The 264,062-nt window shown below is 43.3% G+C and overlaps 4 protein-coding genes across 5 annotated transcripts in view; 3 read left to right on the forward strand and 1 right to left on the reverse strand.

The window, feature by feature from the left end:
• Positions 1–3,806: 3,806 nt before the first annotated feature.
• CAMSAP2 (calmodulin regulated spectrin associated protein family member 2) lies at positions 3,807–149,317 on the reverse strand. Of its 2 annotated transcripts, XM_083156853.1 has the most exons (18): positions 147,951–149,317; positions 115,158–115,417; positions 73,929–74,090; positions 70,749–70,832; positions 69,816–69,848; positions 67,379–67,520; positions 57,898–58,037; positions 55,623–55,713; positions 54,558–54,630; positions 52,902–52,936; positions 51,428–51,497; positions 45,106–47,227; positions 40,523–40,659; positions 39,465–39,688; positions 19,486–19,558; positions 18,286–18,410; positions 16,070–16,188; positions 3,807–14,117 (listed from the first exon to the last, which is right to left on the reverse strand). In XM_083156853.1, the coding sequence occupies exons 1-18, from the start codon at positions 148,090–148,092 to the stop codon at positions 13,812–13,814; spliced, it is 4,338 nt and encodes a 1,445-aa protein (XP_083012979.1). In that variant the 5' UTR covers positions 148,093–149,317; the 3' UTR covers positions 3,807–13,811. The 2 variants fall into 2 exon arrangements, with proteins under 2 accessions (XP_083012979.1, XP_083012980.1); XM_083156854.1 differs by lacking the exon at positions 69,816–69,848.
• Positions 149,318–177,317: 28,000 nt separating this feature from the next.
• Positions 177,318–193,087, forward strand: DDX59 (DEAD-box helicase 59). Its single transcript, XM_083156855.1, has 7 exons — positions 177,318–178,915; positions 179,035–179,202; positions 183,878–183,967; positions 184,260–184,511; positions 186,297–186,449; positions 187,507–187,635; positions 192,606–193,087. The coding sequence occupies exons 1-7, from the start codon at positions 177,557–177,559 to the stop codon at positions 192,864–192,866; spliced, it is 2,412 nt and encodes an 803-aa protein (XP_083012981.1). The 5' UTR covers positions 177,318–177,556; the 3' UTR covers positions 192,867–193,087.
• Positions 193,088–200,993: 7,906 nt separating this feature from the next.
• LOC146027055 (uncharacterized) lies at positions 200,994–203,550 on the forward strand. The gene is made up of 5 exons (XM_083158060.1): positions 200,994–201,153; positions 201,392–201,499; positions 201,678–201,896; positions 202,094–202,132; positions 202,350–203,550. The coding sequence occupies exons 2-5, from the start codon at positions 201,403–201,405 to the stop codon at positions 203,402–203,404; spliced, it is 1,410 nt and encodes a 469-aa protein (XP_083014186.1). The 5' UTR covers positions 200,994–201,153; positions 201,392–201,402; the 3' UTR covers positions 203,405–203,550.
• A 12,240-nt stretch (positions 203,551–215,790) lies between these two features.
• Positions 215,791–264,062, forward strand: part of KIF14 (kinesin family member 14) — a 76,458-nt gene continuing 28,186 nt past the window's right edge. Inside the window, exons 1-21 of the mRNA XM_083156857.1 lie at positions 215,791–215,916; positions 217,441–218,447; positions 223,257–223,511; positions 230,448–230,532; positions 235,715–235,813; positions 237,713–237,765; positions 237,959–237,989; positions 244,242–244,349; positions 244,792–244,908; positions 248,240–248,358; positions 249,677–249,849; positions 252,822–252,969; positions 253,330–253,393; positions 256,239–256,423; positions 258,237–258,339; positions 258,796–258,956; positions 259,075–259,222; positions 259,770–259,922; positions 260,658–260,784; positions 262,592–262,685; positions 263,448–263,586. Of these exons, the coding sequence (XP_083012983.1) occupies positions 217,576–218,447; positions 223,257–223,511; positions 230,448–230,532; positions 235,715–235,813; positions 237,713–237,765; positions 237,959–237,989; positions 244,242–244,349; positions 244,792–244,908; positions 248,240–248,358; positions 249,677–249,849; positions 252,822–252,969; positions 253,330–253,393; positions 256,239–256,423; positions 258,237–258,339; positions 258,796–258,956; positions 259,075–259,222; positions 259,770–259,922; positions 260,658–260,784; positions 262,592–262,685; positions 263,448–263,586 (3,234 nt within the window). The 5' untranslated portion in view covers positions 215,791–215,916; positions 217,441–217,575. The remainder of the gene's footprint in view (positions 215,917–217,440; positions 218,448–223,256; positions 223,512–230,447; positions 230,533–235,714; positions 235,814–237,712; positions 237,766–237,958; positions 237,990–244,241; positions 244,350–244,791; positions 244,909–248,239; positions 248,359–249,676; positions 249,850–252,821; positions 252,970–253,329; positions 253,394–256,238; positions 256,424–258,236; positions 258,340–258,795; positions 258,957–259,074; positions 259,223–259,769; positions 259,923–260,657; positions 260,785–262,591; positions 262,686–263,447; positions 263,587–264,062) is intronic.

Genomic DNA, 264,062 nt, shown 5'->3' on the forward strand with positions numbered 1-264,062 from the left:
GATTTTCTGTTGGGAAGGGAAAACATTTTGTACGTTTTTTGGATCTTAAACATACATTATTGTTCCTTTTTTTTAATGAAGACTAAGCAGACATTAAAATGTGAAGGCCAGACAAATTTGACAACAGCATTGAAGATGGACCTGCTGCAAACATGTTACAAACTACACACACAAACATATCACATGACTTCAAATAACTGCACTTTTCCTTCTTAGCTGAATGTACTGTATGCAACATTACATTGGCGAGGTTTGTGCTGTGTAAAACAGCTCAAACCTCTGGACTTTAGGTATGCAGTGTAACAATCATTACATTTGTGATGCTTTACCAGTTGATCCTTCTCGAATTGTAGGACACTGGTGTTAAACTCATGGGCCTCCAGTTGTTGGTGAAATGCATGGGCCAGCATGGCCTGGCACACTATTAACAACCAAAAATGTTAAAGTATGTGTCCGGTCATGCTGGGAAGTGTAGTTCCACAACAGCTGGAGGACCATGAGTTTTACACCACTGCTCTTGGATCTTTCAATGGATGTAAGGTGTGTCAATCACTGAAGGGGTGGGGCATGGCCACACTTCCAACCTACACCAACGGACCCATTGTTCCTGGAGGAGGACACTCCACAGGTCATGGTGGGACTAGAGTAATGTGGAGGAACTAACAATGTTTTGGAGTGCACATATGTGGGTGTTGTGAATGTAAATGTCTATGTCATCATTACGCATATTGTTTACTTACATCTAGCATCGACATTAATCATTTGCACTCCTGTAGGTGGCCTGGGTGGGGAGACCAATGAGGGAGGCGGCAGGGATAGGAGTATGGATGAAGGTTATGGGTTGTGGTTGGGATTGGTAGGGGTTGCGGGTAGGTGGTGGGGAGTAGTAGGGGGGTTGAAATGGGTTTGGGGGTGTGTGGAGTGGTATGAGGCAGGGGAGTGGGTGGGGGAAAGGGAGTAGGTGGGGGCAGGGGAGTGGGATGAGGCATGGGAGTAGGTGGGGGCAGGGGAGTGGGTGGGGGTAGGAGAGTGGGATGAGGCAAGGGAGTAGGTGGGGGCAGGGGAGTGGGTGGCGTAGGATGAGGCAAGGGAGTAGGTGGGGGCAGGGGAGTGGGTGGGGGCCGGGGAGTGGGATGAGGCAGGAGAGTGGGTGGGGGCAGAGGAGTGGGTGGGGGTAGTGGAGGGGGAGCTGCTATTGGCAGCAGCAGGTGCAGCCTCCGAAGCTGGGCCCTCTTCCTCCTGCTGTGCCTCCCTTGCTCTCATGTGTGCCCTGGCGCGTGCTGTGATGTGAATGTTGATGAAAGTCATATTGATGGTGGTGGAATATTTAATGTGTGGGGAATAAAAAAACATTATTGGTTTAAAATGCAATCATAATTTAAATGTAAATATTAAGGCTTAATTTAAAAAAACATAACATCATTAAACACCTATATACATTACACCTACACACACATATACACCTGTACACATATATACACACTTATACACATTACACCTACACACACACATATACCTATACACACTTATACACATACACTTATACAGATTAGACGTACGTACTGATTCCAGCGCAGATCGGACCCTCGCCTCTCCAGTTGGGTGATGACCCGCCTCACTCGGGTGCGGGTGTATATTTGGCGCCAGGCCACATGGTATGCCCGGCGCTTGTTAGCATTTGAAATGTATGGCCCTAAGGTCCCCAGGCGCCTATCCATCACCTCCACCAGGGTTAGCAGTTCCCTGTGGAAGAATGGGGCTGCCCTGGTGGAAGACATATTGGCAATGGCGCAGCTAATAATTGCAGGTACATATATAAGTTATGGTGTTCTTTGATTGGTTGAAAACACTTATTTGGTATAAACTTTATTAATCCATTCTGTATTAACAGTATGTATGCGTTTTCATGATAGCAGCCCTGTATAATCGACATGTGCGTACACATGTTTACACATGTAGTGTGCGCTCATTGTTTTGGAATGCTCACATTTCAAATGTTTATGATTAAAAAAAAGGGGCGGAATGTGCCATATATATAGCTCAAAAGCAGCATAGAAAACTTGCTGCTAACATGTCTGGGTCAGGGTCTGATGGGTCAAGCTCAGACAGTGAACTGATTCTGGCAAAATTGCAGTCCATGACTGAGGCAATCATGAAGAAGGAAGAGGAGCGGAGGAGGAGGAGGATAGAGAGCCGCAGCCAAACAACCCAGCCAGAACAAGGGTCAGGCTCTCAACCAGACCCTGGGCCAAGTTCAGAGGCTCAAGCCATTTACTTGGAACATCTGAGACCCAGCAGGTGCATGGTGAGGTGACTGGTCACCCCAGGAAACGTCCTGCATCATCTAGGAAGCGTGCTAGCCAGGATCCCACCAAAAAAAAACACCAAATGCCCTGCTTTTCAGGAGCGAGAATTACAGATTTTGGTCCCCCGAGCACGGGAATGGATAGAGTTAACCACCAGGAGGATGACCCCCTCTGTTAAGGACAAGATTTGGGATCAAATTACAGATGAAGTCAATAAGGTGGCACCATTGCAGAGGGATATGAAGTCTGTGAGGAAAAGGAAAGTGTGTTGTTTATCCAGATATATACTTATTTGTGTAAATCTGTCAAATGTGTCTATAGCATTTAATATAAAGGTGTGTTTGCATTTAGTTTGAAACTTCAGTGACACCTGTGAACACAATCATAGAGGGGAGTGCTTTACATGAGGTGAATGGTTTCCTAATAATTTAATTACATTTAAACATGTGTTATAAGCATATATAGGTGACACCTGCACCATTGGGGTGAGGTGAGGGCCTCATTTGAGGTCATGTGGAGTATGTGATGGGTCATCCATAATTGTGGGTCAAAAATGTAGTAGTAGTAGAAAAATGTGTCATAAGAATCCTCTAAATAAAATATACTGACATATGTTATTGCCATTACCCTTCAATAGAGTTAAGTATGTGATAGTGTGATGCATTATAATGGTTACAGAAATGTGTGCCCTGCAAACGTATACAGATACATACCATACCACCAACAATGACAAATTATCAGTACTAATGCTGTGTAGTAGCAGAGGGCATGAGATATGCAGTGACTAAACATATTTTCATGTTTTTTTTAGGTGGCAGGCTTTCAAATCGGTCATGAAGAGGAAGATGAGCGATCGGTATGTTCACAGCATGACCACCGGGAGTGATCCTATGCCCTCCAAACTGGAGTATACCCCCCCTGGAGTACTCTGCCTTAGATGTCATCGATGAGGCAGAGCTCAGGGGGTAGCTAATATGGATAGCGAGCTGCCGGCGGAGGTCTTTGCTGCTAAGATATCAGGTAACTATGGAAACTGCAATGTTGATGGTAACATACATTGTTTATTGATGTGATGGTGACAATGTTTTTTGTGTCATAGCTGAGGTGGAGACTCCCGATTCACTTGAAGATTCCTCTTCATGACCACCTCTACAGCAGCCTCTCCCACAGGCTCCCCCACAGGCTCAGGAGACCAATGCAAGCTGGCTGCTGAATACGATCTTGCAGAAAGGGGTGGCGAGTGCGGCCCGTCAGGAGTGCTAGCTGGCAATGATGGAAGAGGTGGTGGCAAAATTTACATATTTGTCACAGCAGTCCAGCCGCCAGAATGACAATCTGGCCCAATGTCTCTTAGGAGCGCATTGGAAGCTCCCTTTGTTTCAGAGGACTACTATCCTTGTTATTTTGCAATATTCAAAAAGTCAAATCTATTTGTCATTTTAATCACTGAAAGAAATGTAATGTTATGTTATTCTTACCCCCAAATAATAATGGAACACATTTTGTTTCCTGTGTCATGCTTTTATTCAAATAAAAGAACTACACTTTTCCAGGAAATTAGCAATATGACAATATTTTACAGCTTAGCATCTTAAAAAAATAAAATAAAAGATTGCATTGCTAAACTCAAGTTGACGTTTAAACACACCATAGTTCATAGAACAGTGCTCCATCTAGCAGCACTCAAATAGCTCTTTGTACTGTACGTTCATCAAAGGCGGCCATTTTGTGTTCTCACCAATATCCACGAGTCAGTGTTGTCATTAGTTCCTTATAATGTGTCTTTCTTCACCAAGTGCAAGTGACAGGTCTACTTCAAACAGACAAATAAAATATAGGTTTAACAGTCATTAAAAAAAAGCAAAAAAAAAAACCACAATATTGTTGGTGAAATGTATATGTATGTATGCATACATACATAAAATTTGGCCAATACAAAAACATTTTTACAAATAATTAAGTGTCATATTTTCTTACACATACACATGTGTTTTCCAGAAAAACAGCGTGTGACACAATCTTTTTGTGAATACTGTAAAAGTTTTTTTGTCTTACTTTATAATTCAAGTGCAAGATTTTACACATAACACTTTACAAGTTACAAATTTACACACAATTTCTGTGTTACATTCAATTTCTACCAAAACAGATTGTATGTAATAAAACCAGTTAAGTGATTTCAGGTATTTGCCCTCAGTACAAAGGATATTGCCAGCAATTGTACTGTTGCTGTTAGTAGACTATGTACTTGTAATTTGTTAAACTTACATCTTCACTTTCTATATAAACATCTTTCCCTACCCTCAAACTGCTAAAGCATTTTACACGTTATGGCATACTCACAAAATACGCACACAACCGGACTTGCAACATTTATTGGAAATGGAATGACATTGCACAAGACCAGTAAGTAATGTAACGCTAATCAGATCTGGTAAAATTTTCACAAGGATTTGTGCAGTGGCTGTGAGCTCCATAATCCACCGCTGTGTTACATTCACTATATTTCCCAATAAGATGTGTGTGAATGTGCACCATTACAATAGATAGAGACAGGGAGGTTTACATTCTAAGGAAACTTAAAATAGTATGAAATGGAATGGACTTCTTGGCAGGGGCAATTACATGGTAGCTTTCCCTAATTGCCCTACTTGCCACCCTGGTACGGAACAGCGTCAGGGGCAACTTTTGTTCCTGTTAGACTGGGGATGGGATGCTGAGTAAGTACACAAATCTGTGGTATTGCATGCAGCCTCACATGAGACACCTCATCTACTGGCCGCCAAGGAGCCGCCAGGCTTCCTGGATGGCAGGATCACATTCGATACATCGATGTATCATATGCAATGCCATTGACTGGCACAGGAGCCAACAAATCCTTGTGGTAGCCATGGCGATCTCTGGTTCCGATGTGCACAGGACCGAATATCAGATCAGATCAGGAGGTAAAACACATGATATGGCACTTTTCACATGTTTTTTCAGCCTGATGGGGCAAAATCATATGAAAAAGGGCCATATCATATAAGTGTATGGCCACCTTTAGTGCCATACTACCTGCCTGCCTATCAATGACATGGAGCATCAGAACTGCATGTTTCTCAGACAGGACAACGCATACAGTCTGCTGCCCCTTGTCAGTAAAACTAAAATACCCATCTGTGGGACTGGTTCAGATGTGACGACAGAGAGAAATCTGGATTGCAGTGTAAAAATAAGCAGCCAGTATTTAACCTGCACAGAAACAAAAGAACTCACCCAAATCTAAATCTCTCTTCACATATTACATTTGCCCCACCTGCAGTGGGGTAAATGTAATATGTGCCACACATGGTTTTGCCTATTTTCAGAATAAATTTGTCATGCAATCAGGTCTGAATTAGGCCCTGTATATTGAGGTTCTATGATAGCACAAGGCCAAGTCGTACTCTAATGCTGCCCATACATATGTGCGATTGGATTCGATGCGACATCGCAGTGCGATGTCCATCGAACCCGATCGCATCTTGTGGTGCTAAATTGTCCCCTTTGCAGCACCCGATGTCGCATGCCATCTTGAGATGGCACATCGGGTGCTGGAAGAGGGTGGCGTTATGTAGCGCAAGAATCGCTGCGGCGGGGGTCAGTCAGTGGTGGCGGCAGAATTGTTTAAACAGTGGGCAGCCCTCTGATTGGCTGACTTAGCTCACTTTAAACACTTCTGCCTCCACCAATCACAGACCCCCGCCACCCGCTAGCGCTTCTTGCGCTACATAATGCCGCCGCCAGCGGTCCCTCCGGCCCCCTCTCCCCATCCCCACGCCGATGAAAAAGCGTTCCCTCTGCCTCCCACCTGCGGATCGCATTCGAGCATCCCATGTGGTTATAAATCACATGCGATTGCTCCTGCGATTCGATAGATATTATGTGCAGCACATAAGATCTTGAGACCCGACATTCGACCGGCGTGCCCGCGCATCGCATCGAATGTCCCCTTAAAAATGCATACAATCATTCGATTTCTTGGCCAGATGCAGTCGAAATCGAAGGATTGCATGCGATATCTCACATATGTATGGGCAGCATTAGATACAATTTCATGGTACGTTGCCCCAAATGGCTGCAAAGTAAAAGGCAATACCAGGAAGTAGGGTTGGACTGGGCCACATGGGTACAGGGGAAACCCCAGGTGGGCCCCAGTGCCAGGGGGGCCACCTTCTTTTGGAACTGTGGTGTGTTTTCTACAGTAAATTGCCATTATTAATCTTGTACAATATCATGCATGCACTAACAGTACTAATGGTTAGTCAAACCCTTGTGGCATCATTCCAACCTATGAAAAAACCATGGGGTGAAAATACATTTTATGATGTATGCAGGGAAAATAGTGGCTGCATTTGCATGTAGTCCATAAATGCTGGACCACATTATTTCACTGAAATGGAAGAGTTTGGACAAATCTCTCCTGCCCGCAGTGTAACAAGGTTTTACCAAGATACAAAGTAATTTCCTTTTCTAACTCAAATAAAACCTTATACAGTATATGCATAATCTGTTTTATACCAGCATCTTCTGTGACAGCATCTTCTCCAGAATACACCAACCATTCTCTTCAGAGTCGTTAGTTGAAACATGTTGGTGTATTCTGGAGGAGCTGCTGTCACAGGACGTTGGGCTCTAATGAGAAGGTAGGAGATATTTCATCAGTGGTAGCAGGACCAGCCCTTATGCAAGTCATTGTGCATTTCTCAAATGTTCTCTTATGGTATGCGGCCACTTTACCTGTGGATTTAATTATTTTTAGTCTTTTATTTGTTCATTTGTATGCGTTTTTTTGATCCAAAAATACGTAATGATATAATGCTATAGCGTGTTCCCTCTCCTGATTTATTTGGAGGTGCTGTGAAACTAATCTATTTATATGTGTTGAAGCATATTCTAGAAGTGTAAGAGGAAGAGGGACACCCTGCATCGGAGCTGAAATCCCATCATAATGACTATTCTCCAAACTTTGCACAGTACGAACGGATTCTTTGTAGTTCAAAAACAGCGACTGTATCTTAGTGGATGAGCGATCAATACGTATGTTTAAGTGAGTGGTGATTATCACATTTATCAACATGTAGTGTTCATTCTAGCACCCGCCATCTTTGAAAACCCATGCAGTTCCTATTCTCTGCCTGGGGTGTCGCTGTCTGCTGTGGTGTATCTAGCACAAGTCTGGTTTGCATATCAGTGCTGATAAACAGACCACACTGTGCTAGAAGCACTACAGCAGACAGCCACACCCCAGGCAGGGAAGAGGAACTGCATGGGCTTTCAAAGACGGCGGGTGCTAGATTGAACACTAAAGTTGTACCTTCATCTGTGGATCAAAGGGGATTCACCATTTGTTTAGGTAGCCTAAAAAACCTAATCTTTACTGTAGATGATCGCCAACCAGAGACTCCCTTACACCACTTGTGTTAGCTCTTTATTACAATGGACCCAGATTCAATGAATAACTTCACACAGTCTGTGCAGCATTCGGATAACCAATGATTAGATTGTGTTTCCATGTAGGGTCTAACATGAGACATATTAGTTCCACATTATAGAGGTGATATGGTTCTATAATCTTATTTAGAGGATAAGAACCCATCAATGCCTTATAAGGTCTAAATAGGTTTTATATGAGAAGCCTCCAGAATTTCTCACATTATCTGGTACCTTGAGAACAATATGGACAATAAAATGGTGGATACAAAGAATACGGATTTAATTCAAATAACAGAATAGAGTCTAGAATTTCTTATATATATATATTTTTTAAGAATGACACAATCTGCAGTCAGTAAATTGCACAAACAATGAAATGGAGACTTTACCTCCTTTAAAAAAATACAACTAAAACCAAATAAAAGATTCAGGGCAGAGATCTTTTATTTTCCACTGCTTGCAGTGATGATGATGCAAGAGATTTTTAGCTAAAAAGTGCAGGCTTCCTTTTCCTATTATATATATATATGTATGTACATACACGCCTATATACATAGAATTTATACAATGGAGTTTTAGACCTCATTTACATGCAAACAATATAGCACAGACCCATAATAATCAGACAAACATCCTTACGAGCATAAAAAAAAAAAAGTTTGTAAATGATCTTATGCCTTTGAATATAGTGAAAAGTAGGATCAGCTTCTGTTATTAGAACACTGGTAACAATGTAAAACGATATGTGAACAGCATACTAATATATAATAATTGGTCCTACAGTAGGTATTCCGATAAGACGCCATTGTTAGTTTCTGCAGCTAGAACATAGTTGCAGTCTTAAGGGCCCCTTACACTTGTGAGATTTTGTGAGATTTCATCCAATTTGAGTCAATTTATCTGACGAGATCTGATGTGCCGTCTGACAAAATCTTATGTGCCTGATGTGTAGGACACAATCCACAATCCTGTGCCATTGAGTATAACCAAGAGATTGGAAGAGATTGAACCTCCTGCACATAGGATAAATCTTGAGTCAATCAGGTTCAATTTGTTGAGACAATAAGTTGACAAGTGTAAGGGGGCCTATAGGGATGAATCATACTTGCCTAACTAACCCGATCCATGAGGGATAAAATGCTCTGTTCCCAGCCTTCCCTGGTAATGTATGATTGCCATCACCTGTGAGGAGCCAGGTAATTGATAAGAAAGGTGTTTCACCACAGGTGATGGCAATCATACATTACCAGGGAAGTCCAGGAACAGAGCATGTTCTCCCCCGTGGAGAGGCTCAGGTAAGCAAATATGGGTTAAATTACATTTTATGCTGGAATTCTAGTCCAGATGAGGCGTGTGAAAATGCCAACAGAATGGTCAGAACACCAACACTTTGTGGTCGCTATCTTCAAAAATCAATGTTTGGCTACTAGAATATCTGGTATGTAAGCAGCTGAACCTTGTGACGGCATATCACGGAGAATTAAATTCCTCCCTATACCAAAGTAGACAACAAATTAGGTCTACTGCAGAAAGCTAAAAAATGAAAAAAATACTGTAAGTAGTAAATAACACTGTGAATAATATTGGGGAAAAGATTTTTTAATACTTTAAATGGTTCCTCCAAAATCCTATAGAACACTTTTTTTCTGGGGTTGTCAAAAGTAATGTAAGTTATCCCTTAAAAGCATTGATTGTTTAGCTAGCGATTAGAAGAGCATTAGGGGGGTATTCAATGTTTAGGTCACGGCGGTCGAGCTTGCTCGACCGACGTGACCCTGTCCCGTTCCGCTCAACCGAGAACATGCAGGCGGGATTCAATGCCCTGCCTGCCGGGGAGCGAGAAGGGGGCGTGGCCGCGATATTTAATCGCCGGCGACCATCTCCCGTGGGGAGATGGTCGCCGGCGATTAAATATCCCCTTAATCTGAAAGTTGGCACACACTTGACAAAATGTTAAAAGAATTTGAGCATGACCATTCATTACGACAAATACTTGAAACAATCTAGTGTAAACCCACTACATTGCTAGTGATGCACACTCCAGTTTCTCTTTAGTGACATCCCCCGTCATCTATACATGCAGCTCAATCGGAGGATGGTGCTAGTGAGGCTGTGCTGCCAAACACAGCATAGATCCACCACCCCCAGCTGCTGGAATCAGGAAGTGTGTATGCACTAACGATGCCGGCTCCACCACTGGGTCCCATCCCTAACAAGGACATGTGGGGACTAGTGTGTACCCAGTATAAAACAGAAGTTGGTCCAATAAGAAGACAGCTTAGAGCATTTACAAATATATGTAAAAGTTTCCATATCATGAGAAAACCTTTGATGTACATTATCATTTTCATTGGTTCTGTAACTTAACTCAGCTATTCTACTTTATGAGCTATTGTACACAGTAAGTGTAATGTACAAAAACAGATTTAGCTAAAATACATTCTGATCATGGAGATCTGATAGCAGTTGTGAATGGTACTAGTAACTCACTATTTTAATTTGTTTTGAATACTGAAACTGGTTAAAAATGCAAAAATTGCTAGAAATAAGAATATATTGCTAAGGGTCAATGCAATAGGTAGCACTGTGTTTTAAGACTAGAAACACCTGCTAAATGTGTGTGTTTCTAAAACCACCACAACCCAATAGAACACAGAGGTGGGAGACCTATTTCTGAACGGTCATCAAGTCCTGTCAAAACCTATGCTGCTGTTCCTCTAGGTCAGGGCTGGGCAATACCGGCCCTCCAGATGCTGATGAACTACACATCCCAGCATGCCTTGCATCAGTTTCAGCATGGCCACATAGCAAAACTAATGCAAAGCATCCTGGGATGTGTAGTTCATTAACATCTGGAGGGCCGGTGTTGCCCAGCCCTGCTCTAGGTGGAGGTCCAACAAACTGATATAATTTTATATAATGGCCCCAAGAATCTTCCAGCAGGCACAGATTATTAGCCTGAATGATTTTTGGATGTCATTCTACTCTAAAATCAGCCATATATATGCAGCAGAGTGGCTGAAAAAATTAGTCACTAAAGTACAGACTAATTAATAGATGAATTCTTTCCTTACAGTTCTGTACTGTACCCATGTTCTGTACTGTTCTAACCATGATGACTGTAACTGCAGCAGGAAAAATATTGCAGTTGTTCACAAATAAATTACAATTATGCAAAAGGTTCTCAAAATGGCCATGTTTTCAGAATTTCAGTCTGTGAAGCAGGTGGGATAAATGAAACCCAGCAAAATAGAGTAACTCACATGCGCGTAATTATAGAAAGCCACAAACACGACCTGGTACTTCAGACGTTGAGAGCCCCTGAACTACTTCATTAGCTGGACAATGTCAAATTATCTTGTTTAATAATGTTCTACATATACTGTATATGCAGCAAACAACCTCAATATCAAATGACTTGTATTAGTTTAAAGGTAGCTTAAATTTGGTTGGCTTGAATGCCTCAAACTGGTCTGTAGTAGGATTAAAATATTTGGTCCAGATTTATTTAGGTTCATGGTTCACAGTTCAAACAGGCTACTTATATATAAAAAAATATTTTTACCCAAAAGCGAAATACAGTGTAGCAAAGTTCAAAACAAAATGAACTAAGCTTAATTTTGGGTACAATTTAAAAGGCCATCCACAAAATATTCTGTATGAGAACTTTTTGAACTTTAGAGTGATAGAGGTTCCTAAACCACTTGGGTGTGATATAAGCTGCTGACATGCAGGATTCCGACAGTTACTGTATTAGTCCGACATTGGAATCCCGACGGCAGGGGGGCAAGCACTACGAAGCCCCTTGCATGCTTGCCATGCTGCGGGCTTTATGGGCTTATGGACCCCCTACAAGGGAGAATAGTCCTTGTAAGTTGGGATCCTAACTGTCAGGCTTTTAACAGTCGGTCTTCTGATCGTCGGAATCCTGACTGCCAGAAGGTCATACGGCACCCAACCACTTTGAGCATAGCTAGTATATGTTGCAGTAATGAAAGTTTTGATACCGTGCAGATAGTGTACTACAATTGCATCTGTTTCAGTTTGTTGTAGGATGAACGTAACTAGCTGCACTTGTAATACTAATCTGGTCCTGTTCATACATTTTGTTTTTTTTTAAATCAGTTGAGTGAACTGCAACAGTAACTTACATTCCCCAAATATATATGTTAATTGTTTTAGTATAAAAAAAATGTAATTACAATACAATTCAAACTCCTGACATGCTGTTTACTTATATATATATATATAACAAAAATAGATTTTAAAGTGAAAAACACTGTGTAAAATGTAATGACCATATCGATTCTCTTTGACATTAGCTTTAAAAAAAAAAAAAAAAAAGGTACATTTTCACATGATATTTATTTATTTATTTATTTATTAACAGTTTCTTATATAGCGCATACATATTACGCAGCGCTTTACAGAGAATATTTGAACATTCACATCAGTCCCTGCCCCAGTGGAGCTTACAATCTACATTCCCTACCACATGTACAAGCACACACAGACATTCTAGGGTTAATTTATTTTTTTTTTTTGTTGGAAGCCAATTAACCTATTTGTATATTTTTGGATTGTGGGAGGAAACCGGAGTACCCGGAGTAAACCCACGCAAGCACGGGGAGAATATACAAACTCCGCACAGTTAGAGCCATGGTGGGGATCGAACCCATGACCTCAGCGCTGTGAGGCAGTAATGCTAACCATTACACCATCCATGATATGAAACACTTTACAATATTTCGCATTAAAAACCACCATTCTTGGTCTCAAAGTAGTGAGAAAAACCCCAAAACAACCACAAACACGCTTTTCTTTCATTCTTGAAAGTGCATGCAACTAACCAGACAAGACAGGTGTCCTGTCCTGCAGCATTAGTGTTTTATTGTGTCTAATTCCTCCCTCTTAGCACTGCCTTTATATCTCTACATTGGCTCTCGATTTACCACGGTTGGTCGAATGTGCAACGTAGCATAAATGGTGTCTTACTGTACCAGGCGAGGGGCTCTAGCTTTGCACATGGTGATGTAATGTGAGGGAGGAGCTTATGACATTCTGGTCATGTGGATTTGTGCATTATTTCAGTACATCTAGCTGTGGCCACCAAGGAGATGCCACACAGTAGGCAGTCCTAATTCGCACACATACTCAGAAATAACGAATACTTAAGCAGTTGTGTTCTCTTCGAAAGCTAAACCCAAGCAAAGCCTCATGACTTATTGGGAAACATCAAGTTGACCTAAGTAAACTGTTAGTGTATGCCAATATAAAGGATTTAAGCTCTATACTAAACTCATAATAATAAAAAAACAAGACAATAGTTATAAAAAAACATATAGTCACTCTCCATGAGGTGATAAAAATCAATAAAATAAACAGTATAAATGTGTTTTGACTACACTATGCGCTATATAGTAGCGCTGTGCATTCTGGGAATGTCAGACTGGAGAGGGAATAATATACTCCTTTCCTTACTAAACCTGCACACAAATAAGCAATGCTATCAACCAAATAAATGCTTACTTACTGGCTTTGCATTTTTGAGGTAAGCTGGCCTATTCTCACAGCCCTCATACTGCTAGAGAACTCCGTAACACTCACAGACATACGTCCTGTTGACCTTTAGGAAGGGACATGGTTCTTCTTATTTCAGTCATACACTTCTCCAAACAGCAAAATATCCAAACATAAAAGTTAAAATTTACCCATATAAACTCAACATCATCTTGCACACAAGCAACCTAGAATAAAAATGATAAAGGCGATACGGAGTCATTCCACTCACCTAAGATGGGCAAATATCAGTGCTTCATTGTTTGAGTCTGTATTGTACGTGCCCACAGTTACGCAAGTCAAAAAAAGATTTGTGATAAATAACCTCCCACCCTCATCCCTTTGTTTACCCAATCCCGCCCCTCATCAATACTGCCCTACATTCCAGTTGTGTGTAAAGACAGCAGTACAAAGTGTCTGTGATCACCCAACCAAAGTCTCATTGGCAACAAATGTCAGGTGGGTGGGTCAATTCTTCGACAGCCATCGCTATGCCTTGGGAGAGAGCAGTTTTTTGGGGGTCATAGGTCTCTTAGCCTGCCACAGGTGGCTGTGTATGGTCACAGCATCCACGCTGGCGGACATAGTTTTGGCTGGTATGAGGCTGAACTGCTTGCGATCGGAGTTGTACTTGTAGAGGCCTTCAATCATTTTGCGGCTTATGGAGCGGGGGCCGATGCCTATCAGCTTGCTAATCTCCTCCATTTCTGGGTAGTAATTGTATACCGATCGGAATTGACAACCCGTGTCACGAAACAGGATGAGAAAGTTGTGGGCATTCGACTTCTCCATTTCCTGCGACAGTGGTGCAGAAAGACAGATTAGAATGTCAGTAAAATTAATTATTAGAAGTACACCAGATATAAGATATTTGTTGAAGTAAAGGTGGCCATACACACGCAGATTAATCTTCAGATCTAGCTGGATGGAACAAAAACATGGTTATGGATGAGAGCAAATGACCATTTGCTTGGAAATGCTGGAAAACTGACAAACTGTCACTCATCCATAGCCATGTTTTTGTTCCAACCATCCAGATCTCTGAAGAAAGACAATGTACAACGGAAAACTAGGTCATCCGCCCACATAAAATGTAAACATATTGGAGGCATCTATTAAAACGTGTACAAATATAATAACGAGGTGATCTAAGCCATAGCAAACCGTGTGGTTATATCACTTCTAGTACAGTGTGCGGTTATGTAGGTGCTTTATCACATTATTGTAAAGCACTGCACTCTCCCACGCATTATCTTCCTGCAATTAAAAAGCATGATAATCGTTGCTCTAATATTCGATCTCTACCGCAAGTTAACAAGTGCTTTTTTGCCCCAACATGTTGGTAGATGATCATTAAACATAAATGGAAAACCTAGTCAAACAATAATAACAAAAATAGTAATATTTAGGGGGATATTTATCACAGCTTGCAGTAGATAAACTACCAACCAAACAGCTACGGTCATTCTTAAACAAAGCCTGTAACCCGTACTGTATGCTCTCACAGACATTTGTGCAGGGCGTACTTTCCCGTCACTGCAAATGGCATTGTACACAGGTGGCTCACACTGTATGCTCTCACAGACATTTGTGCAGGGGGTACTTTCCAGTCACAGCAAATGGCATTGTACACAGGTGGCTCACACTGTATGCACTCACAGACACCCGTGAAGAGGGTACTTTCCGGTCACTGCCATTGGCCTCGTACACAGGTGGCTCACACTGTATGCTCTCACAGACATTTGTGCAGAGGGTACTTTCCGGTCACTGCCATTGGCCTCGTACACAGGTGGCTCACACTGTATGCTCTTATAGACATTTGTGCACGGGGTACTTTCTAGGCATTGCCAATGGCCTTGTACACAGGTGGCTCACACTGTATGATCTCACAGACATTTGTGCAGAGGGTACTTTTCGGTCACTGCCATTGGCCTCATACACAGCTGGCTCACACTGTATGCTCTTATAGACATTTGTGCAGAGGGTACTTTCCGGTCACTGCCAATGGCCTTGTACACAGGTGGCTCACACTTTATGATCTCACAGACATCTCTGCAGAGGGTACTTTCCGGTCACTGCCAATGGCCTTGTACACAGATGGCTCACACTGTTTGCTCTCACAGACATCCATGCAGAGGGTACTTTTCTCCAATGGCCGATGGCCTCGTACACAGCTGGCTCACACTGTATGCTCTCACAGACATCCGTGCAGAGGGTACTTTCCTCTAATGGCTGATGGCCTCGTACACAGGTGGCTCACACTGTATGCTCTTATAGACATTTGTGCAGAGGGTACTTTCCAGTCACTGCCAATGGCCTTGTACACAGGTGGCTCACACTGTATGCTCTCACAGACATCTCTGCAGAGGGTACTTTCCTCTAATGGCCGATGGCCTCGTACACAAGTGACAGCGACAGATTTTAGTATGTCTGGTAAATAAAACACTGAAGAACAACTGAACATAGAAATAAAATATCTTACAGGATATAAAGCTCTCAACCCTCTCTTAAGTACATGAATGTGCATATATTATCAGAGATCATGAGAACTTTATTCATAATGAAGCAAATTTGTATTTTATTTCTTATTTTACATGCAGCATATAAAGAAAAACACACACACACACACACACACACACACACACACACACACACACACACACACACACACGATGAACATTACAGCCAGCAATGTTCATTCTTTAATGTTACATGAGCTTAGTACTATCATTTAGCCAAGTACAAACCTCCAGAATCTTGTTTTTCTGTCCTTCATTCACCTTGCCAGCCAGGCAGCAGTGAGAGATCGCGTTCTGGATGATATACTTGTTGGATTTAGCACTGGGCTCCTTGTACAACTTTGGTCCTGTGAGGAAGAAGCACACATTAACAAATGAGGACCAATAGGACACTATGTGGGGTAATCAATCTCTGCAGAATTATCAGCAGTTTTTTGCTAGAATAGGTTGAATTAACATCCAACCTATTCAATGATTTTTTGATTGTCCGGCACAGAGAGGTAGGATGCCAATCGCACAGGACACGTATAGAAGACGAGGACCCTCAGGATAGCAGAAAATATTACTGTGTGCTATGAGGGTGTGCTACCAATGGACCAAAATGATATGAAGATACGCACAGAGAGAAAGAAAAAGTTATGGTGCACCACACTAGGGACAAACTTTTTCTTTCTATCTGTACGTATTTTTTTTGATTGTCAGAAACTTTTCAAAAGTTGAAAAAGACTTGGATCGGCGAATCCACGTCTATTTTGTTTCAAAGGCTGCAAATTCATCTGCGGTGGCGAGTCACAGCCAAAAACAGACGCTAGTTTGCAGTGGCGAGGGTACTGGTATTGAATAGGTCCTGGCCGATATATCGGGTAGGATTGAATACCTATTTATAATGCAAAAGTAAATGATTAAATAATAAAAGCTGTGCGATATGCGGATGTGTTTTTATTTTTTAAGGAAATTTATAATGCTATTCTATTGTAAAGCGCAATGGAATTTGCGGCTCTATTTAAGAAAATTTGAATACAAAAATAATAATAATAAATACATAATGCAGTGTCTAGATTGCTCTAAAATACCCTGTAATACATACTGTTAATACAGTACATACTATGGGGTAGATGTCTGAAACGGTGATAAGGGAGGAGAAGTGATAAAGGGGGTTATTTTGGTTCACTCTTTCTGACAAATTCCTTCTTAGATAGACAAAACCATGTGCACTGCAGGTGGGGCAGATGTAACATGTGAGAAGGAACTTGTCAGAAAGAGTGAACCAAAATAACCCCCAAAGTGCCTGGTACTTTATATCCGGCCAATCAAGCTCTTAACTGTCCCTTTTTAAATGCAGCCTGTAACTTAACAGTTAGGAGCTGATTGGCCGGTGATAAAGTACCAGGCACTTTATCACTTTTCCTCCCTTGTCACTGCTTCATACATCTACCTTTGTGTGTCTGTAATTAATGGTGATGATTATTTTAACTTTGCAATTTTTAGGTACATTTCAGGTATTTACAGTATTCTTACAAATGTGATATTCATGAGCTGATCCTGTAGAACCAGAGGTTGCACAGAGTGTATAGGCATTTATAACTTTGGAGTGGCCTTACCAATCCAGTGATAAATTAATTTTTATTTATTATACATGAATGTCATTTAGTTATGTCATTAAGGGGGAAATTCTATTGTATCTGTAATTTTTTTTTTCCCAGATCCTGTATTTTTGGAACTAGCACACAGTTTAAAAACTTCAAAAACATTTACAAATAGAAACAATACACGGATCTTACTCATTTGTGCGGTGCTTCATGTACGGGTGATATTTCACAATGGCAAACACAGGAAACAGAGGGGCAGATTTATTAAGCTTGGAGATAAGGCAAACGGAGATAAAGCTTGGAGAAGAGGTAAACTGGAGATAAGGCAAACGGAGATAAAGTGCCAGCCAATGAACTGTGCTTGACAGTTGGGAATTGATTGGCTGGTGCTTTTTCTCCTTTTACCTTATCTCCAGTTTAGCTCTACTTCAGGCTTAATAAATCTGCCCCAGAGAGATTTCACAATCTCCTTCCCTATCAAAAAACACAATACTTGAAATCTCAATTCTTTTAAATTAGGGGATTAAATTTAGGGGATTTTACCAAGAATTCTCCCCTTCAATGCCCAGCGTGATCTCAACCAAGTCCACTACAAACATGATTCTTCGTAAATTTACCTCTAAGTATCAGTGAGTGGAACAAGCACAGAATTATTAATATAAGGTTCCTAGTATGCTAATTCTGTAGCGTCAAAAACAAGTTGGGTGTATGACCTTGGTTTCATATTGAGGTGTGTTTATCAATCAGCATCTCCTATTCCTCCATTGGGCAATGTGGAGAAAGGAGAATCCGCTGCAAAGTTACACTTAATTAGGAGCTGTGATATCTATTCCTCTCTGCCCATGGGTGACGCACCTGTATATTCTGTAGCAGATGCCACTGAAGAAGTTGTGGAGGCATTTTCCCAATCTTTCTCTCCATTACGGCTGCCACATTGGCCAGGAGACAGAAATCCTTCCACAGATTCTGACCTAAACGGGCTGCAAAATATAACATCACAAAGAAATGGTAATGAGGAAAGGGCCACCGATTTCATGCTGATTATACCATAGTCACCCTTTCCGTACTCAGTCAGTTCCCATACCCCTAACAAGTTCAGGTTTTCCACGTCATCCGGCAGGAGCACTGTGTATCAAACACCTTCACAATTTAAAAAGTCACAGGTAACCTGGAAAACATTAACTGTGTCCTTAAGGACAGAGAGGTGGAAGCATTTTACAGGCATTATTTTTCTTCCTGCTTTCCCTCTTTACCAAAGTGAAGCAGGAAACAGCAGTGACCAGGTGTATGAACATTTGTTTACCAGAGTGGAGGAGTGAAAACTTCCCGTTTGGCTATGCCGGTCAGCCTCCACAGCGCAAAAGCAATGAGCTTTTGCACTGTGTCTCTCCCACTGGCCGGCTCACTGAGGGCCAGATGCAGTAAGCTTCAAAAGTGATAAAATGGAGAGTGATAAATAGCCAGCCAATCAGCTCCTACCTGGCATGTCAAAGACTGTGTTTGAAAAATGTCAGGCAGGAGCTGACTGATTGGTTGGTTATTACTCTCCATGTTATCACTTTTGAAGCTTAATGCACCTGGCCCTAAGAATGCACAAACTCTCGCTACTGTATCGACATCTTACATGCAAGCCCAGAGCTAAAGGCTGGGAAATAGCTGTCCCTGCTGTGGTGAACGGCCAACAACTCCTTCAGCTGTCAAAATCGATAGCTGAAGGTGACCGTTCAAACATTGCCTCACATTTATGTGCTCTCTGCATTCATATGCAGGGGAGAAGCAATATTAGCAGCTCCCCCATAATGAGTCTTCAAACATTTACCCCAGAGTTTAGGCACCACTGGTTTATACTGTTCCTTTATCCAGCATAAAGATATATTTGTTTGCTATAAGCCCAAATGATGTCTTCCAGTACCCACAGACCAAGCGACCCTGGTGCAGCATAACCATTTTTAAGTTATTTCTAAAAATGTATTTAAAATATTTTTCAAATGGCCCAAAATATAAATCACAGTGATTTTATATATTTTAACCATTGTATTTCTCAGACAAAGGTACCTTGGTGTTCTCTTCCCAGAATTCACACTTTCATTGTCCCCTGTATTCAGAGAGGCCAAGGAAAAGCTGGAGGCTAAAGTAACAAAGATATAATAAAGACAATATATTATATTAAGAGTTTCCAGCGTCAATTCTGTGTTCATTATTGTTTCTTTTTTTTCACATGCAAAATGAAAGAAAATACCAGAGTTTTCATTTTAGTTAAAATGACCATACAAACAGAACAATGTACCACATAGGGAATATTGGGTCAGATTTATTAAGCTTGGTGAAGTGATAAAGTGTCTGGTGATAACTCACCAGCCAATTGACTCCCAACTGTAATTTTTCAAACCCAGCCTATAACTTGTCAGGTAGGAGACGATTGGCCGGTGATAAAGTACCAGACACTTTATCACTTCACCAGGCTTAATAAATCTGCCCCATTGAGTGTTATTGATGCTTATCACCACCACTGCAAAGGGGAATCTAGCAAATCAAAGCAGACAGAGTTCCTACACTATGATAGGTGCTTCAAACATCAATGTGGTGTTGACAGGATACACTATAAAGTGTAGAAGCAACAACGGTGGATCACATGCGGAGCGTAGAACATTAAATAGCACTCGGCAAGCCTGTGCCAACTAAATTGCAGACAGGCAAAAAATATAATGGCCCTTGTTCTGGTCCACTCGCAAAGGCAAATTCCTTCTTGAATGGACAAAACCATGTGCACTGCAGGGGGGGGGGCAGATGCAACATGTGCAGAGAGAATTAGATTTGGGGGAGTGAAGGGTTAATCAGCCATCTTGTTTCTCTGTCTTATAGTTTGTGTTCCTGCTTATCTCAAGAAGTTATGTTCTGGCTTGTTTCCAGTACTCGCCCGCTATCATGTACTTTGTAACTTTCCTCAGAAACTGTACAGCCTGTGATTTCTCATAACTAACGAATACTACACACTCCCCTATAAGGCGACGTATAAGCCACCCCACCTAGATGCTGTTATTTCCCTACCTCTGCACCAAATATTAACCAATCATGTAATTGAACCAGCGCCGTATGGCATGTATAAATATGTTGTTTTTGTCATTATTAAATCAGAGTTAAAACCTTGTATCTGTGGTCCTCGTTACTGGTCATATCATATGAGGTTACACTCTCACGGAGCTCTAAGGGGTCTTCACACTGAGGTCAAATAAGGTAATGAATATATAAGGAATCGATACATCGGCACATGATCGATCTTCCTTCAAATGGGGGCTCGTCCGGGATTCGAAGTTCATTCCTACACGGTCGTCAGCAGACTCCAAAAGTCTACTCTGAGACCGCTGTGAGGTTACGGACAAACTCGATCCTGAACCTATGACTCTATCCCCGGGGGATATCGGATGTCAGTTCATAGAAGTTAAAATCTTCTATCTTTGTTTTGTGTACACACTGATCTAGGATCAGATACCGTACTTGGAGTACGAAGAGACCACGGGTCTTTATCCAAATAGAACCTCATTTTGAACACCCACTATTTCATTGGCCAAATTTCCTTACTATGTTTAGTTTGAAGTATAAGTTTTTCTTATTTCAATATCCTTGTGTGATTGGTAAGTATACACACTTGTGATATCTGTATTTCTTTGTAAACCGTGCGGCTGGTAAGTTCACGCACACTAATCTCACCACTTGTCCCATTTGATTACTGTATGCCAACAGACTTGCGGACTTTATGCTCTCCTTCTTGGAGTAACGCAACGTGAGGCTTCATATACAGTTCTCATAATCAGAACCACTAGACTCTATCCACTGTCACGTAGACAGTCTGTGGTCCCTACTAACAAAATCATTATACATTTAAAACTATATGAGATGTCTAAAGTGAATACATAATTCTGAAAAGTGGGCAGACAAAGACCAACCCTCACAGCCTGCTGCAACAGGTTGTACCTGCCTTTCTGTGATGACGCCCCTGGTCTGCACACTTTGAATTTTTCACGCTCTCATATCATAGTCACATATGTCACATCCTAGACACCCACAAATAGGAACCTGTGAAGATTGTCAGTGTAGTATAGTGCTTTGGTACCACAACCCTGAAAGAGACGATTATTGGCCGAAATTAGTATCTGTCAATAGTGAACTTATAAGGTTCAAATCTACACTCACGTCCTTTTCTAACGGCACTGTTGTAGAGGCGGTCCTTGTATTAGGTTGCCATCTGCGCACGGACGTTATACAAAAATACATTGATCAACCATACCCTTTCTTTGTGACGGATATACCAATTAATCTCTTCAATTATCCAGTTATCTGTCCCAAATCAATAGAGCAGATTCACCAACTACCTGAAAGTAGTCAGATACTATATTTCTTAGACTTCAGTGAAGATTATAGTCACCAACAACAGATAAAGAAGTGGAAACTATTTTCACAGAAACATCAGAAACAAACTCACAATAAACATGGGTTCAAAACAAAGTAAAATGACTGTAACATATCCACCTCCCCTACCTAACGAGACATGTAAAGATTACGTAGCCCGTAACTCACCCACTAATTATTTTTTAATCAACTCATGGATAGATAATCTAGCGGGATGGACTGAAAATTGTGGGAGCGAGGATGCATTTCCCAGAGATGGCAGCAATTACCCCTATTACATGGAAATGGTTAAAGGATTGTGTCTTGGAGACAAACAAGCCTGGCCATGGTATGATGCTGATCCGTCTTGGGACATGAAATACATGTCTGCAGGAGGTGAACAATGGCTCACCATTGCCCCCTTCTGGCATGACACCACAATCACCAAGAAACAAAGACAAATAAAACTCATATCTAAATCTTTACATGACAAAGAGGAGAAGAGAATTAAGAAGGTTGTTAAAATATTATCACCACCCCCTTATAGCCCAGTCTATCCCTCATTGACAGACACTGACCTGATGGCCATTAGTCACCAGGTTCTATACCCCAGTGCACCACCCCCCAATCCTGGTGTACCGGGGTCTGGTACAATACCTTCAGGACAAGTACCACCTGTTAATAACGTCATACCCCCTGTAAACCAACAACTAGGAGAAGAATCTGATACTGACGACGAAACCCCTAAAACAGAACCTACTGAGGAGGAATTGGAGGAATTAATAAAAGATGCCACAGAGATGCTTAAACATAAACAACAACAAAAGACCAGAAAATCAGCTGATGATTCCATTATAAATCCACAGTCACTAAGTAGTATTAGTAGGGCCAGTAGAAAAATCACCAAAATAGAAGTAACTGATAACAGAACCTCCGGAGACGATGATTCTGCCTCCGGAGCCTCTGCCTCACGTTTTCTTGCCCCCTTCATGACCATAGGAGACCAACTCCTCATCAAGGCTATGGACCTTGAGGAATTAAATAAGATAATTAAACATTGTCCCAAACCTCATGTCAGTCCCACTGGCACTGTAGCATACCTCAAAAAGGCTTGTACAGGCCGTAACTATACACATGATGACATCATATTAATTATTGACAACGTCACTGACCACAACTCCAAATGGGATTGGAAAAACGTAAAAACCATCGTCGACTGTCCAGCTAAAATGTCCACTAAGGATTATCCTTTAAACAAAACAGACAGCGTAAAAACCATGTGGGAAGAAATAAGTACAGAAATGACAAAAGTATTTAAAACCAAGTCTTCCCTGCCTGTCGCAGTGGCCTGTAAACACAAGGCAACTGAGACAGTCACTGAATTTTGGAGAAGATTCAAGAAATGTTGGTCTGAGGAGGCTGGTTTAGACCCTGGAATGGATACACTCCTCATCTCCACATTTATAAATAACTTACACTCATCTATTATCACCACTGTCAAACAGAGTGTCTCTACCTGGACCTCTGACAACATCACTCAATTTAGTGATCACTTGTATGAAAAAGAATCAGCAGGATGTTTTGACATGAAGAAGACTCCTGTCACTTCTACTCACAACTTCCAGAACAACAATAGGGGCCCACCCAATGGATCAAATAGGGGACTCCCACAGAACAACCACAGGAGACCTCACAGGCCCCCTCAAGGTCAACCGTTCCGTACACCACCATATAACAGGGATTATAATAACACTGGCACAGTCCCTAAACAGACAACTTGTTTTAACTGTGGCCAAAACACACACTGGGCTAGGGACTGTCCATTCCCTTCCCAGAAACCACAACAACCTTACACACAAAGGCCCCAACAAGGACTGTCCCGATCAGGTTCTACACCAGTTCAAGACCATGTGCGATTCAGAGTGGACTGGTCTGACCCTACCCACTGACGGGGCCCGGAGGAGGGTATCCCATCTTTTGCACAGTTCACTACTCATTGGGAAGATTCACCCCTCATCACATTGTATGTAGATGATAAAAAACTGTCTTTTCTCGTGGACAGCGGGGCCACCACCAGTGTTTTGTGTTCTCTTAACTATGATGGTGAACTGCAAAAGACTACTCCTTCAATGGGAATCAACGGGATACCTACAGACACTTACCTGACTGACCCAGTTATCATACGTTCTGACAAGGGAAAACACTTAGGGATGCACCAATTCAGGATCATCCCAGAATGTCCTGTTAACTTACTAGGCCGTGACTTGTTTAGTAAATTCCACATCTCCATCTCACCCTCTCCACAAGGAAGTGGGCTCCAAGTCACCTCCCCACACTTTGTGTCACTACAAAATACTCTGGATAGCTCACTTGATCAAATTGATGATAGAATTTGGGCCACTGGCCCTTATGACACTGGTTTCGTACCATGCACACCCTACAAAGCCAAACTCAAACCAGACACACAGCCAGTGTTCTGTAGACAGTACCCACTTTCATCTGAAAAGATAGAAGGTCTTAGACCCATGATACAAGAATTCCTTGAACAAGGCATACTCCGATACGTCATCTCACCTTACTCGACACCCATCAACCCCGTTGCCAAGGCTGACGGTGCTGTCAGGTTCGTACAGGACTTGAGAAAAGTAAATGACCTCATTGTCCCTATTGCACCTATAGTACCAGATGTAAACTCACTCATCTCAGCAATCCCTGCAAACGCAACCCACTTTAGTGTCATCGATTTGAAAAACGCATTTTTTAGCATTCCTATAGACACAGAGACCCAATTACTATTTGCCTTTTCATTTGAGGGTAAACAATTAACCTGGTGTCGTTTACCCCAAGGCTATATTGACTCTCCAGTGGTCTATAGCATAGTCCTCCAAGCCACATTGGCTCCCTGGCACCCCCCCCATGGTTCTGTCCTGCTACAGTATGCAGATGATCTGCTTCTCTGTAGTACCACCGAGGAGGCCAGCCGGTTAGATGGAATTTCATTGTTAAACTGGTTATCAGAATGTGGACACAAGGTGTCAAAAGCAAAACTGCAATGGTGCAAAATGAATGTCAATTATCTGGGTTTTGTACTCTCTGAGGGAGAAAGGAAAATCAGTCCACAACGCATACAGTCTGTATTGGGCCTGGTCACCCCAACTACCCAGAAGGATATGCTGTCTTTCTTGGGTATGGTAAATTACTGCAGACAGTGGATTTCTGATTGTTCCTACTATGATAACATCTTGAGACAATGTACACTCAAGGACAAACCCAAGGTTATAGAATGGTCGGATGTAATGTTTTCTGCATTTGCAAAGTTAAGAGAAATGTTGGTAAAGAGTCCCGCGCTCGGCCTCCCGGATTATCTGTTAACATTCCATTTATTTGCAAGGGACACATGTACGACTATGGCGGGTGTGCTCACCCAACTTCACGGAGGCAAAATGCGCCCTGTCGCATTTTTTTCAAAAGTAATGCCTGTCACTGTGCAAGGAATGCCAGCTTGTCTTCGAGCCCTGGCTGCCTGTGCAATGGTTGTTGAGATGTCTACCACATTAACACTAGGACACCCTACTGTGTTACATACCACACATAACGTCCTTTCCATTCTCAATGGCCTACACACACAACACATGTCAGCTCAAAGACTCAGTGGTTATGAAGTACTCCTACTTAGTAACCCTTCTCTCACCATTAAATATGCAACAAATTCTGAAGGTCCGGTCCCCGTACTCAATGCCCTTTTGGGACTAAGAGGCCCTGACGACGAGGCACCTCCTCAACACGATTGTGCATTGACTATTGACTCAGAAACTTCGCCCAGAACAGACATGTACACTATACCTGTCCCGAACGCTGACACGATCTTTGTCGACGGTTCTTGCAGTCGACCAAATGACAACACATACCAAGCAGGCTATGCGGTAGTTAAGCTTCCTGATATCACTCTTGAGGCAAAGGCAGTTCCCTTACAATCAGCACAGGCTGCAGAGCTCATTGCACTCACCAGAGCATGTCACCTATATTCAGGCAAACCTGTAACAATCTACACGGACTCCAAATACGCCTACGGTGTTGTCCATGACCATGGTATGATCTGGCAACGCCGAGGATTCACAGGTGCTGATGGAAAAGGCATATCCCATGCCCAACTCATCACTGACCTGTTGCACGCAATTACCTTGCCATCACAACTCGCCATTCTCCATTGTAAAGCTCACACTGGAGGAAAAGACGACATCAGCAGAGGCAACACCTTGGCTGACGCCGCTGCTAAACGAGCTGCCACTACAGAAACTTACAACCTCATTCTTGCTATCATCTCACCACCATCACTAGATGATACCTATTTACTCACAGAATTACAGGCGGCTGCCTCTAACTCTGATCTTTCAGACTGGACATATCCAATTTTGCAGAAGAATCCACGGACTGGATTAATCTGCAAAGAGGGGAAACCATGCATTCCCCAAACCAGTGCTTCACTGTTCATAGCACATTACCACGGAGTGGGACACCATAGTATAGTCACAACCACCCTACTCCTCTCAAACGATTTCTACATCACAAATGTGAAAGAACTTATTAAACAATACATCAGTAGGTGTATAATATGTCTCAGAAACAACCCAAATAACCCAGACAAAGCAAGACACCAACACTTAGAATACCCAACCACTCCATTCACTCACCTGCAAATAGACTTTACACACATTAACAATGCAGGCAAACAGGAATATGCCCTCGTCATTGTCGACATGTTCTCACGATGGCCCGAGGCATACCCCACAAAGTCAGAAGACGCAAAAACCGTAGCCCGCATACTCACGCGTGAAATCATTCCGCGATGGGGATGCCCGCTCCAAATCAATAGTGACAAAGGCTCAGCCTTTACGGCCAAAATTACTGCAGAATTGGTCAAAGCTTTACAAATAGAATGGAAGTTTCACATTCCATATCACCCTCAAAGTTCTGGTATCGTGGAACGCATGAACCGTACCGTCAAAGACAAATTACGTAAAGCCACGGGAGGTACATTCGCTAAATGGAAACAAATCCTCCCTATTGTATTGGCTGAAATAAGAATGACGCCACAAAAAACTCTAGGATACTCCCCCTTCGAAATACTAATGGGTAGGCCTTTTCCCACACCCTGGGCAAAGAAACCACTGGTTACAACTAAGGGAGATCTAGACGTAATAAGAGAAGAGTACGTTAGATCCCTAATAGAGAAACTTAATGAGTTAGAGCAAAATGTTATCTTTAAGAATCCTTCTCATCCACAGTTACCCACTCACCCATTCAGGGTTGGAGACAAGGTCGTAGTGAAGGTACTGCCGAGAAACAAGCACCCTGGAGACTTCACCTACGGACCAGAGACGGAAGTGGTCGCAGTCACCAGGACGGCTGTCCTCACAGACGAAGGACCAACGTGGATCCATGCATCCAGAGTGAAGAAAATTCCACTCCCACCGCAGATCGACACCGATCCCGACGCTGATCCAGAGAATTACACAGACGGGACGAGAGAGGTGATAACGGGGGCAGACAGCCCTGACCTCCAACAGGACGAGGTACTAACGGGAGTCAGTGACTCTGACCTCCAACCTGGAGAAGACCTGCCGGCTGGAGGTGACGAGGAATCAGGGGTACAACATTCTGAAGCCGAGGACGACGCTACAGGATATGACTCCCCCCACCTTAGCCCTAGTGACTTTACTCGGGCTTGTTCTTTATAATTGTTTTGCTGAAGTTGATATAACCCAAAATGATGGACGCTTTACCTTCTGGTATAATTCTTCTAGCACGACTGTCGCTACTTTTATTTTTTCTTATTGTGATATTGTACCTTGCTCAAACAATCAAGGCGGGAATCGGGGAGAACCACCGCTGCCATGGCTGTGTAATGTCCACCACGCACCACACGCAGTAAGTCACGTGTATATCTGTGTCACCAGCACTTACTGGGGAGATTCTTGCAACTCATGGGGGGCTGTTGGGTGGAACACTAGAGCAGATACCACTGTCTTTGAGAGCAGCCAAGACTGGGGATATCGCCCCGATGTTGGCCTCCAGAAATGGTCCCATGGTCGATCCTTACTAACCCGTATGTCCCTACGAAAAAGGGGCACTTGCAATAGCCAATTTATCATTAACCTAGAAAACCCGGCCCCTGGCGATGCCGGACTATATGTCATGAGTAAATATCAATCAGGAGAAAGCGGGGGCCCAAGGGGAAGATTCCATTTAAAAGACATGTATGATAACCCAGAATACACCGCCCTCAAAGCCACTGTAAAACCTAAAACACCACCATCATTCTTTAAACCACATGTCACTACTTTTAATGAAATGTTAGCCATTAACAACCCCACTTACGAAGACACTATATCCATAGAGACTGGATTATCTGACGTAAACTATTGGTTAGAATGGATGAAGTATAATGCCCCCAAGGAAAGTTTCGATCCACACATATATATCGATACTATTGGTGTCCCTCGGGGAGTTCCAGATGAATTTAAGGCTCGAGATGAAGTCGCTGCCGGCTTTGAGTCTCTAATTCCCCAAGTGACAATCAATAAGAACGTGGACTGGATAAATTATATATATTATAATCAGCAGCGCTTTGTTAATGATACTAGAGATGCTTTAAAGGGTATTGCTGAACAGTTAGAAGCCACTTCTCAAATGACTTTTCAGAATCGTATGGCTTTAGATATGATGCTTGCCGAGAAAGGAGGAACCTGTGTGTACATAGGTAAGGTTGATGGATGCTGTACTTATATCCCAGACAACACAGGTCCTAATGGGAAAACTACCCTAGCTATTAAACATCTAGAAGATTTATCCATCGAACTCAAGAAGAACTCAGGTGTCACGGACCCCTGGAGTAGCTGGTTTGGATGGTTAAACAATTGGAAACACGCACTAACACAAATAGGCATGTTTATCCTCATTGTAATTATTGTACTTATGATAGTAGGATATTGTGTCTTTCCCATATGCAAGAAGATTGGTTCCAAGTACCTGGATAATGTAACACCTGCTATGTACACTGATCTCGCCAAAAGCCCTCCCTCACCAGAAGATTATGGTGAATATGTCAAAATTCACCGTACCAAACAAGATGCCATCTACAAGAATCAAATTGTCTAAAAAGGACATTGATTCTAAGAGGGGATTGAAGGGTTAATCAGCCATCTTGTTTCTCTGTCTTATAGTTTGTGTTCCTGCTTATCTCAAGAAGTTATGTTCTGGCTTGTTTCCAGTACTCGCCCGCTATCATGTACTTTGTAACTTTCCTCAGAAACTGTACAGCCTGTGATTTCTCATAACTAACGAATACTACACACTCCCCTATAAGGCGACGTATAAGCCACCCCACCTAGATGCTGTTATTTCCCTACCTCTGCACCAAATATTAACCAATCATGTAATTGAACCAGCGCCGTATGGCATGTATAAATATGTTGTTTTTGTCATTATTAAATCAGAGTTAAAACCTTGTATCTGTGGTCCTCGTTACTGGTCATATCATATGAGGTTACACTCTCACGGAGCTCTAAGGGGTCTTCACACTGAGGTCAAATAAGGTAATGAATATATAAGGAATCGATACATCGGCACATGATCGATCTTCCTTCAGGGAGTTATTTTGTTTCTGTGCAGTGTAAATACTGGCTGCTTTATTTTTACACTGCAATATAGATCTCACTTTCAAGTAAAACCCCACCCAAATCTAACTATCTCTGCACAAGTAACATTTACCCCACCTGCAGTGCACATGGTTTTGTCCATCTGAGAAGGAATTTGCCTTTGCGAGAGAACCAGAATGAGGGCCAATAGGTGTTGAATATTCATAGGTGCTTGGCTCGCTGTGGCCATATTTTGAGAATATTGAGAACAGTCAATGAGAGGTAAGTAGGCACAGCAAAATGTGTGTGTGTGTGTGTGTGAAATTATGATAATAAAATATTGAGTTCCGAGGTAGAAATATGTACATATATAGTATATGTCAAACATTCTAAGGGGTTTATTTACTAAGACGGGAATTCTATTTCAGATGGGATGATTCTATGTACAACCAATCAGAATCTACTTCTTATTTACACCTTGAAGATAATAGATAGCACAGAATAGACAGAATCTGATTGGTTGCCCATAGCAACATTCCATCTGATATAGAACTCCCATCTTAGTAAGCAAAACCCTAAGTTTAACATATATCTAGATTTTACCTGTCCTTCATTTATTTTTAAGTACCCAATGTGTGGAATGACAAACAAAGGTGGTATATTGCCTTGTACTCTGGTCCAATGTTAATAAAGAAGTTCCACATATAGTACAGAAAGATGTAATCCCATTCCTGTTTATTTGCTTTGCATTTTGTTAATTAATAAAAATAAACTATTAACAATTTTTAAAGCATTCTTATTTTGCAGGATTTTTCCCACAGCTGTCTAAAACTCTGGCACAGTATTGTGTGTGTGTGTGTGTATATATATTTATTATATATATATATTGTATCCATTTTACCGATTATACATGCTACTGTATATGACCTGATGAAAAGGCCAATGTAGGCCTTGAAACGTTGTCTTTTATATGCATCCTCTTCACTGATAAACGTCTATTTAAAGTCCTTTGAGTGCCGCCTCTATGTCCGCAGGGAGCAAACCATAGTCCACGGATTGATATTGTATATAAATTACTGGAGGGCACCTAGGCATTGATCATTTTTTCAAGAGTGGCGATTCCGTCTCTACATCTATATATATATATATATATATATATATATATATATATATACACACACATACATACATACATACATACACACACACACACACATCTATATATATATATCTATATATATATATATATATATAGATATATATATAGATATATATATATATATACTACACAATAGTGGAGTGGCGCCTTTCACACAAATGTAAGATAGTCCTGATATAATATCCAATTTTCAGATCCAAAGAAGCAAGAAGGGAATTCTTCCAATATTCATTTATTCTTCTTCAGTGGATAAGAGTATAAAACAACGAGTAGATAACATCCCCAGTCACATAGACATTTTCTATGAATCGGTCAAAGAAGATTTCCGAAAAATTAAGATTCAGAAACACAGAAATACTAATTTAACTTCACAGGAACAACAGGCTCTCAAACTCCTAAAAAAGGATGAATCAATAGTCATTAAAATGGCTGATAAGGGGGGAGCAGTAGTAGTGCAAGATAAATCGAAATATATTAAAGAGGCCCATAAACTCATCGATGATGAAGATACTTATACGAGGTTAGACAGCGACCCTACTACTCTGTACAACAATCAACTATTGAATCTACTCAAAGAAGCTAACGCCAGCAATGTCATCTGTAAAGAGGAGTTCATGTACATCTACATCGCCAATCCAAAAGTGCCCGTATTCTACCATCTCACAAAGGTTCACAAAAATAGGGAAGAACCTCCCGGTAGACCCATTGTGGCCGGCGTAAGTTCTCTTTCCTCTAACTTATCTCATTATTTAGATTTAAAACTGCAAAAGTATGTGAACATACAGAGATCTCATCTAAAGGATTCTACTCAGCTCTTAAGGGAACTGAAAGACTTCCAATGGGAAACTACTTACAGATGGGTCACCATCGATGTACAGGCCCTTTACACCTCTATCCCGCACGAGACAGGAATAAAGGCTATCAGTGAAGTTCTCAAAAATGATGCTGAAGTTTCCAAGGAAGAACAAATCTTCATACTAGAGGGGATCCGGTTTATACTGGACCACAATTACTTTGAGTTTGACGGTCATTACTATGTGCAACGCTGTGGGACAGCGATGGGCACGAAGTTTGCCCCGGCGTATGCTAATGTGTACATGGAGAGTTGGGAGAAAGAGTTTATATATTTGGACACTAGCTTTAAACATCCAGAAATTGCCTACTATAAACGCTACATCGACGATTTAATTCTGATTTGGAATGGGAGCGATACAAGTGTAGAGAATTTTATCGAAGGAATTCAGCAGAACCAATTCAACCTAAAATTTACTTTCAAGCAAAACGAAAAAGAAATTGACTATTTGGACTTAATCCTCAAAGCAGGAACAAATAGACACATTTCCTCGAGAACTTTCTTTAAACCCACTGATGCTAATAGCTTTATTCCCATGGAAAGCTGCCATTTGATTAGATGGAAAACTACTGTACCATATTCACAGTTCGTGCGATTAAGAAAAAATTGTAGCACAATGGAAGATTATTGGGACCAATCTACCACATTGGCAGACAAATTCTTGGAAAAAGGCTACTGCAAGGAAAAAATTGAACAAGATTTACGGAGAGCGTCAGAACTACAAAGAGATACCCTACTGACCGAGAAATCAAAGACGAATACTTTACCCCTTTCAGATGTAAGACTATTTGTAACAAAATACAACCAAGAACACCAAAAAATCAGAAAATGCCTAGATGCTCATTGGCACCTTTTACTTAAGGACCCAGTTCTTGGGCCTCAATTACCGGCTAAACCTCCAGTAGTCTTCAAAAGAGCTAACAACTTGAAGAACATGCTAGCCCCCAGCAAACTCAAAAATGTTACCACTCCCACTCAACAACCCAGATTTTTTGAGAAACGTACAGGAATATACCCCTGTAATAAATGTATATGCTGTAAGCATATTGAAAGAAAACACTACAGTTGGCTCCATACTAATTTCCCCGAACTTCCACGATGTAGCGAGGTGATCACGTGCGATTCAACTTACATTATTTATATGTTGAAATGTAGCTGTAACCTAATTTATGTAGGAAAAACAAAAAGAAATTTAAAATTGCGCATCCAGGAACATTTACGGAACATTAGGAATAAAATCCAAAATCACAGTGTTCCGCGTCATTTTATGAAGCAACATAACTCGGATGTAAGCAGTTTAACCTTTATAGCTCTTGAACATATAAAGATTGACAGCAGAGGAGGTGACAGAGACCTCACCCTGGCAAGGCGAGAATCATTCTGGATTTTCTCTCTGAACTCACAAGTACCTAATGGATTAAATGAAAATATTGAAATGACAGCCTTCTTATAGAGTTGAATATTCTAACAACTGGGTAGTACTGCTGTAGTAGACGATAGCCCTTTTCTCCCACCTGCAGCTTCATATTGCTGGAAGATGAACAGTCTAAATCAGGTCTGGGAGCCTAATAATAATAATATTAATTTTATTTAATAATTTTATCAAATATAATTATATGTTTATGTCTATAATATAATTAACCCCTTCCCGACATTGCCTTTTATGGTAATTTTTTTTTTTCCTCCTTGCGTTCAAATAAGCGTAACTTTTTTAATTTTCCGGCTATATAGACACATGAGGGCTTTTTTTTTGCGGGACAAGTTGTACTTTGTAATGGTACCATTTACTATACCGTATAATATTCTGGGGAATCAGGAAATAATTCAATGTGGGGTAAAAAAAAAAAAAAACGCCATTGCACAATTTTGCGCTGGTTACGGTTTTTTTGGAGTTCATAGTTCGTTTAAAATGATGGGTTATCTTTATTCTATGGGTCGTTACGATTCTGGTGATACCAAACTTATATAGTTTTCGTTATGTTTTACCACTAAAAAAAAAATCGCAACTTTTACGGTTTTTCTAATTTGCGTTGCGTCGCCATGTTCTGCGGCTTATAACTTTTTTATTTTTCCACCTACGGACCTGGGTGAGGGCTCATTTTTTGCGGGCTGAAGTGTACTTTTTAATTAATACCATTATGGGATATGGGCGACTTTCTGATCTCTTTTAGTTATTTTTTTTTGGGTACGCGATGCGACCAAAAAACGTAGTTTTGGCGTTGGGGATTATTTTCCGTTTACGCCTTTAACCGTGCGGGATAACTAATGTTATATTTTAATAGATCGGACTTTTAGGAACGCGGCGATACCAAATATGTTTATTTTTTTTATTTTTTATTTATTTTTATTTGGGAAATGGGGAAAGGGGGGTGATTTGAACTTTTAATTTTTTTTATTTTTTTTTTTATTTTTAAACTTTATTTATTTATTTTTTTTACTTTTACTACAAGGCCCCCTAGTGTACTTGACCACTAGGGGGCGCGATCGCCTGTACTAGGTTCAGCCATAAAGCTCTATGGCTGAACGTAGTGATTTTCAGCACTTTCTATTACATCCTGCCTCAGGCAGGATGTAATAGGAATACTGACACGGCCAGCACAGGGGTCTACATTAGACCCCTGGCTACCATGGCAACCGATCGGCACCCTCCGATCTCGCTGCGGGGGGCCCCGATCGGCGCCGGAGGGGGGCGCCCCCCCTCCGATCAGCTATTTAAGCACTGCGGTCGCTTTGCCCGCGGTGCTTAAAGGGTTAAACGGCCACGATCGGCGAACTCGCCGCTCGTGGCCGTGAGAGCAGGGACCTGGCTGTAATATACAGCCATTACCTGCTCTCTTTCAAGCCAGCTCACTCCGTGAGCTGGCTTGATTCCCCCTCAACCGACATATGACGTAAATGTACGTCATATGTCGGGAAGGGGTTAACTATTTGGTGGCTTTTATTTATGTATGTAATCAGCATTGATTGACATTGCCGTATTAACTTTGTATTTTGTCTATGCACTACCCCCTAATTTTATTCTATATGTCTATTTGTCTATTTTTCTATCTTTCTATTTTTATTTTAATTTTATTTATTTTTATTTTCATTTTTATTTTATTTTTTATTATTATTTTTATTATTATTTTTATTTATTTTTTTATTTTTATTATTATTTTTCCATATTTTATTATTCTTATTTTTCTATTTATTTTTGTTTTCTTCTTTTTTTTCTTCTTTTCTTTTTATCTACTCTTCCATTTACTTACACTTCAGTTAGATGCACTTTTAGATGTTTGGGATTAGGAGAAAAGCGATAATTAAATATACCATGTAGTATCCAATTGAATAGAGGAGGAAGTGATGTCATCATTCACCTCCTATAAATAGAGATCCAGCCAGGTAGAAATTTCATTCTGCTGGTCTCTTCAGAAGGAAAAGGAAGCTCTCTGGAGGTGAGATTTAAAGACACAAGTCACTATGTGATTAGACCTCTTTTTTGGATATATTAGTGTATTCTATTTAAATGACTATTCTATTATCAGTATAGTAATATATATATATTTTCCATTTTAGGGCATATTCTATTTCTATTCTTCTGGAAGATATTTTATCACAATCCGGTATGAATTAAACACATAATCTATTATCATCACAATGTAAACACCTATAAGGGTGTGTATTTGTATGTGTGTATGTATGTAGGTACAGACACTTATATATATAAAAAAAAAAAAAAAAATTATTCGTTTATTTATAGGTCACTATTTTCTGATCAACCTGGGAGGCCATCAGAATTTCTTTTTTTCAATGGACACTTAGGTATGTTGCACAGCCTTATACAGCCACTGTATAAGTATAGGTTCAATATGAACTCCTAAACCAACCAATAATATTCACTTTCAAATGTCACATGAGCCAATTGATTCCTTTATTGATTAAATTTTAAATATATAATATGTTTGATTCTCTATAGGCATTTCTAACTAAAAATTATCCGCAATATATATGGGAAATCCTTAAATTAAACAGGTATGTAGCTACAAATTAGATACCAGGCCTATTAAGACCCATGCAATACTAATTTACATTTTTTGATACCTAGGATCAAGGAGATTATCTCTTAAAACCATCGTTATCATATACTTTAATAGGAGTTACGCAGTTAAGCAGTAGAATTCACCTATAGAAGGTACTTCTTACAGTCCGTTCCTATTTTATACTTCTATTTTTATACCCACTCTTCTGTTCTCTTCCAGTTCACCACCTTGTTCTCTATTCCTTGTTTTCATTTCATTTATTTTCATCTTCCTTTTTTATAATAACTAAATGTGTATTTTATTTCAATAATTATTTTTTATTGAAACAAAGCTTTTTCATGTACATTTGTAGATTGATACAACATATTCCCCTGATGAAGTCTCTGTGAGACGAAACGCGTTAAAGGGATGTTATCTACTCGTTGTTTTATACTCTTATCCACTGAAGAAAAATAAATGAATATTGGAAGAATTCCCTTCTTGCTTCTTTGGATCTGAAAATTGGATATTATATCAGGACTATCTTACATTTGTGTGAAAGGCGCCACTCCACTATTGTGTAGTATCTTGGTTGTTTTATTCCCTTCCCTCAGGGAATTCAGTGGAAAGGCTGCCATAAGTCAAGTCATTACTAACATTTCTACTTTGTGTCATATATCTGAGCATAGCGCGTGTTGGAATATTGGTATTATATATACACAATAGCACCTTGATAAAAAAAGCCCACGGGCTTTTGAAACGTCGGTACACAAAACCGCTTGCTTCCTGTCTTTTTTCTGAGTGCCGCCGCACCCCCAGCATTTTTCTACATACAGAGCATCACTGCCCTGCACGGAAGGCACCGGAGCTATCAAGTTAAACACAGCGTCGGCTGTAGTGACAGAGCGGAGTGCCACCACAGTACCTTATATATATATATAGATAGATAGATATCCAGAGTCTGCCGGCACTCAATAGTAGTTATAGCAGCATGCCCCCGGTGCCAGAGATGAAGTAATTGTATATATATAGATAGATAGAAGTCTCAGATCCCCAATCCCGCTAGAAGGAGAATCAGCACGGCACTGCAGCATGGGTTCAAACATGTTTATTCACTTCAAAATATATATATATTTTTTTATAGTAATGTTGCACTTTACTACCTATACTGTGTGTGTGTATGCCACATAACTCAGTAAATTAATCAATAGCAAAGCTTTATGCAGTAGTTTTCCAGTATTTCGACTGTAGAATACCACAGATGTGCCTCCTCCTCTTAGAAGATGAATTGCAGATTTATTTCCACCAATCTATACAAAATGTTGCCATTTGAACTCGGCTTGCAGTACGTAACATATTGTGCCCTGCTCTGCCAGCTGTTTATTACAATCGCTGATAAAGGTGTCAAGCTTGCCATGTTTGCAAGGATGAGCACCAATGTACAGATGTTCCTTTGTGCGTCGTAGCAGGTGTCTCAAACCACATGATTCTAGAATGCCATAGGCACTGTCTCGAAACTTCTAAAGTCTAGTTAGAAATCTGTCCTGTAAAAGACAATAAAAGCTAGGTACAGTAAGTACACATGGTCCTAACTATAGTGGGTGCAAGGGGTGCCACTATTTTGTGGCAAAGAGGCTTAGAGGGGCCTGGACTCAGGTTATGTTATAAAGTTGCATACCAATTTACAAACTTTGCCTGCTATGCAATTGGGTCTGATCCATTGCCCAGCATGAATTGAGACATTACATTTTCAGTGAGAGGTGTGTGTGGTGGATGTTATAACGGTGGTGCCCTTTAATGTGGCACACTATGAAATGGAGGTATAACACTGTGGCAGAATATGAACCGAGGCACAGTAACATGGCAACCTTTGAACTGGAGGGCACTGTAATGTGTCATAAAATGAGTTGGGGATAATGTGTTGTATAATGTGTACTGGCAGCCCTACAATGTGGCATTATGTAAACCAGAGCACTACTATGGTTCAGAAAGTGATCTAGGTCACTATTATTTCAGATTATTAGGGATCTATAGTCCACCTGCTGTGTGTTGGAAATTCACACAGTGAGCTGGTTCCCGGCTTCTGGAGCTTCCCCAGTTCTGCAGCCCTATCTGGAATATCTGGCTATCTGAATTTATCCTTGTCTGATGAAGCCACTGATGTAAGAGGAGGCGGGGAAACGCGTCACAGGATTGATTGCTTACTGCACTAAAAACTCCACTGACTGAGAGACCCCTGCAAAAGGAGACGGATATTCCAGATCGGGCAGCAGAACTGGGGAAGCACCAGCAGCCGGGAACCAGCTCACTGTGTGAATTTCCAACACACAGCAGGTGGACTACAGATCCCTAACAGCGGAGTATAAGTATAACCATAATTTCTGGCTTATACAATTGCAGTAACCATTGCACTAAGACTGCTAATATAAGTTTGGGCTTGTTAAGTCTGCTTGCTTTGAGCCACAAAAACGAAACTGTTTTTAAGTGTGACTCAAGGAAAAAGAGTCTAATTCATCTGGGTGTCTAAGGGGAAATTCAATTCAACACAATGGACACCTCATAGAGGTTGTGCAGGAAATCATGTTATGACGGCGGTACCAAAATGGGCCAATATGTGCTCGGACAAACATTGCAGCTTAATGGCACATTGCTAGTTATTGGATAATTAGCCCCATAGTCATCACGAAGGCTACAGTTAACATTTGATTTCAAACCTGTTTTCAGGTGCCACAACCATGTAAACAGTTCGGGAACTTATCCCAGATTCTGGGGTAGAGGTATGAGGAGTTGATATGGGGGGAAGCATCTATATCGGTGCTGCTATCTGTAAGATACTGTAGCATGCCAATGTGCTGGGCAAGTAGGAGTGGTCAGTAGAATGAACCATTCTGACACCTGCAGCTATAATTTTCTACAGGCGCACATGCCACTGCCCATTTACCATAGCAGGGACAGAAACAATTTGTCTGTAAGAAAGACACAATAACCCTAAGCCAGTGACGTATCATGAGAGGTGTGTGCCCGTGTGTTGTCTCTGCCAGGGTCCCACCTCACTCCTCTAGTTGGAAGCACTGATCTGGGGTCAGAGTCAACTGAGCATGCACAGGTCTCTGGGAAAACACCCACCATGGCTATTTTCTCAATGATTTTCCAGTGCTACATCTGCTGATTCTGGAAGTATAGAAGAAATGGGTGCAGGGTGTTCACACCCTGCACCCATTAGAGATCTGCCACTGCCCTAAGCTTCTGAATCCAGCTACATTAAGGGATGCAAATATGAATAAGGGAATCAGGTCTAAGGCAGCTAAACATTATACTTTTGCAAAGGAATTATTCTACATTAATAAACAATGTCTTCTCATTATTTAGGTTCTGAAAGCACAGATTAATTGGCTTATTTAAAATGCAAATAGGCCATACCCCATGCTGGCACAACTGGCATACTCCTATTAAATCTACAGCATGCAAGTCCATAGTAATAGTTATTTTTATATAATGCTTAATAGATTATAATAAAATTGCAGCCTGTTAAAATTAGCCTTATGGGATTTAAACGTTGAGACAACACTATGCGCTTGATAGCTTTTTGTTTTTAAATAAATACATAGCAATTTTTTGTTACACTTTTTTATTGATTAGCACCAGGTTTTTTTAATGTGTGTCTGCATGCTTGCATGCATGTGCAAATCACATTGGCTATGTATAGAATGCATACACGTAAAAGCAATACATTTTTTTTAAAGATAGATGATTGGCCTTAAAAAATCCATTCTAAGCCCTAAGAGTGTCTGTAGCAGCTGTGGTGTATAAGGAATAGCTATGCTCCATACCACAAGTTTTACTACTAGACCATGAAGTGATGCATTGGAGCCATCTATTACACATATACTATGTACAGGAGTTATACATACTGTATACCTGTACTGTGTATCATGTTTGTGGTATACAGATGTAAATGTAAGAACAATTCTAAAACCAATAACACTCTCCCCATATGTTACCTGGAGGGGCACTGGTTGGCGTTCTAGGTGATTCAGCCTGCTGGTCTCTGTGCATAGATTTAGGTCTGGGTTTTCTAGACTTGCTGAGGTTCATCCGTGGTTTTATAATCGAATCCATCTCTTCCATTAACTTCAGCTGCTTTCTGCGCATGTACTCCTGTTTGATATACTCCCGTCTGGCTTTCTCATCCTCCTTCTTATTACGTTCCTCTTCTGACTTTCGTCTGTGAAGAACAGTCAGTTACTGATGGTCTTACTCTTGAATAGCTCAAAAACAGAATATATATTAATAGAAACATACCTGAAGTGTGAACTTTGCTAGGTATAGCTGGTTTAAGACTATGCATGAACTTACACTCACTCATGTAACATTGACATTTAAATGAAAAACTAAACTGCGGGAGTAATTCAGACTTGATCGCAAATTTGCACCGTGGCCAACTATCTATAGACTGTGCATCTGTACGCAAGGTGGTAGAGAGGAAGTAGGCGCCTGGGGGTGGAAACCGGCCGTCTAGTGGGGGCTAAGAAAAACACAGGTGGCCTAGGAAAATGCTGGGAGTGTCCGGGAAAACGCTAGGTGTGCCTGAGCATTATAGGGGAGGGTGCCATCCCAATCGCCCCGCCAAGAAAGTCTACTATGGCTACTCTGAGCCTGCAATGACTTGTGCCCAATGTAAAAAAAAAAACAGTTGATGGTGAGCCTGTTACGATGGGTTTTGGACATAATCGCATGGCTATGAATCTACAGTATATAGAGAATTTTCCTAGTCACGTCTGCGTTTTTCTTAGCACACCCATTAAGAGGCCGGTTTCCACCCACAGACACCTACTTCCTGTCCACCACCTTGCGTAAACATACATTGGCACAGTGAGCACAATAATTCGCAAGGCGGGATTTCTGACTGAACTGAACACTAGCTGATGCGAATTTCCAGCTGTGCAATCAGGTCTGAATTGGCCACTCTGCTCCAAATATTATTAATTCAAGTCTGGGGTTAGCATATAGAGGTTTTTGCCTGTACAGCAGAAGAGTAAGATACTCCCTTCACTCTCACCGTGCTTCCTCCTTCTTCAGTTCTAGCTCCATCTCTAATTCAAGCTTCTTCTGATGATTTTCCCGCTCTCTCCTCAGTCTCTTCTCCAGCAGAGCGGCGCGCTTAGCAACCAGATCATTCTCCTCTTGGCGATCATCCTATGGAAACGCCACAGTGTTATCTGAGCCTGTCCAGCAGGCCTTTCATAAGAGTAATGGTCCCCATTTACAATAACACACGTGACCTTCATAAGATGCAGTAATATAAAAATCTAAGAGGGGAACATCAACTAACCAACGTATAAGTGGCTTTATGTAAAATACCTACAAGTACAATTCAGAATTACTGTATTTGTAAATGTTCCAGAAAGGGGTCAAGACTTAAAACAAATGAAGCAGCGGAAGACGTATAAACACATAACAGAAACATTCATAGACAGCAATTTTGCATTTAAAAAACATTTAAGATTAAGAACAATTAATTGCTATAAACAGGGTATCACTTTTGTGGCATGCTTACAACACACATGCCTCATAATGTTACGACCTGCCGAAGACCAAGTGGATTGGCGGAATAGCTGTAAATCCACCTGCTTTTGACAGAAACACAGCCAAAACCAATAAGTGTTGGCCATGTTTTCGGCAACCTCAATCCAATATGAACAGATGTTGGATTGAGGCAAGGAGGGCAGCGCCGGGTAAGTAGCAGCATCTTAAACAGTGCCTTCCTCCTGTTCGCTGCCTCAACTCTGTCATTACAGCTCGGGAAGTGTATTTACTAACTTGTGGCTTTATAGAAGTAGCAACCAAAGTCTAACTGTTATATTTTAGAAAGTGCTACATAAATGAGAAGTAGAATTTGTGCGGTTGATATGGACTACATCTCCACTTCTAAATACCCACATTCTAGTATATATACCCCCCAGGTTTAAGGATAATCCATGCTTGAGTCCCAGTGATTAAATCAAATTGACTTACTGTAGGTACTGTGCTCAAGCATTGATATCCTTAAAACCTGGACTGTAATGATGGAGTTTGTCAAACTCTGCTTTAACCAATTGCTGTATAACAGCCCAGCAATAAGCTCTCAAGGCTTGTGCAGATGGGCATTAAAACACCTTTCACATATGTTGTTAGTGATTGCAGGCAATCAAAAAAATGATGTAACTGGGTAAACATGACATACTTATTGGTGAATAGTGTTTTTTAAGATTGCATGTATAATAAATAACGTTATGTTTTTAGACTGATTATGTGTACTATACACTATATTTTATGGTATGCAGTCAATTTATAGATGGACGTTTGGCTGACAATCAAAATACAGACATGGTCAAAGTATCGACATTTAACGCCTTCAGTGTTTTTTTTTTTTATGGAGCGCTCCCCACTGGGCGAGTTTTTTCTGGGGAGCGCTCCCTAGAAAAAAACCCCACCGCTGTGTCCCCGGGTCCGGGCAGCGCTGCTGAAACTTCAATCAGCCGCTGCCTGGCCCTGCGCTCAACCCTGCCTGCAGCAACCCGGCATGTCATAAGCCGGTGCCCCGGGCTGTAATAATAGGGGGGGGAGAGTGAGCAGGAGACGCAACGGGGGAGAGGGAGCCGGGCAGCGCTGAAACAAGCTGAGTTGAACTCAGCAGTGCTGCCCGGCGCTAAACACTGGGAATCCCGAGAATTTTCCAGGATTGCCAGTCTGGGCATTAAGGCATAGCCCGTTAAATTCTTGGGATTACCAGTGAAGGGGTTAACATGCAGAGTTTTCAAGCCATTTTTGCCCAAAAAACAACCTTTTTCATACTTTTGCATCCCAGTTGACCTGAAGTGGGAATATAATAGTGTGCCAAATGCAGCGAGGCATTGCGCCCAAAGCATGGTGAACACAGCAAGCCATGATAGGGGACATGGAAGACTTATACGTGTCTATGTCGACATACAGATGGGTCTTTTCCCATCTTTGCAGGGGATGGCGCTGGCGTCGCCAGCCGCCATCCCCCGCCAGCGCCATGGCGATCGTGAGAAGGGGACGCGCGCGCACGAGAGGCGCGCGCGTCCCCTTCCGACGGCGCTTCCATACGTTTCCCCGGGTCCCCGCCGGCTTGCCGGCGGTAACCCGGGGTCCCCGCCGACTGCCCGCACCCCCCACTAACCCCCCCTAACCCTGTCCGTCTCCCTGAGGCGGAGACGGACAGGGTTTCCGTCGCACTAGCGACGGAGACTGAGACGCGCGTGAGACGCACGCGCGTCTCAGTTTTCTCTCTGGCGAGGCTGCTGGCGGGTCACCAGCGCGTACGTTCTGGCGACCCGCCAGCAAGGATGAAAAACGTAACATACTGTAGAAACATGGAAACACATGACGGTCAGTTGAACATGTTGGTATAATAAATGTTGGTAAATGAACAGTGTTGGTATTTTGACTGTTGGTCAAACATTCGTCGGTAAATTGACTGCATCCCATAAAATATAGTGTACAGTACACAATCATAATCCACTTATTCACTATCCCTTCTGTAAAGTAATTTCTACTTAAATTTCCCCTAAACCTGCCTCACTTTTTGTAATTTAAAGAATATCTCCTTCCAGTACCTTGTTAAAACCCTTGATATTTGAAAGGCTGTGTTTCTTCACTATATAAGATTTGGAAATTGCCTCATATTTATTTTTATGCAACATATTGGTTAACTGCAGCCTCTAAATATAGCTTCTTCAGGTTGGCTTATTTTTTGATTGAATAATGACAAAGATAAGTGTGTTGTCACATGATAGTTCATGGAGGTGTTAACACTTTGCGTTAATTAGTGACTATAGTGCTCCGGGAATATACCAATGAAAAAAATGTATACTGGACACACCTTTTTAAAATGTATATCTATTTAATATTCATGTGGGAAGCAATATAAATTTATTTTCAATAATTACAATCAATATATAAAAGAACAATATAAAATATATATCTCTAATAGCAAGTTAGGTATAGCATCAGATACAAGATCAAATCATCAATCACGTTTGCATGAAAATCTCTGCATAAATAAAGTGTTCCTGGTTTTAGGGTTAGTGCATTAGCCAAAGGAGTTAGTAGATGAACAACTTGGTATATAACTCGCCCCTTTAGCGTGTACACAAAACACGCACAAAGCAGTCTGTTGGGACTTGTGAGTTACTCAGTAACAGATGTAGGCAGTATAGATCTCACCCTCCGTAGTAGTTGGAATGATTGTTGGATGGCGGGGAGCCTGATCTTTCTGCGGCTCGACCCGCTGTAGCAAATGGAGCAGTGTCTTAGATTGTTGCCAGATGGTGGGGAGTGATCTCCACCCACTGTTTGTAGATGGAGGTAGCGGCGTGAGTTTAATGTTGCGTGGATGGAGCAGTGGAGGTCCGTGCCTGTCGAATCAGGTTGTGAAGTGGAGCCGGTAACGGCGTCTCATACATCCAGGACGTGACTGCCCAGAAGTTTGGAGAGCAGATTAGATCAGCGGAGGCTGCAAGCGTGATGACGTTTAGGCGGAAGTGACAACTGGTCAACGCGTTTCGTCTCTATGGTTACTAGAGACTTTTTCAAGTCTTGAAAAAGTCTCTAGTAACCATAGAGACGAAATGCGTCTCTATGGATCCCTGGATGTATGAGACACTGTTACCGGCTCCACTCCACTCCACAACCTGATTTGACAGGCACGGACCTCCACTGCTCCATCCACGCAGCATTAAACTCACACCGCTACCTCCATCTACAAACAGCAAGTGGAGATCACTCCCCGCCATCTGGCAACAATCTAAGCCACTGCTCCATTTGCTACAGCGGGTCGAGCCGCAGAAACATCAGGCTCCCCGCCATCCAACAATCATTCCAACTACTGCGGAGGGTGAGATCTATACTGCCTACATCTGTTACTGAGTAACTCATAAGTCCCAACAGACTGCTTTGTGCGTGTTTTGTGTACACGCTAAAGGGGCGAGTTATATACCAAGTTGTTTATCTACTAACTCCTTTGGCTTATGCACTAACCCTAAAACCACTAACACTTTATTTATGCGGAGATTTTCATGCAAACGTGATTGATGATTTGATCTTGTATCTGATGCTATACCTAGCTTGCCATTAGAGATATATATTTTATATTGTTCTTTTATATATTGATTGTAATTATTGAAAAAAATTTATATTGCTTCCCACATGAATATTAAATAGATATACAATTTAAAAAGGTGTGTCCAGTATACATTTTGTTCATTGGTATATTCCCTGAGCACTATAGTCACTAATTAGCGCAAAGTGTTAACACCTCCATGCTCTATTCTACCTCTTGAGTTCTAGTCAAACTCATTTAACACATGCAGCAATTAGTGTCTTTTGATTAATCTTTACCAAACTTTCAAAAACATATGATACAATTTATATTAGCGCCGGAACCTGTTGGACTGTGATTGGTATTCAGCCAATCACTTCCCACAGACCTCTCTTTTTCTAGTCACATGATAGTTATCAAATTTTGAACATATTACTAATTATTTCCTGCTAGAAAACAAGGTACTTTATTTTACACACACACACACACACACGCTAATGAACTTTATAAACAATATTTCAATAACTAAATTTGCCAACCTTGAAGAAAAAGCCACAGCAAACCTTCTGGTCATCACCGATCTGATCTTTCTCGGTTTCCATTTCATTTGCCTCAGAAGCTTCATTTGGGGGCTGTAATTTTGAGAGGGGCACTTCAATAAGATTCCCATTTTTCGAGGTCATAAAGCTCTTGTGGCTAAATGTCTCATCATTGGGTGTGACACACACTGTTTCTACAATAGGCTGGGACAGCACTTCAGACACGTTTGATTCAATCGGTTTTATATCCACTTTCTCTGGAGTCCGAGCATACACCAAACCTTTATCAAGCTCTCCATTTCCTGTAAGCTCACCAGTATCCTTCCCCTCCTGATCTAGAGTAATAGGTTTACGATCATCTCCAAAGTAAACAAAGGATCTGGTCTGGTTCTGGCTTGGGGAGAACCTTCTAAGACGAGGAAGGCTATCAACAGATTGCGGAGGAGTCAGAGTTCGGTTTAAAGGGACTAGTTTAAGCTCATTAGGGCGAGGTATCTTCTGGGCTTTTACAGGGAAGGATACAGCCTTTTTAATTGAAGACTGTGGTGATCTGTGAGCTTGGCGAGGAGATTCAAGAGTAAAGCAAGGAGTTGGAGACCATGTAACAGATGGCTTAATTATGGGTTTTGACTCCCGTGGTGGTTGTTTCTGTGGAGAGGGCTGAGGTGGAGAAATAACCCAGGCTTGCTTCTCCCTCATCTGCATTAACATGTCTTGCTGTAAAGCCAGCCTCTGCATTTCCTGCTGGAGAAAATTTAGAGATGAATTAAGCTTTTCAATGGACTTCGTATACTCCCCAACATCTACTTCAGTCATGTTTTCTTCGCATGGACCCATTAGACTCCAAGGTTTATCAGTCTCCACAGGTGTCGTAGGAGATTTCAACCATTTCACTTTTTTAATTGGATTGGTCCCTTCTAAAGCTTGCGCTTCCTTCTCTCTAAATACTTCTGGAGGAATCTTCTCGATTTCCAAACCTGCAGCTTCTTCTTGCAGGGGTGATATGCCATCCCCCTTCTTTTTTACCACAGTAAGAAATGCGGTTCTTCCCATTTTCTGCCTCTGGCGGGTAAATGCTGCTTCGACTTTCTTTTTCTGAGCCTCAATTGCTCTTCTCTTTTCTTCTAATTTCATTCTCAGTTGCACCACCTCAGAGGCCAGAAGCTGCGTGGTGTCTCTGCCTGAAGGAAAAGAGTTTTCTTCTTGGACTTGTCCCAATGCGATCACTTGAGGAATATTTAGTTCTGAACCTTCAGGTGTGGTTTTCTGTGAACTGCTTCCGCTACTCCTGCCATCTCCATGGTTTAGCTTTCTGAACTTTTGCTCTGCAAAGCTGGTCATTTTGATACCAGAACTGGAAGAGGCTGTACTTCCTGCTTGTGATTTACCACTCACAGAACTAGGACAAGGGCTGATAGGTTCCCTAGCATTGCTTATTTGAATTCCATAGTCTTGCTGTAGCTTCAGATGGTCATCTAAATCAGAATCTAAACTAACCGTGTAGTCTTTCAAAGAAGAATCTTCATCCATGGTCTCTGGGATGTCTGATGACTGAATATGAATTCCAGTATCAACCTCGGTGTTGTCGGTAACAGGGCTCTGTGACCCTTTCTTCTCACTGAAATACAAATTAGGCTCTGTAAGAGCTAAAGGAGACAATGGCAAACCCAAATTCAAATCATTGTTATGAAGAAAAAAGCCATTGTTCATTTGGTCACCAGAAACAGGAGCCTTTTCTGGGCTGTGAATGATTTCAAGAGCTTCTTCAATGCTTGGAGCTTCTACCTGAGTATCCAGTTCATCAATACATTCATCCTCAAGTGGGCCATTGGGCCGTTTGTTTTGGTCACCTTCATCTGAGTCCCACTGGTTGCAGGTAGGCGATAGATCATCATGGTTCTGTGCCACCTGGCTCCATTCTTCATTAATACTATCAGACTGTCCTTGGCCATTGATGGGTTTGAATGAAAGATTTTTACGGATATGTTTGGGAACACGAGTCAGGTTAATAGGAAAGCCTTCATTACTGACAGATCTCCTGATAGGTCTGCTTGGGGTTGTCACTCTAATCCCATCTTCTTTATCAAAGGAGATATCAAACGATACACCATGCACTGAAGATCTAAAATTAAATAGGAAAAAAAAACATGATAAAAGTGATGAAGTTGGTAGCCAAACAGACCTGTAAGCAATATTTTCTAAGTCATTGGGCAGTTTAGTAGATGTAAGGGAAGGGCTGTAGATTGCTTGGTATAGATTTGCGGATGCACACACATTATACTCAATGAAGCTCTGTTTTGTAGGTTTAGCTGTTGATCTCATATTAGCAGCCTTTTAATCTTCATCTAAAAGTTGCATGCTAAGTTTTTGTTATTTGTAATGAAGGGGGGGGTGGGCTTACTATGTATTACTTTCTTTTTTTCTTAACGAAAAATGCCGAAATGTACTTTAAAGGTTCAGATTAGAATATTTTAAAATGGTTTGGAGTTTCTTTTAGTTTATATAAAATTCCTCAAATAAAAAAGCCAACTTGCTTAGAATAGAAAAGTAGCCTACCCATTTTTTGAGGGACACTTTACCATACTTGCACTTCTCGCTCATGCAGAGATTTAGGATTAAATGTAAATAGGAGAAAGGTCATACTGCTACACTGATCAGGCACCTGCATGCCATTTACAGAGCATGCATTTCTAAGTTCCTAATGGCATATATTTAATAATAAATATGAAATGTTCTCCTGACTGGTCCACAGGGAGCTTTAAAATGAACAGTATAGGCTTCAGGCTAATTTTATATCACTTTGAAATATTGCACATGTAATGGAAATTGAGGCAATTGTTATCTCCCAGCATGCAACAGTAACAGCAAATACTTTACACTGCATTTTTTTAAGCAATGTGAATCTATGCAATCAAATTTTAAGAATGATTTATATAGTAAGGTTAATACAGGTAAAGTACATATAATACAAATATTTTACTTGACCCAGATTCCAGGATCCGTGAAAGGAGAGTCCATTAATGCTTCAGCACATTCCTCCCTTCCACTCCCTTCGAGATACAGTATAATTTGGGTTTGAATCTCTCCATTCCATTAAAATTGTTTTTACTATGATTACGAATTACCTCATCTTTCCTAAATTGTCTTCTGGCTTTGAAAGCGTGCCACCCTCTTCCAATGCAAACACTCCACTTTTTGGTCTCCATGACCTGGTTTGCTCATGGTAGACCTCCTGCATCTCTAAGCATTGCTGTCTGATATTCCCTTTTCTGCACCTACCTGGTGATGCCCCCCAAAGTGTCTGTTTGTTGCACCCTTACCTTCTTACATATTTTCAGTTGGAGATCTGTCTTTGGCAGTGCCATGCCATTGCCCACCAATACCATCCAGACTTTCCTACCCTCCCATTATCTCTCTCCGTTCTCTCTCATTTCTCGGCCTCTCTGCCATGTATTTTTTGAGACCCCAGCCAGCACCTTCTCAAACTCTATTGCCAGGATTTAATTAAAAAAAAAACAGTTTTGGTCCGATTTTGTAAAATGTTATATTTTTACAGAAAAATCTGACATTTTACAAAGTCGGCTAATGTAAAAGCGCCAGAGTTCACTAAAAGTGGGAAGCTTTCGGCTCTGAACAAGAGCCACCGCAAATATTGGGCCTAATTCCGCATGGATCGCTAATGTTAGAATATGCAGTGGACTGCGAGGAGAAAGCTACAGCCCAGACAGACCGAAAGAGAAAGACGCTCCTTGCTAAATTGGGAATAGATCGCTAATCGCTATCAATACGCAAATCCTGAACCAACAGTTTTTGCCATCTGTGCAATTGTGAGTAAGTCTGGGACCTCCTCTTCCATTGGAGGCTGGAAGTGGTTATCACTGATGTCACAGACACCTTAGCTCGCCTGCGTTTCTTCACCAACACCCAGAAAATGGCAGGTTTCAACCCCCCAAACACTGGCTTCCTATCAGTCAAACTCTGGCCCCATTGTGTTACGACTCATATGCTATTTCACAGTGTGCATGCACAATGCGTAGGTATGCATGCGCAGTCCTTCGATAATAGCTTGATTTGCAAATTCTGATTGGTGATCCAGACTGAATTAGGCCAATAATTAGAGGTGGTTTGTTTGGGCGAGTTCTATTCGACAATGTTTACATTCACTTACAAGTACACAAATAGAGCACATTTGTAACAAATAGACATTTAATAAATGATTTCTAACCTTAAAAATAAAAATACTTATATAGTCATAATAGGTCATGTACTGTACATGTCAAGTTTTCCCGTTAAATGCAGCTTATGTTTATTGCTATTCCAAAAAACTGTTGTATATAATTGTAATCAGCAGAGTGTGCTTGTGCGTCTGAATAGCGATACACATATAATGCATTTATCAGGGGGAAAAAATGTACTGTACATGAGTTATTTTGGCAGATCAAAGAATCTTGTGCATTTTTAAGCTTAGAAATAATAGTTTTAATGTTTATTTCTTACAAATGTGCTGTAATTGTGTACTTTTAATTGATTTAAAACACTGCAAAAATACAACTTATCACACATCTCCCCCCCTCCCCAAAAACAAACAAAAAAACTGTTCTATTTATGGCTGACTTTACAGAGCCGTTTTGTGTGGAACTTGCTAATTCGGCTACCATTAATTCCTGGCCTTCAACGGTTATGCTAAACATCGCATTCCAGTTGGTCTGAAAAAGTGGAAGCTTTCTGCTCTATTTTTTCCCAGCCGTTAAAATTGTATGTCATTACCTGGCCAATATGTCCAAAACTTAACTCACTGCTATCTCCCCATACACGGTCCGCTCACCTCCCATTCTCTATATGGTGACAGTAAAAGTATCTCCACTGTCACCCAAGTCCACTGTTTTGGCGTCATCCTAAACTTCTCCCTCTTCTTTAATCGCAACATCCAATCTCTCTCTCAATCATGCAACTTCCTTTGTTGAATTAGCTCTAGAATCAGACCTTCTGACCATGGATGGCATTAAAACTTGCATCCATGCACTTGTCATTTCCTGCCTGGAGTACTAGAATCTTATAACTTGTGTTCCTCATATCTTTCTCTGTATACTTCAAGCTATAACATTGCCACCTCTCTCATTTAGCTCTTTTGTACTGTGTTGGAAGCAAACTGCTTCAGTGGCTCTCCATACACCACAGAACACAAGCTTACACCCCAACCATGTTTCCGTCCCAGCACACTTCTATTCTCTTTGATCAAACACCTCCCCTTCAGTCTACTCAATCCTGCATCCAAGGTTTCTCCAGTGCTGACCCACTGAAATTCCCTACTTTTCCTTTTCAGATCAGCATCCACGCCGTCAAACACGCAATTATAATAAACATACCTCAAATAAATCAGTCCTCAATTCCTCTGTCCATGCACCTCCCATGTATACACTCTGTCCCAATTCATCCCTACAGTTTCATTCCTCCCATTTACACTGTAAGCTCTCTTAGTCAGGGCCCTTTTCTCTCCTCCAAGCACCATCCCTGCATCCAATGCAATTTTTTTTATTCTCATTTCCAAAAAAGAAGAGGTACATTTATTGAATATGGAATGTTGCCCACAGCAACCAATCAGATTCTATCTATTATCTTCTAGGTGGTGATAAATAAATAAGTAGAATCTGATTGGTTGCTATGGGCAACATCCCATCTTCAATAGAACTCACATTTTTGTAAATGAAACCCAAAAACTTTAAACTTGTCTATACAACAACTTGTCTAAGTTTCTGGAGTCCTGTTGGAGTAAAAGCGCTATATAAATAAATGTATTATTATTGTTGATCATATATTTTGTAGTAATATTTAATTCCACCACCCCCTCCTCACTACCTGCGTTTATCACTTATTATACACCATAGAGATGTCTTATAGTGAGACATCTCTATCGTAACCGTATACCTTCACTGTAACCATACCATGTTAATGTTCGCTATGTACTGATGATGTGTTATTGTGATGTTTAAAGACGCTGCGGACACTTTGTGGCACAATATAGTAAAAATTGGCGTTCATAATATTAGCCATAGAAATTGTGAGAAATCAGTGTGTGTTTTAAGATCAGTATATACCAACTCAATTGACAATTAACAAAGCGTATATTATAAAGTAGATTATATATCTACCAGTTTTGGTTTACGAACATTTTCACGGTAAATCATGCAATGTTTTGGGGTCTCTATATTGTGACGTCTACATCGAAGGCAATTAATATACAAACTTGCAATAATTGACAGAGTTGTTTAATATTCAAATATTATCCTACAAGTGCCAGATTGTAATGGCTTCATTTTCTTACCTTTTCTCTTTGGGCCAAGTCCCAACCTGTCCATCGACATAAGACATAGAAGATGATCTTCGAATAACAGCTGAAAGGTCAATGTAGGAATCATTGAGTTACAAGTTTCTCACTCACACTTCTATGTGACAACACGTGTAATCCTGCGCATAAGCTTAACTGACAAGCACCACACAACCTAACCAGTATATATATATACAAATAAATCCGACTGCACAACAGTGGGATTGCTAACCTTAGGGGTTTGCTAACCTAACCTATATGGTTGGGATTGCTAACCTAACCTATATGGATGGTGGGGGAAGGGGTGTGTTGTGTTTTTATGAATATGTAAATTTTGATTCTAAAACCATCAAGTGAATTTTTTAAAAAAGAACAAAAAAACGCACAACAACAAAACATGTAGGTTACATATAGGTTTACCAAGGTAGGGGATAACGCTTCACCCAACAAGAATATCACAGTACAGTCACATCCATGTGTAGTACACAGTATACATACTGTAAGGTATTTGAATTATCCAGCATACTGTAAGATTAAAGAGGCCTGGGTGTAGTAGTGCAGTTTACCGCTAACAAGAGTGGGGGAAATGGGGTACCGGATGAAGGCCCAACAGTCGGGATTCCGACGGTCAGTACTCCGACTGTTTAAATGCTGACAGTTGGGAACCAGAGTGACAGGGGCTATTCTCCCTCATGCGTGTCCACGACCCCTATATAAGAAAACAACCTGTGGTGAGCGCAGCAAGCCCCCGAGCCTGCAGCATGGCGAGCGCAGCATGCAAGGGCCTTCACCGGAATTTCGGCGGTCGGATTCCGATGTCGGTATACTGACCATAGAAATTGCAACTGTCAGCTCGCCATACAACATCCGGGGGAAAAGAAAGTCACTTCCCATCAAAAATGTAATGTAATGGTGGTGTGACAGTATTTCTCCACTTTCCTGGTAGCATATGGTCATCTTCCGGTCATGTATGCTGTGTGAACACTAAGGATATACAGTCAGGCCTATCAGAAGGCTGTGGTAAGTGGGGCTCAGGATTACCCTAGATCCAGTCCCCACAGATTGCTGCACATAACCATGACAAAGCAGGATTCTTACCCAAACAGCAATACCAAGGATCCCACTCTTAGCCGGACACCCTGAACTCGGTCACCCTAAGTGATAACTGAGCCACCCTAAGTGATAACGGAGTCACCCTAAGTGATAACGGAGTCACCCTAAGTGATAACGGAGTCACCCTAAGTGATAACGGAGCCACCCTAAGTGATAACGGAGCCACCCTAAGTGATAACTGAGTCGCCCTAAGTGATGACTGAGTCGCCCTAAGTGATGACTGAGTCGCCCTGTGATAACTGAGTCACTTTCACCTGACAGACACCTGGACTACAGCCCATATTCCCCAAGGTATTACGCAAAATGCTTTAGTAGCGGATGTAGCAATCACTGTTCAGAAATCAGGTAGGACTCTTACCTTGGCCAGGGGATGAGGACACATCTTGTGGGTTCCTGAAAGCAGATTAAATAATATATTAAATGAATCAGAAGACAACTTTCTGGGGTACAATTTGTGATATGGGATGTTAAGTCTCTAATGCTATAAATGAAAAAAAAGGGGGCATGTAGGATTACTATACTGGAAATAAAGAGGCACTGGGGATCACTAGGCTGGAAACGAAAAGGAGGCGCTGGGGATCACTAGGGTGGAAATGAAGAAGCAGCGCTGGGGATAACTATACTGTAAATGAAGAGGAGGAGCTGGGGAACACTACGCTCAAAATGAAGAGCAGGTGTTGGGGAATGCTAGGCTGGAAACGAAAAGGAGGCACTGGGGATCACTAGGCTGGAAAAGATAAGCAAGCACTATGGAAAAATAGGCTGGAAATGAAGAGGAGGAGCTGGGGATCACTAGGCTGGAAAAGATAAGCAAGCACTATGGAAAAATAGGCTGGAAATGAAGAGGAGGAGCTGGGGATCACTAGGCTGGAAATGAAGAGGAGGAGCTGGGGATCACTAGGCTGGAAATGAAGAGGAGGCGCTGGGGATCACTAGGCTGGAAATGAAGAGGCGGCGCTGGGGATCACTAGGCTGGAAATTAAGAGGAGGCGCTGGGGATCACTAGGCTGAAAATGAAGAGGAGGTGCTGGGAAACACTAAGCTGGAAATGAAGAAGTGGTGCTGGAGTCACTATAATGGTATTAAAGAGGAGGCGCTGGGCATCACTATGACGATCTGTGTAGCCCTATGGTCATGCAGATTGGATGTGTGTACAGTGAGGCAGGCACCATGTTCTGCGTACGGGATCATAGTTGCAATATGAAATAACATGCCTGCATTTTTGTTGCGATTCGCCATTACCTCCCACTACAGCTTCCTGGCTGTCAATCACTCTGAAAATAATTCCTCACTGTGAGCAATATCACTAAAGTATCTCATAGAATGCGCCATACAACTTAGATGCATGTGCAGATTAATAATGACAGCTTAAGTACAAAAACATTAGCATGGCATACAATTCTGAATCAGACACAGTAGGGGGACATGGCTATAACCAGCTCCCCCCTGGCTATAACCAGCTCCAAGCTCAAAGAACCGGCCCTGGTTTTAGAAATTCAGGGGCCAAAAAAGTTGGGTTTCTAAACCCAGCACCAGGCTCAAGGGCTGGTCCTGGTTCCCAAATTACGGGGACAAAATAATTAGGGGACATCTTTGTCCTCTGAATTTCTAAAACCAGGGCTCCGTTTTTAAAAATTCTTTTTTTTATTACACAGGGCAGAATTGCACGCATCAATCAGCAATGCTGCTACTTCGTACATATTTGGCGGCCGTATATATATATACGGCCGCCAAAAACGTTTACGAACGAATACGTCATTGAAAAATACGAATGAGGAGAATACGACTTTGTAAATTTGTCGTATTCTCCATCCGTACAGTATATTCAAGTTGTATACTGTCGATCCTGTTCATATGGGGATCGGCCGTATTTGGCCGGGTTAGTATATTTTACCCCATAGCCTCCAAAGTGCAACCTAAAACTACTAATAGAACCTTCATTTAACTTGTGTAAATATTGTGAAAAACTCTGTATTTACTATTGGATTAGACCACTTTACTATCCTCTATGTACCTAGCATTCGCGGAACCTCCCAACGTGTGCCTCCTATTAAAGCGTGAAGATTTAGAAGTATTCTTCATTGGATCTGAAATATAATAGAAGACCTGGTAAACAATAGTTTTTCATACAAATTAAAACATCCATTTTATAATAGAATAGGCAAAGTGCGTTTCGACACCTGTAAACACAGTATACAGTACATATAACAAGAGACTAATGTGTTAATGTGTGCTAAGGACAACACCAATTTGGACAAGGGAATTTTATAGTATTACAGCACATACTGTAGTACAATGCATGAGAGGGATTTAATGTCAGCACAGAGAGCATATGGTGTAAGCTGCAGATAAAAATGGGCTCATAGAAGTCTCACAGATTGTAGTTAAGCCTTTAGTCGGTTTGAATAGTAACATCAACTAGTGACCTGTGGGGGTCATTCAGACCTGATCGCACAGCTGCAAATTTGCATGCTGAGTTGTCAATAGACTGCGCATGCTTATGGGTCCTAGTACACATGTACAAGGTTTTCCTGCAATAAAATCCTGCAACTTTTTTGATCGATGGCAATTCACAAGTTGATTGACAGGTAGCCGATGTTTGGGGGGTGGTAATCGGACGTTTTCTGTGAGTGTCAGGAAAACCGTAGACGTACCCAGGTGTTTCAGGGGAAGTCGTGGGATGTCAGCTCCTGCCCTGATCCAACTACTTTTACCGCCGCAGCCTGGTTAATTCTGGACTACACACATTGGAAGTGTCTTTGCAGCTTGTCGCTGATACAGCTAATTTTCACATGCCGTGCTAAGCAATTAGCAGGTTTGCACGGGGCGGGATTTCACTCTGGTGGGGCAGAGCATACCTGTTCGCAGGGCTCTGCTAATGAGCGGAGAACCAATCAGGTCTGAATAACCCCCGGTATACACTGTACTGTACATCCTGCCAACCCTTCAGAAACACAAAATATTTGCTGATTTAATGCGAAAACTTTAAAACTGCAAATGCTTAATCATACATTATTTGTCTTCACTGTATTGTAATAGAACGGTGAATTTTAAATAGACATTAGTGCTAAAACATTACCTTGCGTTTCCACCACTCTTGGCTGTACAAATGAGGGTTTTACCACTTCAAACCACCAGAAAAGTTCAGCCATGAACACTAAGTAATTGGCCTGCCAAAATAAAGGAGCCAGACTTAAAAGAGAGTAGCAGCAAAAGGTTCTAGGATATCCATGCAATGAGCTGCAGGCAAAGACTATCAGTATAGATCAGTACTATGGCCCTTATTCTGGTTCACTCGCAAAGGCAAATTCCGTCTCATATGGACTAAACCATGTGCACTGCAGGTGGGGCAGATATAACATGTGGAGAGAGTTACATTTGGGTGTGTTATTTTGTTTCTGTGCAGGGAAAATACTGGCTGCTTTATTTTTACACTGTAATATAGATCTCAATTAAAACCCCACCCAAATCTAGCTCTCTGCACATGTTACATCTGCCCCATATGCCTTTCTGAGTGAACCAGAATAAGGGCCTATATGTAGAACACAAATATGTATGTGAAGCAACTAAAACCAAATCCCTTACACATGAGAAAATACGGCTATCTTACTAATGCAGCATTTACGTTTCAAATCTATGCAACTAGCAATAAGTCATTTGTCTTGTGCCTCATTGGTTTTTTGGTTTAGTGTAAACTAATTTGCACCTACTGTAAATGCAGTGTAATTAAGTCCTAATGAAAGAAAATATTGGATTAGTGATCATAATTACTGCACATTTGTACTTTGTTAGTAAATAACCCCCCCCCCAGAACTTCACTAGGTCCTATGATATGTTGGTGGTAAGGTGCCATGTAATGTAGTACTTGGCTTATGGTATCTTTTAGGACTACCACCCCAAACCACTGGTGTTACAGCTGGGAGATATTTCCTATGGTTATCAGATTTCACATCTGCACACACACTTGAAAAATACCACTATGTGCAGCCAGCAGAAAGCCCCACTAGTAGCATTGTGGATATTCCCTGGAGGGAGTAAAGCCCCTTGCTCCACCACAATGCTTGACAGCTGATAACATGAGCTTACAGTAGGTACCAGCAAGAATTTGCATTGCATGATACAAAAGGTTCTCGAAGAAAACAAAAAATACAGTCCAACATTCGTCTTGGAGCATCTTTGTTGCTTCAGGCATTTAGCACTACATGCTGTAGAGATGGTTAAGTGTATGAGGACACGTGTAAATCACTTATTAAGGACCAATGATGGCCCCAGTGGTGAGGCAGCAGCTCAGTTCAAAATTCAAATAGGGTAGAAACAACAACTGCCAGTGAGCCAGTTTGGAATGGCAGTTAGTGTGGCACCCCTATTAGAATTTTGAACTGTGCTGCAGCAGTTCCTCTGGAATCGCCACTGTTAAGGACACATATTTGCCATCACTGTAAACGATACAACTGGAAAAAAAAGTATTTAGGAGTAAACTTGTGGGGTTTTGTTACATACAGATTAATAAAAAAGGTCTGAATTATCATTAAGTGCATTGTTTGTGTGTTCACATGGCCACATATGAGTATAAGTACATTTACGGCATTTATTACACTATGCCAGTGGTTCCCAAACTTTTTTATATCACGGCACCCTAGAGTATCAGAATATTTTTCACGGCACCCCTAGGTGCAAAGTTTGTTATCAAGAATTTCAGAAAAACAATATTAAATTAAATATATTCTGCTTATATGTCATGCTTTGGTCCAGTTATGTGGTGAGACAAATTATTAACTTCTGCTTATCTACATATTTTCTAATTGGAAGCCACAAGCACTGTTTTTGCCTATTACATGGACCACAAACAATTTGAATTGGTTCTGGACCACCACCCTGAGGCACCCCTGCAAGTACTCAGAGGCACCCCAGGGAGCCACGGCACACAGTTTGGGAACCACTGCACTATGCTATGAAAATAAACTACTAGATGTCTCAAATTATGTACAACTCCCACAATGATATAAAGTAGTTCCAATATATTCTAATTTCAGCCCCATTGATATTTGGATACTGTTTGAGGTCACCGTAACTCAGCAATATCACAGCAAAGCAAACAAAACACATTTATTTCATCTAGAATTTTATGTAGCAAGCATTCACACCTGTATTACCAGTATTTATCCAGATAAAAATAAGTTAATAATTTTTTTCCAGTTAATAATTTTTTAAAATTATTATTATTATAGGTATTTGAACTTAAATGACAGCAAGACTTAAATATAATTAGATGGTGCTCGAGTCTGATCAATGACCTTCCCTACAACAACAGGAGAGGTTAGCTAAACATCATGGTAAGTATAATGGAGACTGACCTTGACGGAGGATGATGCGTACAACATATCTTCCAAGGTAAAATGGCAGCATCCGTTTAGATACTCTTGGCAGAAATCCTGAATTAACTGGAGGTTATAGAGACTGTCAGCCAGGGACATAGATTCTTTGAAGCAGATATCTAACAAAAAAATAAACAATAGAATTATTAACAAGCAATGTAACAGAATAAGAAGTCTGTGTTACAGTAAGTTACAATAGCTATGAAGGTAACATGTTTGATTTATGAAGCTGTATTCCAAAGCCTACAATTAGCACAAAAGCCTTCTTTTTATAGCTTTCCCTAAATGCACATTATTTGCAGCTCTTCCCAACAATCTACAGTAAGCAGGATCTACTATATTATATTTAACTGTGCCCAGCTTCCTCTGCCCACCATACTGTACCCTCTGATTACCAGCATATTATATTAAATAGGGTCTTACATTGTATAGTGATGAGTTGCCAGCACAATGTTCTCAGCATTTTGTATTAGTGCCCAACATATTGTATTGTATCTCAATGGGACAAGCATAGTATGCTGTATAGTGTTACATAGTAGGTAAGGCTGAAAAAAGACTTGCGTCCATCTAGTTCAACCTGGTATAGATATCCATTGCTGATTTGGTAGGTTCTGGTATTTTACAGACAAATTATATTTCTTATTTGTACCCATGGATGTTTTTCTCCAGTAAATGTTTGTCCAACTTTGCCTTGAACGCATTTAATGAGCCAGCCATTACCACCTCTCTGGGAAGAGAGTTCCAGAGTTTGACTGTTCTGACCGTAAAGAAATTCTTTCTACTAGCTGAATGAAATCTTTTTTCTTCTAATCTATACTCATGCCCTCGCGTCCTAGATTCCTTTCTAGTAGAAAATAGGGTGTGTGACAGTTCCTTATATTGGCCCTTGATATACTTGTACATGTTGAGCATGTCCCCCCTTAAACGTCTCTTTTCTAATGTAAATAGTCCCAAATTGCTTAATCTCTCCCCGTAGCTTAAATTCTCCATTCCCCTAATAAGCTTTGTTGCTCGCCTTTGGACTTTTTCTAATTCTATGATGTCCTTTTTATAGTGTGGGGCCCAGAACTGTACTCCGTACTCTAGGTGAGGTCTCACCAATGCTTTATATAGTGGCATAATTACCCTTGAGTCCCTAGTTTCCATTCCCCTCTTAATACATGCCAGAATTTTGTTGGCCTTTTTTGTAGCTACATTACAATGGGCACTACAGTACATCCTAGATTGCTGTCTATTTGGACTCCTAGATCCTTTTCAAGTATGGAATTACCCAGTTCCTCTCCGCTAAGGTTGTAACTTGCACACTGGTTGTGTCTCCCAAGGTGCATAACCTTACATTTATCTACATTGAACCTCATCTTCCATTTTTTAGCCCACTCATCTAGAATTGCAAGATCATTTTGAAGCATGGTGACATCTTCTGGTGATTTGATGACTTTGCTAAGTTTTGTATCGTCCGCAAAGATGGATACATTGCTGAGTAACCCTATCCCAATATCGTTAATAAAAATGTTAAACAAAATGGGCCCCAAAACCGAGCCCTGGGGCACTCCACTTAGTACCGGTATCATATCTGATACGGCACCATTCACAACCACTCTTTGTTCTCTATTACATAGCCAATTCCCTACCCATCTGCAGATATTTTCACCCAATCCTAGGTTCTCCATTTTATTAATCAATCTCTTGTGTGGGACAGTATCAAATGCTTTAGCGAAATCTAGGAAAATCACATCTACAGCATTTCCATTATCGAGGTTTTTGCTAACCTCTTCATAGAACCCTAGTAGATTAGTTTGGCATGAACGATTTTTCACGAACCCATGTTGGTTAGTACTGAGTAGACGGTGATGATCTAAATATTCCTGGATACCATCCCTTAAAAATCCTTCAAATAGTTTACCCACAATTGATGTTAAACTATCGGGTCTGTAATTAGCGGGATCTTCCTTTTTTCCTTTTTTGAATATTGGCACTACCTCTGCTATTCTCCAATCTTTTGGTACTATACCTGACGATAGTGACTTGCTAAAGATATAATGTAGGGGGGTAGCTAGTTCATCCCTTAATTCCATTAATACCCTCGGATGAATCCCATCTGGCCCTGGTGACTTATTTGTTTTGAGTTTGCTTAGCCTCAGTATTATTTCCTTCGGCGTGAAATCCACAATGAGATCTGGCTTATTTGTCCCGTTTGTGGTAAATGTTCGTTCCACAGTCTGCTCTCCCTTAGTAAATACTGATGAGAAGAACTCATTTAACAGTTTTGCTTTTCCCTTGTCCTCAGTAACACTTTTTCCACTAGTATCAGTTAGTGGGCCTATGTTTTCCTTAATTAAACGTTTACTATTTATGTATTTAAAAAACTTCTTTGGGTTGGTTTTGCTTTCAGTGGCTATGCACTCTTCATATAATATTTTAGCTGCTTTGATTACCCCTTTACAAGTTTTGTTTGATTCTTTGTATTTTGCGAACGCCTCCTCATTCAAGTTATTTTTATAGAATTTAAAGGCTCTGGTTTTATTGTTGATAGCTGACCTTACTTCTTTGTCCAACCATGGTGGCTTTTTTTTGTTGAATTTACCTTTAGTTACTTTAGGAATATATTCAATAGTTAGTGAATCAAGCACCTTTTTTAGAGTATCCCACATTTCCTCTGCATTTTTTCCCTCCATAACCGTTTCCCACCCAATTCCTGTAAGGGCTTCCCTGAATAATTCAAAGTTCGCTTTTCTGAAGTTTAGTATTTTTGCAGATCCTTTTTGATGTAATTTACTGAAGTTGATTTCCAGTGAAACCATATTGTGATCACTATTCCCTAATTGTTCAATTACTTTTGTGTTTGAAACTAAGTCTGTGTTATTTGTTAATACTAAGTCCAAGAGCGCCTCATCACGAGTTGGAGTTTCTACCGTTTGTGTAATAAACTGGTCTTTAAGTAAGCTTAAGAACCCATTGCTTCTTGCTGATTTACCTGTTTCGTTTTCCCAATCAATGTCGGGTAAATTAAAATCCCCCATAATTAATACCTGACCCTGATTTGATGCTTGTTTGATTTGGTTTAAAAGAAGAGACTCTTCCCTTTCATTTATATTTGGTGGTCTATAGCATACCCCTATTATACATTTTTTTTTTGGTTTCTTATTATTGTCGGTTATCTCTGCCCACACTGTCTCCGAGTTGTCGTCTTCCAGGTCTGTGCTCATATTTTTCTCACATGATGTTAAGTTATTATTTACATATAGGCACACACCCCCGCCCCTTCTATTTTCCCTGTCTTTCCTGTAGAGTGTATATCCCTCCATGTTTAATGCCCAGTCATGCGACTCATTACACCATGTTTCTGTAATACCAATGATGTCGTAGTCATCCCTACTGATCACCGTTTCAAGCTCCCCGATTTTACTCACTAAGCTTCTTGCATTAGCTAGTAAGCATTTTAATTTATGTTTATTTTTAGATATGGCTCTAATATTGTTATTAGTTTCACCCCAGGACCCATTTGAATTCTTTACTAGCTTCCTCTTTCCCCTCTCCCCTTCAATAGACTCTCTACAGGCCTCCCCACCATGCACACTGCCTGCCCTCTCCATAGTTCCGGGAATTCTTAGAACAGTGGTTCCCAACCCTGGTCCTCAAGTACCCCCAAGAGTGCACGTTTTCCAGGTCACCCGGCAGGTGCACTCATTATTCAGGCACATGTGAAAAGATCCACAGGTGGAGCTAATTATAGCACTTGTGATTCTGTGTGGAGTCCTGCAAAACGTGCACTGCTGGGGGTACTTGAGGTCCAGGGTTGGGAACCACTGCTCTAGAAGATAGTAGACTGGATCTGATTGGTTGCCCATAGCAACATCACATGTGAAGTAGAAGACACATGTTAGTAAATTTCCCCCTCAATGCCCTGTATGCCGTACACAGAAATGCGCATGTGCATTGCAAAAACATCACACCCGTGCGACGGCATACCCAAGCACAAACCTGAATAAGGTCCTACATCACTGCCGACCATCGGACCCCTGACCATGGGCTGTCCTTAGTCAGAACATGAGTAAAAGTCATTTGGAAAATAAACACATAGAAACGGTACTGCAATTACCAGCAATAATTACATATGTTACACAAAAAATAAGTTAGTACTAATTACATTTTAAAATTGCAAAGCTGCTGGTAACGACAATAACTTCTTTTAAAATCACCTTTTTAGTAATTGTGCCTATCACCTGTAATAACATTAAGTATTCCCTCCGGGAGCCTTACTATGAATCACCAAATTCCATTTTTGTTCTGTGTGATTATAGTCTTGCTGGAGGCACAGTAATTTAATGCAAATAGTGAGTTACATAATGGAGGCTAAATTATTCACACTACAGTATATAACTGATTGGTGTCTAACTTGGCGAAAGACAGGATTGTATCTTTTTGGTTAGAACATTTTTTTATTTGCTGGTTTTAACTAATCCTATGGACATACTTTATTGTTGCACCCTTGACCTGAATCTCTGCTCCCCAGGCACCGCCCCCTCTCTGGCCATGCATACATCGCATGCTGTGTCCTGCCTTAAAGTGTCTGCACAAGCTGAATTATTTTCAGTCCAAATTGGTCATTTCAAAAATGGCAGATGTATTAAGCTTTAACGAGAGATAAATGCAAGGGTGATAAGGAGAGATAAACGTCCAGCCAATCACCTGCTAACTGCCATGTTACAGGCTGTGTTTGAAAAAAGTCAGTAAGGAGCTGATTGGCTGATTGTTTATCTCTCCTTATCACTTTTGCATTTATCTCTTGTTAAGGCTTAATACATCTGCCTCAATGTTAGTGCTCCTGGTGAGAGATGTATCAAGCCTTAAGGGGTGTACACACAGTGCGATTGCCTTGCTATTCGATCAGGATAGAATCGCATGACAAGGCAAACGTATTAGATTTAGACTATATACTGTAGTACAGCTTTGTACTATATAGCCTTCCCTGCACAGTCTATTTTTCTGTTGAATTTCAATGCCAGGGATTGAAACAAAATATATTGCGTTCAATTTCCATTCATTTAAATTAATAGATAGAATAGAAAAATAGACCAAATCGAACCGTGTGTATGGGGCATCTATATAATAAGTTGAAGAGTCTGTGTGTGTGTGTGTGTGCGTGTCCGTCGCATTGCGGACACACCGTGGCACTCAGAGACACCAAATTCAGCAACAAGATACCTCTGGACCCGGTGGTGTGCACCTCAAAGCCGTTTTTGGGAAATTTCACTTAGAAATTTAAAAAACACCAAGTTGTAATTTTCCTTCATTGATGTTCTGGGGAAAAGATCGATGATCTGGGAAACCGTTTGCGGAGGAACAACTCCACACCTGATTTCATTGCTGTCATTGAGTATGAATGACACATTCTAACATTATGGTGAAGGCTTTAAACAATTAGGAAATAATTGAGGATATACATAGACCACACAACACACACATACACATTGTACACGCACACACACACACAGTACACCATATACGCACACATAGCACACAACACACACATTTATACGTATAGCACTTCACACACTTACACATTGGACAGATACACACACCCAACACACCACATGCAGTACAATACAAATCCATACACACTACAACACACACCCCAAAACAGTACAACAAACACACAGAACACACACACTTAAACATTGCCAGGATACGCAAAGCACACTACACACACATATATACGTAGCACACATCACAAACTTACACATTCGGCAGATACACACAACACAACACTCACAGTACAACACACACACCCACATTCACTACAACACACACCCAAAAACAGTACAATACACAAAACACACACTTAAACATTGCACAGATACACACAGCACACTACACACACACAGATTTATACACAGCACACCTTACGCACTTACACATAGGGCAGATACACACAACACACACACATAACATACCTCTAACAGCACAACACACACCCACATTCTCCACACACACCCAAAAAACAGTACAACACACACAAAACACACACTTAAACATTGCACAGATACACAAAGACACAACACACACATACTGTATATATGTAGCACACCTCACACACTTACACATTGGACAGATACATACAATACAACACACACAACCACATACACTACAACACACACACACAAAAACAGTACAACACACACAAACACACAGAACACATAAAAAATAATTTGCCATTTATTTAACCGTCTGTACCGGCAAATAAAAACTGTACCTAATGTACCGTTTCTACTTTGTTCCCCATATCCATCTCTCCAGTCCTCCAGCCTGTCACTGCGCTCCCCGGCCAGTTGCACTGAGAAATCTTTGTCCTGGCCAATGCACCCATTAATCAATACAAAGTGGGTACACTGCACTCACCCTGTTAGTCAGTTGGATATCAGGCACTGCTCTGCCTTAAGGGTTTCCCAGACTCTTTTGGTTCATAGATAATGTTTGGTCGATGGGCATGAGCGCTGCATGCATTTGTTTGAATTATATGAGTGTAAGAAGTTGAAGAATAAGACTGAGATGAAGATTTGTCACGTTATAGTGTACAATTTACTCAATAAATCGTGAAAAAAATATGTGTACATAGAAGTACAGTACAATCAAGAAATGAAAGTAGGATTAAAAAATAAATTCTGATTCAAACTGATAATTGTTTGGATGGCGGTGGGTTGCGAAACAAATCTATAGGTGGAGGGGGTATGGATATGGTGGGTATAATTGGTGTTTGGTACACCTACAGGGGGTCCCCAGTTGATGAGAAATTCTCACTACAGTGTCACCGTAGGGGGATTTCCAATTGGGGTTCAGGTGGTCTTTTAGGGACCCCTTTACAATCCCGTTGGTCTCTTCTCCTGGAGCCTACGGTCTCCCTCAGTGATTGACTATCATTAAGGGAGACTGTAAGCTCAAGGAGAAGAGACCTACAGGATTGTTGGTACTTGTGAGTTATCTGGGCGCCCGATTTTTTGATTGTATGCCTTAAGTTAAGGCATACAATCAGATGCGATGCGATGCGATATCGCATCGCATGCGACCATCGGATGCGATGACCCGATTTTTCCATAGGAATCAATGTTAAAATGGACTGAGTCCATTTTAACATGGAATTCAATGGGAAAAGGGGTCCTTTTCATACCCCTACTATCCAAGTGGGCATGGAGTTGGATATAAACCTGTGGCGAGCCCGAAGCGTGGCGAGCGAAGCGTGGCGAGCGAAGCGAGCCCCGCGAGGGGACGGTATTCTGTGTCCCCTCGCGGGGCTCGCTACGCTCGCCACGCTTCGGGCTCGGTGGCTCGCTACGCTCGCCACAGGTTTATATCCAACTCCATGCCCACTTGGATAGTAGGGGTATGAAAAGGACCCCTTTTCCCATTGAATTCCATGTTAAAATGGACTCAGTCCATTTTAACATTGATTCCTATGGAAAAATCGGGTCATCGCATCGCATCGCATCCGATGGTCGCATGCGATGCGATGCGATGTGCCCGATCCGACCCGATTTAGAAATCGGGCGCCCGGTTAACTCACAAGTACCGGATTGTAAAAGACCACCTGGACCCCAATTGGGAATCCCCCTATGGTGACACTGTGACCGTGACACTGTAGTGAAAATCCCATCAATTGAGGGCCCCCTGTAGGTGTAACAAACACCAATTATGCCCACAATATCCATACCCCCACCGATAGATTTGTTTCACAACCCACCCCATCCAAACAATTATCAGTTTGAATCAGAACTTATTTTTTAATCCTACTTTCATTTCTTGATTGTACTTCTATGTACACTTACATTTTTTTCACGATTTATTGAGTAAATTGTACACTTTGTAACATGGCAATTCTTTTTCTCAGTCTTATTCTTCAACTTCTTAAACTCCAAACCTTATTAATGCATCCATTGATGATTGTGATGGCTGAATCAGTGGATTGGCCCGGCGGGTGTAAGGAAGAATTTGGCCCATTGCACCCATTCCCAGTGGTGCATTACAGTGGTGCGGATAGTGTGCGTCGCGTCATGACATCATGTGGCCAGGCCCGCGGACCTGCTCCCACACTCAGGGGCTGCCCCACTGTTTGGTAGAGATGCTCGGTGCATGTGCTTTACAGATCCCCAGACCTCAGAGACTGTTGCAGGCAGGTTCGGTGAGGGGAGTGGCAGGGAGCAGTGAATTTTTAATTAAATATGGCGTGGTAAGTAACGCCCACCCCGGACCCCACGCACTCAGTGCCTGTAATTACACACCCTAGAAACTGTACCATTGAAAGTATAGAAATTGAGGTGTGGACATGTCCCTTTCTGATTTTGTACCAATTTCTGACCCTCAGATGTTGGAGGATATGTCATACAGTAGGTGCTAAATCTCAGGAGTGGATGTGGAATTCATCAACACATACAAGTTATCAACTCAGGAGCGTTGTGTTTCAAACAACAACACCACACCTGATTTCATTGCCGTCATTGAGTATCAATGCAAACACATTCTAACATTATGGTGGAATCTATAACAAATTACAATCTTAGGTCTTTGTCACAGCATACTGTAAGATGACATTTTTCAGCAATTTTGGAAATAAAGAAACCCCAAGGTTTTCCCGGGCAACGCCGGGCAGGTCAGCTAGTTAGTAATAAATTGGAGCTTCTGTCATATATCTAGCACAGTATCTGAAATAACAGAAACTGATTGGTTGCTTAAAGCAACTTTTCCACCAGTGGTATGTCGCAGTGTACTGTTAATCTGATTTCATCAGGCATATGAATTCAGTTTAACCCTTTGAGTGCCAACATCTCTGTGAGAGATGTTCAAAATATCCGCTAAAAATGCCAGCGACGCTCACATTTGTTATATAAATGCAAATAAAACATGTTGTATAAAAAAAAAAATTATATTTCCTATATAAGGCAAACATTACAGTCATTATGATTCATAAAAATGTTTTTTTTTGGCAATTTTCACACCTATTTTGACAAATTCACTTGTCACTCAAAGGGTTAACGATAGATACAAACTCTAACCAGGTCTAGTATGTTTTTTCTGTCCATGAGATGGATAGGGCCACTACAGCATTACTTTTACAAAATCTGTATCTCACCATGTTGTCAGAGATTTGGATGGCACAGCAGTAACATTTTTTGTAAAAGTTGGGGGAATACTAATGATATACGCTGGTTATTAATCGGTCGGGAGTCGGGGCAATGTTCTCACCAGAGAACACTGGCACTAACAGATCACTCAGCACACAGCACTGGCACATTGCTGTGTGCTGAGCGATCATGCTGAGTGTTCTGAGTGATCTATCATTGCTCAATGGGTCACTCCGTGTGTGGTGCCCATAACAATAATACCAGTACTGTATTAATAAAGCATACAACATTTCTCAGAGGACCATTTGTACCTAGGCACGAGGGAATTTGAATCACTCATATTTTACCTTCCAACCTGAGCACATCCGGGCAGTAAAAGTGTATAAGTGCAGCTATTGCACATCCGTCAGTGCCATCCTTCAAGAGGTTCTCCATAAGTGGTATGTATGGCAGCTGTCTGTACAGATTCTGTTCCTTTCTGTACCTGGCCTGCACGGGGAGGGAAGAGAAGATTGTGAGAGATGCCAGGGTACGTCTCACATAAGGCAGCATGTAACTCACATAAGACTGTATATAAGGTTCTAGGTCATATGTGAGCTCTCAAGAATGCCAGCCATACACTAGACCAACTTTCATCCAACTAGTTGGTTGGATGGACTGAAAATATGTGACTGTATGGAAGCTGATGTGACAATCTGAAATTTGCTCACAAACCTAAGAAAATGGACAAAAACAGGACTTTATGTTACAAAGTGGGTTTTGGGATCGACTTTTGGGTGCTCTCCTTTTATGGATATGGGGTGAATTGGGGGAAGGTAATTGATATTTGGAACTGGGTTGTTACTTCCCTTGGTCTTTTATGGCATGGTCTTCTATTACACCTTTTTTCTCTCCAGTATCTTTCTCTCCTGAAATGTATTAGATGGTATCCAAAAATAATGTGTGTGGAAAAAATGGCAATGTGAAGTATCGTCTAACTTTTTCATCCAAATATTTTAAGATAAATGGAAGGCTGGTTTCGTATATCAAACTCACTTATATCGATAGAAATGACTGTTTATAAAGGTATCTTTAAATGATGAAACAGGGTGGCATACCCGTTCTCATGTCGCTGTATGATAACTGAAGCTCATTAAGGTTTCTTTTGTAAATATATTCAAAATATCAACACAGTGTAGGGAATCGTTTAAAACAAAAGTAAAAACGGCTAGGAGTAGAGAGAATGGGTGGTGTTCCACGTGGTTCTCGGTGAGGTCAGACTAGATATAGTCACAGGATTGCTCAGCCCACCTTTCACACTTCTCTGCCGTATTGGGTACACTAGATCTGGGCCAACATGTTTCGAGAGTCACACTCTCTTCTTCAGGATCCAGACTAGTGTATTCCTGAGCTGCATATTTATGCTGTAGTCCAATTCCGGTTCCGGGTTCCATGACCCGGAAGTGAGATGTTAAAATTTATGTGGGTTAAAAGTGTAATTAAATACATATATATGATCCCTCATCTGGCGCCCAGCCTGTCCTTGGTGTGAGCGCAGTATATATATCGTCTAGTAAGCTCTAAGTTTGTCAAAGTTGCGGCGTCAGCTGGAAGTTTGCGCGCCGCTGCCAGAAGTTTATCTATTGGAGAGCCGGGGATTTTGTTTCCGGCTTCCTGTAAGGGCATTTTCTCTATAGTGATTCAGCTTCACCTTATAGGCGGAAGTGTATGTAGAACTGGCTTGTTGGGAGCAAATGACAATTACAAACTACATTTCCTTACATCCAGTACTCAATTTTTATTCTATCCAACCAACTAGTTGAATGAAAGTTGGCCTAGTGGTTCCCAAACTGTGTGCTCTGGCACCTGGGGTGCCTCAGGTCACTGGCAGGGGTGTCTCGGATTGGTGGTCCAGGACCAATTAAATTTTTTCATGGTCAATGTAATAGATAAAACCGGTGCTGGAGTCTGACAATTATAAAATATGTGTGCAAACAGATGCAAATCCGGTCTCACACCACATAAATAATCCTACAGATGACTTATAAACACAATCTAATTAAAGTTTAGTTTTTTTTCTAAAAAAAAAAAAATAATGTTGGCGTAGGGGTGCCATGAAAGGATTCTGATGCTCTGGGGCACCGTGATTTAATTTTTTTTTTTAAACAACTGGTCTAGTGTATGGCCAGTATTAGAGCCTAAAGGACAAAAATAATAAGAACCTAGTGGGTTTTAATGGGAGAATAAAACATTACACATTGGTAATATTGGGGCAGATGTATTAAGCCTGGAGAAGAGATAAACTGGAGATAAAGTGGAGAGAAGGTAACAGGAGATAAAGCACCAGCCAATCAACACTCAACTGTCATTTTCAAACCCAGTTCATTGGCTGGTGCTTTATCTCATTTCACTTTATCTCCAGTTTATCTCTTCTCCAGGCTTAATACATCTACCCCATTGTATTTATCAATAACAGCAAATTACCAAAACATCCTTTTTTATTCAGCACAAATCAATCTATAAACTTCTTTATGGTTTACATTTCAAAAGAAAAAAATAACAAAATCACCAGGACTAATAGACAGTAACAGGATCATTACTGGCCCCTTACCCTGGACCAGCAATGCATGCTGCAGGACAATGCTAAATGAATACCTACAGTACTAGATAGAAAATGATCTTGCTATAATGATTTGCGTTAGAGGGTGGCGGGGGGGGGGGGGGGGGGGGGGAATTTGAGCAGGATATGGTGAGCAAGCAACTAGAAACAAACACACTATATATTGTAACATGAGCAACACTTACAGGGACCAGTTTCCAAAACCATTTGGATGAAGACTTCAAAGGGAACAACGGTAAATACAGTGAAAGCAAAGGAAGAAAAGAAGCAGAAAGAGTGAATCAGATTTAGCCTCATGAAGCAGCCATGGCCTTACAACAGGGTTGGACAACTCAGAGGATCCGGGAAGCAAATGCTCTTATGAAATCACTGCTGGGGCCTAATTTCTGGGAGTTAGAACTATCACTGGGGGTGGATGCATGCGATCATTAATAGTTTGCCGATTTCATTTCTGGCTCCCAAGTTTTACATTATTTTGTCCAACCCTGTTTTCAAAGTAAATACTGCAGCATTGCAAAAACCAGCACCAAAGTAAAATGCCAATATGTTTGCTACCCACTTTAGCATGAGAAAACCAAAGAGAACTGAAATGAAAGCATCCAGAGCTGCGACGTATTGTATCTTTGTTTTGTATTGAATTAACGTTGCGGCACAACTACGAGTCATCCATAGCGAGGACCCCACTGCTGTGCTTTTACATGGTCATGTGCAGGAAACATGGAAGCAACTGTGCAGCTTGCCGTTTACAAGGGTATGGGTCATTGGGTTGACCAAAATTACGTCAACATGCATTGGTTCGCCACAAATATGGTCAACATGGCTTAGGTCGACACCGGAAATAGATCAACATGGTTGGAAGGTTAACACAAGCATTAGGTTGACAGTTAGGCCGACAGCCGGTATTTCATGCCCTACCATCCACTAGGGCAGGGAGGGACATTATTTTATTTATTTAGCACCTTCTAGAATACAATAAATATAATCTGATTGGTTGCCTATAGCAACATCCCATCTGAAATCTCCCTCTTAATTGCTGTAGTATCACAGTCTGGGTAGTGGGTGGCTTATAATACAACTGCCCACTATTCCATACTCCCTCTAAATCTTTTACTGCATACCTTCTGTGTAGTGTTTGGATTCATATTCTGCTGCTCTTTCAGTCGTTGCTCTTGCTCTAGAATTTCCTTCAGGTGTCCATTTACCTGAAACAGCCAGACATTAGTGCTTAAGCAGGACATAACAGCCCATCATACCATGACAATGTGAGTTGGCAAAGCAAGAGAACCAAATGAGTAGAAAAAACTACAACTGTAATTACCTACATGCCAACAGAGTTACATCTCTTAATCTAAGAATCGGTTTGCAACCGGTGGCAATCACTTATGACAATATCCCATTCTCTTTTCCAGTTACTGTATGCGTGTTTCTGGGACAAGCTGTCGGAGCTTGGAGACACGAGTGAATGGCATCTACACGTGGCATTAGCTGCACTGCCCCTATGAGGCATTTTTGCTGGACAGTGATGTCCTGGTCCATTGCTGGCTGCTTACATGGCCACATCCTACCAGAAAGTGCATTTTGTGTATGTGTAAGCACAGCCATGTCCCAGCAGGATAATAGCTAACACTTAACTAACAGACGCAATGCTCATTGCTGGCATAATTACATGAACTGGTCTAAGTAGTAGTAAAATCGATAGTGTACAATTCTAGTTATACTTATCTGAATACTGCCTAGGTCCTGAGTAGATGTGAATTTTTTCCAAATCTCTCTCATAATGGAACATTGGATATTTGGAAAGACATCAGTAATTGAGGGGCAGATTTATCGAGATTGGTGAAGTGATAAAGTGACTGTTAGTTAGGGGCTGATTGGCCGGTGATAATGTAACTGCCCTTTATCACTTCACTGGACTTAATAAATCTACTGCTCAATACAATCATAACTCAGATTCAACCGAGTGGGATTTTATATGACATGCAAAATAGCGACATATGTCAACACTGGAATGGTGTCGACATTTGCAAATGTCTACACTGATAATTCTGCCTAAATCTAACCCTAATTGCATGTGTCGACACTGAACATTGATATTGAAAATGTGGATATTGACATGTAATCTGCCAACAATTCTAAATAGGATGACATCCAGAATGATGACCCACTGTGTGGGAATAGTACTTTGTAACGAAGTGTTATAGCCCCCACATTCAGGCCAGGCTGCATATGACTAATCCTGATACAGCTCTGATGCGTTACTATTATCCCACGTGTGTGTATCCTTCTAGAGGCGACAGCACTGTAAGCTTCTCCCCCTCTCCAGCTTGTATACGGTGAACTAAAGAATGCATTGTGCCTGCACTAGCTAAGGGCATAGGACTATAAAAACCACATGTCCTAGCTATGTAAATGAAGTATAGTTTTTATTTCTAATAAAACGCAAACAGTACAATACATCAGTCACCACCTGGAAATTTCACTATGTTATTAGACTTATTGGGTGAAATGTAATAGGGTGAGAAATTTGGTAAGAAAACTCCAGTTTTTTTAAAGCGGCTATCATTTACACTGCAAAACCAGTTTGATTTTGCAGTGTAAAGGATTGCTGCTTTAAAAAAAACCTGGAAATAGTACAGTTGAAATAGTACAGTGGATATATAAAAGTGACGATAGGAGCAGCTCTCTGCAAGTTATGGTATCCCACAGCGGATTGGTATGACCTACAAGATACTGAAATACACTGTTGGCTAGAAGATACAATAGGTATGATAACTAAAGGTCCATACACACTGGGCGATTAGCCCAGCGTGTATGGACAGCGATGATCGTGTTCATCACTGGGGGGAAAGCCGCTCAGTGCATTCAAACTGAGCAGCTTTCCCCCTACCCAGCACCGCCAGTGGGGAGAGGATGGCTTTGCATAGCTCAGTGCTATGCAAAGCCATCCTCAAATCCGCTCATCTGCTGGAAATACCAGCAGATGAGTGGCTTTCCCGGCGATGTTGCGGGAGCACGCAGCATGGAATAATGGGCCCGAGTATGGAATAATGGGCCCGAGTATGGAGTAATGGGCCCGAGTATGGAGTAATGGGCCCGAGTATGGAGTAATGGGCACGAGTATGGAGTAATGGGCACGAGTATGGAGTAATGGGCCCGAGTATGGAGTAATGGGCCCGAGTATGGAATAATGGGCCAGAGTATGGAGTAATGGGCACGAGTATGGAGTAATGGGCCCGAGTATGGAGTAATGGGCACGAGTATGGAGTAATGGGCCCGAGTATGGAGTAATGGGCCCGAGTATGGAGTAATGGGCCCGAGTATGGAGTAATGAGCCCGAGTATGGAGTAATGGGCCCGAGTATGGAGTAATGGGCCCGAGTATGGAGTAATGGGCCCGAGTATGGAGTAATGGGCCAGAGTATGGAGTAATGGGAACGAGTATGGAGTAATGGGAACGAGTATGGAGTAATGGGCATGAGTATGGAGTAATGGGCCCGAGTATTGAGTAATGGGAACGAGTATGGAGTAATGGGCCCGAGTATGGAGTAATGGGCATGAGTATGGAGTAATGGGCCCGAGTATGGAGTAATGGGCCCGAGTATGGAATAAAGGGCCCGAGTATGGAATAAAGGGCCCGAGTATGGAGTAATGGGCCCCGAGTATGGAATAATGGGCCCCGAGTATGGAATAATGGGCCCCGAGTATGGAATAATGGGCCCCGAGTATGGAATAATGGGCCCGAGTATGGAATAATGGGCCAGAGTATGGAATAAAGGGCCTGATGTAGTTTGGCTCAGTAAGCAGCAAACGCCCGCCCCCACCTGTCGCTGAATCCCCTCAGTACCATGCGAAGGGATGTGTTCGCTAACTATTCGGCCCCTTCTGTATGATCTGGAATCAAGGCCAAGGTGTATTTAGGTCTGTAACCCTTTCATTAAAACAAATAAAAAATATCACAGTTTCAAACAGGTTTCTGATGATATTCACAGCTGCTGTAGGTTTCTGATAACGGATATACAGGAGAGATGATGCGTGTGAGTAATCGACAGTGACAACCATACAATCAGAGCGGGCCTGGGAAGACATGATTATACACCAACCTAACAGGCGACATTAAATCAAACACTGATGATAATATGGTACATTCGGAAGAGACTTCTAGAACCCTATGTTGTTATAGCTAAAGCTCAGACAGTGCTTCAAGATTTAATACAAAGAAACGGAAGAAGAAAAACACCCGATTCTAATTGATTTAGTTCGCACATTAGAGCTTTTGAGTCGCTCTGGAGGTGCCCTCACCTTATTAATCCAGTACATGACAGCATCCTCAATATCGTAGGGTAGTTCGGCAGTCTGAAAGAAGGGCGAGTATTTGTGGACACATGCAATGACTTTCTCGATGCTGACCATCTCCACGGTGTACGCCATCATCAGAGTGTCAATCATTGCCAGATGGGCGCTCTGCACACAAAGAAAGACCATTAAGAATCACAGGCAGATGGTATACTGTAGGTGAAGGCAGATAGTAGGACATTTAGGCAATCTGGTACATTTTAAAACCTCGTTTATAAAGAAAAATTAATAGGCCCACACAATCAGTATATCGACATCGGAACCCTGTTTAAATGCCTGACAGTCAGGATCTACGACCCCAATAGATGGAGAACAGAACTGTGGAGAGTGCAGCGAGCCACCAAACCTGCAGCGCGGCAAGCATAGTGAGGATTCTTTGCGCTCGCCCCCCTTTCGGGGTACCGACGGTCCGATGTCGATATACTGACCGTCGGAATACAGACTGTTGGGCCGGCATACCACACCCATTACTGTCCACTTCTTAATGTACTAGATAACTATTGTCTAAATACTTTATAACATTGAAATGGGATGTGCACATAATTATTAATAAGTATAATAGTTGGAAGTATAAGAAGCTTGCAGAGAGAGGATGACGGGTACTCTGCATTATGTATTTTGCTTTCTCCTGCGATACCTTGTATATTATAACTAGAGATGATATCATGCTTGGGGGCATAACAATCATTCTTTAATGACATGCTGTATTAATGGGAAACTCCAAATTTTTTATTGAAGTTTGATACAACGATCTGCCTGATATTTCAAGATCTATGATAAAATGGATAAAAATAAATAAATTATGGTTCCGGCTATGTAATACCAACCAAACCAGAGTCAGGCCCACATATAGGGTCAAATGTGCAGCTAAAGTGAATATTTTGTTCCTACTAGAAGGTTTTATATGTATATAGGGGTGTACACACGCTTCGATTTGGCAGGTTTTCAATTCGATTTTGTTTATAGAAGCAAATTCGAATCAAAAGGTTTTTAAGAGGCTTTCGATCTGCATTGGATTCGGTGCGTGCTCCCGTTTTCTCTATATCGAAAAGAAAAATAGACTGTGCAGGCAAGAAAATATCGAATTCGATCCAGTAAATTAAATGTGTACAATGTGCCTTGAATGCAAATCTAATTACAAATCGAAAAATCGAAATCGATATCGAATGCAAAAGTGCAGACCGAATGTGAAATCGAATGGCAAAGGCCAAATCGGAAGGAGTTGGAATTGGGGAAATCTAAAGCAAATTAAATCGAAATTAAATCAATGCTTGTATACAAACCTTATGTATAACAATGTTATTGTGCCTAAAGAAAATAAAGAAACAGTACTTATCAAAAAAAAGTAAATATTGTTTAAAAGATCAAAAAAATAATAAAGAAGTATTCAAAATAAAAGCAGCTTCTATTAAAAGTTTAAATAAAACATTGATTACTAAATGGCATTTTTAGGTATCTGGACAAGGAGCTTAAAGCATAATCTTGCTAAAGCTGCTGTTAAGGCGTTTAGTATGTGTAAAACAAACTAAGCGATACAATCTCCTCCTCACCTCCAGCTAATCTGCCCTTCCAACGGTCACTGCGCTACTGCCAACTGCACTGTTCCAATGTGGAAGATATGTTAGGATGTACTGACCACAGGAGAACATAAATTGCTTTACTGTACTGCAAATGGACTAAGCTCTCATGCAATTTAAAAGGTGGCCTCAAACCATTTACCTAAATTCATTACTTAAAATAAATCAATTTCAGCAACAATGCACAGAAACAAAATAACTCACCCACTTCTATCTCTCTGCATTGGTTACATTTGCCCCTCCTGAAGTGCACAGTGAAGTGAAGCTTGGCCCATTAAAGAAAGATTTTGCTTTTGAGAACCTTAAGCTCCATACAAACTAGATGATAAAGATATCGCTCAGAAGCTCCCACGCATCATTGACGGCTCCCTCGTCTGAATAGTTTCAATTGAGGGGGTCCTTGCTCGCTAAACCCCCCCTCCGCCTGGGTGTGTGGGGCTTTCAGTATATTTTTGGAGTGTAGGGAGAATGTACAAACTCCACACAGTTAGGGTCATAGTGGGAATCAAACCCATGACATCAGTGCTGTGAGGCAGTAATGCTAACCATTACACCATCCATGCTGCCCTCCGATGCATTACACTTACAAGCATGTTCTTCCTAGATCAAATCATTATTTCCAATATTCAATAACTCTAATCAAAGAGGGTTTCAGTGATGGAAACCATCAACCTTTGATTGAAAAATATAAATTTCACAGATACTGCTGGGTATTTCTGTGCTGATGGCATTGGAAGAACAAAGATTATTTTCTTTGTAATTCTACATGTTATCAACATTTTACGATAAAAAAATTTGGATAGACTCCAACTTCTTTTCCAGTCTACACTTGTATAAGAAAATTTGAGACTAACAATTTTCTTGTGTGATTAATTGCACTACTGCTTAATTAAGTTGTTGTCTGTCCTGTATAATTAGGGGTTCAAGCAGAGGAGAAATGTAATTACAGTCAGCTATTATAAGACTCACTCCCCAGAATTTTAATAGCTCCGGCACAATAAAACTATAGTGTCTGGGAGAATCAAGTATTTCCCAAGGATTGCAAGAGGCAGACACAGGTGAGATTTCGATTGGACACGAAAACCCCGGGGTTTCCACATTTTGTTTTCTACTGACATCCCCCATGAGCGGACAGAGACGATTAAAAGGGATTCTGTTTTGCATGCATGAGGCACAAGATACAAGATGCCCAATAACTGCAGTCATTGGTGACAATTGGTCACAGTAAATTCATGTGGCTTATTAAATATACCCCGCAGGATCCGCTTTGGTGATAGGAATTATTTTAAAAAGAGCTAGTAACTGCATACCTTGGCAAAACCATGCTGTGCTGCAGGTGGGGTAGATTTAATATGAGAAGTTTAAATAAGAGATTGGGGTGTCCACATCTAAATGCAGGGTAAACATGAATCTGTCTTGCATGTATGGGCTTCATGCAAAAATCAGCCAATATTTACCCTGGAAATAAAAAAAAACTTAAAAATTACAATGCATTGCAACATGGTTTGACTAGATGCACAGTTCCAATTCCTATTTTCTATTACTCCCAACTCAGATCCAGAATTTGAAATTTGAATTTGAAATCACCTAGTCTACTCCTAAATCTATTCTAGAATTGCCATCAAATGGAAACTATGAATAGTCATAAATGAGTGTTACGTATTGCGTAATGCACACCATATTAACAAACTTAGAGCAGAGGATGGTGCATCCCCATGCATCAGAACAGCCACCTTGAAATTACTGCTCAATACGCTGTGCGTATACACAGTGGGTCATATGCACTCAGACACCTTTTAGGTTCTTATTGTCCTACACACTGGACAAGCTTTGTGCTGATCTATCTACCATCTAGCTCCGTTCACAGCGCTGCACCAGCGATGTGTGCTGAAAATTCTGTCACTGCCCGTGTTCTCAATAAAGAGATCTATAGGGCATCTAGTTAGATCGCTTAGAAAATAGGCAAAAATTGTTATGTGTATAGGCCCCATTAGAATCATGCACAAATTTAAAAACATTGAGCATCTGTGCGAATATTAGCACTGCATGAAGCTCAGAATATCAGCCTTAAATAACTGGTTTTCATGATTATCACACTGACTGGGGGGGGGATTCAATTGTTTCCCCCCACTGCTACCACTAGGTGGTGCCCACAAAGCAGTTCATTTGTTTCTCTAATCTGTGGGAGATACATTTGAGAATGTTAAAAAAGTGGGTACTCTTTACCTAGCACGGCGCCCATCGTGGGGATCGCGGGCATCGCAGGCAGTACATTAACGGCCGCGACGCGATGCCCGCGATCCCCACGATTTCCCATAGGGTTCAATGTTAAATTTAGTGCTGACCGCGATTTTACATTCAATGCTTCAATGGCCGCGATTTGGCCATAGGAATTAATGTTAAATGGGCCACAGAGCCCAAATAGGCACAATTAACACTTAAATGCCCCCCAAATTTGTAACGCCACCCCACGATCCACGCCAACCCGAAGCGTGGCGAGCGCAGCGAGCCCGCGAGGGGCGGCGGTACGCGTCCTCTGACCTTTTCATACCCCCACTATCCACGTCGGCGTGGAGTTGAGAATAGAATAGTGTGGCGAGCGCAGCGAGCCACCGAGCCCGAAGCGTGGCGAGCACAGCGAGCCCCGCGAGGGGACGCGGATACCTGTGAAGCCCGCGTAGGGCCACGTTTACCTGTGAAGGTATCCGCGTCCCCTCGCGGGGCTCGCTGCGCTCGCCACACTATTCTATTCTCAACTCCACGCCGACGTGGATAGTGGGGGTATGAAAAGGTCGGAGGATGCGTACCGCCACCCCTCGCGGGCTCGCTGCGCTCGCCACGCTTCGGGTTGACGTGGATCGTGGGGTGGCGTTACAAATTTGGGGGGACATTTAAGTGTTAATTGTGCCTATTTGGGCTCTGTGGCCCATTTAACATTGATTCCTATGGCCAAATCGCGGCCATTGAAGCATTAAATCTAAAATCGCGGGCAGCACTGAATTTAACATTGAACCCTATGGGAAATCGTGGGGATCGCGGGCATCGCGTCGCGGCCGTTAATGTACTGACCGCGATGCCCGCAATCCCCACGATTTCTTTACCCACGACGCCCGCGATGGAGATCGTGGGCGCCGTGCTAGGTAAAGAGTACCAAAAAGTGTTTTAGAAGTAGTGCCCAGCTTTTGGATTGCACAGGTCAGGACTGGCCGTTTTACACAAGATATAGCTAAAGCCTCTTTATGATCCCAGCCCATGGTAGGCATTCAGGCAGTCAGCAATTACTGGCTATGTGCCACTGAGCATTGCCACGATTCTTAGCTGCGCACAAATCAGCCAGTTACCGTGTGCACCAATCGGAATTATCCTTAGCATCTCTATGGAGTGCTAGAAAACTATATACACTTCTTATGTATAGTAAGACGTTTATTTGTACAGTAGTCAGATTTACACAGCATATTGTATTCATGCTATTAAGAAAAACCTATATGACGACCTTATAGATTTCATTTAATTGTACTGTAATTTATGGCAACAGTTGTATGACAGGTAATAACAGGAATTCTATGAAGCAATACAAGACATTCTAGTAGTCGATAACATGGAGGAAGCGAGGACATCTACATGCAGATGTTTTTACATTCATGTATACAGTACTGCAGCTAATACATATGCAGTACAGGCTATTGGTTAAACAAAGCAGAGCATGTTATATGCCAAACATGCAGAGATTACATTTAACCCTATGTCTGTCTGTAACCAGGTGGAGAGACAGAAGCCCATCTTGAAAGCAGTGACACGTCAATGGTTAATACGGGGCCTGTGTTCAGAAGTACAAACAGAAGCGGCTTGTTCCCATAAAACCACCAGCAGATGGGTGTCACCGACCATTCCAAACATACCACTGCGCCTGCCCGTGATCTACAAACAAGCCCCCTCCGGCTGTTCCACACACAGAATGGTCGGCTATAACCCCTTCCTTGCTAGTATTTTCACATTCCCTTTTTAAACGGAAATCTGCCAAGAGGTCTGTACCTGCTTTGTGGATGCCACATTCCTGCTGATTTGGCAATATGCATATTTCAGGAACATAAAAAAAAACAATTTTGCTCAACACACTAAACAGAACTGTTTATTCCTCCTAAATCGTGCTTTGTTGGCCAAGCTGGTCTGCATGATATCTTAAATACAGGCTTGTGGCTCTTCGTCCTGTGTATTCTTGCCTCATAATCCTGTATATTCTTGCAGTCTGGTGTTCTCCCCCAAGGGTATATATAAAAGCTGTTCTTTCACATTCCCTCTTGTGACAGGTCAGCTTTTCCATTTGATCAGCAGTCCTACAAATTGTACATCTGTCTGTCTATGCAGGAAACATACTGTCCCGTTCATCAGCAGTTCTCCAAGTCAACATGCCCAGAACTCAGTGTACAAAGAGAACAATATATATTATATATATATATATTATATATATATATATATATTATTTTTTTTTAAGCACAGGGGGACATCGGTTCTAGACCCAGAAGAATATTACAGTGCAGGTAGAGCGACCAAACATACATTATTTTGGCACTGTGGTGTATTAAATGGATGAAGGTACTGAAGCAAGCCATACATTTCATCACCTATTAGAGATAATTACTTGTTAGAAAAGTAATTAATTAAAAGAAACAGTACATAATTATGGTTCTCAGCCCTGTTTCTCACACATCAGACCAGCAAGTGACACAGTACCCTTTCCCTGGAACCATAGACTTGGGTGGACCAGAGTCAGTGTATAATATAATTGCCTGCAGATGACATAAATTTAGAGGATGTCCCACTGTCAGAATAAATCAGTGTATGTACTGTAAATTACACAAAATACATTACTACATAAGAAGACTTGTTGCAGTAAATACACAGTGTAAGGCTGACACAGTAGTTCTCTTATTTATTAATATTTCTAAGCTAGAGAAACCATTAAAACAAACCACAGCAGCTAATTAGTCATTTATAATAGTCATCAGTCAGATAATTGAGGCAAACGTTTGACTGTTCCTATGTTTTGTGCAGGTTGGCATCCTGAACCTCCAGGAATCCGCAACAGGGCATGATTTGGGGATAAATACTGGCCCAGCAACATAAATGAGCTCACATGTGCATGATTATTGCAAACTATTATTATTACAGGTTGAGTATCCCGTATCCGAATATCCGTTATCCGAATTATTCCGAAAACCATACATTCCAGAAAGTGAATTTTTTTTAAATTTTTTTGCTAAAAACTCACTGGGGACATTTGCAACAGCACTACTGAGGATATGATATGTAACTGGCACTATATATGTGCAAGACAATGATTGCTTGGCATTCAAATTCAATATCTGAGATAGTACACAAATTTTGTTTCATGTTTTGAAACCTGGTTTTTTGAACAAATAAAATATCTTGTGTGTATTTTATGTGGTAATAAAATATATTTGTGTTTATTTTATGTGTTTATACAGCATAAATGCAAGATACTTCAAAATACATCATTGAAATATTAAAATATTCCGAAATACGGAATAATCCGTTATCCAAAAATCTCCTGGTCCCGAGCATTTTGGATACGGGATACTCAACCTGTATTATTCTTCACAGCACCGCGCAAAGGGCAAACAATAGTAGAGGGAGACAAATCTTGACAGTAAATAAATAACAAAAATAGAATATAGGTATCAAAGAGCACCACAATTCAATACACAGTACTACAGATAAGATATGAGTAGCGAGGGTGTAATCAGTGAACTACTATAGGCTGGCTGCCATAGATATAGACGAGCCATAGCCATCTGGAAAGTATGCGGACAAGAATGGTCACGGAGTAGGGGAGAGCTATGAGTGAAACAGGACAATAGGAAGGAAGAGGCCCTGTGAGTTATGACCTGTTATACACCTATGCCTGTTATACCCCTTTTATACCACACCTCAGACCCAGGTAATTTCTGGGTTGGTGATGTGTCGTCCTGGGTCGAGATGCAGTGTGAAAGCAATAAAGCTTATAACCCCGGTCAACCAACCCGGGAACCCAAATTGAGCTGTAAGAAGAGTGAAACCCGGGTTGCCCTCTGTAGAATGGGCGACCCAGTTTAATGTGAAAGGCCCGGGTCCTGCCTGCATTGCAATGTGAAAGAGTACCATACAGCAATAAAGAATAATACTGATGCACGCTCTAGGGGCTAAGAACACTGATAGTAAAAATAATTTTGATAGCTCTTACAATTAACATGGAGTATAATTGAAGTTGTTAGCACACATTTGCGCAAATATGTGGGCCCATCCACTGCGTCCAGGTGAACTTCATTAGATGGGTACCTAACATTTCTAATACTAACACATTATATAAATGTATCTAGGTCTTACCTTCAAATAGAGCCCATATTAACATATAGTCAGCAATGTAGGAACCTGTGCTAATTAAAACACCTGAGGGTAGATGGGAGGGGTGCCAGTGCCAGAATGAAGGAGCCTTACCTTCAGTGTACATTATATACACAAATATTGGGGAAAGAGGGGGGGACTGGACTGCACACCATATTTTTAAACATAATGAGAGGTACTACCAAGTTAAGAACAATACTGATGCACACTCTAGGTGCTAATAACACTAATAGTAAAAATAATTTTGATAACTCTTACAATTAACATGAAGTATAATTGAAGTTCTTAGCACATATTTGCGCAAATATGTGGGCCCATCCATCGCGTCCAGGTGAACTTCGATAGATGGGTCCCTAACATTTCTAATACTAACACATTATGTTAGAAGTTCACCTGGACGCGGTGGATGGGCCCACATATTTATGCAAATGTGTGCTAAGAACTTCAATTATACTCCATGTTAATTGGAAGAGTTATCAAAATTATTTTTACTATCAGTGTTCTTAGCACCTAGAGCAGGGGTCTTCAACCTTTAAGACAACGTGGGCCACCTAAAAAAATCCAGTGAAGCCCGAGGGCCACTAAACTCTACTGCGGTATTTCGGACAGCCCCATAGAATCACAGCTCCCCTATACCATCAGATAAGATAATTTATTGTCATTGTAAAAACAACCAGCACAGTTGCCAACACAACGAAATTACAGACTTAGTCTCAGAGGAGATCCAACAGAAGACAACAGTGTTAACAGTTCAAGTTAAAATCACACACTGCGGTAGGAAAGAAGCTATTTTTCAGGCGAGAGGTTCTAGCTTTTATACTCCTCAACCGTCTGTTTGATGGTAAGAAGGAAAAGGCATAATTGTAAGGGTGGTAATGATCTCGCATAATGCTATCTCTCTTACGTCTACAGTTTTTTACAAAAATATCTGAGATAGTGGGCAGGTCCCAGCCGATAATAGTTTCAGCAGTGTGCACTACCCTTGTTAATTTCTTCAAATCCTTAGTTAAGCTATTTCCAAACCACACTGTAATACAATAGGATAAAATACTTTCAATAACACAGCTGTAAAATCTTTTCCTGGGAAAAATTGGCTGCCCTCAATCTCCTCAAAAAGAAGAGACGCTGTTGGGCTTTCTTAGCTATCAACCCAATATGAGAAGTCCACGATAGGTCCTCAGAGATAGTAGTCCCTAGTAACTTGAACTCCTTCACACGTTCTACCTCCAAGTTATCAATGAACAGTGGTTCCAATATAGTTTTTCTCCCCCTTCTAAAATCGATGATTATTTCTTTAGTTTTGGCCAGATTCAACAAAAGGTTGTTCTCCTTACTCCAGCTAATTAGAGTCTGAACCTCATCTCTATATGCTGATTCCTCACCATTTGAGATGAGTCCCACTACTGTGGTATCATCAGCGAATTTAATGATTAAGTTGGAGTCAAACCGCGGGTGACAGTCGTACGTAAACAGAGAAAATAAGAGTGGACTCAGCACACAGCCCTGAGGGGCGCCTGTGCTTAATCTCTGCACCGATGACTCACACCCCCCCAATTTAACAAATTGGGGCCGGTCTAACAAGAAATCTAAAATCCAGCTACATAATCTGGGAGGAAAGCTTAAATTCAACAATTTAGTCGCTAAGATATTAGGTATTATTGTATTAAAAGCAGAGCTGTAGTCAACAAATAACAGTCTTACATAAGAATTTGGTTTCTCCAAGTGTGAGAGCGAAGAGTGAACCACCGACAATAGTGCGTCTTCAGTGGATCTTTTGGGTTTATAAGCAAATTGGTTATTATCAAAACCCGGTGGCAAATACTTTTTTATGTGCGCCAAAACCAGCCTCTCAAAGCACTTCATAATCAGCGGGGTCAGAGCAATAGGGCGGTAATCATTTAGGCTCTCAATCTTAGGTTTCTTGGGAATGGGAATGACCGTCATGGACTTAAAAATGTCAGGGACAATACAGGTCTGTAGGGACGCATTCAAAATGAAAGTAAAGATCGAAGATAATTCGCTAGCACAACCCTTCAGGACCGTACCTGGGATACCATCGGGGCCTGCAGATTTTCTGGCATTTATTCCTAACAACCCTCTCCTAACTTCGTGTTCTGTTAGTGAGAGTGACACATCCTCCTCAAATAAGGGGAGTTTGTGGGCAGTTGACTCATTCCCCTCATCAAATCTGGCATAAAACTTGCTGAGGTCATTAACCAAAGATGCCTCAGCTCTACTAATTCTAGATGCACCCCCTTTATACTCTGTAAGGGTGTGGATTCCTTTCCACATACTCCTTGAGTCCTTATCATCCTTGAACTGGAGTTCAATTTTCCTGGAATACTCCTTTTTAGCTAAGGAGATTCCTTTTTTTAATAGAATTCTAGCTTCTCTGTAAGCCCTCAAATCCCCACTCCTAAAAGCCGCATCTCTATTACGCAGTAAAGCCCGCACCTCCCCCGTAACCCAAGGCTTATTATTTGAGAACTTTTTCACCAGTTTCAAAACCGTAACATTGTCGATGCACCAATTAATATAAGACAATACATTTGATGTCAATAAGTCCACGTCCACCAACGAATCCTTGGTGGACTCTTGAATAAACATATTCCAGTCCGTCGTGTCAAAACAGTCCTGCAAACTGTCCATGGACCCCCCGGGCCACGACCGGACAAAGGTTTTAACCGGTTTAACTCGCTGCACAATAGGCTTATACTTCGGTGCAAAGAACAATGAAACATGGTCCGAAAACCCCAAATGAGGACGTACAACTGTCTTATAGGCCTCCTTGATATTACAGTATAGTTGGTCAAGAGTGTTTTCTCCACGTGTCGGGATGAAAACCGATCTATACAATTTAGGTAACACGCTCTTTAGATTGGCCTTATTAAAGTCACCAGCTATCAGGAACAAACCGTCGGGATGTTTCGTCTGTTGTTTAATGACGGCAGAGTATAGGGTTTCCAGGGCCATAGTAACATCAGCATCAGGCGGGATGTAAACTGCCATAATAATGGCAGCGGAGAATTCGCGGGGCATATGGAATGGCCTGCACTTGACCAATAAGAATTCTACTTCAGGGGAGCAATGTTGTTCTAGGACAGTGGTATCCGTGCAATAACTGTTGCTAATGTATATGCACAGCCCACCCCCCCTGGACTTGCCCGAGTTAAGAGTCCTGTCAGCCCTGTACAATGTTTTATCTGGTAGGGAAACCCCAGTGTCTGGTATCAACTGATTAAGCCAGGTTTCAACAAGGATAGTCACAGAGCATGAATTCAGTAACTTGCAGTTTACAAAGCTTAGCAGCATCTCATCCATTTTGTTAGTAAGAGATCTAACATTCGCAAGGAACAGACTGGGAAGGGGGGGTCTGAACGGGGCAGCTTTTAACCCATTCAGTACCCCTGCACGCTTACCCCTCTTATGTAGCCTTTCCCTCCGGGGGACACGTTTGTGTAGCTTCCGCTGCGCAGCATGGAAATTACCCTTATCGCTGCCATTATTTTTCTGCTGCCTGGGCGACCCGGTCCGCTGCGAACTCCCAGCTGGGCCTCTCACACCCGCGCCCGGCAGCCCAGGGCCTCCCACACCGTCACCGGCTCCCGGCAGCGTATCTCCGTCAGTCAGCGCGTCATTCAGCGCGTCACCCAGCGCGTCCATCCGGCAGCCTCCCAGCATGCAGCCGCAGAAACCGGAAGAAGCGGCTCCACAGACCTCGCCGCTGACCGGGTGAGAGAATCTCCAAGCTAGCAGCTCTAGCCGGGAGTAACGTACACGTCCTGCCGCCTCCGTCAGCAGCAGCGTGGCCAGGAACAACACAAGCCTCCCACTGCCTCCACGCGTCCTCTGCTTCCCCCGTAGACCAAGAGCCGCTGCACCGTAGCGCGCCGCCATCAGCACAGTCCTTCATAGATAGTTGGCACAGCCGCCCATACTCAGCACAAACCCACCCCCCCACACACACACACCCCAATAGTCATCAGCAGCCAATTTGGGATCCAGTGCAAACAGTGAAATATGTGGCCCCCCATATATAATTTGATATTGAATAAATTGCACGCGCCGTAGGCGCGCTCCCAAAAATGGGTGTGGCCTAATTATAAGGGCGTGGTCTAATTTTAAAGAGTGTGAACTAGCAGGAAACCAATTACCTGACACCTCTTTTGCAACCTGCATGACCAGACATTGGTTACCGCAGGAATGGTCTTTGTCCTCACACGCTTAAGTTGACTGAAGGCTGCACAGTGACATATAAGCATGAAGGCCCAACACAGTGAACTAGTATGCCTCACAGATCAAGCCCAAACAATAAAAGGCTACTTATATCAATATAAACTGTTACACATTGTGCATCACACCATAGTGTCCATTAGACATTATGCCACACACCGTAATACCTGTTGTACATTATGTCATACACCGTAATGCCCATTACACATTATGCCGCACACCGTGATGCCCATTACACATTAATCCACACAAAATTATGCCCATTGCACATTATGCCCCACACTGATGCCCATTATGCCACAGACCATAATGCCAGCAGTACTCCTGCTTTTACATATGATGCCCCAGAAGTGCCCCTCACCCAATGCCCCAGCAGTGCCCCTCACACACAATGCCCCAGCAGTGCCCCTCACACACAATGCCCCCAGTAATGCCCCACACACAATGCCCCCAGTAATGCCTGCAGCTTTGCCAGGTCCCCTGCTCCAGCCAGCTGTACCTCCTCATCCTGCAGCTTTGCCGGGTCACCATCCATGCCTCCTCCTGCAGTTTTTCCGGGTCCCCTCCGCCAGCTGTGCCGCCTCCTCCTGCAGTTCCTGCGCCAGGTCCACTGCTCCTGCCAGCTGCGTCGCCTCCTCCCGCAGCTTCGCCGGGTCCCAACTCCCCAAACGTGCCTCCTCCTCCCTCAGCCGCGCTGGATCCACTCCTCTGCCCTGCCTGCAGCCAATGAAAAATCGGGTAGGCGGCACCCGGGGGGACTCCATTACCCTGCCTCCCTCGGCAGCGTTTTCTTTTACTTAAAAAAAAAAAAATCCTGTGCATGGCTGGCCGGTGGGCAGAGGGCCACTGAGATCAGCTCCGTGGGCCACTCGTGGCCCGCGGGCCATGGCTTGAAGACCCCTGACCTAGAGTGTGCATCAGTATTGTTCTTTTTTCCCGTATGGTACTAGAAGCCTTAACTTGGTAGCACCTCTCATTATGTTTAAATATATGGTGTGCAGTCCTGTCCCCCCCTCTTTCCCCAATATTTGTGTATATAATGTGAAAGAGTAATCAGAATGCATAGCCAGATCGGACCCGGTATCATGATCCCAGGTCCGGCGCTTTCACATTAAACCCGGACAACCCATTATACAGAGGGCGACCCAGGTTTAACCCTTCTTATAAGCTTTGGTGTTTTGACACGTCTACCCAGGTCGACACGTCAGAAACCCGGCAATGCCCAAAGTCTGAGGTGAGGTGTGAAAGGGGCACCTAAGAATCTAGTAATGGGGTTGAGAACTACCGTATTAAAGTCAATGAACCCCAATTTCTAGGCACGCGTTGCCCAGCACTCTAAAATGAGCTCTGGCGCTAGCAGACTTGCACGGGACTCTTGTCAGACATCTTGGGTTGCGCTGTATGGACACAAATGCATCAGTATTCTGCTTTCAAAAAAATAATTACAGTTAAGTAATGGGAAATCCTCTAGTGACAATGGGGCGTTAAGTGCAGAAATGAACTTAACGCTAGTTACATGGGGGGGGGGGGTTACGTTTCCCCAATGTATCACTAGCGCACCTAACGTGCACTAGTGACAGCCCGCCAAGTTACGCTCGGCAGGGCTGTCCCCCACTGCGGGGACAACGCTAGCCCTGCTTCTGGCTCGGGCTGCGCTGGAGATCTAGCGGTTTTAGCGAGATCTCGCACATGCCCATTAGAGCCAGTCGGGGGAGAGAGGGAGAGTACACATGCGATTGCTCGAATGCAATCAGTGGCGGGTTTGGGGACCGGAGCGCTGGCGGGGAGCCGGTACCTTAATGATGGGGACCAGAGGGACTCAGCAGCAGCAGGGGAGGCATGGCGGCTGTGTAGCGGGAACTGGAGTGGTGGAGTTTTCAGGCGGCGGGATTCGGCAGCCTGATTGGCTGAGGCCGCTGAGAGAGCTCTCTAAGCCAATCAGAGGGCCGTCTGGTGTTTCAAAGTCAACTGCTGCTGCTGACAAGTCCGGCCACCTGAAAGCTCCACCCCATGGTCACCAGCTCCAGTCCCGCCTACACAGCCCCACACCACCCCTCTTCCAGCACCCGATGTTTATTGCAGGATGGCATGCGACATCAGGTGCTGCACTGGGCACCACTGGATGCGATCAGATGCGATGGGACATCGCATTGCGATGTCCCATCGCATCTGATCGCATAAGTGTATGGGCAGCATTAGAATTAGCTCCCTGTTCTGCAAAAATATGAAAAACTGAATGTGCTGTCACCATAAAGTAACAAATGCACACATAACAAGTGTAGTGTAGTGTATTATAGTGTAAAATAGTAATACACCTTCTTGCCGTCAATGAGTAAACAAGAATGGTTCGGAAAAAACTGACTGTACATTTGAAAATAACGGAATCTTTGCAAAAATGCATCATCAGTTTATGACGAGATTTTCCAACTGGTGCAGGGAACCAGGAAAAATAAAACTAACCAAAACTCTAGAGACTCACAATTCCACCCCCACATTCCACCCCCACCACACTGGGAGACTGAGAAGCACAGTGAAGTGTCCAGTTACCATGGAAACAGGGCAGAAAAGGGAATCCTGTGAACACTGGTGGGATGTGCAGCTAGGGCTCAATGTCAAGATGTTCTGTACATATAAATCAAGCCCTGCCGAGTGCAATGCATCAAAATGTTTTTTTTGCGTATCTATGCATTATTTCAATAAAAGCTATGCAAAACCATAACTGTGTCCTATTTATGCTGACTGAAACATGCAAAACAAATAGATAAACCTTCGCCTCCTCCATCTGTATTAAGGAATCTGCGTCAAGATCTCAGATTGTCAGGAAAAATAAATGGAAACCAATTAGAGCCAACAGGCTGCATCCACCCCTTCATTACACTGCAGTTTGTGCTGCTACACAAGGGGCCTTATTTTGGTTCATTCTTTCTGACAAAATCCTTCTTAGATGGACAAAACCATGTGCACTGCAGGGGGGGCAGATGTAACATGTGCAGAGAGAATTAGATTTGGGTGAGTAATTTTGTTTCTGTGCAGGGAAAATACTGACTGCTTTATTTTTACACTGCAATATAGATCTCACTTTGAAGTAAAACCCCACCCAAATCTAATTCTCTCTGCACATGTTACATTGGCCCCACCTGCAGTGCACATGGTTTTGCCCATCTAAGAAGGATTTTGTCAGAAAGAATGAACCAAAATAAGGCCCAAGATGTGAAGAAAGGATCTCTCTTTCAGCATCAGCCGTTACAGAGCCTGTCCTCACAGCACCAGCAGGCGGCTGAACTCACAGGATTCCCAATGAACAGTTACAAGGATAGATGCCAGCTCTTACTCACTGCACTCAAAGCTGCCTTTGTAACTCTTGCCCAAATCATATTTTCCAACCTCACAGAATAATTTTCTCCGCAGAATTAAAGGGTAAGCCCCTTCGTTAACATAAAGCCCTTTCTATACAGATATAAATATATTTATATAAGGTCTTTATTTCCACTTGCTGTCATCCTAAAATATATTAACTTTCAAGTTTGTTTACTTTGTTTTTGTCTTTTTACTGAAAGATCTGCAATCAATAATCCCATTGTAATTATATCAAATAAAAATAACCTCTATGTAGGTTGGGTGTGGTATAACTCACCAACAGTCGGGATTCCAACAGTCATTAGCCCGACGTCAGAATCCTGACTGCCCAGACTCAGACAGCGGGGCGAGCACAACGAAGCCCCTTGCAGGCTCACTGCACTCGCCATGCTGCGGGCACAGTGGCTTGCTACGCTTGCCACCTATTCTATTCTCCCTCGACCCCCACAAGGGAGAATTACCGCTGCCCGTCTGTCTGGGTTTTAGCAGTCGGAATTCCGATGTTGGTGTAATGACTGTCGGGATTGCCGGACAGTCATCTGGCACCCATGTAGGTTATATAGGACACAGGAAAACAGAGATGTTGGTCTAAATACACCATTATGCCAACCTAGCTTTGTAATGGAAATACAAATAAAGTCACATGACCTATTTCTTGCTCATTATAATAAGGAAGCATTTTTAAACCCGGATAAATTATAAATATTCTACTTAGAAATATAAAATACCTGTTTAATGTATGACTTTGTCGACACCAAACTGTAGATAACTATTACAAATATGATACTACTAAATTAGGATATGAAAAAGCCAGGATTAAAATATTAGCAGACGTCAGGTGTTAAACAAGGAGCAAGGAGTCTTATTATTTGTTCCTAATGAATTTGTCCAATTTCTCTGTTTATAGTCTTCTCACAGGAGTGTCATAAATATGCTAAACAGACACTCAAGATTTATTTCACCGCTGTACACAAAGGAAAGCAGATATCAGCAGTGCAGTAACTGCAAGAGGGAGGTCAGACGGGACCTGTACAGAAGGCTGCACCCAACACCAGTCTGCAGCTGTTATATACAGAGGATCTTCAGATGGGAGCACTGACATCACCACCAGACTGAGTATAACTGCAGTCTGGCTAATTTGTATAACTGATGGCCTAGAACAAAGGCTAGACAGATGTCTGATGTCACCTTACCTGCTACAAGCATTTATGTACACACAGTAAAAAAGCAGTAGATTATATCCAGCTAGTTAAACAGCGTAGACTTTCAAATATATACTTGTGAAAGCTCAGAGAGAGAGAGAGAGGTAAAGTTAAGAGATAAAGTACCAGCAAAACAGCATCTACTTTACATTTTACAGGTTGTGGGGTCTATTTACCAAGCTTTGGATGGAGTTAACCCCCATGCACAATAAGCGATATTATAAACAATATCACTCATTTTGGTCTGAGTGATATCGTTTATAATATTGTTGTGTGTGTACACACGATATCAATAACTATGCACAATCTCACACATTGTTATTCGCCCCTTGTTGTCTGTGCTGCCTGCTAAATATGGACCCCAGCGATGCACACTAAGAGCGGGGATGAGTACCCATTTCACATTGCACCTAATTACAGGGTTCATAACGGTTCGACCCGGTAATTGGTGTGATGTGAAAGGGATTAACGGGTCTGGCCAACCGGTAGCAGCACAGCAATACGAAGCGGTAAAAAATAAGGGTTCTTACCAGTTCATTGCAGTGTTGCTTTGCGAAGTTAACGGGTTAAACGGGTCGAGTGACCCAATTCTTGTACACACCAATAAAGGAGGCAGCGCTTGGAGCAGCACCAGCTCTAAGCGCTGCCTCCTCCTCCAATGACGTCAGCTGAGGAGGTCTGAACAGACCAAAATGCAGGGCCGCACCGGGACTGGAACCGTTTCAAAGTCCCAGTGCAACCCTGCATTTTGCGGTCTGAAAGAGGTATGAAAGAGATCATTAACTCCCGGGGCAAATCATCTAGTGTGTGTGGGCTTTAAATTGGACAGATATTAAGTAGCAACCAAACAGTTAATGTCATGTTACAGGCTGTGTTTGAAAAATGACAGCAGCCAATTGGTTGGTACTTTATCTCTCACAATTTTACATTCACAATTTTACATCTTGTCAAGCGTTGATAAAAACCTCCCTCAGGACCAGATGTATCAAGCTTCAAAAAGTGATAATGTGGAGAGTAATAAACAACCAGCTCCTACCTGACATTTTTCAAACCCAGATGGTAACATGGTAGTTATGATGGCTGGCTGTTTATCAATCTCCATTATATCACTATTTGAAGCTTGATACATCTGGCCCATAGTCTCCACCACATATAAATCAGTTAAATGAGACTACTCAAACACATGGACTATTTTAAATGGAAATAAATTCTACTTTTTGTGCTCTGGAAGGTATTCCTTCACCTCAACTCTGTACCAAACAGTAACAAATGTTGGGCAAACAACCCATCCCCAAAACTGTCAAATTGAAAGTATTTCCTATTGGAACCACCTGTATGACACTGCTGCAATGATCAGACACCTCAGTCCTGCTTCTAAAGTGGCAAGTATGTCAGCCCACACTTCTCCTAACAATCCACAGAAATATACAGAGGTAACATGCTCTCAGCAAGAGAAGGCAACATGCATACACTGTAATAAGTGAATAAAAGCAGCAGTTATATATATATATATATATATATATATATATATATATATATATATATATAAAGGGATTTTTGTAAGAACTTACCGTTCGAATCCCTTTCTCTGATATGGTCCTGGTGACACAGCTCAACACTGGGATGTAGGAGGGTCCGAAGGAGCCAGGCACCTATCCTAAAGTTTTAGAGGGTAGGCTCCTCCCCTACTGCATCCCTGGACTCTTCAGTTCAATCTTTCAAAGCCACTGGAATACATTAACTCAGTACAAACGCCCGTACATATTATATGCACATTTTATAACAGAAACTGTTAACTTTTAACCATTTTAACATGAACATCATGAAACTTCTGGCATACTTACTGAGCGTAAGGGAGGGATCGCTGTGTCACCAGGACCATATCAGAGAAAGGGATTCGAACGGTAAGTTCTTACAAAAATCCCTTTTTCTCTTTCAATGGTCCTGGTGACACAGCTCAACACTGGGACGTTCCAGAGCCGGTCCTTTGGGAGGGTACGCTCAGGTCTGCAGCTCTCAGCACTGCTCGCCCGAATGATGCGTCCTCCGACGCGAACTCATGGAATCTATAGAATTTGGCAAATGTGTGAACAGATGACCAAGTGGCAGCTCTGCAAACCTGCTCAGCTGTGGCCCCATGTCGAACCGCCCAAGAGGTGGCAACTGACCTGGTGGTATGCGCATTTATTTTGGCCGGTACCGGTCTACCCACTTTGGTGTATGCAAAGGCTATCACAGACCGCAACCACCTAGCAATAGTCTGCTTAGATGCAGGCCAACCAATTTTGTGTACGTCATACAATACCAACAATGTGTCAGTCTTCCTGACACTCTTCACTCTGTCCACATATATGCGTAAAGCACGCACAACATCCAAAGTTCTCAACTTGTCCCTTTTCTTAGAACCCTCTGGGGGTTGAAACACAGGTAGAACTATCTCCTGATTTAAATGGAAGGTAGATACCACCTTCGGTAAAAACTGAGGCACTGTTCTCAAAACAGCCCTGTCATCATGAAAAATTAAGAAGGGAGATTTACATGACAAAGCTCCCAACTCTGAAACTCTTTTAGCAGATGCTACTGCTAACAAAAACACTAGCTTCCACGTGAGAAACTTAAAGTCAGCCGACCTTAAAGGTTCAAATGGTGCCTTCTGAAGGCATTCCAAAACCAGTGATAGATCCCAAGGTGCTACTGGTTGCTTGTATGGAGGTTTCAACCTGGATACTCCTTGTAAAAAGGTTTGAATTTCCGGCAAAATGGCTATCTTTTTCTGGAAATAGATGGACAAGGCCGAAATCTGCACCTTCAGTGACTGAAGGCTTAGACCCGATGAAAAACCATCTTGTAAGAATTCCATCATTCTTGATAGCTTAAAATGAGATGTATGAGCCTTTCTTCTCTCACACCATCGAATGTAAGTCTTCCAGACTCTATAATAATTTGCCGAAGATACAGCTTTTCTGGCTTTTATCATCGTCTGTACTACTGCCTCAGAAAACCCTTTCCTTTTCAAAATGGTGGTTTCAATAGCCAGGCCGTCAAAATCAATCGATCGGAATCCAGGTGATTGAATGGGCCTTGTCTTAGAAGGTCTGGTCTCAGAGGTAGACGCCATGAGTCCACAGACAACCTCTGAAGCCTCGAGTACCAGGACCTCCTTGGCCAATCTGGGGCCACTAAGATCACTGGAACCTTCTGCCCCTGTATTTTCTTCAGAAGTCTCGGTAACATTGGTACAGGTGGGAATGCATAAAGGAGATCTCCCTGCCAGTGAATAGTCATGGCATCCACTGCCTCCGCCAGTGGATCCCTCGTTCTGGCATAGAACCTGGGCACTTGACGGTTGACCCTGGATGCCATCAGGTCCACATCCAGAGTTCCCCACATCGAAGTGATCTGGTGAAACACCTGAGGGTGTAAGCTCCATTCCCCTTCCTTGAGCTCCTCCCTGCTCAGGAAGTCGGCTTCTATATTCTCTATTCCTGGAATGAATATAGCCGATACAGCTGGAACATTCTGTTCCGCCCATAGGAAGATTCTGGACACCTCCCACATGGCCAATTTGCTGCGTGTACCTCCCTGGTGATTCAGATACGCCACAGCTGTGGCATTGTCGGTCTGAATCCTCAAAGGGAGGTTCTGTAACCTGTCTCCCGCCAAGGAAATCACTTTCCAGACAGCTCTCAGCTCCAAGATGTTGATTGGTAACGCTGATTCCTCTGCCGTCCACAGGCCCTGAAGCCTGAGATCCAGGACTACTGCCCCCCAGCCCCTGAGACTGGCGTCGGTAGTTACTACCAACCAGTCCCAGGTCTGTAATGACCGACCCCACTGAAGGGAATCTACTTCTGTCCACCATTTCAAGGAGTCCCGAGTGTCCGAAGACAGCACTATCATCTCGGATTTCATGGTCAAAGTGTTTCCTGACCAGGCTGACAAAATGTTCCATTGGAACCTCCGAGAGTGGAACCTGGCAAATTGAAGCGTCTCGAATGACGCCACCATTTTCCCCAGGAGCTTGAGGCACCTCCATACTGAAATGCTCTGAGCCCCGAGAATCTCCTGGACTAGGGTGACCAGATCCCTGGCCTTTACCTCCGGGAGGAATACCCGATGAAGGTGGGTGTCCAGTATGACTCCCAAGAATTGGAGCCTTTGTGACGGTACCAACTGAGATTTTTGCAAATTTAAAATCCAGCCGTGAGCCTGCAAAAAACTGATGGCCTCTGCCAAGTGACTCTGCAGCATGGCTGCTGATTCTGCTTTGAACAGGAGATCGTCCAAATAGGGTATTACTGTGATTCCCCTGAGCCTCAGCACCGCCGCCATCACTGACATTATCTTTGTGAATACCCTTGGCGCGGTCGCTAGCCCAAAGGGTAATGCCCGGAATTGTAAATGCAGGTCTCCTATGGCAAACCTCAACAAGGTCTGATGCTCCGGGTGTATAGGGACGTGCAGATATGCGTCCTGCACATCCATGGACGCCAAAAATTCTCCCTGGTCCAGATTTAGGAGTACTGACCGTAGGGACTCCATTTTGAAATGGTCTACCCATAAATGAACATTTAGAGACTTCAAATTTAGTATTGGTCTGAAAGACCCGTCTGGTTTGGGCACCAGGAACAGCGTGGAGTAAAAGCCTTTCTTCCACTCTGCCCTGGGGACTGGTGTAACCACCCCTTTTTCCAAAAGGGAGTGAGCTGCTCTCACAAGAGCTGTACGAAGCCGAGCCTCCTTTGGTAAGGATGTGGGAATGAACCTCTTCGGAGGCGGCCCTCTGAAAGGGATTTTGTAACCCTGTGTTATAATATCTAACACCCAGGCATCCTGGCCTAAAGAAGCCCAAGCGTCCCTGAAGAGTGTGAGACGCCCCCCCACTTTTGTCACTGTCGGGCGAAGCCCCTGACAGTCATGCAGAGGGTTTGTCCTCTCCTTTTGTGGCAGGCTTCTTGTGAAAAGAGCCAAATTTTGACTTTTGTGTCTTGCCTCTAGAGGACTGAAACCTTCCCCTGAAAGACTGTCCTCGAAAGGACGCACCACCTCTAGGGGAGGGCCGAAAGGACGGCCTAAAAGCAGAAAATCTGGACGTCTGCTTTGCTGAGGAGGCCGGCAGGAATGTACTTTTACCGCCCGTGGCCTGTTTTATAATCTCCTCTAATTCGGTACCAAAGAGTACCTTTCCTTTGAAGGCTAATGTTTCCAGAGCCTTCTTGGACTCATTGTCTGCTTCCCAGGCTTTAAGCCAAAGCACTCTCCTGGCATTAATGGAGACTGTGGACACTCTGGTTGCCATTTTAATAGCTTCCTCCTCTGCTTCCACTGTATATTCTGCAGCTGCCTTAATCTTTTCTGCAAGCAGTAACGCACCAGGGTCAGCCTGCAGCATGGTGCATAATTCACCAGCCCACTCTATCATGGCCTTAGAGACCCAGGCTGAAGCAATAAGGGGCCGTAAGGTAAACCCCACCCCTTCAAAGATAGCCTTGAGGTTTCCCTCCAGCTTTTTATCCACAGAATCTTTAAAAGCTGCACCGCCTTGTACTGGTAATACAGTAGCCTTGGACAACCGTGCCACTGAAGCGTCCACAACTGGGACCTTTTCCCAGAGCTCCGCATGAGACTCTGGCATGGGGTACAGACTAAGAAATCGCTTAGGCATCTGAAGCCTCTTATCAGGAGTTTTCCAAGCCCCTTCTAACAATTCCTGTAACCCCTCATCTGAAGGAAAAGTAACAGCCTCCTTCCGCTGTCGCTTAAAAACACCTTTAACAGGAGTCTTATCCTCCACAGACAGCTTTAAAGCCTGCTTCACAGCTACAATGAGATCCTCTATACCAGCAGCAGAGTTCTCTTCCAAATCATCACCCTGCTCCCAGGGGATGTCAGTATACTCTCCTTCCTCCTCATCTACCACAGTAGTCAAAGCATAAGACCTTCTAGGGGTCCCTGCCACATCATCCATTTTGTCCAGCATTTCACTGAACCTGTTGATCCCTTTAGCAGTATCCTGCATCACCTGAATCAGCGCAGGATCTGCCTGGGTAAGAGGCAAGGAGCCAGACGACTGCTGAGATGATGGCATAGGTCTCTGTAATTCTACCAGCCCATCACTCTGCCTGTCCAAAAGCTGCACCAAAGCGTTTACTGACCTGCCTAGGGCCCTGGCCCACGCAGGTTCCATCTGCTCTGCCCTATGGGGTTCACTGCCCATGGGTCTCACATCAGCGCAAGTAATACATAAGCCCCCCTTGGCCATCTGCTCAGGGACAAACTTTTGTGTGCAAACATTGCACGCGCTCAGTGCACTAAGGGCTCCCTCCCCCAAAACCACAGCCTGATGCTCAGACATGATGCAAGTGATAAAGGGATTTTTGTAAGAACTTACCGTTCGAATCCCTTTCTCTGATATGGTCCTGGTGACACAGCTTCACATTGGGATGTAGGAGGGTCCGCAGAAGCCAGGCACCTATCCTAAAGCTTTTGGAGGGTAGGCTCCTCCCCTACTGCATCCCAGATTCCTCAGTTCAATCTTTCAAAGCCACTGGAATACATTAACTCAGTACAAACACCTGCACATATTATATGCACAATTTTAAATTTAACTTTTCAACCAATTATAACATGAAACATCATGAACACTGGCATACTTACTGAGCGTAAGGGAGGGATCGCTGTGTCACCAGGACCATATCAGAGAAAGGGATTCGAACGGTAAGTTCTTACAAAAATCCCTTTTTCTCTTTCAATGGTCCTGGTGACACAGCTTCACATTGGGACGTTCCAGAGCCGGTCCTTTTGGGTGGGTACGCTCAGGTCTGCAGTTTTCATCACTGCTTGCCCGAATGATGCGTCCACCGACGCGAACTCACGGAACCTATCGAATTTGGCAAAAGTATGAACAGAAGACCAAGTGGCAGCCCTGCAAACCTGCTCAGCTGTTGCCCCATGTCGAACCGCCCAAGAGGTGGCAACCGACCTGGTGGTATGCGCATTAATCCTGGCCGGTACAGGCCTACCAACTTTAGTATATGCAAACGCAATAACAGAGCGCAACCACCTAGCAATGGTCTGCTTAGAAGCAGGCCAACTAAGTTTGTGTATGTCATACAAACCAGTAAAGTATCAGTCTTTCTGACACTCTTAACTCTGTCCACATAAACGCGCAAGACGCGCACAACATCCAAATTCCTTAATTTGTCCCTTTTCCTAACAACCCTCTGAGGGTTGAAACACAGGCAGAACAATCTCCTGATTTAGATGAAAAGCAGAGACTACTTTTGGTAAAAATCTAGGGGTACTGTCCGAAAGGCAGCCCTATCATCGTGACATATAAGGGAGGAAGACTTGAAGAACAAAGCAATCAACTCCGATATATTTTTTTTTTTTTTTTTTTCTTGACGCCACCGCCAACAAAAATACCAGCTTCCCTGAAAGGAAACTAAGGTCAACCGACCTTAACGGCTCAAAAGGCGCCTCTTTAAGGTACTCCAGAACCAGAGATAATTCCCCTGGCGCTACTGGTTGGTTGTAGGGAGGTTTCAATAGATAAACCCCCTGCAGGAAGGTCTGTACTTCTGGTTCTAACGCAATCCTTCTTTGGAAAGAAAAATTGACACGGTCGAGATATGTACTCTGAGTGACTGAAGGCCTAACCCAGAGGAAAGGCCCTCCTGTAAAAAACTCCAACAATTTAGCCATTTTAAATCTCGATGTGCGTGACCTCTGTCTTACACACCACCAAATATAGGTCTTCCAGGCCCCAAAATAATTTACAGAAGACACTGACTTTCTGGCTTTCCTCATTGCGTTAACCACCGCCTTTGAGAATCCTATATTCCTCAAAATGGCGTTTTCAACAGCCAGACCGTCAAAATTAATCGAGCTGAAACCAGCTGGTTGAACGGTCCTTGTTTTAGAAGGTCTGACCTCAGATGTAGACGCCACGAGTCCACAGAGAATCTCTGAAGCCTCGAGTACCAGGATCTCCCTGGCCAATCTGGGGCCACTAAAATTACTGGAATTGTCTGGGCCTGTATTGTTTTCAACTCTCTTGCCAGCATTGGAACTGGCGTTAAATCATAAAGAAGATTCCCCTCCCAGGGGATAGTCATGGCATCCACTGCTTCTGCCAGTGGATCCCACGTCCTGTCATACAACCTGGGTACCTGATGGATGAACCTGTATGCCTTCAGGTCCCTATCCGGGGTTTCCCCCTTATTGTAATCTAGTGGAATACTTGTGGATTCAGCCTCCATTTTCCTTCCATCAGTTTCTCCCTGCTCAGGAAGTCGGCCTCTATATTCTCCACTCCTGGTATGAAGATTGCTGATAATGCTAGAACATTCTGTTCCGCCCACAAGAAGATTCGGGACACTTCCCACATGGCCAGATTGCTGTGTGTGCCTCCCTGGTGATTCAGATACGCCACAGCTGTGACGTTGTCGGTCTGAATGCCTAAAAGGGAGCTCTTGTAATCTTTTCTCCCGCCAGAGAAAACCTCTTCCACACAGCCCTCAGTTCCAAGATGTTGATCAGTAAGGCAGACTGTAAAGTATCAGTCTTTCTGCTCTAAAGTCCACAAGCCCTGCAGACGCAGGTCCACGACAACTGCCCCTCAGCCTCTGAGACTGGCGTCGGTAGTGACTACCACCCAGCTCCAGGACTGCAGGGACCGACTCCCCCGAAGGGAATCCACCTCCATCCACCATTTTAGGAAGGATCGAGTTTCTGAAAACAACACCATTTGTTCTGACCTCATGGTCTGAGAGTTCCCTGTCCGCTGGGACACTCTAGAGTGGAACCTGGTGAACTGTAACGTCTCGAAAGACGCCATCATCTTCCCCAGCAGTTTGAGTCACCCCCATACTGCTGTGCTCTGAGACCCTAGGATCTCCTGTACCAAGGCAGCCAGATCCCTGGCCTATGCCTCTGGTAGAAACACCCAATGCAACTGGGTATCCAGACCAATCCCCAAGAATTGGAGTCTCTGTGACGGCACCGATTGAGATTTTTGTAAATTTAAAAGCCAGCCGTGAATCTGCAAAACCTGATGGTTTCTGCCAAGTGACTCTTCACTTGTCTGCTGACTCCGCTTTAAACCGCAGGTCGTCCAAAAATGGAATAACCATGATTTCCGTCAGTCGAAGCACATCCGCCATTTCTGACATTATTTGGTGAATACCCTTGACGCTGTGGCCAGACCAAAAGGCAACGCCTGTAATTACAGGAGAAGGTCTCCTATTGCACACCCCAATAGTTCCGGGTGGATAGGAACCTGCAAGTATGCGTCCTGGACCTTAATGGACGCTAAAAATTCTCCCTGGTCCCGGCTTAGCAGCACAGACCGTAGAGACTCTATTTTGAAATGGTCTACCCACAAAAAGCTATTAATGCCTTTAAGTTTAGGATCAGCTGAAAGACCCGTCTGGTTTGGGCACCAAAAACAGAGTGAAATAAAAGCCTTTTTTCCCTCCGCTCTGGGGACCGGGACTACCACACCCTTCTCTAAAAGAGAATGAGCCGCTCCCAAGAGAGCTGTACGGAGCCGAGCCTCCTTTGGCAGTGGTGTAGGAATAAACCTTCTCGGTGGAAGAACTTTGAAGGGAATCTTTTAACCCTGGGTTATATTTCTAACCCAAGCGTTCCGGTCTTAACAGTGCCCCTGCGTCTCTGAACAGTGACAGACGTCCCCCCTCCTTAAACACCGCCGGGCAAAACCCCTGGCAGTATGCGGAGGATTTTTCCTCTCCTATGGTTTCTTATAAAAAGAACCAAATTTTGACTTTGGGGCCTTGCCCCTGGAGGACTGAGACTATCCCTTAAAAGACTGTCCTCAAAAGGACGCACCTCCTCTAGGGGAGGGCCGAAAGGATGGCCTGAAAGCAGAAAACCTTGATGTCTGCTTTGGCTGCAGGGGTAGGCAGGAAAGTGCTTTTTTCCACCTGTGGCCTGCTTATTAATCTCTTCCAGTTGTAAACCAATAACAGCTTTCCTTTAAAAGCAAATGCCTCTAAGCCTTTTTAGACTTGTTATCTGCCTTCCAAGCTATAAGCCAGAGCACTCTCCTGGCATTCCAAACACTGAGGAAACTCTGGCAGCCATTTTGAGAGCTTCCTGCTCAGCCTGCATCACATTTCTGCAGCAGCATTATACTTCTCTGCCTAGTAACAACACACAAAAGACAGTATGTCAACTAGAGCACAGGTCACTGACCCACCAATCCTGGCCTTAGAGACCCAGACTGAAGCCAATCAGAGGACTTGCTTGCTTGAAGGCTTGCACTGGTAGCACAGTTGGTTTTTGACAAGTATACCACAGAAGCCTCTACCACTGGAACTTTCTCCCAGAGGTCTGCATGATCCTCAGGCATGGGATACAGGCTTAACCATCTATTTTGGCATCTAAAGCCTTTTGTCAGGGGTTTTCCAATAAATCTTGTAAACCCTTGTCTGCAGAGAGATATCAGGGGTTTTCCAATAAATCTTGTAAACCCTTGTCTGCAGAGAGATATCATTTCCCTCACGCTGTCTCTTAAAAACAATCTTAGCAGGAGTTTTTTACGTCACAGACAAATTCAATGCCTGTTTACAGCAGTAATCAAATCCTCCACCCCTGAGGGTGAGGACTCTTCAGAAACATCACCCTGAACCCAGGGTATGTCTGTGTACTCTCCCTCCTCATCAGCAGCTAATAATGGCACTGAATCAGACCTTTTAGGGGTCCCCCCAGAGTAACCATAAAGCTTGTCAAACAAGTAATTTAAACCTGCTGATTCCCATAGCAGTATCCTGCATGACTTGTATAAGTCAGGATCTGTCTGGGTCCGAGGCAAAGAGCTGGCCGGACTGCTGAGAGAATGGCCCTGGTCTAGGGAAATTACCAGCCATCACTCTGCCTGTCCAGTAATGCACCAAAGCATTTTCCGACCTGTCTCAGGGACTTAACCCTCGCAAGGTCCGATGCACTACCCTCTGGGGTTCACTCCCCATGGGTTTCACAGCAGCGCATAAAATACAAAAGCCCCCCTTAGGGACAAATTTCAGTGTACAACCACTGCAAGCGCTCATTGCATTAAAGGCTCCCTCCCCCAAAACCACAGACTGTTGCTCAGACATGATGTTCTCAATAACACAGTCACAGCATTAAATGTACATACATTATATACAGTGTACTCAGCCACTTAGCTTTCTGTAGTCTTCAGAATGGGGAAAGCGAAGCCCAGGAAATCCAATCACTCTGTCAGGATCAGTAAGCCAGCTCAGCTCCGCTGCAAGCGTTCTGAATGGCGCCAAAAACAGAGTGAGGGAAGGGACCAAGTCCCTGCTGCTGCGGGGTCTGTGACTTTTGGCGCCAACTACCCCCAGACAGCCGCTCCCATTGTAGGATCTCCTCGTTCCAGTATCTCCCCCTCAGCTGGGGACCACTCGGAACATGCCTGTAACAACACTGCTGTCCTCTCAGTATAGGAGCTCAGTGTGTAAGCTCCGCAGAAAATGGCCGCCGCCATCACGGAGCGCCTGTCCCCCATGATCCCCACCTAGCGTGAAGCCGGTTTCAGAGCGCTCCGGAGCCCAGGCAGCTTCTTAAAAGAAGCTGTAAGCGCTGCACAGGGAGGCCAGACAGCGTCTCCCTCGTGCACAGTGAGCTGACAGGACTCGTTTCTGTCAGCTCCTGCTGCGCTAGCAGTGTGAGGATTCACTAATGAGAATCCTCACACTGTGCCTACCTAGCTAGTGTAGAAGTTAATAAAATAACAAAAACCCTAACTAACTCTACTCCTTCGGCTGCTCCAGCAGCCCTTTAGAATAGCACCCACTCCAGTGGGCACCTAACACGAACTGAGGAATCTGGGATGCAGTAGGGGAGGAGCCTACCCTCCAAAAGCTTTAGGATAGGTGCCTGGCTTCTGCGGACCCTCCTACATCCCAATGTGAAGCTGTGTCACCAGGACCATTGAAAGAGAAAAATGTATATCTATCAGTATACACAGTGCAAACAATGTACAAGCGTTTATACAGAGGCAATGCACCCAGTCACTTATCTGTCTGTTGGTTTCAACTGCGGGGAAGCGATGCCCAGGAAATCCAAGTCAATCTGCCAGGATCAGTAAGCCAGCTCAGCTCCGCTGCAAGCGTTCTGAAAGGCGCCAAAGTCAGAGTGAAGGAAGAGACCACAGGTCCCTGCTGCTGCGGGGTCCGTGACCTTTTGGCGCCAACCACCCCCAGCCAGCCGCTCCTTAGGTAGGATTTCCTAGTTCCAGTGTCTCCCCCTCAACTGGGGATCACTTGGAACATGCCTGTCACAACGCTGCTGTCCTCTCATCTAGGAGCTCAGCGTGTAAGCTCCGCATAAAATGGCCGCCGCCATCACGGAACGCCTGTCCCCCATGATCCCCACCTAAATGTGGAGCCGGTTTCAGGGTACTCCGGAGCCCAGGCAGCCTCTTAGAAAAGGCTATAAGCGCTGCACAGGGAGACCAGACAGTGTCTCCCCTGTGCACAGTGAGCTGACAGGACGCGCTTCTGTCAGCTCCTGCTGCGCTAGCAGTGTGAGGATTCACTATGAGAATCCTCACACTGTGCCTACCTAGCTAGGGTAAAAGTTAATAAAACAATAAAAATCCCCTAACTACTCTAATTCTTCGGCTGCTCCTGCAGCCCTTTAGAATAGCACCCACTCCAGTGGGCACCTAACACGAACTGAAGAGTCCAGGGATGCAGTAGGGGAGGAGCCTACCCTCTAAAACTTTAGGATAGGTGCCTGGCTCCTTCGGACCCTCCTACATCCCAGTGTTGAGCTGTGTCACCAGGACCATTGAAAGAGAAATATATATACATATATATATATATATATATATATACATACCTCCCAACTTCCGTGCGGAGGAAATAGGGACACTCGCGCGGAGCGCCCGAAAGGGGGGCGGGGCGTATGCAAATGAGGGCGCGGCTTATGCTAATTAGCCGCGACCTCATTTTCATACGAGAATAGACGCTGTGCGCATGCGCACAGCGTCTATTCTACTAGATTGGGGGGTCTCCCAACTGCCACCCCCCGCAGCGGGACATTGCCTGCCGCGGGTGGGACGTCGGGACAGGACCCGATAATCGGGACTGTCCCGACGGAATCGTGACAGTTGGGAGGTATGTATATATATATATATATAAGGAAGACAGTTATGGTGTGTGCACATGGTGAGATTCCTTTGCTATTCGACTAATAGTGGACACACACAGTGTGATTTTGCTTGCGATTCGATTGGGATCGAATTAACAGTACACAAAATGCATTAGATTTGGACTATATATTACAGATCTGTACTATGTAGTCTTGCCTGCCAAGACTAGTTTTCTTTTTAATTTACACTACATGGGAGCGGGATCGAATCTGCATCGAATGCTGCTAAAAGCATTTTATGTGCATTCAACGTCAATTCGATTTTGCTTCTATAAGCAATATCTAATAGAAAAATAGTGCATATCTCACCGTGTGTGCGCACTATAAGATTTGATTCCTTTGCAATTTTTGCTAACTCATGTGCAATTTACATTCAATTTGCACTATATGGTCATTGCTGTACTGTCTATTTGGCTTTTAGATTTCAGCTGAACGGGAGCGCGCATCGGATCGGGATCCAAAGTTTAAAACCGCGCTTGATCTCCATTCAATGTCTATGCATCAGATATCACGTTGATTTTTTCCGTTAAGAGAATGCCCAGATTCTGAGTATACCTTATATTAAAATGTCTAATATCACATTGATTTTGACTATATAGTCAAAATGGGATGGTAAAGCCTACCGTTTATACATTCATGTGATATTAAATTAACATAATCTGTATCACATAGTTATGGTGGTATGCCAGCTGATGGCTTTACCTGTAGTCAAATATTAAGAGGATGATTTAACAAAGAGTAATATTCTTGTTATCACTTGTTGCCAATCTTAAAGAGTGCTCCAACCAATCAGCTCCTAACGGATATGTGATTGAAAAATGACAGGAGCAGATTGGCTGGAGCACCAATTTTAGATCAGTAACGAGTGATAACAAACATATCGCTCATTGCTAAATCTGCGTCTTGTTTTTTTTTTACCTGAGAATTATTATGAAAACAGCAGGCTAGATAGGGAGATAAGACAATATATTCCAGTCAGGTAACCAACCGCTGTGCTTATTATCAAAATACCTTTTACTGTAGCAGAATCCAAAACACAAACTTTCACTGTATTTCCGGATAACCCTTCACTTTCCTCAAACACACAATTGTTGTTTCTGAACAGGCTATAGAATGGTTAGGTTTGCAGCCCTGGAGACGCACTGGGTGTATGTGTGGCACAGTGGGTGGTGAGGACAAGCCGTGTTTACACTAGGAGGAGCCCAGATGGCTTGAATGCTGTCACTGAGGGGACCGGGCGCAGCATTTGAGGTTGTTATGGTAACCATGTATAAGAGGGGGCATAGCATTACATCTCTAATCTGTGTTCAGGGTCATGCAGTCGGGCCAGGGAACTGCATGATATAAATCTCTGTAGGCTCACAGGTAGGGTTACCACCTTTGTGTTGAGAGATTCCCGGACAGTGGCCCGCCCCTTGACACACCCACAGCCCACCCACTTACCCGCCCCCAACCCCGCCCCTTGACCAGTCTTATGTTGTTGTTTTTTAACCTTTGCTTCAATTTCATTCCTGATTTTGCACACCATAATGCCAGTTACATGGTAGATCACACACAGTAATGCCCATTACACATTATGACACACATTGTGATGCCCATAATATGTTACGCCATACACCGCAATGCCCATTACATGTTATGCCTGGACTCAAGATGTTTTTCCTAAAGGAGGGACAAAATGTGCAGTGCGCGCGGCAAAAATTTACAACATAATGCTGATTACACGTCACACCCATTACATAGTATACCACATGCCATAATGCCCATTACATGTTATGCCAAACACTGTGATGCCCATTACACATTATGCCCATTACTTGTTATGCCAGGACGCAATTTTTTCTAAAGTAAGGACAACTTGGACAGTGCGCGCCATCAAAATATTTCACAGTAATGGCGATTGCACATCACACACCCATTACATAGTATACCACATGCCATAATGCCCATTACATGTTATGCCACACACCGTAATGCCCATTACATGTTATACCAAACGCCATAAAGCCCATTACACATTATACCAAACACTGTAATGCCCATTACACGTTATACCAAACACAGTAATGCCCATTACACATTATGCCACACACTGGAATGTCCATTACATATAATACCACACGCTGTCATGTCTATTACATATTATGCCACATAAGTGCCGCTTACCTACATGCTCGTTGCTACAGGTTTAATGCTCTTTGCCAGGGGTTGCATCCTCCATGCCAGGGGTTGCATGCTCCATGCCAGGGGTTGCATTGCATGCTCTATGCCAGGGGTTGCATCATGCTCAATGCAAGGGTTACTTGCTCATTGTCAAGGGAAGTGAGATGCTTGTTACCATGGGGGAGGTGAGGGTGACAGTGGCAGGCAGAGAACATTAATCAGGTCCAGGGGTGGATCCAGAAAAATATGACAGGAGGGGCACCACAATAAGTGGGCCGGGTGAAGGGTAATATTGCGTGTGCCTTTGGGTGTGGCCACAAAACCAGGGGAGTGGTCTTACAGGGAATGCGAGTCACACTAATTTTCATTGTGTGTGGAGCATGGGGTACAGTTCTAGTGGGTGACATGATGAGTGTGCTGGTCAGGTCTGGTAGGGGACAGGGGGGAGATGCTCTAACATCCGCGCCCAATTACCGCCCCCTATCGTCGACTACCGCATTCATAATTTTCACATATGCACTAACATATGCGATAATTATGGCAAAGGACAGCTCTTGCGTTAAGAGCTGTCCTTTGCGGTGAGAGTCGCCGGGTCCTAGCTGGTCCCAGCGGCTCTCCCTTCCCTTACCCGGTGCTGCAGCGCCGGGCTCTCCTCCTCCCTGCACCCGGAAGAGGATGTACAGTGCAGGGAGGAGGAGGTCAAAGGTCCGGGCACCACAGCTCTGTGCTGCCTGGACACAGGTGAGGGGGGCTCGGGTGGCGGGGTGTCGGTGCGGGGTGGCGGTGGGTTGCTGTAGAAGCCCATAGGGTGAGTGTGCGGGGACAGGGTGAGTGTACGGGGACAGCGTCAGTGTGCAGGGACAGGTGTGGTAGGGGACAGGATTACGGACAGGGTGAGTGTGCGGGGACAGCGTCAGTGTGCAGGGACAGGTGTGGTAGGGGACAGGATTACGGACAGGGTGAGTGTGCGGTGACAGCGTCAGTGTGCAGGGACAGGTGTGGTAGGGGACAGGATTACGGACAGGGTCAGTGTGCAGGGACAGGTGTGGTAAGGGACAGGATTACGGACAGGGTGAGTGGGCGGGGCAGGTGTGGTAGGGGACAGGGTGAGTGTGCGACTACAGATATGCTAGGGGACAGAGTGAGTGTGCAAGGACAGGTGTGGTAGGGGACAGGTGAGTGTGTGGGGACAGGTGTGGTAGAAGACAGGGTTAGGCACAGGTGAGTGTGCGGGGACAGGTGTGGTAGAAGACAGGGTTAGGGACAGGTGAGTGTGCGGGGACAGGTGTGGTAGAAGACAGGGTTAGGCACAGGTGAGTGTGCAGGGACAGGTGTGGTAGGAGACAGGGTTAGGGACAGGTGAGTCTGCGGGGACAGGTGTTGTAGGAGACAGGGTTAGGGACAGGTAAGTGTGCGGGGACAGGTGTGGTAGGGGACAGGTGAGTGTGTGGGGACAGGTGTGGTAGAAGACAGGGATAGGGACAGGTGACTGTGCGGGGTCAGGTGTGGTAGGAGACAGGGTATAGGGACAGGTGAGTTCGCTGGGACAAGTCTGCTAGAGACAGAGTGAATTTCTGTCCCCACTCCTGCAGCTATCCATGCCCCCATCATCCCTACACCTTTCCATTCCAGCCACCCATGATCACCCCCACACACCTCTGTATGATATTATATGATGCAATAGGCTGAGTTCACGGTGTAAACATTAGTGGTGGAGAAGGAAGAAGAAGAGGAGGATGAGGACACCTTGTTTCTGCAACCTGGAGAATTTTCTTTGGAAGCTTCAAGCATCAAAGAAACCGGGCAGTCGGGGCAGAAGGAGATAAGATGCTGCCGGGTGCGGTGCAGCGCCAGCAGCGGGAGAACTGAACAGGACTTAAAAAAAAAAAAAGCCCATAGTGAATGGGCAGCCACTGATTGGCTGAGACCTCTTTCAGCCAATCGCTGATTGGCTGAGAGAGATCTCAGCCAATGAATGGCTTCCCATTCATTTGTATGGGCTTTTTTTTTTTTTTTGGAAGTCCTGTGTTCTCCAGCCACAGCTGCGCCGCTGTATAGCAGGGAACCGGGGCGGATCGCAGCTCTGCTCTCACCAGCGGGGGGGGAAGACGGACGGACAGGGACGGCAGCCAGATTCTTTTATGTGCCCAGTTCCCGGACATTTTATAGTCCGGGAACGCCACCCGTCCGGACTCCGGACACCGGGCTTAATTACCGGACTGTCCGGAGTAATCCCGGACGGGTGGTAACCCTACTCACAGGAAATGTCAGGAACTTCTTTAGTTAGTATCTATATTTTCTAATAATAATAATATTATTATTAATAATAATAAAATGAATATGCAAAAAGGACTATACAACAGTTAATCTGCATTTTCAGAGTTACGAATAATATTCTTAGTAAAACAAATACATAACGCCGGGCGGGTGACGTCATCTGGAGGCGGGGCCGGGGTGGTCCTGGGAGATGGCAGCATCTCCCAGCGGCGCCTTTACAGTGCAGTGAATGGGAGCCGGGTTGCGTTGACCCGGGATACCCATTCACACTGCGCCTGGCCCCCAAGCGTTCCGGGTCCAACCCTGGTCAAGACCTGGGTTGAAATCTCGGAACGCTGGACCCGGGATAATGTACCAGGACCCTTTCACACTGACCCATTTTGCGCGTTCATGTACAATAACCCGGGAAATATTTGCCAGTGTGAAAGGGGTATAATTTATCTAGCACCTTCCTGATTAGAAGATACAAGCTGGAATCTGATTTGTTTGCTATGGGCAACATCTTCTCATCTCAAACTCGCACTGTAGTAAATCTACCTAGTAGTAGAAAAGCAGACCAATTATTTACACACAGTGGAAAGCAGACATGTTTAGTCTATACAACTGCAAACTTCTTAAAAATGGTTTAGCCCACAAAATGGCTGCTTACAGGCCTCTCACACTGACTAAAATGAATCACAGGAAATCAAACTGTAAACTCTTTAACTTCCTGACATCATAGAAAACGTTCTCTGCTTAACTACATGTGCAAGTCCTGAAAATTAAATTGCTCCATTGGGCGTCATCTAGCAGCCGCCTGTGCGCAAACACTACGCCCACCTCATAGAGGTGAGGAGCAGAGTTATTTTATTATATATTATGTGAGGAAACATGAGAGACTTAAATACTTCATTTTATCTCCAAGATACAGAAACAATAAGTCACAAAGTTAAGGTCAAGCAACGATTTATTCAGAATACAACTCGGGCAACCCCATGTTCAGGATTCATAGCCATACCATCCCTTTTTAGTGCCTAAACTTTGTCCCCCACCACCTAACTCTAAACTCTTAAACCTAAGTCCCGCCCTAGTACCTACCTAACCCTTAGTTTTCCCCATGGCCTAACATTATTAGACCCCGCATACTTACGTTCAGGATGCCAGCTGGCGGTATACCAGCAATGACATTCTGTTCCATGTCGGAGTTCCTGCGTTGGCATTTTGGTACCAGGATTCCATCAGCCAACACACCCAACCGCCGGCCAATTGATTGCACCCCATTTATTCAGCTCGGCAATTTTGCTGTTTATTATCACCTGTCATTGCTGATATTTGCAGTGATAACAGATTCATTAACACAGCAATTTGCCAAATTGATAATTGATGGGGTAGCAACTCATAACACAATATTCAAGCGATGACTTCGGACAATGAAATCTTATTGGTTTGCGGTGGAGAATGAGACATTTATACCATGTAAACACCATTCCAGCCCTGGGGAAAAAACCCTCTCCGGTGACACTGTAGCTTACAGTATATGGTAAAGCAGCAAAGCATTCTAAATATGGCGTCAGATTTTTGGCGCTTATGCTCTGGAAAGCTTGCATTTATTTATTTATATATTTCCAGTTTCTTATATAGCGCAGCAGATTCCGTTGAGCTTTACAATAGTAGACAGTGATAAAACAAACTGGGTAACCTCAGACAGACTTGGAGGTAGGAGGGCCCTGCTGCAAGTTTACAATCTATAGGGATTAAAAAACTTGATAAATTGGGTATATTGCCATTCCCATAGATATATATGGGGATGAGGTATATAATTTTCGATTTTAGATTTGAGTATTCATAAAGTACACAAAATAAAAAAGGTCACAGTAGTGCAGGGTCATAAGAGGTTACAAACAGTTCATCACTTCCTGTCGAAAGTACAGACGTGTCCATATAAATCTAACCTCCTTTCGTGTTACACAGCCCTTCTTTTTACTCTATGCCACAGGTTCTCAAAGTTGGCCCTCAAGACCCCACACCCAGAATCCACACAGTGCATGTTTTGCAGGTCTCCTCACAAAATCAAGTAAATAATTAGCTCCACCTCTGGATCTTTTAAAATGTGTCACATATTAATGCGTGCACCTGTGTACCTGCAGGGTGACCTGGAAAACATGAACTGTGTAGGGTCCTGAGTACCGAGTTTGAGAACCACTGCTCCATGCCATGGTGCGACTTGGTAGCACAGAGTGTCTTTGTGTGCAGATTTTTCCATCACAATGCATTTTGTTTACAAAGTGGCGGAGACAGGATGAACAGTCAGCTTCTGTTAATTAAAATGCTATGTGACATGTCTAGATTGTGTGCTACTGTACCTGCATAGGAAATGCTACGCTGCAATGAAGCAATTTGTATGCAGATACAGCCACAAGCACACAGTATAGGCATGCTGCAAATCAGTAGCACATGCTTGTGGATCCTATTCACAACGTTCTGTGAATGAGATGTAAAAAAGTGAAAAGTGTCATTGCATGAAAAAGGTTCATGCAATGACACTCGAGCTATGGAGGATAGATGTATGTGGACACACTGGGGTATATTTAATGCTTTTGGGTAAGTAGGTGCCGATAGCTCGTGGATCAGTATTCAACTGACCCCCCCCCTTCCCCTTAACTCACCTTTTCCACCTCACTGGTTCTTTAGTGAGGTGGAAACAGCGAGTGCGGATGTCAAAGCGGCGAGGCTCGCTGTTACATGCAGTGGCCTGGCTGCATATGCGGCGGACCTCGTCGTGCTTGGGAATCCTTGCCATCCTCTGACGGCGAGGATCTCCCTGGAACATAGAATAGGGCGAGCGGCTGGCGAGGGGGTTAGACAGCGAGGATGGCTTGTTTTCGATGATCCTTGCTGAAAACAAGCCACCCTCGCCGCAAAAACTGGAATTGAATTCCGCCCACTGTATGAGGGGTATATTTTAATTCAGGCATGTCCAACGTTGGCCCTCCAGATGTTGTGAAACTACACATCCCCCAGCATGCTTTGCCATAGTTTTAGCATTCTCTAATAGCAAAACTGTGGCAAAGCATGCTGGGATGTGTAGTTTCACAACATCTGGAGGGCCAACGTTGGACATGCCTGTTTTAATTGATTTCAGATCATTGAAAAATGTTCTCAATCAATGTTGGGCTTCCAGGGTTAAAACACAGATTTACTAACATAGGATACTTTTATATTCATTGTTAAATGTTAGTAAATGTGTATTTTAGCCCTAGAAGCCTTCATTGATGAAGATTGATTTAATCAAACTGAATGACCTTTAGAAAATATACTGCTTACTGTGCACCTTTCATCTTTTCTTATAACTAGTTTGTCGCTAAAACTTTATGCCATAATATGTATAATGGTCTGTGTATTTATCCTAAAATAACTTCAATAAATACCTTCTCATTTAGTTTAATAGGTACCGCCAGAAGTAAGGCCAATTACTTCTTGGCAGGAGAGTTTGAAAAATGTAATTTCTCTAATTAATCAAATGATGTTTAGACAGTATTACCAGAGGCCCGTCATTTTTAGCAGACTTAAGGGGTGTACACACGGTGCCATTTTGACTAGTTAGTCAAAATCCCCTAGACGGTTAGCCAAAATCGCACAGTGTTAAACTTGCGGCCCCGCTGAATCAGTAAGCCAGTATCGCCTAGCAAAATAGACTAGATTGTACACTATCATAGTGAATGTAGACAAAATCTCCAGTGCATCTAGTCAAAATGGCCTACTAGCCAAGATCCCTTTGGATACACCCAGCAGCTCCTGAGTACCAGAGCCTCAGTGAGACCCGGTCCAACAATACACAAGCGTATACTGCCTATCCTGGTGCCACCGAGACCATTCCCTCCCCCTGTGATTGTGTGATAGTGCAGTATAAGCAACAGGGGCTTCTGTGTGGTGGCGCAGGTGTCGCCTTACCTGCTCATTACTAAAACATGTCCTAAAATATATCCCAAAAGGAAAATGGCATATTTACAACAAGAAATAAAAAGAACAATTATTCTTGCAACACTGCAAATGGTAGAAACTGTCAACTATTGTTGCAGTGTAATAAAACCAGCCCAATTCAGCACAGCATTTGATGCTCAAACAACATGTTAGATAGAAGCTAAAAAATGGCCCATTACTAACTGCTCACCAGAGAACTCAGTGCATGTCTCTGTCACACAACTGTCTGTCTACTATATGGCCCTGATTCTGGTTCAATTGCAAAAGCAAATTCTCTCTTTAATGGACAAAACCATATGTACTGCCGGTGGGGCAGATGTAACATGCGAGAGAGTTAGATTTGGGCGAGGGTTGTACTTCAAACTGATATCTATAATACAGTGTAAAAATAAAGCAGACAGTATATACTCTGCACAGAAACAATATAACACCCAAATCTAACTCTCTCTGCTCATGTTACATCTGCCCCACCTGCAGTGCACATGGTTTTGATCATTAGAGAGAGAATTTGCTTTTGCGGGTGAACCAGAATCAGGCCCATTATTAAAATATAATGGGCTATACTTCTAGGAATTTTCTTCTGAAGATAGGTCACACTATTTAAAATGTTCTTGAAATTAGAAAATAATTTTCATCGATGATTAAGGACTATCTCTTATTTAAAACGCACCTTAGCGCAGAAGAGGACAGTGTAGGCACCACTGAAAAGTGTCATAATATTTACATGTATATTGTGCATAGTAATTAAGCTAAATTAGAAAAGTTAGCTTGGAACCACTTGCATTGTTCTCGTGCCACTTGTGTAGTTACGGTTTTATTTCTGTTTATTGTCATACTGACTGCAGCGATGCGCGGAGACCTAATGCTATGGCCCGTACACAAGGAGTGACGTAGGGGCATTTTGTAAGCAATCTAGTGATATCGCTTACATAATGTACCTAAAACTCTACATTTGTAGGCCCCTTAAGAATCATCAATGCCGACAGCAGTAACATCCAGCTGTGTGACATAAAATCGAATTAACAGTGGCAATAGTGATTATATATAAAAATTAAAAAAAAAAAAGAATTTCATATATAATCACTGTTGCCACTATTAATTAGATTCTATGTTATAGGTCAGTAGCTCTCAACCTCGGTCCTCAAGGACCCCCAACAGTGCATGTTTTCCCGGTCTCCACACAAAATCACAGGTGAAATAATTAGCTCCACCTTTTAAAATGTGTCAGTGAATAATGAGTGCACCTGTCAGGTGACCTGGAAAACATGCACTGTTGTGGGTCCTTGAGGACCGCGGTTGAGAACCACTGTTATAGGTGATGTAATGCACTATTTATTAGATTATATGTTATGTATTATTATGAATTTGACATATTGTGATTTACTGTATAACCCATTTCATTAGTTCTAATTAGAGCAACAGGTGTGCTTCCCAGTGGGTGTATACAAGCAAGCACACGTTGATCATCTAATTAAGTGCACATGATAGGGCTAGTAGGGGATTGGTGAAGGATGTTCCTTATGTGAGTATATTAGTAAACACTGGGTTTGAAAATGTTTATCCCTGATGATATATTTATTTATTTTTTAATAGTGCGTATGAATCATTAAGCGCCACATGGTGTTTTGTTATACACTCCAAAAACATACAGGTAAGTTCATTGACTCCCAACAAATACTAAACCCAGGGTACTCTTTACTTAGAAGGGCGCCCACGATTTTAGTAAAAAATCTCGGGCATCTCGGGCATTGAATGCACTAAAAAATCGGGTGCGATCAACCGACGAGATGCCCGAGATTTCCCATAGGGAACAATGTTAAATGTGGCGAGCGCAGCGAGCCCCGCGAGGGTACGCGGACAGCTGTGAAGCCCGCGAGGGGACGCGGATACCTGTGAAGGTATCCGCGTCCGCTCGCCACACTTTCTATTCTCAACTCCACGCCGACGTGGATAGTGGGGGTATGAAAAGGTCGTAGGACGCGTACCGCCGCCCCTCGCGGGCTCGCTGCGCTCGCCACGCTTCGGGTTGACGTTGATCGTGGGGTGGCGTTAACAATTCGGGTGGCCATTATTCACTTCAGGGTGCCTATTTGGCCTCTGTGGCCCATTTAACATTGTTTCCTATGGAAAAATTGGGTCAATTGAGGTATTGAACAGGAAAATCGGGTCAATTGAGACATTTAACATTGTTCCCTATGGGAAATCTCGGGCATCTCGTCTGTCGCATCGCACCTGATTTTTTAGTGCATTCAATGCCCGAGATGGCCGAGATGGGCGCCCTTCTAAGTAAAGAGTACCAAACCCAGTAAGAAAGTTGTGTGCGCTTACATGGGCAGACCCGATCTGCATCAAATTCTATGTTTCTATGGAACCTTTAAAATCATTAATTGACATTTGTGATAAATATAATTTTTCCAACATTTTGTGTGTTTGGGGTCATCTATAAAACAACATAACTATTTCATTTTTCTCACTGCTAATATACACTAAAGGAAGATTCTTCCTAAACACGCAAAAATATAATGCACCTCCTCCATCTGTTCTTAGCGGCCTTGCAATGATTCTGCCACTAGACTGTCATTCTCAATAATTAGCTCACTATTTAAGTAAATGGAAAATGAAACTTCAAGCAAGAAGGTAAGAAACACATGAAAAGGCAAAGCAGGGGGAACAAAAGGCTGAGATTATGGTTACAACTATATATAATCAGCTAACTCTATCGTTGAACCTCAACAATATACAGTCCAGGATCAGATCATGTGGTTTATCCAATGTTTATGAAATTCTACTAAAATGCAAAAAGCCACATCTAGTACTCTTACCATTTGAATGGGTTTCTTTCTAAGGTCCCTCTCGGTCACCAGCTTTTCGCGGTCAGTAACATAGAGGCCACGCTGTGCCAAGGCCTGGATGACAGCATCATGCCCCAGAAGAGGTTTGGCAGTGTCACTTTTAAGAATGAGGCTCCCTGCTCGGCAGAACAAGTCTGCAGAAAGCAGCAGGTTCACCACTGGTGGCTTGATGTGTTCCTGGTCATACTGATCGGTGTAGAAAGGTTCTTGAAGTTCCTCCGGAACATTTTCTGTGGGTCATAAACATATAAAATGGTCAGTTCTTTAGTTTAGAAAAAAATCTAGTCGGACATTGCAGATTTTCTGACATTACATACTGTATATTTTCAGACTGATTATTGCATATTCCTATTGTTTATTTAATCTAGAGGGCACCTATTAAATGCAGGAATGTTACATATGTAATTTTTTGGGGGTGGGGCACTTATATGCTAATCTACTGGACTTCTGACAAAACAAAGATGCAGGAAACAAAAAACAAAAAAACAAAACAGGAATATCTGATGCCCCTTTCCCACTGCAGCTAAAAAATGGTAAATTGTCGATTTTCAGCGCAATTTACCGTTTTAAGGCTGCAGTGGGAAAGTGCCAGAGTTGAAATACCTTTTAAAGCTAAATGGTATTTCAACCCGTTTTTAAAGCAGAGTCCTACACGTTAAAATAACGTTTAAGAGGCAGTGGGAATGCCTCTTAAACGTTATTTAGCCTCCAGGCAGTCCCAGTGCCTGATGAGACTTAGTAGTTCTCACTTTGTTCATGTGTAATGAGTGCACGTGCATAATAAAGAGCTGCTCATTACATATGCGCATATGTAATGAGCGGCTCATTAGTATGCACATGCACTCATTACATATGCGCAAAGTGAGAACTACTAGTTCTCATCAGGCACTGGGACTGCCTGTACCCCGCATGGACCCCCGCTGCCTCCCCACTGCCCTGCATCCCCGTGCAGTTAAGTACAAGGGGAGGGGAAGTGGGGGCACAGGGCAGGTATGGGGGTTAGGCACTCTTTACACCTGGGGGGGGGGGGGAGGGATTAGGCACTCTTTACACTGGGGGGGGGGGGGTTAGGCACTCTACATTTTACACTGTTCACTGCAATGGGAATGGTACTTAAATGGTATTTAAAACGGTAATCTGCTGCAGTGGGAATGCTAATACCGTTTTCAATACCATTTAAGATTACCAGTACTTTAAACTAGTCTGCAGTGGGAAAGCAGCATGACAGTTTCAATTATAACATTATAACAACAATAAAATACTATGCAGTTATCTGACCAATCTGCCAGATATCAGATCAGCCAGGATATTGTATACAGTATTAAGCCACGTGATCCGAACATATTGATCAGTCAGGCATGCCAGATCATCATGTAGGTCTGTACAATGAGATATTGAAAACATCTCCAGGAGATGAGCACAGTCAGATATTTGGTGCCATACACTGGAGAGATCTCACAGTGCCAGATAAAATATCTGTCACTTTGCCAGGCATTTTATTGGCCGCCTATGCCCAGTTAGAGATGCTACACATTAGTCCAACCCATTTATAGGCAAATTTAAGAAAGAAGGCTCTTATACAAATTTCTTATCATGCAACCATTATGGAAATTATATTTAAAAAAAAATTAAAAACACTCTGAGCAGCCACATAAAGCTAAAATGATTATAATCTGACCAATTTATTGATCTTACTAAATAACGCGCTTTTTGTTGCTGTGAGAGATTCTCAAAATATCCGATAAAAAATGCCAGCGTCACTCACAGCGACTGTTCTTTTAGTATAAATAGATACAGCCAAGTTAATGAATTGAAGTTTAGTTAAATATTGCATCCCAAAAAAAGAACACTATACAATACTATCTATTACAGGTTGAGTATCCCTTATCCGAAATGCTCGGAACCACAAGCATTTCGAATAAGGGAATTTTCCGTTTTTTGGAATTCATTTTTTTTAACATACTTACCTGATCCCCGGGCATCCACCAGGATTTTCTTCAGTGGTCCCAGCGGTGACGTCACCGGCACGCCCGTGCAATGCACTCCTGGGACCGCTGAAGAAGATCCTTAAGGCCGCCTGGACGCAGGGGGACTTGGTAAGTATGAAAAAAGGGGCGAGGGGGGAGGGAATCCAAAATATCCTAAAAAAAAAAAACATGGTTTTTGGAATATTTCTGGTAAGAGATCTCCGGATACGGGAGACTCGACCTGTATCTTCTAAAAAGGTGCTAAATAAATAAGTAGGTACTAATCGGTTACCATAGCCACATCCCATGTGTAATAGAACTCCCATTTTAGTAAATTTCCCCCATAGTTACAAAATAGTGAACGGCTTAACATTATGAACAATTAACATTTATGGGGCAGATTTATTAAGCTTGGAGAAGAGATAAACTGGAGATAAAGTGGAGAAAAGGTAAAAGGAGATAAAGCACCAGCCAATCAACTCCCAACTGTCTTTTTCAAACACAGATGATTGGCTGGTGCTTTATCTCCTTTTACCTTTTCTCCACTTTATCTCCAGTTTATCTCTTCTCCAAGCTTAATAAATCTGCCCCTAGATTAGGATCAATGTATATAACAGTACAATATGCCGGCAGCCAGGAACCTGTCACTCGCAATCCGAGTGACAGTTGGTATACTGACCACCTGAATGCAAACGAGGGGGGGTGGGAGGAGTGCAATGACGCGTAGCATGCCACAATGTGGGCATAGTGGTTTGCTTTGCTCGCCACAAGGTTCTATATAGGGGTCGCGGACCCCCAACAAGGCAGTATAAACCCTGTGCACCGGGATTCTGCCTGACGATAATGTCAGCTGTCAGGATCGTGACCGCTGGGATCCCGACTGTCAGCATATTAACTACATACCTCCAATTGTGCTGCAGATCTGCATCTGCTGATAAGATTGTGCCATCATACACACCATTTCCAATCTTTGCCAGACCTGCTGGTCTGAAAGGGATTACTAGTAGAAGAATTAGACAAACTACATACACACTTCTGTATTGGGGCCATATTCTCTAAGCTTCAAAAGTGATAAAAATAGGATTTTAATACCTACCGTTAAATCCTTTTCACTGAATTCATATGGGGTACTGAGGTCTTATAACCTTGGGGAATAGAGGGTATCCGACAGGAGACAGGCACATAACATTTTCTTCAACCAGGGTGTGCTGGCTCCTCCCCTCTACTTCCCCCTACTAGCCAGTTAAGAAAACTGTGCCCGAAGGAAGGATAACGTATGTGAGGTAGGAATTAGCATTATGATAACGTGGTGAGATTTGCACCAGCACACCACAACAAACACAACAACTCTCTCAACTAAACGTAGTTAACCCCGTCATTGTGTTATTAGAAACATAAATTGTATAAGATTTTTGTGGAGCAATTAGTTACCAAAACCCAGCTGCTCCTAAACAGGTCAACGGACCAATAACTTTACAGAATGCCAGAAGTTGCAATTAGCAAGAAGGCAATAACAGGATCACAACCTGTGCAAACAGAGCACCGCACTGAGGCGGGCGCTCACAGTGAAAAGGATTTACCGGTAGGTATTAAAATCCTATTTTCACTTTCATTCATTATGCGGTACTGAGGTCTTATAACCTTGGGGAGGTCCCAAAGCTTCCAGAAAGGGCGGGAACGTGCGGAGCCTGTTGCAACACCGCCTGCCCAAACTGGGTATCATCCCTGGCCACAGTGTCAAATTTATAAAATTTGACGAAAGTGTGTTGACTAGACCAGGTGGCAGCTCTACATAGCTGCAATGCTGACACACCCTGAGCAGCCGCCCAGGATGCTCCTACGGCTCTAGTGGAGTGAGCTCTCACTGAGGCCGGAATAGTCAGATGGGCTGCCACATATGCTTGCTGTATAGTGGAACGAATCCATCTAGCAATCGATTGTTTCGATGCCGGGCAGCCTTTCTTTAGTACGTCATACAACACAAAAAGACATCCTGATGTTCTTCTAACGTAGATCTGCAAGATTCTAACCACATCAAGTGACTCAGGAATATCTTTATGTCCTGAACAAGAAGGCAACACAATCGTCTGGTTCATATGGAATGCCGAGACCACTTTAGGCAGGAACTGCTGTCTTATCCGAAGTTCTGCCCTGTCTTGATGGAAAATAGATATGGACTCTTACAAGAGAGCACCAAGCTCAGAAACTCTTCTGGCCGAGGCCAGAGGCAGTAGCGTCACCGTCTTCCAGGTGAGGTATTTCAAGTCAATGGTGTCCAACCAGGCTGACTAAAGGTACTCCAGGACAACATCTAGGTCCCAAAGCGCCGTTGGCGCCACAAATGGAGGCTGTATTCTCAAGACTCCTTGCAAAAAGGTCTGGACTTCGGGATAGACCGCTAACTTTTTCTGAAAAAAAGACAGAAATGGCCGATATTTGAACTTTTAAAGACCCCAGCCGGAGTCCCTTATCAAGGCCCACCTGCAAGAAATGCAGGAAACGGTCTAATTGAAAATCTGCGGGCGGAAAACTCATGTGCTCGCACCAAGACACATATCTTCGCCAGATCTTATGGTAGTGCGAGGCCGTCACTGCCTTCCTGGCCCGGGTCATGGTGTTTATGACCGAGGAATGAAATCACTTCAGAGCTAGGATGTTCCGCTCAAGCTCCAGGTCCTGGTAGACGAAGGGGCCCTGTACTAGAAGATCTCTTCTTAGAGGCAGCCGCCACGGTTCTTCTACCAGCATGTTTTGCAGACTTGCGTACCATGCTCTCCTGGGACAATCCGGTGCTATTAGGATTGCCTGCACCCTCTGATGTCTGATCCTCTGCAACACTCTCCCCAGGAGGGGGAGGGGCGGGAACAGGTACACTAGGTCGTATGACCAGTCCGTGGTCAGAGCATCTGTTCGAGGATCCCTTGTCCTTGAGCAATACCTTTCCACCTTGTGGTTGGTCCTTGAGGCCATTAAGTCTATCTGTGGGAGCCCCCACAGATCTACGATGCTTTCGAATACCTGAGGATGCAGACCCCATTCCCCGAGGTGGAGATCGTGACGACTCAGGAAGTCCGCCTCCCAGTTGTTCACCCCGGGTATGAAGATGGCAGATATCGCCACAGCATGCATCTCTGCCCAGGTCAGAATCTTGAAGACTTCTCTCATGCACGCTCTGCTCTTCGTACCGCCTTGGCGGTTTATGTAAGCAACTGTCGTTGCATTGTCCGACTGGACTTGTATCGCCTGATGTTCCAGGAGGGAGTGAGCCTCCAGAAGAGCATAGTGTACAGCTCTCAGCTCCAAGATGTTTATGTGGAGCTGTGTTTCCATGCATGACCACCGGCCCTGGAATCGCATCTCATGTGTAACTGCCCCCCAGCCGTGAAGGCTGGCATCTGTGGTCAGCAAGATCCAGTCCTGGATCCCGAATCGTCTCCCTGCAAGGAGATTTGCCGTATGTAGCCACCACTGCAGGGACTGTCTTGCCTTCACAGACAAGCGAATCAACCTGTGCATGTGGATGTGTGAGCCCGACCATTTGCTCAATAGGTCCCACTGGAATATTCTTGAGTGGAATCTCCAGAACTGAAGTGCCTCGAATGAGGCCACCATAGTTCCCATCAGTCTGATGCAGAGGTAGACCGAGACTCTTTCTGGGGTTAGCACCTCCCTCAACAGCTGTTGTATTGCTGCAATCTTCTCCCGTGGGAGAAACACCCTTCTCTCCACTGTGTCCAAAATCATCCCCAAGAACTGGAGACGTTGGGACGGAATTAGTGAAGATTTTGGTATATTCAGGATCCATCCGTGCTGAGACAGGAGATGTCTTGTTGTCTCTATGGCCCCCAGCAGCTTGGACACTGACTCAGCAACAAGTCGTCCAAGTATGGGATGATGTTTATCCCCTGAGCCCTTAGTAAGGACATCATCTCCGCCATCACCTTGGTGAAGACTCGTGGGGCCGTAGAAAGTCCAAACGGTAGGGCTTGGAACTGGAATTGTTCCTCCAGGATTGCAAATCTCAGGAAGGCCTGGTGTGGGGCCCACACCGGTATGTGGAGGTACACATCCTTCACATCGATGGACGCTAGATATTCTCCCTCTTCCAGACCTGCAATCACTGCCCTCAGGGATTCCATTTGGAATTTGAACACCCTCAAGTAGGGGTTCAGGGACTTTAGATTTAAGATGGGTCGAACCGACCCATCTGGTTTTGTAACCACAAATAGGTTTGAAAAGTAACCCTTGTTCCTTTCTGCAGCTGGCACTGGTATAATGACCTGTGCTAGGATCAGCTTTTGTACCGCTTGTCTGAGGATACTGCGATCCTCCGCTGCTGCTGGGAGTCCCGACCTAAAATACCTCTGAGGGGGTGGTCTTTCCAACTCCAGCCTGTAACCGTGTGAAATAATGGCCCTGACCCAAGGGTCGAGGGCGGATGCATCCCACACGTGACTGAAGAACCTCAGTCTTGCCCCCACCGCGGGAATATCCCGAGGTGGGAGTGGCCCGTCATGCGGCGGGCTTAGGGGTAGCTGCGCTTGTGCTACGGTCTCTTCTAGCAGCAGCCGCTGCCTTCCTAGGCTTACCCCTGGCTTCTCTATTGGCGGTGGAGCCTCCTCTGGCCTTGGACCTGAATTTAGAGGTCCGAAAGGACTGCTGTGAACCCCCTGTGAAAGGGCGTATTACCGGGGTGGAGGCTGACGGGAGGTATGTGGACTTACCAGCCGTAGCTTTTGATATCAAATCATCCAGTTCACTCCCAAAGAGCCTATCCCCTGGAAGGGCCTGAAGGGGAGACTCTCTACGCTGCGTTTGGAGTCCGCGTCAGCGACCCACTGCCGCAACCACAGGGCCCTGTGGGCCGACACAGCCATGGTCGAGTTGCGGGCATTAATTGCACCTAACTCTTTTTGTGCTTCGCACATCATCTTTGCTGTGTCCTGGATGTGACGTAGCTTTTCAGCTACCGTAGGTACATCCATGTCACCTTCTTGTATCTGGCCTGCCCATGTGAAGATGGCTTTTGCCATCCAGCAACTAGCAAGCACCGGGCGTTGAGATGCCCCACTGGCTGTACACATAGCCTTTACTGTGCCATCTAGTTTCCTATCAACCGTACCTGGGACTGGGAGCGCCACCTTTTTTGAAAGGCAGGACACCGAAGCATCCACTATTGGGGGCTCCTCCCACACCTTCCTGCCCGTGGGGTCAAAAGGGAAGGTAGATTTAAAACGCTTGGACAATGTGAAGCGTTTCTCTGGATTTTTCCAGGCAGCTTTGAACACCTCTTCTAAATCAGACTGTTCAGGAAAGATGATATCTTGCCTTCTGTGTGATACAAAAAATGGGTCACCCTCAACCGGTGTGGCTAGTTCAGTACCTTAAATGCAAGACTGTGACGTCTGTGAATCTACAATATCATCTGCGTCACCATCGCCATCACCATCATCCATATCGGAGTCAGGTGCCACGGCATCAAGTGCCCTTTTACGGGACACCCTTGGCATGGGTGTAAGAATATCCACCCTTGCTGACAGGACCTTTAAATCCTGTTGGACTTGCTTAGTCTGCAAATTATTTGTCGCCAGCTGTGATGAGACAGTCTCTAACATGGCTTTCATACCAGTGGCCCATGAAGGTTCCTGGGAGTCAGCCTGCGAGCTACTACGCTGCGGAGACATGTTACTGAGCTGTGGTGACATACATTGCTCACATGCAACCTGTGATGTGGAGCTAGGAGCAAACTTGTTGTTGCAAATCATGCAAGTTATTTTTCTCACCATGTTGGAGAAAATAATACCCCCTTAAACACACTGCAGTCAAGCTGAACACACACACCGTGAATGTACAGTAGTATATATGTATATATACACACACTATGTGCAGTTTTACATATATAAATGACAGTGTAAAATTGCTTAACTAGCAGTGGGGGACTCAGAGGAATATGGGGGACACCAGCACCCTGTAACCTGGTCTACCGATTAGATAGACCGGCTTTTATGCACAGACACCAGTATTATCAATACTGTGTACTGCTATCAGTGGCTTATAGCACACTATAAGCGCTATCAAGCGCTATACTTGCTGTCTCTGCTGACTGATCTCTCTCCCTTCAAGGCTGCACTGAGGAGTGATCTCTGCTCTGCTGTAATGGCGCCCACAGCATGAGAAGAAGCAGGAAGCAGTGTACAGGCGCGCTCAGGTCCCGCTCTGAGCTAAGCCCCGCCCCTTGTAATGGCGCCCGGGCTATGCTAATATTTATACTGGCGGCTGGTAACCCTTTAATAAGGATTGACCCACATAGCGGTATATGCCCTGGTGGTCCAGTGGCAATGCCTGGCATCCAGTCTGTCGGCGTGGCTGCAGTGTTAAAACAGCTGCGCGCGATCCCTGTGATGGGCCATCGCGCCGCCATCGCCATTATGCCACACATAAAACCGGCGTCCCCACTGAGGGGACCCGGTTATCACTCACCACCGACGTTTTCAGGCTGAGTAAGGGGTGTGCGGCAGCTGGGGGTGTGATCGCTGCAGCGCAATGCCCGCGTTAACAGCACCCTCTCAGGTCGGTGGACCTGCAGCAGGGATCAGCTCGGTTCCTTGAGAGGCCTGCAGCAGTCCCTTCCCTGGCTTCCCTCGTCACAGGGAAGCTGTTAAGCCCAAACAGCAACCCGAAAATAACAAACTAAAATAAATTGAAGAAAAACTCTCTGGATCTCCAGGTGTGTGCATCCTCTCCTGAGGGCACATTGGGGCAGATGTATTAAGCCTTAACAAGAGATAAATGCAAGTGTGATAAGGAGAGATAACGTCCAGCCAATCAGCGCCTTACTGACTTCTTTCAAACACAGCCTGTAACATGGCAGTTGACAGGTGATTGGCTGGACGTTTATCTCTTGTTATCACCCTGGCATTTATCTCTTGTTAAGGCTTAATACATCTGCCCCCTTTTCTAAAACTGGCTAGTAGGGGGAAGTAGAGGGGAGGAGCCAGCACACCCTGGTTGAAGAAAATGTTATGTGAAGCTTAGAGAATCTGGCCCTTGGTTTGGTGACTGGCTTTTGGGTCTCCAGATTTTTAAGTAGGTTTAAAAATCTACTGACAATATTAGGTGGTCAGGATAGGATACACCAGAGGTCATACGCACATACATATACATTATCTGACCAAAGGAGACTGGGTGAGAATTGGACAAGTGTGTACCCAAGTTTACTGAGGTATCCAGCATTTACGTATATATATTTTCTTTAAACTCTATAGTTCCTTTACAAATGGCAGACGTTTGGGAAACCACCACTGTATAATACAGTATTTACAATCTAGTCACTTCATGCCTCTCTTCATTACCTTCAGATTTTATTATCACGTTGGAAATAAGATATTTGTTCAGTGTATATGGAAAGCAAACAGAAGGAACAAGTACTGTACATACCATGTGATTGATTTAACCTTCACTTTCATACTACATTGCTACCTTGCTAGTAGATTTAATTGCCATAACTGTGGAGAATTAAAAATTTTTAAAGCCAAATTAATTGGATAAATAATAACTTGTGGACTTTTCTGGATGATGTCTGGAAATCCGGATTATTTTTTTCTTTTGAAAGGAATGAAAGAACGCTGATTCACATACAGGCTGCTTAGTTTAAATGTTCCCAGTAATTACACATATCTGTCAGAGCAGATTAGGAAGAGGCTGTGGAGCATTACTAGAAGGCTCCTGACTGTAAAGTGCTCATCTGACAGATTCACTGCAGAAGAATCCCAACACATTTCTGCCTCTTTGGTTCATAGTCTAGATTTGGGAGTGACGCTGAATTGAGATATATATATATATATATATATATATATATATATATATACACTGCTCAAAAAAATAAAGGGAACACTAACATAACACATTCTAGATCTGAATTATTCTTATTAAATACTTAGTTTTTTACATAGTTGAATGTGCTGACAACAACATCACACAAAAATTATCAATGGAAATCAAATTTATTAACCCATGGAGGTCTAGATTTGGAGCCCCCCTCAAAATGAAAGTGGAAAAACACACTATACTGTAGGTTGATCCAACTTTGATGTAATGACCTTAAAACAAATCAAAATGAGGTTCAGTAGTGTGTGTGGCCACCCCGTGCCTGTATTACCTCCCTACAATGCCTGGGCATGCCCCTGATGAGGTGGTGGATGGTGTCCTGAAGGATCCCCTCCCAGACCTAGACTAAAGCATCCGCCAACTCCTGGACAGTCTGTGGTGCAACGTGGCATTGGTTGATGGAGCGAGACATGATGCCCCAGATGTGCTCAATGGGATTCAGGTCTGGGGAATGGGCGGACCAGTCCATAGCATCAATGTCTTGGTCTTGCAGGAACTGCTGACACACTCCAGCCACATGAGGTCTAGCATTGTCTTGCATTAGGAGGAACCCAGGGCCAACCTCACCAGCATATGGTCTCACAAGGGGTCTGAGGATCTCATCTCGGTACCTAATGGCAGACAGACTACCACTGGAGAGCACATGGAGGGCTGTGCGGCCCCCCAAAGAAATGCCACCCCACACCATTAATGACCCACTGCCAAACCGGTCATGCTGGAGGATGTTTCAGGCAGCAGAACATTCTCCTTGGCATCTCCAGACTCGGTCACGTCTGTCGCGTGCTCAGTGTGAAACTGTTTTCCTCTGTGAAGAGCACAGGGCACCAGTGGCGAATTTGCCAATCTTGGTGTTCTCTGGCAAATGGCAAACATCCTGCACGGTGTTGGGCTGTAAGCACAGCCCCCACCTGTAGACGTAGGTCCCTAATACTCCCCTTATGGAGTCTGTTTCTGACCATTTGAGTAGACACATGCACATTTGTGGCCTGCTCTAGATCATTTTGCAGGGCTCTGGCAGTGCTCCTCCTCTTCCTCCTTGCACAAAGGCGGAGGTAGTGGTCCTGCTGCTGGGTTGTTGCCTTCCTATGGCCTCCTCCACATCTCCTGATGTACTGGCATGTCTCCTGGTAGCGCCTCCATGCTCTGGACACTACACTCACAGACACAGCAAACCTTCTTGCCACAGCTCGCATTGATGTGCCATCCTAGATGTGCTGCACTACCTGAGCCTCTTGTGTGGGTCGTAGACTCCATCTCACGCTACCACTAGAGTGAAAGCATCGCCAGCTTTCAAAAGTGACCAAAACATCAGCCAGAAAACATAGTAGCTGAGATGTGGTCTGTGGTCACCACCTGTAGAACAACTCCTTTATTGGGGTGTCTTGCTAATTGCCTATAATTTCCACCTGTTGTCTATTCCATTTGCACAACAGCATGCGAAATTGATTGTCAATCAGTGATACTTCCTAAGTGGTTAGTTTGATTTCACAGAAGTATGATTGACTTTGAGTTACATTGTGTTGTTTAAGTGTTCCCTTTATTTTTTTTTGAGCAATATATATTTTAGAGTACAATATAAAAACTATTCATGCTTTTCCATTCTACAGGTATAGCTCCTAAAGTACATTTTCTAAACTGGCTGAGTTGTATGACCCCCAGTCTGCTTTTCTCAGATAGCCAGCAGTGTCACAGTAGCTGACAATGCTGCTATTGTTACCAGTTCAGCACTAAATGTACTGTACCTTGCGACTAGATGTCTAAACAGATGTCTACTGTACATGTGTATTTTAATAGAGAATATGGAAAAAACTAAACAAATTACTACTTTAAACTTAAGGCCCCCACACATTGCTGCAAAGTATCGCATGCGTACCTTCAATGTGTTACTCCAGGATAAAGGGATTTTTGTAAGAACTTACCGTTCGAATCCCTTTCTCTGATATGGTCCTGGTGACACAGCTCAACATTGGGATGTAGGAGGGTCCGAAGGAGCCAGGCACCTATCCTAAAGTTTTCAGAGGGTAGGCTCCTCCCCTACTGCATCCCGGACTCTTCAGTTCAATCTTTCAAAGCCACTGGAATACATTAACTCAGTACAAACGCCTGCACATATTATATGCACATTTTTCAACAATAACTGTTTCTTTAACCAATTTAACATGAACATCATGAACACTGGCATACTTTCTGAGCGTAAGGGAGGGATCGCTGTGTCACCAGGACCATATCAGAGAAAGAGATTCGAACGGTAAGTTCTTACAAAAATCCCTTTTTCTCTTTCAATGGTCCTGGTGACACAGCTCAACACTGGGACGTTCCAGAGCCGGTCCTTTGGGTGGGTACGCTCAGGTCTGCAGCTCTCAGCACTGCTCGCCCGAATGATGCATCCTCCGACGCGAACTCATGGAATCTATAGAATTTGGCAAACGTATGAACAGATGACCAAGTGGCAGCCCTGCAAACCTGCTCAGCTGTTGCCCCATGTCGAACCGCCCAAGAGGTGGCAACTGACCTGGTGGTATGCGCATTTATTCTGGCCGGCACAGGCCTTCCAACTTTAGTGTATGCAAATGCTATAACAGAGCGCAACCACCTAGCAATGGTCTGCTTAGATGCAGGCCAACCAATTTTGTGTATGTCATACAACACTAACAAGGTGTCAGTCTTTCTGACACTCTTAACTCTGTCCACATAAATGCGTAAGGCACGCACAACATCCAAATTTCTCAATTTGTCCCTTTTTCTAGAACCCTCTGGGGGTTGAAACACAGGTAGAATTATCTCCTGATTTAGATGGAAAGCAGAGACTACTTTTGGCAAAAACTGAGGTACCGTCCAAAGAACTGCCCTATCCTCGTGAAATATCAGGAAAGGAGACTTACATGACAATGCTCCCAACTCTGACACCCTTTTAGCCGAAGCCACTGCCAACAAGAATACCAGTTTCCATGTGAGGAACTTAAGGTCTGCCGACCTTAAAGGTTCAAAAGGTGCCTTCTGAAGGCATTCCAAAACCAGTGACAAATCCCAAGGCGCTACTGGTCGTTTGTATGGAGGTTTCAACCGAGACACCCCCTGTAGAAAAGTCTGAATTTCCGGTAAGATAGCAATCCTTTTCTGGAAGTAGATGGACAAGGCCAAGATCTGCACCTTTAATGATTGGAGGCTTAACCCAGAGGAGAAACCATCCTGTAAAAATTCCATCATTTTTGTCAACTTAAAACGAGAGGTGTGTGACTTCCGTCTCTCACACCATCGAATGTAAGTCTCCAGACCCTATAATAATTTGCCGAAGATACTGACTTCCTGGCTTTTATCATGGTGTGAACCACTGCCTCAGAGAATCCTTTATTTCTCAGAATGGCGGTCTCAACAGCCAGGCCGTCAAAATTAATCGAGCTGAATCCAGATGATTGAATGGTCCTTGTCTTAGAAGGTCTGGCCTCAGAGGTAGACGCCACGAGTCCACAGACAATCTCTGAAGCCTCGAGTACCAGGACCTCCTTGGCCAATCTGGGGCCACTAAGATCACCCGAATCGCCTGGGCCTGTATTTTCTTTAAGAGTCTCGCCAGCATTGGGACTGGCGGAAAAACATAAAGGAGATTCCCCTCCCAGGGGATAGTCATGGCATCCACTGCTTCGGCTAGTGGATCCCTTGTTCTGGCATAAAACCTGGGCCCCTGATGGTTGAACCTGGATGCCATCAGGTCCACATCCGGAGTTCCCCACTTCAAGGTGATCTGATGAAATACTTGAGGGTTTAAACTCCATTCCCCTTCCTTGAGCTCCTCCCTGCTCAGGAAGTCGGCCTCTATATTCTCCACTCCTGGTATGAATATAGCTGATACTGCTGGAACATTCTGTTCCGCCCACAGGAGGATTCTGGACACCTCCCACATGGCTAGTTTGCTGCGTGTACCTCCCTGGTGATTCAGATACGCCACAGCTGTGGCATTGTCGTTCTGAATCCTTAAAGGGAGGTTCTGTAACCTGTTTCCCGCCAGAGAAATCACTTTCCAGACAGCCCTCAGCTCCAAGATGTTGATCGGTAGAGCAGACTCCTCTGGAGTCCACAAGCCCTGCAGCCGCAGGTCCAGGACTACTGCCCCCCCAGCCCCTCGGGCTGGCGTCGGTAGTTACTACCAGCCAGTTCCAAGTCTGCAGTGACCGACCCCACTGAAGGGAATCCACGTCTGTCCACCATTTCAAAAAATCTCGAGTATCCGAAGACAGCACTATCTGCTCTGACTTCATGGTCTGTGTGTTTCCTGACCAAACCGTCAAGATGTTCCACTGGAACACCTGAGAGTGGAACCTGGCAAACTGCAGCGTCTCGAACGACGCCACCATTTTCCCCAGCAGCTTGAGGCACCTCCACACTGATGTGCTCCGAGAGCTGAGAATCTCCTGGACTAAGGCAACCAGATCCCTGGCCTTTGCCTCCAGGAGAAATACCCGATGTAGATGGGTATCCAGAATGACTCCCAAGAATTGGAGTCTCTGTGACGGCACCAACTGAGACTTTTGTAAGTTTAACAGCCAGCCGTGAGCCTGCAAAAAACTGATGGCTTCTACCAAATGACAATGCAACCCGTCTGCTGACTCTGCTTTGAACAGCAGGTCGTCCAAATAAGGTATCACTGTGATTCCCCTGAGCCGCATCACAGACATTATTTTTGTGAATACCCTCGGCGCAGTGGCCAGACCAAAGGGCAACGCCTGGAACTGTAAATGCAGGTCTCCTATAGCAAACCTCAACAGGGCCTGATGTTCTGGGTGTTTAGGAACATGAAGATATGCGTCCTGGACATCCATGGACGGCAAAAATTCTCCCTGGTCCAGGCTTAGTAGCACTGACCATAGAGACTCCATTTTGAAATGGTCTACCCATAAATGGACATTCAGAGACTTCAAATTTAGTATTGGTCTGAAAGACCCGTCTGGTTTGGGCACCAGAAACAGAGTGGAATAAAAACCTTTCTTCCACTCTGCCCTGGGAACCGGAATTACCACCCCCTTCTCTAACAGGGAGTGAGCTGCTCTTAACAGAGCTGTACGGAGCCGAGCTTCCTTTGGTAAAGACGTGGGGATAAATCTTCTCGGAGGAAGACCTTTGAAGGGAATTTTGTAGCCCTGGGCTATAATGTCTAACACCCAGGCATCCTGGTCTAGAGAAGCCCATGCGTCCTTGAAATGTGATAGACGCCCCCCCCACCTTTACCACTGCCGGGCAAATCCCCTGACAGTCATGCAGAGGGTTTGTCCTCTCCTTTGGTGACAGGTTTCTTGTGAAAGGAGCCAAACTTAGACTTCGGGGCCTTGCCCCTGGAAGACTGAAACTTTCCCCTAAATGACTGTCCTCGAAAGGACGCACCACCTCTAGGGGAGGGCCGAAAGGACGGCCTAAAGGCAGAAAATCTGGATGTCTGCTTAGCCGTGGGGGCAGGCAGGAATGTACTTTTGCCGCCCGTGGCCTGTTTAATGATCTCTTCTAATTCAGATCCAAATAACAACTTTCCTTTGAAAGCTAATGTTTCTAAGGCCTTCTTAGACTCATTGTCTGCTTCCCAGGCCTTAAGCCAGAGTACTCTCCTGGCATTAATAGATACTGTGGACACTCTGGTCGCCATTTTGAGCGCTTTCTCCTCCGCTTCCAACACATACTCTGCAGCTGCCTTAAGCTTCTCCGCCAGCAGCAATACACCAGGGTCCGCATGTAAAATGGTGCATAAATCATTGGCCCACTCATTCATGGCCTTAGAGACCCAGGCTGAAGCAATAAGAGGACGTAGGGTAAATCCCACCCCTTCAAATATAGCTTTGAGGTTACCCTCCAGCTTTTTGTCCACAGGATCTTTGAAAGCTGCACCCCCTTGTACTGGTAATACAGTAGCCTTAGACAGACGCGCCACAGAGGCATCCACAACTGGCACTTTTTCCCAGAGCTCCGCATGAGACTCTGGCATGGGGTACAGACTTAGGAATCTCTTAGGCATCTGCAGCCTTTTATCAGGGGTTTTCCAAGCCCCTTCCAACAATTCCTGTAAGCCTTCATCAGAAGGAAATGTAACAGCCTCCTTACGCTGTCGCTTAAACACCCCTTTAGCAGGAGTCTTATCCTCCACTGACAGTTTTAAAGCCTGTTTTACAGCTGTAATAAGATCCTCTACCCCTGCAGATGAGGCATCTTCCAAATCATCACCCTGGTCCCAGGGAATGTCAGTATACGCTCCCTCCTCTTCATCTACCATGAAAGGCACTGAGTAAGACCTTTTAGGGGTCCCAACAACATCAACATCAACTTTGTCTAGTATTTCACTAAACCTGTTGATCCCCTTTGCAGTATCCTGCATAACCTGTATTAAGGCAGGATCTGCCTGGGTAAGAGGCAAGGAGCCAGAGGACTGCTGAGATGATGGCATAGGTCTCTGAGATTCTACCAAGACATCACTCTGTCTGTCCAATAACTGCACCAAAGCGTTCACTGACCTGCCCAGGGCACTAGCCCACGCGGGTTCAATCTGCTCTGCCCTCTGGGGTTCACTCTCCATGGGTCTCACAGCAGCGCAAGCAATACATAAGCCCCCCTTGGCCATCTGCTCAGGGACAAATTTCTGTGTACACACATTACAAGCGCTCAGTGTAATAAGGGCTCCCTCCCCCAAAACCACAGCTTGTTGCTCAGACATGATGTAAAGTAACCTACACAGTGCATACAATGTACAACAGCGATTATACAGGGTTAATGCACGCAGTTACTTAGCTGTCTGTCGGTTTCAGATGCGGGAAAACGATGCCCAGGAAATCCAAACACTCTGCCAGGATCTGTAAGCCAGCTCAGTTCCGCTGCAAGCGTTCTGAAAGGCGCCAAAAACAGAGTGAGGGAAGGGACCAAGTCCCTGCTGCTGCGGGGTCCGTGACTTTTGGCGCCAACCACCTCCAGTCAGCCGCTCCCTTAGTAGGATTTCCTAGTTCCAGTATCTCCCCCTCGGCTGGGGATCACTTGGAACATGCCTGTAACAACACTGCTGTCCTCTCATATCAGGAGCTCAGTGTGTAAGCTCCGCAGAAAATGGCCGCCGCCATCACGGAGCGCCTCTCCCCCATGATCCCCACCTAAGCGTGAAGCCGGTTTCAGGACGCTCCGGAGCCCAGGCAGCTTCTTAAAAGAAGCTGTAAGCGCTGCACAGGGAGGCCAGACAGCGTCTCCCTAGTGCACAGCGAGCTGACAGGACGCGCTTCTGTCAGCTCCTGCTGCGCTAGCAGTGTGAGGATTCACTATGAGAATCCTCACACTGTGCCTACCTAGCTAGAGTACAATTAATAAAATAATAAAAATCCCCTAACTACTCTATTTCTTCAGCTGCTCCCGCAGCCCTTTAGAATAGCACCCACTCCAGTGGGCACCTAACACGAACTGAAGAGTCCGGGATGCAGTAGGGGAGGAGCCTACCCTCTGAAAACTTTAGGATAGGTGCCTGGCTCCTTCGGACCCTCCTACATCCCAGTGTTGAGCTGTGTCACCAGGACCATTGAAAGAGAAAACAGGGTCACATACGATACACTGCATCTCCTTTGGCATACGATGTATCATATGCGAATCCATTGACTGCCACAATATTCAACAAATCCTTGTGGCAGCCACGGCGATCTCCTGATCCGATCCACGCGGGACTGCGCATCAGGTCAGACCCGGAGGTGAAACACATATACAATATGGTACTTTTCACATGATTTAACAACTTGATGGGTCGAATTAGTGTGAAAAAGAGCCATATAGCCGTATGGGCACCTTACATTTCGGTATTAAATATTGCTAACGTGAGAAGTATTTTTTATATTCAGAATGGAAGATGTTCCACTAATCAATATAGCTAAATGCATAGATAAATAAAAAGCTGTGCTTCCTATTTGGCACATGATATGTACCAATGTAATGTTAATTTTGCATTTATTAGCTAATATACAGTAAGTTCATCACACAAAGAAGCTGAATGTAGATCACATTTGCTACCAACATCCACATTAATCAGTGTTAATGACAACTACACTGTACACTAATTAGGTGACATTTGTTATGACTTCCTGGGGGTGACAACGCTAGCTGTTCACTACAGCTCATTAACTTCAATAAACCCACCAGATTACATTTCTCTGCAAATGATGAACTCTGCTCTGACTCACAGGTGTATCATTCCTCAAGAACCATGTCTCCTAACCACCAGGACACGCCCCCTAATCTTATACCCGACATACAGTAGGGGGTATTCAATGTGCCACTGCTATTCCCGATGTCTTTAGCGACAGCATCAAAGCGGGATCTCGGAAGAACAAGACCGGCTTTAGAAGCCGTAGGGCCCATTCTGCCGATAACAGCCGTGGATTGTCGCGATCCCGGCCGCACATCGACAATCCACGTCCGTTTTCACGGCCCTGTCCCTTTGTGCCAAAAAGCAGGTGGGAAATTGAATCTCGCCTGTGGTTCACCTGTCGATCAAACCTCAAACGGGCCAGGATCGCAGCTGTCGGGAGGATCTACAGCCGTGATCCTGGATTGAATACCCCCCTCCCTACAGTTGGGAGGTATGCTAACAACCGGATCATTTCTGATTCCTGAAAAGAAACAAAATTTCTCATAGGGATATCAGATACACATCCAATGCTGTTTTTAAACCAGTTGATCAACACATACACAGTGGAAGAATTCCGGTGTTCACCTTGTATATTGATACTGTTAACACATGAAAACGTGTAAAAAGAGTCTTGTAGACGGCTACCAGGAAGGATTTTTCAATTGAAAGCATAGTAGCTTTGAGAAATGTCAGGATTAGTCTGTGTGAAATTGGTGGCATGCACTGTACCCTCAAGAGATGTCATAAACAATGTATGTGACCTCCCATGACCTAGACAACCTCGAGTGACCACAAAAACAGGAATCAAATGTATCAGTGAGTTTTCCAAATGAGACAGATTCCAAACAGCTCGTCAAATAAGTGCTGCTCTGAAGAAAGGAGCTGGACCACCATTTATTTATATTAAAAAGTTAATTTTCATAGACTATTCACAGTTTGATGTGTTTGGGTCAAGATGCACAGCTCACAAACAAAAATATAATTTCCATTAACAATGTTTCATACTGTAGGTAGTGACTGTCGGAGGTCAGTCAAGGGTTCATGGACTCCATGCGTTACCACAACAAAGTGGTGCACCACGCCATCCCTTCCTGCACTCATCTTATTGGTCGTAGTTTTACAGTACAGTAAGAATATGACCCAAAACTGACCGCCAGTTGTTGCAAAAATTATGTTTAGTCAAAACAATGACAACAGGGGCTCAAGAAAAACATTCTTTCCCCAACCCAGAGTCGGCAAGCCAACTGAACTTTTTTGGGAACATCTGCACATGGTTATTCGAGATGTGCAAATAACAAGAAAAGGTACTCTTTACTTAGAAGGGCGCCCACGATTTTGATCGTGGGCATCGTTAGTAAAAAATCTCGGGCATCTCGGGGATTGAATGCACTAAAAAATCGGGTGCGATCAACCGACGAGATGCCCGAGATTTCCCATAGGGAACAATGTTAAATGTCTCAATTGACCCAATTTTCCTGTTCAATGCCTCAATTGACCCGATTTTTCCATAGGAAACAATGTTAAATGGGCCACAGAGGCCAAATAGGCACCCTGAAGTGTATAATGGCCACCCGAATTGTTAACGCCACCCCACGATCAACGTCAACCCGATGCGTGGCGAGCGCAGCGAGCCCGCGAGGGGCGGCGGTACGCGTCCTACGACCTTTTCATACCCCCACTATCCACGTCGGCGTGGAGTTGAGAATAGAAAGTGTGGCGAGCGCAGCGAGCCACCAAACCCGAAGCGTGGCGAGCGCAGCGAGCCCCGCGAGGGTACGCGGACAGCTGTGAAGCCCGCGAGGGGACGCGGATACCTGTGAAGGTATCCGCGTCCCCTCGCGGGGCTCGCCACGCTTCGGGCTCGGTGGCTCGCTGCGCTCGCCACACTTTCTATTCTCAACTCCACGCCGACGTGGATAGTGGGGGTATGAAAAGGTCGTAGGACGCGTACCGCCGCCGCTCGCCACGCTTCGGGTTGACGTTGATCGTGGGGTGGCGTTAACAATTCGGGTGGCCATTATTCACTTCAGGGTGCCTATTTGGCCTCTGTGGCCCATTTAACATTGTTTCCTATGGAAAAATTGGGTCAATTGAGGCATTGAACAGGAAAATCGGGTCAATTGAGACATTTAACATTGTTCCCTATGGGAAATCTCGGGCATCTCGTCGGTTGATCGCACCCGATTTTTTAGTGCATTCAATCCCCGAGATGGGCGCCCTTCTAAGTAAAGAGTACCCAAGAAAAGAAGAAAAAATAAAATCACCTCTGGGAAATGCCACCAGACAAGTGGGCTGCAATCAGAATTGAAACTAGATCAGGGGACTGACAATGCCAGAATGTGCACTACTGGGATCACTGCTAAGGATGGATACATTGATAAGGCAATCATTTAAGGAATTAAAAGTGTAATCTATTTGTATACAATGTGTACGAGTACAAACAGGTTTATTTGCCCAAAATAAATATATATTGATCTCAAACTGGCTTCTTAGGTTCATTACTTAAAAAAAATAAAATAAAAAAAACCGCACATAGAAGCTTAAACATGCATTACATCCAGCATATACTACCCATTACATGTCTGCAATGTGTTCTTTAACAAATGATTTCACAAAGAGAATCTCTCTCAAGGGTGATGACTTGATGATCAAGTGGTCAGTGACTAATTATATTCCACTGAGCTACAAATTGTACAGCTCATATTTATTTTGCTACAGAGCCCTATTAAAAAACATGGGAAATTTTTTATTTACGTATTTGATGATATCACATTCTGATAAAAGCACACAAGGCAGGAAAATGCTTTTTTTTTTTTTTACAGAGCAGGATGACTCCAGGGGTATCCTTAGTTCTGCGATTGTACACGGGCAGTGATCGATCAGCTGTTAAGGTGCCCATACATGGGACAATTGCTGGGTGTGATGAGATGCGCGCTCCCATCACACATCTCATCACACGGCTCAAAAAGTATGTGCTGCACATACTTTTTGTACTAGATCTCATCTCATTGCAAAACCTATGCAATGTGATGGGATGCAATATTGTATACAATAATTATACTGTGTATGGGCACCTTTACAGGCAAAGAGATGACTTATACACAAACTGAGTGATGTGCAGTCAGCCTATAGGAGTAGTTAGAAAAATGTGGGTGTGTCAGGACCGTTATGTAGGCAGGACCTGATCAGTCACTGTAAGGCCCACTCATTTTAGATGAGACAATCTGAGACAGCATCTCTCTGCACAAAGGTCCGATGGTACCACCAATGTGGATCTGATGTGCCCATTTTGTACATAAGTGGTGGATGGGAGATGCCAGCAGTGGGCAGCTCTGTGCATAAGGTGGTGGCTGAGTCATTAGCATATTTCCGCAAGCCCACATCAACTGAAATTGTAGCTGCTCATGCAACTGCATGCACCCCTGAATAAGGCCCAGGTACTCAAGTAGCCCAATATACTATCCACAAAAAAAAAACCTAATGTACTGTATAATCTACAGGATCATTATTAGAGATGGCTTTGTTCCAGGTGCACTAACATACTGACCACACTCAGAAGCCACAGTAATGTGAGACGTAATCTTGACACTAATGAAGGTTGTATTTGTACTTTACAAGAGATTGTATTGAAAGTTTAAAGGTGCGGACACACTAGACTATATTGTTGATGATGTGCACGATAACTTTCGACTAGTGTGTACGCACATCATTAGTAACATCCCCACAATGGAGGATATCACTAGATAGAGGCATGCTGCAGAACGCAGTGTGGCCCCCGCAAGGGTGTATGCAATTACCGAGGCCAGCACCCTTCCAGATCACCATTGCTGCCAATATCACGCTGGGTACACAGCAGCTGATGCATGCCCAGCAAAATGAATCTACTACTCTCTGCCCCTTAAGGCCCCCTCCTAAGGACAAGTCGGACCAATATGCCCTTGAGCTTCTCCCGGCAGCTCCCCGGGAGGCTCACTTGCAATTCGGCACTTGATGTGCCATTTTTACATGCAATAAATCACATGGGATTTATTGCATGTAATAACTCTCATGGAGCTGCTGCAGCAGCGGTGGGAGGCAGGGTGTTGGCAGCGGGGTCCGGCCAGCTATCAGCTTTCGGGTAGCTGTATTTGCTGGGCGGCGGGGCGCAAAGCAGCTGATGAATTAAAAAAATTATATTTTCAAAAGACTGCCCGGTCAGTTGATGGCTGAGAGAATTCTCTCAGCCAATCAGTCTTTTGAAAATATTTTTCAAAGTTCAGCAGCCGCTTTGCTCCCCGCTGCCTGGCAAATGCCACTACCAGCTCCCTGCCACCCTGATCCAGCCACTACCAGCTCCACGCCCCTGCATATAGGTGTGTGCCAGTGGTGCCTTCCCCCTGGCACACACCTATGGATCGGACCCAACACATTGTGGGTGCTAAAAAGCACCTGGGATGTGCCGCTGATGGGTCGGATTCGACAGATTGAACCTGCAGCAGGTTGAATCTGTAGGGTCCGACACAATGCGCATATTGGGTCAGAGGGGAATGTGAAATACATCCGATTTGGGACAATTTCTCAGCACGATCCATCGGGATAGGGTAAAAAAATCGGCACAAATCAGATAAGTGTATGGGCACCTTTATACGGCACCGTACTAGCACATCTTCACAAAGCAAATGCGCACACAGTGTACAGCATTTCAATCCTGAGCATTTCCGGGGTTCGCAACTGAAAAAGGCCCAGCAGAGGGATGAAAGGGGCAGGCTAACAAAGCCCAAGTACATTAATGGCGTGTTCATGTAAAAGTGTCTCATACAAAGCAGCAGAAGCACACAGTTACCAGTAAGTAGATGTTTATTTTAGACCTGCCGGTTTAAGCCTGGCACATATGCTACCAATGAAGAGGTGGGCACATATTGAGAAGTATTAAGGATTCTAATTCATCAAATAGTTTATAGCTAAAGTCGAACATTTTTGCTATTGACAGTAGAGAACCATATGGTTTTCCTTTATTGATGGCACAGTATAACCCAATGGTTTTTTTTTTTTTAACAAGATGCTGGGACACAGCATAGCTCCATCCCCAACACCTGGTGAAGTCCCACTCCCAGGTTCTGATTGGCCCACAAGCCTGTCAGGAAAAGAATCGAGATGCCCATCTGTTGGTGTGTCGATAGCTGGCAGCCATCAATGGTCACCATCTTTAAGATGCATATAGGTATCTCTGGCATGTACTTTTTATAAAGCAATTAACTTTGTATAAGCTACTCTATGGGTGGTATTCAATGCTATGACGACGAGCAGTGCCGATAGCTCGCCGTCCGAGTATTCAACTACCTCCCCTTCACTTGCCATTTCCACCTCGCTGGTACTTTTCAGCAAGGTGGAAACGGCGAGCGTGCCCATTAAAACGGCAGGGCTTGCCACACGATGCAGCGAACATTGGTGGCGAACTTTGCCATTTAAGGAATTCTCGGCACCCTCTGCAATTCATTGCTTGGCCAAATAAAACCCTAAAAAAAAAAAACACACCTCACAGAGCGAGCTGTGTGGACTGTTGCATTGTCCTAAGGACCATTTTTTCATAACTCTGAGCTTATTCTTATGATTCATTCCTGCAAGGTTGGTAGAACATTTTTGTAATGTTGATTCACTGCTGCGCCTTCTGTACACAGTCTGCCAAAATAAAACCATTAATATCAGTGAATACATTAACATGGCTTTGAATTTGGATGTGCTTTGACGTGCTTTCTTCATTCTTGGTGATGCTGGTGTTTTCCAAAGCATGGATTGTTTTTTTTCCTCAGGATCAAACTAGAAATGCCTGTCACGGTGCCTGGCGAAGCACCCCGTGACGCAGCGGACTAAGTGGAGTGTCACGTTGCCTGGCGAGGCACCACGTGACCTCCCAGACTGCGGAAGACGGACAGATAGGCGTGAGCCCAGCAGCTGGGACCGCTGTTTAGGACGGCCACAGCGAAACCTACTCTGACTCTATTGAGTCCCCCGGGTAGGTGGTAAACCCCTGCAGAGAGCTAGGCTTCGCCTGTAGCCGCCGCGTTCGAATGAGCTGGTTAAGCCGGCTCAGACCCCGATGCAGCCAGGTGTTAGGAAATGACAAGGGGAGAACGACCACCAGGGGGTAACACAAGAGGAAACACTGGCTAACGGGCCTAGCTGGGAAAAGCCCCTAACTGACCGGCACCGGGCCAAGGACGGGACGAAGCGACCCAGTCGCAAACACCAAATACAGGGGAAACACAGAATACGACAACTACTCCCCAACACCAGGGAAAGGGGGAAAAGAGGGGAACCCCTGCCTGACGACACTAGGGAGACAGAACTGGAGGGACAGAGAAAAGGAGGGAGGAACGCAGAAACAACAACAGGATCACCCCACGGAGGGGGGGTAAAGGCCACGGCGGGCCACAGATGTAAAGAGAAATATCACCGGGCTCCCAAGGAGCACTTACGTGACCCACGAAAGATGTGAACCGTAGAATCCACGCAGGCTCCGACCCGGGATCAGATGGAAACAGGAAACCAAAACGGGACCAGAAGGCAAGAGAATCCAGGCACACCAGGAACCAGGCAATCTACAGGCACGGGCAAGAGAACTGGAGACCAGGCAGGGCAGGACTACCAGCGACCGGGTATATTAGCTGCAAGGCTATAACCGGCGCCATCTTGGTTGTACACATCCCTTAAAAGGGATGGTGCAGCCTATCAGTGCCCCTTGTGCTGCCGAGCCCCCTGCCTGTAGCGTGGCCGAGCGTAACCCTCCCGGCGTCCCCCGTTGCCTGGCAACCGCTGATCGGCTGCCGGGGAACACTTGACGCGGGACTCCGTCGGGCGGAGGTGACGTCACCCCGCCGGGCGGAAGTCCAGACGCTCGGCGGAGCCGGGCGGAAGCGCTGTGTGCGCTGCCCGCACAGCCTCCCCCAGCCGCCAAGCGCTCCTGACAATGCCATGTTTTATCACAGGTAATAAATAACCTTATCTAAAAAAAATGTCTATACAATTTTGCTTTCTTTCTATATGGCAATGAGAAGCCTTGGAAATATCTCTGCACAAACTTGTTCAGATCTTGATGCAATGCTTGTCCAACAGTTTCTCTGTGGACATTGACCATCTCTGCTGTCATTTGGATGCTGTGTTTACAGACAACTCAAAAAGGTTTCCTTTGTTTGTGATGTGCAAGGTGTTCCCGGACGTTCATCTTTGACATCCTCGTAACGGTCACTTGAGCCCGTATATGCACAGATGACGGAGGATATCATTAACGCCCAGTGAATATGCCCCCCTCATTCATTGGCCGCCAGAATCGGCAAGTGTGTATGAACTTGCCAATGCCGCCGACATCATACACACTGGGGATTTCGCACACAAAAGTCCGCCCAGTGTGTACACACCTTAAATATTTTTGTGCCACTCAAAAGCATTCAGCATGTAAGCCATGGTGAGCATACAAAAAAGGTCAGTGGGCATTTTGTTCCATTTAACACGTTGCTCTACCTTTGAACTAAGTTTTTTTACACATGGTAAAACACAACTTCTTTGAATGCTGTGTCCACAAACTATGTGCTCGAGATGGGTGAAACATACTAAACCATTTTGGGATCGTTTAAGGTCAATGTTCCCCCACTCTGTTTTAACTCATGCAGCATGGCTTATTTTATTTTTTTTTAACACATAAAAGAAATATTTTATTATTATAGTTATTTAATAACTTCATATGTTAATGTTTCAATTACATTTGAGCCCCTGAAAATATGAGTATAAAAATGGTTGCAACTCCTAAATATTTCATAAGAGTTATTTTTATGCAACCCCTTGTATAATTGCATCTTTGTGGCTTAATTTCCAATCTATTATGATTGCACACTGAGCCAACATTATGAAAATTGTATCAATATACACACACAGACCCTACTGTACAGATGACCAGCTGTACACATGGAGGTAGGACTTATACTAGAATTAGCATAAAATCACAGACATGATTACAAGTAAATACTCTATGCAGTCATAGCAGTGTCCGAATGATCTCCAGAGTGTTTTGATAGGAGACATGTAGCCAATATGCCTCAAAATTATAGAATTTCAGACCTATCTTCCTCTATGTCTAAATTAACTTGATGGGGAAAAATAATCTAGGGTACTTGTTTCCTAGCACGGCCACAACGATTTAGATCGTTGTGGTCGTAAGATAAAAAATCGGATCGATCGCATCGCATGCGATTTGGTCGCATGCGATGCGACCGATCCGACCGACCGATTTTTCACCCGATTTTTTTTTTTTTTTTCACCTAATTATTTTCAATTGCCCCCCCAAATGTTACTAAGTGGGCTAGACCCCACGATAGACGTCAACCCGAAGCGTGGCGAGCGCAGCGAGCCCGCGAGGGGCGGCGGTGCGCGTCCTCCGACCTTTTCATTCCCCTACTATCCACTAGGGCGTGGAGTGAGAATAGAATAGTGTGGCGAGCGCAGCGAGCCATCGAGCCCGAAGCGTGGCGAGCGCAGCGAGCCCCGCGAGGGGACGCGTATAACTTCACAGGTATACGCGTCCCCTCGCGGGGCTCGCTGCGCTCGCCTCGCTGCGCTCGCCACACTATTCTATTCTCACTCCACGCCCTAGTGGATAGTAGGGGAATGAAAAGGTCGGAGGACGCGCACCGCCGCCGCTCGCCACGCTTCGGGTTGACGTCTATCGTGGGGTCATGGCGGGCACATAAAAAATGTGAAATGGGTCATATTGGCCCATTTCACCTTTTTTATCATTTTTCCCTATGTGAGATGGACTTAATCAAGTCCATCTCATCTTGTGCCATTATAATGGCACAAGACCGACAAGATCCTCCCGATTTCAATGTTAAAAGATTTTTTAACATTGAAGTCTATGGAAAAATCGGGTCAATCGGTCGGTCGCATCGCGGCCGATTTTAATTGGTCGCGACCGACCGATTGACCCGATTTCTGTCAATCAAAAGGGAAAAAATTGTAAAAAATCGGCCACATCGTGAGGATCGTGTCCCTTAATTAAGAGCCACGATCACTCACGATTGTGGCCGTTCTAGGAAACAAGTACCTAATCTAGAAATCACAAACAACAGATGCAAAAAAGTCAGAATTATTATTACCAGTTATTTATATAGCGCGCACATTTTACAGAGAATATTTGGCCATTCACATAATTTCCTGCCCCAGTGGAGTTTACAATCTGTATTCCCTATTACATGTACAGTAAACACGCACCGTATTCAAACTAGGGTTACTTTTTGTTCTGAGCCATTAACCTACCAGTACATTTTTGAATTATGCAAGGAAACTGGTATACCTTTAGTAAACCAGTTACCCGTGCAGCATGTGGATAATATACAAACTCCGCACAGTTAGGCATAGTTAATCAATCAGCAAGCCATATCATAAATTGCATACACATGACAACACCAAGGATTCTCAAGTTGAACTGATGGGATAGAACTAGGAACCCGGGATTGGGATCGGAGGGATCCCGGGATTTGGCCCCTAAATGCCTGGGGTTTCCATTGGAGTACCCGATCCCGGAATTTTGGGATTAGACTGCACATGCACAGTCTAATGCCAGGCAGCGTCTGAGCAGCTCAGACGCTGCCTGGCTATTCCCGACCCCGGTGTACGGCCTGCGCAGCATGACTTGGCCATAGTTAACGCTGCGCAGGCCGCACCATCACCGCCAGAACCCTCCACCTCCCGATCAGCGCTCCCAGCTCTCTCCCCAAGCGCTCCATGTGGGGATTGACTCCTGAAGACCACTCCCGATGCCCATCACACCCGCCAACTGTCTCTTCTTCACGGCTCTGCCGCAACTCTGCTGCCCGCCCCGATCCCCCAAGTAAGTAAATGTGGGGAGTGGGGCCTTTTTACCTTTAGGGATGCCAATCCCAGCATTGAGCATTTTTCAATACCGATTCCCACGATTGAAACAATGCCCTGGGATTGGCATCCATAGATAGGACAACCGCATTACACCAGCTTTACCTGGCTGCCTCAAGCACGCAAGCCTGATCCACACAGATCATGATGGCAGCTTGTGCCCTACGTTAAATAATGATGCTATTCTGTACCCACATGATAAAAGGTCGACATGCAATAGATAGACATGAAAAAGGTAGACATGAGTTTTTCTTGTTTTTTTGGGGTCAATGTTGGCACCTGTTGACATAGACCCTCAATTACTGTGATGCGTTATGTTTGCTACATTCGGCACAGTATTATATTCTTCCTCCATGTTGACAAGTAAGAACAAGCCGGTTTAAACCAAAAAAAAAAAAAAAACATGAAAAATTCACGTCTACCTTTCCATGTGTCTACTTTTTGACCCTGTCGACCTTTTGCATGTTGACCTTTTGGGGTAGACCTACTGACTGTCTATCTAGATACTGTAGATCTAAAAACCGGAACCAGATCAGATGCACACTGTGCAACTGCAATCACATAGAAGTTTCTTAAGGAGATCACTGGGATTCCCGGTACAATTGCAGTTCTGCCTACTGTAATAACGCTGCAGGTCTGCAATAGGCATGCATGGAATCTGAAAATACTGAGCAGCCAGGGAAAGCTGTAAGGCGGGTAGCACAATTCTGAGACACCATGGCAACTGGGGTTCATCAAGCTCTATTTATTTATGATGCTAAAAGACATTAGAAGCCAGTCTGGGATTTGACATCAAAATATCTTTACCCAACTTGCACTTCCTAATGTAGAACATTTCTCTTTATTTATTAATAATAACATGGTAGCAGCCGGGAGCAGCGCAACTTGAACAGAAGATGCCGGGGTGGTCGCCAGAGGAGCAGGTGAGTAGGATTTCCTTCCCCAGGTACCCCTTTGGATTACTACGGATCCTGGACCCCGGACTCTTCAGCCCTGGAGCCCCGGACCAGCCCTGGAGCCCCGGACCAGCCCCGGAACCAAGCCACCGGACCGGACCCTGGGACCTACCGACGGGCTCAAGATAGGTAAGTATCAGTGTGTTTTTGTAATGTATGTATTAAACTTTTATTTTTCTAATGTGTCAGTGTGTATTTATTTTACTATTTTTTTTACTGTGTAACTACAAGACCCAGCGGGCCCTTTAATGCCCCGCAGGCTGGGACTTGTGGTTCTCCAAGTCCCAGCTTGCAGGGGAGGCTTGCTGGGACTCATAGTTCCACAGTTTAAAACAATAGTTTTTAAATCTATTTTTTTTACACTGAATCAGCCCGGTGGCCACCGCACAGGGCCACCGGGGACAGCACCAGGCTCCACCCTGGTCAGGTAAGTCCTGGAGGGGGGGGGGGGCTTTATTGGGGGGGGGGGGGTCCCCACTTCCCCAGGATCCCTGGCCAGGCTGACCGGTCAGAGGGCTGAATGCTTTGGCCATGGGACCTTATATAATAAGTGTCCCCCGGCTGTGGCATTACCCTGCTGGCTGGTTTGGCCTGGGGCTGGTTCTTAAAATACGGTGGACCCCTGGTCATTTTGTCCCTCATATTTTGGGAACCAGCCCCTGACCTGGAGCCTGGGGCTTGTTTTAAAAAAAATCAGTGAAGCCCTATTTGTCGGGTTTCCTGATTTTTTAATACCAGCCCCGGCTCTTCAGCCTGGTGCTGGTTACGGCTGTGGGGGGGACCTTTTAGTGTTTTAGTCACCCTGCCAGAGATGATGCAGCTATGGAACGTCCACATGGGCGTTCCAGCTTTGGCAGTATAGTCGCAAGGACGGCAGCATATCGGTCGAAACGTGCGTACACACTGCACTTTTGTATCGATATGGGGCCATCCTGTCGGATGAAAATTAAACAGCAAAGAACCGTCGACCGACCGAGTATGGACGGTCAAGACAGTTTTTTGCCGTTTATCGCTCGTACCGGACAGCGTACACACATATACAATTGAACGGCCGTCCGACCCAGAACGGCCCGACAATTGTATATACTGTATGTGTACCCAGCTTAGGTCCAGAACTACTCAGAGACTGCACACAGTGGGGAAATCATTTGATGGTAAGTGAGTTTTGAATGGATATGCAACAATCTTCCCTACCCATTCCCAGGCTTGCAAAGGGTGGGATTACACTCTGGCAGGGGTGGCAGATAACTATTTGCATGTTGATGCTAATTCGCTGCCGTGCAATCAGGTCTAAATCAGGCTCAATACTCCATGCAAAACTACAGCATTATATATTATTGCCTTACTAAATACGAAGGGCAAAACCACTAAAGAACTAGAACTTTGAAAACCTGCTGCAATCTATGCTACAAATCTGCTCATGTCAAACAATTAGTGCAAATATACACAAGAAAATGTACAAAAAAAAAAAGATCTTTAAAGACTTTTTGTTTGGATACATTCTTATAATAGCTGTAGTTGCATGATGTGGGGTTGGCAGAGTGATGGACACAGTGATGAAGAATCTTGGGGCAAATTAGACAAATTAGAATACCCCAGGATATTTAAAAGGCACTTGGAAAGTTGTGAATCCACTGACATTAACTTCCCACAGGGTGGCTACCTGGTTCCTAGGATATGTCCCGGCCTTTATCATTTTTCGGTACTTGTTTCCTAGCACGGCGCCCATCGCATCGTATACCATTGTGCTAAATAAGGTATACAATGGTATGCGATGCGACGCGATATTGTACAATAAAGTATTGCATTGCATGCCATACAATGGCATACGATGCGATCGTACATGGTTTTTTATTGTACAAGCACCCTGATGGGTCCTTACAATGTTAAAAGGCCCCTCATAGTCAACGCCACCCCCAGGATATACGCCAACCCGAAGCGTGGCGAGCGCAGCAATCCCGCGAGGGGCAGCGGGTGCACGTCCTCCGACCTTTTCATACCCCCACTATCCATGTCGGCGTGGAGTTGATTTTAGTGTGGCGAGCGCAGCGAGCCCCACGAGGGGACGCGGAATACATGTAAAGTAATACGCGTCCGCTCGCCACAATTCAGCATGGATCGATATATACAGAAGACGCAATTGACTGCAAGCAAAAAGCTACTGCCCAGAAGGGGAGCATAAACACCCCTTGCAAAACTGCAAATGCATCGCAAATCCATGCGCAATTCCCGGAACATCGAAGAAACTTGCCGTCTGTGCAATTGTAAGTCTGAGACTTCCACTAATCTGTAACTGAGACAGACTGGAAGTGGTCAGCGATGACATCATAGACCCACCCTAAAAACACCTGGGCACGCCTCCATTTTTCCACGCGCACCCAGGAAACTGCATGTTTTCTCCCCCAGTTTTCCTGGCAGTCAAACTGCGACTGGATTGTAAGCAGTTTCAGTAGCCATTTGAGCCTGCGCAATACAAATGCTGCAAATGTGCAGTGGTCCGATAATCGCTCGGTTTGCAAGCTTTCTAATTAGTGATCCATGCTGAATTCGGCCCAGTGTCTCCTAATCACTGTAAATCAGGCAGTGCGGCAGCACCCCCTTATTCACACAGTGCCTCTGCCCCCAGCATGCTCCTGGTGGCTGCAGAAAAATGCTGCCAGACAGACAGTGAACCTACAGAGCAACTTCAGAGAGGAGTAGATGCGGAGGGAGGAGGGTCAGCAAGAGCATTGGAATAATAACCAAATAAAAAAAATGGTATTGTAAGTTCAAATCCATACACAACATACTAGTGGCGGTCACTGTCCATTGATGGTTTTCTAGGATGGATAGTTTACACCCAGTGGCTTGTGGTTCTGCCATCGGACATGGCCCAATGGCAATAAATCATGCACAGAACTCAACCAATGCTAGGTGCACCATCAATGGGCTTCTAGCCATCATTTTAAAACATTATCTGTGCAACCGTCAATCGCTGTTTTTAGGAGATGCTTGGTTTCGTTTTTTATTTTCATAAAATCATATTGAATACGTTTCAATAGATGTTCTTGATGTATTTGAAAAATTATTTAAGTTAAGTGGGTAAAGGTATTTAGATGATTCAGGACAAATGGGAAGTATAATACAGTAAAAGGTGCATGGAGGACAGCAGTGCTGGTGCTGAGGAGCATCTACTGTAGTGACAAATGCAGGAAGCATGCTCAGACTGACGCATGTCTATGTCTGCAGTGTATTGTACATTGTTCTTAGTCACATCCATGTGACAGTGTACCTGTCAACACCCTCACTGTGGGCACAACCCATAAGTAGCGTAATATCACAACAGTCTTATCTTACTGTATGAATGGTCCTAGAATTGAGAACTAGCAGCACAATGTAAAACAAACACTTGCATTGCAGAGCAATGTATTTCCACGTAACAGAAAATCCAGGGCCCGGGGTTCCCACAGTTACTTCAGGATTGCAGACATACTGAAAATGTTAAAGGCAAGTGATAGACCATGGCATCTAATAAGGGCAGGGTGTAGCCTGGCTTTAAACTGGATACTATAATAAAATCCTACCGCACACAGAACAGACTGGATTACATAAACATTCCTGGATTTGCTAACCTTAAGTGAGGACACTGCAGGCAGCACCAAATGCAGGCATTTTCTCTGCAAGTCAAGGCATGATATCACGTAAATATGGGAAAATAGTAGTAGCTGTACCACAACACATGTACTTCTCTGTACAGTGGGGGCAAACAACATTAAAACTACCTTCAAAAACATATTTTGCAACATGTATAACTAGGACACTTTGAGCCAACAAAAAGAAATCACCTAAAACCTCCAGTGAATCACAGAAGCCTGCATAAATGCGATGCTACATTTTCCTATAGTGGGAATAAAAAACAAAAACCACATACGCAACTTACCTGCCCCAAAGGCTTTGGCAACCAACCAGGCCAGATTGCTGGCCACCTTGGCCCTGTTGAAGTCATAGTGATCAAAAGGTTTGATGGCCGGGACAATGAAGGATTTCTTCACCTCCTGTCGGCCTTCTGCTACGTCCACCATGGCTGAAACCTGCTGACCCTTTCAAATTACATGATTTGTAGAATAAATCCAGTCAGTTTAACATTTTGTGACGGGTTCCATTAACGCGTGCATATATAAGAAACCATTTCTTATCCCATTGCGAACGTGTATAGGGATTATCTTGGCCTACTCAGTGTGTTTACAACAGAGATCCTTTAAATAACAAATGTCTTTCAAACATAGGTTAAATTCCAATGCATTTCTTGTATGTCACCCATGGCCAAATGTCCATGAATATTTAAATAATAATAGCAGCTCACAGCAGTCTCATTCAATATTTTAGTGTTTAGCCTTAAAATCGTGCAAAATCCTGTAGTGATAAAATGTGTGAGCATTAAAGTGAGTGCATCTTTTGCTTAGTGTTTACCAGGAACCTGGGACTGTAAACATGTCATCAGTGTAATCAAAGCAAGAAGAGGTGAGGAAATTCTGATTGTACAGTACATGGGGTGGGGGGGTCTCCTGTAGGATACTGTATCCCAGACTCCAGGTGATCATGTGATTATTTCCCACTGACACCTCCAGTCTCCTGGACTGCATTCATCAGCATGCACAGATCCTGTAGGTGATGTCGGACTCTGCAGTCATTATTTCTCCATGTCAGATGTATTTGCACGTTGTATCATAGGGACAGACATATGTGCAATTCTTCCCAGCCACAGTCATGTTTTATAGAAGCAGCAGCAGCACATCATCTGGTGACAGAGGAGGGAGTCATGGCCACTGTGCAGCATACAGATCCCTCCCTGGGCTGCGAGTGATCTGTGGATCCTCGGACTGGGAGAGATGCCTGTGAGCAGATCTCCCGGTTACTCACTGTCACTGGCTGATGCAGGCGTGATGTGGGATCCTGCAGTACAGACCCTAGGAGAAGGGATCCCTGGATGACAGCGAATTCCTTTGCATCTGCCCCTTATGGCATCGATGTGTCTGAGCCCGTCTCCGGCTTCTGGGATCCGGTGGGCTGTCCTGTATGAGATGAGTGCGGGAATCCCGGTATCAGACCCCGGTGCGCAGGCCCTGGCTGAGATCACACTCCAGCTCCCTTCTCCCCCGCCTCTTGTCGGTTTATTTCTATGTCTTTTATCTGTCCCCTTCCATCCTCTGCCCACTCTCCCTCCCCCGCTTCCTTTCCTCCCCGCCTGCCGCCGCCGCTGCGGGTTTTCCTGCCGCACTGGACAGAGAAGACAGCTGTCACTGGGGAGCATGCGCGGGCTGCAGGAGGCGGTGTGTGCGCAGGCGCAGCTAGGCGGCAGCGCTGGTAACCCCGGCGCATGCGTACTACTACTACCACAGGGAGAACTGAACTGAAGGCACACTGATGACTGACTTGTAGCAGGCGCTATTGTGTGATGGATACAAGTGATGTTTTATTTTTATTTTTTATGATACTCTGTTAATGCCCAGTGACTTTTATTTTTGCATCAATTAATGTAGACTGGTTTGCAAATAACTGTGGAAGAAAGGGCAATAATTGCCCACGTCCTTTATTTAAAGATACTGGGCCAGATTCTCTAAGCTTCAAAAGTGATAAAATTGAGAGTGATAAACAGCCAGCCAATCAGCTCCTACCTGCCATGTCACAGACTGTTTAAAAAATCTCAGGCAGGAGCTGATTGGCTGGTTGTTTATCACTCCATTTTATCACTTTTGAAGCATAGAGAATCTGGCCCACAGTCCAAAATGTAAAGATTTATAGTAACATAGTTATTGAGGTTGAAAAATACATAAATTCATCAAGTTCAACTTGTATTTGATCTCCTGTTTACTACCTATATGCTATAAACTACAATCCCAGACAACCCACAAAGGCTGTCCAAATTTATTTTGATCCACTGTAGTACATTGTGATTAATGGTTGTAAAGTAAATACTTTTTCTGCAAAAAAATTGTCTAAAGGTGCCCATACACATGTAGGGTGAGATTTAATGGGATGAGAGATTCAGAAAGTGAGAGATTTAGTAAGAAATCTCCATTTTTTTTTAAAGCGGCAATCATTTACACTGCAATACCAGTTTGATTTTGCAGTGTAAATGATTGCTGCTTTAAAAAAACCTGGAGATTTCTCACCAAATCTCTCACTTTCTGCATCTCTCATCCTATTAGATCTCACCCGTAGTCTTTGGGCCGGTTTCACCGTATTCTGATGGATTGGGCCGCTATATTGCTATATATATCGAGGTGGGGGGGGGGGGGGGAGCTGTTGGGAGACCCACCCATCACCTGTGAATAGAATCTATGCGCATAGCGTCAATTTTGCAGCCTGAGGGGCTGGGGACATAGCCAGCAGCTCAGAGAGCCTCTAGCCATGCCCCCACAGTGATGACAATGGGGGCGTGGCCTCGCGGGTATAGGCCCCAAAATTTCAGGTGCGCACATCTTCATGCCTGCCTGATGTTGGGAGGTATAATATTGGGTGAAATGGGCCCAAATCGGACGCGTTCCAGTGCGCATTGGATCCTGTAGGATAGATCATATGTGTAGCACAAATCGGATCATCAGTGGCACATTGTGGGTGCTTTTTTTACATCCGATACCCCTTGAAATCCCCATGAGTTTTTTTACATGCGATAAATTGCAAGCAATTTATCACTTGTAAAAAAAATAACATATCAAGTGGAAGGAGCAGCTTGTTCCTCCTCTGACAGAAGCATACTTGCCTACTTTGATTGTCTCCTTTCCAGGAGAGCACGGAGAGGAGACTGCCTGCAGCCTTTTCTCGGGGTGGGGCTTTCCACAATTAAGCCCTGTCCTGTTAAGCCCCACCCCCTTTCAGTAAATCTCGGTGAAGAGGTGGTAGTAAATTACGTGATTTGTGTTATTTTAGCCCCGCCACCCTCCCTGAAGAGTCGTTAATGCCGGTATTTGACCGGCAGAGGGAGTTGGTCTGGGGCTGGTGCAGGGGGACCTCGCTAAATGCAGGAGTCTTACCCACCCTTCCGGGGGGCCGAGAGGGGGACCCGATTTTCAGTACCCTCCCGGCCATTCTGGGAGGGTAGGTAAGTATGGACAGAAGTCAGATTGAGGAACGGGAATGGGGACAAGTGAGTGAAGAGGAGATGATGGTGAGGGGGACAGATTAGAGACAGAGGGGTGTAAGGGACAGAGATTAGAGACAGAGGGTGACAGAAATTAGATATTGGGAGACAGGGAGTGAGGGGACAGATGAGAGATGTGGAGATAGAGTGACAGATATGAGATACAAGAAGATGAGGGGTGGCAGAAGTGATAGATGGAAGATGGGGATGTGTGGGGGACAGAAATGAGAGCCAGGATGGATCAAGAGAAGAGACAGGAAGATGGGAATGAGGAGGACAGATAAGAGATGGGCAAAAACTGCTCTACAATACTGAGGACAATAGTGAACTGACATTGATGGGTGCGAAATGCTAATATGGTACTTGTACTTGTTTTCGCATGCGATGTGACCGACGCAATGGACCCGATTTTTACGTTGATTCAAATGTGAATAGGGTCCCTGGGACCCTGTTTTACATTGGATTCAATGTAAAATTGTCCCCAAACCCCCATTGACGCCAACCCGAAGCGTGGCGAGTGTAGCGAGCCCGCGAGGGGCGGCGGTACGCGTCCTCTGACCTTTTCATACCCCTACTATCCACGTCGGCGTGGAGTTGAGAATATTAAGTGTGGCAAGTGCAGCATATATACGCATATATACGCGGCCGCTCGCCACACTTCGGGCTCGGTGGCTCGCTGCGCTCGCCACACTTTATATTCTCAACTCCACGCCAACGTGGATAGTAGGGGTATGAAAAGGTCCGAGGACGCGTACCGCCGCCCCTCACGGGCTCGCTACGCTCGCCACGCTTCGGGTTGGCGTTAATCGTGGGGTGCCGTTCACAATGGGGGGGCATTAATTAATAGCCATGACGGGGGCATATACAATGAGAAATGGCCCATATTGGGCCATTTCCCATTGTTTGCTATGTAAAATGTTGTTAATCGTGTCCATCGCATCTTGTGCCATAATAATGGCACAAGACCGACGCGATCAACGCGATTACAATGTTAAAAATATTTTAACATTGAACCCTATGGCAAAATCGCGTTGATCGCGTTGGTCGCGTCGCGTGCCATGTTAGTGCACGCGACCGACGCGATCAACGCGATTTTGCCTTTGCCGGCAAAATGGACCTGATTTCAAAGGATTGTGGCAGAGGCGTAACTACTTTTTTTGCGCCCCCCCCGCCGGACATTTCGGGCGCCCCCCCAAATATTAACCCCCTCCTTATCCGTCCCCATTGCCGCCGGCGCTTCTGCCTCTAAACCGACACGCAGATCTGTGTCGGGTGACGGGCGGTCCCCGGCTCCGGCTGCAGTGCTAATATAATAACAGACACTCGGAAAATGGCTGCCCCCATACAGCATTATGGGGGCAGCCATTTTCCGAGTGTCTCTTATTATATTAGCACTGCAGCCGGAGCCGGGGACCGCCCGTCACCTGACACAGATCTGCGTGTCAGGTTAGAGGCAGCGGCGCCGGCGGCAATGGGGTAAGGAGGGGGAGGGCAGGAGTCGGGAGCCGGGACCAGGTGGTAACTATAGTCCCGCAGACCCCCCAGGCGCCCACACCTGCCTAGCACCTCCCTGCCACCTGCGGGGGCTGCGGGACTATAGTTACGCCACTGGATTGTGGCCGTTCTAGGAAACAAGTACCGCTAATATAAATAAAAGATGTAAAAATATGCTGCCAGCATTACCTTTAAGGTGCCCATATGTGGAGCAATTAGCTCTGTGTGTTTTGAACTAGATGCAATGCGATGTAGTTCAAAAAGTACAGGCAGCTCACTTTTTGTGCTTTGCAGTGTGCGATGCATGGAAGCGTGGATCGCCTCCCAAAGCAGGATCGCTCCGTGTATGGGCACCTTCAGAATATAAAAATAGGATTGTCCTGAACTATTTCTTTCAAGCGTTGAACTATAAATATTAGTTACAATAAAACCTCTCAGAAGAATAAGTCCAAGAAAAATGACATATGGAGAATATTAGTGCTATTGTGGTTATTGTATTGTAAAAGGGAGAATAGAAAGTCTGTTAGTTATTTGCCACAGAGGAATCTTCCAAAATAGTACAACATTTTAAAAACAAATCACTTCTTAACTTATGGATGGGAATGTGGTCCACGTTGCCAAGACAGCAGCAGCTAACGGGTTAACAAGGCTAGGTGCCACAGTACTGGATTCATTCTGGCATCAGTCATGGAGGTTTAAGACCAGAACAAATGTATAAATGCTGTGCTTTGAAGAAGAGTAATTTTAATGTATATGCTATAAGTAATGTAAACAATGAGTGAGATTTTCCAGTGCCATAAAATAGTATGGTGTCAGAAATACTCCACTATTATGCCATTAAAGTCCTATACAATCAGACTAATCGGCATACTTCTATTATGCCGTCTGCTTCCTCCACATGCCACTATTGTGCCAACAGTCTCCTCCAAGGGAGTGCTACTATAAGACCATCAGAGACCTTCGCATGTCCCTATTATGCCATCAGACTACTTTGCATTCCACTATTATGCCATCAGACCCCTCCGCATTCCCCTATTGTGCCATCAGACTAATTCACGTGCCACTATTGTGCCATCAGACCCCTCCGCATTCCACTATTGGGCCATCAGACTACTCCATGTGCCATTATTATGCCATCAGACCCCTCCGCATTCCCCTATTGTGCCATCAGACTACTCCACGTTCCACTATTGTGCCATCAGACCCCTCCGCATTCCACTATTGGGCCATCAGACTACTCCATGTGCCATTATTATGCCATCAGACCCCTCCGCATTCCCCTATTGTGCCATCAGACTACTCCACGTTCCACTATTGTGCCATCAGACCCCTCCGCATTCCACTATTGGGCCATCAGACTACTCCATGTTCCACTATTGTGCCATCAGACCCCTCCGCATTCCACTATTGTGCCATCAGACTACTCCTTGTGACTTCTTGTGACTACTCCATGTGACTTCTCTGCCTGGTACTATTATACCATCAGACTCCTCTGCATGCCACTATTTTGGCATCAGATTCCTCCAAGTGCTACTATGAGGCCATCAGTCTCCTCCACATTTAGGGGATTATTCTAGTTCACTCTTTCTGACAAAATACTTCTTAGGTGGACAAAACCATGTGCACTGCAGGTGGGGCAGATGTTACTTGTGCAGAGATAATTCGATTTGGGTGGGGTTTTACTTCAAAGTGAGATCTATATTGCAGTGTAAAAATAAAACAGACAGTATTTACCCTGCACAGAAACAAAATAACACACATTTTACATCTGCCCCCCTGCAGTGCACATGGTTTTGTCCATTTAAGAAAGATTTTGTCAGAAAGAGTGAACTAGAATAAGGCCCTTAGTTACAACATATATATATATATATATTTATGTAGTGTTTAGTATCATTTCCAGGCAGCTGGGATACCGGCGGTCAAGACACAGACAGTGGGATGGGGGGGGGGGGGGAGGTTTTGGCAGGCGGTAATGTCTGCAGTCAAAATTTCACTGTCAGCATCCTGACCACTGGGATCCCCACTGCAGGCATTTAACTGCATACCTTATATTGTATACACACACACTGACATAAGAGGATGTGGAGGGTTATCTATATACATATATACTCCTTTTGCGTTTAATGTAAAAGGACCCCTTTACAAGGATATTCAGCACATTGGGAATTCTTATCATCTTATCCATGGGCGTAACTACCATAGATGCAAGCGGTGCAGCTGCTATGGGGCCCAGAGCTTAAAAGGGCCCATCTTTACTGTCTAAGTAATATGTTTTTACATACATTTTCACCATCAGTTGCTAAATAGGGGGCCCTTAGAAACTTTTGCTATGGGGCCTATAACTATCTAGTTACGCCACTGATCTTATCCAAACAACTAAAACGTTAAATGGAACAACAGCTTACTTTGGGTAACAGCTGCAGGGGTAAAGAGTTCCTTCCTGGCTGCAGCCTGTCAGGTATATAAAGACACAATGTAGCAATGGCCTTTGTGCTGCAAAACTGTACTGGCTTGGGGGGCACATGGCACCCTTCACCCCTGGCCAGCCCGGCACTGACCCCCAGGGGGTGCAGGGAGAGCTGGCAGTTGTAGCCAGCTGATTTGTATACTACAAAACTGTAGGGGAGTTCAGGGAGAATCCAGGAAATCCTGGAGAGGTGCATTAAAAAAAATGCTGAATATTTGTATATTACAAACAGCTAGGCATAAAAGGTGTCCAGATAATAAAACAAAATTATGGGGCGATACAATAATAATCTGACCAAACTTCAGGCTCTTGCAAAAAATGATAGTAATCATTCTGTGAAAATAAAAGTGTCTCTTTTATAGTAAACCTGTAGATAACATCCAAAGCACTTGGAAATGCGCCCATCATAACGTCAAACTTAGGGCCTGATTCAGAGTTGATCACTAATCAGAGACTTTGCAACTGGAGTGATTAGCAAACGACTGCGCAAGTGTACCGAAAACAGGGTCTATTTCAGACCTGATCCCAGGACAAATGTGTTCTCAAAATGAGCAATACAGTACCATAAATAAATAAATAAATGTTGCACTGCAGGCGGGGTAGATTTAACATGAACAGAGATTAGAGTTAGATTGGGTGAGTTATTTTATTTCTCTGTAGGGTAAATACTGGCTGCTTTATTTTTACACTGCAATAAATATACTGGCTGCTTTATTTTTTACACTGCAATGTAGATTTCAGTTTGAAACCCCCCCCCCCCCACAAATCTAACTCTCTCTGCACATGTTACATTTCCCCACCTGCAGTGCAGCATGGTTTTGCCCATTTTGAGAACAAATTTGTCTTGGGATTAGTTCTGAAAGCCGGCAATGTATATGTGTGAGGAGAATTAGCAACTGAAAATGTGTATGGATCGTAATAGCAATGAAGCTGCAGTTTGACTGATAGGAAGCTGCCTTTGGGTCCCAAATAGATGGGAGCCTCAGACCTCCTCACAATTGCACAGATGGGAAAAACGGTTCGATGGCTCTGGATTCGTGAATGGCTCGCGATTAGCAATACATGTGCAATTCTCTCGAAAGATAGCAATGGTCGTCTTCTCTTTCTCTCTGGGCAACAGCTTTCTCCTTGCAGCCCCCTGCGAATTCTCACATTAGCAGTCAGGTCTGAATCAGGTCCTTAGTAAGAAGCCTCTTGGTGGAGACGTTTATCGCCTGGAGAATTTGCTTTAGGGAATTAGCCATCTTTAATGTATTCAACAAGCAATGCAGAAGTTTCATCACAGCAGGGCGGAGACCAATGTAAACCAGCGACCGTGAGTATTCCACCAGAGTTTAGTAGCAGGAGCTGCAAAGAGACAACCAGGAGGTATCAGGCAGCCGATGGAGCGAGTATCATTTGATTACTGCAAACGTATATGTTACGGCCACCGCCAAGGCTTGAAGAAAAAGAGCCCCCAGCAGCAAGATGGCGACGGCTAACACATAACAGAAACTGACCGACCAGAATCACAGTGAAGACAATCTATCAAATGGCAGCAGCAGGCCCATAACGTGACATTGAGGCCAGCCGGCAGCTCCATGCAGTTTTGATATAATTATATAATGATGATGATTTATGATATTGAGCTCTTTGGTATAGACAAAAGTGATATATTTAATGTATAATGTATGTATACAAATTTAATGTTTAAATAAACAATAAAATATTGAACAAATGCCTGATTCAGACCTGTTCGATAGGCTATGTATGTTCGCAGCATAGAGAACAGGTAAACGCCACCCACAGCCCCCGTGAATCACCCCCGCAGTTCCCCATTAAAGAGAGCCTTCTTTTTCTTTTACTCTGGACTTGATATTATAGCTATGTGCATTATACTGCTAATATATTTTGTTCATGAATACACTAGCAGTATTTATTATACATACATGGGCCCATACCAATGCAATTCCCTGGTGGACCCTCATTTCCTGTCTGACACTGCAGGGTAAAATTATAAAAATGGGACTTCTATTGAAGATGGGATGTTGCTATTAGCAACTGACCAGATCCCACTTCCCATTTATTTGGCACCTTCTAGATTAGAACATAATAGATAGAATCTGATTGCTTGCTATGGGCAACATCCCATCATCAATAGAACTCCGATCTTAGTAAATTTTCCCTGCCAGTGACCCAATCCACCCTGCCAAGTTTTATATCGCTGGATAAAGCCCCTGCATAGGTAGCAAATTTTATGGGAAACACATGGCTGCTCTATTAAAGAAACATTTTATTAAACATATTGCACATCAATCCAACACATTACTCTATAGCATCTATGGTGATCATCTGGAATTCTCTCTCAGTTCTTCATTGTTCTCTGGTCTCAACCATAATTTCGGGAGTGCTACTGGGTGATGGGTGCTCTGTCGGGGGCTCATGAAGTGCCAAATTCCTAGTCTTCCCCTCATGCCTGTATTCAGATGTGTGTAGAATGCACATGTGGGTTGCCCAGATGGTGAGATGGGCAGGTAGACATGGAGCAGATACACAAATGGGAGTGCTCCCTCCACCAGGCACACAAACAAATGGGTAGAAATAGAAACAATATGTCCCTATTTAGAGATAGAGTGTCCTCTTCTCCGCCTCCGATTCTCGGAACAAATGGAAGGGATGGACAGGGTTCCACAATCAAAGAAAGAAACGCCTCTCCGTTAGTACTTCCTGTAGTTGCTCTTCCTCCTGTATTTGGAGGAAGAGCAAATATGTGTATATCTGTATACACATATTTTTGAAAGCTCTTGTTATATAAGTCGTGGGGACACCTCGGGAGGTGGTCCATCCCTAGGCTGCACTCAGACATAGGCGCATAGAAGGAGGAGAGTAGCAACAATTTATTTTTTTGTAGACATGGAGCAGAGGCAGAAGAATCACAGCAACAGATACCTGGAGCAGGGATGGGGAGGCACTCTCAGTGGTGGAATGGAGGAGGCAGAGAAACACAGGTGGCAGAAGGCTGCTTGTAGCTGGAAGGCAGGAGCTGGAATATGGACGTTTGAGGCAGCAGCAGAAACCCAGGAGTGTAGGAAGCAGCATGGAAGCCAGCGGCGCAATTCAAGCAGGCGAATGCCAATACCGCGCTAATATGGTTTCACTGGGGGAGATAACAGTGTCCACCTAAACACTGAAAAACAATTGATATAAAAGTTTATAAATAATACTACTATAGTTAATAATACTGCTCCCCAGGATTTCACATAATTTCATTCTTCCTTCTGTGATTTTTCTCGTTGTTCTGCCACCTTTGTCAAGCGATTGACTTGCATCTTAAGTTCCTTGTCCTTATCTTGCCCCTCCTTGTCCATCCCCAGAATTGTTTTCTGCAGGAGTAGCACCATTTTACGTTCTTCTGCCTAGGCATTATTTAGTGCCAAAGTTATTAAGGTCAGCACACAAAATAATGCTAAATTAAAAAGTAACACCATGTTCTTCTTGACATGCATCATTATTGCAGTCCACATTGAAGCAGGTCTTCTTTCTGGGTTCCTAAGGAAGAGCCTCTGGTAGAAATGTGAATCTCCAGCTCCCTAATTTCTTCTAGTACTTATTCGCATCATAATTGCTGAGCAATCAAATACTGACAGGAACATTCTGGCTCCTCTTTGATGGATTTGTAGTTCCTATGGTGAGGAGTATGACTGGGACATTACACCGGCCAAACCGTAATGCAGGTGTCCTAGGGAGAGCTCAGGGAAGACAGAAACCTCCTGTGAAGAAGGTTGACAGCACTGTATCAATCACATTCGCCGTACAGCACCTGCGACTCAGCATAAGGCTCCACTGTTCCTACTAAGCTTGCCTCCAGACTTTTAAACCTTGCAAATGGGAGTCGCGAGACAAGCTTAGAAGGAGAGTGGAGGCTAATGCTGAGTCCCAGGTGCAGCATGGCGAATGTGATAAACACAGCACTGTCAGTTGCCAGGATAATCAGTCAACACATATCTTACATACATCAGAACATGTAGGTTTATACAGTATGTGGTTGGTGATGCAACCAAGGGGCAGCATCTGATTTGTCTGATGTAGGTAGGCCAATCCTGGGATCTGCGGGGTCCTGGAATGTAGATCCTAAATTTCTGGGATTTCAGTCCCTGGATTGGAGTCTCTAATCCCAGGATTTTGGGATCAGTTTATCCTGGAATATGTGCACGCTATATAAATAACTAGTAATACATTCCTAAATAATAATTAAAATATGTGGACAAACAGAAGCTAATCCCGTTCCTTACCACATAATTGATGCTAAGGATGACATACAGTATAAACACAATTAACTTAATTTTATAATTTTTTCTAAAGTACTCCATAATAAACTTTTGGCCTAGGGGTGCCACGAAAAAAGTTGATACACTAAGGTGCCATGATTTAAAAAAGTTTGTGAACCACTGGTCCAAAACTCCGTACAGGGAGCAAAATGATCGCTGAGCAATATATAGCTCAGTTTCTCATTTTCATTAGTGATCAGAGACGGTCGCTGATAAAAACGAGACTCTCTGCTAGGGGAAGCCGCTGGTCGCAGGAACATTCAACAATTCATAAGTTAGTTTAATATGTACCAGCATGTATGGGGGGAAAAAATGCGTATATACAGTAGTGCCAGGGGCACTGGACCAGAATATAGCTTGGAACTGGGGACTTACAAGATGAACTGGACCAGGCTGAATAACTGTAGACAATATGGAACTGGAGAATGATCAGGTGGATGGGACCAGACTGACGATTTGAATATAACTTGAAAATGGGGGAAAAGCAGACAAACTGGACCAGGCTGAAGAACTGTAGGCCATATAGAACCATATAATTACCAGGTGGATTGGACCAGAAATTCTGAAGATGATATGGAATATCCAAACTGTAGGAATAACAGAATGGGAGCTCAGGATGCTGGAGAATAGACTAGCTAAGACAAGCTTTGTACTGGCTACAGAGCATGCTGGGAGGTATCCTGATATCACAGCCATTCCAATATGGCCAATTGGAATATTCTTTAGGGGATATGTGCTTTCACATATTTTGGTTTATGAATAAAACACCTGGTCAGTTTCTCCCATACACCAGGGATGGGGAACCTTCGGCCCTCCAGCTGTTGTTGAACTACACATCCCAGCATGCCCTGCAACAGTTTTGCTATTTGGTCATGCTAAAACTGTTGCAGGGCATGCTAGGATGTGTAGTTCAACAACAGCTGGAGGGCCGAAGGTTCCCAGTCCCTGCCATACACTAGCTCTGCTCCTGCCCTCAGACTTTAAACTCTATGTTTTGCCGCTCTCAGCAGCGAGCATCTGATTGTGTCCAAGAAACCTGTATGTATTAAGAATAATTGTGATGATTAGATCTCTTTAACAAGAATACATACATTTACTGCTTATATTCATGAAATGAATGGGTGCAGTATGCAGAATTATGTTTATTGAACTACAATGGAGATTAGCCATATACTATCTGTCCCATCAGTTTCCCTTTTCCTGTGCTCATATCCTCTTGGTACAGGCCATGCTGGGGTTAGAATAAAATGTGCAACACGATATAAACTCATTCTTTGTTTATGTTTCCACAGGATAAGACAAGCAGATTCAGTCAATACACTAATGTCAGTATATACTGTATATTAGGCACATATTTAACAGTGGGACAAGCTTGCTAAAGATGGTCACCCCTGGGTCCCAAGCAATAATTAATAGTGGACCATATATCCTTCATTACATTTGTTTCTTTATTCTAAATCTTGGGGAATGTTTATGATTTTATTTTGTTTTAAACTGGTCCTTTGTTCCAATTATGCTATATCATTATATATATATACTGGCCTGTCTGCTCCTGCAGCTTAACAGGGAATCAAATATTTTGATTGGGTAAATATCGCTATTGGTATACTGGCCTGTCTGCTCCTGCAGCTTAACAGGGAATCAAATATTTTGATTGGGTAAATATCGCTATTGGTATACTGGCCTGTCTGCTCCTGCAGCTTAACAGGGAATCAAATATTTTGATTGGGTAAATATCGCTATTGGTATACTGGCCTGTCTGCTCCTGCAGCTTAACAGGGAATCAAATATTTTGATTGGGTAAATATCGCTATTGGTATACTGGCCTGTCTGCTCCTGCAGCTTAACAGGGAATCAAATATTTTGATTGGGTAATCCAAGACAGTGCTAATATTATTTATAGATTTGAGAGCTCTTGTATAAGTTTAAACTAATTTGTCTTCAAGTGCTGGCAATCTGCTATTTGAATGTTTGTTTATATTGGAGTTTTATTGCCTGCCTTGTAATTGGGGAGGGGTGGATTGTTCAGGCTTTGATTAGTTGTATTGACTTCACATGGACAGAATCCATCATTTATAAGGGAGCCTCACTAGGCTGTTGTAGCCTGGGCTGTTGGGTTATTTTATAAGGGTTTATTTAAAAGGGTTCTGTAATGATACAACAAATTCAGGACTTATTCAGGACTTAAACAGATGAACTCATCACCAAGACATCTTCAAGCCTAAGAAAGTTTAACAACCCTTTGCTTTAACCTCTAAAATTGAACGTATGTAACTAACCTGCACTCCTATATACTCACACTGTCACTATGCTGCCTGTTTGTGTATGTGATTCATCCATTCTAATAACATAATCTGCTTCTATATTGCAATACTTGTGTTTGTACATTTAGACATTGCAAATTTGCTAATTGGAGCCATATTAGGCTGGTGTCTGATTCACAAAATACAGGGTAACTCTACAACTGAAAACATTTACTTCACTGCATGCCATAGCATTGTATCCAATCTATGGTCAGCTGTGCTAATCAGCGTGCACTCACATATATGTAGGGTTTATAAATTACTATCTGAGCAACACCAGTAAGCTGGTATTAACTATTGCAAGCCTAATATAACTCTTGGCCTATAGAACTGTTCAAATACACCATGTACTATAAACTATTGCTCTTCTTCGCTCTCCATGGTTTTCTCTCAAAATCAGTCTCTTCTCTCTCTCTCCCTGAAGCTCAGCTCTCTATACACATTTCTGCCTCCATTATTCACACTCCTCTTATTAACACTCATGAGATTTTTACATATCTCTCTACATTGACAATAACATCCACAAACTGTCGCCAGAAACAACATTCACAAACCACCTGCAGCTACACCTATCTCTCTCTACTGCTTCTATTAGCTGGTGACATTTCACTTAATCCAGGCCCCAGCTGCTTGCCCTGCTCGCAGGCACCTAACTCTCAGGAACATAGTAATCCAGCTAACCTCATAAACATCAAATGCCTCCCTTCATCCCCCAAATCACTAAAATGTGCATTATGGAATGCACGCTCTGTTGGCAACAAATTAACATCCATCAACGACCTCTTCATTTCAAACAACTTCAACCTGCTGGCTATAACAGAAACATGGCTCTCACAATCAGACACAGCCTCCTCTGCAGCCCTGTCACACGGTGCTCTCCACTTCACACACACACCCAGGCCTGGTGACAGCAGAGGAGGTGGGGTTGGAATATTACTATCCCAATCCTTCACATACAAAGTTATACCACAGGTTCCATCACTCACATTCACATCATTTGAAGTACATTCCATCAGAACTTACACTCCTTTCTCGCTGCGTGTTGCAGCTATCTATCGCCCACCTGGGCAGCCAACACGATTTCTGGAAGATTTTTCTGCCTGGCTCCCTCACTTCCTTTCTGCTGACATCTCAACCATCATCATGGGTGACTTCAACATTGCTATTGATAGCCCAAAATCTGCTGCTCATGCCTCCAAACTACTCTCTCTAACCTCCTCTCTCGGCCTCTCCCAATGGACTGACTCCTCTACTCATCGGGATGGCCACTGTCTTGATCTGATATTCACTAAGCTGTGCTCAGTGTCGGAATTCACCAATTCTCCTTTCCCTCTCTCAGATCACAACCTTATCACCTGCATGCTGTCCTCTAGTACTTCTAACCCAAAAACACAGAAATCCTTTAATCCACCTCAAGCCCGCAGAAATATTAATGATATTAATTTTCAAGTACTCTCCTCCTCACTGCAACAACAGCTTGCTCCTATTTCTGCATTCACTACTCCTGAGATGGCGGTATCACACCTAAACCTAACCCTCAAAACAGCCCTGGATGAAGTGGCTCCAGTTACCCACCACACTCCACGTAGGCCTAGACGCCAACCGTGGCACTCTAAATTAACGAGACACCTACAAAATATCTCACGCAAAGCTGAGCGTAAATGGCGTAAATCTCACAGTCCAATGGATTTCTTTACATATAAGAATATCTACCAGTACTATAGTTATGCCCTGGAAACTGCCAAACAAACATATTTCCAAACTCTCATTTCTGCTCAAGCTTCTAACCCAAAACGACTTTTTAATACATTTAAATCCCTTCTCAACCCTCCCTCACCCAAGCCACCAACCACTATACATGCACAAGATCTTGCCTCCTACTTCAGGGATAAGATTGACAAGATCAGAGATGAATTGGTATGCTCCAACTCAGTTGGTGATATGCTCAATTCCATACCTGAGCCCTCTGAAGCATTTGCTTCATTTGATCCCACAAATGAAGATGAAGTATCTGCACTTTTCTCTGCCTCCCACTCTACTACCTCTCCTCTTGACCCTATACCCTCGCAAATAAGTAAATCTCTGTCTCCTGTGCTCATTCCAATCTTAACTAAAATCTGTAACCTCTCTTTCTCTACTGGTGTCTTTCCTTCATTGTTCAAACAAGCAGTTATTACTCCGATTCTGAAAAAACAGAATTCGGATCCAAGCTCTCTCTCAAACTACCGTCCCATTTCTCAACTTCCATGCACCTCCAAACTACTTGAAAGACTTGCTTATACTCGCCTCACACACTTTCTTAACTCGCACAACTTAATGGACCCGCATCAGTCAGGCTTTCGTGCCCAACACTCCACAGAGACAGCACTGACTAAAGTTGTGAATGATCTGGTCACTGCTAAGTCTAAAGGCCACTACTCACTACTAATTCTTCTTGATCTCTCTGCTGCTTTTGACACTGTTGACCACACACTTCTCATACAAACACTACAATCCATAGGTCTTAAAGACACAGCCCTCTCTTGGTTCTCATCCTACCTCTCTAACCGCTCCTTTAGTGTTCGTTTCTCTGATTCTACCTCCTCTTCGCTACCTCTTTCAGTTGGAGTACCTCAGGGTTCAGTTTTAGGTCCCCTGCTTTTCTCAATCTATACCTCATCTCTTGGCAAACTAATCAGCTCCTTTGGATTTCAGTATCATCTGTATGCGGATGATACTCAGCTCTACCTATCCTCCCCGGACCTGTCGCCATCTGTATTGAAGCGTGTCTCTGAATGCCTTTCTGCTGTTTCATCCTGGATGTCATCTTGCCACCTCAAACTTAATATCTCAAAAACAGAATTAATTATATTTCCGCCAATAAATAGTAGTTACCAACCTGATATCTCTATCACTGTTGAGAAGATGACAATCACTCCTACCTCTCAAGCTCGCTGCCTAGGTGTTATCCTTGACTCAGAACTTTCCTTTGTACCCCACATTCAATCTGTCTCAAAATCATGCCACATGCACCTAAAAAACATATTTAAAATTCGCCCTTACCTTACACAAGACACTGCAAAAACTCTAATCCATGCTCTCATCATCTCACGCATTGATTATTGCAATAGTCTCCTTATTGGCCTTCCCCAATACAGACTCTCACCACTACAGTCCATTATGAATGCAGCTGCAAGGCTAATCTTCCTAGCCAGACGTTCATCGTCTGCAAAGCTACTCTGTCAGTCACTTCATTGGTTACCTGTATTCTACCGTATTCAATACAAAATTCTTTTACTTACACACAAAGCCATAAACCAAACTACACCAACATACATATCCTCTCTTATCTTAAAATATCATCCAACACGACCTCTACGCTCCTCCCAAGATCTGCGTCTCTCATCCACACTCATTACCCGCTCCCATTCCCGACTGCAGGACTTTCTTCGGGCTGCACCCACTCTGTGGAATGCCCTCCCAAGCACAATAAGACTCTCCTCCAGTCTCCAAACCTATAAGCGTTCCCTGAAGACTCATCTCTTCAGGCAAGCTTATCAAATTCCAGAACCAGTCATAGAACCTTGCGTTCTGGTGGAATAGATGCAATAAAGAATACAGTATCTATACTTATGTATCAATGCCTATTTCCCTATAGATTGTAAGCTTGCGAGCAGGGCCCTCCTACATTTTGACTGTCTGTAAATACCCTGTTTTGTTGTTTCACTGTCTGCTATTGTAAAGCGCAACGGAATATGCTGCGCTATATAAGAAACTGTTAATAAATAAATAAATAAATAAATAAATACAAAATAGTTTTTTTTAAATAATTTTGTAATTAGCCTTTATAGTTGGTTAATAAATAAAATAATGATAATGTGCTGTAAATTATACAAGGTTTAGATGTTACAGAGCAGTTTCCACACTATATAGCTATTAGCTATCAGTGGCACAACAATAGCCCCGCAGACTGCACGGTGGCTTTTGAGGTGCTGAATAAGTTTGGGTGCCGGGGTGTGTGGGGCTATTGCTGCACCGCTGCCGGGACCTGCATATCTATTTGTTGTCAGTCCCAATGGCCCAGGAGGAGCGCCAGGACTGCAGAAAACTAGATCTACTACTCCCAGAGGCAAACAATGGAGGGGTGAGGTGCGGGGGGTGGGGTGGGGTGGGGTGGGGGGGGGGGGGTGGGGGCTTAAACTTCCTGGGATGAGTTCCAAACTTTTCTGGTGGATGGAGCTATGTACTGTAGGTGATTAATAGAATAACTAGTTACCAGCCTGCCAAAATGACAGAGCTGCTAGGAGCAGGGGCTCTGTCATGCTGAGGGGTGTGTGGTTTGTTTGTGTAGGTGTAAGGGTGTGTGCATGCGCACTGCACACCCAATAGAAGCTCTGTTTGGTGCCATCTAGTGGCCGCTGGCACACCATTGAGGTGTGGAGCACTGTTAAGGTGCCCATACACTCCTCCGCCGGTCTGTTTTCACCTGATTCCAATGGATCGTCCTCACGGTTCGGATGTAAACAAATTCAATCAATGTCAATTTGACATACGGTCCGATCTGATGCACGTTTCTGTGCGCATATGATCAGAGATCTTATGTGCAGCGTCAGGATTGGATGCATCAGTGTACATCACAGGTGCTTTTTTAGCACCCGTGACGTATCACATCCAATCAAGGCCAGGTGCGTGCCAGCTCTCTCAGCCTGGTCCGATCAGCAGCCACCCACCCTTTAGGTTTTTATTACACAGGATAATATACATTCAATTTTTAATAATTCACAAGTTTTACAAAGAAAAAAAAATGTATTTGGTACTGACAGCGGCATGCAGCTAACAATAGTGATGGCTTACACACAGATTAATATTAAATATTACTGACACACACACACACACACACACACAGAAGGACTACTGTTGCCATACCATGCACTCCTGATAGAGCTACAGCAGTAAATAAAACAGAGGCATATTCAATTGCCCGCTGTAGAAGTTTCCGTGACATGACGTTTCATCCGCATTTTGTTTTTTGTTTGGGTTCTGATATCCAATTTTTCATAAGAGATCTAGCTGCATAATTTATAACATGGCTTTTTTCTCATTATACCAGAGCACATGCAAAATAGAAAAAGTTTTTAAAGTAAAATGTTGGAACGTGGGGCCAAATTCATTAACAATCGCATAAAACATATGGGATCCCTAGCAATGCATACCACCCCTACCTGCATACCACCTCCTGCCTGCATTTGCCATTGCAAAAACTGCAAGGACCATCACGTCCATCGATAGCGATGCACCTCTGTGACTGCAGCAGCACCTCTGTGACTGATGTACAGATGGGTCAGGTCCCATCCTTGCAGGGGATGGCGCTGGCGTCGCCAGCCGCCATCCCCCGCCAGCGCCATGGCGATCGTGAGAAAGGGACGCGCGCGCACGAGAGGGCGCGCGCGTCCCCTTCCGACGGCGCTTCCATCAGTTCCCCGGGTCCCCGCCGGCTTGCCGGCGGTAACCCGGGGTCCCCGCCACCTGCCCGCACCCCCCACTAACCCCCCCTAACCCTGTCCGTCTCCCTGAGGCGGAGACGGACAGGGTTTCCGTCGCGCTAGCGACGGAGACTGAGACGCGCGTGCGCGTGAGACGCACGCGCGTCTCAGTCTCCTCGCTGGCGAGGCTGCTGGCGGGTCGCCAGCGCGTACGTTCTGGCGACCCGCCAGCAAGAATGTAGGACATCACATACTGTAGGGTACACACCAGGACGACCCGCTCACGATGCACATCGTGAGCGGGTCGTCAGTGGCTCGTCCGACCTGCTCACGGTGACGCGGGGGGGCACGACTCGCTCACGATGTGCACCGTGAGCGGGTCCGATCCGATGGCGACCCGCACCCGGCTGTATGGTCGTCATTGAGATCCTACCTGCAGCAGGTAGGATCTCAATAACGACCGACCGACCCGCGGGACCGCGCATCGGATCGGTATCGGTCCACACCAGGACAGAAAAGGGCCCAATCAGCACACAATCTACATCCAATTGGACGGAATTGGATCTAGATTGAGGGGATCGGGCCCTAGTCGTCCTGGTGTGTACCCAGCATGAGTCTTACCTTACACAGGATGCCTGCTGCAGGATGGCTTGCGAGGATAAGGAAACTGCACCTCACACCACAGTCCTTGATCTGACCACTCCTGGAAAACTTGCCATAAAACCACTGCTCCTCAGTGGGGGCATCACTAAGGAACAGTGGGCCTTATTTTGGTTCACTCTTAGAGGCAAAATCCTTCTTAGATGGGTAAAACCATGTGCACTGCAGGTGGGGCAGATATAACATGTGCAGATAGAATTAGATTTGGGTGGGGTTTTTCTTCAAAGTGAGATATATATTGCAGTGTAGAAATAAAGCAGCCAGTATTTTCCCTGCACAGAAACAAAATACTCACCCAAATCTAATTCTCTCTGCACATGTTACATTTGCCCCCCTGCAGCGCACATGGTTTTACCCATCTAAGAAGGATTTTGCCTCTAAGAGTGAACCAAAATAAGGCCCAGTGTGTCTTCCTGAAATTGCTGCCATTCATTCATAGGTTAACATCAGAAAGAGCATGTAGTGAGGGAGAGAGGGGACATTTTGACCTTTTTGTTAGAGATGGCTATAATATGATGTAAATACAGCCACATAGCATTGACATTAGCCCCCTTGCACTTTGCTAGGGCCAGGGATTTATCAACATGACAAGTGCATAATGTAGTCGTTCTTCTGTTACTATTCATTATGTTGAATTATTTATACTGTATACACCAGAAGACAGTTTTCTTCAGGATGATGAGTGATGCGATGGCACCCAAGGGAGAACAACCTTTTGTTAATGAAGCACAAGCCATAAACTCTAACTGTACAATCAATATGTGTTTCACATGTACAGAGGGCATTGTCTGAATATTTTCACCATTTTACAATGGTATGAAATGCATTGTGCGACTGATGCTCTAGGCATGACAAGAAGGTAAATGCATGAACAAAAAAATACAGTATATCAGTCAGGGGATTAACCAGAACTGTTGGGGCCCAAAGCAACATACTGAGGGGGCCCCTACCCCAATGCTTCTTTAGAGACACCTCTCTGGAGCAGTTAGTTATATGCAACATAATAGTGCCTTCACTTACTGAATCATAGAAGTGCCCTAGTTTATTTTATGAACTATAATGGTGCCCTATTTAATAGCATGCCCCATAATAGTGCCCTAGTTCATTTTCTGAACCATAGTAGTGCCCTAGTTAATATCATTCCCCATAGTAATGCCCTACGTTATTTTATGAACCATTGTAGTTTCCTAGTTGTCATGCTGTCACATCGTAGGGCTGCCAATACACAGCGGGGGAAATTTACTATGAATACGAATACGATATTTCGTATTAGTAATAGGAATAAATACGACTGCATACGGCTGTTTTAGCCGTATGCAAATTCGTGTTCCGGAGGATAATTTACAACGCAGTCAGATACGACTGCTTTGTAAACCTCCGATGGCGTACTCATTCATATTAGCAGCCATATATATGGCCGCGAATACGAATTCGTACAGGCATTCTGCACGGATCAGTCAGATCTGTGCAGGCTGCAGTGTGTAAAAAAAAAAAATAGAATAAATAAATAAAAAAAACGGCGTGGGGTCCCCCCCACAACCGTAACCAGCACCAGGCTGAAACAGCCAGGGCTGGTATTAAAAAAAATCAGGAAACCCGGCAAATAGGGGTTCCCCGATTTTTGTTTTTGGTACTGCTTTCCTAGCATGACGCCCACGATCTAGATTGTATGTGTGGGGCTGATATCTCAAGCATCTCATGCATCTTATGTGTTTGTGCGGCATAAGATGCATGAGATGATGCAATCGACGCAATCAACGAGATTGACGAGATTTTTACATTGCAAGCATCTCATGTATCTTATGTGTTTGTGCGGCATAAAATGCATGAGATGATGCAATCGATGAGATTTTTACATTGGAATCAATAGTCTGGCGAGCGCAGCGAGCCACCGAGCCCGAAGCATGGCGAGCGCAGCGCGCCCCGCGAGGGGACGCGGAATACATGTAAAGTAGTCCGCGGCCCCTCGCCACGCTTCGGGCTTGGTGGCTCGCTGCGCTCGCCACACTATATAAAATCAACTCCACGTCGACGTGGATAGTGGGGGTACGAAAAAATCGGAGGACGCGTACCTCTGCGCTCGCCACGCTTCGGGTTGGCGTTGATAGTGCTGGTGGCGTTATCAATGGAAATTGGGGGCTCACAATTTTTTATCTCATGGATCTCATGCATCTTATGGATGCATAAGATCCATGAGATTAAAAAATTGGGTCCATCGCGTTGATTGTATGCCTTAAGTACCTTAAACTTAAGGCACACAATCAATGAGACGGGCGCCGTGCTAGGAAAGCAGTACCTTTTTTTTTTTTAAACCAGCCCCAGGCTCCAGGGCCGGTTCCCAAAATACAGGGGACAAAATGAGTAGGGGTCCCCCATATTTTAAGAACCAGCCCCATGCCCAACCAGCCAGCAGGGTAATGCCACAGCCAGGGGGAGACTTTTTATACAAGTCCCCCCGGCCAAAGCATTCATCCCTACCGACCAGTCAGCCTGGCCAGGGGCCCTGGGGGAGTGGGGACCCCCCCAATAAAGGGGTCCCCCCCACCTCCAGGACTTACCTGACCAGGCTGAAGCCTGGTGCTGTACCCGGTGAATAGGGGTTTTGGGGGGGTTCTGCACACAAAAGATAGACAATTAATGCCCTCTGTTTGGTGGGCAATCTACCACTGTATATTGGTTCACAACAGTGGGGGTGCTATCCCAAACATTAGCATACAAAGTCAAAGAAGAGAAGAAGAGTTTGTACGGATGCACTCCTTACTGGACAATCATGGAAAAGATATATATATGGTTTTATTCCTTTTCAAATATAGTTAAAAAGGTGGGGGTTCCTTTTATCTTTATTGGGACTGGAATGGATAAGGATACCACCACATGTAGCGAAATAAGAGGTTAAAAGATTTTTTACATTAAACAACAAACAGTGTTTTAAGATAGAAAAAATGTGAGTAAAGATTTTTAAAAGTGTAGGTAGATACGAGTGTTGGTGTTAGTATTCTGACATAAATTGGGGTGTATTCCCCTTGGAGTCCTTACATATATTTTCAATTCTGTACCAATAAAAGTTATTTCCACACGTGTTTATTTGTTATTGCTTTATAGGGGCTTTTCTCAGGGATTATTGATTGAATATTCTGAGATGTATCAGTGTAATATTCCACCCATAGGGGGTCCCTGGATATAGTTAGTAAGATTTTAGGGATAAATTTCCCATATGTCAACTGTGTATTGACAGAGGATGTTAATTAGAGGGGTAAATTCCCCACAGGTATTCCCAACAATATACAGTTGTTTATGAATTAGGGGTGAATTCCCCACTTAGGTTTTTGCCGGTCAGTCATAGATTAGTAACTTTCCCGGACAGTCACCGTATCTTGATATTGGTTCACCTATATGGGTAGATCGATTCTTTAAGTATTGTACTGGGGAGTACTTGGTGTATATGCCTATATTCAGAGATAGATTCAAAAACGGGGTGTATTCCCTGTGGGAGTCCTTCAGTATATATACCAATGCAGAACCTGTGTATTTAGGGGTACATTCCCCAGAGTGTTATATACACTGGCACAAAATATAATGGCATATAATCAATGAAATTAGGGGTATTTTCCCCAGAAAGTGTGCTTCTATATGGTTTTTAGGGTTACATTCCCTGTGGGAGTCCCTAGGTATATATACTGGTGCAGAATCTATTTAGGGGTATATTCCCCAAGAATTATTACATACACTGGCACAGAGTTAGCATAATTAGGGGTATCTTCCCCAGAGAGTGTTATGTACACTGGCACAGAAAATTAGGGGTATTTTCCCCACAGAGTGTGCTCTTATGTAGTTTTATGGGGTTAAATTCCCTAGGCACATACACTGGTACGGAATCTATGAAAATAGGGGTGTATTCCCCAAAGAGTGTTACAACCACTGGCCCAGAGTTAATGCAATTAAGGAGAACTTCCCCAAGTCGTGTTATATACTGGTACAGATTCTATGTACCTAGGGGTATATTCCCCAAAAAATATTACATACACTGGCACAAAGTTGACATAATTAGGGGTATCTTCCCCAGAGAGTGTTGTATAATTAGGGGAATACACCCCTAATTTTATAGATTCCGTACCGGTGTATATACCTAGGGAATTTAACCCCATAAAACTACCTAAGAGCACACTCCCTGGGGAAAATACCCCTAATTATATTCTGTGCCAGTGTATATAACACTCTCTGGGGAAGATACCCCTAATTATACAACACTCTCTGGGGAAGATACCCCTAATTATGTCAACTTTGTGCCAGTGTATGTAATATTTTTTGGGGAATATACCCCTAGGTACATAGAATCTGTACCAGTATATAACACGACTTGGGGAAGTTCTCCTTAATTGCATTAACTCTGGGCCAGTGGTTGTAACACTCTTTGGGGAATACACCCCTATTTTCATAGATTCCGTACCAGTGTATGTGCCTAGGGAATTTAACCCCATAAAACTACATAAGAGCACACTCTGTGGGGAAAATACCCCTAATTTTCTGTGCCAGTGTACATAACACTCTCTGGGGAAGATACCCCTAATTATGCTAACTCTGTGCCAGTGTATGTAATAATTCTTGGGGAATATACCCCTAAATAGATTCTGCACCAGTATATATACCTAGGGACTCCCACAGGGAATGTAACCCTAAAAACCATATAGAAGCACACTTTCTGGGGAAAATACCCCTAATTTCATTGATTATATGCCATTATATTTTGTGCCAGTGTATATAACACTCTGGGGAATGTACCCCTAAATACACAGGTTCTGCATTGGTATATATACTGAAGGACTCCCACAGGGAATACACCCCGTTTTTGAATCTATCTCTGAATATAGGCATATACACCAAGTACTCCCCAGTACAATACTTAAAGAATCGATCTACCCATATAGGTGAACCAATATCAAGATACGGTGACTGTCCGGGAAAGTTACTAATCTATGACTGACCGGCAAAAACCTAAGTGGGGAATTCACCCCTAATTCATAAACAACTGTATATTGTTGGGAATACCTGTGGGGAATTTACCCCTCTAATTAACATCCTCTGTCAATACACAGTTGACATATGGGAAATTTATCCCTAAAATCTTACTAACTATATCCAGGGACCCCCTATGGGTGGAATATTACACTGATACATCTCAGAATATTCAATCAATAATACCTGAGAAAAGCCCCTATAAAGCAATAACAAATAAACACGTGTGGAAATAACTTTTATTGGTACAGAATTGAAAATATATGTAAGGACTCCAAGGGGAATACACCCCAATTTATGTCAGAATACTAACACCAACACTCGTATCTACCTACACTTTTAAAAATCTTTACTCACATTTTTTCTATCTTAAAACACTGTTTGTTGTTTAATGTAAAAAATCTTTTAACCTCTTATTTCGCTACATGTGGTGGTATCCTTATCCATTCCAGTCCCAATAAAGATAAAAGGAACCCCCACCTTTTTAACTATATTTGAAAAGGAATAAAACCATATATATATCTTTTCCATGATTGTCCAGTAAGGAGTGCATCCGTACAAACTCTTCTTCTCTTCTTTGACGCTGTACCCGGTGACCCTGGGCTGTGGTCACCGGGCTGATTAAGTGTAAAAAGATGGAAACAAAACATCGGGTTTTGCTGTGGAACTATGAGTCCCAGTCCCTTTATTGGGGGGTCCCCACTCCCCCAGGACCCCTGGTCAGGCTGACTGGTCGGTAGGGACGAATGCTTTGGCTGGGGGGGGGGACTTGTATAAAAAGTCTCCCTTCGGCTGTGGCATTACCCTGCTGGCTGGTTGGGCCTGGGGCTGGTTCTTAAAATATGGGGGACCACTTCACATTTTGTCCCCCGTATTTTGGGAACCAGCCCTGGCCCTGGAGCCTGGGCTGGTTTAAAAAAAAAAAAACGGGAAACCCCTATTTGCCGGGTTTCCTGATTTTTTATTACCAGCCCCGGCTCTTTCACCATGGTGCTGGTTACAGCCTGGGGGGGACCCCACGACGTTTTTTAAATTTAATTATTTTTCTATTTTTTTTACACACTGCAGCCTGCACGGATCTGAGTGATCCATGCTGACTGCCTATAAGAATTCATATTAGCGGCCGTATATATGGCCGCTAATACGAATGGATACGCCATTGGGAGTTTACAAAGCAGTCGTATTTGACAGCTTTGTAAATTATCCTCCGGAACACGAATTTGCATACGGCTGAAACAGCCATATGCAGTCGTATTCATTCGTATTAAGAATATGAATACGAAATATCGTATTCGTATTCTTAGTAAATTTCCCCTATGGGTGTACAGGCAGCAGATGTATTGGCGTATCGTGCTGGGTGTACAGGAAGGCTGCGAAAGACACAGATGAATGTATTCTGCGCCAGTTTTAATTTATCTTACAAGAGACCCTCTTCACTCCACATTATATATATATATATTTGAAGGAGCAATGCCTTCTAATTCAATTTGGAGGTGCTACCCACTGTCCTAAAACACCTATACAAGAATAGTAAGAAGAGATACGGTTGCACTGAAAGTCCTATAATACTGAATAAAATGTAACTTTTAAAGTTAAATGATTCTGATTGACTCGCTAAGCAGTGAGAATTCGCTGCATGGCGAGCCTTCCAACGCCGAATGCCACGATCCGCACATCCCCGCCGCTTTGTGAATGGATGTTTTGCATTACCATCCATTCATAGGGTAGCTTAATTACCATGTTTGCCAACCATCAAATTACTTTTTCCCCTGGCCGCAAACCTAAGTCAGTCTGGACTGACCTAGACTTGCGGCATTTGGGTCTGAGAATGTGGAAGTGGCATAAAGGTCCTTATTGTGAAGGGAAATAGCAAAAACAAAGTAACACTGGCTAAATACCCTTCACCATAAGAACTTAACATCTTTTGGTCCATAATGTCCTTTTGGTGAAGGGAATATGGCATCATCACTGTAAAGCTGCCTAACTACCCTTCACCATAAGGACTTAACATCTTTTGGTCCGTAATGTCCTTATGATGAAGGGAATATAGCATTATCACTGTAAAGCTGCCTAACTACCCTTCATCATACATAAGGACTTAACATCTTTTGGTCCGTAATATCCATATGGTGAAGGGAATATAGCATTATCACTGTAAAGCTGGCTGAATAACCTTCACCATAAGGACTTAATATATTTTGGTTGATAATGTCCTTATGGTGAAGGGTATTTAGTATTATCTCTATAGAGCTGGATAATTTCCCTTCGTATTCAGGATCTGACCACTAGGGGCATAAAAGTACTTACGGTGAAGGGAAATAAGCCTGCTTTAGAATGATTTAGCTATTTACCCTTCACCATAAGGACCGTCCTTACCACGAAGGGCATTTAGACACATTACTAAAGGTAATAGATAGTGGTGGTGTGGACCCAGAAAATAACCCTTGTGGCTCGCCCAATGGCGGATTCAGGGGGGGGGGGGGGGCACCTGGGCATGTGCCCCCCCTGTCATTTATTTTGTAGCTGAGGACCAGGGCTTTCCAACGAGCCTAGCCCCGTGTCTCTAGCCCCCCCAGGAACCAAAGATATCGCCTGGCAAAGCTGCAACGTTTTTTCCCCATAGGATAATATAGGACCCGGCAATTCCGACCCCCACCTAGTTCCGACAGCTGCCAGTTCCCTCCCTGGCATCACAGAAGCTTGTGGTTGATTTCATTCAATTCCAAATCGCTGGGCCTTCAATATGATGCCAGGCAGGTCCATATCGGTCAATCGGTTCCAGAGATATTGCATGTAAACCTATTTTTTTATTTTTGAAATGTAATTTCATGGCTGTTCATGTTCTTTGATGGCAGATTACTCTGGAACCAAACGTTTCAGTTTCACTGGACCAAAATCATTAAAAAGCCCACTCAAATCAATATGATACTTGTCTCATGTAAATGGGTCAGTTGGTTCCGAAGATATAGCCGGTTAAATGAGATAACTGGTTAAAGAGGGGAGGGGTGGTTTTCTCTCCCCCTCACACCAGAAAATGCAGGGACTAGGCTGGTGTAAAGGGGGCCAACCTGGGAATGCATTTTCTGGTGTGGAAGGGGTATTATTTCAAATAGCCGTGACCTGCAGTGCTCTGAATACAGCCAGGCTCTGCCACTATCAGTGGCTATCACTTCTGCCTGGCGGCGGCTGTCCCCCATTTACTGCGAGCATGTATTCTCCCTTGGCAATGACCATGTAATCCTACATGGCAACGAGCATGGAACCTCTGGCAATGAGCATGGAACCCTTGGCAATGAGCATGTAGATAAGCAGCACTTATTTAGCATAATTTTTAATAGGCATTATGGTGTTTGGCATAATACATTATGGACATAATGGCATGTAACTTAACGTGTAATGGACATTATGATGTAAATGTTTAATGCGTGCCTTTGGTGGACAATGTCCCTGTTTATGAAGCATATTGGGAATTTTGGCTCAATCCATTTGGCATTATGTGAATTTTGGCTCAATCCATGTGTTATTATGTGAATTTTGGCTCAATCCGTGTGGCATTATGTGAATTTTGGCTCAATCCATTTAGCATCATGTGTAGGGGCAAGTATAGTGGGGTCTAGTATTTTGTTGCATAATGTGTAGAAGTTGTATATAGTGTTGTACACTACACTCAAAGACATGCCCCTTGTTGAGTGGCCACACCCCCTTTTCCGGAGCGCGCCTTCGGCGCGCGCACAACTGCATCCTTCAATTTTGTCGCCATGGTGAGCCTGCGTACTTTAAATGCCAGGGCCTATTTTTAATCCCATTCCCACCCTCTCTCTGCCACTCTCTTAGCATGTACACTGGCATTACTAACACTGCCCCTCCCCCACCTAAACCCTCTTTTATCATGGTGCCCCCCCTGTCATTTTATCATGGATCCGACCCTGGGCTCGCCGTACGTAAGCAGTGGCCACTAAAATGAGGAAGTACCAACAATCCAGTTATCTATAATCTGACAATTACATACCTCCCAACATATCCCTCTCCAGGAGGGACACAATGCTCTGTTTCTGGACTTCCCTCTTAATGTATGATTGCATACCTTCCAACATTTGTCGACGGCGACTCGGGACGCATCTCCTGCGCGCCTCTGGCCGCGGGACACTGCCGACCGCAGGAGGGACAGCAGGACAGGCCCTGATAATCGGGACTGTCCCGCTGAAATCGGGACTGTTGGGAGGTATGTGATTGCCATCACCTGTTTTGAACATGTGAATTGATAAGAAAGGTGTTGCAACACAGGTGATATAAATCATTAATTAAGAGGGAAGTCCAGTAATAGAGTATTCTGTCCCTTCTGGAGAGGGTCATGTTGGGAGGTATGAAATAACCAGCCAGTAATTTCTACTGGGGGGCTCGGGTAGAGAGATACGCTTGTCACTTCCATGAAGCTTCGCCTATTCCGTAGCCTAGAAACACTGAGCCAAACAAACAAAGACGTACGGCGGGCAGAGCAACATGAAAATGAAGACTTGTAGACGTCATCATTGTGCGTCGGAAGCAGTGTAGGGGATATGCAGCTGCTGTTTGACCCGGCGTTAGGTGGTTATGTGATTATACCGTAACCTGTCTGGAGGTTCGTCAGACAGAAGTCCTGACACATGTGGCTGCCCCCGGGGTAAAGGTACTGCGTATTACCGACAGGCTCAGTGTGACGATGTTTGTACCGAGAGCCGTCAAAAGGCGGCATGAGAACGAGAAGCCCGGGGCGAAGAGGAGAGCACCTGCACAGAGCATTATCGCCACTGCCCGGTCTGCGTTTCCCGACAGCTCTCCCCCCACAGCAGACAGTGTGGGCTCCGTAAGCCCTGCAGGACATCCTCCATCACTGTGTGCTGCAGCCGCAACATCATCTGCCTCTTCTCCAGCAGCGCCCACCCCCAGTAATGCCACGGCTCCAGTCTCCTCATCTCCTGCTCCAGTGCTGACATCTGGCTCTGGTTGTACCAGTTTATCAGCATCATGCTCCAGTGCATCACAAGTTCCAGCATCCGCCCCTACAACAGTACCCAACCCCCTAGATGTCCCTATCTCACCTCCAGACCCTAAATCTCCTACATCTGTCTCTTGTACCACGTTATCACCCGGTCCCTCCAGTACTTCACGTATATCAGCAGCTGTCCAGCCAACATTTCCCATCCACTGTGATGTCCATGTGCCACCAGACCTCTCATCACCTGCACCAGTGCTGAAATCTGTGTCTGGTGGTACCAGTCTATTTACATCTAGCACTAATACATCAGCATCTGCCTCTCTCTTGACAGATTTGAGTCTTTCAGCCAATCTTTCTGCTTCAGAATCCTCTCCTAACTCTCACCCCACACCTCTCCCAATAACTGAATCATCTTCCAAATCCACGATCGCATCTGATTTTCCTTCTGTCTTGGAAGATGAACCCATCAAATCTTTCAGCAAAGTTCAGCGTTGGCCCCTTGTGGGGGAACCTGTCTGTGTTATCTGTGGTAGATATGGAGAGTATATATGTGACCTGACTGAGCACGATGTGTGCAGTTTGGAGTGTAAAGCCAGGGATATCTTGCTGTGTACAGGGATCACAAACCCTCAGAGCACCTCTGTAAATCCTGAGTCCTCTTCTTTAGAAACTATAACGGCACAAAATGCTGCAGCAGAACATTCACCATTGTCTAATCCAGCTACCATAGCACTGACACCAGCTTCTTCTCTGCCTCACTTCCATGATGCAGCATACATCTACACAGAACATGACTTTGTTATGCAGCTGGCACAGGATCAGATTGACCATCTAAGACATCAGCTTGGGTTGTCTGTGCAAGGAAGCGAGGTGTGCAGACCAATCATAGAGTTTGAACACTGCAGCTTTCCTCCAGCTCTCAGTGTAAACTTGAAGAGAGCTGGATATGAAGTTCCTACACCTATCCAAATGCAGATGATCCCTGTAGGACTGATGGAGAGGGATATACTGGCAAGTGCAGACACAGGATCAGGGAAAACTGCTGCTTTCCTTCTCCCAGCTATTATCAGGTGTATGAAACAGGTACTGTGAATGAGTCACTTGTCAGTGTTGTTTTGTATGACCGCATTATTTTATCCGGTACATTACAGGCAGAATATTGCCACTGAATGTTACTCTGAATTTACCTTTTGTCTTTTTAGAAGGATTCCCCAGCAGCTCTTATTCTCACACCCACGAGAGAGCTCGCTGTGCAGATAGAGAGACAGGCACAAGAGTTGATGTTCAAGATACCCCAAATGAAGACCGCCTTGCTTGTGGGAGGAATGCCATTACCACCCCAGCTGCACAGACTGAAGCAAAGTGTGCAGGTGATTTTATGGATAGCACTGATCTAACGAAATGATTCAATGTGCATTTGTTTTAATCAAACTAGTCGCTCATCTTCTCGTTGATGTCATTTTCTATAGTGTTTAGTATATCATTCTGCTGTTTTTGTTTTTTTAAACTAAGTCGAGGGAGAAGGCAAATTCAGCTGTGATTAGTTGTTTGTTTTTAATGTTCACTATAATTCTGTTTTTAGTATAATGTACAGTTCATGTATTGTCACAGGGCCTATTTTAGAGATACAACACCTCTCCTCCCCCCCAACCCCATGCCACCTCCAGCTACCCATCTCCTGCCCCCATGCCACCTCCAGCTACCCATCTTCATACTTGAAGCGGTCAGTGTGATTTCTTATATGCTGTATTTATAGTGCACTTTAATGGAAATTTGAAGCTGCAATCCTAATTATTGGAATTACCACTGACCCAGCTCCTTCCCTACTGTGAATCCATTCTTTTTGGCATGCTTGTATAACTAGAACACACCACTGGCAAAAGCAGGTGCTGCGCTACGGCCTACAGGGGTACACTGATAAGCCCCCCCCCACGACTTGTAGAAGATTGTTGTTCTTCTCATTCATGCTGTCGCTGGTCACTGTCTCCCAGCGATAGGTGAGCGGGTGGCCTGTGACACGCTGCTCTCATCAGAGAGGCAGCAGCGCTAGCTCCGACATCTCTATGCACGGCTTCAGGCCGCGTCACAGGGGCAGGGCGGCTTCTGGCAGCTGATGGCTCAGAAGGCCACCACACACGTGAAGATGTGTGGGCCTTCTGAGTGACAATAATAAGCGGGGCTGTTATGTATCGCAGTCCAGCACATAGAGCGATCAACAACCACTTTCTGAGTGATTATGTAAAATCGCTCAGAAAGTGGCTGATTATTGATCTGTGTGTAGGGCCCATTAGACTATCCTCATTTGTAATGCGCATATCAGATCATTTTCTGATAAGACACTTGTTGTGCCCTCTAAGAATGATTGACACGCTGCTGCCATGTGCGGAGGGAAAGGGGTGGCAATGGGCAGTGTTGTTTTCTGAGTGTGCCAATGCCAGCAGCATTCTGCACTGAATTGCATCCTTCGCTGGCGCTAACAGTGTTAAAACTTAGGCCACCCTGAGTAATCCTGAGGCCGGTTTCACACACTCCGGCTCTGCCGGACGGTGAAATCCTGCACGGCCAGGGAGCCGTGCCGCACACAGTAGTTTATCATGGAGGGGATGGCCACAGCCCGGCAGCCGTCCCTTCCAGTGGCGGGATCCGGCTGCAGCCGTGCGGCCGGGCCGTGGCCGACCCGTGTGAATGGACACAATAGTGTCCATTCACAACTACTGTGTGCGGCACGGCTCCCTGGCCGTGCGGGATTTCGCCGTCCGGCAGGAGCCGGAGTGTGTGAAACCGGCCTTAGTGTTTCTTAGACGGCTGTTGTTCATGGACATGAGTCGATGCTGCATCTTCGGTCATAGCAGTAGTTCACAGAAGCCTTCAGGAGGCCTTGGTTTTCTTAAGGCCTTTTCTGTGGCATCAAGCATAATATTGCACAGCCCTTGCCTTCAAAACATCTGAATCGGGCCCAGAGTCTCATACCTTTAAATCTGTATGCAGTGCCCATATCAGGATAATGATAAATTCCATTATTTTTCTTTATTAAATATACCTCAACAAGTGTGGAATTAAAAAAGTACATAATTTAACAATGTGTGAATGAACACTAGCAACACAATATAAACAGGATATAATAAATGGACATCCAACCAGGTGCTGGTGCTGGTTGTAAAGGTCCAGACAAACCCCTCACCTGATTGTTGAAGTCACTTCATATATGGTAAGTAGGTAAGAAACACGTTTCTGGGGGGCACTTACTGTTAGTAGAAGTGGGGGAGGTGGAGTCATAGTGAAAATGGAGAATTATTGGACAGATAGGTAGAAAGACAGTCAGGAGAGTGTGGTTTCATGCAGGCCAAAGGAGTGAAGGATTTGCTGAAGGAGAGAGTGGTCGACGGTGACAAAAGCAGCAGAGAGGTCAAGGAAAATAAGCAGAGAGTGTAGTGACCTTTGGATATAACCGCAAGGTCATTGCAGACTTTAGTGAGGGCAGCTCCATTGGAGTGGAGAGGATTGAAGCCAGACTGAAATGGCTCAAGCAGTGAGATGGGGAAAAGGAAATCAGTAATACAATGCGCTTCAGGAGTTTGGAGGCAAAAGGGAGGAGTGAGATTGGTCAGTATTTGGAAGGGGTGTCAGGATGAAGGTTTTTTTTTAAGAATAGGGGAGATGAGTGCCTGCTTGAAGGCAGAATGGATAGTACCTAATGAGAAGGAGGGGTTGATGATGTGGGCAAGGTGGACCAAGCAGAAGGAAAGAGGGCCAGGACTTCCTCACCAGATACATGGGAGAAAAATGTAGGGAAGGGGAGGGGCAATGAGGTGGCTAGCTGATGATCCTTTAGTGCAGGCATTCCCAACCATGGTCCTCAAGGCACACCAACCGTGCAGGTTTTGTAGATATCCAGGCTTGAGCACAGGTGACTTAATTAGTATCTGAGGGATTCTGATTAAACCATCTGTGCTGAAGCCTGGATATCACTAAAACCTGCACTGTTGGTGTCCCTTGAGGATCATGGTTGGGAATGCCTGCTTTAGTGGTATGTGAGGTCCTAACGTATGGACTCAATTTTGGATGTGAAGTTAGTGGCAAAGTCAAGAGCAGAAAGTAGAGGTGGAGGAGGGAGATGACAGTGGCAAAGAGGCCCCAAGGTTTTGAAGACTGGAGATGAGGTTCTTGAAGTATGAGTGTTTAGTGAGGGAAAAGGCAGTACTGAAGGATGAGAGCATAAGTTTGAAGTGGGGGAAGTCTGCCTTATAGCATGATTTGATCCACTGTCGCTCAGCAGTACGTGAGCATTTTTATAGATATCTGGTGTTGAGTAAAGGATGAATTGTATAGGGAAGTGGCTTGGTCAGGGCATGAGAGAGCGAATAGGAGAGATAAGTGAGTCAAACAGGAATGATAAGAGTTGGTGTCAATAGCCTCAAGGTTACGCTTGGTCAGGGTTTGCAAATACATGCTATAGCATGTATTTTACCCAGAAATACCTTTCAGGAACTCGCCTTTCTAGAATCGGAGGGTCCCATGGGACTGGCTCTGCTCGGATTAGTCAGGCAGCGTTGACGCGTGTGGAAGGAAGGGCTCCTGGCTGGGTGTACAACTGTAGCAGCAGTGGCCGGCAGAAGAGGGGACGGTGGCCAGGATGGCGGACTTTTGGCAGGTCATGAGGCACTGGCAGGGAGGGGGAGTGACAGGTGTGAAGGACAGCAGCCCTATCAGAGGGTCCAGCAGCAGCAGCTTCCTGCAGATCTCTGGCTCCTGGTCCTGGCAGCCCCAGCATCTACTAATCACTGCACTGAAGCAGCAATATGGGAACAAGCAGCGCCACTGATGACGATGCCTGGAGAAATGTAGATTTGTCCTTGCATGCTGCAACGCTGCTTGCTCCAGTGTGTATATATTTTCCAGGGTTAAGTGGGACAACTCATAACATCAGAAACTTTTAATTGCTGTAGTGCCAGATCTCAAAAACGAATCCAAAGGGTCAATTCCATAAATAGGAACAGTAGGGCAGAGAGCACTCACCAGGCTTCCTAATAGTCCAAACAAACAGGTTTATTCAAACATCAGAACATCAAGGAAGACTCAACGTTTTGGTCCACTTGTGGACCTTTTTCAAGACTACCTTGAGGCTCAGGAGCATACCCCTCACTCAGACCTAAATGGTTATATACCCTGCCAGCTGATTGCCTGCCCCACATCAGAGTCATACCCTAGGAAGTAATTTCAAACACCATCATGTAAACTGTAAGTGAATAAATACACTAGTGTCATATGCCATATCGCATAAGCCACTAGCTGTGGCTCTCACCTTGCTCCGCTGTAGTGTCCTCTGCATAACGCAGCAACCATTTGATCACATTCAGACAAAACAATATGTGTGTGTGTGTGTGTGTGTGTGTGTGTGTGTGTGTGTGTGTGTGTGTGAGGATCATTAAATATTTTAGGGTTGGGGCACCACAAATAATTTAACCCTCCTGTGAGCCTGACCCTCCCTCGCACCCTGACCCTTGCCCACCTTGCAGTGTCTAAACCTAGCCTAGTCTAAACCTAGCCAAAAAAAAACATACAAATGAATAGGCAGCTGCTGATTGGCTACCCATTAATTTGTATGTTTTTTTTTTTTTTTTCTCCTGCAGCCTGGCTCCCTGCACCCAGATCTCGGCATCCCTCCACCTGCAGCTCTACACATGCGATTTATCATATTTAAAAATTGGCCCATCAAATGCCTAATCGTACGTGAGCCCTCCCGGGGAGCTGCCAGGGAAATCAGGTCCGACCTGCCTTGGAAGTGCCTAACCCTAACCTTCCCCTCCCCGCAGCCTAACCCTAACCTTCCCCTCCCTGCAGCCTAACACTAACCTTCCCCTCCCCCTAGTCTGCTACCTTCTGTGTTTTTGCATGTATGAGAAAGAGATGTAGTTTCACTCACTTCCAGCGGATGGCAGTGTTTCGGAGACTCACGGACACTAGACATATACAGTATATAGATGATTGTGGTGTATATATGTGAACCTATTTAATTATTTTCTTTTATAATGTCAATGCTATCAGATTATTATTGCAACCCCTGGACGACTCTTGGAAATAATTAAACAAGATTCTATCAACCTTGGTGAACTGAAAATCCTAATAGTGGATGAGGTAAATGTCCCAGTTATTTGCTTGTAGAATTTTTACTCCATGCTAGTTCTACAGTATACTGTAATGGATAGCATGCCCTTCAGCACCTCTAGAATGTTGTCAGCAGCAGTATAATAATGTAAAATCACACTCTGTACCATTGTTAACTGGATGTTGCATTATAATGCACGTATACAACTTCAGAAATACTATGGCCCTCAATACTAAACATATAACATTTTACCATGGCTTTTTCAATGATGATCGGTTGATGTATATTTGTGTTAACGTGAGAATCGCATGTACTTCTCAGGCAGACACCATGCTAAAGATGGGCTTCCAGCAGCAAGTCCTTGATGTTTTTGAACACACCCCACAGGAGCGTCAGACCGTTTTGGTTTCAGCCACCATTCCTGCCAGCATTGAAAGTTTTGCCCAGCAGCTCTTGAAGCATCCTGTGCGTATCACTGTGGGTGAGAAGAACCAGCCATGTGCTAATGTCCGCCAGATTGTACTGTGGGTGGAAGAGCCATCCAAGAAAAAGAAGCTATTTGAAATACTGAATGTAAGTATTTACTAGTGCTCAGTGTGTCCTTTACATGTAAAAGTGTATCTCAGAATTATCATACGGAACACACATTATTGTATAGTTTCATTGAGCAAAAATGTATCAATTATTCACTGACACTGTTGTTAACCTTTTTCAGATTAGTTAATTTTTTATATATCTTTTTGCGGTAATTGCTTAGATCAGTGGTTCTTAAATTTGGCCCTCAGGACCCCAAACAGTTCACATTTTCTGGGTCACAGGTGCATTACCCACTGTCACATTTCTAAAGGTGACCTGGAAAACATTAACTGTTTGAGGCCCTAATTTGAGAACCATGGCCCAAATGTGACCCTGCATATGCCTGTCGAGTTTGGTGCTGTTTGCTTGCATGACAGCTTTTTCTGTGTTGTATATCAATGTTTAGGAGCTTTATTTTATATATATATATATATATATATATATATATATATATATATATATATATATATATATATATATATATATATATATATATATAGACATTGGATGGGCTCTGCACACACTAAATTAACTGATAATAAATAGTGGAGATTTGGTTCATGAATTGATCAATGCATTTAAGCCTGCAGCCCCCGTCAAGGGACCCCACTGTTCTGCAGGTCCTACCACTATCGCTGAAAATGGCTGCAATACACATAGCTATCACATCAATGTTTGATGTGGTCACATTCTCTCATGCACCCTGTTTTTAACTAAGATTCCATAGCTTGTGTTAGCCATTTCCCTAGATGATTAGTGACAGGTGTGTTGGTAGCTGCTCACCTATAAAAGCAAAGTCTGCTGTGAGCTTCAGACCAGATAGCATGCCTGGTATCAAACATTGATGTGATAGCTATGTGTATTGCAGCCATTTTCAGCGATAGTGGTAGGACCTGCAGAACAGTGGGGTCCCTTGACGGGGGCTGCAGGCTTAAATGCATTGATCAATTCATGAACCAAATCTCCACTATTTATTATCAGTTAATTTAGTGTGTGCAGAGCCCATCCAATGTCTGTTTAAACAATGTGGTCACAAGCCATAGGGCACCCCAAAACTAGGAAAGGTGAGTGCCGATGTTAAGTGTATATATTGTATATATATATATATATATATATAACTACACCCTGAATTGTATCTAGCCAACGGCCCAGCAAGAGTCAGCTTGGGGCTTTGTTTTCTGTTTCAATTTTAAAAACCCTTTACACACTATGCCATAAAGGCAGACAATATGCACGATAACGTTAGGGATATTATTATGCATATTGATCAGGGTATAGGAACGATAATGATGCACACTTCTGCGGGTCAACCCCCCCTTGTCTGTACATGCAGTCAAATTTTGCCTATGTCGTTTATGACTAGGTGCATATCGTTCAGTGTGTACAAGCGATCGATACATTGGCAGTGATAAAGTAAACAATTTTGTCTTTATCATCTGGAATCGTTCAGGGTGTATGCACTATATCGTTCATTCTGTAGCTCCAGGGAGTTAAAGGGCAATCCCAACTCTAAATTCAGCTGCTCATATTAAATGTGCCTCCTTGCAGTGCAATATAGTTTTGCCAAGGTGCCAATTCTTTCTAGATTTTCTTTACTCCTAACTTGGGATAATACCATCTATGTCCCTGTAGTTGCATACAGCATAGTAAAATTCCCAAATATCTGTATACTGTAGGGTAACTGATCCTCTTGAAAACATTGGCCAGCTTTTCATAATTGGAGAACAACAGTAGTAACCACATCAAGCCCCCTCTCCTCACAGATGTTCTTTATCTCCCTAGGACTCAAAGCTTTTCCAGCCCCCGGTCCTGGTGTTTGTTGACTGCCGGCTTGGTGCAGATCTGCTCAGTGAAGCAGTCCATAAGATTACCGAATTGAAATGCGTTGCGATCCATTCTGAGAAACCCCAAACTGAAAGGACTAAGATACTTAAGGTAAGATCATGTATGATGAGTTTGTGGTTACAATAATTTGGACCGTTAAACAAATTAAACCCACAGCAGAGCTACAGCTAGTTACAGCAAAGGATAAGAACTTAAAACAAAATTATTTGCTATTGGATGTACAGTATGCTGATTGCACACTTGGCGATCCCGGGCACCACTGATATTGTTAACTATATCTGTGGTGCAAAGGGTGAACGATATAGCGATGTTCAGTCATGTCATCAGGACCTTTGCTATGCATGCTGTCGCTGATAATATTGTCAGATTGAGCTGCGTGCACAGATGGGGGGTGGGGGTGGAGGGAGTCATTATCAATGTTCGGTTCAGTAATAGAACCAAAGGGATACTAGCAAGAAGAGAAAGGCCAGTTGAAGTGTTTATTAACATACCTGTTCTGATGTTCTCCAACATTTAATTTGGCCCCAAAAAGTCTGGGATTTCAATTCCAATCTCGGGATTTCTGGATTAGACTGCGCATGTCAGGCAGCGTCTGAGCACTTAAAGAGGTTTGCAAGGTGCTCATCCAGGGTATACCTTGTACCTTTGGGAAATGTTGTTAATATAAAGTACATTACAGATAAAGGTAATACATTTCTGTAATTCATATTTTATTTGATCACTCTGTAATTTGTTACAGTAAGTAGTGCAATCAATAAGCATACTTTTGTTAGAGTGCCAACACTGTATTTAGCAGGTTGCCATCACTTGCAAACAGCAGCAGTCTTTGTTCTGATCACCTTCAGCACTGTTCCTCTCACTCCGTACCACTGAGATTCTAAAGTCTTACATTACAACCACTGTGCCAAATCTCCTGTCACCAAATGAGCCACAAGCAGTACAGAATGTGGTCAGCAGTGCCTCCAATCTGTGTAAGGATTGGGACTGTGCTTATTAAAGTGATTGGGAATACCAGAGCAGAGACACCCCTCCCCCAGTATTAATATTGGTAATCTGATGTGGTTTAGCTCCTGTGTTTTAATGCTCCCTCTAGATTTGAATGATATTGAAGACTGGACACAAATCCTATTCCCATTTTTTTATACAGGGATTGCTGCAGGGAGAGTATGATGTTGTTGTCAGCACCGGTGTTCTAGGCAGAGGTTTGGATTTGGTGAATGTGAAGTTGGTGGTGAATTTTGACATGCCATCAAGTATGGATGAATATGTCCATCAGGTGAGGAGATGATATTCATTTTATTTTATCAGGTCTATAAAGAGTAACAAAAATTACATATAAAATATTGAGGTGTTTAGCATCATATATTGCACAATTACATAATTATAGTTGCAGGTGATGTAAATATTCCTTCAATCACTGGAATTGGAAATCAAAAATATGTATGTATATACAGTATATGTATTTGTAACAATAGCGCACAGTCTCTTTATGTACATAGGAGTCCGTCCTCTCAAACTTGTGTAGTGCCACTCTCCTCAATGGACCCACCATGGGTACAGTATATAGGTAGTTTGTAAAATGAGAAGAAAAGAAAGAGCACAAAAAAAATACCGATATACGGTATAAGCTTGCGTACATCAAGGTTTCAATTTAACAACTTGCCAGCTTTAGAGAGTAGCGTCCACTGTATGCCGCACCAAGACAGCCGCTGGTTCAAACAGCAGGACAAACCTGGACGTCATTGCCGTAGACCACGCCCACTTCGCTTCATCACAACTATCACATTTAGTATTTGTCTTCAGGTATGCTATCTGGTCTAAAGCTCACAGCAACTATGCTTTTAAAGTTGAGGTAGTTTCCAACACACCTGTTGCAAAGCACCTTAGGAAACAGTTGATACAAGCTATGATTATATGTGTCTATATATTATTTGTTGAACGGCATTAAATTAACATACTGTAGGTTACAAGGGATAATATTTCCAGTAAGGATAGATGTCTTTACTAGTTTATCAATTCGAAACACAAACCCTTTTTATTCTAGGCAGTTTTTACTGACTAAACCTGGGGTAGCCAACCCTAGTCCTCGAGAGCTACCAACAGTGCATGTTTTGCAGGTCTCCTCACAGAATCACAAGTGAGCTAATTAGCTCCATCTGTGTATCTTTTAAAATGTGTCAGTGATTAATGAGTGCAGCTGTGCAGCAGCTAGGTTGTCTGGAAAATGTGAACTGTTGGTAGCTCTCGAGGGCTAGGGTTGGCTACCACTGGACTGAACCCTATATCTATGTTGAAGTAGCCAGTCCAGCTTAATTCTATCCAGTCTATCAGCTATATATTTATCTGAATCTCGACTGTTTAAATCCCTACTGACGGGCTATTCTCCCTTGTGGGGGTCCATGACCCCATAGAGGGAGAATAGAACCTGGGGCGAGTGAAACAAACCACCGAGCCCGCATCGAGGTGAGCGCAGCGATCCCGCAAGAGTTAACTTTTCACCTAGAAAGAGATGCAAAATAATTACTTTACGGGAAGCGGGTAACACAACAAAATTATAGGAAAAGTTGATGGTAAAATAAGCAAAGGAGGAATTTCGAAACTGTGGAATAAGTATCACCAGACTCAGTCAATTCACAACCAAATTGGTAAAGGTAGGAAGAGATCCACAACACCATGCTGTGATAGAAGCATGAAAGTCATATACTTGAGTGACAAAAATCATCTGAGGTAATTCAAAATAACGAGTGGTGTAAACACCTGTGCCTCTACTGTTCACCACATACTTCAGTATTTTGGATTAAGTGCCAGAATTACAAGAAAAATTCCACTTTTATCTTCCAGAAACTGAAAAGATTTGAATGGGCTAAAAAGCATATTCATTGGTCAGAAGGGATACGGTCATTGGGTCACCAGCAAGTTGTTAGACAGTCATTAGGTTGACATGCATTTAGGTTGACATGCATTTAGGTTGACATGCATTTAGGTTGACATGCATTTAGGTTGACATGCATTTAGGTTGACATGCATTTAGGTTGACATGCATTTAGGTCGACATGCATTTAGGTCGACATGCATTTAGGTCGACATGCATTTAGGTCGACATGCATTTAGGTCGACATGCATTTAGGTCGACATGCATTTAGGTCGACATGCATTTAGGTCGACATGCATTTAGGTCGACATGCATTTAGGTCGACATGCATTTAGGTCGACATGGGTTAGGGTGACAGGGTCATTAGGTCGACATTGGTTTTATTTACTGTTTTTTGAGCCGACGTGCCGACAGGCGGTATTTAATGTCCTACCATCCACTAGGACGTGGTGGGAGAATTACATAGTGTGCTGAGCACCTTAGCATGGTGAGCACAGTAAGCAATGCGAGGGGAAGTGGTGCACTTTAATGTGTGTCCATGTCGACTGTGTCGACATTCGGGTAAAAAACTGTGGAAAACCCCGTGTCAACCTAGACTCATGTCTACCTTCCTGCATGTCGACCTAAATGCTTGTCGATCTAATGGTGTCGACCTAATGACTGTCTAACAACTTGCTAGTGACCAACTGATCCACACCCGGTCAGAAGAACATCTCCACCGTGTTTGATTCAAACCTGTTCGTTAGGCTCCATATGTTCAGTCTACCATCAATCATTTGTGCCTAACTACTTTACCAAAGCACAGTACATATAACTTCCAAAACGTGTCATTTATAAAAAGCTTATTGTATAATGTTGTCCTATGTGGTAAATTAAATTGCCATTATAATGATGTATGTTTTTTGGTATAATATGAACATATAATAGTGAACTAAGCTGTTAAACTTCAGAATGCACATTTTCCAAAAGGTTTATACAATTTCGACCACTAGTGTATACTAATTTTGACCTGTTAAATGTACAGTTGTGTTCCTATAATAGTTAACAACTGCATGCAGGGTGGAAGTGGTCATTGCTGACACCAAACACTCCTCCAAAATACCAGGACATATGTGCCTTATTTCCACCACACCCATAAAAGGGGCCAATCAAACTGCGAGTACATAGCGGTCAGGAATTTTGCTGCTATTTGCGGCTAAAATACACGTCCAGTAGTTCAGTGATCGGCCGAATTGTGAAGTTGTTGATCAGTGATAAACTCTGAATCAGGCCCATTGTACAGACAACCTCCTCAGGAAATGCTATGGGTGTGGAGTGCAGTTTGTGTTATCGATTATTTCTACCTCACAATGGTGAACAACCTTGCAGACTAATAGCTGACCCTGAACAATTAAAGATGATCTTACGGCAAACCATCAACCCCCCCCATACCTTCATTAAACGCTGGGAAAAAGACCTTACCAGGTCCTTCCCCCGAGAAGGAATGGGAAGCCATATATCTTAAAACCCACTCTAGCTCAAGCTGTATTCAAACTAAAGAAACCCAATATAAAAATCTTATGCGATGGTACAAATGCCCCTCCCTACTACATACCATGTACCTGAACACATCAGCGAAATGTTGGCAATGCTTGAAAGCCGAAGGAACTATGCTCCACATTTGGTGGGAATGTCCCCTTATACAACCCTGCTGGAACGACATACATGCAATATCCCAATCAATCACATCCTCCTCTATCACACTGGATCCAGCTTTCTGGCTCTTGAATCACTCCAACATCACTCTCGCAATTCAAACACTCATTACTGAAACATTTAACTAACACAGCGCAAGCTATTATACCTACACTATGGAGATCGACCACCATCCCCACGCGCGAAATGTGGTTTACAGGGCTAGATCACTATATGATTATGGAAGAGGTCCTATTATCCGCTAAGGATAAGAAAAACAAGTTCAAGGCTACTTGGGCTCCCATGGTTGGAATATAAAAGCTCAGTGGAATATAAAGACCACATGACAAAAGTCAAAGCTATCATATCTATGACCAAGTCTACCCTCTGTGAATCTATGGGTACGATATACCTTTTCTGCACTCCCAATTTATGATAAGAACCACATGCCCTTTGAAGATGTATCTCTTTCCCATATATTAGGACTCAATTATTGTAGTTTATTGTATATGATCTGTCTTTGTGTTAGGATTGTGGGGAATATCCCCAACCCAAAACCCTGACTCTGTTGCCTCTAGCTGCAGTCGGCAGATGCGTGCGGTGCTAGGCTTCACCTAATAACAGTTGAGTTTCTAGGAGCTGGTTACGCCGGCTCCACCCTTGATGCTGTCAGATCTTGCGTGGAACAACGCGTCCACTGAGGCAGAGAGATGGCACTAACTGATGCCCTAAACATGACGGGGAACCCCCAGGGGATGCTCAAAAGGTGACACACTATAGATAATGAGTAGGTGTAACAATACACAGGATGATGAAGAAATAACAATAGTTAATGCAACAATGCACAAGGTGACTCCGGAAGAAATAGATAATACACAAGACTGGAAACGCTGACTTATCTTAAAGATGACCGGTGGATCACAGCTGTTGACGGGCAGGAACTGATAGACAGATGCACTGGCAGACAGGACTACTGTAAAGGGACCAGGAACACGCTCACTGAGACACTCACAGGACGCTATAACCGGCGACCTGCAGCAGTGGAAGCTGGTTTTTCTTTTCAACTCCCCGCCTACTGGCGTGGGAGCTGTGGTGCCGTTGCCGCCGACGTTACTGGAGGCCAGGCGGAAGGTCTGGGTGTTGCCTAGCAACGCCCCGACGCCTGACGTTCATCACAGGCAGGAAGCCCGGAGCGTTGCCCAGCAATGCCCCCGGGATCTCCCTGCCGCCGGAGACAGACGCTGATGGCCGCCGCCGGAGACAGGTGAGCGGCCACAGTACGTAACACTTTTCAATAAAAACAGAATTAAAAAAAAAAAAAGATGATTTTAGTGTGCAAATGATCCCACATCTTGTAGTTCTGAAAGCCAATATGGTGATGACCCTTTAATGGTGAAAAAAATCCCAAACCTGTAGTGAACAAAATAATTGTATGCCCATAGGGCAACTGCCATAAAACATGAGGCTTATAAGCTGCTGGAAGATGATTCTGATTGGTTGCTGTTAGCTGTTTCTCCTACTCTCTGTTGTTGATCTAAACCCTGGTTCGTACTCAAAATTTCCATTCTCCTTCTTGTTTGCGCATTCTATATTGTAAATATATTGGTTACCTGGAAGATTTCCTTTTTTTTTGTACACATTTTTTTAAATTCAAATATGATTTCTCATTGTTCTTGTATTGAATTTTTCTTGTAAACTAGGTGGGACGAGCCGGAAGACTAGGCCATCGAGGAACGGCTATTACCTTCATTAACAAAAATAACAAAAACCTTTTTTGGGACCTGGTAAAGAGAGTGCAGCCCACTGGCTCCCTGCTGCCCCCTCAGCTCCTGAACTCCCCTTACGTTTCTGAGCAGAAGAGGGTAGAACAGAGAAAACATCAGGACCGAGACAAAGTGGTAACAACAGAACAGATTCTGACACTCATCAGAAAACATGACAAGCGGAGGTCCCACAAGTGACTACTGTGATCGCCCCTCAGAGAGGACTAATCACATATTTGATGAGCAGGATCTCTTTAAATTGCCTTGTTATCTTATTTCTGGGAGGAAATGTTTGACGTAAGGATATAGATTACTTGCTCAGAAAGTGTCTTGGGAGATTTCTCACCAAGGAATATTTTACTCTCATTGTTGAGAGTTGTCTCATTGAAACTGATTAAAAATCTAATAATTTGTTTGGCGCATGTCCAGTGTTAAGGATTTCGCTGATTAAGTGCATCATTCTGGGTTGGAAGTAACACAAAACAGTAACAGTGCACCTGGACAAAACCACGATGCAATGGAGGTAGGGCAGATTTAACTTGTACAGGCAGATTTACATTTTGGTGGAGTGTGACCAGACTGAAATCTAAATTTGTAGGCCACTTGCAAAAGCATCCAGTATATAATTACCCTGCACATAAAAATATAAATGTATTTGCTCCCCTTGCATTGCCACTTGGTTGGTTCAAGATGCATTTTTATAACCTGTAAAACATGCTTTATCATTCTGCCAAATAACCTTAGTAAATGGAGGTGGTCAAATTCTGTAGTTATTATGCCCTGCCCATCGTATCTCCAACTAGATTAGTTGCACAATACATTTCTCAAATCAAAAATCCAAATTAAATCTATTTTGGGGGCAAAGCTGTGATCTGGGTAAGTTCTGGTGTGGAAGCTGGTTAGATGAAGCAAGGTCTCTGCACTGCTGGGCCAACTCCCCCACTTTTCATCATACTGTGGTACATCAAGGCAGGAAGAAACATTACCAGCCTGACCCTACTCCCCAACTCGAGCAACGTCTCTTCTAAGGACCCTTTGACTCACCATTGACATTTTGGTGTCATGGACTTAAGGTGCCCATACACTGCTGCAACATCTCGCAGCAGTGTTCGGACACCCGATACCCCTGAAAGCCGCCGGGATCGCATGCGTCCCTGCTTCCCGCCCACCCCGGTCCGACCACCTAGCCGGGTCCGATGCGCATGGGACCACGCATCGGACCTGACTGCATGTCAGGGAGAGGCGATTTGGTCCGATTTAACGGGTGGATTGGTCGCAATCGGACCAAATCGCCTCAGTGTATGGGCACCTTTAAGCTCCCCCTAACAAGTCTCAAATAACACTTGTGCTCCACATCTACATGAAAAGTAAATGTGAGGATGGTTTGTGGATATAAGGTTAGGAAAATCTGGGCATATGTAATGTGACTATGCAATTGCTGAAGTGGTAGTGCTGTGCTATGCAGCCAAGTGCTCGAACAATACTGGCTGCCCCCTGACTATGCAGCAAGACACAGGCCAGCCATTCTGACGCAGGCCAGCTGAGTGTGACGGGAAGCAGCCGCCGTGCTTCCCTCCTGAACAGTCCAGAAATTTCTGGAATGCATCCCATAACTGGTCGGAAGCCACCTACATTGCTCCATGGACTGCGGTTGCTTTTTTTTGCAATGCGAGCGCAGTTCATGAACGAGCACGTGCACACAAACATCTGCAATATTCTTTATCTTCAATTTTTGCAGATCTGCATGGCTTACAGATTTAGGCTCAGTATCTCCCGATGGGGAACCTGTGGTATTTGAATTTATTAGTACAGCTTCCAGATCAATACATTTTTCTTACCAGTCATCTAAAAAACCCAGACATCTCAATCTTGTCATACGAGCATGTGCTGGCTGTATGTAGATCCTTACTTTTCGATTCTGGTTGGTTTGCAAAAACAGTGCACATTGTTTTGACCATTAGAGGAGTTTGCTTTTGCAAACCAACCAGAATCAGGCTCTAAATGTGGAAACTCTCCACACACTGACCCCACGCAGCTGCTGTGTTCTATGTAAGTAGATCTCATTATCTGTGCATAATAGCACTAGCAGGGATCAATATCATTTTTGCAAGAGATCCGTCTAAAATTGGAAAGTTCTCTGCATACGCCCTCTTACACCCATGTAGTTGCAGATGGTGATGTCTCATGTCTAAAACATGTCAGCAGTGTACCAGTGGGACTAACAAAATAAGTGCATCAGCTAGAGCTACATTCCTACAAAATAAATGCATAAAATACATAAATGCAGATATACACTCTATAAAGGTCTACACACGGGGCGACATTGCTTAGCAATTTAGATTGCTCAGAGTGCGCTGCACAGCGATGTGTCAGCGCTGTGTGCTGAGCGATCTGTCAGGGCCAGTGTTCTCTGGTGTGAACACTGACCCTTCCTGGCGATTAGCTAGATTTATCCAGCATGCTGGATATCAGGGATGACCAAAAGGTTGATCGTGATCTACCGGTCAATCGTGTAGCTGGTGCCAGTAGATCGCGATATCAAGTAGTGTATTCCATTTAAGCTGAAGCCTCTGAGAGGTTCTCAGAGCCTTCAGAGTTCCCAGTGATGCAGTGCACGTGTGGTGTCATGACGTTGCCCTTGCATCGCAAGTGAGGAGCAGGAAGAAGAGCGGCAGCAACGGGGAGATCAGCAGCGGTGAGACTCGGGAGCCCGCAGTGTCAGTGGGGATTCTCAGCGGCAGCGAGGAGGCACAGCCGGCAGCGGGGATCCTGACAGGTACTGTACAGTACAATTTTAAAGTGGGGACATGCATTACATGTGGGGTGGGGTGTTTCTCCAGACCACAGCGTTTTCTTCTATGCTTTTACACGGGGGGAGGGGAGGGGGAAGTGGGCATCTTCACAAGTGTAATGTCGTCCCAGTTGCTGCCTGTGATTGAAGTTTTGTGCCTCCCTTAAAAGTACATATACATTTTTAATGGGGCGCAATACTCCATCACAGGCAGCAACTGAGACAACATTACACTTGTGAAGAGACCCTCCTCCCAGTGCATAACCAAATTTTGCATAATCTGGTGTAGCAAAATGTGAATTTCGGCCCATTCCGTGTGATTTATGGTGAATTTTGGAGCATTCTGTCTGGCTTAATGTTTAAGGGGCATATAGCACTGGGATGGGAATATTTTGCACAGGGGAGATTCCGGTAGATCCTTGGTAAGTAAGTACAAAAAGTAGATACCGGGTTCCAAAAGTCCGGCCACCCCTGCTGGATTATAACTGCCGGGCGATAGCGACACACGGAGTCATGCTTCGCTATTGCTCTGGCCCCTGCACATGTGTAGGCCCCACATAGTACTAAGCACTGCTAATTAGAATAAGTATAATAAACTGTAATCTACACTTCTCCTCAACACTGCCGACTTGGCTGTCTGCCCCTTCTCCTTGGGAGCAGTAGGATGAAAGTCAGTAAGTATAATATGAAGGCTACTGAACAGAGCTGTTACATAAAGTAGAGATGATAACCTATGACATTGTTAATGTATCAATTACAGGTCAAATTAATGGAGCATTATAAGTAATAAGGAGGCAGTGGCCGAGCTCATAGGTTGTGTGTCGAGGTGCAAAAATATAATTTAGGTGCTCCCACCCAACCCAAGTTCACAATATGCAACAGGGCAGTGGGTGACAGGGAGAGGAAGAGAGTGACTGGGAGAAAGAGTAGAAGATGTGTACAAGCACAATGTCCTGCACGGTGCGGAGAAGAGGGAGCAGGTTCCTTGGTAGAGGCTGAAACACAGTGGCCCTTTGGCTTTCCTCAGTTGGGCGCTCATCCGCTGACCCTGCTAATTAGGTTGTGAGCTGCCTTTACTTTACAGGCAGAAGTGAGTCAGAAGAAATGTACAGCAGTATGTGTCATGTAAGTGTCAGTATAATCATCAGCACTGATAGATGGTAGGACTCCGCTATAGGGACCAGATGCACTAAGCTTGAAAAGTGATCAAATGGAGAGTGATAAACAACTAGCCAATTAGCTCCTACCCCTACTAGAGAGAAAGTGGGAAGGAGGTAAAAAAAAACAACAACCAGCATCAGTCATGTTTGAAACACAGCCTGCAACATGCCAGTTAGGAGCTGATTGGCTCTCTATCCACTTTATCATTGTTTAAGGCTAAAGCTGCATACACATTAGCTGTCTATCAAAAATTATATTTCTGTGCTAGTGTGTACTCACTATATTGCTAATGTTGTGTTGGTTCGTTATCGGCCACCTCTGTCATCGGTATATGCAGTAAGATTTTCACAACAGTAAGTAGATAAGGCACACTTTTTCTTCAAACTAATTGGTTTTGACAGGTCCACGCCCCTTTTATACAGTTTGTCCACGCCCTTTTATACACTATGTTATCAAACTTGATAGCGTGTGATAGCCCGTATCACGTTTGATATCAAAGTGGTATAAATAATATTAACCCCCGTATTAAAATATAATTGGTTTGATACTGTAACTTCATACACTGATATTGGTTATGTGAAATAACACATATATAAAGTACGCTTAATGTTATCTTAATCAGCTGGAAGAATTTCTAAACATAATGCTAAAAAAGTTGTTAGAAAAATATGGTATACAACAGATCTATAATTCGTAGAACTGTAGATCTGTTGTATACCATATTTTTCTAGGAATATGATATGCGTATCGGATATAAATCAACAGTAGCAATGTGATTTGGTATCGCTCATAGATCTTTCACAGTGAATAATACAGGCAGATCATTACCAACTATAATAACACTTACCTTAGAACGATCCAAAAGCGCTACAACGAAGTGTCTGACCAAACGTGTATCAAAAATAAATAAAATAAAAATAAGGGTATAATCCACACAAATGCTTAAACAAAGGATTTGTAGAACATGTAAGTATAGTTGATAAGACTGGTTTGAATGGTGATGTGGGCTGTGGGGGGCATATGTTATGCATTTAAAGACAGGGGCCTGAGAAATGGCATATTGTTTTACACACACGTCAACCCATTTTGACTGATGATTGTAATTTTCAAAAGTAATTTTAAACACCGGATTCCATAGTCTTTGAAGACGTTGATATTTACGTATGACGCAATTAGCGTAGACAGCACAGCAGGGCTGGTAACAATTATATTCATTAGAAAGATCATACCTCTGAAAAAAACATTTTCACAGGACTATCAGCTTAATTAGCTTAGACAGAACAAAGAAAGGCCATGAAATCTTTGCAACAGAGCATGAGTGGCATCTAGTGGCCATGTATTGCAGGTGCAAGCAAGTTCCAGACGGAGCTAGAGACTACAGAATTAACTTATATATAATATATTTAACTGAACATTAACAATGCTGATAAATAAGGTATCTATATACAGTATATATATATATATATATATATATATATATATATGTGTGTAATGTGAAGGTATCATTATATTGTGATGAATAAAACACGGATAATGAGCTATATTATTTAAATCAAAAATATATTTTAGAAATAAAAAAAAAAAAAAAATAATGTCTAGCGATTCATGAAGCACAACCACGTCACTAATATTCTATATATAATCACAGCTGTAGCGTCAACGTAGTATATATTTTAAATTAAAAATTGAAGGATGTTGTTGATGGTGAGCCATATCTGTCATTTATTAATAAGAATTATTAATAATAAGAATAAGGGTTTTTATACAGGGCAATTTAGTGTCGAGCACTATATTCTGAAAACAGCTGTGTTTTGGGTAATATTCTATATATTTGTTATGCCAGTCTTTAACTTTGGAACACAACTCATGAATATTCAAATGAAACAAATGCAACACAGATGTGCTAACTGGCTGATGTGTATATATATGTTCTCCATGAGGAACCAGGCCACACATTTTGTAGGCAGAGAACTTGAAAACTTTTGTTTCACAGAAATATTCATAGAAAACTTGAAGATTTTGTTTCAGAAAGGAGGGGTGAGTCTATATTAATTTTCTAAATAAATATATATATATATATATACAATATTTCTAAATAGCATAGTTTTAATATTTTATAATATACATAGCAAGATGTTTTGTGGTCTGTACATTATACATATTGCTTTTAAAAATACAGTATATTGTGTTATTACAATTTACAGTTCGTTAATGTTAGTCATCGCAGATTACGGTATAACGGATGTGTAACGGCTGTATAAAGTGATTTTGTTATTATAGTGTAATTTTATAAGTTGGTTATCCACAATGCGGCCAGGTATGAGCAGGCTGCTGACTACACATGTGATATGGAGTAACAATATATATATGTATATACAATATTTCTAAATAGCATAGTTTTAATATTTTATAATATACATAGCAAGATGTTTTGTGGTCTGTACATTATACATATTGCTTTTAAAAATACAGTATATTGTGTTATTACAATTTACAGTTCGTTAATGTTAGTCATCGCAGATTACGGTATAACGGATGTGTAACGGCTGTATAAAGTGATTTTGTTATTATAGTGTAATTTTATAAGTTGGTTATCCACAATGCGGCCAGGTATGAGCAGGCTGCTGACTACACATGTGATATGGAGTAACAATATATATATGTATATACAATATTTCTAAATAGCATAGTTTTAATATTTTATAATATACATAGCAAGATGTTTTGTGGTCTGTACATTATACATATTGCTTTTAAAAATACAGTATATTGTGTTATTACAATTTACAGTTCGTTAATGTTAGTCATCGCAGATTACGGTATAACGGATGTGTAACGGCTGTATAAAGTGATTTTGTTATTATAGTGTAATTTTATAAGTTGGTTATCCACAATGCGGCCAGGTATGAGCAGGCTGCTGACTACACATGTGATATGGAGTAACAATATATATATGTATATACAATATTTCTAAATAGCATAGTTTTAATATTTTATAATATACATAGCAAGATGTTTTGTGGTCTGTACATTATACATATTGCTTTTAAAAATACAGTATATTGTGTTATTACAATTTACAGTTCGTTAATGTTAGTCATCGCAGATTACGGTATAACGGATGTGTAACGGCTGTATAAAGTGATTTTGTTATTATAGTGTAATTTTATAAGTTGGTTATCCACAATGCGGCCAGGTATGAGCAGGCTGCTGACTACACATGTGATATGGAGTAACAATATATATATGTATATACAATATTTCTAAATAGCATAGTTTTAATATTTTATAATATACATAGCAAGATGTTTTGTGGTCTGTACATTATACATATTGCTTTTAAAAATACAGTATATTGTGTTATTACAATTTACAGTTCGTTAATGTTAGTCATCGCAGATTACGGTATAACGGATGTGTAACGGCTGTATAAAGTGATTTTGTTATTATAGTGTAATTTTATAAGCTGGTTATCCACAATGTGGACAGGTATGAGCAGTCTGCTGACTACACATGTGATATGGAGTAACAATATATATATATGTATATACAATATTTCTAAATAGCTTCATTTTAATATTGTATCATTGTATTATACATAATGATTTTAAATAATGCGCTAGTTATCACATTTTCATGTGTAAAGCCGCACGCTATGCTGCCATGTATGCCTGTCTGCTGGCTAAACATGTGATATGGTGGGATTAGTCATTAGCATTGTTGGATCCCCTGTAATTAATTTTTATAGGCCGATCTATAGAATACAATGTCAGGAGGTATTCATAGATCAGGTTTTTGTGAGAGCGTTAATAGTTTTATGTGATTTTGTGCACGCAAATTTCGTTATGGAAACTTATCGTGTTATCTTTTATTATCAACAGTGCCATCTAGTGGTTGTTGCAGAAAACACCTTTGAACTTAAGCTATCAACAAAACGCCAACATGCAGGTGTGTATATGATATTTACAATAGTTTAACAATAGCTTATTGTATTGTTATTTCAACTTATTATTATTATTTATTACAGAGAAAGGAATACAAAACCATTAATGCAAATAAAATAAGTCTCAGAGACTTTCAAGATTTACCCAGCTTTCAACAGCAGTCAAATGAGCAGACAAATACATGTAAGTTTACAGACCAAAGACACATTGTTGTTGCTAGGGGCATGATTTGTTAAGGCACAGGGGCTATTGACAGGTTTTATAAATGTTACATTGTTGGTGTTAATTATTATTACCAGGTTCAGTTGTGTTAGTCACGGGTTCTGTTAAGACAAGCGCCCTATTGGTATTAATGTTACACGTGTTGATTGTATTTTTCGTTCTACAAAATTGTTGTGTTAATTTTTATTTTATTTTTTATGTATATATTATTTTTTATTAAATTGTTAATCCCATAAATCAGTTTCAGATGTCACAAATGACGCATCTGAAGTTGGATCATATGGTTCGGATTTCACAGTCGGGCCGGATCTGACGACATTCGAAAACCCATACGCAGCATACTCTGATTTGTCCGAATCGCAAAAATGTAGGTGATCATAAGCCGTCAAAAAAAAAAAAAAAAAAAAATGTGATGTATGTTAAAAAAAATGTGATATATTATTATTTCCAAAAATATGTCTCTCTCTCTCTCTCTCTCTCTCTCTCTCACGCTATCTCGCGCGAACTCTCACGTTCTCACTCATATATATATATATATATATATCCTGTTATATTCATTTTTATACAGCCTGTGATATTAATGTGTTATTTTTGTTCTCTGTTAGTATCGCCGATTATGTCGAAATCTGATGCAGAACACATAATGGATGATCTCTGGAATTTACCATCGGCAAAACACTATAAACAGCTATACCAGACCCCGGCTATACAAGGTGAATTTTGACGATTGGCTGGTGATGTTTTTATAATGTGTTTTTGTGTTAAATGTTACATATCGTCGCAAAATCATGAATAGTGTCCACAGGAGTTGTTGTTATCATGACTTAAATGACGGTTTTTTTTTTCTCAAGTCGGCGAATGTGTCGTTAATTGATAATATATGTATTACAGATGACATAGCTAGCCGGTATGAACCTACGGTACCTAGGGCCGATACGTTTGAAGCGGGACCATCCGGATACAGAGAACCGACATCGAGTGTTGGATCAAACGCCAAACAACCCAACAGCACATTGGCTAAAGGAGCAAAAAGAACACAGATCAGCGATCAAGCTTTCTGGTCATTGTTTAAAGGAACCATGCCGGCGCAAACCTTTGACAAATACCCGTGTATGTTTATTTATTTGGTTTCTTATATAGCACAACATTTACCACTGTTCTTTACAAATGGAAACCACAGGTATTAAACAGACTGTGTAGATGAAAACCGACAAGGAAGGTGGGGGTTGGGAGGTCTGAAGTTGTTATAAAGCGACTGTCTTTGTGGCCGCGTATGTGTAACTAAAACGGTGTGATTTTTATTACAGTAGGAACCACGCCGATGGAAAGATCTGGCAAATATTCAGGTGTGTAATGTAATGTTTATTTATTTAGTTTCTTATATAGGACCGCGTTCATCATTGTTCTTTACAAATGGAAACCACAGGTGTTAAACAGACTGTGTAGATGCAAACCGACATGGATGGGGTGGGTGTTTTGGGAGGCGGGTCTGAAGGTGTTATAAAGCGGTTGTCTTAGTGTCCGCGAATGTGTAACTAAAACGTTGTTATTTTTTATTTACAGCGGATCCGCGACGATTCGCAAAAATGATAGCAGCGGCCGGGGTTGCTCAACCACTCAATGCTGAAATGGATGGGGGTGAATCAGCTAAAACGGTGATCGACCCACAACTTCAAGAAGATGTATCAAGGGCCGAGATCATGGCCACCGAGCGCGACGATTTCAAGCCAAGCAAGCGGAGAATTACAAAAAGTCGAGTCGGTCAAGAAAACAAGGCCGATTTATCAGACCTTAAAAGAAGATTGAAATATTCGGAAGGTAGACCCGTGAGAAAAAGAATTGCATTACAAACAGTGCCAACCGTGAGTAATGTGGATTACCCGCACGCATTTACAACACCTGCAACACCTACTGAATCCGACATTGACATTGCCGGTAATACAAAGACTGTGAAGACTCGTAAAACTTTACGACTGTCAAGAGAGAGATACACGCCGCTGACGGATGATGATGTCATCGTAATTTCAGACACGCAGGAACATCATACTACAGAAACGCAAAGCGTGGTCAGTAACACGCCTGCAGATACATTATCCGCTAATGATGAGGACTTAAATGGTCAAACATTTTTTATCACCCCTAGTGAAGGGTCAGTCTCAGATACACCACAGAATGATGATGAGGCTGTAACATCTGTAGCCGGAATCCCTGATAAAGTAATGGGTGATGATTACACAAAACTGCCCAGTGTTTTTACCACGGTCGGCGAGGCAACCGCATCGGACGGTGTGGATGCCCCGCCGACCGTGGTATCGACAGACATAGTTGATGGGGGTCAGAATGTGGAACAATTAGGACAAGATGCGGAAATACAATACTACGCGGTCATGGGGAGGATGCGTGAGCATATAGGGTACATGCGTAGAAATGTCAATACCATGTTGAACCGTATAAAAGATGAGCTTTATGGTTCAAAAAAGAAGCCAGAGATCATTAAAGAACTTGTAGAAATGTACATGAATGTAACATCAAATCATATATCAGAGACCGTGAGGACTAGGGATTTTATTAAAGCGAACATGTATCATTTTGCCGAGATAATTGAAACGGATCCGTGACTAGGCATGGTGGGTTATGGGTTGAAACGTAATTTACATGTGTGTAAAAAAGCCCCAAGAATTAAAGCAAATGTACCGTGCAAAATCTCACACTTATTTCGCCGTTCGAAAATAAAACAGGCTTTAAAATGCATATACAGGCTGAGAAAGCGTAAACAACGCAGGGGGCGATGCACAACCCCAACCCCCGGTGCACAGGCTGACAAATCACCGGACCAACCATTACCGGGTGACGCTGCGTCACCTGACAATGTTGAACACCCCGCAACGCCCATGCATAATGACATAGATGGGGGTGCGCCACCCGGTAATGGTGAAGGTCGGCGAGATGTGTACTTAGAAGCTGTTAACAGGTATGAGCGACACCATCCTAATTTCAGAGCTATTGAGTATCATAATCATTTTCAATTTGTTAATTTGGAAAGAGTTACATCATTTGCAGAGGGTGTTGAAGCCGTACACAACGCTATACAGGTTATGATTGATGAATTCATGGTTGGTGTTGACCCTAATGATCGTGTACAGTTAAGATTGGAGGGGGGTGGTTTACACAACGCCATCTACTCACACCGAAAGCCGCAAGAATCATTAGACGCTGTCAGTTTCTTGAATCAAATTACAAACACTCTTCAAAGTAACGCTGAATTCTTATTAGGCACGGGTTTAAGGTTTGTGATCACTGTTTTTAGAAATAGAGCGGGTGGGGCCCTAACTGGTCGCGGCCTTAGACGCATTCCATACAGCTTAATTATAGAAAGGCGCAGAAGACACCTGTATGATTTCAACAATACGCACAATTATTTGTGCTTTGCGGCATCGATCTGCAAACTTCTGGATAAAGGTAATGCCACAGACGCTGAAATACACGATCGGGCGCTTCAAATTCATAAGGATTTGAACCTACCGATCGATAAAGCAGTCAGCTTTAGCGACGTTGTTGTTTTTGAAAAACACTTAAAAACAAAAATTACAATATTATATCATAATAATCGTTCTTGGCATTACTATTCTTCAGAATCGCGCTACGGTGATACCCTGTATGTATTATATCACGATTCACACTATTATGGCCTGATTAATATCTGCGCATTTCTCGGATCGAGATATTTCTGTTCCTTATGTAATCGAACTTATGAGCGCAAAAATAGCCACGATTGTCTTTTCTTTTGTAAGGCTTGTCACAGACAAGCGTGCGCTGATGATGGGGCTTCCGCATTAAGATGTTCGGTTTGTAGGGTGTTTTGCAGATCGCGTGAATGTTTAGAGGAGCACAAATCCTTAGCTTTAGATCGCAAAATATCCTGTCTTGAACATGTTTATTGCGACAGGTGTTGTCTCTACCGTCGCAGGTCTCATGAGTGTCAGGGACTAAAGTGTTCTACTTGCAAGGCATATGTTGATGGGTTTGCGGATCATTTGTGTTACATACAGCCCATCAAAGCGGAAGAACCCACCACCAAATACATCTTTTTTGATTTCGAATGCACGCAGGAGACAGGTATACATATACCAAACTACTGTTACGCTCTCACATTAATGGGTGAGAAATCCTGGGAGTTTAAGGGCAAAGCTTGTATCGATGATTTTGTAAAGACGTTCATGAAACCAAAATTTGCGCATTACACATTCATAGCCCATAACGCTGGGCGGTATGATTCGTATTTTGTATTGAACAAGATCATCAAAGAACGGTATACAGTATCCCTCATCTCTAATGGCGGAAACATAATGTGTATCACAATAAAAGATCTGAAGATTAGGTTTATAGACTCTCTCAATTTTCTCCCCATGAAATTGAGCAGATTTCCAAAGGCCATGGGATTTGATGGCGTTAAAGGTCATTTCCCGCATTTTTTTAACACAGCCGATAACCAAAATTACATAGGGATCATGCCCTCAATAGAATATTTTGGCCTACAACACATGATGCCTGAGGAGGCCGCTGATGTTACAGAGTGGTACGAAAAAAACAAACACAAGGCGTTTAATTTTCAAAAAGAATTAATACGATATTGTAAAGAGGATGTCAGAATATTGCAAAAAGGGTGCGCAGCTTTCAGATCAGCCGTTATAGCCATGACAGAACAGGAGTTTGTAATAGCGGCAGAGAAAAAAGATGTAGCCGTTAAACGTCACGTTGATCCATTCCAGCTGACGACTTTAGCGTCGGTTTGTATGGCTATGTATCGTTGTAAATATTTACAGGCAAACACATTGGCTCTTGTACCGGGTGATAACTATCACAAGACCCAGAAGCGTTACTCAACACCAGCCATACAGTGGTTAATGTACATAGAACACAAAGAAGGTGTGAGTATAAGACACGCTTTACAAGGTGGTGAGAAGAAAGTCGGTAGATACAGTCTGGATGGTTACGCCGTGATTAACGGCGTGCCAACAGCTTTTGAATTCCAGGGGTGTTTTTATCACGGTTGTGACAACTGTTACAAAACCGATGATGAAAACAATCTGACTAAAACAACCTACGGTCAACTGCGGCACAAGACACAGTTAAGGATACAATACCTTAAACGGTGTGGATTTCAGATAAGGGAGATGTGGGGGTGTGAGTGGAAGAAAATGAGGGAGACTGATGAGGAGCTTCAGGTTTTTCTGAAAGGTTTGGAAATCCCTGACCCCTTGGATCCTCGTGATGGTCTTTATGGCGGCCGCACTAACGCCATAAAACTTTATCACAAGACAGAGTGCGATGAAAAAATACACTATTTTGACTTTACTAGCCTATACCCATTTGTCAACAAGACCAAAACATATCCTATACGTCACCCACGCATCATTTATAAGGACTTTGATGATGTCACAAAGTATTTCGGTTTTGTTAAATTAAAAATTAATCCTCCGCGAGGCCTTTTCTTTCCAGTTTTACCGGTTAAAATGAATGGTAAGTTAATGTTTCCGCTGTGCCGCACATGCGCCGAATCTGGACAGTGTGAGCCGTGTGTTCATGACTCAGAAAACCGCGCCCTAACCGGTACATGGTGCACAGTGGAGATAAATCTTGCTATAGAAAAGGGATACAAAGTGTGTAAAATCTATGAGGTGTGGCATTTTGATGAGAGATCTGATGATCTGTTTTCAGGTTACATTAAAACACACCTCAGAGATAAACAGGAGGCTTCTGGTTACCCCGATTGGTGTACAGACTCTGTGAAACAACAAGAGTACATAGACGCGTATCAAAAAAATGAGGGCATAGCTTTAAGACACGAACACATAAATGTCAACCCCGCCAAAAGACAAATTTCTAAATTGTTTTTAAACTCATTATGGGGTAAATTTGGTCAACGTAGCAACATGCCCAATACTTGTCTAGTGACAGATCCTGATAAGCTTTTTGAATATGCCTTTCAACCACACTATGAGGTGTCTGCTTTAGACTTCATAGACTCAGAAACTGTTATGGTCAACTGGAAATACGCCAAAGACCATTATACCAGGTCTTCAACAACAAATATATTTATAGCTGCATTTACCACAGCGCACGCCCGCGTCGAGTTGTACAACCTATTGGATAGATTACAAGATAGATGTCTGTATCACGATACAGATTCTGTAATTTTTGTCAGCAGGCCCGGTGACTGGAATCCGCCATTAGGCGATTATCTAGGGGAGTTGACCAGCGAACTACCATCTGGTACGCATATAACAGAGTTTGTTTCAGCCGGCCCCAAGTCATACGGCTATAGACTAAGCAACGGCAAGACGAGCCTCAAGGTCAAAGGTATAACGTTGAATGTTTGTAATGAGCAGCACGTTAACTTTGACAGTCTGAAAGAACTGGTCTTAGATTATCCTTTAAACCCCAAAGGCGAGGATCAGAAAAAAATTGTGACCAGGCAGCCCGGTATAGTACGTGTGAAAAAGTACTGGCAGATTGAAACCCGTATGCTGCAGAAAACGCAAAAGTGCGTTTACACTAAACGTAACCTCACGGATAATTTTACAACCCTACCATTTGGTTATTAGGATAATTTTACAACCCTACCATTTGGTTATTAAGATGGATATCCGTTTTCAACACCCCTTCTCCTGTATTTTAGCCGGACCCTCCAATTCGGGGAAAAGTTATTTTGTGAAAACGCTAATACAACACGCATCCACACATATGACGCATGTACCTGATAATATTGTTTGGTTTTACACCTGTTGGCAACCGATATATGACCAACTTCTGAGTGCTCACCCTGGTATGCGTTTTATAGAGGGGTTGCCCGAGTCATTTAGCGACGACCAGCTTTTTCCCCCTGATAAGATTAATTTAACGGTGATAGATGACTTGATGGATGCTGCGAGTAATAATTCTGAGGTTGAGAAAGCGTTCACAAAGTATGTGCACCATCGTAATCTCAGTGTCATGTACCTTGTGCAAAACATATTTTGTCAAGGTAGAAAGAGCAGGACTATACATTTAAACACAAAATATATGGTCCTGTTTAAAAACCCCAGGGATAAAATGCAGGTTAGCATTCTGGCTAGACAAATGTACCCATCAAAATATCGTTTTTTTCTTGAAGCCTATGAGTCCGCTACGGAGCCTCCATACGGTTATTTACTGGTTGATTTAAGAAACAATGCCCTTGATGATTATCGTTTACGAAGCGGTTTATTTCCCCCCGACACACCAGTAGCTTATGTTGTTAAGAAGCGGGGTTCTAAATAGCTATAACCGCGCATCCTATAGTCATTCATTACCACTTCTAACAGCTGTGAACATGTCGACCAGGATAAGGCGTAATTGGGCCCTTTTAAAAACCCTCATTAAAGCCAAACCGGCCCAAAGAAACGCTATATTATCCAACGCTTCAAACGATTTGGTGACAGCCATATGTGAGATTGCTCTCAATACGCTTAAAGGTAAAATACCCCTGTCACAGCGCCAGTTGAACTACCTTAAAAAGAAGAGGTCCCTTATAAAATCGCTTTGTAATAAGAAATGCGCCATTGGGAAAAAGAAGAGGTTGGTGAAACAGTCGGGTGGGTTCATCGGATCGTTGCTAGGATTTGCCATTCCATTAATTACCGGACTACTGTCTAATCGGTGATGGAATACTCTGAGAAAATGTATCTGGTCCCCCAGCAACAGATAGACCGTTTAAACAACAAACCAACCGGCGATGATATACGCAAAACAGCCACGCAAAGCCTAGATGCTGAGATCATAAGTATACTACATAATAATGCTTTATCAGAGTATGAAAAGGCAAAACGCTACACAGCTGTGTTACAGAGATACCTGGTGTTGAGTAAACAAACTGATAGAGAAATGTCAACTTTAACGCTTTTATCACCCGGTGCAAATGCTGTTGAGGATACAACTAACCCAACACAAGACGATGCTACCGACGCTGTTTACCACGATGTCTTGAACAGTGTTAATGCGCGGTATAAAAAGAACTGTGAAATACTAATGAGTAAAATGGTTCGCTCTAAAGACATTGCGAATTGGGACCGCAAGGGTGTGTTTATGTATAAAGGTGTCACAGTGCCAGGATCCAATGTGTTAGACTTGATAAGGGGTATCACGCAAAACCACAGCGTGACGAGTCATAAAATGCCTAACGGATGGATTGAATTTATGCGCGCTATGGCTGAGTTGAATATCCCGTCCACTGTAGTTGGTAATGCATCAAACAGATTACAGTTAGATCGCTTAAAAGCTGAAATCTACGATGATGAAATTGGCAATGTAAATATAGCCTCCCCAATACACAACATTAAAAAAAGTCGTATAAATGTTTTAAATTCCCCCGGGTTAACAACGCCACACGGATACTTACTACCGAGGAAAAGATCCGTAAATCTGTTTCAGGATTCGCAGTGGTTGAACCTTTAACATATAACTATTTTATAATGTTTTTATACGATGTATTTTTTTTTGTTTGTTTAATTTGTACGATGACGTTTAATTTGTATTGTATCATGTATTTAGTGTATTGTTTTAACTGTAAAGTTTATCGTGTTATTCGTGATTATTTTGCTGTAAATACATTTTGTCTGTACCAATAAAATATGATTATGATTTATAAAATGCTGTTTTGTTCTTTGATTCTAACCAGTTTGTCTGCAAAAATATGCAATCACACGGTATAAAGTTCAATAAGCAAGATTTTTTAATAGAAAGTAACCATAAGCAATGTACATACAGCGCTTCAATCACAACATTAGTTACAAGTTACACAAACAATTTTGTATTACACATTATTTTTATCAAACACATGTTGGTTACTGGTGACACAGGACTGTATACAGTTACCCGTATATCGACTCAAACAATGACTTCTAGGGAGACGTCTTACAAAGTTTGATACATAGCGATCATTACGTTTTGTATCAAAACTAAAACGGCCCAACACATCTGTATATTTGTAATTTTTACACATGAAAAATATAAAGTATATACAATATTGTCCACAAACGGTACTGTTAAAACCTTGCAACTGCTTATTTTGGTGATAAATTCTTTTTGAATTTGAGTTTAAAAAATTTATTATGGCCTTTGGGAATAGGGGGTTGTCAGGTTCTAAACCGTAAGAGTCCAAAAAGTAACACTCGCGCTGGTTGTTAAAATAAACGGCCAACCAATGCTCCCCCGGTTGGGCGCTGGTGTGTGTGTTGATTACAAACGCGCAGGGGTATTGCGATAGTTTACCGCTCGGAAGCATATCACACGGGTAGGTCCCTTTAAAAAACAGGCGCGTCACCGGATTAGCGTACAGTATACAATTTATCTGCAATGTGTTCATATCGCTGATGGGGTGATGAATATTGGTAAATATACGATAAATATAAAAATTATTTATTTCATTTATAGATAATCATACAGCACATCGCGCCGCTGGTTGATCTCGATGATATTATCAAATAATGCGTATATTATTATGTTGACTGTCCGGTCTAGCGCTCCTGCAAACCGGAATTCAGCTCGTAGATTTCCGGTTCTGATTAGAGACAGATGCTCCGCGCATTCCTGTTCAGGCGACAGATCAAAAGCAAATAGTGTGTAGCCGTTGAGGTACTCTTCACGGTCAATTAGTATACCCGAATCTGATTTCTGTTTATTTGTGATCTGAATGAGCGACATATACTCGCGAACCGCATTACCGTGTTCAAAGTCTGGTTGAAATGGTTTGGCCGGATGCGGTGTTCCATCCAGGTATAGGGATGCGAAGTTTACATTTTTATGTTCAAACCGTAGAGGGTTTTTGTCATAGGCTCCTGAAAACGCTTCATTATCTACAAAAGCGGCTATAACGGTTTTTGGCACCTGTCCTAAAAACAGGTTTTCTAAATTAAATACGCGGCTCCCCGTCGGTATGCTATAGATCTTCATGCCCACTCTATCGATCGCATATTTGGCGTTGGTGGTCAGTAAGGCCTGGGCGTGTCCAATCCGGACGGCGGGTGAGACCTGAACCCTTTTCACAAACAGGGACGCTGCAACAATCTGAATTTTAAAGGCCTCCGCTTCAGCAGACATTAAGCAGAAAGCATCTTTGTTTCTGATGAGTTTTATCTTCAAGTCCACGGCGTTCAATATTAGTTTATGTTGATGAAAAAGGTCACAGTGTAGCGGCCCCAATAATTCAACCGTTCGACTTTGTGCCGTTGTTCTTGCCCTTTTTATAAACCCTGTGTTTACACCATCCAGGGTTCTTGTGTTGTGTTCTCCAGCCACATCTTTGTAGAATAATCCAGTTGTGTGTTTTGTGGATAGCGCATCTGAGCTATAATTCAGTATGGTCTCTATGTAGGCCCTATAAGCGTAAAGATTATTGGACTGCGATATTAGCCTATCGCCCAAAGTGACATCAACCTGACTAAATAAAGTTGCTATGGGGTAATTAATAAGAGCGACCTTGGCGTCTTGAGGTATAGCCGTGTTATCAGGCCGTACGATCTTGCAGGTCACGTACAGCAACGTGTTGTTCAGATCGTAGTAGTGTTCACCGCTGGCCGCTATGTAGAATTCAAGCGGCGCGGTCTCGGATAATGCCGCCAAAGGTTGAACTTCGACGTAGAGGCTTTTCTCTACGCTGGTCTGCGTCGGTGGTACGTCAAAAAGGTCAAGTTCAGATTTTGCGCATTCCATGGATTCATTGTGTATGAAAGACATGCTTAAAAAATATCACCGACCCTTCGCTTCGGTTTCCTTTTTTTAATTAAGCCGCGTCTGCTCCGTTTTTTGTTTAAAAGGGGTCTGCACCATGTCGGAAGTCGTATTGCCCGCTTCCGTTTATTTTTAGCCGCCCCTTTCCTGGCATAGATTAAACCTGATCCATCTTGCTTCGCTTGATTTGCGTCGTGTATTTTGCTCACAACAGCCGCTGTGGCTTGTCCGATGACGTCTTTCGCGATGTTGCGTGCTGCATTCTTCACGTGGGGCTTTGCTATCGCCAGCCCTCTTCGGAAAAGCGGTACCGCTTTTCTGAACAGGCTTCGAAAAATTCCACCTAAACCGCACCCGTACATATACGCGCTGCCGTGAAAACCGGGTAATCCATTACCGGCCTGTGTTTTATAATATTGCGCGTAGAGCCCCGGGTCCCCATAATTTTTAACGGCCACCATTGTCTTTAATAAAATTCGGATTTGCGGCGTCTGAAATGTAGTTTCACGTTCGCTTTCCCAAACTTGAATGACATGTTTTCGTTCTGATCATTCTTTATCTCTATGGCTATAGTATCAAAATGCGTCTTGCACAACGGAACATAATCGGGCTTCTCATACCGTATAGTGACCATCTCGTTGTTACGGCCCTTTATTTCAACGGTGCGCAACAACGGAACATAACTATCACCGACCCTCTGATGTTCGATAATATCTGTGTACACGAAGAGCGTATATTGCCCGCCGTTGATGTCGGCGCACGGTTTTAAAAACTTAGTTTTCGGGTATAACCCCAGTATTCTCGACAATTTAGGACCGGCTGTGATGTTGTACATCGCCTTGTTGTCGATGATTATCTCTCGTTCAAGCGGATCGTACAATAGTTTTAAACCATCCAGTTTATGTCGGTCAATTTCAGCGTTGAAAGAAAACAGTAACGCCCCGATGGTTTCATAAAACCCCGGTTTAACGCAAACCCTCGTTGCTGTACCGCTCGTCCCATCCCACTTTGTTATTTTCAACACACAATCACGCACATCGATTGTATTCCAGGTGTGTGGGTATTGTATTTCTGTAAGAGCTACTTCCCAATCTCCACTTAAGTCTATAGGCCTTGCTAACTTTGTGGTATAGTCAGAAATCTTATTTTGTGGAAATGTATCGGCTGAGGCGTTACTCGGCAATGTTATGTAGAAGGGTTTGTCATCCATCTTCCTCTTTGTTTATATATCTTTTATCTCCGATGCAGCGACCCAACTGTTAAATTTTGTGGGGTATCCACGCCACTTGACTAATACGTGTTTCCTCCCTCTAACCGTCTTATTTTTTAAAATCTTCTCCACTTTGTAAATCCTATTATAGTTTTTCGGTATACTTTGAAGTTCTTCGGGGTAAAAACTACCCGTTATAGCCTCCCCGTAGAGATCCTCCAACGTGTAAAGCGGCTTAAGTCCTTTAGTGTTCACGCCGCGTATTACAAATATTTCCTCAGAAAAACTCTGTTCGTAACCTTTCTGAAATATATCCTTATATTTTGAGATACGAACGTGGTCCCCGACCGCTAAACAAGCCTTTGTTTTCTTACTTCTAAAGTAATCGCCATATATCGTCTTGAAGACATCCAGCGCATTAGAGCCATCCACCTCATTCGGCGCCCGCTTAATCGTTCTATGGTATGTGTTATTATAACTGGTAATGAACGCTTGTAAAACGTCTATATATCGGTATGTATTATTCGCCGTGAAATATCGCCACATTCGTGTTTTTAAAGTCCTATTGAAGCGTTCTATAACGGCTGCTTTCACATCATTATTGGTTGTGAAATGTTGTATACCGTATTTTTCTAACAACTTTTTTAGGACTTTGTTTAGAAACTCTTTACCATTATCGGTTTGTAGTTTCCGCGGTACGTCCCCCTGTTGGAATAATTTTTCAAAAGCCTTAGCGACAGTCGTCGCGCTCTTAGCAGTCAGACTTTCAGCCCAGGCCCTCTTACTGAATATATCGATGACGGTTAGTATGTATTTTACGCCGTCGTTGTGCTTTGCCAGATCTATGAGCGATACCAAATCACATTGCCACTGTTGATTTATATCCGATACGCATATCATATTCCTTTTATAGTTTTTTCTAGCCGGTTTGTGCAATGTGTACGCGTCTTGCTCTTGTAACCATTTTCTCACATCGGATCTTTTAAATTTATTTTTCAAAGCTTTATAATATTTATCAAAGCCGCAAAAACTCCCCGGCTTTAATACGTTATAATACCTGGCTTTCAGCCGGCTGTTTTGATGATCGGCGTTGCGCGACATCCTACACAAATCAAATTTGATATAAAACAAGATCTACATTTCTACGAATTATATATCTGTTGTATACCATATTTTTCTAACAACTTTTTTAGCATTATGTTTAGAAATTCTTCCAGCTGATTAAGATAACATTAAGCGTACTTTATATATGTGTTATTTCACATAACCAATATCAGTGTATGAAGTTACAGTATCAAACCAATTATATTTTAATACGGGGGTTAATATTATTTATACCACTTTGATATCAAACGTGATACGGGCTATCACACGCTATCAAGTTTGATAACATAGTGTATAAAAGGGCGTGGACAAACTGTATAAAAGGGGCGTGGACCTGTCAAAACCAATTAGTTTGAAGAAAAAGTGTGCCTTATCTACTACAGTATATATTCAACAACCAACTGCCCCCCCCCCCCCCCCCCCACCGTTGGATACTGTTGGCCCGGGTGGGACGCAGGAATGCCCCAACCCCCCCCAATAAAAAAATAACAGGACTGTCCTGCGAAAATCAGGACAGTTGAGAGGTATGCTAATGAGTACCCAGCTTGAGGTGAGGGTTATTTATTAAGTCTTATTAAGTTATTTATTAAAGGTGCCCATACACGCACCAATTTTGCAGTGCGTTTTGTGTTAAATAGCATCGCATTGCATGCGTTGTGCATACGATGCGATCAAAAGACAGTACAAAAAGTATGTGCAGCACATACTTTTTGTACTGTGAGATGAGATGCCGAGGGAGTGCGCATCTCATCACATACATTGCACCGGGAAAATAGGTGCGTGTATGGGCACCTTAAGACAGAGATAAAGTACCCACCAATCAGCTCCTGTCATTTTTTAAACACCGCCTGTGACATACCTCCCAACTTGCAACTTGTACTTTAGAGGAAGGAGAACCTGCTGCTCCTGAAATGGGGGTGGGGCTCTGACTGGAGGGCTGGCTGGCCAGGCGAAAGGGTCCGCGGTTTGCCTGAGCAGCCCCCAGCTCCCTCTCTGCACTGAAAGATGCCATGCGCATGGCATCTATCCAACAATCACTGTGTGACCTGCAGGCGGGACAAAGGGACAGTCTCCAATTAGCGGAACTGTTCAGCTGTAATCAGGACATTTGGGAGGTATGGTGTAACATGGCAATTAGGCATAGTTGCCAACCCTCCTGCATTCTACAGGAGACTCCCTAAAATAACACCAATCTCCCTCTCTCCCTCATTAGTCTAGCAATCTCCCTCATTTCACCTAGCCCACATTACATGGGTACATTTTTGGGGAAAAAAGGAATGAGAGACAGATACATTTACATTGAATCATCAGCGCCATTTCCCAGCACTTTACCAAGTATAGTAGCTCTTACTAACTGCTCTGGGGCTCATCTACATTTGGATATAAGTAATTTTAAAAGTTTCCTCTCAGATGTAGCAGTACACACCCACACTTCGAGATGCCTCTTTGACAATATATTTTCACAATCTCTCCATATTTGGAACAAGACACGCCCTTTGGGTGGAGCATGACACGCCCCCTCAATAAGGCGGTGCACAAAATTCTCCTACCAATTCTAATCTCCCTCAAACTAGTTTTCAAAAGTAGGCAAGTATGCAATTAGGAGCTTAATGCCTGGTACTTTATCTCCATCCATGTTATCTGATTCCAAGGAAAAAGACCCCCTTGTATCGTATATTTCCCCATATAATTATTAGTAAACAATCCTAAACTGCGCTCAGTTTTTATAAATCTCTCATAAATCTGAATTTTATATTATTTTGCACATAAATGTGGCTCATTATAAACAATGCACAAACGATACCCACTCCTCAGCCAACGATGCAGTGTAGACCAAAGTCACCAAACACCTTACATTTGAGAAAGAGCAGCTGATTACCCACAAGAAAGATGGCCGGCGCTGCCGCCTACTGTACTTCCTTTATTTGCCACGTGATCTAATCCTAACGTCATGACAGAGGTTTAACCAATCGGAATGGAGAGGGGAATTCGAAATGAATCGCCAGCTGGAAAACGGAAGAAGGTGAGACGGAGAGGATTTTGCCCCCTTATAGCGGCGTGTGTATGACGGTAAGGAAACACTGGTGCTATTTACTATGGTGCTTTATCACAGCGCTCGCTGCCAGGCCAGGGTGCAGTTGTTGTGTTATTGTGTACACCGCTTGCAGATCAGCGAAATGACATGTAATGTGGCTGCTACATTGCTGGTGATCTTGCATAGGGATGTGATCATTGGGAGATGTAGTTACGCAGCCTATTATAACTTCATTGTAGCAATATACATGAATAGTAATTAACATCTACGTGCACTACAGTGACTGCTACACATTTATTTGACGTGTAATTCTCGGAACTGCTGATCAACTTTATACACTCTAATATTTATGGCCAGTTGTACAAAATAGTAACTTACTGTTGCAGAAATAGCTTGTGAGTGATTGTATACGTTTTGTATCAAATATTTAGTATGCTTGTATCCACTTCATGGGCTTTCTCATTTATCTAATTACCTATATCTCCTGTACTTCTGACAGAGTAATTTGCCTTTTTAAACCTTCCTTCTGTTTAAGTATTTATTTAAGTATTTATATTCCTGCCACATTTGTGTTTTTCTTACATAAAGGACCCCATACATAAGCAATCATTTGTACAAATTCAGCATTTTGCACATAATTGTGTAAAAACTCAGATTAAAGATTCTGACTATAACATGATTGTAATTGGTAAACATTGTTTGTTTTGCCCACTGGGCTGGGTATTAAGTCTGGTCTCTGCTAAAACAGTTTGATTCACTATTACCGGTGTGAAAATGTAAAGGATTGATTTTAAAGCCTCATTTAAAACTATAAAATATTTTAGTGGGACTCAAGAGGGAAATAATTAAATGGACCATACCCTGGAACGCCGAACCAGACAGGCTCCATTCCGGAGCTGTGGTGTCCTGTCTGAGGGGTGCCTATGATAGCTGTCACTGGGGTAATGAGGCAGAAGTGATTACATCCTTGTGATGTGGTCCAGACCATCCTGGTTTTCATCACATCCCCAGACCATACAGGGAGGCTGTAATCCTTTACCACCCCCCCCCCCCCCCCCCCTCACACACACAAAGGAATGGACTCCCAAAACGATGTAACTCCCTCGCGACAGGTGTCACAGGGGCCCCCATCCGATGGGGTACTACAAGCTTTGTAATGGTAGTTTGTTGAATGGACCCTGTCCGTTACATCGTTTTGGGAGTCCGTTCTGGTTTTTACCCCCTAGTGATCATACTGTATATAAACAAGTTGCTACTACTCAAGCAGCACTTTGATTTATTGCTGTTTTTAGTTGTGTCATTGGGACATAGGCGACTTTTACATTTATGCTGAAAACAGAGCAAAAAAACATCTACATTTGACTTTTTCCCAGGTAGTGCAGTAGTCAAACACTAAATTCTGATATATTATATCATCTGGACATTATGTAAAGTTTCAAATATCTTATGCATGTACCGTTTCTTTGCTTTCCTGTCGGAACCCCTGAATCACCTCTGACATAGTATTACTGGATATTTCTGTATGACCTTCTAGTAATTTTTCCTCTTTCTTTTTCTAGAAAAATTATGACTTTGAAAATATGAGTTTGCTTTCTTCTGGCATTACTAGAGAGTCACCTGTAAAGGGAGAATGTATTATTGATATTAACATCCGCATTAATAAAGGAAGGAGTATTAACAATTTGTGAGAGAAAATGTTGCATCGAGGCCACCTTCCAGCTAACCGAGATAAAAACAGTACATATATCATTTCTGACTGTAGAAGTACTGCATCTCCAATAACGATGAACGCAGAGGCTCCTTTAAAGCTTCAAAGAAGGGAGACTATTGTCAAGGGGTCTCCTCAAGTGGAACAGGGACTAGACTGCAATAGCATTCAGTCAGATGAACCTGACAAACGTCTGACTTTACAGAGGAGGATAAGAACTGGTTCCATTGAAAAAGAAGACTCCAGCAAGAAGTTAGGTGTTAACCTCAAGCCTGCTTTGGAAAAGCAGGATGTAAAATCTAATTTACCTCCATCAAAAACAACCAGCACAGAGCGCTCCAGTCAGCCTGAATTAAGGAGCAAGGGTTTAAGTAGTGTAAATGGGAAATCGTATCAACTAAAATCTATTTTAAAATCGGACAATTTGCCTGTGAATGGCACCTCAGCTGATGTGAGGCTTCAGACCATCAAGGCCATAAAAGGAAAGGATTTGATGAACAGTCCAAATAGTTTTGGGCATGATGGTGTTAAGACGGCTGTACCAAGAAATGCGAGTGTAGATAAACCAAAAACACCAAGGAACGGGGCCTCTGGTTTGCCGAGGTCTGCATCTATTCGCGAAATGAGGAGCCCTGTGTTAACACCAAAGCGCCCAGTAGGAACTCTACCAGCTGCCAATAGGAAGAACCCTACTACAGTTGACCTTGCAGAAAAGATTCTGGAATCCAGCTTACCTCCTGTACCGTTACATGTGAAAGATGAGTCTAGCAGCTTAACCTCTAATGCTGAGCATGATCCTCACAAGGCACAGAACTGTGCAGTGACTGTGGCAGTAAGAGTCAGACCATTCAGTACCAGGTTAGTAGAACTACAGTATATTCTCTTGAGATAAATAATTATTATATTTATTAGTATAATAATAATAAGGGTACATTATTATTTATACCAGACTAAATATGGTATGCGATACGATTTTTTATTGTACAACCACCCTGATGGGTCCTTACAATGTTAAATCCCCCCCCCCCCCCACTATCAACGCCAACCTGAAGCGTGGCGAGCGGCGGCGGTATGCATCCTCCGACCCTTTTCATACCCCCACTATCCACGTCAGCGTGGAGTTGATTTTAGATAGTGTGGCGAGCGGACGCGGAATACATGTATAGTAATACGCGTCCCCTCGCGGGGCTCGCCACACTAATTATTACATTTTATTTATGTCACCACAAGTGGTCCGCAGTGAGCACACATTAGAACAATACAAGGTATTAAAGATAGATATGTCTGCACAGAATTATTCTAAGCATAATACAAATAGTCCATCACCATCCATTTTGATGTATCAATAATTAGGAATCTGTTCCTCTATATATTATATTTGGAGGAGTGCACCCAGGAACAAAGAATTGTAAACACAAGCTAAATGAAAATGTGTTCCTTTCATGGGGTGCTTTGTAGGACTATATTAATGACCCAATGAGGTCCAAATGCTTGTGTAAAACAACCTTTATGACATATGAGTGAAATCATGGTACTGGTTGACAGTCTACTGTTTGACCACTATTGGTCGACTGGTAGCAGGTTGACATGGTCAAAAAGCTGACATGCACTAGGTCGACGATGCCAATGGTCAACACTAGCAATAGGTTAACATGCCAATGGCCGACACATGAAAAGGTTGACATGAGTTTTTTACAATTTTTTTTTCATCCAGATGACTTGTTCATACTTGACAGTCCATGTGCGCTACATTTTGGATCGGATAAGTGTCTGAAGCATGCCGAGTGAGCATTGCTCTAATTGGGGTTGACATAGACTTGAAACACTCATGTTGGCCTTTTCCTGTGTCAACCATGTTGTCGACTTATTTCTTGTGTTGGCCTTCAGACAATGGGGTTTATTCTCATTCACTTCTTCTGGCAAATTCCTTCTTAGTTGGACAAAACCATGTGCAGTGCAGGTGGGGTAGATGTTACTTGTGCAGAGAGAATTAGATTTGGGTGGGTTTTACTTACTTTACAAAGTGAGATCTCTATTGCAGTGTAAAAATAAAGCAGTCAGTATTTTCCCTGCACAGAAACAAAATAACTCACCCAAATCTAATTCTCTCTGCACATGTTCCATCTGCCCCCCTGCAGTGCACATGATTTTTTCCATCTAAGAAGGAATTTGCCAGAAGGAGTGAACCAGAATAACCCCCAATGTCTCATAAATTGCATGGAAGTGTGCATCTTACGACAGATCGTGTACACATATTATACAATATTGAACTGAACCAAATTGTTACAATTGTGTACAATATTGCATAATGTGTATGGGCCCTTCTGTGAGAATGATAAATCTCTGGAGTAAAATAACCATACAAAGGTGTAGTGATACAAAGACGGATACATTTCAGGGAGGATTCTAAACAGGACTTGTATAACATAATAAAGAAACAATGGTACAAGAGTGGCCAATCCCAGGATCGGCGGGATCCTGGGATTTGGCCCCAATTTGGCCGGGATTTCGATTTCGGGATTGGAGTTTCCAATCCTGGGATTTTGGGATTAGCACTCGCTCAGACACTGCCCAGCTTCTACCGTCCTCGTCTATACTGCTTTATGCAGCGTGACCTGGTCACGCTGCACAGTCTCCAGCCGCACTGCCCACCCATATTGTTGTCCCAGCCGCCTGCCGGGCCAGGCAATGCAAATTTGAAGTGGCCTGGACATCTCCTTTCCCTTTTTTTTTTTTTTTTATAGTGAAACTGATCCCGGCAATTCTGGGATTGAGCATTTTTTAATCCTGCATTTTCCGGGATTGAAAAAATGCCTTGTGCATTTCTTTATGAACACCTATGTATAAAGAGGCTTTTTGCACATCAGCATTTATTTAAAAAAAATCCTTTAATATATGGCTAGCGAAAACAAACACCTGGGACAATCAAGAAAATGAACAGGAGAGATCTCACTGAGGCCCTTATTCAGATCTGATTGCAGAACAAATTTGTTTGGAAAATGAGCAAAACCATGTGCACTGCAGGTGGAGCAGATGTAACATGTGCAGAGAGAGTTACATTTGGGTGGGGTGTGTTGAAACTGAAATCTAAATTGCAGTGTAAAAATAATGCAGCCAGTATTTACCCTGCACAGAAATAAAATAACTCACACAAATCTAACTCTCTCTCTACATGTTACATCTGCCCCACCTGCAGCGCACATGGTTTTGCCCATTTTCCAAAACAAATTTGTTCTGCGATCAGGTCTGAATAAAGTCCCGAGAGAGAGCAATTTATAATTATATGTAGGCACAGCTAACACAATCTTCTTTCTTTCTTTTCACTTACATGTTAGCCTTTGCTGTTGGTTTAGCTTGATTTTACTTAAACACTACAAAATTGGAAAGATAATCTGGCTGGTTGGAATGCAAATATGAAAATTTATGTGAACAAATGACAATTGACCATTTGCTCCTAAACATGGAAAACAGACACAAATTGGTCATACACACTAGAAGATATGAAAGACAAAAGATATTGGTGAATAATTTCCCTTAAGCTGATCATGAGATAATGTGCATCCACACTGAACGATGGGTGCATGAGCAATATTGGCAAATTGACCTGCATGTCCAATGAGCCTGGGGGCATTGTTAAAGATATTAGGCATACACACTAGAAGATATTGCCATAAATATCTTTCAGAAGCCCCTTTCTGAACGAGATTGATGCCAATATCTTCTAGTGTGTATGGGCCTTTATGCAGATAACAGCTTTTGGAGAGGAGAATTGGTGGTGTTGTTGTGTAAAAATTATTTTAGCGTGTTGTCGGCATACAGGTGGTATTGAAGGCCATAGGAGCTTATGAGTAAACCCATCAAAGGGGAATAGAAGGGGGCCTAGCCAGAACCCCAGGGGATCATGGCAGGGAGGATGGAAGGGGGGTGAGGTGGAGCCGAAGGCAGGCAAAGGGAAGGAGTGCTTAGTGAGGTAACAGCTAAACCAGGCTAGAACCGTACTATAAATAAAGTTGAAATAGAGACAATCTGCCAGAAAGTGAGATTTTCTCCAGAGGTGCCCAGTAGTGCGTGAATTTTTTTTTTTTGCAGGAACCAGGTAATTTTTTAGTGCGGACAGAGGGGGACAAAGGCAATGACTGCAATTGAATAGAGTGCAGGGGCGAATGTGGAGTTATAGAAGGAGCCCGTCTAGTTGGTGTGGGCCATGGTGAATAGAGGAGAAATGAGTGTATCGATTTGAGAATAGGATAGTGGGGTACAGAGATCTGAGATTGTGTTTGGTGAGGGTTGGTCTTGGTGTGGGGAGGAGATGAGAGGGTAACAGAGAGTAGATGGTGGTCAGAGAGGTGGAAGGGAGAGTTGGAGAAGTCAGAAGGGTCACACTGTCGAGTGACGACAAAGGAGTGACCCAGTCAATAAGTAGAGGTGGAGAGGGCAAGAAGCATACATTTCCTGTAGAAGTGTTCTTTGCTTCTGAAGCATCCTTCCGGATGGTAAATCCTCCAATCCTACCATGTTTTGCATTAATACTGTGGTTCTAAACGAAATATAAATGGGTATGAATTCCTTATATGCTCAAAATACTGTATAATTCATGCTGATTGTTACAGGCAAATAGGTACACTTAATACATAAGGTACTTGTTTCCTAGCACGGCCACACCGATTTCCATTGGGGTGGTCGTGTCGGAAAAATCGCGTCGGTCGCATCGCATGCGACCAAATCGCATGCGACCGACCCGATTTTTTTAATTGAATCAAATGTGAATAGGGTCCCTGGGACCCGATTTTACATTGGATTCAATGTAAAATATTCCCTAGACCCCCAATTTTACACTCTGAACCCCATGGCACGATTGACGCCAACCCGAAGCGTGGCGAGCGGCGGCGGTGCGCGTCCTCCGACCTTTTCATTCCCCTACTATCCACGTCGGCGTGGAGTTGAGAATATAAAGTGTGGCGAGCGCACCGAGCCCAAAGCGTGGCGAGCGGACGCGTATAACTTCACAGGTATACGCGTCCCCTCGCGGGGCTCGCCACGCTTCGGGCCCGGTGGCTCGCTGCGCTCGCCACACTTTATATTCTCAACTCCACGCCGACGTGGATAGTAGGGGAATGAAAAGGTCAGAGGACGCGCACCGCCGCCGCTCGCCACGCTTCGGGTTCGCGTCAATCGTGGGGTGACGACGGGGCCATATATAATGTGAAATGGGTCATATTGGCCCATTTCACATTGTTTCCTATGTGAGATGGACTTAATCAAGTCCATCTCATCTTGTGCCATTATAATGGCACAAGACCGACGCAATGCTCCCGATTTCAATGTTAAAAATTATTTTAACATTGAAGTCTATGGAAAAATCGCGGGCATCGCGTCGGTCGCGTCGGGGGCAATGTTAATGGTCGCGAACAACGCGATGCCCGCGATTTCGCCTTTGCCGGCAAAATGGACCTGATGTCAAAGGAAATCGGGTCCATCGGGGGCATCGTGTACCTTAACTTTAAGGTACACGATGCCCGCGATTGTGGCCGTGCTAGGAAAACAAGTACCATACATAATAATGCATTATTTATACTGTAATGGATAATAAATAAAAAAAGCCAGAATATAATTTTGTGTGTGTTTCAATCTTTTGTACATCCCTTAACATCATTTTTATTATTTTAGGGAAATAAATGAAAATGACATGCAAGTGGTCTCTGTGACTGGCCAGGAGATCATTGTACAACACCCTGACTCCAAGCAAACACACAAATTTCAATATGACTTCTCTTTTTGGTCCTTTGAAAAATCCAATCCCCACTATGCAGGTCAAGAAAAGGTGTATGAGAAGCTGGCTGTTCCTCTACTAGAGTGGTCTCTCCTGGGATACAACACCTGCTTGTTTGCCTATGGTCAGACTGGATCTGGAAAGTCATATACGTATGTTTATAAATAAATTGTATGCATGTTTAGTTATCAATGTTTGCATAAAACAATCCTTGTTTTTACATGCTCTAACTGTTAAGCCCCGTACACACGGGGGAGATATATTGCTGAGCTGATGATAAAGAAACTGCCGGGGGAGCCCGGCAGTGGTAATCAGCTGGTCGCAGGAGCATGTTCCTGCGACCAGCGATCACTACAGGGGTAAAAACAGGAGCGCGCACCTGGCGATATATCGCCGGTGCACACGCCCATCGTGGGCAATATGATCGCTTAGCGACCATATTTCCCGCGATATTGTACAAAATCGCCCCCGTGTGTACGCACCTTAAGCCATGGGCCTCCTAGAATCTGTGCAGTCTAGGATTCCTCTGTATCAGAACTTACTAGTTAAAAGCCTATCAATATAAAGGCTTCTGCAAAGAACTTTCACTTTAGCCCACACACTGTCCACTGCACCCCCAGGCCCTTTACTGCTTTTACCTCCAATCTGTCTTTACAGCTCCCTCCCTCCATATCCAGCAAGTTTGAAACAGATCAGTGTCCTTGCAAAAATTGCTTTCACTTTATTACTTTTTTTTTTTTGCACACAATAGCCGTTATTCAGATCTGATCGCAGTACAAATTGTTTGGAAAATGGGCAAAACCATGTGCACTGCAGGTGGGGCAGATGTAACATGTGTAGAGAGAGTTAGATTTGTGTGAGTTATTTTGTTTCTGTGCAGGGTAAATACTGGCTGCATTATTTTTACACTGCAATTTAGATTTCAGTTTCAACACACTCCACCCAAATTTAACTATCTGCACATGTTAAATCTGCGCCATCTGCAGTGCACATGGTTTTGCCCATTTTCCAAACAAATTTGTACTGCAATCAGATCTGAATAATGGGCCCTACACACATGCCGATGTGTGCAGGGCTACCTAGCTATGCTAGGTCGGGCTGTGCTGCGCCGCTATCGCCTAGCACACAGAGCTGACAGCCCACACACAGAGCGAGCTGTCAGCTCTGTGTGCTAAGCGAGCAGACAGCGCCAGTGTTCTCCGGTGGGAGAACACTGCCGATGCCGAGATTGATGGACACTGTCCATCAATCTCGGCCAGCGATAAAGACGCGCGGGGACGCGCACGGATGCCGATACAGCCCCCACACATACACCGATGTGAGGGCATTTGCTAAGCGACTTTGCCAAACTAAGCAAAATTGCTTAGAAAATGCCTTAATATCGGCATGTGTGTAGGCCGTATTAGGGCCAAAGTAGTTATATGGTCTGTCGAGTAGCCTATAATGGTCACTGGCAGTACTTCACCTCATAGAGGTGAGGAGTAGTTGGATGGAGATGTATAGATAAAGCAGGTGGCGATGTTACAAAAAGCGGCACTCCACGAGTAATTTGATTTAAAAAAATCTTTATAGGTAAGGAGACCAACGTATCGGGGCTTGATAACACTTTTTCCAGGTGTGCAGAACAAACAGAAGTTACAATACAAACCTCGTGACGCGGGGCGGCTGCTTGGCGTCTATCGTGGCTTCCGGTCTGTGCAGTAAGGGGAAAGTGGTCCAATTACGCCACTCCCACTCTGTTGATACATTGCTTAGCAACCTTGTCCCCCTGTACCTGTTACATGTCGCCGGGCTGTTCTGTGAGAGGGGGCCGTGTTACTGCAAACAGGGACATAATAAATGTATATTAAGAACAATATAGAATTGACCACATACTATTAATAAAAAAGTGCAAAGAATTGGTATCCAGCTAAAAGCTGGTACCTCTGCTTAACCAAAAAACATTAAGATACCAATATTTGGGATATCACTTATTTATTAACCCCTTCCTGACAGAGCCAGTTTTTGCGTTCCTGACAGAGCCATTTTTTTTCAAATCTGACATGTTTCACTTAAGTGGGGATAACTTTTTTTTGCTTTTACTTATCCCAGTGATTTTGAGATTGTTTTCTCGTGACACATTGTACTTCAAGTTAGTGGTAAATTTGGGTCGATACAGTCTGTGTTTTTTTGTGAAAAATACCAAAATGTCGTGAAAAAATGGAAAATTTTGCAATTTGCAAAATGTCACATTTTCTGCTTGTGAGACAAATAAACATACCACTCAAAATAGTTAATAACTAACAAAGACCATATGTCTACTTTATGTTGCAATCATTATTTCAACCTCCTTTTCATTTTTTTGGACACTAGGAGGCTTCAAATATGAATAGCAAATTCTCAAATTTTCAAGAAAATTTCAAACTCTGATTTTTTTAGGGACCAGGTCAGTTATGATGTGACTTTGAGTGACTTGTATGTGAGACACCCCCATAAATGATGCCATTTCAAAAACTGCACCCCTCACAGTATTCAAAACAGCATTTTGGAAGTTTGTTAACCCTTTAGGTGTTTCACAGGAATTAAAAGAAAGTGTAGGTGAAATTTCAAAATTTCATTTTTTTTGCAGATTTGCAATTTTAATACATTTTTCTAAGGAACACAGTAGATTTTACTAGAGAAATGTGACTAAAAATTGATTCCCCCAATTCTTTGGTTTTCATAAATATCCTATATGTGGCCCTAGTGTGCACGGTGACCAAACCACAGGCTTCATAATAGAAGGAGCACCTACTTGATTTTGGAGCCTCCTTTTTATGAGATTATTTTTTAGGCACAATGTAGGTTTCTAGGCACCATAAGATGCTAAAAGTTAGGTACCCCCCCACAAGTGACCCCATTTTGCAAACTACACCCTTCAGGGAATTCATCTAGGGGTATAGTGTACATTTCAAACCCCCAGGGGTTTCATCAATTGTGGTACAACTGGGCAGTGAAAATGAAAAAAATTAATTTTTCATTTTCACAGCTCAGTTGTATCAAAATTGGTGAAACCCCGGGGGGTTTGAAATGTACACTATACCCCTTGATGAATTCCCTGAAGGGTGTAGTTTGCAAAATGGGGTCACTTGTGGGGGGGTTCCACTGTATGGGTGTTTCGGGGGTCATTCAACCAGAATCTGTGCTGCAAAATCCAAAAATCACTCCTTCCCTTCTGAGTCCTGCCATGCACCCAACTGGTATTTTTTGGTCACACGTGAGGCATTGCCGTACTCGGGAGAAATTGGGGCACAGATTTTGGGGTGCTTTGTCTCCTTCATTCCTTGTGAAAATGAAAAATTTTGAGCCAGATCTGCATTTTTGTGTAAAAAAATGTAATTTTTTACAGAAAAATGCAGTTCTGGCTCAAAATTTTTTATTTTCACAAGGAATGAAGGAGACAAAGCACCCCAAAATCTGTGCCCCAATTTCTCCCGAGTACGGCAATGCCTCACGTGTGACCAAAAAATACCAGTTGGGTGCATGGCAGGACTCAGAAGGGAAGGAGTGATTTTTGGTGGTGGAATGAATGGTGGGTGCTATGTCGCATTAGCAAGACCCCCGAAGCACCAATACAGTGGAACCCCCCCACAAGTGACCCCATTTTAGTCACCAGCTTTGGGAGGGGGGCTGGCGCTGCGGCTGGCGGGGGGGTGGGAGGGGTGCTGGCGCTGCGGCAGCCGGGTGGGTGGGAGGGAGGGGGGCTGCCGGGTGGGAGGGGGGGCTGGCGATCGGTGGTAATCGGTGCGGTATATATACACACACACACACACACACACACACACACACACATACATACATACATACATACATACATACATACATACATACATACATACATACATACATACATACATGTATGTATGTGTGTGTGTATATATATATATATATATATTTTTTGCAGTGCATATATTTCATTTTTAACTTTTTCTGCAGCTTGATGCTGCTGCTGCTGCTGCGGGGGGGAGGGGGGAGGAGGGCAGCGCTGCGTGCGCTCCAGACGCTCCGGGGGAGCTGCTGCTGCTGCCGGGTGAGTGCCCGGCAGGTTCGAGGGGGGGCTGCACATCGGTGGTGATCGGTGCTGTACTTGACAGCACCGATCACCACCGATCCCTGTGTTACCGAGCGGCTTAGCCGCCGGTAACACAGGAAACGCTGTGAATGGCTGTTCAGATTTGAACAGCCAATCACAGCGATCGCCGACCGGGGGGGGCACCCCTGCCCCCCCTGGGCGGCGAGGGGGGATGTCTGCTGTCAGGGACAGCAGACATCACCTAACTGTCACTGCGTCTCTAGACGCAGTGACAGTTAGAAGTCATGACGTACATGTACGTCAAATGTCGGGAAGTACTTCCCGACCATGACGTACATGTACGTCAAATGTCGGGAAGGGGTTAAAAAGTATAATTCATTTATACAATATAGTAAAAACAACTAACACACAAGACATATAACACAGAAATATGGCGAGGCTGAGTATATTTTTATACTGAGGCTATTTCATAATGAGTGTTCGATATATATCAGAGGCATTGTATAGTTGCCAGTCCCAGTGTTTATTGTGCTATAAAGTTCCTTGCAGAGATTTCTTGGATGATGTTAGAACGGACTTCCTCCCTTTATCTGAGCCAATATTAATTTGTAATCCTTTTTAGGATGGTCCACCTTACTTGGAAGGGACCGACTCCAGGTGGTGACAGTACAAAATTCAGTCCGTAGTCTCCTGCACAGAGAACCCCTTTATGCGGAATGTAGATGTTAGAATCTGCGGCACTGGGCGGTATTTTCTGGGCTATAGCGGGCTCCCGATACGCGTTTCTCCGCCTTTAGAGTACTTTGGTGGAGAAACGCGTATTGGGAGCCCGCTATAGCCCGGAAAATACCACCCAGTGCCGCAGATTCTAGAGGTACCAGCTTTAGCTGGATACCAATTATTTGCTCTTTGATACTAGAGGTACACAATTCCTCTGATAGGAAGCTGCAGCTTGGCTAAAAGAAAAACCGTTCACCACCAGAATTTGTACCAGTTCTTTTGTGTGACCCCTGGGCCACAGAGTTATTGTTTTTGTCAATAAAAAAATGTTCAGTGTGTGAAGATGCCTCATTTCATATAAGGCAATATATTTGGTGTCGTTAGAAGTGTTATGAATATATTTAAAAAAGGAAGGGAAGGTGGAAACTATACTGGATGCCGCTATTCCACCTCCATTCAATCTGTACCATTTCTATATATAAGAATTTTAAAATTGATTCCATACATGGTGGGCAGACCTAGCATAAGGCAAGATTTCTTGTATGTAATATTGGAAAGATTTCTTGTGGGTGTTATATCTGATATAGAACGGGATACCTTCTGAGAGAGACTCTTTGGGCCTAACTTCAAATATATGTATTAGTGTATATGTACAAGAATAAAGGTACCCATATGGACAAATAAGGGTCCCCTGGGTCAGTGTAGAATGTGTGACCATGTTTCTATTTATAGGGAATTTTTCCTATTACCATATTGTTATCTTCCTGGGAGGAGACAGGTCCTAATTTCTATAGGGATAAAGAAATATGGGTACCATTTGCATCCAAACATATCTATCTATCTATCTATCTATCTATCTATCTATCTATCTATCTATCTATCTATCTATCTATCTATCTATCTATCTATCTATCACATACATCCATAAAGGTGAAGTCTGGTTCTTTATTCTTAGCAGGTAGACAGCATTCCAGGATAACAGATTGGTTAAGTGACAGCATGGCAGTTCTCACAATAACGGTACTTCCAAAGAATCCCTAACTTAATCCCTGGACCCCCGCAAGCCTATTTCCCAGGCACTAACTGCCATTGGGAAAACCAACTTTCTGTCTTGAACACACACATAACAGGAAGCACCAGGTGCTGCTAATCAACCAGTGATTCCCAATACATCCTCAGAAAACCCGGGTTGGATCTCCCTCAGTTAAATGTGAATTGCAGTGGTAGAGCTGATCCTTTGTACTTTGGTTACCAACCAAATCAAATTGTTAATATTTATTTTGTAATAAAGGATTTTTATTTCTCCTTCTTCCTATGGGGTACAAACCATCTTGGACATATTGTTCTAAAAAAATGAATTTACTGTTAAGCTCACACTTCCCCCTTCTTTTTTTTTTTTTTAACTCCTACAATGTATTAGTGTGTTTCTCTAACTCCTGAAACTCTCATCCAGATGGTTTTTCTATGGAAAACATACAACTTGGCCAATGTAATAGAATGTTTAAAACTCGCACCTAAAACCTTTTCCAAAAATTCACATATAAATAGACAAGCTTTATATAGGAAAGTTTGACAGCATAACCAGCTCAGGATCTTTGAGCTGGTCCTGGTTCAAAGCATACAGGGGGGAAAAAATGTTTGAGAGATCCCTGTATTTTAAGAACCAGCATTCGTTTCTTGGACTGGGACTTGTTTTAAAAATACAGGGAAGGAAACAAGCAGGGGTATTCTGTACCTAGGCTCTACTAGCAGGGGGGTAATTGGCACAGCCACAGGACATGTAGGTCCCCATGGCCTTAGAATTGCCACACCAAACTAGTCAGCCCAAGCCTGACTTTCCAGTGTGACTAAGGCAGGACTGTGGTGAATTGATGGTCCTTGTGAAGACCACATCCTCTTCGGTCTGTGTAGGCATCCAAGGGTTATAAAATAACAACCCGGAACACCAGAAACATACTCTATGAGTAACTATGTTAACACATAGGGCTCATCTTGCAAGAGCCAGGCTACATATGACTGCTGACTTCACAAATTCCACCCCAGGTGTTTTTGAACCACGACCGGCTCAGAGCCCAGGACTATTTCTTACACAAAGAAACTTGAATTACAATGTGTGAGATTAAGCACTGAAAAACTTGAGGTGATTTAGATATGTACTTTGGGTATAGGAGGAGGAGGCTCATTATTGTATTGCATGGTTTCCCCATATATAAAGCCCGGTTAGCTATATTGTTACCTATTCTGTTATCAGAATGTTGATAAAACCATTTTTTTTTTAAAGTAATGTTTTTAATTAATGGTTCTTATTTGATTGCAGTATGATGGGCTTTGAAGAAGATTTAGGAATTATACCAAGGTTTTGCGAGCATCTGTTTTCCCGGATCCAGGCCACTAAGCAACAGGTACCAAATAGCTCTGCATTTTGCAAACCGCTAGAGAACAAGAAAATATCCTAAATTACAAGAGATACATCTGTTCTTATTCCCTAAAATATGGGTAAAGCTGGCCATACACCTAAAGATAATAGATAATAAGGTAATATCTGAATGACATTTTTTTTTTACAGTTTTCCAGCATTTTGAAGCAAATGGTTAACTGTCATTTGCTCCCATAAGATTGGACAATAAAACTTTAGGTGTATGGCCAGCTTTACTCTTTGGGGTAAATTTACTAATATAAGAGTTCTATTGACGATGGCAAGTTGCCCATAACAACCATTCAGATTCTACTAATTGATGTTGCTATGGGGAACCAATCCTATAATATCGGTTATCTTCTAGAAGGTGCTAATAAAATGAGAAGTAGTTTCTGATTGGTTGCACATAGCATCATCCCATGTGAAACACAACTCACATCTTAGTAAATTTCCCCCAGAATCTGATCGGTTTCTATTAGCAACACCCAATCTTCACAAAACTCCCTTCTTCGTAAATGTATCCCTTTGTGTCTGTCTATTAAATTAGTTGCCCTCTAATAGTGTGAAGTCATGGATTAACGGAACATACACTTTGTTGAATATTTGCCTTGTGTTCTATGTATAGCTGTGTAATTCAATTCCTAATGGCAAGCAGTGGTTCTGATCAGGTACCCCAACAGGTAATATTGGGGATTAATGCCTGTGGGATAATTTTCTACCCTACTTAACTTACCTGTGCACAGAAATGGTGGGGGTTACAAATTGCACAGACACAGCTCAGCTTCTATGGTGGATCTAGTCTCTCCTTGCGACAGTATGCTGTCACTGGGTATACAATATCTCGCTCAACATCCTCTAGGTCAACCGCTAATGGTCGTTGTTTTTCATACTTTTACTATACAAGTGGAAATATTATATAATAGTGCCTGAAGCATGGCGAGAGCATGCGGTACACTTATACAGTGTCAATGTTGATATAGACACACAAAAAATGTCAACCTTATTCATGTCGATCTTTGTCAATGTCGACCTAGTCATGGTCAACCATAACTGGTCGACCTAGTGACTGTCGATCTAGACAATGTCTACCATTTATACCAAGGATAGGCAACTGGCGGACCGTCTAGATGTGGTCATTAAGTCATTGATGCCTCTTCTGGCTTTAGTGGTCCCAGTAATGCATTGTGTGGGTGCGCTGGTGACGTCACCGCGCACCCATGCACTGCTAGGGCAGTCGGTACTTGTGTAGTTTCACGGCGCCACTGTTTGTTTATTAATCCAGACAGCTGTGTTTACAGTTTCTTAGCTGTGTTTACAGTTTCTTAGAAAATTGGTAGCCTGCCAGAGTCCACGTCCTGAGTCTGTGATTGCTGGTTTCCAGACTCCTACACTGTAGTAGGCTATCGCGCGCTCACTCTGTGCTTAATCTGTGTAACTGTACTAAGCTATGTTATTGGTGAAATAGCGGGGGGTTTTTTTGCGCTGCAGTAGCGTCAGTCACAAACAGCGGCTGTACTCGCAAACTGCGTCTAGTTTGCTGCAGTCACAGTTGCGTCCCAGTCAAACACACTTTCTACGCCATCCCGAAGCGTGGCGAGCGCAGTGAGGCCTGCGAGGGGACGCGGTACATGTCCGACCGACCTTTTCATACCCCCACTATCCACGTCGGCGTGGAGTGGATTTTATATAGTGTGTCGAGCGCAGTGAGCCACCAAGCCCTAAGCGTGTCGAGGGGACGTGGATTACTTCACATGTATTCCGCGTCCCCTCACGGGGCTCGCTGCGCTCTCCATACTTCGGGCTCGGTGGCTTGCTGTGCTCGCCACACTATATAAAATCAACTCCACGCCGACGTTAATAGTGGGGGTATGAAAAGGTCGGTCAGACGCATACCACGTCCCCTCTCAGGGCTCGCTGCGCTCGCCACGCTTCGGGATGGCGTGGATAGTGGAGTAAACAAGGACAACAGCTGTTACGTCAACAGGTGTCATTATTAACAGGTTGACACCCCCTTTGTTAATGGCACCACAATGAACTGTGCTCTGTTTGTGACTCGGGTGAAATAGACGCTATTTCTAACGCTATTTCTGAGTACTACTGTTACTGTGACGCAACCTCTTGTTGCGGCCAAAGAGACGCTGTTAGCGGGTACAGATTCAGTTTGTGACTGATGCTACTACAGCGCCAAAAAAATAACGCTATGTCACAGATAACGTGGTAACGTAGCTTATTACAGTGAGCGTGCGCTACCTTAGTACAGTATAGAACTCTGAAAAGCTAAAATGTTTCATACTTTAACTACACACTGACTGAACCCGCGTGCTAGCTGGAAAGCTGCCAAGTTTGTCAAAGTAAATGTAAACAGACTGCTAGGGAAGAGTAAACATGGAACAGTAAACAGTGGCGCCGTGAAACTACACAAGTACCGGGCAGTCTGCCGGAAACATCAGCACCAGAGGTGGAAATGCTGAAAAGTGGAAGTGCAGAGAATACAGCGGTGGTGGTGGTGGCTGCAGCGGGTAGAATACAGCCCACCATGGAAAATAACAAAACCTTTTTTTGGGAGGGGGGGGGGGGGGGGGTTGTACACATGGTGAGATTTTGGCAGGAGATTTTTACTAGAGAGTCAAAATCTCCTAGCAGTTTAGCCAGAATATCCCAGTTTTTCTCCTGCTTAGGCCTATGACCTATGCCTATGATTAGGTCATAGACTATCATTAATTAGACAAATAGCTTTGCCAAAATCTCCAGTGCATCTAGTCGAAATCGCTTAATCAAATTGGTCATTAGCCAATACCTTACCAGGTGTATGGGGCTTAAAGGGTGTACACACGGGCTGTAGCTGGGAGATTTTGACTAAAGGTGGCCATACATCAGAAAGATATTGTACCCAATCATACAATCTCAACTGATTGTAAGATGGATTGTATGCAGATTGTGTGCACATCTTATGTACATAATCATACAATCAATCAGCAGATCGATTGTATGATGGATTGTATGCAGATTGTGTGCACATCTTGTGTACACAATCATGCAGTAGATGGATTGTATGATTGATTGTATGATCGATTGTGTGTAGATTGTGTGTCCAAAAACCACCAAGGACTGCCAGGGATTTCAAGAGAAATTGTACACAATCATGAGCGCAATCGATCTTAAGATCGATCTTTCTGATGTATGGCCAGCTTTAGCGATTTTGCTTAGTCAAAATCTCCCAGTCTCTGCTGGAGATAAGCTGGCGGCCATGCCCACCAGCAGCCTGTGCATACAGCCGAATAGACACTGCAGCATCTAACAAGAATATTCGGTACTTGTGTATTATCTGGGCGCCCGTTATATCGCATCGCATGCCACTAATGAAGGCATGCGATGCGATGGTACCCGATTTCAGGGGTTTTAAAACCTGACTGTACAATTTTTATATCGCATCGCATGGAGTTGATTTTATATAGTGTATGTATGTATATGTGTGTGTATATGTATGTATGTGTGTGAATATATATATATATATATCATATCTGTCTATCTATATATCATATCTGTCTATCTATATATCATATCTGTCTATCTATATATCATATCTGTCTATCGATATATCATATCTGTCTATCGATATATCATATCTGTCTATCGATATATCATATCTGTCTATCGATATATCATATCTGTCTATAGAAGGTCCCACAGTTGGTAGTGCTTGTCAGTGCACAAACCAAGCAGGATTGTCTCGAGGTACAAATCTGGGGACGGGTACAGAAAAATATCTGCTGCTTTGACGGTCCCAATGAGCACAGTGGTCTTCAACATCTGTACATCTGTAAATAGAAGAAGTTCTGAACCAGTAGGATTCTGCTCAGTTTAGATGGCCAGCCAGCTCTAGGAAATCAGGGTAGAAGGGCACTAGTCAGGGAGGTGACCAATAACTTGATGGTCACACTGTCACAGTTAAAGAATTCCTCTGTGGAGAGAGGAGAAGCTTCCAGAAGGACAACCATCTCTGCAGCAATCCACCAGGATATCAAAGGAGTGGCTTCAGGACATGTCTGTGAATGTCCTGGAATGGCCCAGTCAGAACCCAAACTTGAATCCGATTGGACATCTCTGGAGAAATCTGAAAATGGTTGTGCGACGACATTTCCCATACAACATGATGGAGATTGAGAGGTGCTGCAAAGAGGAATGGGTGAAACTGCCCAAAGATAGCGGTGCCTCGCTTGTGGCATCATATTCAAAAAGACTTGAGGCTGTAATTGCTGCCAAAAGGTGCAAAAAAGGCTGTGAATATATGTACAGTACATGGTATTTCTTAGTTTTTTTATTTTTTATAAATTTGCAAAAACCTCCAACACATTTTTCATGTTGTCATTATGGGTTATTAGTGTACACTCTAGAAATTGGGCCGGGCAGGGCGCCGGGGGGCAGTCCGGGGCCGCTGACGGCACACTTGTGGTCGGTCCCGCACCGCCGACGTCACTAAAGTGGGCAAGCTGTTCCGCCGGCGTCACTAAAGGGGGCGGGCCCGGCTGCGCCGAAGATGCTGTCACCACAGGTGGAAGGTGCCTTGATGCCGGGGAAGCGGGGGGCATTGCCGTCTAAGGCGGCGCTGGGCTTTCCCGTGCAAGGAGTCGGGCAGGCACCAGGCTGTTTTAGCGGGGCGCTGCTAGAGGGGCAGGGCGCATTTTGCCCTTTAAAAATTGGGCAGGGCGCAGCGCCCCGCTAAAACAGCCTAGCGGGAACACTAGGTTATTGTGTGAAGAATTTTTAATGTAAAAATGATTTAATTCCATTTTGAAATAAGGCTGCAACATAACAAAATGTAGAAAAGAAAAGCACTGTGAATACTTTCGGATGCACTGTAAGAAAAAAAAAAACTATAAGAAAATGTACAAGTGACCTTGAAATGAAGAGCTGTGAGGGTTCATGGGGATAGAGTTCTAGAACCTTTGACAAGAAACACATTTCTGAATATTTATTACTTACAACAGTGTTTCCCGAACTCGAATCTCATTCACCTTTTCAGTTTAGGTTTTAAGGTTCATGCTTGAGCGCTTCTTACTGAGACTGCGCTGTTAATGGGGGTGCACTGAGGCATGAGTTTGGGAAGCATTGAGCTACAGCTTGTGTTTTAAGTTCTTATACACCTGTAACCAGTGTCTCATCTGTAGGTGTCCTACCATATGGAGATAAGCTACTTTGAAGTGTACAATGAGAAAATACATGACTTGCTCGTTTTCAAGGCAGAAAATGGACAGAAGAAACAACCAGTAAGAATCTGTTATTATCTGGTTAAGCAAATAAATCTAATTCTACAGGTACGTGTCTGGTCATAGCAGTGGCAGAAGTACCGGAGACAATGGAGTCGGTCGCCACTGACCGCTTGTTCAGGAGGGGGCATGTAACCTTCTCCATTGTCTCTGGTGCTCCAGCCACTTTCCATTGAGCACACATCATTGCGAGGAGCAGCAGCCGGGGGAGGGAGTTGTTTTAAGTGGGAGTTGGGCAGTAGAGCTCAGCTGTCAGGAGGCGGGGGCACTTTCTAACACTGCCGGCAAAGCCCGCCTCCTGAGAGCCGAGCTCTACTATCCATCTCCTGCTCAAACAACTCCCCCTCCCACCGCTGATCAGGCTATACTGAACTTACTGTAGTGCAGGAGCAATGACAGAGTGGATGCTTATAGGAGGGCACACAGGATTATTCGAGTGTTTGGGGCACTGGCTATGTGTCTGTATGTGTGTGCATGTGGCTGTGTTTGTGTGCACATATGTGGCTGCGTGTATATGTGTGTACGCATGTGGTTGTATGTATGCATATATGTGGCTATGATTGTGTTCATACGTGCCCCTGTTTGTATATGTGACTATGCGTGTGCTTATATGTGGTGGTATATATGTGGCTATGCATGTGTTCATATGTGGCTGTGTCTGCATGTTATATATGTTTGTGGTGTCTGTGTATAACCGAGTAATGCAGGCTTTACTTTTTAATATAGTTTGTCTGACCAAATGTGACCCATTGTTATTGGATATAATGGTCATTTTGTCAGTTCCACAATACACAAACATGTTGGGCATTTTTATTTAAGTGTGTGGTCATCTAATGTAGGTGTGTTGGTAGGAAATAAAGTAGAAATTACAATGTCTGCATATATATCACCATTGTTATTTATCCTCTGGGTGCCTGATATGAACTTCCGCCCCTGAGTCATAGTGATATAACCTGTACAGAAAATAAATACAAAGTACTTTTAATACTGTACAACAGCAACTGAGGTCTATGACATTGATAGAGATGCTGACAACTGAATCCCAATCGTATTTATGCCGGGGCAGGTTTAGGCTCTGGGCAACTTAGGGTTAAACAATTAGAAGGGATAATAGGGTGGTTCTGGTATAAATAATAGACCATGTCTAGGTCAACCTAGTAATTAGGTTGATCACAAATGGCCACAGTGAGTGAGTAGGTTGACTCCTAAAATGGTCGACATACACCGACCGTGACTGAAGGTCAACACAAGCAAAAGATCAACATAGATATGGTTGGCACAAGGTTTTCATATTATTATTTTTTTCTGTCTTTGTCAACATGTGTACCGCGTTCACTTGCCATGCTTTGGGCAGGTTGTCTTGCTGCACTTGGCACACTATTATATTACCCCGTCATGTCCAGTGGGATGGTAAAGTATGATCAAGTTGGTTAAAAATAATCATGAGAAATCCATGTTGACCTTTTCATGTGTTGACCATGTTCATGTCAACATTTTGCTTGTGTCAATCTTCTGTCAGTGTCGACTTACTCACTGTCGACCATTAGTTTAGGGTTAGGTACTAATGGAGAGGGTAAAGGTTAGGCTGTAGGAAGGGAGGGATAGAGGGGGCAAGGAGAACGTAAGCATTAGGGGATTCACCTCCATCCGGTGTCTGTATTCTGACGGCTAGCATCCTGTCTGCCGGTCATCGGTTAATTAGAATAAATTAATAGTCTTTTTAAGATATTCGAAGGGCCAAAGTTTTGTTTAATAATGTGATGTTGTTTATATCAGTTCACTAATAGAATACTTTAACATTTTGTGTTCTGTAGACACAATTTGTACACATTCCAAATACCTCTTACATATATTGTGGGTTCTATTTACTCCATTAAATATATATATATTTTTTGACAGCTCAGAGTCCGGGAGCATCCATTGTTGGGACCGTATGTGGAAGAACTTTCCACGTAAGTAGAAACTGGCCTAGACCCTCAATATATGTTTTCATTTTAATTAAACTATGAGTAAGCCAAGCATTAATTCCGTATTTTACAACACGCCACAATATAGATGTTCTGGAAATTTTTATTATAACAGGTATTTTTTTCTTATTTTAGCACTGCATGTTTTAACATACAGCTTCTGGTTTTCTCATTTTAGAAATGTAGTATCTTCTTATCAAGATATTCAGGTGAGTAAATGTGGTGTATAGTAATAATAAAGAATGAAACCTTTGTCATCATTCCCCCTCTCCCCACACACAAACACACACACACACACACACACACACACACACACACACACAAAAAAAGTAAATGGTAGTACTTGCCATTTTCCGCTGCAGTTGTTCATTCGGGTGCATTTTGAAATTTGTATTTAACTAAATGCTAGTGTTGGAGGAGATGTACATCTGACATCTGATAATACATTTTAAGTTTTTTAAATTCATTCTAGGTGCCGCCACCTTTAACTGAGAACTTTGGCCCTGACAGATTGCTCAGTGGAACATCGCTATGCAGCGCTGTGTGCTGGGCGATCTAGCATCGCTCAGAATGCTCATCGATACGTGTGTAGTCTCCATTACAGTATATGTTATCTACTTGATCCTGTGCAAAACAAAAATAAACCTTTTCTCTTTCAATGGTCCTGGTGACACAGCTCAACACTGGGATGTAGGAGGGTCCGAAGGAGCCAGGCACCTATCCTAAAGTTTTAGAGGGTAGGCTCCTCCCCTACTGCATCCCTGGACTCTTCAGTTCGTGTTAGGTGCCCACTGGAGTGGGTGCTATTCTAAAGGGCTGCAGGAGCAGCCGAAGAATTAGAGTAGTTAGGGGATTTTTATTGTTTTATTAATTTTTACCCTAGCTAGGTAGGCACAGTGTGAGGATTCTCATAGTGAATCCTCACACTGCTAGCGCAGCAGGAGCTGACAGAAGCGCGTCCTGTCAGCTCACTGTGCACAGGGGAGACACTGTCTGGTCTCCCTGTGCAGCGCTTATAGCCTTTTCCAAAAGGCTGCCTGGGCTCCGGAGTACCCTGAAACCGGCTCCACATTTAGGTGGGGATCATGGGGGACAGGCGCTCCGTGATGGCGGCGGCCATTTTATGCGGAGCTTACACGCTGAGCTCCTAGATGAGAGGACAGCAGCGTTGTGACAGACATGTTCCAAGTGATCCCCAGTTGAGGGGGAGACACTGGAACTAGGAAATCCTATCTGAGGAGCGGCTGGCTGGGGGTGGTTGGCGCCAAAAGGTCACGACCCCGCAGCAGCAGGGACCTGTGGTCTCTTCCTTCACTCTGACTTTGGCGCCTTTCAGAACGCTTGCAGCGGAGCTGAGCTGGCTTACTGATCCTGGCAGAGTGACTTGGATTTCCTGGGCATCGCTTCCCCGCAGTTGAAACCAACAGACAGATAAGTGATTGGGTGCATTGCCTCTGTATAAACGCTTGTACATTGTTTGCACTGTGTATACTGATAGATATACATTTATCACTTGCATCATGTCTGAGCATCAGGCTGTGGTTTTGGGGGAGGGAGCCCTTAGTGCACTGAGCGCGTGCAATGTTTGCACACAAAAGTTTGTCCCTGAGCAGATGGCCAAGGGGGGCTTATGTATTACTTGCGCTGATGTGAGACCCATGGGCAGTGAACCCCATAGGGCAGAGCAGATGGAACCTGCGTGGGCCAGGGCCCTAGGCAGGTCAGTTAACGCTTTGGTGCAGCTTTTGGACAGGCAGAGTGATGGGCTGGTAGAATCACAGAGACCTATGCCATCATCTCAGCAGTCGTCTGGCTCCTTGCCTCTTACCCAGGCAGATCCTGCGCTGATTCAGGTGATGCAGGATACTGCTAAAGGGATCAACAGGTTCAGTGAAATGCTGGACAAAATGGATGATGTGGCAGGGACCCCTAGAAGGTCTTATGCTTTGACTACTGTGGTAGATGAGGAGGAAGGAGAGTATACTGACATCCCCTGGGATCAGGGTGATGATGTGGAAGAGAACTCTGCTGCTGGTATAGAGGATCTCATTGTAGCTGTGAAGCAGGCTTTAAAGCTGTCTGTGGAGGATAAGACTCCTGTTAAAGGTGTTTTTAAGCGACAGCGGAAGGAGGCTGTTACTTTTCCTTCAGATGAGGGGTTACAGGACTTGTTAGAAGGGGCTTGGAAAACTCCTGATAAGAGGCTACAGATGCCTAAGCGATTCCTTAGCCTGTACCCCATGCCAGAGTCTCATGCGGAGCTCTGGGAAAAGGTCCCAGTTGTGGACGCTTCAGTGGCACGTTTGTCCAAGGCTACTGTATTACCAGTACAGGGCGGTGCAGCTTTCAAAGATTCTGTGGATAAAAAGCTGGAGGGTAACCTCAAGGCTATCTTTGAAGGGGTGGGGTTTACCTTACGGCCCCTTATTGCTTCAGCCTGGGTCTCTAAGGCCATGATAGAGTGGGCTGGTGAATTATGCACCATGCTGCAGGCTGACCCTGGTGCGTTACTGCTTGCAGAAAAGATTAAGGCAGCTGCAGAATATGCAGTGGAAGCAGAGGAGGAAGCTATTAAAATGGCAACCAGAGTGTCCACAGTCTCCATTAATGCCAGGAGAGTGCTTTGGCTTAAAGCCTGGGAAGCAGACAATGAGTCCAAGAAGGCTCTGGAAACATTAGCCTTCAAAGGAAAGGTACTTTTTGGTACCGAATTAGAGGAGATTATAAAGCAGGCCACGGGCGGCAAAAGTACATTCCTGCCGGCCTCCTCAGCAAAGCAGACGTCCAGGTTTTCTGCTTTTAAGCCGTCCTTTCGGCCCTCCCCTAGAGGTGGTGCGTCCTTTCGAGGACAGTCTTTCAGGGGAAGGTTTCAGTCCTCTAGAGGCAAGACACAAAAGTCAAAATTTGGCTCTTTTCACAAGAAGCCTGCCACAAAAGGAGAGGATAAACCCTCTGCATGACTGTCAGGGGCTTCGCCCGACAGTGACAAAAGTGGGGGGGCGTCTCACACTCTTCAGGGACGCTTGGGCTTCTCTAGGCCAGGATGCCTGGGTGTTAGATATTATAACACAGGGTTACAAAATCCCTTGCAGAGGGCCGCCTCCGAAGAGGTTCATCCCCACATCCTTACCAAAGGAGGCACGACTTCGTACAGCTCTTGTGAGAGCAGCTCACTCCCTTTTGGAAAAAGGGGTGGTTACCCCAGTCCCCAGGGCAGAGTGGAAGAAAGGCTTTTACTCCACGCTGTTCCTGGTGCCCAAACCAGACGGGTCTTTCAGACCAATACTAAATTTGAAGTCCCTAAATGTTCATTTATGGGTAGACCATTTCAAAATGGAGTCCCTACGGTCAGTACTCCTGAGTCTGGACCAGGGAGAATTTTTGGCGTCCATGGATGTCCAGGACGCATATTTGCACGTCCCTATACACCCGGAGCATCAGACCTTGTTGAGGTTTGCCATAGGAGACCTGCATTTACAATTCCGGGCGTTACCCTTTGGGCTAGCAACCGCGCCAAGGGTATTCACAAAGATAATGTCAGTGATGGCGGCGGTGCTGAGGCTCAGGGGAATCACAGTAATACCCTATTTGGACGATCTCCTGTTCAAAGCAGAGTCAGCAGCCATGCTGCAGAGTCACTTGGCAGAGGCCATCAGTTTCTTGCAGGCTCACGGCTGGATTTTAAATTTGCAAAAATCTCAGTTGGTACCGTCACAAAGGCTCCAATTCTTGGGAGTCATACTGGACACCCATCTTCATCGGGTATTCCTCCCGGAGGTAAAGGCCAGGGATCTGGTCACCCTAGTCCAGGAGATTCTCAGGGCTCAGAGCATTTCAGTATGGAGGTGCCTCAAGCTCCTGGGGAAGATGGTGGCGTCATTCGAGACGCTTCAATTTGCCAGGTTCCACTCTCGGAGGTTCCAATGGAACATTTTGTCAGCCTGGTCAGGAAACACTTTGACCATGAAATCCGAGATGATAGTGCTGTCTTCAGACACTCGAGAATCCTTGAAATGGTGGACAGAAGTAGATTCCCTTCAGTGGGGTCGGTCATTACAGACCTGGGACTGGTTGATAGTAACTACCGACGCCAGTCTCAGGGGCTGGGGGGCAATAGTCCTGGATCTCAGGCTTCAGGGCCTGTGGACGGCAGAGGAATCAGCGTTACCAATCAACATCTTGGAGCTGAGAGCTGTCTGGAAAGTGATTTCCTTGGCGGGAGACAGGTTACAGAACCTCCCTTTGAGGATTCAGACCGACAATGCCACAGCTGTGGCGTATCTGAATCACCAGGGAGGTACACGCAGCAAATTGGCCATGTGGGAGGTGTCCAGAATCTTCCTATGGGCGGAACAGAATGTTCCAGCTGTATCGGCTATATTCATTCCAGGAATAGAGAATATAGAAGCCGACTTCCTGAGCAGGGAGGAGCTCAAGGAAGGGCGATGGAGCTTACACCCTCAGGTGTTTCACCAAATCACTTCGATGTGGGGAACTCCGGATGTGGACCTGATGGCATCCAGGGTCAACCGTCAAGTGCCCAGGTTCTATGCCAGAACAAGGGATCCACTAGCGGAGGCAGTGGATGCCATGACTATTCACTGGCAGGGAGATCTCCTTTATGCATTCCCACCAGTACCAATGTTACCGAGACTTCTGAAGAAAATACAGGGGCAGAAGGTTCCAGTGATCTTAGTGGCCCCAGATTGGCCAAGGAGGTCCTGGTACTCGAGGCTTCAGAGGTTGTCTGTGGACTCATGGCGTCTACCTCTGAGACCAGACCTTCTAAGACAAGGCCCATTCAATCACCTGGATTCAGATCGATTGATTTTGACGGCCTGGCTATTGAAACCACCATTTTGAAAAGAAAAGGGTTTTCTGAGGCAGTAGTACAGACGATGATAAAAGCCAGGAAAGCTGTATCTTCGGCAAATTATTATAGAGTCTGGAAGACTTACATTCGATGGGGTGAGAGAAGAAAAGCTCATACATCGCATTTTAAGCTATCAAGAATGATGGAATTCTTACAAGATGGTTTTTCATCGGGTCTAAGCCTTCAGTCACTGAAGGTGCAGATTTCGGCCTTGTCCATCTATTTCCAGAAAAAGATAGCCATTTTGCCGGAAATTCAAACCTTTTTACAAGGAGTATCCAGGTTGAAACCTCCATACAAGCAACCAGTAGCACCTTGGGATCTATCACTGGTTTTGGAATGCCTTCAAAAGGCACCATTTGAACCTTTAAGGTCGGCTGACTTTAAGTTTCTCACGTGGAAGCTAGTGTTTCAGAATTGGGAGCTTTGTCATGTAAATCTCCCTTCTTCATTTTTCATGATGACAGGGCTGTTTTAAGAACAGTGCCTCAGTTTTTACCGAAGGTGGTATCTACCTTCCATTTAAATCAGGAGATAGTTCTACCTGTGTTTCAACCCCCAGAGGGTTCTAAGAAAAGGGACAAGTTGAGAACTTTGGATGTTGTGCGTGCCTTACGCATATATGTGGACAGAGTGAAGAGTGTCAGGAAGACTGACACATTGTTGGTATTGTATGACGTACACAAAATTGGTTGGCCTGCATCTAAGCAGACTATTGCTAGGTGGTTGCGGTCTGTGATAGCCTTTGCATACACCAAAGTGGGTAGACCAGTACCGGCCAAAATAAATGCGCATACCACCAGGTCAGTTGCCACCTCTTGGGCGGTTCGACATGGGGCCACAGCTGAGCAGGTTTGCAGAGCTGCCACTTGGTCATCTGTTCACACATTTGCCAAATTCTATAGATTCCATGAGTTCGCGTCGGAGGACGCATCATTCGGGCGAGCAGTGCTGAGAGCTGCAGACCTGAGCGTACCCTCCCAAAGGACCGGCTCTGGAACGTCCCAGTGTTGAGCTGTGTCACCAGGACCATTGAAAGAGAAAAAGGGATTTTTGTAAGAACTTACCGTTCGAATCCCTTTCTCTGATATGGTCCTGGTGACACAGCGATCCCTCCCTTACGCTCAGTAAGTATGCCAGAAGTTTCATGATGTTCATGTTAAAATGGTTAAAAGTTAACAGTTTCTGTTATAAAATGTGCATATAATATGTGCAGGCGTTTGTACTGAGTTAATGTATTCCAGTGGCTTTGAAAGATTGAACTGAAGAGTCCAGGGATGCAGTAGGGGAGGAGCCTACCCTCTAAAACTTTAGGATAGGTGCCTGGCTCCTTCGGACCCTCCTACATCCCAGTGTTGAGCTGTGTCACCAGGACCATATCAGAGAAAGGGATTCGAACGGTAAGTTCTTACAAAAATCCCTTTTTCTTACTTATGCAGAACTATGCCGTAAGAAAATTATACAGCCCATCCCAATGTTTCGGTGTTTTATTTCTCTGTGTAATAAACACCTCGTATAAACCACATATTTATTTCTTGCTTGATTTGTGGATGTTGAAAACTAATAAAAATTTGTATTTCTTGTTTAGAGTTGGTTGGAATTGGGGAACAAGCAGAGAGCAACTGCTGCTACAGGAATGAATGATAAAAGTTCTAGGTCTCACTCTGTTTTTACGCTCATTATGACCCAGACTAAGGTAACCAAAACTCTGTTTTTATGTGTAAAGTAGCTTCAGTTGGTTTTCTTAAATATGTTACTTAGTTCATCTGGTCTGTGCTTACCATCAAAGCCTCGTATTGTATGTTTTAGAGCTGCATCAGTAATGCAGACTTGATCTAAAATGTGAAATACAGAACATCTTTGCTTTCCGTAGATAAATTATGGCCCGCTAACCATTTACTGAAGTATTGCTGATTCTCCTTGTGATGTGCTTACTGTATTGCTTGCCTTGCTAAGTGACAAAAGGAAGTTAGTGTTTTGGTACATGCTTCATTACAATGGCATTGTGCATCTAGGGCAGTGACCTTCAGAGGCTAAGTAGGCAGAAAGTAATAGTTGTATTGTTATAGGACTGATGAATTAAAAACACAACTATTATTCTTTATATTGGGAAATTACGTGTTGCACTCTTTTTGCAGACAGAGATTGTGGATGGGGAAGAGCATGACCACAGGATTACAAGCCGGATCAATCTTGTTGACCTGGCAGGCAGTGAGAGATGCACATCAGCAAAGACCAGTGGAGAACGTCTCAAGGTTAGAAGCACCTGACCTTGATATTGTTGGATATGTGACAAATGCATAATGTTCTGTATCTTCTTTACCTCCTAAGTATTCATGTAGTACTATGTATTTTTCTTCTAGCTGTGTAGCAGGGTATAGAGTGTTGTCTTGCCCCTAAGCACTAGTAAAAGAAAAGACATATCTAAAGGGCACCGTATCTTCTACCTATGCTGAGGATAATATGGCATATTTCTTATATATTCTTGGTCTCATCTGGAGCTTAGAATGGAGCCACTGTCACTGGCCTCTGCAATGTTTCAAGTGGACTCTTGGACACTTAGTTTGGGGAGGGGTCATTTATCACTGTGGGACCTTTGCATTGCTGTTGCTCCAGGTAATTCCAGTGGCCTGGTCAGGTAGGATGATTGGCAGACACATTGTTCTTCCCTAGTATCACAAGAGTAAGAGGTTCAAAATCCCGACTCGCTGTTCCTGGTAATTTTTCAGTCTGAATCAATGATTTCCATCATTCTAGATTTCACATATTTTATTTATTTTTTTATTTTTTAGGAAAACAATGTCTTCTTGCTGCCTATGGCTTTGCTAATAGAGTTTCTGAGATGAGTGACTATGCCCAGAGGGTTTGATTTATAGCTTGGTGTATGTTTATCACACTTTCCAAGCTGACTAGATTTTACAACTACCTCTGCTGTTCCATATGCATCGTTCTCTTTACGATTTTGTCTGACCCATGGATATTCATTTCATCACTTGTGGATACCAGACATCCTTTTTGGAGCTTTAACCAAGCTGTTTCTTCCTTTCTGTGTTTTCCACCGACTTGGAACAATATTTACAGGGTCCATTTGCTCCTTTAAGTTCTCCAGTTCTTCTGCTTTCATGGATTCCAAATGAACAGGATTTTTAGGACAAATGTTTTCTTTATGCCCTATTGAGTTTATTCTACTCTATCTATTGAATATGTGGGCACTGAACAAATCCCTTCTCTGGGGATAATTCAAAATAGCCATGAGGAAAAGGGACATTATTATCTGTGGAAATGGATGACTGCACATGTTCTCATATCCTCCATATGGTAGTAATAGGAGAGCTTTACCCTCCACAGACAGCTACCAAGCACTCCGCTTTGACATATCATCAGCTCCGTGGGTATTCAATGAAGGCATGGGATCCATGGCAACACTGATGGATAGTGAGGGCATGATAAAATACTGTTTAGATGCCATCCTGGTGGATTTTCTGTATCTCCTGTTTACTATACAGCACCTAGAGTCACATGACTAGTTTATAAATTAGCCAAAAAAATTCAGGGGTAGATGTACAAAGCAGTGATAAGGGAGAAGTGATAAAGTGCCTGGTACTTTATCACTGGCCAATCGGCTCCTGACTGTTAAGTTACAGGCTGGGTTTTAAAAGGGACAGTTAAGAGCTGATTGCCTGATTGACTGGTGATAAAGTAGCAGGCACTTTATCACTTCTCTTCCCTTATCACTGCTACATACATCTACCCCTGAGTCAAGGCAGAAACTGTCACATAAGTGTTCCCACCCACAGAGCAAGGTACCAGGAGCTGGTTTCTGACAAACATGAACTTCATCATATATTGCATGACTGACTATGGTCTTGACTTCTAAAACTGGTAAATGGATTTGCTAGACATATTTTATTCATTTTTTTAGGAACACATTGTATTGGTTTTTTTTCAGGGTAAGATCAATTACAAAGACTTGTCAAATATCACAAATATAAAAAAATGTTTAAATCATACATAGACATATCAATGCAAAACTATAATCAACAGCATCATATGATTTGACTTAAGGGGGGATAGCGAAAACCTAAGAGGAAGGAGATAGAGGAAATCACTAGTAATTGAATAACTTAAACATATGAATTTACCAAGGTAGGAATTATAAAATGAAGTTAAAAAAACAAAAATTTGTATTTAATGTCAACAAACTCTTGAACAACTGGAGAGGATTCAGAGAAACCAAGTATGCAACTTAAGTCTAAAATTTGTATAATTTTTTTCTCACGATCTGACTGGGAAGGAGACCATCTACTAGTTACAATTTCCACAGAGATAAGCCAATGGATCGGGGATTAGGCACATGGAAAACATAATTTGATGTAATGGACCACTTAATGCCTGAAATTCACACATTCCCAAATACAATGGATAAATGAGAGATTAAGCCCTATGAATCATCTGAACATGGACTTCCTGTAAATAGATGGATTGATAATGTTTGAGAGCTGGGTCATACTGAGGCAATAGGTCAGACTCTACTGGGCATCTTTTTATGTGCTATAGTTTAAATGGTGGTTGGTTCCCTATTAGCATGCAGCACTTCTCAGTTCTGGTGTTTCAGGTGGTCGTGGTAGACATCTATTTACTGTTCTGTTGATGTTCTTTGTGTATCCCTATGGTATCTGGCCTCCTGATAAACCATCCTACTTATCAATAAATGTATACAGGATCATTTTTCGGGTCCTGGTATCCTTAAACAAAAACATTTACTGAATGTCCTATAGGTTGCTCATTTTGAGCCCCCCAATTGCTTTTTCTCGATTTCCTCATCTGGAAGGTTGTCTGGCTTTTAGCTATTGTTTAAGCTGGTTGGCTACCCTTTCTTAAAGATCACATTTTCTTTTTTGAAAACAAGTTGGTCACTTGTCTGGAGCATTAGTTGGCGTTGTATTTTGTTCTCCTTTTGGTTCACTAAGAAAGCAGCCCTTCCCTCCGAAGGTGCAAGAAAGCAGCCCTTCCCTCCGAAGGTGCAAGAAAGCAGCCCTTCCCTCCGACGGTGCAAGAAAGCAGCCCTTCCCTCCGACGGTGCAAGAAAGCAGCCCTTCCCACCGACGGTGCAAGAAAGCAGCCCTTCCCTCCGACGGTGCAAGAAAGCAGCCCTTCCCTCCGACGGTGCAAGAAAGCAGCCCTTCCCTCCGACGGTGCAAGAAAGCAGCCCTTCCCTCCGACGGTGCAAGAAAGCAGCCCTTCCCTCCGACGGTGCAAGAAAGCAGCCCTTCCCTCCGACGGTGCAAGAAAGCAGCCCTTCCCTTCCGACGGTGCAAGAAAGCAGCCCTTCCCTCCGACGGTGCAAGAAAGCAGCCCTTAACCCCTCAGTTGTGATGATGTTGTTGTCTTTGTATCTAGCTAGTAGGGATGAGTAGTTTCCAGTTCTTACACAGTGCCCTTCCATCTAGGGGAGAAACGTAACAGTGCCCTTCCATCTAGGGGAGAAACGTAACCGTGTCTCCCTGCAGCCACATAGAATTTTATTATTTAGGATTCTTAGATTTCCATGCAAACCTAAAACCTGCTTCTTTTTAATGTACACAGGAAGGCGTCAGTATCAACAAATCCCTGCTTACCCTAGGCAAAGTGATTTCTGCTCTGTCTGATAACTCACAGGCACGGAAGAAGGTTTTTATTCCATACCGGGAATCTATCCTCACATGGTAAGCTTAAGATGCTGGGCAAACAGTAGTACAACTGCTCTTTAACCTACACTCTAACCCTTTCCATGAAGTCACTTTATTCACTTCTAAACAAAGCAAATTTGTCATGAACAATAAGGAGCATAAAGTTCATGGTTCTATCAGCGGTAACATCTTATTCTTCTATCATAACATAAGAATACACTGGTTTGGCTTCTAAAACAGTGAGGGTTTCATCGAATGAAACTGTGAAAGGTCAGACAACTCTAATTGCAATCTGGGTGATTTAACTTTGGGGCAGATGTATGAAGCCTGGAGAAGAGATAAAGTGGTTGGAGATAATGCACCAGCCAATCAACTTCCAACTGTCATTTTCGAACACAGTTCATTGGCTGATGCTTTATCTCCTTTCACTTTATCTCTTCTCCAGGCTTAATACATCTGCGCCGTTTTATGCAATCATGGGATTTCTGTTATATGACATAAGGACATAGGACATAAGGGCAATTCCATTAGGATTGATGCCCTATGAGTAAGTGCGGCTATAGGGCTGCAAACAAAAAATGTAATTCCAAGCCATGTGGGGGGCGAGTTCCGATGCTGTTACAGCAACTTGCCCCCTTAGCATTCTGGGGCCAGTTAATTGATTTCCCTTTCAAAGACCCCTCAATAACATCCTGATGCTTTTCTTATTTCCATTAGTACTGACGTTAGTAATGTAACGCTGGCCATACACCTAAAGATTTATTTTCCAATCTGGCTGGTTGGAACAAAAATCTGGTAAAAAGCTTATGGTAACCAATCACTGTTCACCATTTGCTTCAATATGCTGGAAAACTGACAAAAACGGTCATTCAGATTTTTGTTCCAACCAGCCAGATTGGACAATAAATCTTTAGGTGTATGGCCAGCTTTTAGTATAGCTCAATAAAATTGATATTCTTATGTGCTTAAATAGTCCCCAAAACAATGTTTCTTATCTTAGAATCCTACACAAATTTAGAATTTTGTTTTGTAAAACCCCCATAATCGCTTTCAACTCCAAACTTCCTCCACCAAATAGTCTATCTACATTTCTGCAGTAATGTGTCTAATTTTATGGTTTTCTTTGCTGTATTATTGGGTACTTATGTATTATCTGGGCTCCCATGTTAAATGCACCCCATTTTTTCATACCCCTACTATCCAACTACGCATGGAGTTGATTTTATATAGTGTGGCGAGCGCAGCAAGCCCGAAGCGTGGCGAGGGGACGCAGTCTCATAAGAAAATCGGGAGCCCAGATATTACATAAGTACCTATTATTGTTTTACTTTTTTTTATTGTGGTTCTAAAAAAGGTTGCTAAAAGAAAGTCTGGGAGGCAACTCTAAAACTGCAATGATTGCTACAATCAGCCCTGCTGTCGGTAACATTGAGGAGACTCTCAGCACATTGAGATATGCCAAACAGGCTCGTCTCATCATAAACATCGCCAAGGTGAACGAAGACATGAATGCAAAACTGATCAGAGGTGAGTGCCAGGTGTTATAAATCAGCAAACTTAGATCATCATCTTGTATTTGAGATGGTTCCATCACATAAATTAAAGCTCTGCCACTTGTTTTCCTTAGTATGTGTGATAGACAAGCAGATTACACAGCAGCAGAAATGAAATGCACGGTCCGCTTACCAAAAAGCTAACCGCCCAAAGTAATTAAACTTACCAAGTTGCTTTTGGCCCTTTTACAACTAATCTTCAGTAGCCCCTCTAGCATAATACTAGCTGCAGGAGAACGCATCACTAGGCATTCTGAAATATTCATTGTTTTCCAAAGATTGTTGGTTGAATCTTCTACAGTGGTGATTATGTGCTTATATGGCTATGTTGAATCCTATGTTTCTGGACTCCTTTGTTTCCTACAATTTGACCGTACAGTTATTTTGCTTCTCTTGTCAAACTAGCAAAATAGCGATGACTTTATGGCATTATTAGATGTGTCTCCTTGAAACTTCAACACGGTCCATAGAATTTATATTTGGTTGTAAATTCTCTTTCATATTAAAAATTCTGTTTCATATTAAATTCCCAAGGCAGTAAAACTGTGTGTGTGTATGCAGATGTTTTAGATTGCTATAGAGATGGACACAGATTAATATAAACATAATATTATACAATTAACATTCATTTTTATAGATCTATATTCTATATAAATTATATTAATTTTTGTTAAGGCCCATACACACTAGCAGATATGAAAGACAAAAGAGATTGGTGAACAATTTCCCTTGATCTGATCATGAAATATATTGTGCATACACACTGAAAGATTTTATGAAATACCTGAAAGATATTGGCTAAAATTGAGGGTGTGAGGTGATGGTGGGCAAGAGTGGGTGTAGTGACGGAGGGTGAAAGTGGGTGAGGGGAGGGGGGGGGGCGGGGGGAGGTGACTGTGGCTGTTGAGAGGGTGTAGGATGAGGTGATGGGGGGTGGAAGCGGGTGTGGTGATGGGGTGTGTGGTGACTGCGGGTGAGGTGATGGTGGGTGAGAGGGGCGGAGGTGATAAGGGGGATAGGTGAAAGCGGATAAGAGGGGGGAGGTGAGAGTATAAGGTGATGGGGGTACAAGAGGGGGTGAGGTGGCAGTGCAATAAGGGATGAGGAGAGGCTAGGGAGAGGAGGCTTCCTGTGGCTGGTTCTCTTGCTCCCTGGTGCTCTTGCGAGTCTACACCGCCAAGCGGCGGATACTGCTGTAGGTGTCCCTCTCTCCGGCTCATCTGCAGGTCTCCACCGTGCTGGCAGCTGCTGCAATTGTGCTCTCCCCGTCCGCCGCTAAAGTTGCTCTCTCCCCGATGCTGCTACAGGTTCTCATGAGCAATATTGTCCGGATTGAGCTGCAGGTCCGGAAGATAACGACGCTCATTAATGATGTGCGGGGGAGCGGTTTGTTAACGAGATTAAGAACAAACGCCAGAAGACACTGGCATCAATATTGTACAGAAGCCCCATTCTGAGCAATATTGAAGCCAATGTCTTCTAGTGTGTATGGGCCTACATGGATTGAGCAATGCATTTAAGCTTGAAGTCCAAAGTCAATTCATTGCACTGCAAATCCTACTCGATCACCCAGATTTTTGAATCCCTGGTAACTGCTATCAGATCAGAGTAAACTGTGTAAACTCATGTAAATTAAATGTGGCAGCTGTTTCCTTAGTGGTAATTCAGGAGCTGTGTTGGTGACTGTCTTATCTTGAAAGCCGTAAGTTTGTTGACAGGAGATATATAAATCAGGTAGCATATTTTCAGTTTGATTCTCATTTATCGTTATTTATGTATTAAGGTGAGTTCTGAGCTCTCTGTTTATTTAAGCAATGTGGTTACAGGTCACTGCACGGCAAGTTCAGGTGTGCACCTCTTTATTAGGAATTACAAGTGCAGTGGATTTCGGTACATGTTTCCTAGCACGGCGCCCATCGCATCGTATACCATAAGCCTTACAATGGTATGCGATGCGACGCGATGGCACCCGATGTTATACCATTTAAAATTGAAAATTGTATACCATTGTATATGGCATACAATGCGATGGTATACAATTTTAAATTGTATAAGCACCCTAATGGGTGCTTTCAATGTTAAATGGCCCCCTATAAGATTATTAATTGTATAAGCACCGTAATGAGTGCTTACAATGTTAAAAGCACCCCCACGACACCTCCACTATCAACACCAACCCGAAGCGTGGCGAGCGCAACGGTATGCATCCTCCGACCTTTTCATACCCCCACCATTAACGTCGGCGTGGAGATGATTTTAGATAGTGTGGCGAGCGGACGCGGAATACATGTGAAGTAATACACGTCCGCTCGCCACGCTTTGGGCTCGGTGGCTCGCTGCGCTCGCCACACTATATAAAATCAACTCCACGCCGACGTGGATAGTGGGGGTATGAAAAGGTCGGATGAAGCGTACCACCGCCGCCCCTTGCGGGCTCGCAATGCTTCGGGTTGGCGTTGATAGGGGCGTGGGGGTGCATTTAACATTGTAAGCACCTATTAAGGTGCTTATACAATTAAAAATCGTATAGGGGACCATTTAACATTGAAAAAAACCATTAGGGTGCTTATACAATTTAAAATCGCATTGCATTGTATGCCATTGAATGCCATATACAATGGTATAAATTTTTAATTGAATACAATGCCATACGACTGAATATCGTGGGCACCGTGCTAGGAAACCAGTACCTGGATTTCTATATAAATGTGTGTGTTTGTGTGTATATGTACGTACGTGTATATATGTGTTTGTAAAAAAAATAAAAAAAAAATATATATATAATTACATGGCACTCTAGATATGAGGCTTAACCAAGAATTTGTTTATATGCATAGGGCAGTGTTCCAGCTGTTTTCAGCATGTTAGATTTTTTTGCACTCATGAGTGACCATTTTCCGTAAATCTAAATGTATAAACAATTTCTTTGGTTGTCTTTATGTTTAGACCTAAAATCTGAGATTGAGAAATTAAAAGCGTCCCAGCTATCTGCGAAGAATAGAGATTCTTCCAAGTATCGTCATTGTCAGCAGGAGATTACATCGCTAAAGATGAAACTTAGCCAGCAAGAGAAGGAGATGTCTGAGTTGCACAGGTGAGTGGAGCTTGAAGCCAATGGGCATGATGCGAACATCTGACCTGAACTCTGTATCTGTTCCGATATCCAGTATGTAGACCGTATGCACACTATTATCTTATTTATTTACTGTCCTTGATCTGCATTAAATTAATCTATAGAAATGCAAATCCTAGAAGTAGCTGTATTAATGAACTTAGAATCACACTACTAGAATTTTCCAAGACTCCGTTGAATTGATGTTTAAAAAACCCCATTAACGTTAATGCTTCTAACTTTAAACACAAAGCTGTCCACCAGTCCCAATACATATCTTCCAGCTATATATTACACCAATGTCTGCAACTGTATTATATTTTGACTTTGGTTTGTATGAAGGGTCTGGAATGAGAAGCTCCATCAAGCTGAGCAGAGGAAGAAAGAGGAGACAAAGGAATTACAGGTGAGGTTTTCAGCTAAAAGATTGCTTGCCAAATACAATGGATTTATAAGGGGGTGCCCTGTGTTTCATGTATTTTTTTATTTTTATATTTTTTTATTTATGAGAAAGATTTAGTGGCTTCAAGATCATCATAGCTCTTTACAAAAGAATATAGTGGTTACAAGTAAGCTATCATTGGAATAAGTGTGTGTAAATTAGCATTACATAGCTATTTATGAGGGAGAACCAAATTCATGGAGATATTTGACTGCACACCCCAAAAACATGGCTCATTTTCCTCCACAACTCTGTCTCTAAGGTGCTGTGTTTTCAACCATTCCTAGCAGTTTGTGGACACCACAGAGAAGTGAATTACCCCCTATTGATTTTCTTTCTCCTCCTCTTCAAATAAGTATGTTTGGATGCATGGCTGACGTTTTTGTCACTGTTGACCTTGTGCAAGTCGATCTATTGGTGTCGATATATTGACTGTCAACTTAGGCATTGTCTGTGAGCTGATCCACACCCTGGGATAGTGATGTAGAGACCTCGCTGGACTGTGAGGTATAGTCTCAGATCCACTATAGTACTGCTTCAGCATCCATCAGAGTTGCAAGTAAAGAAACCTTGTATATGCTTTACACTGCTATGTTATCGAATTAAAATTCATCCCATATACCCCCCACACTTCTGACCTCCTGTGATCAATGGGGTGCATATTTCCACATTTGGTGGGAGTGTCCTACCATCAGTTTATTAGAAAGAAGTTCTGTCTCCCAATATGAGTGTTGTCCATGTTTATCTCCCAACTCGCCATTATACAATCCTATCCCAGAGGTTCCTACGGCCTTATATAAATTGATTTTATCAGTTCTATTTGCAACAGAGCCAAGTCACAACTAGCTAAGGACTGGAAGATACCCTCGCCACCTGCGCTGGTGGTGGTTATTATAAATGGGCTTGATTCAGCTGTGGTTGGAGTAGCCATCACTGCTGCTTTCATAGAAGCAGCAGCAATAGCACAAATATGGTAATGTAGCATCGGAGTATTCCGACACTGTCGACTGGCTGCGTGACTCCATGGGGCCACACTAGCAAGCCAGTACAAGACCCATCAAGGGGCTAGGCAGTTGCTGTCCTCTAATGACAATCCTGGCCTGTACGTGCACAAGCTAGAATACATCTCTAGTTTTCTCCATGTATGGTACGCTTATTTCATATATGTCTAGTTTCAATAATATTTTGTTCATAATGTGCCTGTGCATCTTTACGGCCACTGCTATGCCAATTACATTAGCCGCTACTTAACCGCTATGTAAGGATTTTCGGAGAGGAAACTGTTACAAATCTGCTCTAGAGGCATTGGTCCTCGCCACCCTCCTGTGTCCTCTTAACCATCTATTACCTTTAGTAAAGTTGTGACGAGTGCAACGAGCTTGCGAGGCGACGATGATGCTTAGCAGCGCTAAGTAAGTTCCGTAGCGTAAGTAATGGCCGCAACGATGAGGAAGTACCTGTGCCTGTAACCAGAAAAAAAAAATATATATACAGGTCGAGTATCCCGTATCCGAATATCCGTTATCCGAATTATTCCGAAATACGGACATTCCAGAAAGTGGAAAAAAATTTTTTTTTTTGATAAAAACTCACTGGGGACATTTGTAACAGCATCACTGGGGGCATGATATGTAACTGGCACTATATATGTGCAAGACAATGATTGCTTGGCATTCAAATTCAGTGCTGAGATAGTACACACATTTTGTTTCACGTTTTGAAACCTTGTTTTTTGAACAAATAAAATATATTTGTGTGTATTTTATGTGGTAATAAAATATATTTGTGTGTATATTATGTGTTTATACAGCATAAATGCAAGATACTTCAAAATACATCATTGAAATATTAAAATATTCCGAAATACGGAATAATCCGTTATCCAAAATTCTCCTGGTCCCGAGCATTTTGGATACGGGATACTCAACCTGTATATATTTTTTTTTTGTTCAATTTCATGTTCTCCTACCTCATTTTAATTTTCCTGCTTTACCATGCTGGTTCGTTCTTCTTTTCTACTCTGGCACTTCATTCTACAACTGCTGCACTTATACGTTGGATACATTATTTAATACTCTATTCAATATTCTTGTTCGTGCACATTGCTCTTTCCACTGAAATGTGCCTCCCTTTTTAGCTGTGAATCACCAGCAGCTCCCGGCATGGCTGTTGGATCGCTCATACACACACGTTGCCCTGACAGATCTTTAGATATATTGGGCATCGGCTGTTTTGCACAGCCAACGTGATCTGTCTGTGAATGTTGCCGTTCAGATATATCGATGTACACACTGGCCGATGGTGCATTGATATATCAGCCATTCAGTTGAATGGCCAATATATTGGCCAGTGTCTACGAACCTTAAATAAGTGATCCAAATAAAGGTCCTGATTCTAGTTTGCTTGGTAAGCTTACCGAGCACCATTCAATGGTGCATAATATGCCATGCGCATGTGCAGAGCCCCAAACATCACAACGGGGCCGAATTCCCGTTCCGAGTCAATTAGAATTAGAGCCCAAATTCAATAAATGCCCCGGTACTGCAAGTGTCTTTTCACACTGCTCCTGGTGTTGATGGAAGAAACACATTGAGGTTCTTCTTGTTGGGCTGCTCCACTCATATTGCTCCTGTGATCCCAGATGTTCAGATAAGCTCTATATCTTTAAATTGGATATACAGTATATTTGTATCTGTGTTGGTTTGAACATGTCAGTTTCAAATGAAATAATTTCCTGAGATATAGCATGTACGGTCATTTCGATCTTTGTGATAATCACTGTGTCAATTTTGGATTTTCTGCTACTCAGAAAGCTGGGATCACATTTAAGATGGACAATCGTTTGCCTAATCTGGTAAACCTTAATGAAGATCCACAGCTGTCTGAGATGTTACTGTATATGATAAAGGAAGGGAAAACAACTGTGGGGAAATATCGAGTTGGCTCCTCCCATGACATCCAGCTGTCTGGAGCTCTTATAGCTGAAGACCACTGGTAAGTATGTGTAACAATAGTTTGTTTTACAGCAACTTTCCCTAGCATTAATTAGCTTATTGAACAATTTGCTCAACCACTCTTCCCCCTGTACCATCTGATCCAGCTACTCCTATAAATAACAATATTGGCCACTGGTACCGATATTGCATGTTCCTAGATTCTTGAGTTATATTGTTTGGATCTTATCTTATTATGTGTGTTCTTATTATTATGCTATTACTCTTATCTGTACTTGAACCTTGCTGTAACACTGAAATTTCTCCATTGTGAGACGAATAAAGGAATTCTATTCTATTCTATATGAACAATATCGGCCGCCGATCTAATTCAGTGATCTCACCGGGACCCGCTGAACATGCAGGTCAATTGGATATTTAGCCAAATTGACCTGCATGTTCAGAAGACCATCATCGTTAACCATATACGGGGGTATACAATCCGAGATTCCAACTGTCGGCAACGTCCTGACATTTGGAATCCCGGTTGTTTTTGTTAGATCCGACAGTACATCGACAGTCTGTATTCAATGTACAGACTGACGGAAAGTCTGCAAATTATCGGAAACAGATGCAGATTGTCGGAAATCGCCCGTGAATTCGACAATCCGCTGCCGTTTCTGACAAAACATCTGACATTTAAAAAGCAACTTTAGACTTTATGCCACTCACAATATGTTAGTATTTTCTCAGTCTCTGAGCTATGTATTATTTTGCTGTTCATTGATTTTTTTTTTTTTTTTTATATTCCCCACAATGTTTTTATTCCCTTGTTCTTCCATCCCTACTGTATGCTATGTAAGTATGCTGTACCTCCACTCTGCTAGCCGCAACCTACCTAGTGCTTCCCATATAGCGGCTTCAGATGATTTTTCTGTAGCGCTAAGTCCATGTACAGCTAGCCTCCTTTTACATTAAACAGTGATTATTGTTGCACCATACCAAACTTGTTAGCGCCAATCATCTTTTTTGCAACTTTAGCCATTAAACCTTGTTTGCAAAATGGAGCAAATAAGAAGCAGGAGTCTATATTCAATGTGTTTCTGACGCTGTATCTGCATACGGAATACTACATTACACTCTTTTTCCAGGAAAACACTGTAACATTGCTTTTATTATACTGAGGCAATCACACACTGATTATAAACCTACCATTTTAATCACCAGAAGCTGCCTGCTTGTCCTATTCACTCTAATTTTGCTATTTAATGGAACAATTTGCGAACAAAGATGCCCAGCACTACAGAGTTACAGTAAGCTGACGCATTATGTATAACTTGACTTGTATCACTTGGAGGGTAGATGTATGTGGATACATCTGTGCTACATATAGATCTATTCATACAGGGTATTCACTATTGCACACATTTGTTTTCCCATATATGCCTCTGATCCTTGTATGGTATATCCCCTACAGCACAATCTTGTATGTTCAGGGATAGGGTGAAAAATGTCAAGGATTTGACTGTTATGTTTGTACACCATTCCTTTGCGATAGGACACTTCACCCATTTTGTGTCATCTCTTCTGGGCATGACCTATCCCACCCAGGGTAATCCTACGTAGTGCCTCACCTGGTACCTTTTTATGGGTGGAAAATTTCACCTGTTGTTACCAACCCTGCAATATGTTATTCAGTTTGATGTAATTCTAATGAGTTTGTACAATGTACCACGTGTTTGATGTATGTAAAGCTACTTTGAGACCTGCGGGTGAAAAGTGCTATAAATATTTATATAGTTGAATGTTTGAGACAAATCAGATGAGCACCTGTAGGTTGTTAAATATTCATTCTTAATCTCTCTACTTTGCAGCATCATCACAAACCTTGATAACACAGTGTGTATAACCCCTTCTGGAGATGCCAGGATTTACGTCAATGGAAACCAAATTTCATCTTCAACGGTTCTGCATCATGTAGGTGCTCATTAAATCTTATGGTACTTGTGGACAATCACGGCTCCCACGATGTGCATCGTATGGTAAAAAATTGCATGCGATTTTTACCAGAAATGCATCCAAATGCATTGAAATTTATATCAAACATGTTCAATGGCCCCCAAATGTCATTTTTCAGGCTGTACCACCCCCACTATCAACGCGAACCCGAAGCGTGGCGAGCGCAGCGAGCAATTTTAGAAAAAAAAAAAGCCTAAAAATGGCAAAAATCGTATCCAATCGCATGCCACTACATTTGGCATGCGATGGGAGCCGTGATAATCCACAAGTACCAATCTTATTTTAGTTTTGCAGTTTTCCATTCTGTCTACTTAATATTTACATAAACCTATTTTAGTTAGATACATCTATTAGCAGTTCTAACATAATATAATGCGTCTATCTACTAATGAGAGTTGTTGCTGTAATATATAGGGTGATCGTGTGATTCTGGGAGGAGATCATTACTTCAGGTTTAATCACCCTGTAGAGGTTCAGAGAATAAAGGCGCCAGCTAGAATTTCCAAGCTATCCGCAGAAGGGCCCAAGGATTTTGAATTTGCAAAGAATGAACTGCTCAAAGCCCAAAGGTCGAAGTAAGTAAACATTCCCCATTTTGGCCATGCACAGGGTCACCCTGGCCAAAACTGAGTTGCTATTGAGTTGTTCTGGCTTTATGCAGTCAAGGACTGAATAGCCTTCTTTGTGCAATAGATTGGAAGAAGAGATTGAAGAAGCACGTTTAAGAGCAAAGGAGGAAATGATGCAAGGAATCCAGATTGCACAGGAGATGGCTCAACATGAGCTCACCTCCCAGAGGTCTGCCTATGAGGATAAGATTAAAGCTTTAGAAGTGGAGCTGGTGAGTTTTTGTTTGGTTTCATGTTAAGCCTGGTTATTTGCTGGTTGATTACGTTTAGAAATATATATAATAATCGTTAATGGCTAGTAAGGTGCCTGAGTTACTGCTGCTTAGTACTAGATTGTTGGGTTGATGTAGAACAAGGGGTGTGTAGGTTGTATGTCTGTATAGTTTTCTTTTCAGGGCAATGTTTTCCTAATGTAGTTCAAAAATAATATTATTATGCTCTGAATGAAGTTGTGTTAAGTGCATTTGTATGCCTGTGCTAGGGACAGCAGATTCAGGATTGTGATAGACAATAGACTAGGCCTAAACAAAGGTGTCTCCCAAAGTAGCTCCAAGGATACAGATTTTCCAGTGCACTAGATTTCCAATTAATCTAGTGCACTGGTACAGTAGACTCCCAATTTCACCACAAGAAGATCCGTCTGAAAAGCCAACATGCTGCTTCAACGCATTTCCCAAGGGTGAAGCTTGCTTCAGTGGTAAAGTGACCATCGGTGCATGCATAGTAATGTCACATTATGTTACTCCATTATCTAAACAGAAACAGGAGAGTCTGAGGAAACAGCAGGAGGAGATGAGCAGTCAGAGAGCAGCTAGTAAGATCCAGGAGTTAGAGGAGGTGAAGATGCATCTTCAGCAGGAGGTTCATATCAACAAAAAGCGCCTGGAAATGGAGACTCTTGCAACCAAACAAGTGAGTAATATAACTGACAGAAAAGGATAAGGTTCTTGACAGACTAATCTCTTTCACTGGGAGTGGAAGTCAAAGTTTTTATGATGTTCAGCTCTCCCAGTAAATGATCAGGAAGGGGGTTAAATAAATGAAAAGTCTCTCTCTATCCTATCTATCTATCTAAGTGTGTGTGAAAGATTATTTTCCTTTTCAGTCTCTAAACACACTTCGACATAGACATTTTGTGAGATTAGAAATTTTACTTGTGTGAGACCTCTGAATGTTCTAGATCAGTGGTAGCCATCTCCAGTCCTCGAGAGCTACCAACAGTGCACATTTACCAGACAACCTAGCTGGTGCACTCATTACTCACTTAAAAGATCCACATGTGGAGGTAATTACTTCACTTGTGATTCTGTGAGGAGATCTGGAAAACATTAACTGTTGGTAGCTCTCCAGGACTGGAGTTGGCTACCCCTGCTCTAGAGTGTGAGACCTCTGAATGCTCTAGTGTAATTTACAGATGTTCTTTAATTATTTAAATAATCCAATATCTTCTAATTTATTTAATGAGGGAATGGTTCAAACATATTTAATGTCCATTATAAAATATGGCTACAGAGGAAAAATCGGATATACATTTCCTCCTACTTCCTAAGCACAAATACAATCCTTTTATTTGAGCCTGACCTTGATGAAGATTACAAGAATAAAATGTTTTCTAAAGGCACAGCCACTTCCTGTCTCTCTGGCCAGGCTCTAGAAGACCACAAGATTAGGCATGCCAAGATTCTGCAAGCTCTAGAAGACGAGAAGCAAAAAATTGCTAAAGAAGTGGAGACTCTTCAGAAAGAGAAGAATAACAGTGGCAGGAATGCATCTGGTGAGTACTTAAAAGCAAACCTATGATATGTGGAAGTACCATGCTGTACTCTTCTCTCAATGGCCCTTATTCTGATCGGATCGGTACGGCCCGCGTGCGGCCGTACCGCCGATGTTTTTACTCTGCACATGCGCAGAGGTGAATCTGCGCATGTGCAGCCCCCTTCGCCGCAGACGTATTTCGTCCGCCGCAAAGGGGGCGTATAGGGGCGTGAGGGGCATCATGCCCTCATTTCCCTATGTGTACGCCCCGCGTTTCATGGGCGTTCCCATGCAAACGCGGGGCGTACGCATGCAAATGAGGGCATGACGCAACTCATGGGGGCGGAAAGCTGACGTCGCCGGATGTCAGCTTTCAGCCCCCATACAAGCTACCACACGGACAATTGTCCGTGTGGTCTCAGCTTGCGGGAGCTGCCGCGGCGTGCGGACCTGCCTTCGATGGTCGACGACCATCGAATGCAGGGGGCAGCTCCCACCATGGTGGAGGCGTAGCCTCCACCATTTTTATGCGGATCGCCAGCCGTCCGTGTACGGACGGCCGTGGCGATCCGTAGGGTGGGCGGGGATTCGTCTGGTGCGGTCGGAGCCGCATATGCGGCTCGACCGCACCAACCAGAATAAGGGCCAATGTGTAGAGTCAAGAAGGGAATTAGAACTGAGCGGGCACTTTTTTGTGGATGGGTCTCGCAATTTTAGCAGATTGTAAGCAACTACGAGTAGCAACTCCACTTGTAGCAGATTGGCCATAAGTAAGATTAGTGAGGTCATATCATGGGCATATATTCAGAGGTGCAGGCTGAGTTCACATAGATCTTTTGCACACGTATAAGATATGTGTAAATGCGTGCTGGTAATGATGCCTGATGAGTTAAGTTACCCGCCCTTGCTGGTCTAATCTCTATCAGAGTAAAGTGGTCAGTGTGTGTGTGTGTGTGTGTGTGTGTGTTTTATTAATTACTATAGGATTTATGGTTGCCAAATCCATATTTGACTAAAAATAATATATTACATTTGCTAAGGTCACATAATCAGTCAGCAAATTGACTGTGAAAAACTGCTGGTAGTAAAAGCGGTAATCAACAAGATCTGCACATGTTCATTCTATGAGGCTTAAAGTCCAGTCAGTGGTGTGTGTGCACCAATACATTTGTCATGTTAATGGGGCTTCCTCACAACATGTGGGAGTTATGCTAGTATAAGGAAATCTGTTGGACCCAACCCACCACTGACCAGGCATTCATCCTCCTAGAGCAGTGTTTTTCAACCACTGTGCCGTGGAACACTAGTGTGCCTTGAGCCGTTCTCAAGTGTGCCGCCAGATCTAGAGATGCCCAAACCAGTTTACAGCCACCACCAGTTCAACTCTCATTTACTGGTCTCTTCTTTTCCTGTAAAGAGCCAATGTATTTTATTTTTGTTACCTGTGGGGAACAGTGTGACTGTTTTTTATATGGGGGCAATAGGTTTGTGTTTTTTATGTTTTCCTGTGGGGTTCAATGTGTTTTGCCCTGTGGGGATCTCATGGTGTGCCTTGGCAATTTTAAAATCTTGTTTAGTGTGCTGCAAGGTAAAAAAGGTTGGAAATCACTGTCCTAGAGGCACATTAGTGTAATAAATATTTTAAGGAGCAGTTTGAAGTAGTATTGAAGGGGATGCTGGTGCCGGAATCCGGAGTATATTTATAAATAGTGTGTAATTGCCTAATCTATTAAACAAAATAAGAATTGTGTCCACTAAGACAAAGGAATTGGTAATATTGGTAAGTATATACAGTACTAACTAATACTTTCCATTTACTCTTCTAGTTAATCCAACATGGAACTCGTTGAAACTCTCTGTGATGATTCAAGAAGCAAATACCATCAGCGCTAAGCTGCGGAAACACACTGTATTCAGTAGGTACGTGTAATGTGTTAACCATTGGCGATCTAGCACTCACTGCTACAGAATTGCAGCAAGTCAAACACCTCACACAATTGATGTCGGATCCATTTGGAAATTCTTTTGAGGGAATGGATTTGACATGAACCCCTTCTGACCTATTCTAGTCGAAAACTGTCCTCTTCTCGGCAAGACAGCAGTTTCAAGATCAATTGAATATATGCCTAAGACTATTGATGATCTTTGAGGCTTGTCCAAATATATTTACAGTAAAATAAATATATCTAATAAACCAAAAGAAAAGGAATGGAAATCAATTTCCAACTGTATTATAAGTAGAAACTGAAGATTGCTATCAGTGAAAGCATGTGAGATGCTAATTTTGTGGTTATATTTGCATGTATCAGCTATCATAATGTAACATGGCAAATATTCATTTTTTTATTTGAGCTGCTGAGAGAATATCCCAAGAATTTTGGCCAAAGTTTTTGGGATTTAGAGATTTTTATTTTGCCATTTGTGACAGTCTAAAAAGCAATTCCTACAATAATCCATGCCAGATAAATTCATTAGATGAAGGGACTGCGAATACTCGGCTGGCCCCAGTGCCACTGCTGTGCACTTTAATGTCATTGACTCTGCATCCACAACAGGGTGGAATCTCAGACGATGCTTTGAATGTAAGCCAATACTCTAGTCATGTAGTAAAAGTTCTAGGTAATATTAATCAGGTATTTAATATATTTTTCAAACAATTCACACTAAACATCTTATTTTCAGACACGATGTGACAGATAAAGAAAATATACCTGGAAATGGCCTAGAAATACAGGTCAAAAATATCAAGCTGGGCATCGTAACTTTCTGGAGCATGAAGGAATTTGAATATAAACTTGCTGCCATGAAGGAACTGTATGAGGTAACTGCCAATATAGAGACCATAGATTTTAGGGTGTTATGGTAGGGATGCCAATCCAGGGGCATTTTTTCAATCCCGGAATTCGGGATTGAAAAATGCCAAATCCTGAGATTCCCGGGATTGGCTTCCCTAATACAAAAACCCGCCCCGCTTATTTACTTACAGGTGCGGTCGGCCGGGTGGGTTGGCGGGCGGTCAAATGGAGCTGGGCGGGTGGGCTCTTGGAGGTGGGAGGGCAGTGCATTGAACTTTAGTGCGCCCATGACGGGGCGGCTGTGTGGCCTGCGCAGCGTGAACTCTGATGTCATCATGGTACGCAGAGCTGCACTGCCGGGGATGGGCGAAGCCGGGCAGCGTCTGAGCCTGCATGCGCAGTCTAATCCCGAAATCCAAGGATTGGAAATCCCTGTGTTTTAGGGGCCAGATCCCTCCGATCCCGATCTCTGGATTTGCCACCCTAATTATGGGTATAGACC

This window comes from Crinia signifera, chromosome 8 (assembly GCF_055691185.1).
Source record: "Crinia signifera chromosome 8, ASM5569118v1, whole genome shotgun sequence".
Lineage (NCBI taxonomy): Eukaryota > Metazoa > Chordata > Amphibia > Anura > Myobatrachidae > Crinia > Crinia signifera.

Bases quoted from the DNA above. Each gene is read 5' to 3' on its own strand.
- CAMSAP2 (XM_083156853.1), bottom strand. From the start codon at position 148,092: ATGGTGGACGTAGCAGAAGGCCGACAGGAGGTGAAGAAATCCTTCATT. The intron at 69,849-70,748 runs GTATGCAGTAAA...TTCCCTTTGAAG, and splicing joins ATCCAAACACTACACAGAAG to TCTTCATCCAAATGGTTTTG. The intron at 18,411-19,485 runs GTACCTTTGTCT...TATATTTTGCAG, and splicing joins TCTGGGAAGAGAACACCAAG to CCCGTTTAGGTCAGAATCTG.
- DDX59 (XM_083156855.1), top strand. From the start codon at position 177,557: ATGTTTGTACCGAGAGCCGTCAAAAGGCGGCATGAGAACGAGAAGCCC. The intron at 184,512-186,296 runs GTAAGTATTTAC...TTATCTCCCTAG, and splicing joins AGCTATTTGAAATACTGAAT to GACTCAAAGCTTTTCCAGCC. The intron at 187,636-192,605 runs GTGAGGAGATGA...CTTGTAAACTAG, and splicing joins TGGATGAATATGTCCATCAG to GTGGGACGAGCCGGAAGACT.
- LOC146027055 (XM_083158060.1), top strand. From the start codon at position 201,403: ATGTCGAAATCTGATGCAGAACACATAATGGATGATCTCTGGAATTTA. The intron at 201,500-201,677 runs GTGAATTTTGAC...TATGTATTACAG, and splicing joins CCAGACCCCGGCTATACAAG to ATGACATAGCTAGCCGGTAT. The intron at 201,897-202,093 runs GTATGTTTATTT...TTTTTATTACAG, and splicing joins AACCTTTGACAAATACCCGT to TAGGAACCACGCCGATGGAA.